Raw genomic sequence first — 288,358 nt, forward strand, 5'->3', positions numbered from 1 at the left:
CATATGTTTCATCCGATGCTAAATGGGCTAGAATCCTAAGAAATAAGTATCTGGCAAGCAACCAGAAGGAGGCAATATTCAGGGAAAAACACTTGCAGAAGGGTTCTAGAATATGGAATTTTATAAAAGATTGTCACCCCATCATAATAAATCATCTGACTTGGGACATCCACAATGGCAAATCGACATTGTTTTGGGAAGACTCCTGGGGGGACCAACCTCCAATAGATGGATACATCCAACATCAAGCATCAAATAAAGAACCTTTGGGGGAATTATGTAAAGGATTACATAATTCCTGAACCAAAATCGGTATTTGGTTGGAAATGGAAAAAACATGCGTCCATTTATGCCTGAAATCAAATTGCAACAATTGCAAAAAATACTTAATCACAGACTGTTTTCCTTTAGAAATGGGGATGATATTTTAGTATGGTCAAATTCCAAGGACGGGCAATATAACTGCAGAGATGGTCAGGAGCATATACAATAAGGCAAAAGTCAGCAAAGATCACATTCTAGGCAAACTCTGCTGGAATAAATTGTGTCTTCCAAAGGCAAGCTTCTTTGCTTGGGCGACAATTCAAAGAAAAGTACTTACTGCCAATCAATTCAGACGTAGGGGATATGAAGGACCATCAATTTGTATATTATGTAGAGAAGATGAGGAAACAAGTGACCATATTTTCATGACATGCAAATATACCCAGAAATACTGGTACTGGTTAATGGCACAACTAGGATGGTCGGGAGATATTAGCTCCTCCTTGATAGAATGGTGCTCATACTGACCAATTATCAAGAAGAACAGTCTATTTCAAAATTTATGGATCTGTAGCCCATCCATAGTAATATGGGAGATTTGGAAAGAAAGAAATAGGAGAATATTTCAAGAAAAGGAAACGCAAGTAGAAAAACTCATAATAAAGATAGAAGTGGCTATAACTAAAACCTCCAATAATAGGAATATGAACATTCCATTATACGGAAAGTCATTCACAGAATGGGACAAATTTATTAGAAAGCAATGGAGTGGAATAAAAATCCCTCCCTTTACTGGAAAAATGGGAACAAACAAAGAAGAGATAAGGAGAACATGCAAATGGCAACCTCAAAAGCTTGGATGGTTCAAATTAAATTTTGATGGAGAATCCAGAGGAAACCCTGGAATTGCAGGGGAAAGATGTATTATACATTCAGATAAGGGAAAGTGTATTGGATCTAAATCCATTCATTTAGGATAGACCACCAACAATACCGCTAAATTCCTAAGCCTCATAGAAGGACTAAATATGTGCAGAGAACTAAGGATACATAAATTAGAAATTGAAGGTGACTCAACAATAATAATTAATGCAATTAGGACTAAAGGAATTCCTAATTGGAAACTTAATGGTATTCTTGATAAAGCATTGGAATTACTCAATAATTTCACAGATTTCACTATCAACCACATATACAGAGAGGCAAACTTGGCAGCCGATGCTCTAGCCAATTTAGGGGCTGACGGGATAACTGAGACAAAGATTAATATTTCAGACTCTACTGATAAGGAGCAAATTGGATAAACAAATATTTGAAAATATATCTATACGTATATGGATAAGACATAGACATATATGCATATAGATATGTTTCCATATTTACTCGGACTCATTCAATCTATAGATATACAGCGATACCCACGGATACATATATAAATGCATATATATATGAATATATTTTTATATAAATTGGATAGGTAATAATATATATTTGCATATACACACATATATATACACAAATGTATAAATATATATACATATACTTATATATATATATATATATATACACACACACATATGTGCTTATGTATATCCAAATATATATGTATATATATATATACTTGGCAGATTTATATATATACATATATGTATATCTTGTCTATATATATATATATACATATACATATATATCTTACTTATATATATATATATATATATATATATATATATATATATATATATATATATATATATGGGTACACATATATTATTATATACTTGTATATACATATATATGCATTTATAGATATACAGTCTTTCACTCTTATAACCTAGCCCACTCTCTAGTAGAATTTATTACTTCTGAGTAATATAAAAGCATTGATCTTATTATTTACAATTTCCATGTTGTGAGAAGTCCAGACTGACCGAATGTAAGGAGATCACCACAGATGCTCACTAAGTGGCTCGATCCTTTATGCTGACTTAATAGCATAATTAGGAATAAAGATTATCCACTAGTTTTGTTAATTGCAAGATCTACGGAATGAACATTGGTATCCAAAATTTATTTATGATCATGGAAAGGATAGGAAAGATAAGACCTCCGAAGCATGTCGTCTCACATGAATCAATTACAGATATATTAAACATGATTTCAATTTACGGAACATCTGCTAGTCATTAAAGGATAATACAACATCAAGAGATTTTCAGATACGAATTAGATCTTCACAATTAACAAAAAGTTAAATTGGATGATCAATGATTAAATGGCATGAAATACATGTTGCCATTTCGAATAATGATTGTGACCTGATATTTAGCCTGGCTCGCATTTATATTAAAACACAGATCCCATATCTCTCAAACTTAAACTGGAGATAATGGATACAATTATCAGACTCAAGAGTGACAAGAGACAAATGGCCTTTTGCGGGGAAATTTCCAAAAAACGTCTAAATGAGATAATCTTATTCCCACATGAAGTTCTCATTTATGCAATGAAGAAGGTGCTAGGAAAGGATTTCCTTCAGAATGATGACAGAACCAGGGCAAACAACGATATTGCTGCAATGTTCCTCGCAGTAGCCATGCATTTCAACAACAACAGAGATAATATAAGGAATTTATGTAAAAATATCTTTATTCCATCCATCTTGGGGGAACTAGACAGGGTTCTCTTCAATATAGATGACAATCTCACAATCCCACGACCCAAACATTATGACATTCTCATAAGGAATACCAGACCACCACCTAGGTTCCCCATCTTAATTCTAGGGGAGGAAGACAACTTCGGACTTCGACAGGAAGAGATCAGGCGAAGCATAGATTTTCTATGCTGGTTAATGCATGTAAAGCCTCCAACAAAGGAGGATTGGTTTGAGGATTATTTGGCAGCAGAAAATATAACTGTATACGTGGAACCAATGGTGCTTGTTAATATGGGATAAGGTTGGATTTAGGCAAACACTATTTAATTTATCTGCAATACTGCTTAATATGTGAATAGATATGCAAATATAGTCCTAGAATCAGACGCTTATCTATATCTTCATATATATAGATATATACATATAGTAACATAAGAATGGTATATACATACTGCTTATGAGCTGTCCTAAATGACATGGTTAAAATGAGCAGGGGTACATACTAATGACATTTATAAAATCTGCTTACTTTCCTTCTTCGATCGGCTAACACATTTTTTGTTGAGATATCCATGGCTGTAATGGCCCTTGGAAACGGTAGTTTGAACATAAGGTTCAAGTTGAAGGCTAAGAATTCAAAAGCTTAGCCAGAAAAGGTAAATACAACATTCGTAGCATTGAGGCTTCATCTACCAGGTAAAATGGGACACTGCAAACATGGTAAGATTTTAAGTTGTTTTTTCTCCATCCTTATACTTGTTTTCTAAAGGCCCAGTCCGGAAGTGGCCATCAAGGGCTCTGGAATGTGAGGCATGGTTTGAACAGATAATTATTCATTTACCAGGTGTTGACTATGGTTTCCTTTGTCGGATGCCTTTTTAAACTTCCATTTATTTTAGCCTGGGTATTCTCTTATCTTGGTATAATCAGAATGATGGGATATCAAAATAAGAGATATACAAGGCTACAATAACTATTTGAAGAATGGATTAAGATTTTTACATTATGAAAATTGGCTTATGATGCTACTAATAATCTTCATGTGTGGTAGATGGTTAAAATGTCTTCTTGCAGAAACAAATCACACTCAAAGACCGGAAATAATCAGAAGATAACAATATCAGAATATTGATTATGGGATACTACGACTGTATTATCCATAGCAAGCTATTCTTCTACAACGAAGTCTGGGTATCTATGAATTCCACTAGGAATTTGAAATTGTATTATTCATATCACATATCAATGTAATACTGATCTTATAATAGATCTGGGCGAAACCAGAGGTTTTCTTTCCTCCATTCTTTCCTACCGGTGCCCACACTGAATGGAGGTGTAGCATTATTTTTTATCAATAATATTGGCCTCGGCCTTTCACTGAAAAAAAAAAAAAAAAAAAAAAAAATAAAAATATAATATCATAAAATAAATTAATAACTAAAAATTAAAATGAAAACTATAACATAAAAAAATTTAAGAGTTGTTTAAGAATTAAAAAATTAAATTAAATAACTTAAATTAAACAAAATAAAGTAACTTAAATTAAATTAAATAATTTAAACATAGTAACATTTAAGTTGATTAAAATTTAAGAATTGTATAAGAATCAAAAAATCAAATAAGATAAAACAAAAAACTAAAATGATGTGTGTAAACTTAAATTTTACTATATTTAAATTATTTAATTTAATTTATGTTACTTAATTTTAATTATTTAATTTAATTTATTAATCTAAGTGATGTGTGTAAAGAAACTTTAGTTTCTTTTTTTTCTAAAGAAAGAAGACTATTTAATTTAATTTCGTTTTAGTTATTTAATTTAATTTATTTAATTCAATTTAATTTAATTTTAATTTTAATTTTAATTAAATACAATAACTTAAATTAAATAAAGTAAAGTAACTAAAATTAAATAAAATAATTTAAACATAGTAAAATTTAAGTTGATTAAAATTTAAGAATTGTATAAGAATTAAAAAATCAAATGAAACAACTTAAATTAAAAAAGTTAAGCTAAATTACATAACTAAAGAAATATTAAATTAAATAGTTTTCTTTCTTTAGAAAAAACAAAAAGCTAAAGTTAAGTTTATTTGTATCACTTAAATTAATAAATAAAATAAAATAATTTAAACATAGTAAAATTTAAGCTTATTAAAATTTAAGAATTGTATAAGAATAAAAAAATTAAATAAGACAACTTAACTTAAATTAAATAATTTAAATTAAATTAAATACCTTGAATATGGACCCGTACATGGGATCTCCAGGGTTCATCCTCCGGGTAAGGTGGTCAGGAGAGGTGAAGAGGTGTGGGCTAGACCAGAGCAGGGATGGATTAAGATCAACTTTGATGGGGTGTCAAGAGGTAACTCGGGCATTTCAAGTGTTGGGTGTGTTACTCGTGATGATGAGGGGAAGATCCTTTTCAAAGGTGTGTAGAGGTTGCAAGATGGGACAAACAATGAGGCTGAGGCACATGCCGCTTTATTAGCAATGGAATTGGCCAATAACATGAATATCCTGAGAGTGCATCTTGAAGGGGACTCTCAAGTGGTGGTGGATGCAATTGTGAAAGGTGTATCTCCGAGTTGGCAGCTAAATAAATTTATATTAATTATTTGCTCAAAATTGAATGTTTTTTCAAGATTTTTCGTATTCCCCATATTAGGGGGGGGGGATATGGTGGCGGATGCTTTATCCAATGTGGCGTGTGAATTGGAGAGATGTGTGACGAGATGGTGGGGGGTGATGACGATATCTTCCAATGGAATTCTTAATTGGTCTGGAAGGGTTTCATACCTATTTGTTAATGAGAAGTGTATGATGTGGACAGCTAGTTCTCTTTCTGAGAGCATAGGCTGGCTCGTTTGAAGTTGGCAATTAATGTCGATAATTTTTGTAGTGGTGGCAGAGCCTGGGGGGAGTGAATTAATGGAGAGAGTGGGCAAGTGTGTGTTAGTCCTTGCGTATTCAAGAAGGAATTTGGTTTGTGAGCAGGGCTTTTCATCGGATGGTTTTGAGTTTGGCAACCTGGTTTTACTGATCACAATGGAGGCCAATTTTATATTGAAGACTTCCAAACTTCTCACTGCATTTTGGGGACCAGTCTCGTAGTGGAGGCTAAAGAACATGTTTCATTCTAAGGATCCATTTCTAATTAGGACTGTGTAGTTGGTTCTTGGTGAAGATTTGGGTGTAATTGGTCATCAATATTGGACGCACGTGGATTTATACTCCCTTATCATGGCGTGGGGACTTAAGGTAGATTCTTCCTGCGAGCAGGTCCGAAAGGTTATGAAGGCAATTATACCAGAGTAGTTTCTTGTAAATATGGAGTCACTTCTGGAGTGGGCCATTCTGGGCGAACGGTTTGATTTTTCTGAAAGGGTGTTGGAGGTCCATCAAGAATTAAGAGGCAGGTATATCCCCTTTCTCAAGCAATGAGAGGCGGTGAAGGCTAGATACAAAGAGGCGACGAGGAGAGGATGGGAGGCGTTGAAGATGTTTGCACAAATTATGGAGTTGGAGGAGGTAATTTGACAGGCTCGAGTGGAAGTAGGGGACGAGGAAGTGATATGCCGAAGGCTAAGGTCGAGGTCTAGATGCAAGAAGGCGTTGATGGCGGGTAGGAAACAAACCTTGGCAATCCTTCTGGGTAGTTGTGTGTGAATTGTTTATGTTGTTGGTCTCTATTTGGGAATTTATTCCCCTTTCTATGTTATTCAGACTATTTCAATTTTGTTTTTCATGCTCTATATCGATTTACTATATTTGCACGAAGCACTACTATAAACATTCTGGGTGGGTGGTTTTGTCTAGGCTGGGTGGTTTGGGTGGTTGGTGGTTGTTGGTGGTTTCATGACAGAGAACTGTTTCCTTTTTGAAGTTGTAAACTTCCTTTTCTTTTAATAAAATCCAATATTATCGATAAAAAAATACCTTAAATGGAACAAAATTAAATAGTTTTCTTTATCTTTCTTTAGAAAAATAAGAAACTAAAGTTAAGTTTCTCCATTTAATAATAAAACTAAAATCTAACTTTAAGATATATATATATATATATATATATCTTTTAAGAAATCCCCTCTTTTCAAAAGAAAAACACATTTTTTTCATAAAACAAAATGAATTTTGTTAAGTAAAAAAATTAATAATAAAATAGAAAAATGTATTTTATATTGAATGAACTAAAAAAATAAAGTTTGAATTTTATTTTATTGCATGAAATAAAAATTCAAGCAAATAAAGTAAAATTGAAAACTATAGTCTTACATTCAAAAATAGTAGCCCTACCTCTATAAAATGGAATTAAACTTCTTTTGACAACACAATGTACTTGTTACCAAATTTTGCTACACCTAAAATTGGTGGCTTGTTACATGCCTTATATATTACAGTTAAAAAATGTACACAATTTTTTTTATGTTTCTCCATCTTTACATCATGGTTTGAAAGTCAAAAGTTTGTTTCAAATATGCAAGGATTTTAATGTAATAACAACAAGATTGCATTGGTGACATGTGGAAAACATAATTTTTTTTTATTGCATTCATAAATAAACATGTATGCTATACAAAGTACTCATTTTCATATATGCAATTGTTTAAACCAAAAACAAGAAATATTCAAGTTTAAAGATTGCATAAAATACATCTTTATTTATGAAAGAAAACTGTTCACAAGATCCCACACACACCATGGGAATGGCTAAGAGAAGTACATCAACATAGAACTGTAAACATATAAGAAATAAGAGGGGTATGTGAAGAAGAAATAAGGAACCCATCATTGTTTGAAAAGGTTGACAAGTTCCTTTTGATAGTTGACCAGCATATCCTAGAATCCAAAGCCTCGTTGTCCGCTCCAGGGAATCACCTGAAAAGTGAGAGGAGAAAATATTTGTTAGAGCTCAGGGTTACTTGCCTCGCCCTAACATACATACTACTATTCCCCATATACTTACAATGCTACATCAGATTTAGAGTAAAGAGAAAGATCAATGCAGATAAAGTGCCATGAGAAAGAAGCAAGCACCATGTTTTATCTAACTTGTTTGTTTCATTTGCAGGAATAGGTTTTCATTTCATAAATATCAGGTATGTGGGTTAAAATGGTCTCCCACAAGGGTTGAGCTCAACATACCATTCATCACTCATGAGGTGACATTAATCATCTGCTAGACATGGGGTACAATCACGTCCACAGTCCCATATACTATCACTCAATGACAGTATAAACTGCCATTCAATGGTAGCATGCACAACAATGAAAATGGTTGTACTCAATGAGAAACAAGTGATTAAAGCCATCACATGAGTAATGGCGAGCATACAGAGCTTTGAGATACAAATCATAAATAGAGGGGATAAGAATATATTTCATGACAATAAACTTGAGACTATCCATATGAGGCATAGATGATAATATTTGAGCTACAGTAAAGAAGTGCTAGTAACATATTTGATCAAGAGGGATTGACTGTGTTAGACACAAGATTCAAGTATGACAGTCATCTAAAGGTAATAGACAATGAAAAGAGTAGCTAACAGTCATTCAGGACATCCATACGAAAGCATATATGATGCATGACATATATACTAAGTAAGGAATTCATTTCTTGTCCAAAATGCATGAGTTGTATTCACAATCATGTACCCTCAGATAGCAAAGAATAAATAGACCTCAATCATTAAAGACAGAGAACTATCCAGTCACAATCAAAGGATTTTTTTTTTTAAAAAAGTGACAATACCTGCATAGCCATATCAAAGAGACACAATTACTGTATATTGATAAGACAATAAAAGAAAAGCATGTTATTTCAGTTTTTAAGCTTATTTTCCAGAAACCTTATAACAGTTACATGTTCATCAATGACAATCATGAGCCATCAAATAGTGATGATAGCAGTTACATAGTGTTGGGACACAAAAGACCCTCATAGCACCCAAACCATAACAGTCTCACATCAGTCATATGAGTCTGAGCACAATATTGAAGGAGCAGTAAATAAAGTTACAACATTGGCAAAAATGACAGTTCATAATCACCATGCAACCACTATTATCACTATACAAATAATAGTCAGATATTGCAGTGCCTCACATTCTCCAAAAGACAGAACCAAAGAATAATCACAGTCACCATAACAACAATTGCTACAATCACAACTTTAATATCATAAAGCTCTATCAATGACAAATAGCAGCCCCACAAACACATTTTTGATAGTCCTCGGGGTATTTTGAGGGTACATTGATCAATCATCAAGAGACAATATATAGGTTCGTAGCAACAATTTGCAGAGCAAAGGGCAATATCCAAGGCAGTAAAGTTGAACAAAAGACAGTCATGTTTCTATCCATAAGAACTCCTACAGGATATCAAAGCTCCACAAGTTTATAAAAGATGACATCCATATAGCAACACTTAAGTGATAAAGGGAAATATGATCAGAGGTAATAATGAAGATAATTACAATCACAATGAGAATATTAGCTATTTTCACATAGATTGCAAAATATGAGATATTCACTGTCAAGTACAGTCTTAAAGCATTCAAATAGAAAAGTTGCAGTCATAAGAAAATAACAAAACAATATCACACTTGATCAAAGTATCCAAACAAAAATCACTGCACAATGATAGATAACATGCATGATCTCACAATGAATCAATATCACAATGAAAGACAACAGACCAATGCTTCATAGAGAAAATTATAATATAAAATTAGTCGTCGGGAATACAATAATCTCAGTTCATGAACAAGTTTTGACAGTGGTGCATACACAATTATTCATGATAATATTATACTATCAAATAACTGATTCAAGAATAGATTACAAAGCTTTAAAGTGCAAGGATAAGTGTGCAACCCCATCATAGAAAGATAAGGCAGTTTGTAATCAAGGAGTAGTGTTTCAAATATAATCACTTTGGCCCAATCAATGGTGAATTAAGAAATGAATAGAAGCCAAAAAGACAGTGCCTATGAATAGCTCAAGATCACTATTATAACTCACCATTTTCAGGCACATGCACATAGCAATAAGATCATCCATTTCAAAGAGACAATCACAACCTTACTAAAGCTTAGTCTTAGACCAAGAATTCAAAGTATATGTGATACAGATCACAATAAAGCCATTACTCAAGAAGAACAAAGAAAAGCTACAGACACTTCATGCAAGCAATAGTATGAACAATCCTTCATAAAGTAATCATACCTACATACAATGTAGATAATACCTTGATTTTGTGTCTCTACAACATATAACCGTAACAAGAATACAGTAACTGTATTTAACCCCTTTTAACAGTACCTCAAGCTCTTTAAGATACATAAATATTATGATCATACAGGAGTAAGATAGTCATTTTATGACAGTAGACAAAAGTCATTCTAAGAGCTTACATAAGAAATCATCAGTCATACACACTGAAGGCATGAGCATACAGTCAATTTGTACCAATTAATGGACTTCTACAAGCAAACACAATGTAATAAAGACAACATGCATGGGATTTTTAAGAGAAATATGAACAGTTGCAACAGTCCTCTCGTGCCTTCATAAGATTTTGCAACACTTAGAGAAATAGGTCAGTTCACTACTATACCATTATACCCTGCAGGAATATCCATTATTTAACAAGAGCAACATATGGAGACATACAGATCTGACTATGAGAATACATGACAAAGTATACACAAGCATCATACAATGATAGTCACAGAGAGATAGAGATACAATTATGATGCGTAAAGAACAGAGAAGAACCTTATCACGAGTTATCAATTAATGATAAGAGCCATACAATCATGAAAGAGTCATACAATCATGACCTTTTTGATGAATGATGACTGAGTAATAAGAAAGAAAATATGGTATTGATGAAGTTTCTTGAGGGCCAACTAAACATCATTAGCAGTAAATACTCAATCCAAGTTTCATAGTGATAGCAGAGCAAGTTTCAAAAAAGCATCATGAAAACATAGCATCAAACTCCAGAACGGCGAGCCGCTAAGATGGACTCAAAAAACCCATACACACTCAAAATCAAACAATGTGATTTTCAAAATCACATGTGTATTTAGGGTTTCATCTCAAACGCTAAATACACTTATGATTTTGAAAGAAGTAAATTTTTTATCAATGGAACAAAGGTTTTTCTTAAAAATATACAATCAGATTCATGATGCGTGCATCTGATACCCTATTTTAAGCAAAGATTAACGACAAAGATATGATATTAAAAATAAAAGCAAACAAAGAAAGACAAAAATAAACTGATAAAGGATTTCTCAATTCAAAACCCTCATGGTCGCCATGAAAGAAATAATAAACGACATGTTAAAGGTGAAATGAAAAGAAAGTTACATACCGTGCTCAAAGTTCATGCAAAATAACCTAGTTAACTCAGTGAAATCTCCAACTCCAACTCAAACCCTCAGCATGCAAGCAACCAGAAGTTCTCTTTGTAAAGGCTAAAAGATGAAAACTGCAAATGAAATGTTTTAGGGTTTTCAAAATCCTTTTACCTCAGCATGCCCTAATTCCACGAGGATTTTTATGGGCTTATTTTTTTTTTAGAGTTGCTTTTATTGTAATGGTGGTCGAGTTTAACTCCCACCAAGGACTTTATGTCCTAGTAGCATGCTAATTGTGGGGGGCTTAAAACCCTAGGCTTATTTAAAGTGCATAATGCTTTTATTTCTATTAATATATTTAATTATTAATAATGGTATAAAGGAAATATATATAAATAATACAAATACCATTATTAATAGATAAATATAATAATTAAATTATTAATTATTTCATTTATATAAATAGAAGTATTTACAAAAATAAAATAAAAGAATACTTGTATTTATTTAAATGAAATAATTAGTAAATGCACTTAGGAGTTATCAACAACTTGAGGATATTTTTAGCACCAGATATCATGCAAATTTTTGAAAAGAGAGTTTGCTTTTTTTTTTCAGTTCTATATTGGGCACAACAGGGCATGCAGTTTTTTTTTAGACAGGGAGTTTGTTTTTTTAGAGCTATTTTGGGTATTTGTGGTAGTTCTATTTTCAGCAAAGGGGGTCTTTTTCATGCAGTATCAGTGGGAGACCGATTTTTCAGCATTTAAGGCTATTTTTAGCAGAGTTTCACATGAGTTTTTAAGGCTATTTTGGGCAAATTCGCCCAAGGCTTTTTCTCATGCAGTTTTTTCATTTTAGGGTTTTTTGAAGGAGAGTTATCTATATATTCTTTTCTCCTCCTTTTTCCCCCTGGTTCTTTCTTTTTTGCATACACATTTTTGCAAAAAAGCATTGTATCTCAGCACTATAGTCTTTTAGTTTTATAGCAGGATTCCTTTGATATTACATAATTTCATGTGTTTGCCTTGGTAATTGTGCATGTTCACTTACATATTTGATAGAGATTTACTGTGTTTTTTTTATCTAGAAACTTTTGAATTTACGTCTCTTTTATGTGCATGTATCCTTGCTTTTCATATAACCATAGGTTTTAGATTGTGTAAAAGAGGTATTTGTCAATTCGATTGTGAAACTAGTTTTCCTCCCAAGTTTATGATTCCCTTAGCCTTCCTAGGAAATATTTATGTGGTTGAAGAGTAAAATTGTTTTGTATGGACAAAGTTTTTGTCATATTTTTGTGGGTTTTTAGGCTATTATCATTATCATTTCAGTGTATCACCTCCTAGTTTAGTTGCAATTTTTTGTTGTGTAGCTAGGTCAGATCCCTTCTAGGGCCGACCTAGTGCACAAAATGCCAAGTAGCCTGTCAGCCTTGGCATTTGGATATCTCATTTGTATGAGTCTAATTTGGGGTAGGCCTTGTTTGGGCGAACCACTTATGTGTAACTTGTGATTAAGTTAAATGTAACTTGCAACTAAGGGAGACTCATATGTAACTTGTAATATTTAGGCCTGACCCTATCCTTGGCGCCAAAAGTATATGGCCGACTTGAGGTCTATTAGGAGGTATTGATTCATATATATGCAAGGTCATGATTGTATCAATAGATATGAATTCAATAACATGAAAGATATGTAGTGTGCTCGAGGGTGACGATAAGAGCTTATCGTCTATGGTTGGGAAGGCAACAGATCTGATGTTTGCCTGTGGTTAACGAGCACTACCATAAAATCAGCACAATTTTCAACATTTTCAAATTATTTCTCACTTTTTTCCACATCAGTCATTTATTTTTAGGAGGGATTCAAGGGAAGCCGACCCATAACCCAGAGATTCACCTTCAACTTGAGCAACCCACATGCTCGAAGGTGTTTCCATGTTTCACGAGATTGTTTGGTTTCACACTTAGCATCACAGGTGCAATCCTTCATGACAATAGTATTAAGATTATAAGGACAACAATAGGAAGTTTTCTCCTTCAATTTTTAAGACTTCTTTCTAAGTGTTTTTGCTTTCCATTCCTATGTTAAATGGGGGGATTTTTCAAAAACTTCCATAGTGCAATCCAAAAGTGTAATATTATTATGTGTGTTTGACTCGGACAATAATTATGAAAATGAACAAAAACAATAAATAGTATCAAAAGTAACTTCTCTGCATTTCTATAAGAAAATTAACAATTCAAATCTGAATGAATTCCTTTGAACTATAGATTGAATTCTCAAATCAATTTACTATTTTAGTCATAGTTATTCAATGCGATGTATTACAGATGCTTGTATTTAATACTCTTTAAGTCATCAAGATATCATAAATCATTTCAATTAATTTGTTCAATTATTTCAAAGAAATAGGTAGTGCAATAAACTATGCGACTCTATTCCAGAAACCTACTATGGTACATACAAGCAACCTCCAGAAGTGTGCTCAAAGTAGTGGAAATTGTTTTACTTTTATAGTTTTAGGTTAGTGCCTTTGTAAGAAGTTTGAGTATTTCCTTTGAAATGTCAATGTTTGTGCAAACAAGCTTCTCTACACAAGAGAGCTTACTTTGCTTTTACCAATGTTAGTAGGCTATTGCGATTTTAATTGCATGGTTCTTTGTAAGAAACATTATTTTTCTTTGTAGATCAATCTATAGCCAAGAAAAAGGATCTAATTGGTACTAATTTATCATGGGTGAAGGCTCTATATGGAGAAGAAGCTTTACCCCAACTACATCCTTCACCATGACAGACTTAGCATGATTACTCCAAAAAATCAAGGCAAAGGCTTCGAACATCCCTTGTTACCAATAGTATTCTTCTAAGAAATAATTGTTCCTAGTTATTGATGTCAATCTGGAAGAGTAATGTCCTTAAATTCAAGGGCTTAATGATAGGGCTTGAATTTTTCAATTTTTGGGTATTAGACGTTCTCTAGGAACCATGAAGAAATCAATGGTGTGATTGGAAAGTAGAGTGATTGTATCAATATGTTCAAATAGTTTGTATGAGCTAAACGGATGTTTGAGAATACCCCATGGTATACAGAACAAGACTCTTCTAATCATGAAAAGATGGCAAGAAGGTCCATCACCTCTATAGAAATTTTATCCTTGGTATGTTTCATAAGTGATTAAAATTAATAATAGTTTTGAGAAAACAAATATTTTTTGAAAGATCAGAAATCTTGAAACTATTGAGTTCTAAGTATTGAAAATGAGCATACTATCAAAGCGAATCCCGTGGCCATTAATTAGAAAATAGAAACAGACAAGAATAATGATTGTATTTCACCACTTCATGCTTCTCACCCTCTAGCCTCTTTCCCCATTGATTTTTTTTTTTGCATGAGGATGTGTCTTATAACCATTATAATCTCACATTTATTTCAATGTGACATTAAAAACCTATGGTTTTGTTCTAAATAAAATTTATTTCATTATGTTCTTGAGAAAAGATATATAGTTCAATTACCATATCTTTTTTTTTTTAATGGTAAGATCTATCATTAAAGGCGATAGCACCCTTGTATTAATTTAAAAAGGATTACAAAAAGGCATCAAAGCCTGATAGCAAAACCACAAGCTACATTTCTACCCATCCAACCCCCTGTAAACATAATCTGAAAAGACAATTACTACCCATCCAACCCCACAGTCTACATTACTACCCATCCAACCCCTTGTATACATAATCTCGAAGCTTGAACCAATACACCAAACGACAGAGCTAGACACAATCCTGATACACATTAAGCACCGCCATTAAGGGTTTGCATGATGACCCCCGCAAACTCTCCAACATTAGTCACAATTTATGTTGCTCCAACCGAGAACCACCACAACTTTGAGTTTGTAACTCTGCGGAATGGAGCCATATCCCCGTTCATCACGACACACCTGAAGAATTCCCAAGCATTCTCTCTGAATGTTCTCATCATCTCCTTTAATTCTTCCTTCTCCAAATGCCTGCGTTCTACCCTGCTTCTCTTATTGTCATTGGAATCATCACTCCCTTCATTCTCACTCTCCTCCTCCTCCTCCTCAGTATCAGTGGGCAGGAATACATCCGACTGGAAGTATGTCTTTATGATACTAATCCGTTCATTCTCCGACAGACTTAAAATGGAGTTGGCGATGCAGTTCCCATTGACAAGCTTAACAAAGCTGCACAACAACTCCACGACTCTTTCCCTATACTCGATGATGTCCACTAGAGGCATAAGAACAACTTCATAGACATTGGAATCACACTAGTGGTGTTCAAAATTGAGTTTTATCCCTACTAGACCCTTAATCGTATCATAGGAATGCTCCTCCAAGATAAACAAGTTATTGAGTTGAGCATCAAGTGTTTCCTCACAATTCATACATCCAATGTTGCTGAAGTATGCCATAGGTGAAGACAGTATCAAACTCGCACACACCCAGAAGTTTTTGACCAACACTCAAATTTTTCAGACCATGAGGCCGAGCCTTGGAGAAAGCCAATTAATAGGCTTTGAGATATCTAGAAGATCCCATATGAATCACCACATGCCAAAATGAAAAAGATCACGCAGACTGCACAAATCTGTCCTGCTAGCACTTCTTGTTGATCACATGCAGCATAGGCCGTCGACACTGCAAGTTTGAGTAGCCAGTCTGCTATGATTGTGCGAGTTCTCTGCCACCTATCCTAAATTCACAGGCCTAGTAGCATGAGACATCATCCAACCCTATTACATTTCCTTTCCAATAAGTCTTTTCTGCTCAGTTCCGTAATCTCCATGCTTATTGATTTAGGATCCACTGACACCCCTGCCAAATCTGAATTGACACCAAGATTAGCAAAAAGATCTGCCAATCGATTACCTTCCCGATGGATGTGAGATATTTTGTATGGTTTGATTGCTTGAAGTAGAGTGTGTATGCGTAGAAGCCATTTAGCCAGTTTCCAATTTAGAAATCTAGAGTTAATCACACCATTTATAATTATCTGAGAATCACCCTCAATCTGCACATTAGATAAACCATTCTGTTTGCAAAGTAGCAGGCCAGCCTCAAGGGCTCTTAATTCTACTTCGTTATTTGTAGCACATCCAATATGTCCGTAGGTACCTAACAAAATACTCCCATCCTCATCCTGAATGACTGCACCATAACCGGCCTACCCAAGATTACCTCTGCAGGCACTATCAAAGTTATGTTTTACCCAGTTGCAATGAGACTTAGCCCACCTGACTTCTTTCCTGTTAATTTTCTTTTTGGGATAATGGAAGATAGCATTCTTGAAAGACCAATTCCTCTCCATTTCCAAGTCCCATTCATTGAATCTAAACTTTCTAACATTCCTTGACTTACCACATATAGCTTCTTCAATAGCTGCCTTCAGGTTAACAATGACTGCATCAATTGGTTTAGATGATTCTTTGAATATTCGTTTGTTTCTTTCTTTCCAAATAAGCCAAACAATCATTCGTTTCTTTCTTTCTTTCCAAATAAGCCAAACAATCATTGCAGGACCCACCAGCCACAATGCACCCCACTTAGTCTGGTTGAACATTACCCATGAGACAAGGAATTCTTTTAGAGATGCGTTCCTAACTGTGTACAGGTTCACCATACTTAGAAACCACTCCCAACACCTTTGAGCAAACATGCAGTTGAAAAGTAGATGGTCCACCGATTCTTCCCCAACGTTGCATAACACACACCAACTTGGTCCATGAATACCAATGGTCTTGAGTCTGTCGCCAGTGAGGATTCGTTCATTCAGGGCTATACATAAAAAAGCCCCTGCTTTAGGCAACACCCAGCTATTCCAACATAACTTGCTAGGCCAATTCAGATTGATAACTCTATGCCTCTGAACTTCATAGCCCAACTTAACACAAGAATAATGTTGTCCGCTATTTCCCTCCCAGGTGTAAATCCATTCTGATTTTCTGAGATGAGGTGAGGTAAAATATTCTTTATTCTGATGGCCATAGCATTCAATATAATTTTGTATATGGTATTGCATAACGATATGGGCCTGAAATTGTTCGTTGAGGTACAATCCTATTTTTTGGGAATTAAGGCAATGAGTGTGTTGTTCAATTCTTTTACAAACTTCCCTTTTTTCCCGAATTCTTCCATGACCAACCAGATGTCTTGTCCCAAAAAATCCCAACATCTCTAGTAAAATTCAGCAGTCATTCCATCCGGACCCGAGGCCTTATGTGGGTGCAGCTTGAACGTAGCTCTTTTAATTTCTTCCAAAGTATAAGGTTCACATAGCATTCAATTACCATATCTTGCCAGTATACAACAATTATTAATTCTCATTTAGTAATTACAAATAGGATCTTTTCAGGAGAAAGCTTCATCAATTTTTTTTTGGAATCACTAATGTTTTGGGTATTATTTCACAAAATGTCAATGTTCTAAAACCATTTCTATGCAGTTTTGTCCATAAGCATTTGTTTGTAGTTTTAATTTTAGACTCTACAAGCTTGAAGTCTTTCTTTGTTGTGTGAACCTACCCAACAAATTGGATGTGGTATATTAGCCAATTTCACAGCTTTATCATGCAGTTTTGTGGATTTTAGACTAGGGAATTGCCATTGATGTTCTAATGTTTTATCAATCGAATTGCATTCTTGTAGCTTTGTGTTAGTTATTCTTAAGCTTTCTATTAGTTATGAGCTTTTACACAATTATGATTAATGGTTAAGTTGGTTACACAAATATGGAATTGCATATTTAAAGAGTGTTAAGACCATTTGTCACTGCTTGTTGCTGAGGGCATATTAGGGTAAATTAGCTGCTACAGAATACAATAAAGAAGATTGATTGAGAATTTTGACCCATAATAACTCAAGTATACTGATTTCTAATTCATTTATATGAATATTACTTAGTTGTATAACTAATTTATGTGGTAGTATTATGCCCTTGAAGATTTGTTTTCAAGGGTTGCTATATTGCTTTAATCACATGAAGAATTGACAAATGAACATTGTATAAATGGAAAATAAATATATTCAACCACCACAAAACAGTGAGTAGGTTTACCCTTAACATACCCAATGGGGGTAAATGGGTTCGTGTCTTAATCCGCTATCAATAATAAATGCAAGGCTATAAGCTCACATGTAATGACATCCAACCATACAACAATAACCCTTGTTATATTTGTGGCACAAATTATAACTTTATAGTCAATAAGGACCATGTATGTAAAGTACTTAAGTACAAAGTAGAGCATGACATGTTTTACTCTGATGTTAGAGTTGATGAAAATGCTCTCAATGATCTATCAAGAAATTGTGATGAAAATATTTTCAACAAATTGAAGATTGTGTACATGGAATTTGATTCTAATGCAAATGAAATCATATTTGTAGTTCCAATGATGGAGACAGGTGAAGGTAATATAATTTATCTCACACAACATCAATGGCTTCAAAACCTCTGACTATTCGTAGAGAGATGGAATTGATCTATGCATGGGTTAATAATTATGATGCAAATCCAATAACATTGATTGATTGGTCAAGAATTGGTGCATCTCCTATCAATGAGTATGCCACGTCAAGATTACTTGATATGGCATTCCCAACATTATTTCCTGATGGATGATGTGACTAGTTATAACCTTGAATGAGGCGAGTGCATTTACATGAATTTGTGAAGCATCTATTGAGGTCTAAGGATCATCATTTTGGTCAACATCCAAGATTCATATATTTTATGATGAATATGATAACGAGACATCATGCACATAATTCATCTGTAGTATTTGTGAAAATATTTTTTCAAGACATGTCAATCACCATTAATGAGTTGCATTAGCATATGGAAAACATGCCACACTCTCATCTAGTTGATAGGCTAATGCGTTTTGGAAACAAACTCAGGGGTACAAGGTCATATTGGCTTCAATGTCATGCAAAATTGACAAACATGCTTCATCAAATCGGTTCTCCTACAATATTCTTTACATTGAGTGTTGCAGACATGCATTGGCCTGATTTGCTTGCATTAATGTCTGGAAAACCACCAAGTACTCCATGAGAAGTTCAAATTTGGTGAAGACAAAATGTTATAGACTATCCTCATATTGTGCACACAACATGCACTTAAGACATTCAATATTTAAAAAAGAAATTTAAAAAAAAGGAATGAATGTTAAAGATTACTGGACTAGATATGAATGACAACATAGGGGGTCACCACATCTGCATGGGTTCCTTTGGATGCATGGAGCACCAAATATGGACAACATTGATTTGTCAAATGAGGTACAAAATAAAAGTGTTGAGAGTTATTTTCATTCCATTTTTCACACATGGAATCCTATACAAGATCCACATCAGTTAATATGTAGGCATGTACATAAATATTTTCATATACATCTAATATATCACATAAACTACTTATACTTGATGATATGACTAATGCAATACCATTTGTATTTTCAATTGTAGGCATTCCAAAATTAGCATCAACATCCATGTTTAAAAAATACAACACTTGCAGAGATAGACATTGAGCATGACTATAAAGAGATACTAAGCTACGTAGAATGAAACACAATGTGTAGCGAGGATGCATGCCTAAGGAAAAAATGAGGAAGGATGGTTTGCAGGTAACTATTTAATTAGCTTAAAAAATCACATGTTTAAATATATAAAAAATAAGCCAATTAATGAAATATGCGAGTTCATAATCATTGTAGGTATAAAGCCCCTTGGTTGTCGAATCTAGAATGATCCAAATTATATGAAGACATAGAGATAGGAGACAAAAAAATTTGAACCAACAAGAAATAATGAAAGAGTGAATTCACATAATCGTCACATATTGCAATTATAGAGAGCAAATATAGATTGGAAACATGTTCTTTCCAAGCATGTTGAAATCAAATATATTACAAAGTATGTTGCAAAAGTAGAAACAAGCTTAGAAACATATACCCAAATGTTGATGCATCTTTCAAACATGGAAAACCCTAATGATTTAGTTTCACAAGCATATAGAAGGCTTCTAGCCAAGACAATCATAGAAAGAGACACTGGAGCTCAAAAAACATGTCATGTGTTGTTAAAACTTCCATTAGTAAAAAACAGTAGAAGATTTGTTAATCTAAATGTTTCACGTGAGGTGTTTAAACCTATAGCTATACATATTGAAGAGAACGATGAAGAACAAACAATATCTCTTATTGATGTATATAAAACAAGGTCTTCTTCTATGGAACATATCTCGTTTAACGATGCAACTAGATCATGGATTCCTAGACGAAAAAAGAGACAACAAATCAGAGATAAGGAAAAGTGCATCTATTGTTAGCTCGTTATCCTTAGGTTTATATTAATTCCTCCACATGACTCAGATAAATGAATTGACTTTTGTTTTTTACAGTTATTGTTTTACAAACCATTTCGTGACATGGAAAGAGATATTAGTCATGATCATGACTCCATAATAACAAAGTGGGAATCATTCAACTATAATGATTGGCACATGGAATGAACAATGGACAAAGAAAATGTTGAAAATACTAATGATTCTTAAATTGAAGATAATGAACCTATTCAAAGAAATACCATAGAGCATGAATGATAGATTTTATCTACGTTGCATCTAGGTTAAAATATACAAGTTTCTAAAATAGATATGTTGGGAAGAAGAGAAATTGATAGACATACATATTGGTCTCATGAATATCAAGGTGAAGAGTACTTAGCTCAAGCAATCAATTTCATAAATATTAGGAAATCTCATGGATGTCTCATACATGATGATATATTGCAACGCATTGACTACACAACCCTCAACAATAAACAAAGAAAGACAATCAACATAATTATGGCCCACAACCATAGAAATCAAAATGGAGAGCCATTATTCATGATAATATAGAGAATAGAAGGAACAAGAAAGTCGTATTTGATTGGTGCCATTAGTCAAGCCCTTGAAAATGAGGCAATGCTAGGTCATTTTCCCCTTCTATTACTTGCACCAACAAGAGTTGCAACATTCAATATAAGATTCTCTACAATTCATTGAAAATTGAGAATCCCAATACGAGACTTTTCTCGGCTAGAAGGAACAAGACCTATAAGTTTTCAAGAAGATATAACATATATCAAATACATTTTGATTGATGAAATGGGCTTCATTGGTCAAATCATGTTGGAAAACATAGATTCTTAGCTCCAACAAACATTCCCACAAAATGCACACATAAGATTTGCAAGTAGATCTTTCATTATGACTAATCAAGCAAACTATTTTATATTATATTTATTATAATTTGAATATCTATGATTTTTACAAAATTTTATTACATAACTTTAAATTAATTTTTGTTGGTCATGTTATAGGTATATCTATGATTTTGGTTGGAGATTTGGGCCACTTGATTGCAGTCAATGATAGAGCATCATATGACAACAATAGAGGGACAAAGAACTCAGTGTGACAAGAATTCAAAACTATGGTTACATTAGATAAAATATTCAGACAAGATGGAAAAAACAACCAACAACAAAGGTTTCATCAACTTTTGACAAATCTAAGAGATGCAAACCCACAAATTGCTGACTGTAGGTTACTTAAGACAAGAACCCCTATTAACATAGATTCTACAAGTAATGTTGAGTTTGACAATACTATCCATTTGTTCTCCACAAATAAAAATGCTCATAATCATAACAAAAAATGTTATATACATTGAAACATCCTATTGCAAATAGCCTTGCAACAAAAGTAGGAACTATACATCAAGCAAAAGATTTTTTAAATGATGAACTTGATCTAGAGATATTGATCAACAATAATTCAAGGGTGATGTTGACTTCAAATCTTTGGATACAAGAAAGACTTGTAAATGGAGCTCTAGGATATGTTTGAAAGATTATCTATAAACTAGGAAGTTCTCCACCTGAACCACCATCATATGTCATGGTTGAATTTGGCAATTATACATAAATACCATTTAAAGATCATCATCCAAATATAATTCCAATAACACCAATACAAAGGGACAAGACATTTCAGTTACCATTGAGACTGACATGGGCATTGATTATACAAAAATATCAAGAGTTGACTATATCAAAAGCCACAATTGATATAGGACCAACATAAAGAACATGGTTGACATTTGTGGCAGTGTCTTGAGTAAAATCTCTAGAAGGTTTCAGAATAATGCCAACATTCACATATGATCGTTACAAAAAAAATGATAATCGATAGACAACTTGCAAAGCAAAAGGCCGAAGAAAATAGATTAATTTTTTTAGAAGATAATTGATGTAATATATCTTTGTGTTGCTATTGTTTCACTGCTTATTATTATAAAAAAACAATTAAAATTTGGTTCCAATATCTTCTATTTTCCCTAATTTTTACTTTTCTTAATGACTTATATTGTGACAAATAATTTGATCAAAGTCACTTTTTTTTTTTTACTATTTATTCAAAATTATCCAAACAAAATGCAATTGAATACTATTTATAGTTTTATGTATCTATTTATTAATACATAATTCAAATTTTGTTTGAAAATCTTCTATTTTTTTGCAATGTCTAAATTGTTTAATACATATACATAACAAGTATAATATTATTTTTCTCCATAACACCTTATACTTTATCTATGCATGCTTCAAATTTTTTAAGTCATAATTACTTTAAAACTAAAAAAAGTTATATATTACTACAATTATCAAAATGTACAACCATTGTATTGTTCTCAAATTCTGATTCCTCTCTTATCCCTTATAAGAAATATAATAACTCTGTCTGCAATTAAAGAAATCAAAGAAAAAGAACCTCAGAGCAACATATGACAAGGTTTCAAGAACCTTCTACACTTTGAACTTCTCCAAAGTTCAGGCGGGTATACCTTCTGTGAATAATTTCACACTTTTAAAATAGATCCACAGTAAACCAGTCCAAAACCAGTGAATCTTATCACCTCAAACACAAACTGAAATAATGAAAGAAAGCTTATGCTCATGTTTAGTATTGATCTACAAGAAATGTAGCAAGAGAGATACAACTAATACCAGTGCCTAATCTAGGCCACAGAGTCATCTAAATTAAACAAGGATTTCACAATTAAACATCTCCATACATATAATCACTTCGGCTTCTATCAACCCCATACATGCCTGACATATATAAGAGTCTTTCCTTATTAGACTAGACAGTGTTAATCAGATTCAAAGTCTCCAACAAAATAACATACTGACAGAGATATTCCTCGCGTATTTAATTCCTTTCCTAAAGAAGAAAGCTAAGAAACATATCTATAAAGACTGCATTACAATCCATGTTTAGTTGAACAACCCTAGATTACCCAAATGAAACCAGTAAATATTTGAAAGCACACCAAAATACAACATAAATTGTAGGCTCGAAAGTTTATGGTCTATATATTGATATTCATTTTGAAAAAATCTTACAAAACTCAAAAAAATTTCTGTAAACTTAGACAAAACCCAGATAAATTTCTGTAGAGTTTCTTTACAAATTCTTGCGATCCCTCTTTTACTAGTCCTAGTATCCATTTATAATATTATGGATGCATACAAGCTTCGGACCTTCTCAAAAAGTTTGTTACAACAAACTTCTTGTTTGAACAAGAAGTAGCAAATCTTTTCCACTTTCTAACGGCCCCTTTCCCGCGGTTGTCATTCTGCGGCTTCTTCTTGAACCTCTGCATCCAACACAACATACTTTCTTGTCCACTCTTGGTACACGTCATCAGCAGGCCATGAGAAGTTAAAAACTTTCCCTTTTGTCTTGGCTAATCTCTTCCAAGAGTTCCTCATTTTATTGACCTCTGAATTTAGGAAACCATAGTGTGATTTAATTTTCTCTATCTCCTCAACCATTCTGACAAATAGGGAAGTATCATCTATATTAATGATTCCCTTTATCCTTAATGATAGGTTGGCTCCTAATTCATTAAGCCATATTTGTTTGTCCTTCAATTAAGTTGGACTGGCAAAACCCTCTGGGAATAATTCAAATACTTGCTCAGTGTGCTCTTTCTTATACAAGTTGATCTTCCTCTCTGCATTATCTACTCCTTCTGCTAACTTTGCTCAATCCTTTGTCATGTCACAAGTGGATTTGATAATGGGATCAACGCCTACATCATCATAAGATACACATATAAGTTCTAGGTCCTCCTCCCTAGGCTTCCACTTGTCCAAAATAAGCATTAAAACAACCTTATCTCCATTGAGCTCATTCCACATATCCAAAACTTTACTCATATTATTATACACCAATGATGATCCTATAGTGTCAACAAAACTCAAAATTGTGGCCCTCACTCTCTCTTCATATTTATTTGCAAATAGGGTTTGAGCTTGTTTTAGCTTCTCCAACTCCTGAGGAGTGATCTCAACTGACTGGGAACTAGAAGGTGCAGGAGAAGGTGGGAATTCAATGATAGGGCTAGTAGATGGAGGCTGTGTAGGAGAAGAAGCAATCATCAATGTTGAGGACTCACCTCGATGGTATTGACCTACCAATTGGCTTTTCAAATTAGCAATAATAGTGTCTCGGCTCATTACCTCTCCTTTGGCATCACTGTAAGCTTTTAAAACTGTCTCCAACTTAGCTTGGAGGTCTACCCTTTCCTTTGCTTCCTTTTCTGCCACTGCAACACTGAACTTTGCAGTTTCCAAGACTGTGCTAGCAGCCTTCACCACTCCAGTATTTTGCACTCTCTTCACTATCATACCTCCAAGGTAGCTTGAATCTGGGGTATCCTTTTTCTTTTTATTTTCATCTCTTTTCGGAGACCACATGACCAAAGCAACATTATCCTTGCTGAAGGTTACTCCTTCCATAGGCTTGGTTTCTTTCCTGACTGCCTCTAGAACCAAGGCATCTTCTATATCCCATTCAGGGAGGATGAGTACACCAGCCTTTGCTACCATCTCCCTTCCTTGCTCAAGAGTGATGGTCTTAAATTCAGTGACCATTTCTTGCTTTATTTCTTCCTCCACTACAACTGCATCCTTGTGGGGCTGCTCACTCTTCCTCTTCTCACATCTAGCATTAAACTTATCAATATTCTGCTTCCACACAAATTGCAAGAAAGCTCCTGAGGTAACAAAGTTGCTACCAGCTAAGAATTCATCACTGGCCTGTTTAATGGGAGGATCCAATTCATGGCCTTTGAACTCATTGGTGGTTATGTTCATCTCAGCATCTTCTCGCTCTTGAGGCATTCCATCCTCTATTTCATCATAGGTATAGGCTATCTCCCCAAGACTCCCTAACTGCAATAATTGCTCAGTTGCTGCCTGCTCATCTCCTATATGAATAGGGGATTGGGATGGGGAATACAAGGGCTCATTAGATTGCACTTCCTTTCCCACCCCTTGCTTCTTTGGGGATTCCTGAATGTCAATGACATCTTGTATTTTCTTCTTCCCTTTTGAAGTAGAAGGTTCCCTTGTTGTTGGCACCAACACACTGTACTTGGATTTTCTATGCAATACATAGTCACTAGGAGGGATTGCTTTAGCAGATGTAGACCTAGCTAGAACTAGTCTTGCCTTCTCAGAGTTGTTTTTAATCATTGCTTCCCTCTTCTCCTTCAATGTTTGCATTACATCTTCAAAGCAAAGAATTAGGAATTTTGCTTTTTCCTCAAAGGGATGAAAACTGGACAAAGGGTGATAGCTGGTGTCAAATTGGTACACAAAATCTAGAGCCTTCTTGTAGGCTACCCATTTTTCTTTCCTTAGCTCCTGCTCATCCAAATCAAACTCATTTCTGATGAGGTCTTCAGGGAATTGGAATTGGTGAGGTTTGCCTTTGCATACTTCCCTCTTCCTAAGCATATTGTTAAAGAAGTCTTCAGGGTTAGAAAACCTTGACACTGTAGTGGACAAATGGTATTGTTGAAACAATTCTTCAAAGCACTTCCATCCACCTTTAGTAATCACAAATTGATGTGCTATTGTTACTGTAGGGAAAATTGTCCCTTTTCCTCTGTTAGATAGCTCTGCCTCTTACACACTCCCAATCTGCCCGAGGACTTCTGCAATTCCTACTTTCAGTGGGACCTGATATGGCAACAAAAATGGAGTGCCTCTGAAACCATACACTCTGAAAACTGTGGAAACAGGGTGCAAGTACATGTCACCCCAATTGTGGACAATTTTGATTCCTTCAGCATACTCCTTGGCCTAAGAAACTCCAAAAGAGCTTTAGGGACCCTTGGATTCTCTGAGCATAAAAGAATTCTGATCTTGGATGCAAAGCACTTATCAAACTTTAGGTAGCTAGCATCTTCCCTGTCCCATGACAACACTGTGCTCCATAATTGAACTAGCGTTTTCTCCCCATCCTTTTCTTTCACCAGATCCATTTCATTGGCAAAGTAGTCACCACCCTTAAATAGAAACAGATGCATGAGAAGGGAATACCATCCAAAAGGCCTATCCACCTTACCATTCTTTATCCCTATCAAGCCTTCATGGATTGCATCAGTAATATAGGGGGCATAATCAAATGTAACTACCAAAGAAGGATTTAAAATTTGAGCTATCATTAACATGTAATGAGTTGGCATGTTCACTTCAGCATCCTCTCCAAAAATCTGGCAGAGTGACCAGTATTATCCTTTGGCTTTAAGAGTGAACAAATTTAAGGAGAAAGGTTCCATGGTATTAGGTCCTACAACAGTCAATCCACCTATTTTAACAAAGGAGGCCCATTTCTAAGATGATTCCTCTGTGCATTGTAGACCCGAGCCAATGATTTAAAATTAATGGGCTCCAAATAATTGGACACCTCATTGAGCCCAAATACATTTCTGAACTCATCATCATTTATTTCAATGAGGGTTTATCCATTTATATCCCTAACACTTTTGGTAACAGGGTCATAGTTGTGTGCAATCTGAGTTAGGAGATCCACATCCATGAACACTCCAGGGACCACCAATTTACCTACATCCAACTCCCAAATACTGTTCATTGGGGCCGAGGAGTGTCTCATACCAAATCCAACCTTGAATAAACCCAAACCAGACAACCCTATCTATGGGCCTCTTAGCCAATTACCCTTGTCATACAATCCTTCTCCTATTCTCAAGCGAGGAGCCTTAGGCACTAATTCTTTAACCTTAGCTGCTACGTTTGTGGACATAGACAACTGTTCCAGAAAATCATCACAAATTGCTCTCTCCTGGTAATTAACTTTCCCTGTGAAGTCCCTTCTGGGTTCCATCTCAATGATATACAAGTAATTCAATTACTAATCACAACAATTCTTTAACAGAACAAAACCACAATTCAATCAAACTTTCAAGTAACTGGTAAGCAAGATACAAGAAAACCTGTTCTCGGCCTGAAGAACTCTGCTCTGCACCAACGTTTTCGCAACAACTCTTCGAAATGATGCCTACATTCAATTGATGTGAGTGTATATACGACAATCGGGTTCTTAACTGCGACATTAACACCACATGCTTCGGCCATCACCTCAGAATTGAATTCACGAATGAATTCAAAAATTTTGCTCCAACGGATCACAAAATGTCTGTGTTTCTATCACTTTCTTGTTTCGCTATTTCACGAAGCCTAAAATCCGTGCTTCTTCATCAAGCGAAATCATGCCAACCGTTAGATCCAGCGAAACTTGCACGACTTTTACTTTATTGACTATTCTTCATTCGGTGATGGGCTTAGATCTCTTAAGCCATTTCGTGAAAGCTAAACATCATGCACATTCACCCAGCGAAACCGTGCAGGCCGTCAGATCAAAAGGAACTTGATCGGTCTTTATTCTATCCTGTCACTGGTGGTTAACCCCACTAACCACGCACCAAGCGCTTAAGGCTAGCGGTTTTCGTTGTTTCGCGAACAGTAATTACCTTGCATCTTTGGGCTGCGAAATAGCGCCCACCGTAGGATCCTCCTTGAGATACCCGCCTTTTAACAAACTTAACCGATAGAAGTGGGCCCTCTGACTCAGCACCATCCAACCTGGTAACCGACTGGCAAAGGAAACCAACGTGTCAATCTTTTATTCATCGAACAACTTCCACAGGATCCACTTCAGGTCCGCCACGTGTATCTGACAACTTGCCTCTTCGTCAGTGGTCTAATCCATCTATTCTGCCATGACACCGACCAAGTGGCTGCCATGTCACTTCGCTATTTCGTGAAGGTTAAATTTTGGTCACCTTAGGGTTGCAAAATGGCGCCGACCGTTCGATCAAAAGGAACTTGATCTATCTTTACTTTCAATCCTTACCACCTGATGGACCAATTTTCCCATTCACCATTTCGCGAAGCATAAAACCCGTGCATCTTTGGCTTGCAAAATAGCGCGAGCTGTCCGATCAAAAGGAACTTGATCGGTATTTACCGTAGTCTTTGCTGGATGCCGGAGCCAATTTCCTTTTCGCCATTTCGCGAAGGTTAAATCTCAATCACCTTTATCATGCGAAACCGCGTGGGTCGTTCGATCAAATAGAACTTGATCGGTCTTTATCTTTAGTGAAAACCTGGATGTCAGACCCACTTCCGCCTTTCGCCACTTCGCGAATGGTAACTCACGAGCATCTTAGGGCTGTGAAATCACGCGCGCCTTTAGATTAAAAAGAACCTGCTCACTGGTTAGGAGCCCGATTAAAAATTAAAACCTTAGGAAAGACTTAGAAAAATAATGTGCTGCTAGACCCACCTAGGAAGAAAATAAGAAAGGGGGGGACACTTCTCATAGCAAACAGACCCTTCTTTAAGTGAATAAATTAACACAGAATTAGAAAGAGAAGGTTTTTCTCAGACACTGGAGCGATTAAGACTTAAACCCTAAACCCTCTTTGGACCTAAAGCAATTAGAGGTAACAAGGCCATACCAGACTCAAAATTTTCATAGACTTAGCCAATTATGGGACAAGAATACCCATTTTTTAAACAGTGATAACACATTGATATATTGATTTTGTTATCTATGTTTTGCATTACATTCTACAATTTCTTTCAAATACTCTAAATGATCTATTCAATCATTTCACTTAAAACTCACTACTAATAAAATCTGTATTATTATTATTATTTTTTATTATTATGTATGAATATATATATTTTCATAATTTGATATCTCTCGAGGTATCTTACTTAGATTTTTTAAAATATAAGTATGCTAGTTGTATACCTTTCACCATAATAAAATCAAAAAATATTAAAATAAATAAAAACTACATGGATGTTGATTAGTTTAAAATACTTTATCAAGTCTTTTAATCAAACACCTATGCGTATAAAAAAGGAAAACATAAGATCTTGTTTAAAACTGAACTTTTTTGGAGTAGAAAACCCGTCTTCTCTGAGAGCTAATTTGAAGTTTGCAACACAAAATAAATAAAACAGAGAAAATGGAAGATACAGACGATGATGCCCGCTATCCGTCCGCAGTGCAATACCACCATTCTTCCTACAATACCACTAATAATCCCTTCCATCGACCTAAGCTCCCTCTCAGGATGCACCACGATACTGCTCCTGCTTTCACAGACGAGGAAGACGACGAAGAACAAGATGATAACGATTACGGGGAAGAAGGGGATGATGACGAATCGGAAAACGGCTTTCCCAAACCCCGGCAGCCCAAAGAATTCGACGGCAAAGCGGCTTTCGATAGGTTCGGTGTTCGAAACGTGTCACCAATTCTTTTTCCCAAGCCCGAATACCAGCCAAAGGGTTTCAGGGACGACTGGTCTGAAGCCGCTACCATTATACTGCTTGAAACGTGGGCAGAGAAATTTTCACAAATGGGTAAAACGAGCCTGAAATTGGAGCAGTGGGCTGAAATTTCACAGAGGGTTTCTGTTGGTTCAAAGACTCATAAGACAGATGTCCAGTGCAGAAACAGGTCAGGGCTATTTTCGTATGAGATTCATTTTCTCAATCAATTAATTTTCATGTGATTTCTCAAAATTAATATTTTCCTAGGTTACAAATTTGTATGGGTTACTGCTTGTGCATTAACTAGTGTTGTTAAGTAACTGGATCTTAGATGGTTTTAATGAAATAAAAGTTATAAAAGACGTTGGATTGGTAATCAGCTTTTTTAAACCATAATTGATTAAATTTCACATTCTTCCGAATTTAAATTTGCTTATTGACAATTTTGTTTTGGGGAATTTAAGTTTTCATTTGAAATGTACATAAAGTAATTAAATGCATTAGCAATCAATCCTCCAATTGTATATTTTTTATCTGGAAGGAATCGAAGGATTACTGTAGTTCTATACTTGTTGAAAATTCTCATTTCTTATTGGTATGATTATTTTTCCATGGAATAGGTTGGAGAGATTGAAGAAGAAGTATAAGAAGGAGAAGCAGAAGCAGAATGCTGCTGCTGCTTCTTCAGGGGTGTTTGTTAGCAAGTGGGCGTATTTCAGGCATATGGATTCCATTCTCAGTTCTTCTTCTTGGCAGGTGGGGCTACCGTGTGGAATTGATGCTGGAGAATTTGTGTTTTTGAATCCTAGGGTTTATTTAAATCAGACTACATTTGATGAGGTTAGGGATAGTCCCACTGAGGATGATGATGCCGAAGACGATGACAATGATTATGATGATGAAGAAGGCGATCGAAGGGTCAAGCGGCGTAAAGATGGTGATGACAGGGAGGATTCTTTTAGGGTTCTAGCAGACTCTATTAAGACTTTTGGAGAGATTTATGAGAGAATCGAAAATAATAAGAAGCAGCAGATGTTGGATTTGGAGAAAATGAGGATGGAGATTGATAGGGATCTTGAGATGCAGAAGAGTCAAATTTTGGAGGAGACTAAGGTGGCATTGGCAAAGATTCGGCAAGGGAATGATGATATTGATGCCTCTGTGACGAATATGAGCAGTTGAAGAATTTGTATGTAATTGAACTTGTTGCTTCTGTTTTCTTAATTTGTCTTGCCCACCAGTTTTAAGAGCCCTTTTTCCTTTTCACTATTGATACTGCATTTAACGCTAAATTGTGTAATCTTATATAATGGGCTGGAAATCTGTTTATAAAGATTTGTAAGCATTTATTTTTTTCCTGTGGTGGGTTTGCAGCCATTTTTTAAGAGTTTATGAAGTTTTGACACCAGAGCTTAGCATTCTGCATTTTTTCTCAAGTTTTCAATTATGTTTTTAGTAGTTTCTGAATTTTCTGATTTCACTCTCTTCAATTTTAGAACCGGTAGCTGTTTCAAATGTAGTATTCTGCAAATTTACATGTTTCACTTCTTTTGCTTCAAGAAATCTATGCTGGGCATTCCAATTTCTGAATCTAGCCATCCCCATTATCTGGACTTTTTGTTCTAAAGTTTCCAACAACCCACAACTTGTGGTGCAATATAATTCATAGTATTGAGAGTCTGCTCGGCCCAGTTTCAGCAGGCACATTTTAGACTGGGACTTGGACTCAACAAAAACTCTGCATGACTCATCATGACGGAGCATTGAAGCATATGCTCTCGTTTTGATTCATCTTTCCCCAAAAAATATTCTTTTGTGCTATCTGTAATGAATGATCTTTATGCCAAAAAAAAGAATTGGACCTTGGCCATGTTTAAACATTTTATTGCTAGCTCTCGCTCCATTTTTTCTCCTTGATAATTTATATTTTAATCTGTATGCAAACACTTCTCCCCTGTTATTTTATTGATCAAGCTCATCCATTGATGTTCAATTACTGTGAACGTATAACTATATCGTTTCTAAAAATATTGATCTTGCAGAGATGTGTATGTATGCATGAACAGATTGTGCTACAAAACATGAGATCCATATGAATCTAAGATTCTACACATTATCTTCTCTGTATTTTATTTGGATATATATATATTATATATATATATATAACCATAACCATACCAACCTAAAGCAGTTGATCAAGCTTGAAAGAGTTGGAGCTGTAGCAGATGCAATTGATATAAGTGAAGCAGCAAATCTGATGCTGGTGGCAGAACTCTTTTTTGTTAGTTGTTTGAGTTGACTTCAGCTTTTTCTCTTTTTTCATATGTATGTTTTCGCTTGAGCCATTTTATTGTTTATCTACAAAAACCTCAGCAAACAGATAATGCTGTTTAAAAGCTCAGGTAGACAACCTGAATAATGTAAAAAAAAACTGGATAATATATTAAATAGGTAAATATCTAGCACCAAACTTTAAAAAAAAATGTTTTATTATGCACAAAGAATACAGAGATGAGACTAAGCAAAAGAGCCAACAACCCAAAGTCTGAAGACATTTAGAACCGAGTGTGAAGCCCAAACAGACGAAGATCATCAGAAAAACTGTTAGTCTTGCAAATAAGGTTAAATAAGTCAGTTTGACGCTTGCTTTTAGTGCACAGATCCCACAAAACCATATGAGCAGCAGTAATGCCAAAATGGGAATTGATAGCAGAACTATGCCATTTCTGAGCCTTGTATGCCACAAAAACAATGAACAGAACAAAGACAACCCCATTAATCATCAGATCTACAGCAAATGTGAAGAAATCAGCCTATAAACAATGTCCAATGTTTGTCACCCTGTCAGCCTCTTTGTTCTGACTCATTTAGATATGCGGATATTCAACCCAAGAAAATTGATTAAGAAGGATTCGGATGCTTTTGACAATATAAGCAATGTTGATTGGTTTGTAATTAACCCTGGTCACTGCTTTGATAATAAGCTGGGAATCCATGAATACTCTTGAGGATTCAACACCTTCATCTTTGGCTAGAGAATGACCCAATTTCAAACCCTGGGTTTCAGCGCTATTGTTCAAAGTAAAGCCAAGACCAGCAGGATATCTTATGTGTGTTTTGTCGTTAAGCAGAAGGATTCCTCCTCCCCAAGCCAATCTTGGGCTCGCCTAAGATGCCACCATCAAAGAACAGAGTGAAACCAGGGTTTAAAGGAAGTGAAACACCTGTCTTAGGAAGTGACACTTCAGAATTTGTACTGCAATCTGATGGTTTTCATTCTCTCGATAATTAATATACATGCCTAAAGGGTTATCTCTCCAACGCTGCTGCTGAAAGACCATGTCCAGCCTAGGAAAGGAAATGGTTTTCTTGCAATATTCAATAGGATTTTCTTTCTTCTTTACCAACTCTACTTTATAATCTTGAATTTAGGAGATCCAAATTGATGGCAATTTGTTCAACAATTGGCGGGTTCTAACTAAACAGTCAGCTCCCCATAATTTGTTTTGGCAGCTAACTGATAATGTTGGGAATTTTAACCCCTATTATAGTTGACGGTAGATTGGGATTATGAAAAATTAAGATAATGTAGACAGATAATAGTCAATAGCACTTGCACAATCTATGTAACAATATGCACAAAAGTAAATAGAACAGTATGCATCCTCAAGATTCACACAAGACACAGATTTATGTGTGAATCCTTTGGGGAGAAGATCCACCACCAAAGGATGCTTACATTTATATTATTTCGAATTAAAACAGATTCAATACAACAAGGTCTATAGAACCTTTTGCAAGGCTTCAATCTTCTGTAATTGCTGTAATGTTTACATGTGAACAATTTACAATCAACAACTTGTACGACCAAGTGAGTAACCTTGGCACACTTGTACAAGAAAATATATATACATATTTATGGGAATATCAACTATCTAATTGTCCAACTTGTGGAATATCAAGCATCTTGCAACTATAATTTGACCACACATTACATCAACGTCTTGTATAAAACTTTAAGTGTGATGTCCCCTCATGAATAACCACTTTGTTAATTCCACTATAAATCAATAGTTGTTGGTTACCAACACTACTATTTCCTTGTTTGTGGTAGTTCACGCTAACATAATTTTTCATGCTCCAATAAACACTAATTATATGTCATTGTGCATTTTTCTACAAATGCATTGTAGTTGCTATAACAACACCAACACAATGAACCAACATGTATGATACAGTTTTCATATGCAAATCACTATGCCTACTACACTGCACATTGTAATTTCATTGCATATTGCCATAATCAAGTTTGTAGACAAACTCTTCCTACAAGTTCCAACATTCTCTCACTTGATATTTATCATAGGAGAGGGTGCAATATTCAACCCAAGAAATTAACCTCATGGTCAAGAGTCGTATAAGCCCACCTTATCTCTACACCACATAAACTTCATACTAATTATAGGTTTTGTTAAAGAATCTATGGTGTTTACTTATGTGTCAATTTTCTCCATCTAGAATTTCCTATTGTCAACCATTTCCCTACAAAATGATACTACATATCAATATGCTTGGTTCTAGAATGTTAAGCAAGATTCTTAGCTAGAAAAGCTGCACTTTATGTATCATATTTCATCATTGTTTGACTCTCAAACCCAATATAGCAACTTAACCTTTTCAACCTTTGACTTCCTTGCAAACATGTGCGACATCCATATGCTGCTTTAGTTGTTGATACAACAACCATTTGTTGTCTGTGCTAATCCAACTTATGGCTCCTCCAAACAAAATGAACACATATATGTTTGTAGACCTTTGGTTATTGAGATCTCCAACCTAATCCAAATTAACAAATCTTTATACACAACAAATCCTAGACACTCAACACTTGGCTTACATCATTAGTACAATCGCATGTCAAGCAATAACCTAGAGTGCCTTCGAAGTACCTAAACACCCTCTTCTCATTTGCCCAATGATCTGTTGGCATATGCACACTCCAATGAGACATTGTAGGTGATTGAAGGTTTTGTCATCGATGGCAACCTTACAATCCTATGACACCGGCAAGGCATTCCACCAGCACTAGCAAGATCAGATTCTACATCGGCACTCAGACCATCGGCACCGGCAGTGAAAGGAAGCATACCGGCACAGAAGCCGACAGGAATTTTGTTATTAATATATTTTGTTTATTATTGTAAAATCATTGTAAGCCGACTTGGCAAGTTGTAAAATGACTCTTATATAAGAGAGATCATTGTAGAACATTTTGAGAAGGATAGAGGAATGTAATTAGGCGAAATAAGCCAGACCTATTATGCGAATTATAGGTTAAGGGTTTATGTAAGAAGCAGAGCAGAAACCGGTACTGGATCTGGCATTATAGATGCTATTTTGAAGCAGTACAAGACACTAGATTTATATAATCCATTTTGTAAGTCAGTGAGACTTCCCATTTTGTATTTGAGCAGTGAGCTCTAGGCACTTGGCCTTCCTGCATGTGCAGGCCCCTCTTGTAGCAATAATATTCTCTTATTGGCCAGTAAGCGAATATTGTGGGTCACAAATCCCACCGAGGTTTTTCCCACACCGGGTTTCCTCGTTAAAATATTGTGTTATGGTGTGTTTTTCATGTGGTTACTTTTGTCTCTATTTATTGCATTACTTTCTGTTTACCAGTACACAATGTTAATATGCTCTACATGTTTTAAGTTCAGAAAATCTTACAACCGGTTAGATACTGATTCACCCCCCCCTCTCAGTATATGTGGGAATCCTAACATGATCTTTAATTGGTTTTGTCGTGAATTTACTTTGAACTCCCAGTCCTTGGGCTATGTCTAGTCTGGTGCAGACCATAGTATGCATGAAATTTCCTATCACACTTCCATGAGAACCCTTTTTCATGTCTCCAAATATTTCACAAATTTCCATCGTTCCATACTTAGCTTTGTGCCAACTAGTAGGGGTGAATTTATTGGTTTATTGTCTTGTATTCCAAACCTTCACAACATTGTCCCAAGATACTTCCTTTGGTTTAGCAGTAATTTCCTATTGGCTCCATCCTTGCATATTTTCGTACAGAGAATGTATATGATAGCTCCTAAATCTTTCATGTCAAACTTACTAAACAACTAAGATTTAAGTTCTTGAATTAATGTTCTATTGTCATCAATGGCAAGCATGTCATCAACATATAAAACAATAATTAGAATGTGACTATTTACCTATTTGTAATATAAAATGATCAAAATCACTTCTTCTAAACCCGATTTTAGCATGAGTGTTAAACTTATGGTTCCACATTCACGCAAATTGCCTTAACCCATACATAGATATATTAAGGTTATAAACTAGTTTCTCCTTACCTTTCACCTTGTACTCTTTGTTGGAATGTCATGTCCCCTCCTTGATCATTATATATAAAAAACCTGAATGAAATAATTATTATTAATATAATATTTATTAATGAAAAATTAATTAAAATTATTATATAATTATTTATTTATTAAATATTATTATTTAATTAATATTCATTATTAATAATATTATGAAAATATTCAAACAAGAATAAATCAATATTATTATAAAATTACAAATTGAAATAATAAATAAAGATGTGTTTGGTTAACTTCTGTTAACAACTATCAAGACAATAATCAAACATCAGTAATGTTAGACAAAACATACTGATATCGTTAGGTAAAGAAATAAACCAATATGAATGATGCGATATCTAATGTTTAATAAAGGAGATACAATTAGCGGCAGTCAGCATACAATGGAATGGTATAGATTAATTACCATTTGAAAAGAGATATATAATCCCAAAGGCTATGTCCCTTGTATGGGGAGGAAGATATAAAAAGATAGGACAAATCATCTAAGGAAACGGGATTAGGACGGGGAAGAGAGAATATTAAATATCCAACAGTTATCATTACAGATCATTATGATTGCTCTTATATATATCATTACAGATCAGATTATATCAAAACTGTTATTAAGTTACTTGCAGTGGAATGAATCAGATAATATATATAAAATCTATACACTAGACTGGAGTCTAATCTATAAGAAGATCATATGCAGCAACAATTCATAACATTGAGGCATATATATGTCAACTATACAAATTAGAGGAAGCTATCAAGATAAGCTCTATCTTCCAAACTAATCTTAGAATCTTAAGTTAAATATTATAATGAATAGTATTCAGTTTGGACAAAATTATATTTGTTAATATATTATAACTCTCGCTTTAAGATAGAATTGTTATCTCAAGACTTTTCTAGTAGTGACAAATCATTGGGAGTAGTTAGTGCACTAGCATTATTCCAATGGTGACAAATAGTTCACATGTGCTACCACAGTAGTGTCTCGGGTTTGCGTCTAACATAGTTGTTTGAAAGACTAAGCTTTAGGCCAAAGGCTTGAAGGTTGGGGGTTGCAAGGGGGTTAGTTGTAGTTCCCCTACCATGCTGAAGGCGTTCCTTCGGTGAAGCTGCAAATTTTTTTGGGACTTACCATTTTTAGCCATTTCTATTTGTTCCACTTGTAGTTGCACAAGTCATACTTTCTATTTTTGGAAAGTTGTCTTCAATTAGGATTCAACAACTCAAATGTCATATGCTATGCAAAGTCATGATTTCTGGACAATTTTCGAAGATTTTAGTAACTGTAAAAATTCCTGAGAAATATAATATGAAGGATCTTTGCATGTGGTTTTTTCCTTGTATAATTTTACCAAGTTTTCCCTTGCAATTTTGTGTTTTTATTGTTTATTGTTTTCTCTAAATAATTCTGCACTATAAATTTTCACAACACCCTTTAGGTTCTTATATGTAAATTTCGTCATCTAAGTCTCCACGCAAGAATGTTATCTAATATCCATTTGCTCAATTTCCAAATCAAAAGAAGTAGAAATAGACAAAAACATCCTCCTGAAATTCAACTTACCAATTGGGGAAAACATTTCATTGAAATCAATTAACTTAGCTTAGGAATATCTTTTTGCCACCAATACTACCTTGTATCGCTCAAGTGACTCGTTTGCTTTGAACTTCTTCTTAAACACTCATGTCTAGCTAATAAGTCTATTCTTAAGTAGATCAATCAACTTCCAATTCTGACATTGCTAAAATGTCACCGTGACCTCATTCATTGCATTCTTTGAAGACTTATTTTCTTTGGAAGTGATAGTCTTTTTGCGAAACTTGGTTTACTATCAAGACAAGAGAAAACAAAAAACAATAGACTATGCTTGTAAGGTGATCCTTACTACCTTGTAGACCTTCTCATAGTTATTAGTGAAGAACTCCCTACCACATCTACACCTTATTCTTCTTTAGAATTACCACTAGATGTGCTTGCCTCTTTTTCTCCCAATATGTCTTGTCCATTTTATTCTCTTTCATTCCCCTTTGTCTTTTCTTCACCAATAAAGACTCTAAGTTCCCTAAATGTAACATCTCTTGCATAGAGAACTTTGAATGTTTATAGATTCCAAAGCATGTAGCCCTTCACATTTTCACCATTACAGATAAAATACACATTTGGATCATGAATCCAAGTTAGACCACCTCTCTTGAGGCACTTGAACAAATGCCTCACAACCAAAGACCTACAAATGTGTCAATTGGTTTACTTCTAGCTCACATTTTGTATGGTGTTGTGTTTTGTAAGGAAAAAGTAGGAGACTCATTTTTAAATAGCATGTGGTTGCTATCCTACTTAGCTCAAAACTCTTGTCTTAGACTTGCACTACTCAACATGCTTTTGGTTTGATCCATCAAGGCTCTAATTAACTTTTTAGCCACTCCATTCTATTGCAGTGTGTATAGTGTAGTCCTTTGCTTTGCAACTCTAGCATGCTTACAAAATACATCAAACTCTAGAGAGAAAAAGTCATTGGCATTATTTGTCCTCAATACCTTGATCTTCTTATCAATTTTCTTCTCAACAAGAGCTTTAAACTTGCTAAACTTGAGAAACACCTTAAACTCCTAGGAAAATACACTTGAGAATACTAAGAATAATCATCAATAAATGACAAGTAGTATAGGGACATGCCAATGGATGAGATATATATAGGACCAAACACATTACTCTATATCACCTCCAAAATCTCATCCATTAGTGCTTTGTATAGGAGCAACCAAGATATAAATGAGTATATTGTTACAACGCTCATTATGCTATGCAAACCCCTATCCACAACCCCCCTCAAATGCAACTTAGGGAGAAATGAATACAATGATAATAGATCATGGCTATTAGGTCATATTAGATACCCATGTACAAATTTATCATAAATGGAAATAGAAGAAAGATTGTCCCAATTTGTGTCTTCAAAATCCGTAATGTGAGACTCTACAAACAAGGATGATATGTCTAGTATAAATGTGTTTAATATGATGGATTTGAAAAACTAACATCAATCTATGTCTGGACTATTATTTGTTGTAGGCGAAAAGGTAATTCTTCCCCTACTCCCTCAAACTCTTCTGAGTTGAGTTGTGGGTGATTCTTCCCACTCTTGAATTGGGATCCTAGCTTTTTGCTAGTGTATTTTTGATGGTTTGTGTAGTGTCATAAAATTGCGACCCCTGCAATTTTAACCACATTTGGGGTCCCCACCTTGGCGACAACATCTCCTTCCTTAACCGGGACCTATTTCTGCATTTCCAACCCTTCTCCCTTCCTCCTTCATGTCTTGTATTTGCTCTAGACCCTCTTTGGGCAACAAAATAAGGCAGGATAGTGGCGTGGCACCCCTATCCCCCTAGGACAGAGGTGTGGTGCCCCTGTCCCCACCTCCTAGGGTGGTCCTATGTGTGGGTTGCCCGATCTCTTATGCATTATTTGTCTTCGGGGTTTGCAATTCCTCTTTGTTGGCCTTCAGTGGTTGGAAATTAATCCTTGAGCCATGTGTAAAAGGGAATTCAATACCCTCATTCACGGAGGACGGATGGATAGTGCATAGATGAATAGAGAACATAAGGAGAAGATACAAGATTTCAAGGTCATCATCAAGCATTCAAGTCTTCTTCATTCATCCATTGGAGCAACATTACAACATTCGTTTGCAAGCATGTGTATGTGTTAGGTTTTTGTCATGTTACATGCCATTTCATACAACATTTGTGACTACATTCAAGAAGCAAAGCAATCATCATCAACAAGTTGCAGATCTACAAGGTATACATCTCCATTGTTTACATTCAAGCATTTGCAATTGCTTTCTTTCTAGGTTGATTCCTCAATCGGGGTTTGACTAAGGCAAACCCCTATCCACAACCCCCCTTTCTTCGCTTTTATGTGTGTAGGTTGCAAGTGCGCAGATATAATTGCAGGTTTGGGCTTCATTTGCAGAGACAGAAGAACCCTTTTCATTTCGTGGATTTTGTGACGGACCATGTACATTCCCGCCACGGTCTCGATGACTTTTCTCCAAATTTGCAAGGCAGATCCACGTCAATTTAATTAGCTCAGATCTAAAGTTACAACGCGATCTCGAACTGGTAGCACCTTATTTCACTCATTTCCTCTCTCTTTTCCATATAATCAACAAGTCAACTTTCTCATTTACAAAAGAGGGTAAATCTTTCAACCACTTGCAATCCACTCATAATTCACATCCTTGTTTCCCTCGGATTTGGATCTGGCGGATTCAACCCCTCTTTTGAATGTAAAGTTCCTCCCAAGTGAAAATCATCATAGTGGCTTCCTTTCTCTCTCCTAGGTGGGGAGTCACTACGATCCAATTTTCCACTTTACATTTTGGTGAACCTGACGTCTTACACATTAATTCTGATTTCTCATTATTAGATCTGATTAATTGCAATTTGAATTTCAAATTTTCAATTTCAAGTTTTGATCTATTTGCAAATTTTAGAGGTTAATTGCATAACAACCCTAATTTTTCATTTTGAGAAAATTAAGCTTGAGAGGTGTAAAGTTTGCATTGCTTGTTTCAGATCTGATTTCTATTTCAAAATTGCAATTCAAATCTATTTCTTTATTCTGAAAATTCAGTGGTTAAATCATAAAACCCTAATTTTTAAGATCTTTTCATTTTCGACCTTTGATTGCAATTTTGATCGATCTAGACATCTCCAAATCGACTTTTTTTTGGATTCTGCATTAAAATCATAATCTCTATCATCCCTGAAAATTTTGAAAAAAGTTGGTCAGATCGTGTGCGTTCCCGCCACAGTCCTCAACTTTTTTCCCGATTTTTTGGGAGACGAAATTGACTTTATTTTTCTACTAAGATCCAGAAAATCAACACACTTTATCAATTTTAACACTCTCTAAGGTCGAACACAAATTCAAAATTCATCAAATTTACATCTTAAAATAATTTTCATAAAAAGGTCCTACTTTTTAGATCTATTTTTCTAGCAAATTCAGATTTCACTTAAGAGACTTTTAATGGCAATTAATAAATTGGATTTATTTGCTCTTTCACATGTGATTACATTAAATTTTGCATACATTTATCATGTGTCGGATAAGAGTTTCTTTCATTTCTTGTTGCTTCTCTATCTTCATAGCACTTGGTCATATTGTGTTGTTGGGATTTCCAAATTATTAAATCTCAAAGATTTCATGTATCATTTATAATGCATTATGGTGATGATGTTAACAAAATGCATTTCCTATGTTAATCATCTTAAAGCTTTTGCAGATCCTAAACCTAGAGATCCTAACCCTTGTACCTCTCTTAGGGTATCTTGTGTGAAAGAAATGAGATCTAATGCTTTACCCAATGATCTTTCTACAAGAGAGCAAGCATTGAAAAGTAACGTGGACTCGTCTTCTTCTTCTACACATACCTTTGAGCAAGAGGGGAAATATGACAACATCAACATTCTTACATCTTTAGATCCTCCTTATTCTCCTAGGACCTATCTTCAACATCAAAGTCTATGTAGGGAGGATGATGTCATGCATTTTATTCATGACCTTTCTCCTCATGTAGAAATCACTAACAATGAGCTTTTGAATGATGAAGATATTCCTCCCCAATTTTCCAAAAAGGATAAGCTTGATAAAGGCAAAGAGATTCTCATTTCACATGATACTCCTCCATCTACAAATCCTTTTCTACCTCCTTACACATCAGATTTCAAAGAAATTCATGATCTTGTTCCTCCATCTAGTCAATTGCAACATTCTTATAGTCGTGGCTTTCATATAATCACAAAACAAGGTTTTAAAGGACAAGGAATTGGGAAATTTGAGCATGGAATTCATGTCCCTATAAACCCTCCTACACAAACTACTACAAGAGGCCTCAGAAGTGGTACCCCTCTTTCTATGGACGAATTCCTTAGACTTCAAAACTTTCAAGATTACCTTCAAAAACAACAAATCAAGAGAGCCCGCAAGAATGCTTCTTTTTCAAAGCGTCTTTTTTGTTCATTTCATCAAACCCATGACCATAATGCTGATGATTGCCTTGATTTTTTAAAATCTATTCAAGATGGCATAGATAGTGGCAAAATTAGAATTGTGGATAATGAAACTCCTTCTAACAAACCTTCTTCTTCATGGGAAGATGATATTTACCATCCTGACAAATTAGTTGCAAGAATCTATTGGACGTTGAAATATGACAAGAACATTTCCTTTCCTCCTCAAAATAAAAACAAAAATCTTAAGCAAGTGAAAGGTATTGAATATTGCATTTTTCATGATTTATATTCACATTCTATTGGAAAATGTTATGCATTTAAGAAATTTGTTCAACTACAATATGATCTTGCACACATTTGTCTCACAGAAGATCTAGCTATCTTTCTTGGTAAAAACATCGTGCCTTAGCACTTCTTTTCCCTTCATGTTGTTCTTCACCCTATGGCATAATTAGCCCATTTACTGGGGGCTCTTTATCATTAGTGGTGGTATTGTTTCACTTTAACATACCTTGGGGCAGCAACATGAAGTCTATTTCTCTTCTTCTTTTTATACGCTTATCTCTATCTTTGTGCATTATTCATTATTAGATCTCTTTTCTTGCATAGGGCTATTCCTATGTGAGCATATATTTTTTCTTTGCTTTCCCTCTTTACTTGGAGAGGGGCATCTTTAATGCGTACTACACTTAATCTCTTTCCTTCATTCTCTTGGAAATATTACCTCTTCTATGGTTTAGATTATTCGCAAGTATGATATGCCCCTTAGCAGGGAATGATCTCTTGAGAAGTATGTATCATTTCCTTGAGAGGATTTGTTCCAATAGGGTGACATATCACTTGAAACTAATCACCATCAGAAAATGTGTAATATTTCTCCTTATTCTCCTCACTTGGGGGGCAAGGATTTTCGCTCCTTTCCCTTTCTTTCTTTCTCATGTATCATTATTTCCTTTAGGGGCTACATTTTTCATATGTGATTATCATTTCTTACAATGGTAGGCTTTTATGACTAATACCCCTTGGCGAATGTATGATTCTTTTTTCTCTCTTCTTTTCAAAGATTCCACTTCTTGAGATGTGTATTTTACATTTACTAATGTCTTTTCTTGCATGTGTTCATGTAAGTTCATTGCACATTTGCTTATGTTTAATCTCTCTCTAGTAGATTGTGTAAGCTCTTCTTATTGTCCCTTATCTTGGGGGGCAATGATCCTTGTCCCTCTCTTTCTCTAGGGATCCACTTTTTCCTATTAAGTGGATGGTGTGAGTTTTATTACTTGATGTCATTCCTTGTGTAGAATTGTTGGTTATTGACTTAAGGATTCTCTCTTATACAAGAAGTGTTAATCCTTGACTACGACCTCTTTTACACTTGGTTATGTACATCTATGATAAATCCAACCATCCCTCTGGGGGCTAAACGTGAGTCATCCCTCATCAATATCCCTTTCACCTAGAAATAGGAGGAAGGATTGCATTCTTGTTCTAGAAGATGTTATATTTGTCTAAGACAACTCCTCTTGGGGGTAGATGTCTTTTTGAACAAAGATATCTTCTCCTCCAAGGCCTCCAAGGATCACCTTTACACTTATAACAAGATATCACTTTTCAACTATCTTATCCTTGCTTGAAGAGTATTCCCTCTCTTGCTTGGATTTATGACATTGTTGCATGACGGATATCTTCTTTGTGATGAAGGTAGGTATCCTTGTTCTACTTTCCTTAAGATATCAACATTAGTCTATTTTGACATCTTAAGGGAGGGGGCACCCACACTACTCCTTTGTACTATACTTCTCTCATGTATTGAGCAGTGCGACATTCTTGGAACCAAAGGGAAACCTCTTAGAGCAAGATGTCGTCACTTTTTGTACAATGGGTCATTCTCGGAACTAGAGCACGATCTCTTAGAGAGAGATGTCTTCACTTCTTCTTGTCTTGTACAGTGAGACATTCTTGGAACCAGGGGGAAACCTCTTAGAGCAAGATGTCATCACTTTTTCTCTTGTACAGTGAGTCATTCTTGGAACTAGAGCACGGTCTCTTAGAGCAAGATGATGCCACTTTTCTCTTATGCGGGGTGATTATTCTCAGAACCAGAGCATGGTCTCTTAGAATGAGATATCACACCTTTCTTGACACTGATAACTCAATGATGAACGAATAGTACCAAACCAGTACTGAGAGGGGGGGGTGAATCAGTACAGACAAAATACAGACCTAAACCAGTTCAGCAGCAATCACTCCAAATGACTAGCAAACAATGACACCAGTTTGAAACAGAGTGCAACCAGTAAAACTCAGAACAACTAAAACAATCATAAACCGGTTACTCACTGAGTTTTCCACTCAACTCAAAGCTACACTACCATTTCACCCTTATGCATGAATAGGTAATCTATCATCATATCTTCACAATAGCTAGTTCAACATGTTTTATTGACAGGCATAAAACATAGAACCATCATATGCTTAACAAGCAATAACAAAGCATCACAAGATAAAAGCATCGCATATGACACACATATTTTTCACGTGGAAACCCAACTGGGAAAAACCACGGTGGGGATGAATACCCACAAGCTTCTTGTTGAACTCTTTGGAAGTCCGCTTTGTTAGAAGCCTTGTCCGGTTAAAGACATTACAAAAGGTTCTGCTAGGAACCGACCTGTTAGAGATCGCCCGGTTAAGGGATGGCTACAATACCTGGTTAAGGGTTAAACCCTGTTAAGGGTACCTTGTTAGAGGATTTCAAGAACTCAATAGCTAAAGGATTTCCAGAGCTCTCTATCTTTCCAGATCTCAATAACTTTGAGTTACACTGTTAAGGGATTTACAGCAAGCCGATTAAGGCTACCCTGTTAGGGGATTTTCCAACTGTTGAGGTGGTTAGAGATCAACAGGTATTACAATGATCTGGTAACAACACTCAATGCCAATGCAGATCCGCTTAAGCTCCTCTTCACTTTCTGCACTTACACTCTGCAGGTATCACTTCTCTCCTCTGGTCTGGCAAAGGATCTCGTATCCCTTCTCTTGGATACTCACACACAGTTTTTGCCAACAACCACTGAAAGAATCACACCATCGACCTTATAGGACAACAGACAGGTCGGTAGCAAAAACCCTAAACCCTAGACCTGCTAGGTTAAGGAATTCAAACAGTTCAATCCTAATCGTTGATCATACTGTATTAAATGCAGTAGATCTTGAATAAATTTCAAGACATTCTCCATCGTTCATTATTCACCGATTTCATGGTGGCTGATAATCCATCACACGTTTTCACCGTTTACAAACTTCACACATTCTCGAGGTAGATAGGGATAGTCTTCTTCATGCAAGATCCTTCACGTGCACAAGGCTGACGTGGCAACATGATCTGTTCTTTGTTATACTGCTTACTCATTACACAAAGATCACCGGTTGAGCCATACAGGCTTGAAGCACTTCAACCGGAAACCCTGAAGTTGAGACTACCAACCGATAGTCATACAACGCTTCCATGCGCCGATTCCCATAACCATATGTCGGTTCACCTTGAACAAGCACACCGCTTCACTTTGGCACAAATGTCGGTTCACAGTGTTATACCAGTTCTCACATATGTCAGTTCATACCTCTTCAACATATTGACATCAATGACAACATACAATGTCATTATGTCCACATACCGGTTCACATAATGCCAACAATCTCCCCCTTTGGAATTGATGGCAATATACAAAGATATCTCTCCGCTTTACATCTCCACTTTACATCTTATCCCCCTTTGACAACAATGCCAAAGTGGAGGCACAAGCTTCTTGGTTCCATTATGCTACTCCCCCTGAGGAGTAGCATCATTCAACACATCAATCCTGAGGAAAGATTTGACTATGCAATACATGACTGATGTGGAGAATATACCTTTAGTTCACCTCTTGAAGGGGAAGTACCCCTAATTCACCTCTTAAGTGTGTAAATGTAGTTTTTGGAAGAGGCTTGGTGAATATGTCTGCTAACTGTTCCTTAGTGGACACATGCTCCAGTGCAATCTCTTTGTTCTGAACCTTTTCTCTTAAGAAATGATACTTAAGCTCAAAGTGCTTGGTTCTAGAATGTAAAACCGGATTCTTTGAAATATTGATAGCACTTGTGTTATCACAGAATATACTTACCGGTTCAGGTAAAGGGATTTTGGAGCCTTTCAGTACATGCTTCATCCAAATTGTCTGAGTGCAGTTCATGAAAGTTGCAACATACTCCGCTTCCATTGTAGACTGAGAGATGCAACTCTGCTTTTTACTCATCCATGAGACCAGTCTACCACCAAGGAAGAATGCACCACCGGTTGTGCTCTTCTGGTCATCTACATTACCAGCCCAATCAGCATCTGTGAACACTTTCAAGTTGAAGTCCTTGCTATATGGATACCACAATCCATAGTCAACAGTCCCCTTTAGATACCTAAGAATCTGCTTGACTGCAACCAAGTGGGATTCTCTTGGACTTTTCTGGAACCTTGCAGTAATGCCAACTGCATGTGCAATATCCAGTCTTCTATGTACTACATAATGCAACTTACCAATCATTGATCGGTATTCCTTCTCATCAACCAATGCAGAGTCATCCTCTTTGGATAGTTTACAACTAGTCACCATCGGTGTACCAACCGGTTTGCTATCTTCCATGCCAAAGGTCTTCAACACCTCTTTGACATATTTGGACTGAGTGATAAAGATTCCATCCTTCATCTGTTGAATCTGTAGTCCAATGAAGAACTTAATCTCCCCTATGAGTGACATCTCAAACTCTTCCTTCATCTCATCAGCAAACTCATGACTCATCTTGTCATCACCATCAAAGATAATGTCATCAACAAATACCTCACAGATCAGGATCTGATCTCCTTCAGACCTCAAGTAGATATTGCTATCTTCACTTGTTCTCTCAAATCCAATCTTCACAAGATGGGAATGTAGGCGCTCATACCATGCCCTAGGTGCTTTCTTTAGACCATATAAGGCTTTATGTAGCCTACATACCATGTCACTGTCTTCAGATAGGGCAAACCCATCTAGTTGCTCAATATACACCTCCTCTTCAAGTACACCATTTAGGAATGCAGATTTTACATCCATTTGATATACTTTGAAGCCTTTAAAAGCTGCATATGCAAGAAGCATACGAACTCCTTCCAATCTGGCTACAGGAGCAAATGTTTCTCCATAGTCTTCTCCTTCTTCTTGAGCATATCCTTTGCACACCAATCTAGCTTTATTCCTAATCATTGTGCCATCCTCATTCAGCTTGTTTCTGAACACCCATTTGTTGCCAATGACATTTTTATGCTCTGGTCTGGGTACCAAGGTCCATGTACCTTTTTTCTCTATCTGGTTAAGTTCCTCTTCCATTTCCTTGATCCAGTCTTCATCTTTATGAGCCTCTTTGAATGATTTAGGCTCAAATTCGGAGATCATACATGAGTTTTCTCTGATCTTTCTTCTTGTAAGGATTCCTGCATCCTTATCTCCTATGATCTGCTTAGGATCATGATTTAGCTTAACATACTGAGGAATGGTCTTGACTGGTTCTTCTTGCTTTTCCTCTTCATCCTCATCTTCATCAGTATCAGCATTCACCGGTTCAGGAACACAGTTACTAGTACTTGGTTGACTAACAACCGGTTCCCAGAAGGTTGCAACCGGTTCATTTACAGCTTGCTCACTACCACAGCTTGCTCACTGCCGGTTTCCTCAGTTTTCTCAGAGGATTCATCAACTCTTACATTGATACTTTCCATAATTCTCTAAGTCCTATTGTTGTAACACTTGAGAGCTTTACTCTTGGTAGAATATCCTAGGAATATTCCCTCATCGCATTTAGCTTTGAATTTGCCCTGATGTTCACTCCTCTTGATGTAACATTTGCTACCAAATACCCTAAAGTAGCTAACCACAGGTGTCTTACCAGTCCAATACTCATAAGGAGTTTTGTCCTTACCTTTCTTGATGAGTACCTGGTTCATTGTGTAGACTGCAGTGCTCACCGCTTCTCTCCAAAAGGTGTGAGCTACATTTCCTTGAATCAACATGGATCTAGCTGTTTCAACCACAGTCTGGTTATTCCTCTCTGCTAGGCCATTCTGCTATGGAGTCCAGGGGGCAGACAGTTGTCTCTTGATGCCAAATTCTTCACAATACTTGTTGAATTCACCAGAAGTGAATTCCCCTCGATCAGTTCTCAGACACTTGATCCTTTTACCGCTTTCCTTCTCCACTAATGCTCTGAAAGCTTTAAACTTTACAAAGGCTTCAGACTTGTCTTTCAAGAATGTGACCCACATCATTCTTGAACAGTCATCAGTGAGAATCATGAAGTACCTATCACCCTGCACACTCCTAGTTTTCATAGGACCACACAAATCAGTATGCACAAGATCAAGCAAGTTGTCAGCAGTGAAAGATTTACCTTTAAAGGTTGAGGAAGACATTTTCCCCAATTGACATTCTCTGCACAAGGTATTATCCTGTTTGCTTAGCATCGACAATCCTCTAACTGCCTTGATCTTGTTGGCCTTTACAATGTTATCAAAGTTTACATGGCAGAGTCTCGTATGCCATATCCAGCTATCATCAAATTTGGCCATAAGACATGTGCTTATATTTGCATTTAGCTGAAATAGATTACCTTTGGTCTGCATGTCGGTGGCCACCAATTCACCATCTTTTCCCTTGATTCTGCAAACTCCATTCTTGAATTCCAGAGTGAGGCCACTGTCATTCAGTTGGGCAACACTCAGAAGGTTGTGTCTGAGACCATCAACCCAGTACACATTGTCAGCACTACTATTTCCATTCAGAGAGATGGACCCTCTGCCTTTGACCATGAATGGTGCATCATTGTCAAAGCGAACCACACCACCATCATACTCCTCCAAGGATAAAAAATTGCTCCGGTCACCAGTCATATGGTGAGAACAGCCACTGTCAATGATCCACTCATTGGAATTATCAAACTAGGAGACAAGAGCCTTCTTGTTTGACACATCTTCTTTGACAGCAACAAACACACTATCTTCATTTTCTTCATCCTCTAATTCTTCATCTGTGACACCTTCATCAACTGCCACAAAACAGTTTCTCTGGTTTCCTCCTTTGAATTTCCTGAACCTTTCCGGTTTGTCCTTGATATCGCCATTAGGACAGTTTAGAGCAATATGTCCTATCCGATTACAAGAAAAGCATTTCAAAGGTAGCTTACCTTTGTATTTACCGGTTCCTTTAGGAAGCTTCCTGGTAAGTAGAGCTTCAAATTCCATCATAAACTCCTCAACATCCATTACTCTGCTTTGTCTTGGTTCACCACTAGTGCTTGCTTCTTTTCCTTTCCTAGATGGTACAACAGAAGCTCTGAAAGCTGATTCAGTCTTTTGAACACTACCATCAAAACTATTTAGCTCATAGGCTGTCAACTTTGCTATGATGGAGTCCAAGGATACCTTAGTCTTGTCTATTGATCTCAGCTCCTGAATAGCAGCAACCCGTATTGCATAGACTGACAATAGGGATCTCAGGACTTTGCTTACCATAGTGGAGTCTTCTATTTTACCACCTGCACTCTTAATTTCTCCAACAACTGTTTTGATTCTTATTCCATACTATTGAATGGTCTCACCTTCAACCATCCGCATATCTTCAAACTTCCCTCTTAGGATTTCTTCCTCAGCCTGTTTTACATGTTTATCACCACCATAGATATTTTCAAGAGCATCCCATACCTCTTTGGGATTTACCTTGTCCTGAACATCAATAAACTCAATGTCAGATAGACTACTAATGAGAGTTTCCATGACTTGCCCATTTTCTTGTATCTCTCTCTTTTGGTCATCGGTGAGAGTACCAATAGGGACAACATAGACGTTCTCAACATAACTCCAGTGTTGAGCACCCATGCTTTTGATGAATATCTTCACCCTATCTTACCATATACCAAAATTTTCCCTGTTAAACTTTGGACCTTCCCTCTTCATCCTTTGTCTGGGATCTTTACCTCAAGTGGTTACGCTTATAACATAGAGGACCTGGAGGATGCTCTGATACCAATTGATAACTCAATGATGAACGAATAGTACCAAACCGGTACTGAGAGGGGGGGGGGGGGGGTGAATCAGTACAGACAAAATACAGACCTAAACTGGTTCAGCAGCAATCACTCCAAATGAATGGAAAACAATGACACCGGTTTGAAACAGAGTGCAACCGGTAAAACTCAGAACAACTAAAACAATCATAAACCGGTTACTCACTGAGTTTTCCACTCAACTCAAAAATACACTACCATTTCACCCTTATGCATGAACAGGTAATCTATCATCATATCTTCACAATAGCTAGTTCAACATGTTTTATTGACAGGCATAAAACACAGAACCATCATATGCTTAACATGCAATAACAAAGCATCACAAGATAAAAGCATCACATATGACACACATATTTTTCACGTGGAAACCCAATTGGGAAAAACCACGGTGGGGATGAATACCCACAAGCTTCTTGTTGAACTCTTTGGAAGTTCGCTCTATTAGAAGCCTTGTCCGGTTAAAGACATTACAAAAGGTTCTACTATGAACCGATCCTGTTAGAGATCACCCGGTTAAGGGATGGCTACAATACCCAGTTAAGGGTTAAACCCTGTTAAGGGTACCTTGTTAGAGGATTTCAAGAACTCAATAGCTAAAGGATTTACAAAGCTCTCTAGCTTTCCAGATCTCAATAACTTTGAGTTACCCTGTTAAGGGATTTACAACAAGTCGTTTAAGGCTACCCTGTTAGGGGATTTTCCAACTGTTGAGGTGGTTAGAGATCAACAGGTATTACAATGATCTGGTAACAACACTCAATGCCAATGCAGATCCGCTTAAGCTCCTCTTCACCTTCTGCACTTACACTCTGCAGGTATCACTTCTCTCCTCTTGTCTGGCAAAGGATCTCGTATCCCTTCTCTTGGATACTCACACACAGCTTTTGCCAACAACCTCTGAAAGAATCACACCATCGACCTTATAGGACAACAGACAGGTTGGTAGCAAAAACCCTAAACCCTAGACCTGTTAGGTTAAGGAATTCAAACAGTTCAATCCTGATCATTGATCATACTGTATTAAATGCAGTAGATCTTGAATAAATCTCAAGACATTCTCCATCGTTCATTATCCACCGATTTCATGGCAGTTGATAATCCATCACGCGTTTTCACCGTTTACAAACTTCGCACATTCCTGAGGTAGATAGGGACAATCTTCTTCATGCAAGATCCTTCACGCGCACAAGGCTGACATGGCAACACGATCTGTTCTTTGTTATACTGCTTACTCATTACACAAAGATCACCGGTTGAGCCATACAGGCTTGAAGCACTTCAACCAGAAACCCTGAAGTTGAGACTACCAACCAGTAGTCATACAACGCTTTCATGTGTCGGTTCCCATAACCATATGCCGGTTCACCTTAAACAAGCACACCGCTTCACTTTGGCACAAATGTCGGTTCACAGTGTTATACCGGTTCTCACATATGCCAGTTCATACCTCTTCAACGTATTGACATCAATGACAACATACAATGTCATTATGTCCACATACCGGGTCACATAATGCCAACAGACACTTGTACTATACATTCTATACAGGTTGGAGTGTACTCGGGAATAGACTCCTATGAGGCGGTTCGAACCTCACTTGCACACATATGCATGAGGTTGAGTGGAACTAACAGAGTTCTCACTCTCTCTCTCTTTACATGGATCACCTAAGCAAACTCTAGGGGCGAGATTTTCCATGTCCTTATCTCCATGGATCACCTATTTTTAGGGGTAGGATGTCCATGGCTTCTTTCGTCTTCTCTTTTCTTCTCATGGATCACGAAAGTGTGTATTCATAGTTTTACTATTGATAGTTCATGGATGATGTAAGCTTTGCTCTTTTATGTGGTCGCTCGTGTTTAAATTAGCGATGTCTTATACTCCTTGTGGTTTTGCTCTGGATCTCTCATCTCCATCTCTCTCTTTTCTTCTACTTACCGGCAATAGAATAGTGGCATAAGCCATACTCCCGCTAAAGTGGGGGCTAAATGTAGTGTCATAAAATTGCTACCCCTGCAATTTTAACAATATTTGGGGTCCTAACCTTGGTGACAACATCTCCTTCCTTAACCGGTACCTATTTCTGCATTTCCAACCCTTCTCCCTTCCTCCTTCATGTCTTGTATTTTCTCTAGACCCTGTTCGCGCCCCAAAATAGGGTAGGACACTAGCGTGGTGCCCTTGTCCCCACTTCCTAGGGTGGTCCTATGTGTGGGTTGCCCAATCTCTTATGCATTATTTGTCTTCGGGGTTTGCAATTCCTCTTTGTCAACCTTCGGTGGTTGGAAATTAATCCTTGAGGCATGTATAAAAGAGAATTCAATACCCTCATTCACGGAGGACAGATGGATAGCGCATAGACAAATAGAGAGCATAAGGAGAAGATACATGATTTCAAGTCTTCTTCATTCATCCATTGGAGCAACATTACAACATTCATTTGCAAGCATGTGTATTTTTTAGGGTTTTGTCATGTTACATGCCATTTCATACAACATTTGTGATTACATTCAAGAAGCAAAGCAATCATCATCAACAAGTTGCAGATCTACAAGGTATACATCTCCATTGTTTACATTCAAGCATTTGCAATTGCTTTCTTTCTAGGTTGATTCCTCAACCGGTGTTTGACTAGGGGTTTAGCAAACCCCTATCCACAACCCCCCTTTCTTCTCTTTTTTGTGTGTAGGTTGCAGGTGCGCAGCTATAATTGCGGGTTTGGGCTTCATTTGCAGAGACGGAAGAACCCTTTTCGTTTCACGGATTTTGTGGTGAACCATGTACATTCTCGCCACAGTCCTGACGACTTTTCTCCAAATTTGCAGGGCAAATCCACGTCAGTTTAATTAGCTTAGATCCGAAGTTATAGAACGATCCCGAACTGGTAACACCTCATTTCACTCATTTCCTCTCTCTTTTCCACATAATCAACAAGTCAACTTTCTCATTTACAAAAGAGGGTAAATCATTCAACCACATGCAATCCACTCAGAATTCACATCCTTGTTTCCCTCAGATTTGGATCTAGCGGATTCAATCCCTCTTTTGAATGTAAAGTTCCTCCCAAGTGAAAATCATCCTAGTGACTTCCTTTCTCTCTCCTAGGTGGGGAGTCACTAGGATCCAATTTTCCACTTTACAGTTTGTTTGGCCTTTGTTTTGTTAATAGTGGTCTTCCCACCTACTATTAATGGCCTATTCGATATGAGTTTGTATAGGGTCATCACAACTATTTTGTTGCCTTTCTTTTATGTTTCCTACGGATTGTTTGTATATAAGGTCAACAACCTTGTTTTGTCGCTTTTAATATTAAAACATCAATATCTTGTTGTAACGATTGACAAGAAGTCACAAATGAATTAACATTGGATTAAGATGTAGCAATATATGATGATGAGGGAAATGGGATCTTAGTGCAAGTCATCAGATTGCATTTTTCATCCCTAAATGATCATGTTGTCTCACAAGATGTCTAAGTGAGACCATATAATGGTTTTGCATGTGTTGAATTCGGTAAAGAAATATTATTATCTTGGAACAATTATTTTGTCTCAACAATCTATTCTAGCGAAGATTCATATTCAACATGATTTATTTTTCCATAATAACAAAATTTTACCTTCAATGGTTTAGGAAGTTTAAATTGAACACTTAAATGGAATTTATAGAGAGTGAGAGACATGATTATCTCAACCAAGAAAGTGGAAATAAATGTTTAATCAGAAGATCACTACCCTTGATTCAAGTGATGAGCACCCCCTTAAGCAATTACAATGATAGGTACATTGTATTTAGAACATTTACAATCAGCACTAGATGGATTTGATATACAATGTTTACAAACTCTAAAAAATGAGGTATATGTTGAAAGTTCATTTATGAGATATTGTTAAGGAAAAATAACATCATTATGTATTGGTAAAAAATTAGGCAATTTTGAAAAATAGGACCCAAAAAGGAGTTTGTATATGCTTACATGACTCATTCGAAGTTCCAAAAATAGGAATTATACATGATGACCTCTGAGAATCTATCATTTGAGAGGAACCCATACACCAAATTTGTAAATTGATTACAACATAATGAAGAGCATGAAAAACTACCTCAAATGAAAAAAAGTTGCATGTAAAAATGTTTATGTATGGCCTAAAGTGAGGACTTTGAAGTTGGAGTGCCAAAATTAAAATGTTAATGGAGAGAGGGAGGGGAAAAAGAAAAAGGTCTTGCTAACATTAACACAAAACATGATCAAAATATTCTTTACAGTGAACAAAAATGCTAGCAATTGCATAAAATGTTATAGTAATTATTTAGCAAGAAATGTGGGAATTACAATGTGTCAAAGCTCTAGTAGTTGGCATTTGGCATACATAAAATCTTAGGATATAATCTTTTCTATGAGGGCACTATATATGCTAGTCGTCGTTAACATCAAATGTCAGAGGTGAGATGGTTGGAGTGTTACTGGTATTTATGGAAGTTGTTATTGCCAATGGTGGAGATGTTAGTGGCATTGAGTTCAAGGGGCGATAAAGGAGACATTGAGTTGTGGAGGAGGTTTTTATGTGAAGCCCAAAATTGTCTTTGAATTGCCAAATTTGAACCAAAATGTCTTTAAGAGGCCATTGTGGAGGTCATTGAGATGACCTCAATCTTCTACATTGTTTATAGAAAAATGGAGTCTTAACAACGAATCCCTCACAAGCCTTGGAAAAAACCAATGACTAAATTCACCTATCTTCAATAGTCAAAATGCCAAAACATAGTGTTGTTGGGATTTTGATGAAATAGCCAAAGAAATAGACTAATTAATTTTGTAAGATCAACTAAGCCAAGGGACCTCTTCCTAAAAAGAATTTCATTTTCTTTTGTATTTTTTTTGACAAGTATGGTTATGTATAGTATAGCATGATACATGCCCAAATAAATTTGGAGAATTTTCCTATGTCAAAATTTGACAAAACAAGAAATCTTAGCTAATTTGGGCCTTCTAGACAATAGTGATATTTGTTTGTCTTATGAGACACCTTTGATTGGACTATGTGTGGAAATCACCACAAACCGAGAAGGGACTTGCAGTTCATGGCTTTGGTATCATGTTGGAGCAGCCAAGATCTAAATGTGAAATCCAAGATAACTTATACAAATGAATATGTCCACAATAAGCCAAATAATTGTCATAAAATATGAATATAGAGTATGTATTGAGGCCCTCACAATAAAAGCAAGGAGGAGATGAAAAGATAGTTTAGGACTCTAACCACCTTGCATATGCATAGGACAAGTGTATTTGATGTGTCATGTGCACATGAGATAGGTAGCTTAAAAGACCAATACATGTGTTTCAACCTTTTGAAGTGAGACGAAAAAATAAAAAAGTCCCTACTTCCAGACTTAAGAAGTGTGAATAGGACTATCCTATATAGGCTAAAAAGCTAACTAAATTGATAATGTTACTATTTACACTAACACTTCAAGATTTGAATTGTACTCTACTACATTTTCTTGGCATACAACGTAATGTCCCAAACTAGAGATTACCTGAATTTTGTTCTAAATTAGTAATTCCACAATATAGTTTATTATTTTTTCAAAATATAAGAGTAACTTCATATAGTCATTAGATAAACTTAGGAATAGGAAAATAAATACATGGATTAATAGAAAATATATTACATAGAATGATAAACATGTCTTTCTACCCATAATCAATCATAGTTTAGTTTGGTAGAAAAGCCTCGTAAAGGTGCCTATAAACTGCTCAACCCAACTAAGCCCAAGAGCACACAATGTCCCATGATGACAACTCACGCCTGTGCCCACAAGAGGTGGGAACGTCCCACTATGACAAGTCCATCCCTAGGGGTGGCCTACTTAGCTTGGGAGAACTAGTAAAGTGCAATTCCCTAACTTACTTCCTCCATTCACTCCTTTGATTGATTACGAGATAAGACACACATAAATAATCTAAGAAAATACAATCAAAGTAAGTCATTCAATATATATATATATATTTATAATTGTTTTTATAAATAAATAAATATAATCATATTGATATTATTTCAAGTATATATGTATGTATATTAAGCGAATATAAATCTTGCTAACATCATTATTATATATGTCTATAGAATCCTTTTTCTGATTTGAGTATATATACATAAATAAATGAAATAAATTATATTACCAATTATTTATGTGTTTGTTAATTACCAATTATTTATGTGTTTGTTAATTACCAATTATTTAAGTTATTAATGCTTCATAGAACCATTAACTCTCTTCATATAATAATTTATATTGATAATACAAGAATATTAAATACTTTAAATATATAAGAAATTTATTATCCTTCCTATCATATTTATACATTAATATTCTTATCATATAATCTATAAATTTATTTATTGAAATGGTGATCAATCAGTAGTAAGTCATGATTCTTCCTTACCAATATAGTCTCAGTTTGACCAAACTGTTTTTCCCTTAACCATTTGATGCTTCTTTTGAGTGGTTGATATGTTGTATAAATATCCCTCCATTTTGATGGAAGATTATGTCGTTTCACATGGACACCATCCTTGCAAAAGTGGTGACTTTTGATAAATTGTCTTTTGTCTTTTAATTAATAATTGTTGCTATTATGTTTTATTGGTAACATTGAATGCTACTCCCTTCTTCTCACTGAATGTTTTCTTCTTGGTAACATTGAATGCTATTTCCTTCTTCTCATTGTGTTGCTCACTAAGTTTTGCAATCTCAAAGGCAAAGAGTGATCCATAGAGATGATCCAAGGTATATTTATCCAAATCATGACTTTCTTCTATGGAAAACTTCGTAGGCTTATAGCTTTTAGACAATGTTCTTATTACTTTTCCTACATCTTTTTCTTCCACTTTTCCACGAAATACCTCTAATTGCATTGACAACCTCATTCACTCGTTGCGTGTAACTTTCAATGTTCTCATTTTTAGACATCTTCGATGTCTGAAATCTGTGCTTTAGATTCTGCAATTTGGCTTGCTTGGTCTTCTCATCCATTGATCTTGAAAAACTCTATGTCACTCAAACTACTAACAAGTATATTGCTTGCCTTGGCATTATTTTCATTATTCCTGACTTCATCCGGAGTAGTATAATCAATCTTGATAATATCTCATATCCCAAGGAATCGAGAATTCAAATAATATTTCGTCCATGACTTCCAAGAAAATTAGTTTGTGTCATCAAACCTCGATGCCTTCAAATAGACTTCTTGTGCCATCCCAGGCCTTCCTCAAGTCTTTAAGCTTATCTCAGAGGAACATTGCTCTGATACCAATTGTTAAACACACCAGAAGACATAGAGGGGGGAGTGAATTGGTTTGGACCTTAAAACAACTTACTTTAATCCTTTAAACTTCAAACCACAATTAACATATCTCTAAAATTATGAAACACAAAAAGGCACAAAGCATGATACACATAAGAACACCAAATTTACATGGAAAATCCAAGAAGGAAAAAACCACAATGATAATCACACACAATATGAATAATTGATTACAATTTTTTAGGCTCAAGGCCAAGGAGCTCACTGCACTTGAATGGACTTGCAAAACTAAAGCACATAACCTTAGGGCAAGATACAAAAGACTTGTAATAATGAGGTACACAATATGAGGGAAAGATACAAAGAGTTGCACACATTGCCAAAGGACTCATTGTCTTACGACATGTATAGGAAATAATGAATTGTAACAAACAAGATCTTTTGATCATGAAATTTTCCTTGAACCACTGTATCAAATGAATAATATCATGGCAAACAACTTTGACTTAATTCATTGTCTCAACATACTATTGTGTTGAAGATATGATCATCAAAGCTCATCACAATTTGAACATCACACTTCTACTACTTGCATATCATTCAAATCCAATTTAGAACAATCCACACAATCTGCATTCCTCAACTCATACATTTGTACATCTATTTATGCAAGGTTATACATTGAAACCCTCAACTAGGTCAATCATAGACAAAATAAACATGGATTACAAAAGTTGGCCACCCAAACAAAGCTAAACAATGCGGTCCACTCTTGGAGATAAAGGGGACCCAAGCACATTGCAACACATCTATTTAAGTTGGTTCTAGTGAGCCACACACAAAAATACTTTCTCAAAAGACAACATCAATCATAACATGTTGAACAACAATGAAACACATTAACCAGTCAACCCAAAAAACATCACTGAATGCAAAATACTCAATGTGTATCTACACACGCCACTGTGAGACCCATATAAAAATTCTTAGTCAACCTCCAACCATATCAAGACCGAAACAACATGATTCAAATAGGATACGACACCTGAGTCAACCAGAGACCAACACAACTAATAACACTAAACATAGAACAACATACTTCACTTGTCGATCAAACCAGCACCAAAAAATGAACTATAACACTACACGAACCATATAAACATGTCCTGCAAGTTGCAACACATGAAGTACTATAGCAAAGCAATGCAGAAAATTCTCTAGACCAGTCCTGATAGACAACCTCATTGTCAACAAACTACCGCTATCAACTACATCATCTTATCAATTAAGAGCTTAAAAATATGATAGTGCAACATCCACAAAACATAGTCATATCTAGAACTGCATGTCGTGAATATAAAGAACTAGAGAAATGTGAAGTATTCTTCCAACAAGACATTTAAATATTGTTTCTTGCATATTGAAACTTCCACTACACTAGCCTTTTGCAAACATCTCATACTTACTCAACATTACCACCAAACAACATAGAAACATCTGAACACTCATTTCTAGACCATCTATAACATCCGCACAACTAAACAACAACAATGACAATACCAGTTAGCTTGGCATCAATGACAACACAACACAAGTTTCCAACAATTTTATCATTGTAAGTTAGCTCATTTTTTAATTTTACTTTAGTAAAATGCTCCTTTTGTTAGAATTATGAACAACTTGTGTAAGGTCATGGTGCACATATAGTGTTGTCTCATTTCAAATATATGTCCCTGGGTTAACAAGATTAAATGTAACCTATAACTCCATTAGAGGTTTCTCAACATAGGAATGTTTATCTCTGAGTTATAGAAGTTGTCTAGGTTATCCTGAATCATTAATGGATATAGGGAACTCTACAACCCCTACTATGAGCCTTCAAACGGTCTTATCCAAAAACCAAGACTTCAAGACAATGATGGTTTTTAATAGCTATCATACAATGGAGAAAAGAAATTGAATTCTTGGGAGAAGAAACAATAAAGAAAGCTATAAAGATTTATCATTCAATTATTGATCAATTGAACCTTCTGCAAATGATGTTATCCGAGAAAAATGACAATATAAGTATTGAGAAAAGTGTTGAGACATGGACCAGCTAGGACTCGAACCTAGGACCTTCCATACACTGCTGGAGTGCTCTACCACTGAGCTACTGGCCCCTCTTGGAGCAGTCCATCATCAGTCCGGGTGTGGCTTATTTCCAACACCAACACCCCCCCTTAAGCCACACCTCTCGTGTGCTTGGTGTAATGCCCCGCTAGGAACCCCAAAGGAATACCCACAAGGGTGAAACAATTTTTTTTTATAAAGTATAAACATATTAAGTGCATAAAACACAACATGCATGATAATAACACAAGTGGAAGACTTACACTAGGATTCCTTAAGGGTTACCAATGAAGAATAAAATCAGAAGTTAAATTCAACAATTAAGATAAATCCAATAATCCATCAAAACTCATACAACATATTAGGCCATATGCAATAATAGATTACACCATTGAAATATTGAAAGGATACAATATAATTTCTCTTGAATAAACATTTACACAATCATAAAGAAAGCTAATAAATAACATCCCAAACTTAGGATTGCATTGCTCTTCCAATACATGGCTCTCAATATACATATAAAGATACAACTTAACCAAATACAAGGTTACAAAAGTTCATTGATACAATTGACCACATAGGTCTCCAAATAACAATAATCTCCAAACATGAGATAAAGCATGAGCCACGAACCACAGGAACACCTGCGAAGCTAATCCTCGCATGAAGGTACAAACAAGAACATCCGATGGGAAGTGGCACTACCACCCGACCATATGATCACAAACTGGAAATCACCCCACCATGCTAGGAGATAGCAGAGGACCCTCAAGCAAGCAAAAGCATGACATGATCGACAGAACAATACGACTCCACAATATTCCAGGTGACTCAACATCACAAATACACAAGTGACTCGACATCACAAAACACAAATGACTCGACATCACAAAACACAAGTGAACCTAAAGAGAGAGTGTCATTGCATAGCTTATGATGGTTACCATGTTCAGCCTCCATAGGTCTCGGCCCCATCCTGGGTCTATCCTAGTAACCTTTTCCGAACCTCCAGCTCCAACTAACTCTCATACGGACCCTACCAGCCTTTCGTGAAGACAAGGTGGTCGGTTTGCCATTCTAGGACTTCTCACTACATTATGAGCCCTGTACAAGCACTCACCTATGTGCGAGGTACAATATCTTATTTAATGTTATGAACTACCCACCTAATCAATTAATTAGATTATCACTTATTAGCTGACTTTCGATGGGTTATCCTGCCAACCACTTTGGGCACGACCCCCACTTGAAATCCACTCTCTCAAAGGACACTAAGCAAACATGGTCACTCCACGAGGACCCTATGGCTAAGCAGACAGCCACAAAACCACTATCCAAAAACAAGTGGTCAAAACAAGGACATACTGACTCTTGGTTAACCATAAGGCAAAGACATTACATGGTTAAGACAACGAAGTCATCATATATCACTTGGTCAAGGGTACCAAATACGCCACCACAGGACGACTGAACCACAGACCGGAAGTAACTCAATTATAACTCTTTGCAAGGAAAGCTAATTTCACTAAGTCAGCACTCAGACAATCTTTGAGAAAATCAGCATCATAAGCACTTGCATCTTCATTGATTGAAAATTAAATAAAACACTCTTTTACGACATTCACATCTATTCAATTTCCAAATCAACATTCCATCAAGAATAAAATCCACATTAAATATTCAACCGAATAAAACATGAATTCCTAATAGGCATTTTAATCCATTTCCAAAATATATCCCAAATTTACCAATTTGAATTACTAATTCATGCCTTGATTTCCATAAATAAATTTATTAAACCACATAATAAAAATCACTTTGAAAATTACTATTTTTATTTAACATTAAAACCAACTTTAAAAATATTTCATTTTATACAAATTAAATTCACAACACATAAAAAGTTGTATCGCGAAGGGTACAAGGTCACACAGGGGCCAAGGCCTACCCGCGGTAGTGCTGCTGTTGTCCGGTAGTAGGCCTACTGTCCGGTAGCAAGCCTACCGACCGGTAGCAATCCTACCGACCAATAGTCCTACTATCGACCAGTAGCAGTCCTATCGACCGGTAGTGCTGCTACCGCATAGCAGTACTGCCGACAGGTAATGCTGCTACCGGGTAGCAGTACTGTTGATCAGTAGTACTGCTACCTGCGGGTAGCAAACACTACCAACCCGCATGGTGGGGCTAGCCCGCCACGGTGTACGGTAAGGTCAACTTAATAAAATAAATTCATACTTTCATAGCCTATAAAATCGATAAAGCATGAGCTCGATTCTTCCCCTATTCATTTCACAGGCACACACACACACAGTGCCAAATACCAGAATACAAAGGGATATTTACCAATAAGGTAAAAGGTGAAATAAAATCACACAAGAACCCAATAAATAATGATTTAGGAAACAATAGAAGGATTCAACAGGTAGGAGAAGGGTTAAGATAAATTTCCTTACTTCCATACACAAGAAGAATTCCTTGCATCTAGCAAAAGGCAATAACCAATTTTTGCCAACATACACCCCAAATCTTGGGCAATTAGATACTAGAAAGAACACAACAATCTAAATCTAATTCTTTCTATTCCCAATAGAAGAGGTAACTCAAGAAGTTGATTTTCAAGAACAAAAACATATAGCAAATAGAGAAATGAACCATTTATTTCCTATAAGCAAACATATGATATAAGTTTCACAAAATCAACAATAACAGGCACTCTTTCTTCCATTCCAATCATTCTACAAGAATCTACAAAGAGATTTGCATTTTTTCAACACACAAGAAGCAATTGAAATATTCAAATTTAAATTTCAAACAAGAAGAGATTATCCAACCTTGAAGCAAACTTAGCAAGCAAAATGATGGAAGAATCCCAGTCCTTGCAAACCAAATCAAATTCTAGCTCCTCTTTCAGAATGGTTTTCCAAATTTCTCTTTCAAATTTTCTGCCCTCCTCATTTCCGTGAATTCCCAGGAATATATGGGAAAATAATTCCAACGTAAACTTTCTAGGTTAAAAGTTTTCTCCACCAATCAGATTAAATTATTTTTAAAAAGTAAAAAAAATAATCAGATTACCTTTATCCAAAAACAATTATTTTCCAACAAATAAAATAGAAAAGTCAAATGGAAAGGTAAAAAGAAAAGCTTTTATTTATATTTTCTATTTTCCATATTACTTTCTTTCAACATAAGCATTTAACATTTAAATGACAAGGCAAATACTTATTTCCTTTTCACAATATAATGATACAACTATTCACAATGAAATAAGCCAATTTAACCATTTAATGCTAGCAACTCATTAGTTTAATTAAATCAATAATCTCAAGGGCATATTAATTAACTAATTACACCAACATAAAAATGGCATCATCTACTCAATTAAATAACCATTTAAATAAACTGAATCATGCACAACGAAGGATGATCAAATGACAACTCACAAAAGACCAAACCAAAGCACTATGACTCGCATACCGGCCATACGGGAAAGACAACTGACTAACAACACTCATATGAGTGTAACTGTGGGTCAAGTTAGGGTCCAACAACTATCTCCTCCACTCCCATCAGACATATAAGGCACGCTCAGACCTGTGAAGTCAGGTGGAGTCGATACCTTGTACCTACCCGGTACTAGTACATGCAAACCAAAGAATCCACACTTGCATATAGACAAATATATATATACAGACACGACACGCACACCGATGAAGGAGAATCGTGGCGTTCCCTGTCTCACCGGAGTGAGTGAAGGAAAATCATCCCCTCGCATCCCAATACACTTGCAAACACGAAACATATAAATAACACATCGCACATATAAGGTAAGAGTGTCAGTCCATGATAATGATCCATAAAATAACATTAATCATAAGCACTGAGATACTACATAAAATCATACACCACAAATCCAGATAAAGCATGAAATAACATCGCATAAAATCTGAATCAATATACAATAATGTTCCACTGAAGTCAATCAAAAATATACAAAAAGAGTCTGATCAAGGAGGGGTACTACACTTGGGGCTCTTAGCCTATACCTGGCTCTGATACCATGTTGAGACATGGACCAGCTAGGACTCGAACCTAGGACCTTCTATACGCTGCTCACATTGTTGGAGTGCTCTACCACTGAGCTACTTGCCCCTCTTGGAGCAGTCCATCGTCGGTCCAGGTGTGACTTATTTCCAACACCAACACCCCCCCTTAAGCCACACCTCTCGTGTGCTTGGGGCTCCTAGCCTAGACCTGGCTCTGATACCATGTTGAAATATGGACCAGCTAGGACTCGAACCTAGGACCTTCCATACGCTGTTGGAGTGCTCTACCATTGAGCTACTGGCCCCTCTTGGACCAGTCCATCGTCGGTCTGGGTGTGGATTATTTCCAACACCAACAAAAAGTATTTATGTGGGGGTATTACATTCCCATTTTTGACATAATAAAGGCCACCACTAAAGACCAACGGATTCACGTTGCGGTATTTTGAGACAAATAAGAGTGCCTAGAAAATGGTTGAAAGCCATTAAAATAATTATTTCTAATTTCAGAAAGTCAAAGGACGAAATACTATAAAATTATTTGTTTGCAATCATAGTTTTGTAGAGGATGGAGGATTTTGTAGTTCTTTCATGTTCATTTTGGGAAATAGATATCAAGATATGGGAAGTTGCACCTATTATTACAGAGTTCAAGGACAATTTGCATAAGCAATGTACTAAGGAAAGCATTTAACAAATGGTACTGACAAAGGAAGAGCTAATAAAAATTCAATCAAGACTCATTAAGCTTAAGGAAATGAAAAGAAAATTAGAAAGACTTGGACAGTCTCAAACCATCAAGGTCAAATATAAGACTCCAGACATGAAGGATTTGAATGCAGTTCTCAATGCCTTCAATAAGGTGTTTCTAGATGTAGTGACCAATTTGTGATTTCAATGTTGATGGTTTGATACAAGTTCAATAGTTTAATTAAGTTCAATAAAATTTTGGAAAGGATTTGAAAGTTTTGAAGAGTTTCAATGGTATCTCAAGCTAACTCACACACTTGTGAATGAAGCACAAGTTTGGGGTGAGTTCCAACGTGATTTCTTAGTCCTCACGCCTCCAAGTTTGGACTCAAGTTTTACATCAACCTTAAATGTTATTCCATGCAAATAAGATGATGTGGGGGGTAGATTAAACCTCATGAATTATGGTCAAAAGTTGCTTCATGAATTAGAGTCCCTAGACGCTATTTTGGGGCCACGTTTTTGCTTTTTTAGTTTATGAATAGAGTGCCCACCTCTTTCATGAGTTTGGATATAGTTTAGACTCAATTAGGTTGTAGATAGATAGAGTTTCATTTAATTTTGGATTTCCAAAGCACTCAACTATTTTTGCCAAAACCCTAGCCACGAGATTGGCAAAATGGGATGTAAAAACTATATAAGTGGGTTTGTTTTTAGAATTAAGGTTTGGAAAACTTTTGTGCTTTCATAAAATTAAGGTTTGGAAGACTTCTTTGCTTACATTATGAACAAATTTTATGCAAATTTTTGTGTATTTAATATCTATTGAAAACTTTTAATTTTTTAAATTCAATCAAAATCGATCATTTTGTTTGTGGCCTTTGAGTTGTTCAATTTTTAGGTAGTGATAGTTGTACATTTGCCTTACTCATTTTGGATAACTTTGTTAAATCTCAATTTTGTGTGCCTTTATATGGTTTCGTCTCACTTTAGTGTCTAGGTATGGCATTATGATTTGATGAAATCTAAACAATTTATGCAAATCTTGTTGTTCTTTTGTTGATTGCACCGATATGTGTGTGAATTGTGAGGATTTTGATTTATACATTATTTGTTTTATGAGATTTAATCTAATCTTTCAGTTTAGTAACATGAATGATTGGTTGTCATTGTCCAAGTAGTGTAGATTTTAATTCATCTCTTGTTACCCTCATCTATTTTGATCTTTATTTTGCAATCCATGTTAAATTACAATGTTAATTTAGGAAAGGTTTTCAGTCCAGATCGTTATTGAAAATGTTATATTATTGGAAATATATATCTTTATCTTGCAACTCATTATTTTTGGAGACTTGATACAATACTATCAGTTAAGCATATAGATAAACCAAGAAATACCCTTTGTACAAATAACCATCTACACACCTAAAACCTACCTTACAAGGAACCTTGGAGTGATCGTGTCACTTTTCAAGAGAGGAGATCTATCCCTAGACATCATGTCATTGGTTGTGCTAACACCATGGTCAACAGGACCAAGCTTGGACAACACATTAAGAATCAATTGTAAATCATCCTTAACAATATTGCATCATTTTAGTTGTGTTCTTAGTTGCTCAATCTTGGAGATATAGTCTTGGATGTGGTCAAAACCTTTTGCATCAAGATTCATCAAATCATTATTAGTATGATATCTCTTAATTTTATCATATTTACCATATAATTTTTCAAAATTCTCCCAATCTTCATTTGTTGTTTTGCATGATTCAATATGAAATTGTAAATCAAAAGAGACAAATGAACATATGCATCCAAGTGTTTTTCACAATTGATCTCTCACTTTGACAATTTATTTTGATCAGTAAGTTGAGAAATTGTTTCATTTAAATAGCCAAGATAACTCGTTCCCATGAAATTATTTCATACCAGTTTTCTCTATGAAGCATAATTATTTGGAGTTATGAATTCAATTTGAGATTTTCTCATTACATGAACACACAACAATAAAAAAAAGTAATCATTCACCACAATATTACCCCCCCCCCCCATTACTCAATTAAGAATCCTTAGCAATATATGATTTGGCACTTTATGCTTAGTCTAATTCGAAGTGTTACATGCAAAAAACTATAAACTAGACTTTATCTTAGTGCTAACAAATGCCAAATTTGGCCACAATATTTAAGTATACTTCTTACATAAAATGAGATCAATCTAATCATTCCACTACAAAGTACCAAAAAAAAACATGCACTTTCAAAAAGTGGCACTTAAAAATGTTGTTGTGGGAGCAAGAACAAAGCCTAAGAAGTTTCCAAAATGATAATGATTCAGCAACATCTATGAGAATATGCAATTTCTAGAAAAACTAGACACCAAATAAAAAAAATGATTAAACCATTATAAAGAGCATAAAATTTTACCCCCAAAAAAGAGGTTGGATGACAAAGTTTGATCATTTAAAGCTAGATTGAAAATTTAAAACTCCCAGTGGAGAGGGGTGTGGTTGGAGGGGTTCGCCTACTAATATCAAAACATGGTTTGATGATATCAGTAGATGGAATATTGATGTCAACTAGTGGTTTGTTGATACGTAACAAAGAGAAATCCTTATATAAATAAGGATGTGTATCCAATATCATGAATAAAAGTCACCACGTGTTATCAGAAGTGTTAGGCTTGATATAAATCATGAATTTCCTTGAGTAGACCTAAAAATAAATGTTTCTCTTTAATTTGAATATACTAATAATCATTCTTATTTCTTATTAAGCTAAGAAACTAATCAAACCATAATGACCTAGCAACTACAATAATGATGTGAATACTTGAATAAACCCTAGTAGTAGTTAGGATGGTTCTAAAAAATCTTCAGAGAATCCTATGGTGAAATTTGATCAAATTCTATCAATATTGAATTCTAAGATAGGTTGGGAGCCCTAGAGTATGAAGTAACAGGGGTAGGTGATCAAGAGAAAAAGAACTAAGCCAAGGAAATGGTGAAATAATTATTAAGACCATAGTGCATAGTGATTGAAGAGAAGCTAAGCAAGAAGAAATAAGAACGAACTTGACCAACAAGTTATCAAAAAGTATGAAAAAGATCCCCACCAAAATTTCATGGAACGATCATAGGATATGGAGTCAAATCATGGAACTATTTGAAGATTGAATTGGGATTTATCTCCCTAAGTCTTACTTGGGATTGATTTATAGTCATTTTAAAATAGATGTCACTACCCCAACTGTACTTTGATTACAAACTAATTGTTTTTTTTTAATCTACGTCATGGAGACATGTTACTAACAAAGTATCAAGAGAAGTACACCAAATTACTAAAGTATGTACCTCAATGTCAGAAAGATCAAATATTTTGAATAAGTAAATTCATTATGGATCCAAATTACTAAATTAGATGTTAGCTAGATGTGCATGCTCTGACCACCATGGATCAAGCATTTGAAAAGAAAAGAAAGTAGGAACAAAAGTTGGTCTATCTCAACATACTAAGATAAGAATAAGAAGTTTGGATGGACCAATTCATTGCCCTCCTTCAAAAAGAAGGATTGGAATCAAGACTCCAAACCAAAAATAAATGAAAAAATGTCTCCAAATAATCATAATGATCCTCAAGATGAAAAAAAAAGGAATAAGGAGTTAAAGAAAAGATAATTTCAAGGATGACTATCTTACAAACAAGAAAGGACCTCATGGGGGATGTTTCAATTGTGCAAAGGGATCATTATGTGAGTCAAGAAAAACAATGTTGAGAGCATTCTTTGTCTTACCAAAAAACAACATTTCAGCAAAGGATCCAAGTAGTTGTAGATAACTACTAAGCAAAATATCAAATTTCTCCTATTGATATCGTAGGTACGTTGTCTAGTATACCTATTTTAATTTTTAATACACATTGGTGAAATTGATAATTTTATATCACCTAGTTTATTAAATAAAATTCAGATGCGATTTGGTTTTATGGTTAAACCTACAAAGTTGAATATGCAAACCAATTAAGAGCACAAGTAGAGAAATGTATGTTCAAAGAGAAGTAAATTTTCCATATTTATCAATATAAGTTAATTTTAATATATATCATTTTGATTTCTATGAAGTCATTCAAGGAATTAATTGGTTGTGGAAACATAGAGCCAAAGTAGACTATTTTGACAAAACAATCAAGTGTTTAGATGATTTTGGGAATGCAACTTTGACTCTAGGGATTCAACATAGGGTAAAAGTACAAAGTTGTGTCACACTTTTATAAAGGAAATGGTCAATGTTGATTCAACCTTTTAAATTAAATCAATAGAAAGTGAAATATATGTATTGAATTTTGAAATGATGTAAACTAATTAAATTTATATTCTTTTGTTTATTTTATGTTTTTCATTTTAGCAAAAAAATAAAAAAATTATTTGAATGTAGTTTTTTATAAAGTAAACACTATAATTTATTTGTTGATAAAATGTTCAAATCGAAGTCACACAAGCTGCCACACTTTATTTAGTAAATTTTACCTTTTTTTCTTCAATTTATTTTTGTGTATATTGATAGCTTGAAACTTTAGTGTATGGATATATTTTTTACTATTTTTTATAAATATATGTTTTTCAATAAATTTAAAAAGTTGCTTGTGTTGAAATATAACTCTTTCCAATTCCTACCACCTTTTTTTTTAATTATTTATTTAAATTTAGAAAATAATTGTACCATCTTGACATAGATTTTTTTCTCTACTACATCAAATTTTTTTCAAAATTTTTGATTAAATTTTAGTATTTTTCCTTGATAATATAATCAACCTTATATTTTAGTGCTAATGACCTACTTTCAATAAAAATAAAATAAAAATATAAAAAACTAATTTAAATATTAAAAGATATATATTTTCAAAAAATCACTTATAGATCTATAAAAGAGTATTTTTTACATTTTAAAAAAATATTATTTATAAGAGTAGGAGTTGTTGAAACATCGAGTTTTTTTAATTTATTTTTTGGTAATTAGATCCAAAGTGGTATAAAATATGCATTTAGTAGATTCTTCCGATTGGAAAAGTTGTGGCCCATATATGACTTAGCTATAATGAATCTACATAGACCATATGTTTGACTAGAATTAATTTTTAGTTAGAATTACTTAAATTCACTTGTACTGACAAGTTGGCCTGAAATGTGACACATTTTTGTGCTTTTACCCCATAAAATTAAGATTTGGATTCAACATAATGTTAAGATTTGGTAGATCTTTGTTATACAACTAAAAAGAGCTTGAAGAAAAGGTTTTCAAATGCTTGCAGTAAAAATTAAAAATATAGAATTTCCTATTGAGTCAACTTATTTTGATAACCTGTACTTCTACAATTCTCACAAATTGTTTGAAGTTAGAAAGGAATCATTATGGAAAACCAAGGAACCATCTATTCAAGATTACCCATTCTTTTATGAGTTTTGAGATGTTTTTCCTGAAGAATTACTTAGGTTGCACCCCAAAGGAGACTTTGATTTTGTGATTGATATAATACCTGGCTCAAAACATGCGTCCAACGCGCCTTATCAAATGACTAAAAAAAAATTGATGGAGGTGAGAGCCCAATTGCAAGATCTTTTAACCAAAGGATTTATAAGACCCAATGTGTCACCATAGGAAGCACCAATGATTTTTGTCAAGAAGGATGACACATGGCATTTGTGCATAAATTATCATATACTTAAGAAAACAATGATAAAGAATATAAACCCCTTACCTTGCATTGATGATATTTATGATCAAATGTGTGGTGAACTATCTTTTCAAATATTGATCTCAGATCAAGGTACCATCAATTGAGTTTGAAGGATGAATGCATTCATTAAACAACCTTTAGAATAAGGTATGGGCATTGTGAATTCACAGGTCTACCTATGGATTGACCAATGCCCTTGCAACATTCATGAATCTAATGCAGTGTCTTTAAAAATTGTCTAGACAAATTTGTGTTAGTTTTCTTGGATGATATTTTTATATATTCCATGAATGAAAAAGAGGATAAGAAGAATTTAAGAATTTTTCTTACAATGACTAAGACAACATAATGCATATGGTAAACTATTGAAGTATATTTTATTTCAGAAAGAGTTGCAATATTTGGATTGCATTATTTTTGTAGAAGGAATTGTTGTAGATCCTTGAAATATTAAGGCTATCTTGGAATGAATTTCACGATGTGTAGCTTAATGGGTTTATTTGGGTACTACAAGAAGACTGTATTGAACTTTTTGAAAAAGATTGTCAGCCTTATCACCTATCCACAAAGGAAAATAAAATAGGTTGAATGATAATAAAAATGTGAAGAGGACTTTCATATCCTTAAGGAGAAATTAACTATTGTACTTTGCTTAGAGTAACAGACCTAGAAGGTCATTTTGTAGTTGTCACTGATGTCTTGGGAGAAGGTTTGGGTGGCATACTTATCAAGAAGGTCAGATAGTGGCATATGATTCCAAAAAGTTGCAACCTTATGAGAAAAACTATACTTTGCATGATTTAGAATTAGCAACAATTGTGCAATGTTCTCTAAGTGTGAATATATTACTTGTTAGGAAAGCAATTTACAATTAGATCAGATAATCAAGGTCTTATATAAATTTTCACCCAACCACATCTTAATGCTTGTCAAATATGATGGTCGAGTCTAATATCAGATTATGAATTTGAGATTAATTATATTAAAGGGGATAAAAACCAAGTGGCAGATCTGTTGTCACAGGAAGCACATTATTGCAATGGTTTCAATTCAATCTTATTTTTCAGAGCACATTATGAGAAAGTTAATGAAGGTTTGTCAAAAACCCTCAAGACACACCTGTGAAGGGTATCATTTTGAGTTGATATTTAATGGCAAAAAAAATGTACTATATAAAAATGATCTAGCAACCTTTGTGTTAAGAGCAACACAGTATGCTTCATATTCCATGTGGGTGTAATTAAGGTATTTTATCTTGGTTATTTATCACCTAGGACATAATTACACTTTACTGAAGCTTACTTAGGAAAATTGTGTAGGCGTAGTTGGAGCATTTCCACTTTAGGTGGACTTATCCTTTCCTAGGATGCATAGTTATTTATGTCGTGTGGTTGAGTTCTAACTAACTCCTACCTACTCTTGCATTTCATTGAGCCACATGTCACTATTGTGTGCTCTCATCTCCTTTTTCCTTGCCTATATAAGAAGGCTTATGTACATTGTTTATTCATCCAATTCATCTCATGAAATCCACCGTTGATTCTATTCTATTTGCATTATTGATAGGAATAAAGTATATTCTTGTCACATATTATTTATCTCTTATTCTTGCGCTTTCCATTGCCTCTAGATCTTGGGTGGCTACCTTCATAACCAATTCTTACATTCCAGTCACTTATGATTGATAAAATTATTGATAGATGTGAAACTACTTTATTTTTTGAAAGGAATGAAATATGGCGCAGAAAGGTTCACAGAAGGATGTCTAGAATGTCAACAAGTGAAGGTCGAACATCAACATCAAGGAAGACTATGATAACCCCATAAAATTCTTGAGTATAAATTATGGTAAGTGATTAAATGGATTTTGTGCAAGGCCTACCTATTTCAAAGAATAGGTATGATGCAATTCTAGTGGTTGTAAACAAACTTATTAAGGTGGCTCACTCTATAGCATGAAATCTTATAAATAGAGAACCTATAACAGCAAGAAAATTTGTGCCAAAAATCTTTAGCTAATCTTAGATAGAGATGTGTTGATGACTTTCAGGTTTTGGCAAACCTTGTTTTTGCATTAGGAACTTAGTTAAACATAAGTTTCTCTTATTATAAGGAGATATATGGTCAGACCAAAAGATTAAATCAAGTGTTAGAGGATTTTTTGAAGATGTACTACATGGACCATTAATATAAGTGGGAGTACCTACCACTAGTTGAGGTTTCTTATAATAACTTATATCATTTTTTAATTAAAATATCCCCTTTTAAAACATTGTATGGTACGAACTACCGAATACTTTTAAATTGGGATAAAATAAAAGATAGGATTGGCCTTGGGTTGTAAATACAATAAAAAATGGAAGACAAGATTAAGATAATTGAAAAGAGATTAGCACAAGAAACCAATGAGCAAAAATTCTATGTTCATGACAAGTGTACACCACAACTATTCTCAAAGGGAGACAAAGTACTTTAAAGAGTAAACCCCACAAGAGCTTGATAAAATTTTGTAAGTCTACTAAATTAGCACCAAGATATGTAGGTCCTTTTGAGGTTTTAGAAGTTATCAGCCAATTGCTTATAGAATAGCTCTACTACCAACTCTTGATCTTATATATAATGCCTTTCATGTGTATTATTTCAAAATTTATGATTTTTACTCTTTAACCATATTATTTATTGGAATGCTCTTCAAATTCAAGATCTAGGAGTGGTCAAAATTGAGCCTATTAGAGTACTTGAGATTCACAAACTCTACTTGTGCAACAGAGATATTACAAAGCAAGGTCCAATATGACCAATATTTTAAAAATATTGCCACCTAGGAGGACTATGAATAATTCTATCAAAAAAAATTGCGTTTCTTTAATTAAACATTTTCTTAAAAAAAAAATCTTCATTATTGTTTGTTAAAGTTGAAATAAACCATTGAGGACGATGATCTTTAATGGGGAGGAGATGTCACATCCCATTTTTTAGCCTTCCAAACTATGATATATTTTACTTTGCATTTTGATTATGGTATTAAAAACAAGAACAATTAGAATATTATGATGAATCAATTTTATATTAGTTTGACATTGTTTGAGATGATGTTCATATGAAATTGAACTATATTAAATGAGAGTGAATATGTTATAGTATCATATTTAGATTTACATGTATATATTAATGGACTTACTACCATGTTGCTTTGATGAGCTATATGTAAGAGAGAGTTTATGAGGGATAGCATCAAATTTGAAAGGAAACACCAAAGCCACCATTATTTTGAGAACACACACACTTAATTCAATTTGGTTAGAGTGGGAATGTATATATTTCATGGTATGATTGACTATAGTGTATCAATTGTTCTTTTTTGCATGCTTCCCAATCTTGAAATGTTATATTAATTAGTTGGAAAAAAATAATGTGAGAAAGGTAAGCATGTTAATGAAAAAAGTTATTCCACATAAAATATATTTGTTTAGTCATATATATTAATATAGAAATCTACATATATTCAATTTCAAATCTCTTTATGCATATATATTTCTATAGTTAAAATCGGTCAAGACCATCTAGTTTTTCTTTAAGATTTTTAAAGATTTCAATAAAATAAAAAAATAAGAATATATATATATATATATATATATATAGAGAGAGAGAGAGAGAGAGAGAGAGAGATGTTTATGTCGTATGCTAAAATTCATAATGTAATCAATCAGGAATAAAAGGGAAATCATGAATCCCTATCCTAATAGAATTTAAACAAAACTCAATGAAATAATGCAATCAAAGCAATGAGTATAAAATCTATCAATAAAAACTCCCTATCCCATGATTGCATATTGCTTCCATTGTTCTTCTCCTCTTTGTGGTATGATGGCTCTCAGATATCATGTTGGCAACTTGCAAATGACACAGATTTGAAGTTCGTGATTTATCGTGATTGTTGAAAATGGAGACTGAATGCTGAATTTATAGATTTTTGCAGAGGATTGAATGAAAGGTGGAATAGATTGATCAAGAGGTGGAACTCAGGTGAGCTCACATGCTAATTGATAGTTGAATTGCTGATTTGGAGGTGAAACTCAATAGATTGAATAGTTAATTGAGTTAACTGGTTGAGAAAAAAGTTGATTGAAAGATGAAAAAGAATGATTGAAGGATAATTAATTGATGACAAAGAAAGCTTTATTTAGAAAAAGATAACTAAAAGATAGAAAAAGAATGATTGGAGAGAGTTAAAGAAAAGATGTAATTAATCAATTAATTAAAATAATCAATTAAATATATGGAATAGTTAATTGATTGAATGTTTTTTGAATGCTTTTTGGAAAAAAGCAAAGTAGAAGATAGAAATAGAGATTGGAAAGATAATGATTTAATTAATTAATTGATTGAATTAATTAATTTAGCATGTGCTTGAACTTTGACTTTGATTTTCAATTTAATCTTTGCATGAGATTTAATTCAAATATTGAATTTATTTTAAATTCAATTTGATATTTGAATATATTTAGAACTTGACTTTGATTTTCAATTTGATTTTTGAAATCATGCACATGTATTAGAAATTAGAAAAATATGAATTTGAATTAAATGAAATTAGAGGAATAAGATTAATTAACTGAAATTAGAAGAATTAATTAGTTAATTAAATAATTTAAAGAAACTATTTAATTATGTAGAAATGGACTTTAATTAAATAATAAAGATTATTTGAATTGAAGAATTAAAATCAAAATTACTTAAATAAATAATATTTAATTAATATTTAGAAAAGGGTTAGTGATTAATTGAATAGAGATGGAAATTGAAAATAATTTTTTTTAAATAATAAAGATTATTTAAATTGAGGATTAATAATCACAATTAATCACAATTAATCAGAATTAATTAAATCATAAATATTTAATTAACATTAGAAAATGGTTAAAATGATTAAATGATGATATAATTAAAAATAGAAAATTAGTAAGATGATGAAGAAATGTGAAATTAGAAGAATAAGATTAACTAACTTAATTAAATAATTAAAGGATTATTTAACTAATTTAGATGAATAATTAGTACATGATTAATGAGACATTTTTTAGGTGTCTACAATTTATATATATGAACTAAAACTTACAAATTAAATGAGTATATTTATAGTTCAATTGACATAGAAGGTACATTAAATTTATGAGCCAGTCTTCAAACTTCTCATTCCATATATTCAAGAATAAGGAGGTGGAATATGTTAGAGCATTTTAAGTAGTTATGCCTTTTTGCCTAAGTTCACTTAATTGTGCTTCTAGTTTCTTTAGTTGTGCATCTAGTTTAGCTAGAACTGAGCTCATTTTAGCTCTTCATGCATTCAACTTAGTTCTCTTATTTTTAGCTTAAGGCATCTTTGTGCTTTCCTTATAAGCACCTCATTGTACAATTGTAATAAATTATGTATTCATGCTTTTGAGTATTATAGCATTCATTTGTGCAGCTCTCTTTTGTGGAAGGTGTTTTCGTTTGTTGTTTGATCTTGTAGGTGCATGTGTTGCAAAATTCAACATGGTATCAAAGCGTAGATTCAGCAAACCCCTGTTCAAGTCTTGATGGTTTCTTTTCTCAGAAGCATTGCAATCACCAGGTTTGCCTTCTTGTGTGGATCTAGAAGTGGGCAATTTTTTATCAAGTTTTAGATCAAAACAAGCATTAGAAATTTTTTGAAAATTTTCCATTTTCAGGAACTTTCTATTTTTGGAAACTTTTTGTTTTCAAAAAATTTCTATTTTCAAAAACTTTACATTTTCAAAAAGTTTCTATTTTCAAAAAGTTGTTATTTTTTTGCAAGTTTTTATTTTGGAAAGTTCCTATTTTTGGAAGGTTTCTATTTTTGAATTTTTTGAATTTTTGGTAAGTTTCTATTTTCGATAAGTTTCTAATTTTAGAAATTTTTTATTTTAAAAAAAAAATCATTTTTGAAGCCTTCTTCAAGCCCTTTTGACATACAGTTGGTATTTTGGCTATATCTTGGCAATACAATGTCCTTTTTTGCCTACCATATACAGTTGGAAAGTTGATTCAGAGGGTTGTCCAAATTTGTAAGTGGTTTGATCTAAGTTTGTTCCTGGTGACTATAGTAGGTCATTGAAGTCAACTCTCTTTTTTGCGCTTCTAGGACCATAACTTGTCAAATGGACTTTGTTTTTTGACTTTTACATATCGTTAGAAAGCTCTCAAAGTCCTCTATCTAGATATACTACTATTTTTTGCAGATTATGCTCCAAGTACATGTTGGCAATTGACACTCATCTGGCTTATAAGTGTTGTCATTGATGGCAACACACTTCATGGGAGATCCGGCAATCAAGATAACCGACATTCACTACACCGACATTCAAGGAACCAGCATTCAGGGAACTACAAAACTTGGAATTGGTATTCTAAGGCCGACATAGGAGATTGATCCGGCAAGCGTGGAAGCGGAAACAGTCATATTATTTTATCTTTATATTTTATTTGGGCTGACGTGTGTCTTATCTTTTATGATATGTTTGTAAGGCAACATAAGGCATTTGTGTTTATTCATATAAATAGGTATAAGTCAGACGGGATTAGGTCATTTTGTATGATGTGGATATATGAGAGATATAACAGATAAGTGATGTGAAAGGTTTTGTGATGTTATCTTGATCGATAGAATGCTAATGTAAAGATCTGCAATCGGTCTTGATCATTGGTCTAGAGGATTGGAAAGCGATCTAAGATACCAGTAAGGGAGGTTAACGTTTAACCGTACAAATAGTGCTTTAAACAGAACTCATCTAGCATAGCATATGCACATCTGAGTTCATTTTTTGTTTCTGATCCAGTATTTGGATCTGTAGTCAGTGAGACTCCTTTTGTGATGAGGAGTATGCTCTAGGCAGTGTGCCTTCCTGCATGTGCAAGCCCCTCTTGTAATATTTATTCATTTGGCCAATGGATAGATATTGTGGGTCACCAATCCCACCGTGGTTTTTCCTCCCTGAGGTTTTCCACGTATAAATATATGTGTTATGGTGTTGATTCATGTGGTTGCAATGATATTACTTGTTGTTACTTTATTTTATGCATACCAGTTAATAAGTGGATTTGTTAATAAGGTTAAAATGACTCTAAATGACAAAACACTAATTCACCCCCCCCCCCCCTCTCAGTGTTCTTGGATTCCAACAGTACATTTTATTCATATTTTTGTGTTTTCACTATCTAGTCAATAACTTGGATGTTTTTGCACTTGAGATGGATCTGTCTGTTGGAGGTTGCTCTACTTGATGTGGTTTACATATGTTGAGATTATTGGGGTCTGATATTTTCATTTGAGGAGGTGTCATGGTTTTTTCTGTTCACCCTTATGTTATCAACCTAGCAAAGGGCAATTATGAGTCTTGGTGACAAGGCATCTTAACACATCTTAGGTGGCTTGATTTTTTTCCCTATCTATATGGACTCATCCCTCAACAAAATTCAAAGAGGGGTCAATATTCTTGGAGGATCACTAATGACCATGTTGTATGAGTGATTTGTTCCAATATTGATCTTGACACTATGCTTTATTGGACATTAAATGTCCATGTGCACTTTGCACTCACCTTTGGGAGATCTATGGAGACCCTCATATCTCTCCATTTCTAAAGGATCTTGCAACAGATTGTGTCATTCCCCTTGCACATGTAGATTGTATACCCTACACTTATGGTAATTTTGAGATGCTTGAGTATATATCAAGTCTTTCATGTTCTAATGGATCCAATTCTTGTATCTCAGATGTCACTCCTCATATTGAGACGCCATATCAATCTTCATCATATTTTGTTGTTCCTAATCAGATTGGTATTAGCCCATGCATAGCCCTTACTGATTCAATTCAGCAGATTGATTATTCACTTCTAGGCATTGTAGACATTGGGAATATATTTAAGGATCTTCACTCCCTCTTTGATGAAAGTTTGATCATTCATGTCATCCCATCTTCAGTTACTTCAAAGGTTGTTCATTAGGTATCTTCACAATTGTTTGGATTTGCTTCAATTGATCTGGCACGTCATAATACAGAAATGTGGATAGTTAAGTGATCTTCCATGGCACACATATTGAGATTATTCCTTCCATCTCCTTTCATGAAGTTTCTTTAGCCTTGGCAAGTGGATTTGTTTCTTCCTAAGGGGAGACATGTGGTTTGTTTCTCTTGGATCATCTTTAGCATTCATCCTTGAGCCTTCATCTTTGGCATTGGAGCTTATCTCTTATGGGGAGGATACATCATCTCTTCTTTTCTCTCCTATGGAGAGAATCTTGATTGTACTTTTGTGACTGATTCAGTACTTGAGGGGACATCTTGAGTCCTCCATGCTTGTCACATGTACTTATTTTTTATGCATTGCATGTCTCACTTTTGGAGAGGGTTTTTTCCCACGTGGTTTTTCCAATTTCTATGCTTAGAGAGACATTTGTTTTGTACTTGGGTACCTAATCAAGCCTTTAGTTGTCAGGACCCATCTTGCATTCATACATTTAGAGATTTTTTACTTCACCCTAAGTTTCCCTTAAGGGGGGATATTAGAGCATTTTAACAACTAGTTCTTCTTGTTTGCATAAGTTCACTTAGTTGTGCTTCTAGTTTCTTTATTTGTGCATCTAGTTTAGCTAGAGTTGACCTTATTTTAGCTCCTCAATCATTCACCTTAGTTCTCCCATTTTTTACTTAAGCCATCTTTGTGTTTTCTTTATAAGCACCTCATTATACAATTGTAATTAATCCTGTAATCTTTTCTTTTGAGGAATATAGCATATTTTTCTTGCTATTCTCATTTGTGGAAGGTGTTCTAGTTTGTTGTTTGATCTTGTAGGCTTCTGTTGCAAAATTCAAGAGAATGAACATTAAAATTTTACTTTATGTGAAGTAAAAATGAGTCTTGACTACTCTTGAAGACAATGCAGAGAGTGGAGGCTTCTAGAAAACATGAAAAGAATATGGGAGAAAGAATAAGCATTATGATGGGTATTAAAGAGAAAAATAAAAAAAGGAAGAGATGAGAGGATAGAGCAAACAAAATTGGGAAAAATTTGGGTTTCCATTTGATCTTCTGCAGGTCACAACATGTAACTTTCCATTGTCTACAATAAATTATCATGGAAACATAGTTGGTGACATTTTGAATTTTCTAAGCATATGAATGAATTTGTTTTATTGATAAAGTTATATATCATTATTTTGAACAGAATTATTAGGTTTTATAGGTTTTACCCTCTCCTTAACAAAGATTATAGTCATTTTAATAGTTCATTGGATCAAATAGCCTTTAAGCCTCAATGTGGTTGATTGTATTATGATTAATTTCTTAAGTTGTAATAGCTTGTCTTTTATAGAAATTTGAAATATGAAGTTCATTGATAGCTTTTCAATCTTATCATTTTTAGTGTAATTTGTTTTTGCTAAATAGTCATTCAACTTGTTGCAAATAACTGAGGGATAAAGTAAAAAACACTACATTATGTTAATAGAAAATATTTGAGAGAATAATTCTTTTTAGGTCAATACTATCGCTTAGGTTTTGGCATGGTGAGGGCATTTTTAAGGACTTTGTGTTTTGTTTTTCGATTCTTTTGTCTTATCTCAGTAGAGACCATATTATATGTAATTTTTGTACAGTCTTTTAGCTTGTCTCAACAAAGACACCATTATATAGTTTGTTGTTAATCCTATTAGCTTAGTCACTTAATGATGGTATGTTGTGGTTTAGTTTATAGTCTTTAGGCCCTCTATTTTCTTTATGGATGTGCAATGAATATTATTAAGCCTTATTGCTTGGGCGATGGTACGATGATATGAATTCTACTAAACTTTATGTGTTCATGTTGAAAGGTATGTCAACAAACGTCTTAAAATTTTTATCTTGTTTAATATGGATGAAAACTTGACCATTTTATTGGTTCCATAAAAAAGTGAATATGGTCCCATAAAAAGATGAAGTTGTAATCTATATGTTATCTCTAAACATGATTTGACCTTGTGTCTATATAGAAAGATAAAATCATAAGTTTAGTTGATAAGTTTCAATTGGTATTGTGAGTCTCATGCCAGCCTTCTTTAATTATCTTTAGTTACAGATAAACAATTTGGTAGTCATATGAGTATATATGTCTATGGAATACACATACATATTATGTACACCTAAATATTTCCCTAGCCAATTTCATCACCTAGCCCAAATTGTCTGAGCATGCCACGTAGGACATATTCTTTTCACCTAATATCTTCCACAATTATATAACTTGTTATTTAATTCATCACGTTTTCCATCTCATAAATAAATAAATAACATTTCCACATGTTTTCCACATCATGCATGGCTCAAATAGTTAAATATTACTAGTATTTAATTATGCATGTATTCGCTCAACACATTCCAAAATTAAAGGGAACCTAGAAACACTTGTCTTTATGGTTCCACTATTCTCTCCACCAAACCCAAGAATATAGCCCCACTAGATGCATGTGTCCCTTATTTCCCCCATCCTATCAACCACTTATTTAATTTTTTAAATTCATCCAAGCCATCCACATTCCAATAACCTCCATCTAAACCCTTCATTCTCTCATAGATCCTAGTGAAATCCTCTCAACTATTCCTCATTGTTGATCTTACCATTAGATCTTTGGCCATCTATTCATCCTTCTAAAATTTAATAACTTTACGCACCCTAATTTATTTCAATCATAGTTAATACATTATCATTTGTGCTAAGTACATGTTGTTGTTTCTTGTAATTTTTGAGAAAAGGAGCATCCACATATCAATTGTCATTGGAGCAAATATTTTAGCAATGTAGGTTTTAGTAACATTTTAATTTGGTTTTATTTGCACTCTATTTCGAGTTGTATCTAGACATTTTGCTTTGGTTTGAATAAAAATTTTATACTCTAGAGAGAGAGAGAACACATCAAATGTAGACAAATGATATCGACATATGTTATTTTCATATGAAACTAGTTATCAATTATGATAGCAAGTTGTATATGTCGATTGATGTTTAATATTTTTGTATGATTGTGTACTTTTGTGTATTCAAGTATGAATGTGTATGCTCGAATTTGTGGTGATAAAAATACTAACATTGAGATCAAAAAGGCCAACATACTAATGAAACTTTTGAGTACAAAGATTAACTAATTTAAACTAGTTTTAAAAAGTTAACTTCCCAATATGTGTCTCATTGTTTTCTACCTCATAGGATCCCTAAAGCCAATGTTTTGCTCTCAGATCATTGAGAAAATGACTTAGGAATGAAAACTCCAAGAACGAGTGGCATTGTGATCTATGTGCATGAATGCAATCTAAGATCTATATGATATGTTCAAGCTATGATACTAAGCTATGATGAAGATAATGATATGATAAAGATATTAACAAACTATACCAACACGATATACGAACATGGATATACTATGGTATGAAACGCTTCTAAATGCTAAAATATTTGATATAATTAGACTATAATGTAGATGCATAAAACTTGGATGATGGATTATGAAGAAAGGGAGCTCTATTTATAGAGGAAATAGGGAAATGGATGATTAAGATTGAATAATCTTAACAAGGGCTAGGACTAAAAGTTACTCAATCCATGTTTACAATTTTCACCAATGAAAAGGTGACAACTGTCAACAAGAGGTGGCTTGAGATGAGATGTAAGAGGCATTAAATGCCTAAAAAGACATGAGGGTCACCCTAGGAGGATGTGGTTTAAATAAATATTAAATATTTATTTAACTAGATGGTCAGATTTATACGTCTACATTTTGCCCCTCATTCAAGTGACGTGTTTGCACATGTTGATTCAAATAAAATCGCTTGATATGTTGTAAAAAATTTATCAATATGGTGTCGCATGTCAAAATGTTTGATATGATGCCCCAACTGCGCATTTGATGAATGATATTGATGATGCCCCCTTGGGAGATGAATCAAGGGTGTGTTCGATTTTTTACCTTTTGATTTTTTGTTTTGATATGATAATGTTGAGGATGTTTGAATTTTGGATATGCACAATTTGATTCATCTCCCGAAAAATGATGTTGATAAGGTTAATAAATGAAAAAGTGGAAAAATATATGCCCCACTTATTAATACTCTCTATTACCCTCTTAAAAAGGTAAAAAGTGAAAAAGAAAATTCATTTTACACTTGTCTTCTTGTGATTTGTGCATTTGGAGCTTTGACGACGATTCTGATGAGATGAAAAAAGAATTTGAGATGTCACTTATAGGGGAGATTAAGTTCTTCATTGGACTACAGATTCAACAAATGAAAGATGGAATCTTTATCAATCAGTCCAAATATGTCAAAGAGGTGTTGAAGACCTTTTGCATGGAGGACAGCAAACTGGTTGGTACACCAATGGTGACCGGTTGTAAATTGTCAAAAGAGGATGACTCAGGGTTGGTAAATGAGAAGGAATATCGATCAATGATTGGTAAATTGCACTATGTAGTACATAGTAGACCAGACATTGCACATGCAGTGGGTATTATTGCACGGTTCCAGAAAAGCCCAAGAGAATCCCACTTGGTAGCAGTCAAGCGGATTTTGAGATATCTGAAGGGAACTGTTGACTATGGATTATGGTATCCATACAGTAATGATTTCAACCTGAAAGTGTTTACAGATGCTGACTAGGCTGGTAATGTGGACGATCGGAAGAGAACAATCGGTGGTGCATTCTTTCTTGGTGGTAGACTGGTCTCATGGATGAGTAAGAAGCAGAGTTATATCTCTCAGTCTGCAGCAGAAGCGGAGTATGTTGTAGCATTTATGAACTGCACCCAGACAATCTAGATGAAGCATGTATTAAATGGCTTCAAAGTTCCTGTATCTGAACCGGTAAGTATATTTTGTGACAACACAAGTACGATTAACATCTCCAAGAATCCGGTTTTACATTCTAGAACCAAGCACTTTGAGCTTAAGTATCATTTCTTATGGGAAAAGGTTCAGAACAAAGAAGTTGTACGGGAACATGTTTCCAGTAAGGAGCAGTTAGCAGATATATTCACCAAGCCTCTACCGAAGGCTACCTTTATCTATTTGAGAGGTGAATTAGGGGTGTTTCCCCTTCAAGAGGTGAACTAAAGGTGTGTGCTCCACATCAGTCAAGACTTACATTGATATACCTTTTACAGGATTGGTGTGATGAAGGATGCTACTCCTCGAGGGGAGCAACATAGTAGAACATAAATGTATATGCCTCCACTTTGGCATTGTTGTCAAAGCGGGAGAAGATGTGAAGCGGAGAAGATATCTGCAGTATTGGGGGAGAAGATGTGAAGCGGAGAGATATCTTTGTATATTGTCATCAATGCCAAAGGGGGAGATTGTTGGCATATGTGCAGAGTATGATGACATGATGATATTGTATGTTGTCATTGACATCAATATGATGAAGAGTGAACCGGTATATTGAACTAAGCAACTTGCCAAAGAACCAGTATGATGTTGTGAACCGGTATATGTGAAAAAGTGAAGCGGTATGTCTGTCCAAGTGAACCAGTATGTTGGAATGTGAACCAGTATATGGAATGTTTTGTATCAAGGTTTCATATGGTATGACTACTGGTTGGTAGTCTTAGCTTCAAGGTTTCCAGTTGAAGTATTCCAAGCCCGTGTGATTCAATCGATGACATCGTGTGATAAATTAGCATTGTAATGAAGAACATATTGAGTTGCCATGTCAGCCTTGTGCAGTGTAGGATCTTGCATGAAGGAGATTGATCCTATCTACCTCAGGAATGTGTGAAGTCTCTGTAAATGGTGGAGAACGTGTGATGGGTTATCTATTGGCATTTGGCATTATAACAGACAATGGGAGATTGTTGGCATTTCAATAAGGATATTGAGAAGGTTGTTGATGATTATGGATATAACTGATTAAGGATGTTTACTGTCTTGATATTATTATTTTGTCATTGATGTCAAGAAATTGATTTTCTAATTCAGTATGATGTTGCCATATCTTGAGAAGTATGATTTGAAGAGTATAAAGATGTCGGTAAAAGACACAGGAAGAATATGATGAATAAAGGGGATGAATAAGGTATTCAATGGGCAACTATTACCGAGTTAGACAATGATGAGATCATGATGTTTAGATTGTTTTAACATCATACATATGTTGTAAATTGTAAAGTTAATACTATACTATGTTACCGAGCAAAGAACCTAGTCGGTAAACCCTAAGGAACCTAGTCGGTAAACCCTAAGGTTATCGCTATCGGTTAATGAAGGCAAAATGTCTATCGAGTGAAGTTTAGTATTTATCGAGTTGTTACCGAGTTGTAACCGAGCTGTAACAGAATACATTAAATGGTTACATGTGTTATTTAATGAAGGAAGCTGATGAGTTGGAACTGATTAAATGATTGGTATGTCGTGCATGAAGTTTGTTAATGAATCTATGGCAAAGGAAAATCGGCATGAAGATCTACAGCTCAGATTGAACCGCAATACCCTAGCACAAGTTCCAAGAAATGTATGCAAGTTCCAAGGCAGGGTAAAGCATTTTAAGATCGAAGGATACATTGAACCTGGTCAAAGTTTGAAGATCTGATGGCTATGATTGATCATGGGAAATGTGATCAAGGAGATTAAGTGGTTGGCAAATTGTTTATAAATAGGGAACTATTGATAAACAATGTATGGGGGCAAATGTATGCACAGGGATGCTACATAGTGATTACCGAGCACAGAAGCTTGAAGACCTGTTTGAATAACAGAGTATAGAAGCCTAGCAGATGGACAAGATTAGTTCTATGTCTAGATTGTATTGAGCAAATAAGAATCTGCTTTAGCATTTTAGATGTGAAGTTGCAGATAGATTTTTATTACTGTTATTTTGTGAAAGTGACAGAAAATCTCTTAACCTAATGGACTTAACAGTCTTATTTGTAAAACCCTCTAGCAAGGTGACATTCTGATTGAGTGTTTGAAATCCTTTAACAAGGTCACTTCTAACAAGGTGAAGATCCTAACAGATCTGAGGGAAATCCCTTAACCGGGTCACATCTAGCAATGTGTTTGTAATCTTTAACAGGATTTGCTTTTAACCGAGCATACTCTAGAAGAGTATATTTCTTAGTGGGTCCGAAATCCCACAGTGGTTTTTCCCTATTTGGGTTTCCACGTTAAATCTGGTGTTATGAGGTTTATGATGTTTATATGCTTTTGAGTTTGCATGTTTAGCAGTTTTGGTTATATTACTGAAGTATATGTTACCGAGGTTGAATCTGATGTTTTTATGGAAGATTAAGTTTGTATGATTCACCCCCCCTCTCATCTTGTTGGCTATTGGATTTGTACTTACATTAAGTATCAGAACTATCATTATCAGCCTCCAAGAAGCGGTGAAGAATGAACATTGGAGAACGTCTTGAGATCTATTCAAGACTGTTGTAATCAATGCAATATGTTCAATGGTTAGGATTGAACCGACTGAATTGCTTAACCTAAATGTTTAGGGTTTAGGGTTTATGCTACCGACCGATCTGTTTCCTATAAGGTCGATGTTGATTTTCATGTTGAGGTTGTTGGGAAATGTTGTGTGTGTACCTAAGTGTAGAGATACGTGATTCTTGTCAAACCAGATAAGAGAATAGATACTTGCAGAGTGTGATTGTAGAAGGAAAGAATTGAAGGGGATCTGCATTGGCATTGAGTGTTGTTACCATATCACTATAATACCCGTTGATCTCTAACCACTTCAACAGTTGGAAAATCCCTTGACAGGATAGCTTTAACCAGCTTGTTGTAAATCCTTTAATAGGGTGACTCAAAATCATTGAGCTCTTAAAATCCTCTAACAAGGTAACCTTTAACAAGGTTTAACCCTTAACCGGGTATTTAGCCATCCCTTAACCAGGTGATCCCTAGTAGGATTGGTTCCTAACAGAACCTATTGTAACAGTCTTTAACCGGACCGGGCTCCTAACAGAGCGGACCTCAAAAGGGTTCAAAGAACAACTTGTGGGTATTCATCCCCACCGTGGTTTTTCCCAATTGGGTTTCCACATGAAAAATATGTGTGTCATGTGTGATGTCTTTTTCATGTGATGCTTTGTTATTTTCTATCTATTGGTAAATCATGTTGAACTAGCAGGTTATTATATTTCTAATTGTAGAGTACTAGTGTATGCGTATGGGTGAAGTGGAAATAAGATGTTAGATTGTGTGGAAAGCTAAGTGTTACCGGTTTATGTCCTTCACCGTCTCACTATGTTTAACCAGTAGTAATCTGGTTTAGACCAGTGTTAGTGATTGCCAGTCAAGTGCACTATTTGCAGTCAAACCGGTTCAGGAAAAGTGATTTTTGTCTGTACTAATTCACCCCCCCCTCTTAGTACCGGTTTGGTACTAACTGTTCATCATTTATTCATCACTTCAGAATCTATTTCGCTCAAAACCTGATCATCCTCACTAGAATCATTGATATTTTGTGATCTAAGTTCAACTGATCTAGCCCCTCAACCTTGTCCATCATAGGGTATGGGTGTATATGTGTGGATCATATCTACCTCAATATCTTTAGTGACATCAGAGCAAGTATCCCATTCATATTCATTTGAGTCTGTCTCAAAATCACTTTCTAAAGCTACACCACTGTATCTGACAAGAATATTGTATGGTGAGAAGAGTTTGTTGATAATTGATATAAGTTTTGTTGCTTGTTTTGATTCAAGTTTTGTGCTTGCTTGTACTCTTTGGATTTGTTCATAAACTGACTCCTCTCTTTGAATGGCAAGCTCTTCTTGTTTTTGTTCATATTTGTCTTCTCTTTGCTCTCTAAATGTTCCATTTGTTACTGATTTTGTACTGGCTCGATTAGGTTTTGTTATTGCTTGCACGTGATGTATCTATTTATAGGAAACCTCTTCTCTTTGAATAGCGATTTCCTCTTGTTGTTTCTCATATTCTTCATCTTTTTGTTCTTTGTTTGTCTTTTCAATTGCTTGATGTATCACTTCTTGTCATGATTCATCTTTATGTGTTACATTTCTTCTCCCTCGGGGGTTTTGATGAGGATCTTGTTTTTGTGCAGGTTGAATATGTTGGTCATACCCAAGTCCAGATTTATCCTTAGCAAGTTGTGAATGAGGTTGAATTGGTTATGTGATGCCTTCTTGACGCTTTCCAGTAGGATCCTTTCCTTGGTATCCCATTTGTTGGTGTAAATAATTATTCATCATGGATATTATTACACTTTACTTAAGTTTATTTAAGTAAATGCATTTAATAGTAGTTTGGGTATGGGACACTTGGGTGATTGTGCCACATTTGGATAGTGTGTGTAGGATAATTTACACCTTTTATGGTGTTGATCTTATCTTGTTGTTACATTCCACCTCATGTGGAATATTATATTATTTTTCCTACCTACCCAAACCTATTTCATACCTACCCTTGTTTATTATTGAGCCACATGTCATGTTTGTGTGCTCACATATCCATAAGCCTTGCCTATATAAGCAGGCTCATCTACATTGTTTGTATGGGTTGAACAACAATTGATGATCCAGTTGATCAGTATTTTCATCTTGATAGAATACAGTTTATTCCTATCATCTATTTTATTCTCTCTTATTTGTGCTTTCCATTGCCTCTTGATCTTGGCAAAATCTCACATAGTATCAGAGCCATTAGAGTGTCATTGGTTTGCCAATTGAGAGAAATTTGATGAAATTTGGGGTTTCGCATTTTGTAGCTTTCTATTGCAGGTTTTTATTGGAGCTTGTTGGGTCAAATATGAGGTCACTATTGGATTGAGGAGGTCCAACAAAGTCATTTTTTCCTTTTGTTTCATCCAAATCGGACTTCGGAGGCCAAATCTAGAAGCATTTGAAGTTTGAAGTTGCGGCAAAAATTTTCCAGAAATTGTAATTTTGCAGACAATTTTCAAATAGTGATATCTCACTCATCCAGACTCCTTTTTTCGAGAAATTTTTTTTGTTTTGGGATATAATTTTGTGATCTATACAATGGTGTAAGATTTTTCTACTTTTCGAATACAGTTTTTTCGGAAATCGTGAAATCCCGATTTTGACAACTTTCTAGGCTTCATTCAGGCTCATATGGACTCCTTTTCAGGTATCATTTTTTTTAAAGTGCATAATTTTTTGTCTACTTTTATAATCTGCCATTTTTTTGTAGTGATTTTGAGTGGATGTTGTACTTTCAGTATTTGGTCTTTTTTTGGCCTATTTGGTACTTGTATTTTCCTTGGATCTCAGTTGAGATCACTAGTTGTATTTGTTGAAGTCTCTTATATATCATTTTGAGAAGCTGTAAATTGAAATCAGAAGTCCACTTTGCCTTGTTTTGCAAGTGGCCCATTGTATACGCACTAAGTATAAAGTGTCAAATCACAATTTTTTTTTTGGGGGGGGGGTTCTTGATTGAGTATTTTGGGGGGGTGTCTTGTGTGATTGTGCCTCTCTATATCTTGTGTTTTTTCATTTTGGTGCTATGGGTTCTCCTAAATTTCCACTTTTAACTCCTCATAATTATGCATCATGGAAGATTAAGGCATGGAGTAAACTAATGGAAAAAGGACTCATTCATTATGTAAATGAAACTATTATAGCACCACCTTATCCTAAGGTTGATCCTAATGCTCAACTTGAATGGCTCACTAAGAATGCTATGGCAATTGGAAATCTTAGAAAGTATGTATCAGATGACCCTCATTTTTCACATTGATAAGTGTACAACAATTAAAGAGGCTTGGGATATTTTTAAGAAATTGTATGGTCAAGTTGATGAGATTAAGGGCTACAAGCTTGATAGTGAACTCACAACTTTGGATCCCAAGGATTTTAATACAATCCAAGATTATGTCACAAAAGAAAATGAGCTAAGAGAAACACTAAAGGATTGTGGAATTAATAAAAAGGATGCTCAATTGGTTTATAACTTGTTGGACAATCTTCCTTCTGAGTATCCAGCCTTTGTATCTAGCTTTCACACCCATAGGTTAGCTCAAAGTTCCTCATACACTTCTCCCTCATTTGATTCATTCACGGAGATGTTGATACTTGAGCAATCTAAGTTGACCAAGATGGGGATTCTCAAATCTTCAAAGTCACAAGCTTTGGTAGCTAGCAAAGGGAATCAAAGTAATCAAGGAAAAGGCAAGAATCAAAAGCAACCTAAGTCAAAACTACAACAAGATGGAGCACAATATTCCTCTCCACAACAAGGTGATTCACCATTCTCACCTAAGAGGAAATCATATAAGGACAATATTTTTGTGGATATTGCAAGAAGTCGGGACATGATGAACATCATTGTTATAAGAAGGATATTGATGAGTTGAAGAATCTTCTTGAGAAGAACAAAATCAACCTACCTTCTAGAATGTCTACATCAGCTTCTTCTTCTAAGGATAAAGGAAAGGATCACTCTTTTGGGACAGATAAAGGAAAGGGACAAGCTCTTTGTGCTACTACAAGTCATGATTCAGTGAGATGGCTTCTAGATTCAGGGGCATCTCATCATATGGCATCTTCACAATCTATGTTTTCTACATTTGAGCCTTGCCACATGCCGCAGATTTTGATGGGAAATCATACATACATGGATGTGATTGGGAAAGGATCTATTGTCATTGGGGATAACTCCTTCAATGATGTGCTGTTTGTACCCCACTTGACAAACAATCTTCTTTCCATCTATCAAATCACACATGGGGCAACTAGGAAAACTGTGGAGTTCACACCTGATTTCGTTATCATTAGAGACTTTGAGAGTGGATTTATCATTGCGACTGGGGTGATTGATCATGCATCTCGGTTGTACTCTTTTTCACATTTTGGTCCTATTGATGAGGTTGATTCTTCCTATGTTGATGACTTAGATTTTGAGGAGAACATTGGGCACTTGAACTTGGAGATTCTCACATGTGACCCCGTTCTTGAACCTTGCATTTCATCTCCTTCTCTTGATATCACACCACCTATTGCACCTAATGATGCAGCTAGTGAGACAGTTTTGCCTTTTTGTGATTCAGTGCAGTACGATATTTCATGTCTTCCAGCTTCAGTTGATTGGGATGACTACTTGACAGACATTGTAGGTTTGTTTATGGAGTCCTACATTACAGATTTGGGAGACATCATTGATGACATTCATCTTCTCTTTAATGAAGATGATCCTTCTTCGATTGTTGTGAGGGATCACTATGACCCTCTTGTGCATTCTCTACATGATCAATCTTTAGAGGTTGACATGATTGTGGATACTTTTGTCCAGCAATTGGAGGAGGTCTCTTTATCTTTTGAGGAGACATGTGAGTCTTTGGATATTGTTCTACATTTTTCTCCACTAGATCTTGGAGTGCCTTTTTCAGCAGTGTGGTGCACTTTACCACTTTTGGAGGGGGTAACTTTCAGCATCGACATGGGGACACTTGAGCAGTTTTCAGAGATTTCATTCATCAAGAGTATTTTTCCTACATCTTCCCTTCATGGTTGGGGAGACTTCATGGATACACCTTTGGTTTGGTTTCTTCCTAAGGGGAGGAACGTGATTTGACGTTTGTGGAGCAGTTTCTTCATTCATCATCGAGCTTCTATCATTGGTGCAGATTCCACATTGAGGGGGGGCTTCTCAGTCTCTCTTCTTCTTCTCTCATATGGGGGGGACTTTTTCCTCATATGGGGTTTTGTCCTTCACATACTTCTATGAGAGTTCTTTGTATCTAGTTTTCATCTCTCTTTTGGGGGAGGGTTTTTTCCCATTGGGTTTTTCTCTCTTTCCCCTCTTTGTGAGAGATTTCATTGCATTGGTTTGCATGCATTTGCATTTGTACATGGGTACCTAACATGGCCTAGTAGTCAGGACCCATCTTGCATTGCTTAGTTGCATTGTAGACTTTAGTGCATTCCCCTAAGTTGCACTTAAGGGGGGTGTTGGTGTAAATAATTATTCATCATGGATATTATTATACTTAAGTTTACTTAAGTACATGCATTTAATAGTAGTTTGGGTATGAGACACTTGGGTGTTTGTGCCACATTTGGATAGTGTGTGTAGGATAATTTCCACCTTTTATGGTGTTGATCTTATCTTCTTGTTACATTCCACCTCATGTGGAATATTATATTATTTCTCCTACCTACCCACACCTATTTCCTACCTACCCTTGTTTCTTATTGAGCCACATGTCATGTTTGTGTACTCACATATCCATAAGTCTTGCCTATATAAGCAGGCTCGTCTACATTGTTTGTATGGGCAATCATTGAACAACAATTGATGATCCAGTTGATTAGTATTTTCATCTTGATAGAATACAGTTTATTCCTATCATCTATTTTGTTCTCTCTTATTTGTGTTTTCCATTGCCTCTTGATCTTGGCAAAATCTCACACCATCCGTTGCATGATTCTAAATCCATTGCCATACCCTTCTGTGGGATTAGTGATGTTAACGGTTGTTGCTTTGGTTTATTCTTCATCTTTGTATAACCAATTCAAAACATCTTTGTTTTCCTATTTCATCTGCTAGTGTTCCTTCTTGATGGAACATACCATCAAACTTTTTAATAGGTTGCAACGATTGTTGTCTCGAAGTTGATGGTTTTCCATGAGACCTTGGTAAAATTGGCAACTTTGATAGACATAGGGATTCAAAAGAGTATTCTCTCATGCCTTTATCTTTCAACTTCATACTTTTCTCAAAATATATGGATAGAGTTTTGAGTTGATCCTTATTGTTTGATGATGTGGAAGCGAGAGCTTCCCTATTATGGGGTACAAGAACATTTTGAACTTCTTTGAGATTATTGCAATATTGGAAAGGATTAGTGTTTGTTGTTATGGAGATTTCTCGTCCATCATATGGGAATTTCAAGCACTGATGATATGTGGATGGCACCGCCTACATTTCATGGATCCAAGGTCGACCCAAAAGTATATTATAAGACAAGTCTATGTCCAAGACTTGACATAAAGTATCTCTTTGAACTGGCCCTACTTGAATGGGTAATACCACAAGCCCTTTTGATGATCTTTCCTCATCATCATATGCCTTGATTGTTATCTTTTTCTTAGAATCAATGGTTGTTTCTGAGAAAACCAATGCATGGATAAGTTTTAGAGTGCAAATATTTAGACCGGCTCCTCCATCTATTAGCATTATTTTCACTCGATGTTTATAGACTAGGACTTCGATATTGAGTGGAGGACTCTGCGGATGATTTAGAGAGACAGCATCATGCTCTGAAAATGATAGATTGTGAAGCACAGTTAAATGTCCCACCATGGCTTGGAATCAGTCAATATCTAGGTTATTTGGAACTGTAATGTCCACAAGAGCCTTTTCCTGAGTATCCTTGTGTGCGGGTGAGATCTTGAGAAGCTCTAATATGGATGTGAGCTGGTGTCTTCATCAATTGGTCTACCAAGTTGTATTGAGTGTTTGGAGATTTTGTCGTTTTGGAGGCACTCCCTTTTAAGACATATCTAGATTGGGCCCATGTAGTCACATTGATCGGGGCATGTTCTTGTTTGTTTTTTATCATAATGACGTTAATCCGATTGTCAGATGTTGATATGTGATTGATAACATTGTTGTATACATGATTGATATGGGATCCTTTGTTGTTCGTGGATGATGATGTGCCTTTGTCATAATTTGGAAGTGGATTCTTAAAGGCTTCATGATCATCATTGGTCTTATGACCGTCTACCGTTATCTATCAAATCTTGAACCAAGTTCTTCAACCTTAGGCAATCATTTGTGTCATGCCCTTTGTTTCTATGATAGTCACGGTAGTGAGTGTCATTCCACCATGATGGTTTGAATTGAGGCTCAAAATCCCTTGTGTTTGGAAATGTAATGAGTTTATATGCCAACGGTTCTCGAAATGTTGATTCCAAGGTTTGTCCTAAGGATGTGAACTTTCGTCGATATGGTGTTGGTTTCGAGTTAGCGTTATTTCCCAGATTGTTGTTCCATTGGTTGATGTTTCCTTGATTGTTTGTACTGGGATTGTTGGTTCTTTGATTGGTATTCCCTTGAGTGTTGGTTATTTGATTGATATTGCTTTGAATGTTGATTGGTCGAGTAACATCGGATAAGTTTAACATAGGTTGTTTTGGTTTAACATTGTCTACTACACCATTAATAACATTCTTATTCCTTGTCCAGAATTTAGATTTATCAGAGTTGTTATAGTAATTGTTGTTGTAAGTGTTATTTGATGAGCTAGCACCTTCTTTAGAGAACTTCAAAGTTCCTTTCTTGATTGAGGCTTCTTCTATCTGGATATCGTTTTCAATCAACTTTTTGAAACTAGGTAAATATTGTAGTTTCAGTTGATAGCTCATCTTGTCATTAAGATTGTCTATGAAGATTTTCATTTTCTCTTTTTCAAGTATGGTTCGGGGATATCTAGATATCAATATTCTCCATCTTTGCAAAAACACCATGAATGTTTCATTGTTCTTTTGTTTCGTGTTGCAAAGATCAAGCATGGTAATTTCATGTTGAATGTTCTAGGAATATTGGGAAACAAATTTGTTTACCAACTACTCAAATGATCTTATGGAAGGTGTGACTTTTGAAAGTCATTCCATTGTTTGTCCTCCTAGGCTTCTTGGAAATAGCCTCATCATGTAAGTGTCATTATGGGTGAACTCCAAGCTCATCGTACAAAATTCCCTTACTACAAGGATCATTTTTACCATTGTATTTGTCATACTTTGGTATTTTAGAGTTAGGTGGGAATGGTGCCATGTTCAAACCTCGATCAAAAGGATAAGGACAAATATCCTCTAAGGAATATCACGTGGTAGTTCCTTGTTGCATTTCTTCCATTTGTTGTTGAAGTGCTTGTAGTTGTTGTGTGAGTGTAGTGAGGGGATTATTTCCAACATTGGTATCTTGATGGTTGGTGTCACCTTGATTATTAGTGTCATCTAGGTCATTGGAATCAGTATGATCATGTGTATTGGAACTATGCGTTCTTGATTTTGCCCTTTTGAGGTTTTGAGTTTGTTTTGGTTGTTCTATATCAAAATCCTAAGGGATTTTGATACCTTTGCTATATAACAGGAGTAAGTATTTCTGTTTATCAATTTCAATGAGTTTTTTAAGAAGTTTGTGTAAGCCAGGATCTTGTTGTGCCTCCTCAATAACTTCATTTGTTATTTCTTCCTCGTCTAGATTCATGTAGTTTTTCCAAGTGTTAACTTCTCGAGGTCCCCTGCTCGATTCCGGTTCTTCTTCCCACTCAACATTTTTACGTGATCGTGTAGAAATTGGCATGGCTTGATTTGACTTAATATGTGATTGGATTCTTAGGTAAGTAAGCCAAATTGATCCTTCCACTAAAGTTGATATCATGTGATAGTGTTGACCTTTGCATGAAAGCACGTTCTTTCAAGTATTCTTTGTCAAAATCAATATGTTTACCGTGGAGATAATCGCAGAAACGATGTAAAAATGTCCTATGTTTTAGAAGGAGTTTGCAGTTGATATAAAGGAACTTGTTTCTCTTCAAGACCTTCTTTTGACTAGGTTGTCTCCTTTTCAAACCTGTTTTTAGACAAGGATGCTTCTTCTTGATGTGGTGAAGAATGTTCGTGCGAGTGATCAAAGTTTCAGTTGTGAGATTGATTGGATGAATACTTTGTTTTGATATCTAAGTCCACTCAGTCGAATAGGGGGTTCGATATGCCTCTATTGATATGACCAAGTACGTCAAATGATATGATAAAAGCTTCTCGATATTGGAAACTAAACAGATTTGACTAACTTAGAAAGTTGACTTGGTATTTTGATGTTTGATATGGGTTGATTTGAAATTTGTGATCACTAATTGATACTATGTTGATAAAATTTCCTCTATCTGCGTTGGATTTGACAAAAGACCCAAAAGGGTATCTAAAACTGGTGGTGAAATTTTCAAAAAGTTGATAACCTGCTCTTCGTTTTTGGACAATTTTATATATGCGCTACAACAGACTGTTTATGCACTAAAGTATGACTCCAATGCGCTAGAAAGTTGTTTAGATGCACTATGCTTCCTTTGGTATGCGTTATCTCGTGTTTGTCTCAGTGCAAAAGTTTGTTCTTGCAATGCGCTAATCTGGTCTTCTTAAGGGCTAATGTGTGGTTAAGATGCGCTAATAGGTGGTTAAGATGCGTTGCAATGATGTTTAAATGCGCTATTTTGGACTCCTAATGCACTAAGTTGTCTTGGTTTTCTCAGTTTGATGATTTTGTAAAAAATTTGAAATGGTTTTGGTGTTTTTGATGGATGATCCTCTAAAAGATGATTTGAAAACACAATAGATAGAAGCAAAAACAGTTTGTCTATGCTAGACAGATAGTGTATGTTCAATAGGATCTTTTCAAATCCTTGTTTGTTTTCACAAGTTTGCACAAGAAATACACATCGGATAGACCTCTCTATTCTCAAGGGTCATTTAAAATATCAATAGCCCACACTTGATACTATGTTAGCTCAAACAACCCTGTCACCCCCTAGAGGGCGCTCGTTTTTTGCTATTGTCCGGAAATTAACTCAAAGAGGATTGCTCCTCAATTGAATCGTTATCCTAGGAGATATATGGTGAGTGTCTTGGGAGCTGATTATTCCCCACCCTTGCACTATGATATTAGAAATGTTTGGTAAAACTGACATGGTGAGGCTTCTAGTTCTAAAGTTCGTAATCATGTTTTCATTCGGTCTTCAGTGATAAACTCCCTCGGGAGGCTTCCCAACCTTTAGAACAAAGGCTTTATGTATCTTAAAGATACTGGGGGGAGGCTAATCCCTAAGCAAAACCATTGGAGGGGATTTTCATCAGCTTCCATATTTGATTATAGTGGGTTGGAATACTTGGCTAAAAGTCGTTCCCCTCTCACCGACCTTATGGGCTTCTCGGGAGGGGAGGCCTGCTAAAGGATTTATCTTAATGCTAAATTGAAAGAAATCTTGAAAATGGTGTGTTTGGATTTTTTATCACCCAATTAAGGGGAGAGCGTATACCTAACACCTTCGAAACACAGAATACACACTTTCTTTTTATCCAATATCGCAATTGTTTTCTAAAAGATACCTTGGAGATGTTGCTCCAAAAGATATGTGGTTCTTTTTAACCCAAGATAGCAATGTTTGAAAGATAGGAAAACGAACTTTTAAAAGTAAATCCTTATCAACAAAAATGAATCGCCAAATTGAACAACAACGATCTCAAATTGAAAGCTTTGAAATGGTAAAGTGAAGGTTCTTTTTAAGCTTTCCAAAATAAAAGTGAGGTTCATTTTAAGGAGCACCAAAGGAAAGTGATGTTCAATTTTAACCCTTTGTGAAAATTGGAAAGTTTGTTTTGTTCTTTTTAGAGCCCAAAGGAGTGTGATTCCTAACTTGCATAAAAGAAAGATTCGAGTTGTTGTTCCTTTTATCCATGCAAGAAAGAAAGATGAGTCTTGTTTTAAGCACCAAAAGAAAACATGAAGTTTATTTTAAGCACCAAATGAAAAAATGAGATTCATTTTAAGCTTTTTGCAATAAAAAGAAACGTGAATTATTTTTACTAACTTGAAAAGAAAGCAAAGAAAACTACACTAACTCCTTCTATTCCTGCACAAAATTGTTGAACCTGCACATAGTTAGTTAGCGAAAATCAAATTTTGATGATGGGCTTCACAAGCCTAAATTTTGACTCTGTTACAAAAATTTTGCTCTTTGTCTGTCTATGTGTTATACATGCGCTAGAGAATGGTGCCAAAGTGCTAAAAGATAGAGCAGATGCGCTACTTTGAAGCCTTAATGCGCTAAACTGGTATTCCTACGCGCTAAAATATCAGAGAGAATTGAGAGCTAATGTGAGGTGCCTATGCGCTAAAATATGCCTTCTACGCGCTAAACAGTGAGTTAAATGCGCTAAAGTAAGTTGTGGATGCACTATAGAAACTTGCAGAAGCGCTATTATGATGTTTTGATGTGATCTTTGTGTTCAACCTGCAAGAAAAATGATATTAGATTTGGGGACGCGCCCCACGGTGGGCGCCAAAAATATGTGCTCGGATTTGTGGTGATCAAAATACTAATATTGAGATCAAAAAGGCCAACATACTAATAAAACTTTTAAGTACAAAGATTAACTAACTTAAACTAGTTTAAACAAGTTAACTTCCCAAGATGTGTCTCATTGTTCTCTATCTCATAGGATCCCTAAAGCCAATGTTTTGCTCTCAGATCATTGAGCAAATGACTTAGGAATGACAACTCCAATAACGAATGATATTGTGATCTATATGCATGAATGCAATCTAAGATCTATATGATATGTTCAAGCTATGATACTAAGCTATGATGAAGATAATGATATGATAAAGATATTAGGAAACTATACCAACATGATATACTAACATGGATATACTATGATATGAAATGCTTCTAAATGTTAAAATGTTATTCTAACAAAGAGAGGCTAAAATGCTTGATATAGTTAGACTATAATGTAGATGCATAAAACTTGGATGATGGATTATGAAGAAAGGGAGCTCTATTTATAGAGGAAATAGAGAAATTGGTGGTTAAGATTGAATAATCTTAACAAGGACTAGGATTAAAAGTTACTCAATCCATGTTTACAATTTTCACCAATAAAATGGTGACAATTGTCAACAAGAGGTGGCTTGAGAGGAGATGTAAGAGGCATTAAATGCCTAAGAAGACATGAGGGTCACCCTAGGAGGATGTGATTTAAATAAATATTTTATTTAACTAGATGGTCAGATTTATACATCTACGAAATGATAGCAAAACCTGGAGAAAAAAAAAGGCTGAGAACATGGAAAAAAATAACTTCATCTAAACTTTGCGATATCAAGACAATTGTGATAAGGAAAATGTGTTGAATTATTTATGCATGTTTTAAGATTGTGAAACAAAATTGTTGATAACCAGTGTGAGAAAGAAGTGTAAACATACAAACACGTAATTTGATATGTGAATATATTATTATTAAATCTTTGACCAATGTAATGCAAAACCACCGCTTGCATTGTCAATTCATAGTGTAAAAAATTAGAATCAATCAAAGATGTCACACTTCACTAAAAAATTTATAGAGTTGTATGACAAATTATTTGTATGTAATACACCACACTACTTCTCAGATGACATAGCGATCTTGTAATAGAAGGTATGTGGAAGACTGATGGTCTGTGGTTGGAGGTAAAGCACTCAAGTGATGCTCTAACTCTTGAAATTGAGATGTTGAAGACTTGGTTAATCAAAAACAAAACTATTGATTTTATTTGACATTATACTATTATTGATACAATGTACTTCATGTCAATGATATGACATTGTTTGTAATATGTCATTGAAATATGAATTTGGAAAGTTACATATATATTAAATGATATATATGACGATCTTTATTGAAAAAGTGTTTATTTCACTTACTATTCATTAGTTGTTTATTAAGGCAAAAAACAAGTTTTGAAGGGACCTGAAACCCTTTACACAAGAAGATAAGTTTTGACTTAACAAGACATTAAGCCCAAACCGATCACTATAACAAAACAGCCCCATAGAAGACAAATACAATGTAACACCCCAAAAGTAAAGATTGTTCAATGGATTTTTTTAATATGATATGTGGATTAATATAAAAAATAAAATAAAATCTTCTATCATTACAAGCATGGCAAAAAATTAAAAACACAACAAAGTTTTTCATAGATTCTTAGCAAAAGATCGAAGATAAAAGAAGAAATGGATATCACAATCGGTATAAATTGGCTAATCATGCATTCGATGCTAGGAATATATTTTCACCAAGTACTGCAACACAATATAAACATTCGTACGCACCTAAAGACACAAACAACCCTTCCTACAGGCCACAAAGAAAAATGTTGCAAACCTTATAATACCCATAGCACAATGCACAATTATCTTTCCCTCCCTTGGAGATGCTCTTGTTGCTCTCTTCTCCACAAAATGTCTTTTTACAAGCTTCAGTTGATTGCCTATAATCTTCTTCCATCAATAAAGCTAATAAGCTAATATTCATATTATTTCTTATGATTGTCTTCTCTTTGTCCCAAAATTATCTCGAGGCACGAGCAGCAACTTCTCATACATTTTCACATTCTACACTTAACTCATAATTGAAAAACATATAGCTTCTGAAAATCAGATCAATAGTAGGCATAAAGCTTCAAGTTGCAAGGAAGTGAGCTACCAAACAAATGAACAGCCAAGCAGCAAGGGTTTTACTTAATCTTCTCTCATTTTATTGTCAAAATACCAAGCAGATAGATGCACAAGCTCGTGGTCAACCTACACTTGCATTTTGTTGTTCAGATTTGACATTCTAATGCAACATGGAATTTGACAACCATGGGCAAGTTCGTGGGTCATATTTCATATTATAAGAATGCTTGTATTTATAGCAAAGCAAATTTCATTAACTCGAGATTCCACAACCTCCTAAAATGGCTATCGGTGCAAACTACTTCGATAGATGATAAAATTTACATGATAGTAAATTCCCCAAAAGAGAAAATGCTAGTTCAATCTGTAAAAGTTAAGACTAATATTGTTTGGAACATTTGTTTCAAAAAATATTCTAACATGATACTTGGTCATATCATAAATGTAGTATGTCATGAACCCGATTTCTAAGGCCTAGCTAGCCTTCTTTGCGGTGCTTCTTAGCACCCGTAATCTTTTTGGTTTTTTGGGGATATTTAATTAAATCTCTTAGTCGACTATTCTTAAGTTTATTTGTCTTTTTTGTATTTTTGTTTCACCGACCTAAGGTCGACTCCTTAACATGGCACACTTGTTCTATTTAAGATGAATGAATGAATGATTTTACTGAATCACAGCCCTAAATCATCTGCATATTTCTTTCCATGTTTGATCTCCTACTATGTATCTTGACTAGAAAGCTGGCGGTCTGATTGATCTTGTCCTTGTCAAATAAACGATACATTTTGTCGGCCTTCAAGATGATCTCATACTGAGCACGAATATCATCATATGTTGTGCACTCAATGAGAAAGTGTCATTCTGTCTCAATTGCACCTCTCTTGCAAAACAAACAAGTTCTCTCTTCCATACCTCTTTGGGCCTTTTCCACCTACCTGTTTCACACCTAAGATGATGTGAACCAGTCCTCAATTGTGCCACTAACATCCTTGCCTTCACTTTAATAACTGCCCCTAAATATGATTTCTCTCAATGATCCCAAGTTGGGTTTAAACTCTTTGATGTAATATACCTTTTTACATCCAATGCAGTTTGAAACTTTTCTACGACAAACTTCTTTATTTCTTCGTCGGTATTAGGACATTCGTGTAGCTTGATGTTCCACTTGTTCAACCACTTCTTGTTTTGCTTCATCCAAGTTTTCTTCCTATGATTAAGACCCTCTTCCATCGCAATCTTGGGGCACTGTTGGTTATCCATGTTTTCAACCTTCTTTAGATAGCTTATTAACTGGGTTATTGTTGATACCTCCAACGGAAAAGTACCTGCTTCCGCTAAAAGGATTTCATATGATACTGATGTTTTAACTTTGAGAGTGTTTGTGATTAAATGTTTTTGAATTCTTTCTATCTCCATCACAGTTTGACATGCTACCTCCCCAAACTTCGCAACCATAGAGAACAACCGATGTGACTAGCAAACCAAAAAGAGTTTTCTTGGTTTTCCAGTCCCATAGTTCAACTTTTCTACACCTATTTTGGAGTAGATATGATGCTTTCCAACCCCCCTGAATCCTCTTTGCTCTACAAGTTTCCCAACTAAGCTTATAGTGGAAGCCAATCCTAAGATATTTGTATTATGTCACAATATCCAATGGGTTGCCTTCAAAAAGGAAAGTAAATTTTTTTTTTCCTCTTTAAAGAGAAAATCATGATCTCGGTAATGTTCACCTACATCCTCACAAAAGTACTCTAGAGCCCTTAAGTGATCTCTTAAACCATAAACTATTTGATAAGATCATCGGCGTATAAAAGTAATTTCACCACATAGCCTGCAAGTTGAACCCCTTCACCATCCAATTTGTTTAACCATGTTTCTAATTTATCAATTTATAGACCAAACAAAGTGGGGGATAGAGGGCATCCCTGCTTAACGCCAATGTCACTACCAAAACAGTCGGAATTTCCTTCACTAGTTCTGATTTTAGCTCCAACTCTCTCATATAGTCTATGCACTATCGCTCTATACATGTTAGGGATACCCAATTCTTCCATTATGTTCCATAACTTGTCTTTAGGCATCGTGTCAAAGGCTTTCTTAAAGTCCACAAAAGATAGAAAAGATTGGTTATTAGCTGTCCTTGCATTGAAGTCGCCTATTAGCATTATTTCTCCTAAGGTGCTGAATATGGAGATATCTTTTTTTTTAAACGCATACAGATCTTCATTGTCTAAATTGCATCTCTTGTAGAACTTGTAGTTTTTAGGAGCGAAGTAACAAGCAGCCTTAGCACACAAATGCTAATTGGGACGAAATCCCCAAGAAGCTGAGGCAAGGTAAGGACGCAACCCCTTTTCCCTGGATACCATTCTTCAAGCAAACAACTCTTTCTGTCTATAAGCGTGAATTGTCTTCTTCTGCAAAAGGGTTCTAAGTCAAGGGAAGCACAAACAGCAGAAGGAACGATCTGGAAACTCCTAGCGCCTTGCATCAAACTTCCACCTTCACCTTTGTCTTCGACAGGGCTTAGGCCGTAAAAGTGAATAGGCACATACAATTCACCAGGGGAGTTAAGCAGTTGACTGGCAGCTGCATATAGTTGGATCATCGCTGTGAATCTCAGACAGAGCTTGTGCCTTCCAATGCAAGGCATATCATCTCTCCATCTTTAGGATCCAAATCTGAGATAAGCATCATTTGTAGGTGATTCAAGTCTGGCAATAGACTGTTCATGAACAGACGATTTATGACAATTTACTTTTGTAAGCAGATTGGGTGATGTTCTGAAAAGGCAATTCACTGTGTTAGGAATTGCTATTAGTTATGAGCAAATCTGTTATTTTCTGGAAGTTCTCTGTAATTGGATGCTTAGAATGTTATGACAGTTTTTATTTTTGCCAGAATGTTATCATAAGTCTCTTTTTTATCGCAATTTCTTTTATTTGAGAAGCGGGTATCTTACATAGTATGACAAACAAGAAGGCAAACCTTACTACTGTAGAAAAAAAATGCTTCGCAAGGCTAGAGTAAAATATAGTTTGGGCTATGGAACTTCATTGAAAGCATAAACAGAAGTCTAGGCCATATACCAAGATACATTGGCATCTCAAGTATCATGAGAAGTAACAAAAGCAAGAGAAGTTACAAGGAAAATAACAAATATGGATGGTCTCAGAAGTTTGAATGGGACTTGGAGCTGCTCTTCCCCAAGCAAGGTGATATATGCATCACATAAAGACAATGAAGTCATATCAGAAATTTCATCATCATATTTATTTTATCATTTTCAACTATATTAAAATTTGTTCATGTGCATGTACCAAAAACTAGATCTGACAATTGACATGATTGTTTTACAATGGTTTTCTCATATAGCACCATCAAATATTGTCACAGTACATACATAACTGGGAAAATATATCTGACAATAATCATATTTTCCCATTGTGCCAAATGCACTAATAAAAGTTTCTAATTGCTTTGACGCGCACCCATGGTACATTTCACCCAAACTTCAGACTGAAGTTGTGGGATGATTCTTAGAACACCTTTGTGTCCCCGCTGCATTAATAGGACATCACAGTTCTCTCAAATTTTGGACTGCACACATGCAAAATGTTGTCTGTCAAAAGCTGACAGTCAACTCATTGAAGTTAACAAACAAGGAATAAATTCTTGAAGTTAAAAAAGTTCATGATGCACCACAATATTTTCACAAAACCCTCCTTTCGAAATTAATCTCCGGGAATTCAATTTTGTGCCTCTGTACTTCTAGAGCCAAGAACCCCAAAACATAAGGAAAGAGAAACTTTGCTTGATAAGAGCAACTGGTTTAAACTGATCCGAAGAGTCAAAACTTGATCCAAAAGCATAGCTTATATCAAAAAAATCTCCATAAGAGGAAACTGCACCTGACAAAATCTTACAACCACTCAAGCAGCAGGATGTATTCTTACGGTTTAGCACTTTGCTGTGAGAAATTCTGAAGTTCATGCCACACACACAGCAAATTATCATATGCATCCTCAGCAGTAAAGTCCAAGTTGTTGTGGAGAGATTTATCATCTGGAGTTGCTAACACAGTCCTCAACCACTGCTCATGTAAAGTTGAAAACTCTGCCCTTTGCTCACTTGAATCAAAACTGCTTGAAAGCCAGGATTTCATGACTTGACTAGCATCGAATGCCGCTTTGACCAGAGATCTTGGCATTCCAGCAAGTAAGGCTACTTGCAGGCCATAGCTTTCTGGGGATGCACCAGACCTTAGCTTATACAAAAAGACAAGGTGCCTCTCGGTGTCAAAGAAATCCAAATTAAGACTGTTGTCAGTTGTGATTGCTTTCTCAGACTGCGAATTCGACACCCCTGTGTAATCAACACATGTGGATTTTGCCTCAAATGAACATGACATGTGCATTAGACGAACACAAGGGTGAGAAGCAAACTCCTTAGTTAGAGGATGATAATGTGTGGCGAAGAGCAACCTACAATCTTTTGTTTCAACCAGATGTCGAAAAACCTGCAATTCAAGAAAAATCAATATAACCTTAACAAACTTGATCTGATGTAGACACATGAAAATGACTGGGAAAAACCTGTTAACGTCTAGGCTGTCATCAAACAGGGTAGCAAAACTAGAGCCTTTGTACTCAGCTAGACAAAGTCATACAAACAGTCTTAAGGCAACTTGACTTACTGCATATGCAATCGCATATCCATCAAATGTAGATGTTCCTCGACCAAGTTCATCTAGCACTACAAGAGAGTATGGTGTTGCGTATCGCAATACTGATGCTGCCTCCATGCATTCAACTAGAAATGTGCCTGCAAGAAAACATAAATCATTGCATCCCTTCCTTATTTCTTTATGAATATTTATGCTCTACAGTTGATATACAATGATTCTAGATAAACCAAATCAATCTCAAATATATATTTGTATTAATAGGACTTCAGAATACTTATCAATCACAAAACAGATAGATATACTTACTTTCTCCTGACATTATGCGGTCACTTGCACCCAGCCGTGTAAAAATAACATCTGCTGGTGACAGGATACATGATTCACATGGTACATAGCAACCGAGCTGGACATCAAATTGCAAAGCATGAATGAGAAACACCTTGGTAGCAAATAAGAAGATTATTGTGCCCTAATTTTCTACCTTAACTTTACCTGAGCCATTATCACTGCCAGACAGGTAGCACGCAAGAGTGTTGATTTACCCCCCATATTTGGTCCCGTTAGAAGCATCGCACGGGGACAACCATATGCTCTCTCATTCCCAAGTTCTATATCATTGGGAACTGGCTGACTTCCCTGCCCTCCCATACCATAAGGATGCCATAACCCTTTCATGCTGAGAATAGAAACTTTTTTTCCACCATCTAAAATACTATCATTTTCCTGGACAGAAACAAGAACGGGTCTGCATGTAGTTCCATTTGATGAGTTTGCTGATCTAGCAAAGGCTACCAGCACATCAATACAGCTTGTGGCATCAACAATTCGTGACCAATGTGCTATCTCTTGAGTGAACAAGTTTTCAATTGAATTCAAACTTTCAACCCCATCCTCACCGAGATCCTTATCCTGGCAAAGACAGACTACATTAATAGCTATAAACCTTGTACACTAATGTTGAACAATAAAAAGACATGAAGTCACATTGCCAATAAAGCAAGAAGTAAGAAGTTAAGAAACCATAATTAATAAAAAAGACATGAAGTCACAGTCCCAATTAAACAACCAGTAAGAACCTCTCATTCAACGATTTAACTTGTCCTCACTGAGATCCTTGTCCTGAGAAATACTGACATATTTATTTTTAATTTGGTATGAATGTATCTGTTACATCCCATTTGTGCCCTAGTTGTTTTTTATGCTACATTACGCCATGTTGTTTGTGCCCTAGTTGTTTTATGCGATATTTACACGATGTTAATCATGCCCTAGGTGTTTCATGTTATAATTGAATGATGTTATTTATGCTCAGTATGATGAAATGATGACTTATAACTGTTAAATTGATGTTTTGATATTTAACATGATGAAATTTAAGATGTTTTACTTTTGTTGATAATAATTTTGAAATGTCAAAGTTATGACAAGATTTCAGGCTAATTGTTTGAACTGGTCAAGTGTGTGCCTGTAATGTCCCCACTTTGAAATAAAATTTAATAATAAATGATAATAATAAAATTAAAATATAAAATAATATAATTAAATATGATTAATTAAAAATTAATTAAGTTAATGAAAAGTCAGAAGACATGAAAAGAAAAGTTGTGACTCCCTCAGCAATGAGATAGAAAAGGGAGAAGAGAATCTCATTTGAGGGGGAATAATTTGGGAAACAAAAGTGCAGATATGGTTTAAATAAGAAGTGCAGAGCTGATTGTGAAAGGTTGTGTCCCTTTCAAAGGACAGAAATAATAAAGAGTCGCTCTTTTAAAGGGTGCTAAGGGTGAAGGGTGTGTCTCTTGCCAAAGGGCATACATGATGAAGAGGTGTGACTCTCCCTCACATTGGAGGATATAGAGTGGAGAAGTTTTCATTTGAGAAGTGGGGATCCATGGAATAGAAAAAATATATGAAGCATTAGAAGCAGATTTAGAAGCAGACCTAAGTCAGAATTATAAGAAAATCTGGAAGAATGATATGAACATTTATCAAAGAGATCAGAACACAAATACAAATCTGCGAATAATGATAAAGAAGGCATTGAAGGAAAAGAAGAGGAAATATTAAATCAATAACCAGAGAATCAGACTAAATCTGTCCAAATTAGCACAATTGACTGAAAATAGACAACCTGCAATAATCCTACAAGTATATTGGGCAAAATTTAGTGTCCTCCCAAAAGGGGACATTACAAATGGTATCAGAGCATGTTCCTGTCAACCTAGGAAGGGCCCTAGTTAATGCAATTGAGTCAGCGAGCCGTAAGAGTGTTAGAAAGAGAGAAAAAGAAAACCTCTTTAGCCATGGAACAAGAATTTAGAAACTTTATGGAAAAAACTGCCCAAGCACTCCAAAACATCACATCAACTATAAATGATCTCAAATCAAATCACGAAAATAGAAGGGACAGGTCACCAAGCCCATCAAAAGGAAATGACAAAGCTACCCAAGAATCTACTGATAGAACCAATATGCACTCTTTTTTGATTGGAGAAGAAACCCCTGAAGATGATGGAGGAACTCATATCCCTAGGTTAAGGGAGCTTGTCGTAGAATATGCAAGATTGGATCCTAAAATCAGGAGGAGCATTCCCTTTTCTGAATATTGTAGAGCAGATTCTAGTAGAGGTCATAAAAAGAGGAAAGCCCAACCTAACCGTGAGATACAAAGCAAAGTAGGAAAGCTAACCATTCCCAACTTTGATGGAACCGGGAAAGTTACAACCCGGTCATGGCTTCAAAAATTGGAGACCTACCTTTCTCTTTGCCCTATGAAGGAGAAGGATGCCATAACATTTGCTATATTACACTTGGAGAGTACAGCCCATGAATGGCGGCATAATGGTCTCATCACACAAGACCACAAAAATATCAAAACATATGACACTTTTAAAGAGAGGCTCATTGAAAGGTTTGACCACACTCATCCCCAAAAGCACTTCAAAGATCTTATGAGGATTAGACAAAAAGGGACCATTGAGGAGTACATTTCAGAATTCCAAAGGCTAGTTGTTATGGTCCCCGGAATGTCCGAGGACAGACTTATCTACCTATTCATAGAAGGATTGAATGATGCAACCCAAGGGCTAGTAAGCGCCTTTGAACCTCCTACTCTCCAAAAGGCAATTCTTAAGGCTACAAGATTCGACTCCGCCCAAAAAAGTCACCACAAGAGAGCACCACCAAAAGATAGTCATTTTGAAGAAGATGAACGCAAGAAACCATATCTTTCTTACAATGACCGGGAGGAATTGAAGAAAAAGGGCCTTTGCTTTGATTGCAAAGAGAAGTGGAAAGAAGGTCACACCTGCAGCCGAGATCCAAGGAAGGACAATATAAGGAGAAAATGTTATGTATGCCATGAACAATGGAATACCGAGCATCAATGCCAAGCCAGGGATGAATTAAAGAAGAAGAGTCTATGTTTCAAATGCAAAGAATCATGGAACCATAACCATCAATGCAAAAGAGGACACATACATATGATAGAAGAAGACAGTGATGGAGAAACATCCAACAAGAAAACAAGGCATTCTTAGTGAGTGTCAGGGGCACTCTTAGTGAGTGCTAGGAACATTCTCAACGAAAGTTTGGGGCACTCTTAGCAAGTGCCAGGAGCATTGTTAGTGAGTGCTAAGGACATTATTAGTGAATGAGGGGATACTCTTAGTGAGTGTCAAGAACCTAACATTATATGTTTCCATGTGTATACTCTGTGTTTGCATACGTTTGCTTCGCGTTTTATGTGTATTCTCTGTGTCTGTTTCATATTTGATGTATTTTCAGCATGTTTGCTCCATGTGTATTTCCAAAGCCATTTCATATTAAGAATCATTTTGAACACTCCATGATCATTGCTTGAGGACAAGCAATCTTGAGTGGGGGAGACTGCAATGTCCCCACTTTGAAATAAAATTTAATAATAAATGATAATAATAAAATTAAAATATTTAAAATTAAATTAAAATATAAAATAATATAATTAAATATGATTAATTAAAAATTAATTAAGTTAATGAAAAGTCAAAAGACATGAAAGGAAAAATTGTGACTTCCTCAACAATGAGATATAAAAGGGAGAAGAGAACCTCATTTGAGAGGGGGAATAATTTGGGAAACAAAAGTGCAGATATGGTTTAAATAAGAAGTGCAGAACTGATTGTGAAAGGTTGTGTCCCTTTCAAAGGACAGAAATAATAAAGAGTCGCACTCTTTTAAAGGGTGCTAAGGGTGAAGGGTGTGTCTCTTGCCAAAGGGCATACATGATGAAGAGGTGTGACTCTCCCTCACATTGGAGGATATAAAGTGGAGAAGTTTTCATTTGAGAAGTGGGGATCCATGGAATAGAAAAAATATATGAAGCATTAGAAGCAGATTTAGAAGCAGACCTAAGTCAAAATTATAAGAAAATCTGGAAGAATGATATGAACATTTATCAAAGAGATCAGAACACAAATACAAATCTGCGAATAATGATAAAGAAGGCATTGAAGGAAAAGAAGAGGAAATATTAAATCAATAACCAGAGAATCAGACTAAATCTGTCCCAATTAGCACAATAGACTGAAAATAGACAACCTGCAATAATCCTACAAGTATATTGGACAAAATTTAGTGTCCTCCCAAAAGGGGACATTACAAGGAGTTTGTCGTCCTCCGAGAAGGGAGGGGAAGTATTATCAGGTTGGAAGGTAATGAAAGAGAACTCATGCCATCTAGAAACCCTAACCGTAAGTTGAGTTGGGTCGTCTCATGTTGACCATGTCTTTCATTAACATGTCGTGTCAAGTAACCCTAATTTGGTCTTAATAGGAGTTTAGGGTTTCACGACTCTAGTCATAGATTGGTATTCCAAGTTATTTTATTATTATTTTAATTATGGAATTTAATCATTTTAATATATATCCATATTATATACGTATACTCTCATATATAAGTACGTATATGTATGTATCCAGGACATTACTAAATACATACATGTAAGTGCTTGTATAGAGAAATACACATATAATATATATGTATAAAAATATAAATATTAATTCACACCTTTTATTGTATTATATTGGTATTAAAAAAATTTATCAATCCTTTGATATGGTCTTTTATAAAATTCATTAATGGGTGCAAGTCCAATGTAATTTTCAAACACCGAATATATGTACTTTATATATATGAATAAAAGCTTCCTTTGAAAGCTTATCTTATTTAATTTATTAAAACCTTATAGTGAAGGCAACGACATAGTCATATGTTTTCTCATCGTTGGCATTGCTAAGTCGAAAGGTTTGTATGGGAACCTCCGTAGTGGCAAATTGGAATTGCATTCAAATTAATGCTAAATCAAACCGAAATGTATTGAAACTGATTCTTCTAGAAGAATAAAAGCAAAAAGGCTTTTGGCGTGACCATTTTTTATCTTTCCCGTGAAGAAAAAGGCATCGAATTGGCGTGGGGAGGTGTTGATGTGTTTTTTATGCACATAACAATACAGAATAAATTACCAAAGTAATTTACCCTCTCTTGAACAAAATCACCTCAGATGCTAAGAATAGATCAACTAAAATGATTCCAAGGTTTCTACATGTCAGGTCTTGACGAGTGGGTAAGTTCAGTGGTTGATGTGAATTGTTGTGTTTCACTTGGGGACTTACGCAAATGTTTGGATTATCATGAATGATGCGGAATAGGTGTGCTGACAACTTAAGATTTATCAATAAGGCTCTGGATTTGCTTCTTACTAAAAAAAGGGGAAAAAGAACAGGGTTCAGGAAATCTATTCTAAAACTAAGAATGTAGGAAATGATGAATGGATTTAATGGAATCAAACCAGACAAGGTCTCACAATCAGGGATTGACACAAACTTAGTGCAATCATCTAAGGTATACTTAAAGATTTTCAGACTATCACCATCAAACGAAGACACCATCCAAGTTGATGCTTGTCAACGGACGCGTAATAGTTGAAGTTATGCTTACTTAAATTCCAATTGACCACACAAAGCGCACTTACCAGCAGAAAGAGGCTAGTGGTATGGATTAAGGATTCCACACAAATGAATTCAACAAATCTTTCACTCAATCTAACATACATGAAAATAAAATTCTAATCTAACTTGGAGGAATTGAGAACCATGAATGCAAATACAACATTTGAAGAGCAAAATCACCAACAATTGAACAATGATTAGGATTCAAATAGCTATAGCATATACCAACAATTCTACAAAAACTCTCCCTTACAAATGAGAGATAAAGGGGCATATATAGAGTCTCTTACAAAATGGATGGCCCGGATTGATCTAAGATTAACGACCGAGATCATGCCAACAAAACCCTAGAATTGCCCTAATTAGGGTTACATCAAAAATGGCGCCACCAACATATGGCCCAATGAAAAGATACCTAGTCATCATATAGGGAATCTTCTAAAAGATTCCTTCTTGCATCTCTCTCTCTCCTAGCATACTCCAAGAATCTAGACAATACTGAATCCAATTCCTCCATGGAAATGCTAGGCAAGGTATCCTGCTATAAATCAATCACGTCCAATGAATCCGAGCAAGCATTCAAAGTGTTATCCCATTTTGGCATAAGCTTCTGCGAATTATGAACATGAATCAACAAAGAGACCAAGTCATCTATCTGACTCTTCGGCAAAGAGTCCAACCGGCAAAAATACATAAATTTCATCTTGTCTCTTAATTCGGCTAAGTGTAAACCACTAGCATCACTAACATCAATACCCAATAATTCCTCAATTGAGGCAAGGATCTTCATCTGAATGTCCTGAATTAATCCTTTCATCTCCATACAACTCGATTGGGCGTTCTCATAATCTGATTTCTTCAAAGCTAATGCACAATACCAGCCATGGAAATCATATATGTCTCCACTATGCACAATGTTCTCGCTGACCAAGGTGGAATTGGGAACCTTCTTCAATGCCAGGAGGCGTGGAATAGTCTTGTCCTGAATAGGCCGGAATTCTTCCCAAACTCCCTCCAAATACTGGATTCTGAATACAAGTGATGTTGTCTTATCATATGCTTGAACAAACTGAGTAAGGAAATCATCTGTCTGTTTTCTTGTACTTTCAATCCACTTTTCCACCTCCAAGTGTGTACCTCTCGCTACCTCGCAATGTGAATGTATTCCATGGTCAACTGCAATATGGGACATAAGGGTGGGATCTCCACGCCTTGTCCCTGCAATATACTCTCTGAGTCTAATATTTTCTTCTCTATACCTTTCATTCTCCGCAATCGCTCCATCTAACCTTGCATTGATTGCTTGGAGGTTGTCACCAATCTCCTGGAATTCCTGCCGTGCGGATGGACGACCAAGGGCGACTGAAGTGATCTGGAAATCCATAGGAATAGCATTGTCCACTATCACGCCTGCAATAGGAACAACAATCTGTGCAATCCACATTCCTGTCTCATCTCTAGCTATGTGCGACAAAATCTCCGCTCTCTTGGGCTCCTTCTTAGCACTCCTAGCTAGGTAGTCATCAATATCATCAATAGGCTATACCTCTATCATTTGTTTACTTTTCGCCATGCTTCTACTCAGCCATTCAAGTATAGCGGCCATTTCCATACCATCATCAAGACATACTTCTTGATCAAGTCCTTTCAATGCCAAGATAACTTCATCATTATCATCAAGATTATTCCTAGTCCAATCATATACATCATTTCCCAAACTAACTTCCAAAAGGGCAGTAGGGGATCTCGGCTGGTCATCATTCTCATCAGGAGGTGCAAATGTTGCTATGGCATGAAATTCCCGAGTATTCTCTGGTAGTATCACTGTATTGGAACACTTGTTGAGTCTCCTTATTTTGTTTTGTTACTTCAATCACTTCGATTGATGAGACACTAGGAGGGGGTGAAGGAAGGATAAGTGGAGGAATGATAGTCTTTTGTTTCTTCTTCACATCCTCAATCTTCTTCCCTCTGGCCTTGACTTCTCCTGGCGTGTTATTCCTTCTCTTGGGAGCTTGACTCTCCTCGTCTGCATGAATCCTGACATCACTGACAGTCCTCTGATCATCCTCGGAAGTAGACTCTTCCGGCTTCATCCTTTCATAAGTGAAGGGGACACCCATGTCCGCTAACTTATTCATCTGCATATCTACCCATAGGCAAGAGAAATTCAAAACCTCTCATCAATACATTCAGGTCAGTCTCTTCTGACTCTAACCAATTAGGCAATAGGATTGCCTTCTGCATTTCATTCTCATACTGTGGATGTGTATGATCTCTATCATCTAATACCTGATCAGGAATGAGGAAAAGTCCACACTTCCTCATGAAATCCACTAACATTCTGGACCACATTCTTCTCTTCACTGCTTGTTCGTCCATCAGGTTAGCCCAATAATCTTCTATGTCAATCTTATGAGTGAACTTCTCTCCGCTGATCCTTCCGACCTTCTTGTCTGGATCAAATCTTTCTCTTTTCTTATATGTTGCGAATCTGTAGAATGCAATCTCCTCACCTACAGTGTTGGCGGCTATGGCGGATTGGCAAACCTTTGACGTCTTCCCAACTGAAATAGGGAATATCATGCCTGTCCTGTGCTTCTCTCTCTGGATAACATCGAACTCTAGAAGCTATCTCACCACTTCCAATAATATCATTCTATCGGTTGGATACCTAGGAAGTCTGTAGGGTTCGGATTGAAACCCATGAATCCTTAGGTACGTGAAAGTGGGGAACTGTATATACCACGATCCATATTTCTCTATTAATTCTATTGCCTCCTTGGACAATCTTCTGTGGATTCCACCCTGCAGAATCTGCGTGATGTACATAGTGAATACATCATTCACTCTCTTGTAGTCTTCAATTTTGTGCATACTCAGCTGGGGGTAACATTCATAACTCTTGAATTGTCCTTGCCCATTCCCGACTTCACCTTTGCATATTAATCCTCTGTATGAAACAAATCATGCAAGCAGGTATACCAGGTAAGAAGTCATAGCGAATGACTTGGACCGCTCTACATTCCTCAGCTGGAAATCCAGATTGTCACTTATAATCTTGGACCAATTCACTAGTGTTCCTCTAAGACAATCCTGGATGAGGTAGAACATCCATCCATGAATTATTGCATCCTGCGGCATTCCCATCACTCTATTAAGTAGGAATATCAAATCACTATATTCCTCCTTAAAATCTATGCACATAAGTGTCTTGGGAGCTTTGGAATGATGAGACCTAGGCTCAATCATCCACTCTTTGTTAATTAAACTCTTGCATACACCCATCTTCTTCGTGTATTTGTCTGCATAATCTTCCTTGGTCACATCCTTCATGTCTGCTCCGAGTGGAATTTCGAGTACCTCAGCAATGGCATCCTCGGCAAGGTAGGCGATGACTACGCCCTTAGGACTCTTGATCATTCTCGTGAGCAGATCGTAACATCGTGCACACTCCAGGATCAACTCACTGCATTGTATGGATTGTGGAAACCCAGCGGCATGGAAAATGCCACTCTTCATAATATTCGCATATGCTGGAGAAGGAACCTGATCTCTGACTCCAAACATCTGACGCTGCATTTGGTCGAAGTCCAGGAAATGCATGTTTGTATCCGCGATCTCTTTCCATCTGGATGAAATCTTAAACTCTAGATAAAATCCAGTCTCCAGCGTCTTTAGCAGTTCTTTCCTTTCCTTGTATCCTGACTTTGACATCGCACCTGTAAGAAGCTCAAAGTTAGACTTAGGAAAATATTCGTAATAAAATTCCTGACTTTCTATAGATTTAGCTAATTTAGAGCATGGAGTCAGGAAAATAATCCATACACTTGGTAAATTTTAGCAATTACGTTCAAAGTGTGACAACACTAAGGCATGGAAACCTTCCATAAAATTCATTTTTACCTACTCATGCTTAGAAAATATGCAAGCAAAGAATGCAAAGGAGTATACCGGATTGATGATGACTAAGGAAAAGTGTGAAAAGTTGTGTTTTCACACAATGAAAGTCTGAAGACACCTTCCGCAGTCAACAATGGAGGTCAAAAATCCTAAAGACAACCTGAAAAATCAAACTTTTAAAATAGGTTGTAATCTTCGAAATGTGCATAAAATCAATAAAAATCAGTTTTATTGATGAAAACAATCATTTTCTAGATTTTTCTGGAATGTAAGTATGGCTAGTAAAATTTAGTTTTCTGAGGACAAGTCTGAAAATCGAATACTTCAGACTTACCAACACTTTGCAAAGTGGTTTAAATCCCTGAAAAATGATGAAAAATTGCTAAGGAAACAGCCCCAAGCAAATTCGCCAAAATTGGTTAGGTGGCTGGAAATGAAAATTTCTGAGGACAACCGCCTAACAATGGAGTTTCAGACCTGCAACAGCGATAAAATGGTCTAAAAAGTGCACAGAAAACTCCATAAAACACCTCTGAATGCTAAATGTTTAAGTTGGAATTGACTGGGCAATAAAAACTTAAGTCTGAAAATTAATGGCAGCCATTAATGGAGGTCAAAATCTGAAACAAACCTCAGATCTGAAGCGAATCAACAGGCTGGAAGTGATGGCAACCACCAAACATGCATGAAAATCATCAAAATATGGCACCAAAACACCTCCCAAGCAAAATCGAAATTTTCCCAAGTCTAGTGCCACAATGGAAATCTAAAAATTGATGCCAATGGTAGCTCTGATCTGCAGCAATGAAGGATGGCAGCAATCTGGAAAAAATCGCCCAAGCTGGGGTTGGATACCCCAAACACAAAAATTTGCCTTAGCAAAAAATCGAAATTTTCATAATTCTGAAAAATGTTGTTAATGGCAGCAATGAAGGTCTGAACAGCAAGCAAAAATGGTGGAAGAAAAAAATCATCCAAGTCTCCAATCATGAAATTGCCAACTTTCACCAAAAAATACTAAATTTGGAAAAAATCGCCAAACTTAGCAAAATCGAAAATCTGAAACTGGTCTTTAATGGCAGCCAAGAGGAATAGATCAGCAAGCTGAAAAAAATGGAGGAAAATAAATCCTCAATCCCACACTTCACAAAAACGCCTTGCTAAAAAATTCGCCCAACTTGGAGAAAAATCGCTTTTATGGAGACACCTGGCAGAAATAATAATAAAATAATGCTGAAATTCCTCTCATATACTTGTTTTCATCCTTCACTTTCACCACACAAGCAATGTGGGATAAAACACTTGTATAAATACTTGCTTGGTGAAACCCTAACTTGCTTCTAGAAGGTTCAAACATTTAATAATTATTGCAAGTTATTTAATTTTGCTTTTAAATTTTAAATAATCATTAATAATTATTTAAAAGCAATCAAAATGAGGCTTATTTATTAAAATATTACAATTTAAATCCAATATAAAGCCTCTAGGGGAAAATCGCTATCAATTGGGATTGAAAAATCACTTAAGTGTCAAAATTTGCCCCATAGGGGAAATTCGACCCATGCTTGGGCAAAAATCCATGCTCAATTTCATCAAAATGCACATAAAAACCCTCCCAGGGGAAAATCGATGTGAGTTTGGACAAAAATCCAGACAAAAATGCACTCATTTGCAAAAATCACCCCCCAGGGGAAATTCGATGTGTGTCTGGACAAAAATCCACACTCAAAACTCACTTAACTTGGAAAAATACCTCCCTAGTGGAAATTCGACCTTAGTCTGGATGAAAATCCGAACTCAAAACTCTTCACAAATGCTCTCAGGGGAAATTCGATCCCTGTCTGGATAAAAATCCGGACAAAAATCCTCACAAAAATGCTCAGAGGAAATTCGACCTCAATCTGGACAAAAATCCAGACAAAAATCCTCACTTAGTCGTCACAAAAATCCTAGTGGAAAATCAACCCAGGCATGGAATTATCCTTACATTCCAGTCTACACTTCCAGTCCGCACTCCTGGTGGAAAATCGATGGCAGTCTGGATAAATCCTGACACTTAGCCAAATTTTAGCACTTCCAAGGGAAATTCGATGGCAGTATGGATAAACAGTGGGGGAAATTAGTGGCCAGTATGGATTCCAGGGGAAACCCATGTGTATTATGGATTTTGAGTGGGGAATGGGTTGGGTGGTCTGGAATGTGAGGGGAAAACACCTCTAGCATGGATTTTGACCCTTTAACCCTTGGAATATGAATTTCCCTTAGGATTTTATCATTTTAACCACTCAAAATCACTCAGCGACTTTAAATTTAACTGGACTTAGACTAATTTTCCAAAAAAAAATGAGCGAAATGCTACGAATGGAATAAAGTGCGAAACCAACTTAAATATTACCTTAGGAGCAAGAAAACAACTCCAAAAGGTCTGTGAATACCTTGGCACTTTAAAATCACTTGATGCGCGTGTTTAAAAACACGTTAACACTCAAAAAGTTCTACACTTAGCAAAACTTAGGATCATTAAAATATCAACTTTTCGCAACTTGATCCTATAACTTCAAAAACCCTAGATGGCACTAGGCATGATCAAAACTCCGAGTCTCGGGCACGGGAAACGCAAAATTGCCCACTAAACAGCCAAAACCCTAACCTAACAACGCAGAAAGCTGGCAAAGAGGGGGTCCTCGTTAGCAATGGGGCGATGTGTGAAAAGGTCACAACAGGAGGGAAAAATGAAATTCACGTGAAGGCCAAAGGAATTAGGGCAAATGGAGAAACCATTCTTATCATGGGGTTTATAGCATTATTGAGAGAGCGATACACACTTTTTTTACTTGGAGTTTGGTTTTTACAAAAAGATAGGAGCTCTACTTAATATCGCATTTTTTCCTTCCAGCATAGCGATAACAATTCTGGACAATAGTACTCCTCGTGGAAGCTTAGAGGGTTCACGAAGCTGAAGAGTTGTGCAGAGAAGCCACATCCAATCGCCTCTTTCTTATTATCCAGGCCATGCTTTTTGTATAACCTAGTATAGCTTTGTGCATACTTTCTTTCTTTCTTTCTGAGTCTGAACTAAGGAATATGCAATATGGTTGGAAAATCATTCTATTTTTGGAAATGGGAAAAATATAATTGCATAGAAAACTATACAGCACAGTTGTGGGTATAATCTTATTGTGAGTAGGGAAATATAAGAATACCAAGAAATATTCAATATTGTTGTGAATGAAAGATTTGTGAATTTATGAAATGCTTGATATAATCAGCATAGCCTTGCTTTTTCAAACTGAGTATTGACTGCAATAAACCCTTGTAATCTTTGGGAAGTTCATATTATAAGTGTATTCAAGAAAAATTTGGACAGATTGTCAAGACTGCAAATATAGTGCAGCCGTAGTGAATATACTGAAAGAAGAGTTGGGAAATTTTATGCTCAAAAGACTCGAGAATTTGAGTCACTGGAAAGAACCTTAGGGCTTAATTTAATCAAGTAATTATGAATGGGAAAATTATGCTACAGCATGGTTAAACTACAATTTATGCATATATTTATATACAAATATAGCCAGAAAATTATGGTGAGCATAACTGGTAAAGGATATGCAAAACAATACCACTCAGAATTGAGGGTATGCATACCAGAAAAACTTGTATTATGAAAAATTTATCTTCTTATTTAATCTGTTTCAGAATTAACCAAAACAGAGAAATACTACAGCTGTGAGGCTAATTGTATAAACCAGAGTTCCGTGACTCGTGGCGAGTCACGCGAGTCGGCGGGCTGGGTGACCCCTGTCGAGTCACGGTGACCCTGACCCTAGCTCGAACGGGTCAGAGGGCATGACTCGCCTAACTCGCCGAGTCAACGAGTCACTCCCTGACTCGCCGAGTCCAAGGGTCGTGACCCGGCCGGTGTCACTTTAAAAAGTGCAGTCAAAAAAACAAAAAAAACATAACATTTTTCAATGATTTTTTTTGCCATTTCCCTTTCTTATAACCCTAAAAGGGATTGGCATTCACTTTTATGAGTGGAAGAGAGGAAAAAAGAAAGGAAGAGAGAAAAATAGGAAGCCATAGTTTTGCAACCAGCTAAGAGGAAGAGGTGAAAAGCTTGCACAAATCACATTGGGGCAGCACTACAGTTGCATTGAGAGCATCAAGGAGTCCATAGAAGCTCATTTCAAACACTTCTCAACAAATTTGAAAGAGGTAAGTGTTAATTTTTATTGATTATGTTAAGTTTTTTTTCTATATTTATGGATTTTTCGTTTTTTTGTTATTTTTTTTTTAAAGTTCAACTTTCCAAATCTATATTGCATACTTCAATCACAATGAGATAAATAGAACAATAGCATAGTGTTGTGCGTTGCACACGCTCCCTGTCGCCGACAGGGTCCCCCCCTTCCTTTTTTGAGCCTTTCCGCCTCCGCCCTGTCGAGTTTCGCGCAGAGCCTCTCGCGTCTTTTCAAGCGAGCTCGCGTTCAATCCTTGAGACAGCGTTGTTAGCAAAAGAAGCCAGTGATTCCATTAGGTCAGTCGAGCCCTCGGGCACGAATTCCAAGAGATTGTTCAAACTTGTGAAATTGCTTTGAATAGGCGTAAGTTGATAGAGGTTGGCGAAGCCCGCCAAGCAAAGGACAGCGTGTCTGAAGGTCGCATGAGGACCCAAAGTTGCCATTTTTTGCGTAAGAGCAAGGAGATAGATTGCATGAGGTTTTGTTTTTACAAAGTTTACAAGATTTGAATGAATGACGACTTTCACCAACTGGAAGAGAAAGAGGAGTGAATTTTTCTGCAAAGTTCAAAGGTTGGCAAACTCGCCCTAGTGCTAAACTCGCACTTTTGCGTTAGATTTTCAAAATTTGCAAAAGTTGCCAAAATCGTCCGGGGGGCCGAATTTCGAACTCTGGGGCTAAAATTTCGAAAAGGTTAAAAAGTTGCCAAAATCGCCCAGGGGGCCGAATTTCGGACCCTAGGGCTAAACTTTCGAAAAAGTTAAAAGGTTTGCAAAATCGCCCAGAGGGCCGAATTTTGGACCCTGGTGCTAAAATTTCAAAAGTATAAAATCGCCAAAATGCCCAGGAAGGGCGAATTTCAGACTTTCAAATTTCGGACTTTCAGGCCAAAAGGTCCGAAATTCATTAAAGTTAACAAAACTGACAAAAGGTCCGAAAAGTGCCTTAAGTTAACAAAAACCTCAAAAGGTCCGAAAATGCTTTAAGTTGGCGAAAACTCTAAAAAGTCCTAAAAAGGTAAAACGCCAAAATTCTCCAAGGTGAAACAAAGTCTAAGTTTTAAAGGGCCTCCATATCCCCAAAGTCACGAGCTAGAGGAAAGACGCGAAGAAGACGCAAGGGTGAATTTTGGCGAGATCGCCAAATGGTCCAAAATTCGCCATCAATATCAAAATCGCAACGCAGAGGGTGCAATAGGCGATAAAACGCAAAGTTCGCAATTTAGGAGATGGAGGTGTGTAGTTTAAAGTCTACAGAAAACCCCATAGCGCCGAAGTTCGCGATCTGGGGGATGAAGCTGCGTGGAATTTGAAGTTCCCTCATTTCGCCGAAGTTAGGGTAAAACCGTGTGAGAAAGGGATCGCGTAAGGGTTTAACAGGTGGAGCCAATTTCGCGCAATTCGCATCCAAGGTAAAACGCTGACATAAACCCTTCTAAGCATCCAAGTTCAAATTTCTATTTCGCCCAAGGTAAAAATCGCTTAGTCTAAAATTACGAATTCTTTTCCAATCGTAGCCGCGCAAATTTGAATTAAAAAGTTAACCGTTGGAATTCAAAATTGCAGGCCCTCCCATTTAAAATTTGCAGAACTATCCATCTGTTCTTGCGTGGCAAATCGGGCAATCGTCCGCTGTCCATTTTCACCAGGTGAGTACGCTTTGTCCCTCTTGATCGTCTGAAATATGTGCAAATTGAATAGATGTGTGTGCGAAATCTGATTAAAATGCTTAAATTTTCAAAATTCGCATCTTTCTTTTTCCGCTTGTAAGGCGTCATGCAAAGCAGTTGAAACCAGAACTTACTCCTAAGAATCAGCTAGGAAATGCATTTTCAAACTTAGGAAAATTTCTCAACTTTGTCCATTTTAAAAATTAATCCCGAAAATGCTTAAATAGAAATTCGCGATCAATAGCTTCATAAATACTTTGGTTTAAATCAATCAAGCTTTTAGTTAGCAATATCGCACTGTTTCCAATTCAATTTTTGAATTAGTCCTTGAAAGCTGGCATATTCTCTATCTAACCACCTTACTTCTTTTATACTGCCTCGTAATCCACGTCTGGCTGTGCAGGATAAATGCCTAAATCGGCGGTGGAATCATCAAAGACGCCTGCTACAGCCGAGACATCGTGAGCATCCAAATCAGATATCCCACGCAAAGTTGAAAGGATGAAATATCAATATCAAAGAGGGGGATTGAGGGAGTCAAAAGTTCAGAGTGTCTGGGACAATGTCGGTGATACCGACCTTGGTCATATTGATATCCAAGATTTCAGGAATCGGGTCTTCTCCCCTAACGCATATGGCAAGCCCAGACAGATGGTGGAAAGTGGCATCGCCCAAGCGGTGGGATTTCCTCCAGCAATGCAAAACTATGAGCTAGTGGTAGAAGCTGCCCGATATTACCAGCCAGGTTCTAGATTGGTGCTCCTCGAGAATATGACCCTTGCCAACTTCACTCCTGAGGCCATTGGTGACGCATTTGACATTCCCTTTCCAAACAACCCTATAGCAACAACTATGGACGAAGCATAGGGGGTGTATGATATGAATCCCGCCAAGTGCAGAACACTAATGAATGAAGAGTGGTACAAAGAGAGAAGACTTCCAAGCATCAGAATTGGGAAAAAGACCCCTCGAAGTGACTTTCACAACCAGCATGGGGACATGGTCATGCTGCTCAACAAGATTATGGGACTTCCCCAATCCAACTACTTTGAAGAGTGGATGTTTTACCTCACAAAGCAGGTCTTCGCTAGGAAATCCAAGTTTGACTGGGCCCAGATCATAAGCGACAACATCCACACTCAGCTGATAGAACTTGAAACAAAGAAATACTTCACTATGACCACCTATCCGGTCTACATGTTCGCCAAGAATCAGCCACTACTAGGTTTAATAATGAAAGGTCAGATTGGGAATGGGCCTGGTCAGGTAAAAGTGTATGATTGCTACCCACAGCTGCATTATCAAGATATAGCTCAAAGAGAAAAGAACAGCCCGACATATGCGGTTGGTCAATATGAGCGCGTCAACGACGCCTTCACAATGCGCTTAGTCAGGCTCATGCAGGGAGGATTGCATATAAGGCTCTCAGAGCAAGCTATTGTTCTGGTACAGAGATACGGAGCCTGGTTCATCCAGTTCCCAAGGTTCTCCTACATCCGAATAGCTGGCTTTGATGGTGCCCCCCTCCGACTTCCATGGTACCCAACCGACAAGATAGTTCTTATGGAGGTCGCAAGGTAGTCGCATCCGGCAGACAGCTTACTCAAAGACAAGAAGCTAGTTGGATTTGCATTCCCCATGATTTTGGGCAATCAAGACATCCATCTAAAAAGCCCATCCCAAGCAGAGGAATCCTTCGCAGAACTAGCCTCATATGGCCTGCAAGAGCATTTTCCAAGGAAATGCTTTGATCACGATAATCTGGCAAAGAGAGCCTATGGCGGGCGGTACAAAGCAAAGGAATCAGTTGAAGATTATTGGAAGAACTGCGCTAATGACTATGAGGTCCGGAGACGTGAATATTCGAGGCTAAGTGTGCAGCAGATGAGATTCTATGAATATCGTCGGGTCCCAAATCAGCTCACAGATTCAGGGAATTGTCTGCAAGTCCGAGAATTTGAGGCGGTAAGGCATCTTTTGACGAGCGTTGATTGGTCACAGGACCCGATTACTGATTTTGAGGCAGTCATGGCAGCCCCAGCAGGATATACAAACCAATGGTTGCATCAGTAGATTGAGCGACTAATTCATGAAGGAGTCCAATTCACCTACCACCTAATGGATAGCCTCGATTTTCAGTCTTCCGAAGATGAGGGAACTTCCAGTGCACCCAGAGAAGAAATTGAGAAACCTGAGAAGAGGAAGAAGGCTAAGGCTTGCAGAGGAACTCGAACATCTAAGAGAACAAGAAGGGAAAAGATTCCCATTAGGAGACCAAAGGTCACTTCATCGTCAAAGGACCCGAGTATGTCCGACGATGTAGTAGAATTGGATTATATACCTGCTCCTCCTTCCCAGAGTGACATCGATGCATTTGGAGTTGATGATCCTCCCGCACCCAACATGCTAGATGTCGAGCTAAGAGCTATTGAATCAGTCGAGCCAGGTAACCAAATTGAGGAAGGAGAAATTCTATCCATTCAGGGGATTGAAGTGCACAAACCTACCCAACAAAGCCGCCATGAATTGCTGCTCCATAATACTACCAAAGATGACTCTATCGTTGAAGGAAAGCAAAAAACAGAGGAGACCCGCGAGCTCGAAAGGACCGAAGAGCAACCATCACGCGAAGGCATTAGACAATTGTTCAGCGAAGTGGGAGAAAATTCAGCTGCAAGCATAGAACTTGACACCTCCTCCACCCCTCTGGTAACAGAACAACTGCAAATTTGTGGTGAGACGACTGAAAACATCAAAGAACAGAGTGAAAATTTAACCATAGCATCAGCCCAGACTGTACCTCAGGAATGGTTAATTGCCAGAGCCCAGCGCAAGGCCGCCACCAAACCACCTATTGATTTGGTGGACATCTTCTCACACATGGACCAAGCTAAAGCTAAGGGGAAGAAAAAGCCCAAGGCATATTCTAGAATGACTAAAGATGATCAAAGGAACCGCACTCTTCACATTGCCACCCCGCCTATAGACAAGCCAACAGATCAGATTACACTAGCGGATTATAGCATCATGACTGTCCCCACCGGACGAGCCACTAAGGAACAGGAAAAGGAGGAATTCAAGGATTCAGTGCAAAACATACTCAGGCAACTTGAAGAAATAACAGCTGAGAAAGATATGTATCAAGCTCGTGCTGAGCAGGCCGAAGGATACATTGATCAACTCCTAAGACCATTACACAATGCTTCTGAATCCCATATTCCCCCGACAGCATTAGCACAGAGAACCACTACAGAATTTGAAGGAGTGCAAGACACTGCAAGGGCCGTCAAGGAATGGATACAAGGCATCAAAAGAAGGGGAGAACAAATCCTTGAGGAAGTAAAAGAGACGGCCCACCATCGAAAGACCACTCTGGTCAAGCTATTAGAGGTAAAGAGGGAATCCCTCAGAATGCATGAGGTGGCTGCCACTACTCTTCCCCTCATGCGAGCTCTCTTCTGGACCCATGCATAGATTCCTACATTACCCACCATCCTAGATCCTTATAACACTAGCACTCTTAAGGAATGGTACTGGACTATCACCATGAAGAATGATACAAGAAAAATCATTGATAAAGAACACGATGCATGCGAGACAATTCTAAACACCATGCAAGAACTCGGCAAAATGATCCTCCAATCAATGGTCTTGGGATGGCAAAATGCCTTGTCCGATGAAGTAATACAGCCAGACTGGGAGGAAAGACTAGGGACGGATAGGATCACCTATTCCGTTAACGACCTAAGTTTTGCTGGTCAATTCCAGTCAGACATGTTGTGCTTCGAGCATAATCGTTCCAGTTGGAAGGATGGTTTGAAGCACGTGGACCAGTACCTCGAAGGCATGCAATATAAAATTCGTCATCCTCCTATGCCTCCATTCAGTCTGCTATTTCAATTATGCATCAGGTTCGAGGAATATGTTCATGAGGAACGTACAGCAGGTCGTGATATTTGGTAGGAATATTTGCATAGTGAAGATGAGTTCTTGGAAAAGGAATCTACAAATGGAAAAGAGAAAGTGCTTTCTTAAAAGTGCTTTTTATTCCTTTTAAATTTTGAAAAGTGTACTTTTTGGCCAAAGGGTCATATTTGACTAAATGTAAAACTTTGTGTGCACTTTTTGGATTATTTTTGGATAAGTTTTAATTATCCTTTTTGGGTAGTTATTACTCCCTTTGGGGTGGTTGTTGATATTTGCCTCCCATTTATGGTTATGGGCAACCATGTTTTATGAATGAATCGGGGCCTCTTGTTTAGATTAAATCCTGACCATTCATCCATTTTGAAGCCTATAAAAGGGACTGGTTTTCCCTCTTTTTTGTAAGAAGCTCTTGGATTGTTGCAGAAGCTCTGGCGAAATTTACAGGATTTAATGCAAAGTTAAGACTGTTTCAAGTTTCCTTGTGAGTGCATGGTCTCCTCCTTCATTAATTTAGAATTTTCCAGTCATGCTTCTTTCCTTTATATAACATTTTTAAGTAAACATCTGATAGAATCCTCGCTGTTCATACCATTGAATGGCTAATTGTCTTTCCTTCTGCATGGTTAATCTGAACCTTTCACATGCTTAGTTCGGTTGTTGAATGCTCACTGAATGAATGTCAAAATTCTGATGTTGTATTTGACAGCATGAAAATCCAATTTTCCTTTGAAGATCGCACTAGATTGATACAAGTATTGTGCTTAAATGGCTGGTAATGCTTAATTTAGTTATTTGGAGGTGTCCGTCTATTTACTAAATCTGCTATCTTAGTTAAAATTTATACTTTTTGTAGCTCTCTCTCCCTATACCTCCTTTTTCCACTTTTTTATCAAAAGAATCTGTAGTCCTATTGAAAACAGTATCAACCCAACTTAAACCATTTGATAAGTAAGACCATTAAAGTTTCGGGGAACTCATCTAGCAATTACCTATCCTACCGTAAGTCCCCGTTGTGTTTCCAGCAAAGACACATCAAACCATTGAGCAATCCTGCAGTCAAGACCTAACAAACGAAACCTTGAGGTTGTCCCCTTTGATCAAACGAAGAAAATAGCAATAGGGATTTCCTTATCTCAAGAGAGGATAGGATACTCAGCAAGTTTATTCTATCCTGCATTGGCCGTATGAAGTTTGCAGCAATGCGATTTCAGACACGTCAACACATAGCAAACCCTAGATTTTCTTTTTGAAAAAATTGTATACATGTATTTACAATTTTTTCTAAAAAAAATCTAGGGTTTGCTGATTTTTCTCAATTCTTAATTTCTTTCTTTGAAATTTGAAAATTTTCAAGAAAAAACACAATGCACAAATTAGTCTTTGCTGATTTTTTTTAATTAGTTTAAATTTAAAACTTTGTAAAACACAATGCTTAAATGGTGATTTGTAAAATTGTCTTATTGCAGTAGCCCTCATGTTTTGAAAACAATTTTTTTTCCTAATGGCTCATCCTAATCCTTCACAACCTAAGCCTAGGAAACATGGTCAAAAAGATGAGGCATGGAAATACACTGAATAATTCCCTGGTAGACAAAGAAATCAAACCAAGTGTATTTTTTGTAAGGAAATTAACCATGGGGGGATAAATAGATTGAAATATCATATTGCTGGCATATGTGGTTATGATACTGAGCCTTGTACCAAGGCACCTCTCGAAGCAGTCCGTTTTTGTTACTTCCAATTAGAAAATTTTGAAATACATAAGCAAACAAAAAAAAGACAAGAGAGGAGTTATGTCATATTGGTTCCCCTCCACCCACATCTGCATCCGCATCCACAACTACATCCATAGGTTGTGTTGGAGAGGGTTCTTCTATGCCTCCCTTTCGTCCTAGTGCTTTTGCTAGTGCTAGTAGTACTTCTATTTCTGCTCCTACTAGTCACACTTTTGGTCCTAGAGTGCGAAAAATCCAAGATAGACAATTTTTTTGTACCACGCACTACTCCTGGTGCACAGCGCTCACTTGAGAGCATGTCTTGGAACAAGGAGGTCCATGATGCAGGAAGAAAAGCAATTTGCAAGTTTTGGTACTTCTGCAACATTCCATTTATTGCAGCCAAGTACTTTTTTATTTGATTGTTTTAAATTAAAATTTAAAATTTTATGGTTTGAAGTTGAAAATTGAAATCGAAATTGAACTTTTCTTATTTAATCTATTTCAATTTGTGACAGGTCTCCTTATTGGCAAGGCATGATTGATGCAGTAACCATTTGTTTGGTGGGATTTAAAGCCCCTAGTGATACAGAGTTGAGTGGCCCTCTCTTGTTGGAAATGGTGGAAGATATGAAAGTTGACCTAGAGGAGCACCGTCAATCTTGGAGCCACAAGGGTTGCACCATCATGACATATGGTTGGAATGATAGGAGGAATAGAACACTCCTAAATTTTCTTGTTTCCAACGGAGGTGATTGATCATTTTACTTCTCTAAATGCATTGTGATTGAAATTGAATAATTTACATTCTAATTTATTGATAATTAATTTGTTTTATTTTTAGGATCCACCATGTTTTTGAAGTCCATTGATGCTTCCTCACATGTCAAAAATGCGGCATACTTATGTGAGGCTATTGAGGAAGTTATACATGAGGTGGGAGAAAAAAATGTGGTGCAAGTGGTGACGGATAATGCAGCAAGTTATGTTGTTGCAGGTAATCTTTAAAAGTTTTCTTTTAAGTTTTAACTTTTAACTTTTAAACTTTTAAGTTCTTAACTTTTAAATATTAATGGTAAAATTTATTGATACTTATCATATCTAATTCTTTAACTAATTTAAAATTGTTGCAGGAAAACTTTTGATGGAGAGGCACCCAAAAATCTTTTGGTCTCCGTGTGTGGCCCATTGCCTTGACCTCATGCTAGAGGATATAGGTAAGCTTGGATGGGTGAAAGAATGCGTTGAAAGGGCCAAGAATATATGCATATTTATTTACAATCATGCATTGGTCCTTAGCATTGTGAGGCAATACACGGGGGAAAGGGAGTTGGCTCATCCTAGTATAACAAGATTTGCCTCGAATTTCCTCACATTGAAATCCTTGATAAAATCAAAGCTATCTTTGAGGCACATGTTTGTTGGTGAGGAGTGGACTTCCTCATCCTATGCTATGACCACTACAAGGATGGATGTAGCAGATTGCATTTTTGATGAGCCAGGTTTTTGGACCCCTTGTGCAGAGATCATGCAGGTAATTTTATAAATTTATATGCATATTTTTGTTTTGTTTGCATTGTGCAACTTTGCAATTTTCCTTATTTTCATGCACACTTGTGACAACTATTTTTGTTTAACATTATTTGCAGGTCACTGAGCCCCTAGTAGTTCTCCTACAAGTTGTTGATGGGGAGAAGCCCGCTATGGGCTACACATATGAGGGCATGGATGGGGCCAAGGAGGCCATTAGATCTATATATGCTGGAGTTGAGGATAAGTATAGGCCCATTTGGGACATAATTGATAGAAGATGGCATAACCAACTTCATAGGCCCATCCATGCAGCAGCTTATTACCTCAATCCATCATTTCGTTTCCGTGCTGATTTCAAAGCGGATGAGGAGGTTCTTAGCAAGCTATATTCAGTTGTACAACGGATGGGCACTGATACCACAGCTACACTGCTCGAGATGGATGCATTTAATAATGCAGTAGGGGCGATCTTTGCCAGCCAATTGTGCAAAGAGGGTCGGACAAAATTGCAGCCAAGTAGAAAATTCTAAAGTTTATGACTTATGCGTTTTAATTTTTTATTTTATAATCTACCTTTAAAGTTGGAAATGAGACTAATGTTTTTTTCTTTTCCTTATCTCAGATAGATGGTGGCAAATGTTTGGGCCTTCAACCCCAAACCTTCAAAAAATTGTCATCCGCATATTGAGCCAGCCATGCAGCGCTTCTGGATGTGAGCGCAACTGGAGCATGTTCGAGCACATCCACTCGAAGAGGCGAAATAGATTGTCTGTGGAGAGGTTGAATGATCTAGTCTTTGTTCATTACAACCTCCGTCTCAGGACCAGACAGATTTTGGATGCTAACTCCTCTCCGATCACTCTAGAGGAAGTTGACCCCGAGTCCGATTGGCTCACTCAGTCCACCGATCCAGTCTTCACTGATGAGGACCTTGAGTGGGTTGACCAAGCAGACAAAGAGGTTGAGGCTGTGGCTATGGCAGAGGAGGAGGATAGAGCACGATCAGGTACAGCACCTATGGCTACTCAGACTGGCACATCACAGGCAGAGACTATGGCTACTTAGTCATCCAGGACCTACCTTAGACGCCTTTCTAGGAGGCAAATAGACGAGCCTAAGCCTGAGCCTGAGCCATAGACTTGTTTTTGTTTACACTTTACAGTTACATATATGTTTGGGAACATTTGAAGTCATGGATTTTATATACATTGGACAACATTTATAACTCTATATATCTATCTTTTCTAATTCCTTCAGCTACAATTTACATTTCTACGCATGTGATGGATGTATGTTTATGTATGTGATCAAATTAGCTTCTATTTGATGATGTTATAGTGTCTTTAAGCTTAATTCAATAATGGGTGTATGAAACAAGTTTTAAATCGTTAAAAATCTCTAAATTTCAAGGGTTTTCTTATTTTGCCGAGTCATTGCCGTTTCCGAGCCGAGTCACAAGCCGAGTCAGCCTTGTCAAGTTAGAGCCAAGTCCAAGTCTGGGAACTTTGGTATAAACTGAGAATAACTGCTTGCTGCATGAGGTTGAAACTAAACCTTAGCTTGGGAAAGATAAACGGGCAAGGGCAGAACAGCAGCACTCAATAATGCAGATAGCTTATCAATTATTAATAAAAAGTAACTCAGATAATGAAGTGACAGAAGAGTCATGTTATGCATGAGATACATCTTAAAACCTAAGGTATACATGAGAACTGGCAACTCTCTAGCATGTCTTATCTTTCGCAACTAAGGTGTTGACTTAAATTCAACTCTTGATAAACCATAGCTTGCTGAGCTTTGAATAGCTAAAAAGGTTATTTACCGTAATTACCAGCTAAGCATGAGATTTTACACAACAGAACTAGCTTAACATGTATCCACCCTGTTGGTTGGGGTTCATTCGAATTACTGATAGTAACCTGGGAAATATTTGATTGAAATATGTAAATAAATGACGTTTGTGGAATTTGATTGAAATATGTAAGTCAAATCCACAAAAGGGGCAGGAGAGAGACATACCACTGGTAACATCTCTAAAATTCATCTGCTGTTAGATGATTGTTGAAACTTCATCAGTTATGAAGCTCACCGAGCCAGAGTTAACTAGTAAACAACCCTCACTTATGGATGATGCTTAATCAATCCTTAGTATGAAGGGTTAGATAGAAATAAGGGAAGTTGGTGGTGTTCCTTAAAATACAAATGATTAATATTAAGCTTTCTAGAATGGAATAGTGATAGCTCTAATTCATAATTCATGCTGAATATAGAAATTTGGTATAAGCATGAGGGTTAGATACCATGTTGCCTACCTTACCTTTTTCACGCTAAGGTAACATTTCTCAAACTTAGACCATGAAATAGTGAATCCAGAGGGGAACAAGAATACTTTAAAATCTAAGTTACCGGGTTCGCCCCTGGGACGCCCTGGTACGGGTCCGGGTTCGACCGGGTCCGTGGTACGGGTCCGGTTCGACCTGTGTTCGACCAGGGTTCGAAAAACCCAGGGTGGGTTCGACCCGGGTCGAACCCAGTCGAACCCGGGGTCGAACCCAGGCGAACCCAGGCGGACCCAGGCGAACCCCGGCGGCTGGGCGGCCCATAAAGCTAAAAAACAAACCAAATTTTAATTTTTTTTCAGTTCCGCCTTTTAAAAAGTGAAAATCATAACCTAAAAAACACTTCTAAAACACTTTATTGACACATTTCACCTCATTTGTGTTGCAAACAAATTTTTTATGAGAGCAGGTTGAAGAAAGTTTGAAGAAAATTTGGCTTCCAAGATCAAAGAGGAGGAGTTGAAGACTGATTTTAGAAGCTTCAACAAGTGTTGCAGCATCATTTCCATACATTTTCAAGCTTCCATTGGCTGCAAGAGGTAGGTTTTTAAACATTTTTTTCCAACTTTTTTTGTTTCACAAATTTTCAAACATGAAACTTGAATTTTTTTTCATTATTTAGTTTTTGTTTTTGAATATGTTTATTTTATTTCTTGCCATAGGAACTAGAATGGCATCTACATCTTCCTCCATTGGCAATGAACAAATAATTGCAAAACAAAGAAATGATCCAAATTCTCCCTTATGGAAATATGTGGACATTATAAAACAACTTCCGGGAGGTGGGGGATTCCGTTGGAAATGCCATGGATGTGATATTGAACGTAATAGTTCATATTATTGGGTGGTAGGCCATTTGTGTGGAATAAAAGGAAGAGGCATCAAAAAATGCCCTGGAAAAAATGGTAAACCTATACCAGATGAGATAGTGATGAAATATATTAGGGAGCATGAGGCGGCAGAAGAGAGGGAGGCCTGTAGATTGAACCAAACCGCATCAAAGAAAACAAGGGGAATGCAAAGCCCTTTTAATCCCAGTATTGTAGTAGAAGACCACCCCTTCTTTGCCACAAATGAACCTCAAAGTGAACCACCCTTGACACGTAAAAGAACAAAGGGGCCTTTAGAAACCGCATTCCAAAATGAGAGTAGAGACAATGCTGATCAAGATATAGTAAGGTGCATTTATGCAAATGGGTTGTCATTCAATGTTGTTCGCTCCCCATATTGGAAGCAAATGATAAAAAGTGTTAATGAGACACCAAGAGGGTATAAGGGCCCCAGTTATGAGAAGGTACGTGGAACATTATTGGAGAAAGAGGTGAAGAGGGTTGAAGATGCATTGAAACCCATAAGGGATTCATGGGTTGAGACAAGTGTAACAATTGTTTCAGATGGGTGGAAAGATGCTAAAAACCGTCCCTTGATCAATGTCATAGCGGTGTCCCCTAAAGGGGCAATGTTTTTGAGAGCTGTGGATTGTGAGGGCCAAATAAAAGATGGCCAATTTATTGCAGAAATTCTCATCTCTGCCATTGAGTCTGTGGGACCTCGCAATGTTGTCCAAGTCATAACGGACAATGCAAAAAATTGTAGAGCTGCTGGTTTGTTGGTTGAGCAACGCTATGATCACATCTTTTGGACACCTTGTGCGGTACATTCACTCAATCTTATGCTACAAAGGATTGGGCAAAAAATAAAATGGATCAAAGATGTGTATGCAGAGGCTGAGGACATCCAGATGTTCATCACAAACCACCACATGTCTCAAGGGATTTTTAGAACCTATTCAAATTTGGAGCTATTGAAGGTAAGTGAAATAGTAATTTAATTTTACATTTTCTGATTTTTTTGAATTTTCAATGTTAATAATATCATTGTGTAAGCTATATTGTGTATTCTTCTTTAAAGTTTGGTTTTATTTTTTAATCATTTGGCATTAATTTGTGTTATAGGTTGTTGAGACCCGTTTTGCATCAAACACAATCGTCTTAAGACGACTTGTGAAAGTTAGAGTGGCACTATGCAATATGGTGATCAGCACCAATTCGACTGTATGGAAGCAAAGTAGCACTGAGAGGGCAGAAAAAATTAGGGGTAGAATATTGAATGAGAAATGGTGGGATCTTGTTACATATCTCCTAAGTATCACTGAGCCCATCATGAGCATGATTCGCTATACAGACATGGATAGGCCTTGCATAGGTGAGATTTATGATGGCATTGATTCAATGCTTGAAAAAATAAAGGTCACTATAAATGAAAAAGAGAATGATCCTCAGGAGAAATTCTTCAAAGAACTGGAAGTAATTATTGTAGAGAGGTGGAATAAGATGACCACTCCTTTGCACCTTCTTGCCTATGCCTTGACACCTAAGTACTATAGCAATCAGTTTCTTGATAAACCAGGAAGGATTCCACCATGGAGAGATCTAGAAGTATCTGATGGGTATAAGGCAGCATTTCTTAGACTATATCCCGATGATGATTTGCGAGATGTTGTTACAAATGAGTTCATAGAATTCGCAAATGGGAATGGTCTAAGTGTTGATGCACTTCGTCATAGATCCAAGAAAGATGCTCATAGCTGGTGGTACTTCCATGGCACATGCTTCCAACACCTACAACCCCTCGCTATAAAAGTTTTATCACAAGTAAGTTTAATTAATTAAAATTTTAAATTTACAAGTTTTAGTTTATTTATAGTTTACTTTGTCTTCATAGGTTGCTAGTAATTTTATTTTTATTAATGTATAACTTTAATTGTTTACTTTGTCTTCATAGGTTGCTAGTTCATCTGCTTCAGAAAGAAATTGGAGCACATACTCTTTCATCCACTCAGTAAAGCGCAATAGGCTGCTATCAAAAAGAGCGGAGAATTTAGTATATGTGCATTCCAACCTACGTCTTCTTTCACACAAACAACATGACTACACACAAGGGGAAACAAAGATGTGGGATATAGAGCCAGAGCATACTGATTTGGATGCTCCTGCTTCTCAGCTTCTTGCATTGACACTTGATGACTCGGAAATTGAGCCAACTTATAGTGCAAGTGCAAGTGGCATTGGCTCATGTAATGTCAATGTCAATGAGGAGGAGGAGGAGGCGGAGGAGGATGAAGAATTAGATGATCCATTTGATGATTAAACTTTAAGTTTATATTGTTGAAAGTTGAAACAATGATACTTGAATATTTTGTCATTTTGATATTAAACTTGATGTATATGATGCTATTATCAATTACGGTATGATCATGATGCTATGATTACAAGTTTATGTTTGTTTTGTTGTTCATATGATGCTATGTGACATGCATATTTTAATTCATGCTTATAGGCTTCACAAATATCAAAATATATATATATATAAAAAAAATTTACATGTTTTTGTACTAACGAACCCAAACGAACCCAAACCCCTTTTCAAAATTTTGCCGTACCGGCGTACCGGGTTCTTCGAACCCGAACCGGAACCCGAACCCGAACCCGAACCGGCAACTTAGTTTAAAATCAATAAGACTGAATCTTAATTTTGAATAAGCTATGATACTCAATGGAGAAATAATGTTCAAACTCAAAGTATATACTTTGTGATTGAAATCCAAGTAAGTCACAAGCAGACATCCGCTAATTAAGCTCTTAGGAAAGAACTGATATCTAAAAGTTCAAGTTGCAGCCATGAAGGGTTAAAACCATATGCAACTCAATGGCAAATATAGCTAATAAAGGCCAAGTATGGACTACTTTTCATGAGTAAACAGTATTGGGACTGTATGAAATGTGAACTATTCAATTGCTGTAATTAAAGACTAGTAAATTTGTACAGAACATTGGTTATCAAAAGAGGGCGGTGAATTCCGCATGTCCAGTAAGCACGGATTCATTCTTGTACTCGTGAGGGAGCAGATTGCTTGCTCAAGGGCACAAGTATGTATTCTACATTTTAATTAATCTAGGGTTTTGACAAAAGATAGGTTACACCATAAGAGTATAAGTCACCTCAAGTTTGTTGACCAATATGTGAAACTTGGATCTAAACATTATGTCAGCCAATGAGCCTCATAGAGTCAGTATGCAATAGCATAGAGACAGACATGAGGACTTGAATACCTTCAAGAATTTGATCCAACCCAGTAGGGTGATGAACGATGACTTCATTAATTAACGAGATTACAAATACATTTAAACCTTCAGCCAAGGTGATGTTACTTCGGTAAGCATCAACCAATGTGTTAATCCAGATACACAACCCGGTTAGAGGTCATACTAGTTAGGATTATCCTATAGTATATGACCGACTAGGGAGCTGTGTAGGATTATACGCCAGTCTCAGATGGCATGAGTTGAACTTTTCGTTACCTCCCTACGAAAGGTCGGGCCAATCGGATATGGTACGAGGGACTAGTAAGTCCGCAGCCTCCTCAGTGGTTTATTAGTTAAGTTATGAAAGATCAAAATTTGGCATCTAGAATATGTATCTTCTAAACCTCTCTATTCTTTTAATTTAAAATGTTTAAGTTTTCATTTGTATCTACTATTTTTGCTCGTAGCATAGATCTCTGTTCAATTCAAGATTTCAGATTTAAGTTCAAGTTTCCTTTCAGATAATTAATGTTAAAAAAAACTGCAAGTGTTTCCTTTCTTTTAGCCTCAAGTTGAAAAGCTGTAATTAATTTGCATAGGTTATTGCTTGCTACAGTATCAGATCCTTACTTCATTCACACCCAACAGAATTAACTGAGAAGCAACTAGGAAGTACCTTATGCTTCTTGGTAACAATGGCCCAAAACCATCACACACAAATGAAATCAATAAATAGAGTATTTGCATCATCTTGGAATTAAGAATTGAAGATCGGATATTCACACATGCAATATAAAACTGTCAGATAGCAACAGCATTTTCAATGTGCAATACAATCAGGAAAAGGACAAGTTGAAGATCCTTCATAAGCTAGATATGTAAGCCGGTGAATGCAATGGTGAGACAAAGCCATGAAATAAAGAGGACAGATATTTGTCTCTGCCTACAACCTTAAGCAGCCATAATTAACATCTCCAGTCAAGTATAAACCATTTGCACTGAGAAAACAAATTACACGTGGAAAAAAATAGAGTTGGTTTTCAGGGTACAACGCCACAACCATCTTAACTGACCTGCTTTGGAAATTTCACATCAAAAGGCAGTTTCTCTTCTATTATCAATTCAATCTGATCAAGTATTTGGTTAAGCTGAATTGTATTTCTCATGGTTGATGTTTCCCAAAGCAAATGTGTCTTTGGAGGTCCATCCTGATCTCCAATGTGAAGGACCTTTAGCAAGTCCATTCCATCTCGCAGTCCCTTGACAGCAGCGGCAAGTGTCTTAACCTTCGCATAGAATACAATACTACAATTACTATAAAAATGACAAACGTTTAGAGAATCAAGGTAATAAATTGCCATTAACTTCAAGTACAAAACTAAAACAAGCTCTACAAACAATAAAGCTATTGTATTGTCATAGCAATGGAAGTTAAATAGTAATCAATGGGACAAAATCAAATTCTAGCAACAAAGAAAGAGGAATACCAGACACAAAGCCAGAATTGGATGAATCTTTATAATTGTGAGCATTATGGTTAATAGCAGCAGAAAAATTCACATCATAACGATCAAGTGTTGAAAATAAGCCAAATCAGAATTGACATCATTACATTCAGTCGGGAAATTTATAAGGTATTCTGGGTATGGGGGATGTTAATCAACGGCTGATGTATCTACGATTCTACATATCAACCAGCCTTCCTTGAAAGAGTACAATAGAATAAAACGGGATGATTTTGCATGTGTAGAAAACATGTCTCCCACCAGAAACACCAAAGCAAGGGACGCTCAGCATAAAATTGCAGTCAGCAAATAATTGAAATTTTGAATTGAAAATAGTAGAAAACAACTACTCTAGTGAATAGCGGTATGCCCTCTGTGCTGTGTTGAAGGGTATACACAGTGAATGAAACATCTAGCTCATATGTTTATACTTTTTTAAAACATATAATCAGCAAATAAGGACATATTAGTTACTCAATATGTCTGTTGTTGTCAAAAATAATTGATCCATACTACAATGCATAAATGTCAATAAAGAGCAACCAAAAACTCACATAAACATACATACTCTTTGTTTAATTTTTTTTGGCCCAACCAAGGGCCCCAGGCCAGCAGATAATGTGCCTGCTGATCCCCTAATACGGGCAACAAGTCGTTCAAGATCTGGTAATTTTCGTAACCTTTCTGAAATACAAACCGCAATTTCTGGCCGACTAATGAGCTCCTCCACAGCATCAAGCCTATAATTAATATCTTGAACATTTCTCAAAGGATGGCAAATCCAACGTCTCAGAAGACGTTTCCCAAAAGAAGTAGTACAATGATCAAGATACTTGAAAAGTGTCCCTGCAAAATAATGATTAGCTACTAGAATTCTCACATCTACAAATCTAGAGTACTCTTTAAACAGAAAGCTCATCAATGCTTGTTTACAAAGATTTGGAAAATAAACTAGTAAGCATGCCATGATATTTGCATAAAATCTTAATAAAACAAGGGTAAGTGCTGAGATAAAGTGCCATGCCCATTGTGATAGTGAATTAACCTTCATCACTTCCATTTGCATTATTATTGAAAATCTCAAGGTTCGAAAGAGTTTGACCATCAAGCCGAAGTGAGCCCTTATAGACTTGATAAGGACAAACAGCCCCATTACAAAGTAGATCGTCATCCAGCTAGTATTCATAAAGAAAACACACAACAGCATGTCATTGCTCAAATACAACAAGATTGCAACTATGCATGTAAAGGTATATTAGCAAATTAGTCACCTTCATCCTATGCAAATGTATAACCAATCCTCCAAGGGCACTTGAGACAAGATTTTCATGGGTTGTGCTTTCTATTGCAGCATACCATGATGTAGTACCAGATCCTTTCAAATATCCCTTTGACTGGATCAACTTGAACACTGCAGAAGAATCCGTGAAATCCAAGCCTGGTTGAAGAGCAGTCAACTCCAAAGCCACAGATCCTGTCAGCCTTACAAAAATAAGTATGCTATTTTTTAGTTATGTATCCTGCTTACACATGCTATGCAATGTGCATTTTACCAATATTTATTTACTTTACCTGTTCTTGTTCCAGAGTTATACCTAACAGGGATACTATCAAGGAAACAATCAAATATCCTATTCACATTTGATACAGTATATGAATGTCTAAACTTAAATTTTGATGTCATGTACAGCTAAACTTGTAGAAATTTGAATATATATACATATAGCACTGTCATCCTCAAAATGTCATCAAACATAGGTTTGATGCACTCTTAGGATTAATGGAGGTATGGTGGAAACTTGCAGAATTGACCAATGACAGAAGAGAAGCAGGATTGAACTGTTCATATATTTACATTCTTTTTGTTTTGGTTGATTTTAACTTGTACACACAATTTTCTTATTAAAAGAACATCAAATGGAAGAAGAAAAAATTATTTTGGAAGGGATGATTTTATCCCTAATATTTTTTCAACAAAATTAAATACAATTAAGAGAAATCATACCAAGTCGTTAATAACTTAATTGTGATTGATGCTGGAGTTCACTCTAGGCCAACATAGACTAGAACTGAAGTTTTAAAAGATGGCATAGATAAAGATGTTATATCATTCCTTAATTTCTAATATCTTACAAATATGTAATTCTATGATTTCTCAAGTTGAAAAAGGGGAAGCATAGCAATGATCCAAAAAGTTAAAAATACTAACCACCAACCATGATTGCATTGCAAAAATAATAGAAAATTAGACTCATTTTTTAATGGAAGAGCTTGACAAGTTTGATTGATTGCAGTCCCCATTCGACCATCTTTGCACAAAGTTATAAATCAGTATAATATAATTTTTTAAGCCAAATTTGAAAAACATGAAGAATTTCCTATAACTAAGCGGTATTGATCTGTAAGCTTGCATCAATTACTCTCAAAGAGTTCTCCAGTTATATATTGCAAACAGTTGACAACTAAAATTAACCCCCATTTTTATGCAATTAAGTGTTGTAGTCCTTAGAAACATGCGGACAGTTCTAAAACAAGTATTTAAACACCATAACAAAACTATGTTACTGAATTGGCCTAAAATATGGTTGTTTCCAAGTGCAAGTCCTACCAGAAATTGAGTACATAGTGGAATCGATTGTGGATTGGCACAAGGTTCAATTTGGAGCAGTTGAATTTGCCCTGAAATGCTGCAGCTCAAACCTAGGTGATTATGAGCTTGATGTGGCAAATCTAGAACAAATCCAAAATGATTACAATATTCAAAATGCTTTTTTTTTCTTCAACAAGGAAACCTTAAACAACTATCGCAGCAACACTAAACCCTACACTTGCAAATTTTCAAAGGTGTATTTCGTGTGCATTTTGTTTGTATGTGGTGTTAGAAGTATGGTTGTTGCACCAAAAAATCGACCTGTTAATGTCCGATACAACCACTAAAATTATAGAATCCATAGGAGGTGGTTAAGCCATGTCACAAACCCGAGCGCTGCGTTGCGCTGCACAAGGAGACCAAGGACGCACACCTTGCAACAATGCCCCCCCAACGCAAGCAAGGGGGTTTGAACCTGTGACCCAAGCTCTAATACCACTTGTTAGAAATATGGTTGCTGTTGCACCAAAAGATAACTTTTTAATGCCCGATAAAACCACTAGACTTATAGAATCCACAAGAGGTCGTTAAGCCATGTCACAAACCCGAGCACTGCGCTGCACAGCACAAGGAGACCAAGGGCGCAAACCTTGCAACAAGCGGGTGGAAAGGAAATGTATCGATCATAAGCATTTGAGCAAGGTCATTTTGGTGTTGAAAACTTCACAAGATCTCACACCATTTGCATTTTTATTCTCTATTGGGACTTGTCAGTCATGAGGGCACACAAGAGTTTGAGCAAGAAATCCAAGTATCATTGTGAATATAATTGCAATGAAAAGGGAAAAGAGAAAATCATTTTATAACATATATGACGATTGGCATCCATACAGTTTTCCTTTACTAGGTTTTCTCTAAGAAAAACAACTTTATATATCGGTATATACTATGGACATTATTATAATACATATATATATAAATATATATATATAGATTATAATATTACGTATAGATATTGTTCTAAATACATTAGTATATTACATTTAACAAATATTTATAATAATTTTGTTTAGCGTATACAATTTTGAACTTAATTATATTTTGAATATATATATGTATATATGTGTGTGTACTGTGTATTTTAATTTTATGTATAGATATTAAACATTCTAAACACATTAGTATATGATAATTCAAATTTTCTAATATATTATACTTATTATATTTTTAGACTATAATATATATGTGATATTTATATATTTTTGTACAAACGTACCCAACCCCCAACAAAAATTTGCTGTATTAGCATATAGAAACACATATCCATCCTCATTCTTGATTTTGATTCAATAACTTGGTTTCAAAACAAATGAAAACATGAAAATGGAGCAGCACACACTAAACAATTACTAAATGGATGAATTTGATCTAAAGAAACCCTAGAAGGGAGAAAACTCCAATTTGATGAGGAAAATCACCTCCAACTCCATTACAAATAGTCAAGTACAATCAATGAAGATGAATATAGTTCAAACATCACCTTTATAACTCCTCAACAAGTTACATGAGGCAAAAAAATCCATCCACACATTGTTTTATTATGTACCCTACTCTAACAATGGCTTAGAAAGCATATATCTTCTAGCAATGAAGGTAAACAAAAATGTCAACCTGAATTAAGCCCTAAAACATGCTTAAGTAGATGCTCCTCTATTCCACCAAACTAGAAGCATGAATTCCAGAGTTTGGAAGTGATAACAAACAATCAAAACCTTCCAAATTCCATGTCAAACATACACAAAATGAGTTACCCACTTGCTAATGAGTTTGCCAAGGTGGATGCCACGTTTGCTGCATGTGGAAGCAGCAAACTCACCAAAAGTAGCAAAAATCATCATTTTTCATAACTACAAGCAAGTCCATCTTCTTCCTCTAGATGCTTTGGATCACCCTAAGTCTTTAACAACCCCACATACATCTCTTCAACATGCCAAATCAACAAAAACCAATTCTCCCACATGAAAGAACACCTTGATTAAACTTCATGGACTGAAATGGAGAAAAAGCAGCCTCTCAAAATTGCAAACAAGACCCAATTTTTGGATCAATCCTTTCCAATCAAGAGCCTTTTTGTCCCCAAAATCTCAAGGAATCATAACATGTAGAAGTTTCTTTTCAACATCATCCTTAGAGTACCACTTTATCTTGGTTGGGAGTTGCCCCTTCAACCCAACCAACTATTAGAGCCACCAATGGACTAAAGCCTTCAAGATCACCTACAAAACCAAAAGATGTCTTCCACAAGAGAGCATCGAGAGTAAAACAATGCTTGATTATGGGCACAATGGATTAGATTTATTTTGGACTTACAATGTACATATAATGCCTTGCTTATATAGGCAAGGTTGAGAGATAGAATTAGACAAGATTTGGACCTCTCAAGTGTCTTCATCCTATGACATGAAACAACTAACATAAAAAATATTAAATGACCTCGGACACAAGTAAATGACAAAAGATAAGATAAGATCTAGTGCCAACTAAGACTTCTAGAGAGATTCCTAGGACCTAAGTAAACCTAACGTGTGAATGGGACCTACTAAGTGAACTAGTTAGGTAAAATACCTTATTTGCAACAACACCCCCCCTTGAGTGAAACTTAGGGAGTTAAAAAAATGTAAATGATGCATGGATGAGGATAATGGTGATTATGAGTCCCAACTATTAGGCCATGTTAGGTACCCATTTACAAATGCAATCTCTCAAAAACAAACAAACAAAAAAACCCAATGGGACAAAACTCCTCCAACAAAAAGAAAATTTGCAAACAAACTTAAACAAGTGATGGATGAGGAACTCAAGAGCCCCCAAAGATGAGATCCATCACAAGTATACAATTAATTGTGCCTCCACGGGAAGGAAAAAAGGAGACCATGTAGCTGCCCCACAATGTGTAATCTCCTACAGAAACGATGAATACTTGAAAACAAAGCATGATCCAATGCCTACAAACAACATTTCCCCCTTTGGGAAGAAGATAGACAGAGTACAAATGCAGAAATATTTCACATTTCAGATAAGAATTTGTAGGAATAATGATCCAAATTTATGATGATTGTGTCTCTGAAATTTTCTCATAGGTTGCCATGTACTTGGTAGATGATGATGCCACAATCAAATTAGGTACATGCCCAAATAAAGATGAAGGTGAAAAACCGGGATCAAGAGCTAATTGATGTTGAATAATATCCAAAGACAAAGATAATGTTACAATAGCTATGATGGAGTTGTCATCAAAGAGGAGATAACCCCTCAAATGTGTCCTCCAAATCTAAAGTGTGAAACTCCACGAAGAAATCTCAAATACTTGTCAAGTAATCATCCGACAAAGACGCACTGAAAGACTTTGATTTACTCACTACAAATAATCGCTAGAAACTCTTGATGAAGCATCTCTAAACTCAGATGTAGTAGCAAAAGATATTTGACAATTCCAATTGGAAAAGTGGGAGCTGCAAGAGAGGTCTCTTAATTATCATATTCAAGCTCCTCTAATGTATCATCATCAAAGGGTAAATTATCAACATCATCAAGTGGAATGAGGCAATCTAATGCAAGATCATCTAGGAATGGAGGATTATTTGGATCTCCATAGATCTCCCAAATCTTGGTCTAAACTATGCATGGACAATTGGTTCCTGAGATATGATAGTAGGCCTCCCAAAAGATGCTTGTACCAATCAATTCTATGACATGATCATTTTTATTACTACGAACTGATTTCTTCCATTTTGTCTCTAGCTCAAAGACGAGTCCACAAAGATGAGGCAAAAGATTCAACCACCTTTAATGCGTCAAGTTGCCTTTTTGCCAATACTCATAATTGTCCTTAGAACGATTATAGAAGAATAAGTTGCATAACCCATGATTATAACAATGATACACTCCTCAAATGATAAAATCTAAGATTGATACATAATGTGGCTGAAATGAAGGTATTTGATCAAAACAACACCTTCCAAAGTGCCAAGATGTCCAAATAATTCTCCATAATGCAAATTTGGCAAAAATTAAATAGGATGTACCTAGGACTGAATCTAGAAAAAGAACATGGATGGCTTGATAGAGTTCCTAAATACCTTTCAAACGCCACAAGAATCGCAAAAATCAGAGATGTAGCCTAAATGTTGTGAGCTCGAGAGCAAAAAACTAAGATCTAACTTCAATTAGCAATAACTTTACTGAAAACAAGATCTAGTAATAAAACCTACACCATTGGAAAGTACACGAAACCATATTTCAAACAATATCTTATTTGCAAAAATTCGACTTCCAGATCATAAGTTATGATCTTTTTTTAAAACACTGAATTTAGCCTATAGTGACGAACCTCTTAGCAAAAAAAATTCACCAAAAATTAAATTTGTCCAAAATGGACATGTTTTATATGAAAATAGAGGTTCATGGGCCTTTTGAATGTAATTGAAGCATCCATTTGGGCTGAAAGTGCTCCAATAAAAAGTTGTTCACCAGATGTGAACTTCAAACTTAGCATGCAGTGGCCAAATTGAGTGAAACAAAAGCCCAATCTAACTTTCTTGAACACTCTAAACTCAATAGTGAACTTAGATATGCACCAACATGCTCCAAAATGAACTTGCAATATAAAGCCACAAAAAATGATTCCCCGAGATATTCAATGGTGAGGTCCAATTTGCACCAAAGTGCATCTAACAAAAGCCCACACCTAATTATCTCTCGAAAATGAGAAGGGGTTTGCAGATCAGAATATTAAAATAATGTTAATTTTAGTATTAATGCTCAATAGTGTATATTCTATTTTAGTTAGATCGTCTTCGATCTCCTCAGCAGTTTCTTATTAGAAGGCAGTCAACGCTTTAATGGCCACAATTACAACATCTGGAAACAGCGTATGTTGACCATTTTTGAATATAGGCGTCTTGACCAGCTTGTTTTGGGAAAAGAGCTCAGTCCTGGTACACCTGGTGCAGATCAAGATAAGTTTGATGAATGCAATCGGGAGGCAGTTATGCTTCTCAAACTCTCAGTGACTGATGATCAGTTACCGCAGATTCCTTCCGGCAAGACAGCTTCTGACATCTAGAAGCATCTGAAGGAATTGCATGAGACATCCAACAAGAGCCGAGCATTCTTTCTAAAGAATCAGCTGTTCTCCATTATGATGGACGAACGTATGTCCTTACAAGAACACCTCACGAGGATTAAGGACATTCGAGATCAGCTCGAAGCTATTGGTTAGACTATGGAGGAAGAAGACATGGTAGTAATCACTCTGAAAAGTCTTCCGAAATCGTATGAACACTTCATTGAGACCCTCAATATTACTTCCACTAATGTTGATCTAAAGTTTTCAGAATTGTGCACCAAACTTCTACAGCAGGATCGCTGGAAACAACAGTTTGGTAGTGGTACTACATCAGCCTCCTCGGAAAATGCCTTTACAGCTCAATCCTTTCACAAGGATAAAGGCAAATTTCAGTCCTCTCAGTCTTCTCAACAGAAAGGCTCTTCTCAGACACAGGATGGAGCTAAGAAGAAGAATGTGCAATGCAATTACTGTCACAAGTACGGCCATATGAAGAAAGATTGCCATCAGAGGCTCGCTTCTGAACAAAAGAAGCAGGGAGGGTCACACCAGAAGGCGCATGTTGTTGAACATTCCGAGCAGAAGGAGTCTGCCTTTTATGCCTTTATGGCTAAGAGGTCTTCAGATCATGCCAGGTCTTTTGCTTGGTACATCGACTCTGGTGCATCACGTCACTTTTCTCATCGGCGTGACTGGTTTACAGACTTCTCACCTTTCAGTGATTCCGTTGTATTTGGCGAAGGTGAGGAGTATACAGTTGTTGGCCGAGGCACTGTTCAGATACAGTCTCGTGGCAGGACTCTCCTTTTTCTGAATGTGTACTATGTTCCTGGAATGGAACTTAATCTGCTCTCTGTCAGCCAGATTATGAGGAATTCTCCTCAGCTAGATGTGGTGTTCAGTGCTCACAAGTGTTCCATCATTGATCGGGAGACTCGTCTTACTGTTGCTGTTGGTCTAGAGGATCATGGCCTATATAGGCTTCTTGACACTGGTGATTCTCCTGAAGTGGCTCTGGCAGCTCGTGTTTCTCCTCTCAGCACTTTGTGGCATCAGAGATATGGACATCTCAACATTCAGTATCTCTCTCAGCTATCTCGGGAGGGACTTGTTTCAGGTGATATACAGACTTAGCATCTTGGAGTATGTGGCGCCTGTCAAGCTGGCAAACAGCATCGGACTTCATTCACACATGGAAAGTCTTGGCGCGCATCTAAGGTACTTCAATTACTTCATGCTGATATTTGTGGTCCTATGAATACATCTTCTGTTACTGGTTGCAAATACTTTTTGCTTATTGTAGATGATTTTAGTAGAAAGATGTGGGTGTACTTTCTTAAACATAAATCAGATGTATTTCGTATCTTTCAGAAGTTTAAGTCCTTTGTTGAAAAAGAATCTGGACATAGTATCATTACTCTTAGGACAAATAACGGGGGGGAATTTTGTTCTGCTGCATTCTCCAACTTCTGTGATACCCATGGCATCAAACGCCAATTGACTACACCCTACACTCCTCAGCAAAACAGTGTTGTCGAGCGTCGCAATCGTACGGTTGTTGAGATGGCTCGCTCTATGTTACAACACAGGAGTGTTCTGAATAAGTATTGGGCTGAAGCAGTGTTTACTGCTGTCTACCTTCTTAACCGTTCCCCTACTCAGGCTGTTAAGGGGAAGACTCCAGAAGAGGTTTGGTCTGGTCGGAAGCCTAAGATTAACCACCTGAAGGTTTTTGGCTCTGTTGCCTATGTTTGGATTCCAGATGCTAAGCGCTCCAAGTTGGATTCCAAAAGTCAAAAACTCATGATGACAGGATACAGTGATCACCATAAGGCCTACAGACTGATAGATATAGACACTGAACGTCTTATCTTCAGTCGTGATGTTGTATTTGATGAAGAGAGAGGATTCTTTCAGTCCCCTTCTTCTGAGCAGAGTTCTGAGGATCAGCCTCACAGTGTTCTTATTCCATTAGGTTCGCCTGATGGGAGGGATGATGCAAAATCTATTTTCGATGATGCACTACCTGAGTTTCCTCCGGAGAACAATCCTCCTCCTGCTCTTGATCCTGAGCCTCTTCCAGCTCCTCCAGATGTTCGCACTTCTACTCTCCGGCCTAAATGGTGGGCCAAGACCATTGGTGATCTCAGGGATACTAAGCTCATTGAGGGTAGAACCTCCCGTAATAAGAGCAAACAGCAGCATACAGTCAATTTTGCTCTCATGGCTAACATACACAGTGTTTTTGAGCCTCAGACATACTCAGAGGCTAAAGGTATACCTGAGTGGGAACAGGCTATGGAAGCTGAGTTTCAGAGTCTTTAGAAGAATCACACTTGGGCCCTTTCTGATCTTCCTTCAGGGAAGAAGCCCATTAGCTGCAAATGGGTGTACAAAGTAAAAGACAAAGCTGATGGAACCCTGGACAAGTATAAGGCTCGTCTTGTTGCTCGTGGGTTCTCACAGAAAGAAGGCATTGACTACGAGGAGACTTTTGCTCCTACAGCCAAAATGAGTACCATACGACTTGTTCTTGCCTTGGCAGCCCAGTTCAGTTGGAAAGTCCATCAGATGGACGTCAAGAGTGCTTTTTTGAATGGTGACTTACAGGAAGAAGTCTACATGACGCAACCCCCAGGATTCAAGGTTGTTGGTCAAGAACAGAAGGTCTGTAGACTAGTCAAAGCACTCTATGGTCTGAAACAAGCTCCTCGGGCTTGGTACATGAAAATTGATAAGTACCTGACAGATCATAATTTTCAGCGAAGTCCATCTGATGCAAACTTGTATATCAAGCATTCTAGTAATGATATTCTGTTTGTGGTTGTCTATGTGGATGACTTAATCATTACTGGCAGTTCAGCACATTTGATCACTGGGATCAAACAAGATTTGTGCCGCACCTTTGATATGACAGATTTGGGACTTCTACATTACTGCTTAGGAGTTGAAGTCTGGCAGACTGAGAACAGTATCTTTCTCTCTCAGTCCAAGTATGCCAGAAGTCTTGTGGACAGGTTTAGAATGCAGGATTGCAAACCTGCCTCTACTCCTATGGAACCCGAGCTCAAACTTTCAACTCAGTCATCTTCACCAGTTGTGGATGAATCTCTGTTCAGGCAACTAGTGGGCAGCCTCATCTATCTTACTGCCACTAGACCTGACATCAGTTTTGCAGTGAGCTACATTTCACGCTTCATGACAGCTCCCAAGGCTGATCATTGGATAGCAACGAAGCGTGTGCTGCGTTATGTGAGTGGCACTCCTGATTATGGACTTCTGTACACTCGGAGTTCTAATCCTATACTCAGTGGTTACACAGATTCTGACTGGGCAGGTTCGGTTGATGACCGTAAGTCTACAGCAGGGTATGTGTTTAGTTTGGGATTTGGTGCTGTCACATGGACTAGTAAGAAGCAGCAAGCAGTGGCTCTCTCCTCGACAGAAGCAGAGTATCGGGGAGCAGTTAAGGCATCTTGTGAGGCGGTTTGGCTTCGACGAATGCTTGCGGATATGCATGTCTCCCAGGCAGGTCCTACTCCCTTGTTCTGTGATAATCAGGGAGTGCTCAAACTCGCCAAGAATCCAGTCTTCCATGAAAGAACCAAGCATGTGGAAACTCATTGTCACTATATTCGATAGATGGTTGAAGACGAATCCATTCAGTTGCTATATGTTCCTACCTCGGAGCAGCCAGCAGACATCTTCACCAAGCCCCTTGGTCCTGATAAATTTGTAAAATTCAGGGGGTCTATAGGTGTAGTTAATAGATTGAGCATTAAGGGAGGGTAATAGAATATTAAAATAACGTTAATTTTAGTATTAATGCTCAATAGTGTATATTCTATTTTAGTTAGATCGTCTTCGATCTTCTCAGCAGTTTCTTATTAGAAACTTGTTATTCTTGTAAATATCCTTGTATTATTTATGAGCGTCTTGCTCATTCTGTTAATCAATCAATTCTTTGAAATCCATTGTGTGTCTCGCATTGTTTTAAAGACTTCGCGATCACCTACAAAACCAAAAGATACCTTCCACAAGAAAGCAACAAGAGCAAAACAATACTTGATTATGGGCACAATGGATTAGATTGATTTCAGACTTACAATGTGCATATGATGCCTTGCTTATATTGGCAAGGTTGAGAAAATTGGATTAGACAAGATTTGGACAAGTGTCTTAATCCCATGACATGAAAACACTAACATAAAAAATATTAAATGACCTAAGACACGAGAAGCAAATGACAAAAGATAAGATCTAATGTCAACTAAGACTTCTAAAAAGATTCCTAGGACCTAAGTAAACTTAATATGTGAATAGGACCTACTAGGTGAACTAGTTAGGTAAAATACCTTATTCACACTAACACCAACCATGTTTCTTGTAACCCAATATGTGTTTTCCTTTCCTTCCTCTATAACATTACATCCCACCCAAACTCTTCCAACAAACCTAGACTAAGATCATCCATGAATGACAAAACCAAATACAGCAAACCAAGCTGGAAGAAATTTTTGCCAGCTTGTTCTAAAATTGAAAAAAGGTCATGCCTCAAGGATTTCATCTTTCTTGTTGCTCCCTCATCACACACCTTGAACTTGTGCTCAATGCTATGTTTAGAATGCCATCTTTATACTTCTCTTGGTTGTCCCCAAGTTTCCTACGCAATAGAGTTGTAATTGTCTAACATACACAATGAATTTCTTTGCCCTTTTCATATGGCTGACCTGCAAGTACATCAAGCAAGCTAGACGATATAAAGTTGTAATGCCTTTATCCAATGAGGGATACAAAGTCTAAAGTTTTATTAACCAAAGGAGAACATTGATTAAGGACCATTCTATGATACCTTAACGAAGGTAAAAATAAGGACTATAGCTCTCAATTCTACATATAAGCTAGCCCCTATGCATGTAAACAAGCAAGTTAAATTACAAAATATCCAATTGAACATACGTTAGTTATCCATAAAGAAACCAATACCTTTCTTGTGTTATTTTCATAAGAGGCCCTACAACTTTACAAGGCATTTTAATGCCTTCCAATTGATAAATCGATCAAAACTAACACTCAAATCAGCAAATGTGACCAAGAAGATCAATAAGATCATCAAAAGTAAACAGTGTTCAAGGAGACATTCAAAAGACGCAAAATTTGCACATTAAAACATTACTTTAAGATTACAATGTGGTATTGAACCCTTTGCGAGAAAACCTATAAAATTACAATGCAAAAAATGCTCTAACCCAATTCCTAGAAGGAAGCCCTCATTTTCAATAACCATGCTATTTTGTTTCAACTACTGTAATCGTTTTGCCCACCTATCCTTCTTGATTGAAAACATGCATAGATATGTTTTTCAACATCATCAAGAAAACTTAGGGGAAGAACTAAGAGTCATCTGCGATTACACAAATTGCTTGTCTACTTCCATCATCTCCACATAACCATACATTTGAAACCATGCCTTTGTACACCAATCATGTCTCCAAGGGGTTCACAAGTACTAAGAGGCATTTCAAAATATTCCATTATCTACAAAGATACACTTTAAGACCCTTAATGGCATCATGGATCATGCAAGGAGGTAGAGATGATTTATTATTCAAACAGCAAAATTTGGAGACTTCGACTAGCAAAGGGGGAAGAAGGTTAAAAATTCCCAAAATGATAATGCCAAGATGAGAAAGTCTAAAATCTTGAAATGGTAGGGACAAGGGGGATCCGAGGAAAGGCATGGCAAAATGTCAAGCTAGGAATCTGAAATCCCAAAATGGTAGGGAAAGATGGGGTATCCAAGGAAAGGGATGTCAAGATAAGAAAGTCTAAAATCCCCAAATGGTAGGGAAAAGCATGCCAAGATAGCGGGATGGGAAAAACTGAAATCCCAAAATGGTATAGAAGAAGGGGGGTTGAAGGAAAGGCATGCCAAAATGTTGGGATGAGAAAATCCGAAATCCCAAAATGTATGGAAGAAGGGGGGGTTGGAGGAAAGGCATGCCAAAATGTTGGGATGAGAAAATCTGAAATCCCAAAGTTATAGAGAAAATGTGGGGTTTGGAGGAAAGCATGTCAAGATGCTAAGATTTGAAAGTAAAAAATCCCAAAATTGAAAGAAATGGGGAAAAGGGGGTTTCAAAGGAAAGGAATGTTAAGGGTAACTCTAAAAACCTAAAATTCCACCCAATCCTTGGAAATTGAACTCAAAACCTTTGTGGCTAAAATTTTTAAATTTAGACTTATGACAAAACAATGAAAGCAAAGCACAAAAAGACCAAGAATACCCATCAAAGAATTTTCTAATTGATTGTCCTAATGGGAAACTAAGAGTTTAACATCAAAAAACCCAAAACAACCTAGAAAGATCCAAGAAAATCCAAAAAGATAAAAAGATTTAAAATATTAATGTTGGGGTCAAGACTCAACTAGGTCCAACACAAAAAAGTAAAAACAATAAAGGCAAAGCATAAAAATACCAAGGATGACCATTTCAGAATTCTTTGATCATCTATCAATAATGGGCAAAAGAAGCATTTAACATCAAAAAACTCAAAAAAGTCCAAAACGATAAAAAAATTCAAATTGTTTTAAGGTTTAGTATGGGGTCAAGGGTCACCAAGGTCTAGTAGGAAATTTAAGGCAACAAAGCTGACAAGACAAAAAAATATACTACTAGGGCATGTGCCAACATTATGTGTTAAGGTTTTGTAAAGTCTATGTGATGATGTGTTATCAATGTTATCATATAAATATTTGAAATTTACTTAAATTTTAAAAAATTTCTTGCGTTTTAAATAGTCACCACCGAAAAAATAGCCTCTTAAAAACCCTACACTGAAAATGCATCTCCCTATTCCTTGTCATCCCTGGCCCAAAAAATTGAGGAAGTGCAGCTATATATATTCATAATTTGCAAAGACACAAAATAGAAATATGTAAATATTTTTAATTTGTAAAATACATAACATATTTAATAAAAATGTATAAAAATATTCCTAATTTGGAACAAACAAAAAAATTAAAATACTTATAATTCATTTGCTTCATATTATATATATTATATACTTTGTGTTGTCTGTGGGTTTACACTATATAAGATAAAGTACAAAATATGTTATAATAATATATTTTGAATATTTTATATATATATATTATATTAATATTTATTATTTTTCATTTTTACATGAATAAATAAATAATTAATATATATATAAATAAAAATAATATTTTATATATAAATAACATAAAATTATATTAAGGTTGACCTCACAATGCAACGGTAGTTGCAAGGGCAGTTTTGATACTACCTCCCAAGATCGAATCCCTCTCGAAATGCTTGCAGAGTAAATATTGAGGATAGAAGAGAGAGGATGGAGGTGGAGGACAAATAGCAAATGGAGACAATTGGGTGTTTGCAAGAGATGGGAGTGTGTGTTGTTGTCAGGAGACAGAGGAAGGAGGTTGAAGGCCAGATGGTGAGGGCAGCACAGAGATGCCACGCAAGTAGATACAAGGGCTTGGTGGAAGGACAAGTGATGTGGACGAAGGGTAGCGAAAGACGTTGGAAGAGTCTATGAAGTGCCCAAATGGCAATAATGGTGGAGAGACAGGTTGGAAGAGATGATCAAAGAGTATGAGGAGGATAAAGCTAACAAGAGGAAGAGATGAATGAAGAGATCAAGGAGGAGAGTAGGAGAGAAGGAAGAGGCGAACAGTGAGGAGAACGAGGAGAGGAACAGAAAAAGAGGAGAAAAAGGAGAGGTGGGAGGTCGGAGGAGAACAAAGGAGAGGAGGAGGAAGATCGAAGAACGAGGAGTAGTGTTGATGTGTATTTATGCACCAAGCTAAAATACTAAGTATTCTATCCTCTCTAAAACAAAATCCTCCCAAGTGCTAAACCGCGTGATCAAATGGGATGACTCAATGTGTACGATGTGATATTGTTGGAATCACAAGGGGACTCACGTTGATACTTGAATGTTTGAATGTTGCTAAAATGTAGGAATTTTCTTGACTAAAAAAAAGATAAAAGAGAGGGGGTTTAGAAAGTCAAATCTAATCCTAGCATGTAAGAGACTATGAACAACTTAGTGAAATTCAACTAGACTTTGCTTTGCCACAACTCCACAAAGTTCAGTGCATTCTTCTAAGGAGAGCAAAATGATTTTCAAATTACTACCAACGACATAGAGACCATCAATGCAAATGCATATCAATGAGTGAGTAGCAATCGAAGTTAAGCTCATGAAGAGAGTTCAGTTGACCACACAAGATACTTCACAAACAGCGAAATACTAATAGTATGAACATAGGAATTTCACCTTTAATCATCCATAATAGCTTCCATCCATCTAACCAACATAAAAATAAATGAGAAGTAGAGACCAAGCAAAATGTTGAATCAACACATCAACACATGAAGTTCACCATATCTTCAATGAAATTAACATGTTTTTTGCAGCAAAGTCTTGGCAACAATCTCTTTTTCTCCTACTCTACTCTAGCTGCTATCTAACTATTGACTATTCACTACTATTGAACTATTAACCTTTACAAATGAGAAAATTGAGCCTTATATAGATAGTTTTTTACAATGAGTGGCTCAAATTGATTCACAATCAATGGCTGCGATTACAAGATGAAAACCCTAATTAGGGTTTCTTACACCCACTAAATAGCATTTAATGCTCGACCAATGATAAAATTACAATAGATAGGACACATGTACTTCCTTGAACGCTTGACCAATAGATGATGAGGGTAGGTACATCGAACTTTGTGCCCACATGTGGTAGTTATCCACCTCATTAGATGAGTCAGGTGCATTGAATCTAGATGCCTTGAATTGGAATGATGTGTGAAAGTGAGTTAGTGATGACTAGGTGCCACCTTAGCCACTTGATCCTTGTAACTCATCACAAGGAAGAAAGATTAAGGTGTATCTCTTGATACTCAACATTTTCAAGTGCCTAATGTGATGATGACTTTGCTCAAGTCAACCCTTTAACCTTGATCAACTCTTCTAGAATTATCTCCTACCTTGATCGCATTTGCATCCACTTCTTGTATGGAAATTCCTTCGTCTTGGATATGTTTCACCCCCCAACCTTGGAATCCTTTGTCCTAACTGTCCTTGACCTTCTATATGGTGAAGTCTCTTGTGACATCTTCATATTGCATATACCTTCCTAGCTTGAAGTGGAATGTTAGAACAATAAGGTGCATGTGCTGACTCTTTTGATGTTTTTGGATTTTCATCTTTTATAACATGACTCGGATATCAATCTTGCACTGGAGAGATTGAAGTCCCTCGTCTTTGTTGTAGTCTTGAAAGGTCTTTCACCCATTGGAATCCATGAGAAGTGTCTCCTCTTCATGCACCTTTGAGGTATCCTCTATCATGTAGTTGAGTTCTTCCATGTCTCAAACATTCTTGTTGTTGTTGTTGTAATGTTGGAGTTGTTAAGTTTTTCATCTTGATCCCTTCCTTGAATCTCATCCCTTTAAGCCTTCCTTTCCTCACCTGAAAGACCAAGAGATATGTCATTAAACACCTAGATTTAAATGAAAATGAGATTAGTACCTAACAAATCAGGTTCTTGAAAATCCTTCCTCTCCGAGATAACATTAAAAAAAAATCATAAAATGTAAGTCTGAAGATGCTCTTTGATATATTATCCTGAAATCTAAGTTTTGCTGGAAATTTACTTTTAATCAGATCTGATTTTTTTTTTAATTTGGGTCTGATTTTGATGCTCACTTCAAGTCTGTATGCTAACATGCAGATCAGGTCTGATTTCCACTTGCATAGCCATAGATTAAAGGGGTCACTAACACTATCCATAAGGTGGGCAGGCTTTTGACCCTCCACTGGAAGTCCTTAATGAAGTTCATGGATTACACTTCCAACTGGAAGTGATCATGGATTTTAGGTAGCACTGGAAATGCTTGCATAAGGAGGTCGTGATTTTTGGGTAGCACTAGCACTGATCTTCAAGAAGTTTGGGCTTTTCATCATCAATTGGAAATGACAACAAGCAAGGAGGTCGGGGTTTTCAAGTGCCACTTGCATTAGCTAATGGGAGGTCGGCCTTTTGAGGTCCACCTAGAAGTGACTAGAAGCTGATCGGAGTTTTTAACCCCTACTGGAAGTGCTGACAAGTAGGTTGAAGATTTTGTCATGAAGTAGTAGTCACCTTCAAGAAGGGTCGTGGATTTAGACCTCAAATGAAAGTGCTTATGAAGTTCGTAGATTTCAAGGGTGAGTGGAAGTGGTCAGGCTTTTAAGGAGGCATAGGAAGTGACCCTCAAATGAGGTCAGTCTTTTAGACAAGCAGTGATAGTGCCTAGGCCATGGTTTTAGCCCTCAAGTGGAAGTAACAACTTTCAACCTTTGTCATTTGTATCCTTTGATCATCAACCTTGACCATTCATTCGATCAACCCTTAAAATTGTTCTCTCTTTACCTCAGATTGGACCTTTTAAGTCTAACTAGAAGTGCACTGGCCTAGTCGAGGTTTTGAACACCACTAACAGTGGCTCTAAAATGTCAACTTTACTTGCTCAATTAGCTTGTTTAAAGCATCTCCACTCATTGCTAGAAGATTTCACCAATCTCAATCATCATTATCTCTTAAAATTTAAGTATAAAGACTTTCTCACCTTGATCGGACTTATGATGGGTCACAGGAAACGCATGTGAGCTGGTCGGACTTTTGACCATCAACTAGAAGTGCTTGTAGAGGTTGGTCGGAGATTTTGAGGGTCACTAACAGTAGTGATGAGGCAAGGCGAGGATTTAGGGTGTCACTGACAGTGACCTCACTTGTTCAATTTTATTGATAGTGGCACTTCATCAATTCTAAGTGTCCTTCATCATCAACAAAACCTCAGCATGGTTGCCTATGCCCTAATTCCCCTCTTCTCAAGTATTCCAATCTCTTTGACAGCTCTCCATACTTAGACTCAATATCCCATCTCTGATTTTGAAGGCACATGATAATGACGATCAAATGAAATGATCACCACAAATCGTTCATTTCCTAAGCCTTGAGAGCTAACTAACTTAATTCCACTTAAAGAGAGAGGCATGACTTGATCACTTCCTCGCAACCTGAGGCATCGCACCTCCTACAAGTAAAAGGTTAATAGCCAAAGACACCACTAGATGACTAAGCAAAGACAACTAACCTAAAAGGCGGAAAAAGTGGGGGTCCCCATTTGCAATGAGACGATGTGTGAAAACGTCACAAGTAGGAGGGAGGCCAGAGGAAAAACGAGAGACTGGAGAAAAATGAGTACGAGGAGAGGAGGGACGTCAGAGAGGAGAAGGAGAAGAACGAGGAGAGGAGAGGATGCTAGTTAGGTAGGTGTTAATGCCTCGACCTAATCTTAGGGATGGGGTCCTGTTGTGACCTTTTTCACACATTGCCCCATTGAGAATGGGGACCCTCCCTTTTTCCTGCTTTCTAGGGTTTTTGTTAGAGCCTTGCAACCTTCTGGCATCAGTATTGCCAAGATTGTTAGTTTTGAATGGCCTGAGTTTTGAACATTATGTGTCATTGTGTGGAAGCCATTGGTTAGAATAGAGTCTAGAAGATCGCAATTGATTTGAGCTAATTTGGACAACTTTCTATTTTTGGAAAGTTTTGCTTTTTCCTATTTTTTAGGAAGTTTCGTTTTTGGCATTTTGAGCATGATCCTCGAAATGGCTATTTTTAGAAAGTTTTTCCTATTTTTTTAGGGAACCTTACTTTTTCTATTTCGGAAAGTAGATATAGGGTTTGCACTGGTCGCACTGAAATACACTGAAATGATCGATAAATTCCTCCTCAAATCCAAGTTTTGACCCAAAAAGCTAATTTCCTAAATTTTAGGAATCCCGAGGAATTCAGTGAATGATTGAGGCATGGTTTTCAAATTTCAAGGCGATCCGGTAAAAATTGCACAAGCTATGAAATTTCAAGTTGATCATGTGGTTCCTGAAATTCAAGAAGTCCACCCTTGTCCTGGTTCCTGAAGTTGGCAAAGTCCGCCATGAGTAGGTGCACAATCTTCACAAAGTCCGCCATGAGATTTGGTGCAGTCCGTCCACTATGCATTGAGTGGTGCATGAAAAGAACAAAGTCCACCCTCATGGAAGGGAAGCATGGTCATGACCTTCTCAAATTCTGCCCTAGGAATGGTTGCAAAGTTAACATGATGGTACACAAACTCATGGAAGTCCGCCGAAGGTGATAAGTAATGGTGCATGGATCAAGCAAAGTCCGCTCAAGAGGATATCATTTGGTGCCTAAGTATCTCAAACTCTGCCCAAGAAGTGAGGGAAATAACAAGGTTGAAAGGTTCTCAAGTCTCCTCAAGTCCGCCCTTCTTCAAATCAAGGTGCATGACATCAAGAAAGTTCGCCTAACCTGCAGGTCTATGGTGCCTAACTTCAGCAAAGTCCGCCCTTCCCCTACAAGCTGAAGTACAACAAGTTGATAAGGTCTTCCTGAAACATGAAGAACGCTGCACAACTCAAGTGAAGTCCGCCCTACATCACTGGCAAGTGAAAACAAAGCCAGTGAAATCTGCCTTGAAGTATGAAAAAAGAGAAAGAGTTTAAAGGAGGTGGTAATAAGGAGTGCACAACTTTAATGAAGTCCGCCCTACATTGGAAAATTTGATCAATAAGGAAAGAGATTCTTCCAAGCCCGCCCTCATTGCTTGATAAGATAGAAACACTTCAAGTAAACACCGCCTAGCAAACAAGCAATGTGGCATGAAGCTAATGAAGTCTGCTCTCCATGGTTCCTAAGGTTCACCAAATCCACCTTGACTTGGTCTCAACCTTGATGAAGTCCACCCCATGTGATAAGAGCATCAAACTCAAGAAAGTCCACCTAAAGCAATGGAGAAGGTGCATTAAGTTAAGGAAGTCCGCCCAAGGGATATTATGAAGTGGCATGTGAAAGGTTCCTAAATATAACCAAGTCCGCCTAGCAAACAAGCAATGTGGTGCAAGGAAATGATAAAGTCCGCCCTGGCTGATGATGAAGTTTTGAGGTCAAATCTGTACAAGGGAAAGAAAATAATGAACTCAGCAGTTAGAAGGGAAGGCTTTCCTTCAACTCTGCCCTTGGCTAAGAATAAAATCTGCTAACTCCAATTTGATTTGAGGAAAAGAATTCTCCAAGTCCACCCTGCCTTGGAAAATGTGACCAGCATGTTAGGAAAAACTTTTGTGAGCTTCGCCTAGATGAGGAATGTTTTTCCTAAAGTCTGCTTCAATTGAGGAACACTTTTGTCAAAGTCCGATCTTGGGAGGAAATGAAAAGCGTGACGTCCGCCTTGGAAGGTGCACAAGCTCCATGAAGTCCACCCTCCTTGGTTCTGAATCTGTCAAAGTCCGCCTTAGGGTGTGAAGTAATAGCAAGAATGGTGCACAAATCTAACCAAGTCCACCCTTATATGGAAAAGATTGACAAAATCCACCTTGCTGTCAACAAAATCTGCTAGAGGAAAGAAGAAAGTTTTTAGAAAGTTTTGAATTTGGAAGGAGAAAGAAAGATAGAGTTCAATTCATGAACTCAAACTGAAAGTAGAAACTTTCTCAAGGAACTAAACTCAGACTTGATTCAAAATCAGAACTTTCCCATGTGAGTGAGTTCAACTGAAAATGAAATTAGAAACCTTCTTAAGAGACTAAACTCAACAAAGAAACAAGACATGTCCAAGTTCGATGAATGAAGAGTGAATTAGAAACAAATTTTGAAGATCCTTTGTGTTTCTAATTATGAAATTTGAACTTCATACAAATGCCTTTCACTCTCTCATTTCATCATATGATGTTTGAATTTCAAGAACAAGTTTAGAGGCATTTTGAGAGAAGTTTTGTGCAGGTTGAGAGTATTTTGAAGAATTTTCCACAGATTGAAGTAATTTTGAAGGAAATTTTAAGTTTAAGTCTGAGATCTCCAACATTTTTCACAAGTTCACACGCAGATTGAAGGAGATTCTTGACTGTTTTGAAGAGCAAATCCATATATTTCCTGAAATTTTGAAGGTGACAGGGGTATTCAAGGCAGATTGGTTAAGTTTTTCAATCTAATTTTCAAATTTTGATGAAGTTTTCATGGAAAATGGAGGTGGTTTTCACAACTTAGTTTATTTTCAGACATTTCCCTATATCTAAATCTGATTTCAACATTCATTTCACAGATTTTGGGGACTAGACAAATTTTACTCCTGAACCTTCAAATCGGATTGAGTTTTCAAGGGTTTCTAAAATTTCTTAGTGTTTGCAGCTTGTTAAAGACTAAAAGTGTTGGGAAATTGGAGTAAAAGGGACCAAAATCAGAGCACTCTGCCATCAAACCTTCAAAATTTACACACAAAGATAGAACTTTAACTTAATTTTCTTTTGGTTTTGCAAGTTTTGGATGATGGCTGAGGCGGGATCATCACAAAAAACACAAGTGGAGTTTTGAGCCAAATTCAGAATTGACGACAAGTCTACACACAATGTTCGTCCAAGCATAGAGATGGCCAAAATTTGGCTAAGTATGAGAAATACTTCACAAAGGAATTCTTCTCCAAATTCAAGGCATCAAGAAAGAAAATTTCTCAGACTTGGTGAAAATATAGAAAAGAATTTCAAACTTCTTGGGGAATTTCATCTACAATCCTAGACCTATGGAAGCAATCAGGACAACTTCTTGAAGGATTTCATCTCCTGAAAGATTAAAGACAAGCTCCCAATCAGAATTAGATGGTAACAAGAAGAAACAAATTTCCACACTTACACAATTTCTTAGCACAAATTGGAGAATTCAAGAGGATATCCAACGCGCTGAGGTGGCATCTCGTCATGCAACAACCTTCTATTTTTATTGTTGGTTCATATTTAGCAAGAAGGACAAGTGTCCCCAAATGTAATATTCTCATTGGTTGAAGAGTAGTTAGTTGTAACAAACCCTAATTAGGTTTTTGATCTTTCAATCCGGGCCCTTGATCATTGTTCGATCTCGGCCATTCAAAAATTTCTTAACTACTATATAAGGTTGCCTCCTCTCATTTGGAGAGTGTGGTGAGGTTTTTGAAATATTGTTGCATGAAGGTGTTGTGACGTATTCACACGTCGCCCCATTGCAAATGGGGACCCCTACTTTTTTTGCTTTCTGGGGTTTGCTTTCTAGGTGTTTAGGGTTTGTCTGTTAGCCTTTGCATTTTGAGTGTCGCCAGGGGATCAATAGGATGGTAGGCTTTGCTTGAGCTAGGGTGAGTCCACAGGGCCCCAGAATTAGGGTTTCTTTGAGAGTCTTCCTTAGGGCCTGGTTTTGCTCTTGTTGCTAATTGTGTCTTGCTTTGTGAGTGGGTATCATTCTTGAAGGTCCGAGCTAGGTCAAGTTGGTGAGTGATGAAGTCTGGAATGTCATCTTGATCTTCAAATGCCCTGAAATTTGGCTAAGTCTGGAATGTCCTGATCCTGAAATTTGGCTAAGTCTGGAATGTCCTGATCCTAAAATTTGACTAAGTCTGGAAAACTGAAGAATCCTCCAAAAACTAGATTTTGCAATATAACTCATGGAGGTCTGAAACCACTCTCAAACATCTTGAAAGTATATATGGAATATAACTTAAAGTATAAGAAAGAAGAAAGTTTTCTTATACTTAAATGTTATATTCCATAAAATGATCCTGACAGTGACGAAGAGTCCAAAATGTCAAATTTCGCTCCTGACCCTTCCAAAGGGTCCAAAGCGAAATTCTCCATAAGACATTCTACTTTGACCAAAACCTAGAACTAACGCATTCCCAGGCTTGAATGAAGGCAAAAGCACTTGTTTGAATGAAGAAATGCAAAAAAATGAAGTCAGGATCATGGCCTAAGGTGAATTTCGCTCCTGACCCTTCCAAAGGGTCCAAAGCGAAATTCTTATTTCCAATATTTTTCTCCTTAGCTTGACCAAGTTTGTAGACTTTTGAGGCATAATTGAGAAGGTTTGATGCAACTTTGCCTTGGAGAGGAGATTTTAGACCTTGGGATGATGGATTCTAGCCTAGGAGAGGAATTTCGCTCCTGACCCTTCCAAAGGGTCCAGAGCGAAAATCCTTATAACTCTCATTTTCCTTCCTTGTTTTGGATGGGCACTGGTTTATTAGGCTTTGTGTGTGAATCTTGATGTGTTCTTGCCTTGAGAAGTGTTTTGAAAAGTGAGGATCTTGTCCAAAAATAGGAATTTCGCTCCTGACCCTTCCAAAGGGTCCAGAGCGAAATTCTTCATAAGCCTCATTTGCTCCCTTGTCTTGGATACCAACCTTGTTCCATGGGCGAATTTGGGAAGGAAATAACATGTCTCTGCCTTTTGAGGTGATGGAACGTAGAAATATGAAGGATTTTGGCCAAGATTAGGAATTTCGCTCCTGACCCTTCCAAAGGGTCCAGAGCGAAATTCACTATAATCCTCATTTGCTACCTTGAATGGGCTTAAAACCTGGTTCCTCAAGTGGAAAACAATCTAAATTTGCCTCCAGGAGAAGATTGAAGTTTGAAAAATGAGCAATTAAAGCCTAAATCAAGATTTTCGCTCCTGACCCTTCCAAAGGGTCCAGAGCGAAAATCAACCTAAGACTCATTTCTGGCCTTATTTGACCAAATTTTGATTTGCAAGGCATTTTGAAGGGAAGAGTAGACATGTTTGGACGTTGGAAATGTTTGAAAGCTTTGAAAAAATGAAGGATTCTAGCCAAGAATCCTCCATTTAGGAAGGGTGAAAATGAAGGATTTTAGCCAGGAAAGGAAATTTCGCTCCTGACCCTTCCAAAGGGTCCAGAGCGAAATTCCTTATAAGCCTACTTTTTAACCTTTCTTGGACATGAAACCTTGTTCCTAGGGCAATGAAGGATGAGATTCTACCTTGCAAAGAAGTTTCAAGTTGAAAGAATGATGATTTTGGGTCAAGAATGAGATTTTCGCTCATGACCCTTCCAAAGGGTCCAGAGCGAAAATCCTAAAATCTACTTATTCCTTTCAAATTTATGCTAAGCTATGCCTAGACCAAGGTAAAAGATGCCCTTGAGATTGCCTTTGAGCTGATGTTTGTCTCCAAAAGTGATGATTCTAGGCTAGAGGAGGAAAATCGCTCCTGACCCTTCCAAAGGGTCCAAGGCGAAAATCCTAAAAAACTCCTATTTTGCTTTACAAAATCAAATCAAACTTGGATTGGGTGAAAGAAGAGAACTATTTCCTAGCCTTGTGAGGTGGATTGAAGTTGGAATGATGAAAAATGAGCTACAAACAAAGAAATTCGCTCCTGACCCTTCCAAAGGGTCCAGAGCAAAAATCCTCCTAGACCTCATTTCCTTCCCTATTTGACCAAATTTTGATGTCCAAAGCATGTTGAAAGGGGAAATGGACATGATCTTGCCTTTGAGAGTGTTTGGAAGTTGTGAAAATGAAGGATTTTAGCCAGGAAAGGAAATTTCGCTCCTGACCCTTCCAAAGGGTCCAGAGCGAAATTCCTTATAAGCCTACTTTTTAACCTTTCTTGGACATGAAACCTTGTTCCTAGGGCAATGAAGGATGAGATTCTACCTTGCAAAGAAGTTTCAAGTTGAAAGAATGATGATTTTGGGTCAAGAATGAGATTTTCGCTACTGACCCTTCCAAAGGGGCCAGAGCGAATTTTCTCAAAACCTCTCTTTGCTATCAATTTTTTGCTAGATCAAGTGTGGGCTAAGGTAAATTCAAGGAGAAGTTGCCCCTGAGAGTGACTTTAAGTTGCTAGAAACCATGAAAGATGAAGGAATTGAGCCTAGAAGTGATTTTCGCTCCTAACCCTTCCAAAGGGTCCAGAGCGAAAATCCTTAAAACCATCTTTTTTCCAAAGTTTGAGCAAAGCCAAGCTTGGACAAGGGTGTGAGAGGGCATTTGGATTGCCTTAGAGTGGATTTTGGTTGCCAAGAATGCAAATTTTGAAGCCTAATGAAAATTTCGCCCCTGACCCTTCCAAAGGGTCCAGAGCGAAATTTCTAAGATTCCCCTTTTTCTTTGCAAATCAAGACAAGATTTTGGTTTTTATACCCTGGAGAGGAGTGAGACAAGATGTTCTATGCCTTGGAGGAGATTTGAAGTTGAAAGGATGGCAAAATAGCCCTAAAACAAGATTTTCGCTCATGACCCTTCCAAAGGGTCCAGAGCGAAAATCCTAAAATCTACTTATTCCTTTCAAATTTATGCTAAGCTATGCCTAGACCAAGGTAAAAGATGCCCTTGAGATTGCCTTTGAGCTGATGTTTGTCTCCAAAAGTGATGATTCTAGGCTAGAGGAGGAAAATCGCTCCTGACCCTTCCAAAGGGTCCAAGGCGAAAATCCTAAAAAACTCCTATTTTGCTTTACAAAATCAAATCAAACTTGGATTGGGTGAAAGAAGAGAACTATTTCCTAGCCTTGTGAGGTGGATTGAAGTTGGAATGATGAAAAATGAGCTACAAACAAAGAAATTCGCTCCTGACCCTTCCAAAGGGTCCAGAGCAAAAAACACTAAAACCATCCTTTTCTCCAAATTTTGTGCTAAGTCAGGCCTGGACTAGGGTGAGAAAAGCTATTTGGAATGCCTTGGAAAACTGTTTGACCTTCAAAAATGTGAATTTTGAGCTAAAGTTGGAATTTCGCTCCTGACCCTTCCAAAGGGTCCAAGGCGAAATTCTTATAGGGTCTGATCCTGGAGAAAATCTTGGGCAAGTTTCATGTTGATATCTTTTCGTTGATGATTTAAGTTGAAAATGCTATGTTGAAATGAATTTATCATGTGTCCTTAATCATCTTTTTGTTTGTCTTGCATTTAAAAGGCGACCTTCTCCAGTCCGGCATCAACAAGGACGACCTTCTCCAGCCCAGCATCATCAAGGACGGCCTTCTCCAGCCCAGCATCATCAAGGACGACCTCTTCCAGTCTAGCGTTTGAAGGAAAGGTACACCATCCATCCTGCACATCAAAGACAAACAAGGTTAAAGCAAGGGTCCATTGAAGAAGCCAATAGTTTCAGAGGAGTTAATTAAAGTTAGCTTCTAAACATCACCAAATTAAACATCAACCAAGTGTCGGACAAGGTGGCATCCCAGTCATCACTCCTCCAATCGGGTTGGTCCACCTCAGTGTGTCCAGATTCAATGTACCTGACTCATGGGAGATGGCACAAACTTCAATGTACCTGACTCATGGGAGATGGCACAAACTTCAATGTACCTGACTCATGGGAGATGGCACAAACTTCGATGTACCTACCCCGGTTCTCCATTGGTCGAATATTACAGAGAAGACATGTGTCCAAATATTGCAATTATTTCATTGGCCAGAATTGAGTTTGTTGTAACAAACCCTAATTAGGGTTTCATTGTAAAATCTTGGCCATTGATCTCAAATTGATCTAAGCCATTGAATTGTATTGTGGGCACTACATAAGCCTTGGCTCCTCATTTGTAAAGGCTAATAGTTAGTCAGGAGTTAGAAGGTGAATAGTTAGAAATAGTGAATAAGTCAGTTAATAGTATAGCAATTAGAGTAGAATAGAAAGAGAAGGCAAAGATTGTTGCCAAGATGTTGTTGTAAAAGGCTTGTAAAACTTCATTGAAGAAATGGTGAAATCTATGGGTCGATTCAACAATTTGCATGGTCTCTATACTTCTCAGATTTGATTTCATGTTATTAGATGAGTGGAAGAAATGTGTTTGATTGATGGTGAAATTTGTATATCCATACTACTAGCAGTTTGTTGATTGCAGACTTGCCTTGTGTAGTCAACTGGAATCATTCGGCTTAAGCTTAACTTCAATTGTCGCTTCTTCACTGATATGCATCAGCCTGATGGTGTCTATGCCTGTAGTGATGATCTGAACATCATAAAGCTTTCCTCCGAAGATCGCACTAACCTTGTGGAGATGGTCCTGGGATGTCAAAACAAGACTTAGTTAGAATTTCATCAAAGATCAATCATTGCTCCTACATTCTTAGTGTCGGAATTAGATCCTTCCCTCGCCCTCATCCTTTTTTCCTTTTTTTCAAAAAATCTAGGCTAGTGAAATCCTGTGTTCCAGCAATATTCAAAGCAAATCAAACGTTTAGTCATCAAGTGTAAGTCCCCTTGTGATTCTAGCAAAATCACATCATACCACAAAGAGCTTATCCACGAGTAGAGAACCTACATACAAGAACCTTGGAGTTGCCTTGACTGATCCTTCAGCGAGATCTTCAGCATTTGGGAAACTTCGCTCAAGAGAGGATAAGGTACCTTTAGGTATTTTATTCTGTGTTCACATGTGCATGAAAACACATCAACAGAAGGTCATTTTTCAGATAATATATTACATGTGTGCTTTCTCTTAAGGCTTTGTAATCCCTATTGTTTGAGTGATTAAGCAAGGTTTTCAATTTCTTCCACCAAATAGTTTAGAATTTATTTTATGCTGTTAGATGAATGAAAGATCTGATAAGTATTGGTTTATGGTATATCTCCGCTCATACTTTTGGTGAATGGATGATTTTCATTCACTATGCAAAGTTAGTCTGAGCTTTCCTTTGTGCATGTTTAACTTCCAAATCATAAGCACGTCCTTTGAAGATTGCACCCACTTTGTGTAGTTGTCGTGAATGAAGCAAAGCAAAGTGTGGTTTATTGAGGTCATCAAACCAATACCATCTCTTGAATTCTTAGGAATAGATCCAAGCATAAGTCCCTCTGTGTATTACCAGCAAATCACAATGCCTATTGAGCTTATCCACACATCAAGACCTGACTAAAGAAATCTTGGAATCTCCATATGATCTTTTAGCAATCTTAGCATACGCGGTGATTTTTCAAGAGAGGATAAATTATCTTTGGGTACTTTATTCTGATGTTTGGTAGATGATAAAACAAACACCAACAAGTCCCCCATTGTGGCCCCACTGGTTCAAAGCTCCAATCAAAAGCAATCACTGATCAAAAAAATATAAAATTATTTTAAAAATGTATAAAAATACAAATGCAAGACATCACTTCAATGCATTACATGATTAATAATAATATTAACAATATAGAAAAATACAAATGCAAGACATCATTTCAATGCATTATATCTAATAATAATATCAATAAATATATGGTTTTTATTGATAATATATATACATTTACATAGCAAATTAATTAATTAAAAAGTTATATAATAAACTGAAGGTCTCAAAAGTGCAAGGAGTATATAAATTGATTAATTTATCTAAAACCAATTGCATTGCTCCTCAACTTCTTGTTTCTAAATATTTGTTGAAGGTGAAAAGAGCCAAATGGTCTTGCAATGTTATGCACAACCCTAACCTTTTCTCCATTGGATTGTTTTGTTAAGCTCTAGATCTATATCATCAACCAATGAGAAGGATTTGAAGATAACAGGTAGAGTGAACTTGTCGGAATTGTGATCCAACAATCCAAAGACGTGGTCATCATTAGAACTAGTAATGGCATTGCTCAACATGTTGACTACAATTTTAATACTGCCCTCCAATGTTGGGCGTTGACTTAATGTTGTCATGTTGAGCAAAACATAGTGTCAAGGCCACATGAACAACATTGTCTTTGTTGCCATCAATGGAAATGTTTTTTGGCCTTTGTTGGGGTTTGAAAACATACAAACCCTATGCATATCCAATTACAAACCAGGCTCAAATCAAGTACAAACCTTATAACTAGTGAACCCAATAACATAGTTGAGCATCATCATGAACCACATTTGCACACTTTAGTATAGTTACACATAAAATTCTATAACCCATATCTGAAGTACACTCGAGATCCTTCAATATATGTGTAGTAGCAACACTCCTGTTCTCCTTTTTTTTTAATGGATATAACCAAGTGCAACTTCCAACAACCATCTTCAATATGACCCTCCTTGTCACTATGCTTGCAAAATTGCTTTTCCCTACCATTAATTGTATTATCCCCTTTTCAAAATAGGATTTAATAATAAACAATAAAAATAAAATTATAAATATAAAGAATAAAATTAAAATAATTTAAGTATAGTTAAGACTAATGAATGGTCAAAAGGCATGAAATGAAAAGTTGCGACTCCCTCACACATAAGATATAAAAGGGAGAAGATAACTTTATTTGAAAGGAGGAGTAATTTGGAAATCAGAAGTGCAGATCAGATTGTGAAAGGTCAAGTCTTTTTCAAAGGGCAGAAATAATGAAGAGTTGCACTCTTTCAAAGGGTGCTAATGGGGAAAGGGTGTCCCTTGCCAAAGGGCATACATGAGGAAGAGGTGTGACCTCTCTCTCACATTGAGAGATATAAAGGAAAGGAATCAAAAGCCTCCAATGATATTACCATCAATCAGATCAGATCAGATCAGAACTGTTAATAAGTTACAGGCAGTACCATCCTTGTTCTTGGTGCTATGCATGGGGATGTGCTTAATATATGAAGCTTGATAGCGTTCTTATGCAGAATTTTATGGTAATATATATGACTGCAATATGTATGACAGTCATACTTAATTATATATATGTTCATAGTACAATGAGATATCAATATATTCACAGTCTAAGTATTTAATTGATTCTAATTCGTTTTCCCATAAGGAGAGGCATGGTGTTGTTAGGGAGAGGCAGAGTAAATCCATCCCAAATCGGGCAAGCCCCAAGGGTGAATGGACTGATGATCCTCAAATCTGGGCTGCATTATCTGCATTATGAGCCCGAAGGGTGAATGGACTGATGTTCCTGAAATCTGGGCTGCATTATGGGGGTGGTGTCATCATGACCTAGACAAGTAAATCCCCATCAAGGGTTGAGAATTAGAAGGGATTAAGATTAGAGCTTGAATAAGGACAATATCAGTTGTACTATGAGCAACCATAGTTATTTAATATGTATGTAGCATAATAAGTAGTAATGGATGTTGCTCTTTAGGAATTGGCAGCCTCTCGATAGGGGGCATTACATTAATAATGCCCTTCACAATGGTGTTAGCAAATTTAATGCCCTTAAACTTGTTTTTATCTTTGTTTGAATCATTTTGTTGTTGTTCTTCCTTCTTCCTATACGTATCCTTGAATGAAGTAAACTTACTATTATCCACTTTCAAATAATGGACCTACACACTAGCCTCATCAAGGTTTTGAGATATCGTTGTTAAAATAGCTTTAGTCCAAATAAGCCTCCAATATATTTCACAAGCACATCTCAATTCATAATATCCCTGCCAAGCTAGACCACCTTCTTATGGAATTTACTCATGTAGCTTGAGACACTTCGCTCTTATTGTTGATGTAAAAGTGTCATTGGATTACCCTATTCTCTTCATGGCATATTGGATAGAAATGTTTCTTCTATTACTCTCTGAAATCTTCCCATTTCAATATTGGAGGGGCATTCCTCATTTGCAAGTAAGTTGCATATACTTCAGACCACATTAATGCATGTTCAGATAGCTTTAAACAAACAAAAGAAATCTATTGTGGGAAATTTAGATTGTGCAAACTAATATAGATCTCCATTTGGTAGACCAATAATCCAATCTCTTTGCATTAACTTCCTCATTGAAAGGCTGAATCACTTAAATTGCTTCACTTTTGAATGCAAGATTGCTGCAATTGTTTACGATATAATCATGTTCACGAGACTCGTGTTCAAATGTAGTCTCAGCTGCCCTTCTTTTGCCTTAAGGATATCTTGAATGCCCAATTTTTGAGTTATGTCCTTTAGTACATTCCTAAACAAATCCACCTTTCCCATATGACAAGAAATCATAGCTACATCTAGCCCTAAAATTTGCAATCTTTTGTAATGTCATGTTGATGTGTGTTTTATGCACATAACATTTCAGAATAAAATTCCAAAGGTAATCTACCCTCTCTTGAACAAAATCACCTCAGATGCTAAGAATGAGATCAACTAAAATGATTCCAAGGATTCTACATGTCAGGTCTCGACGAGTGGGTAACTCAATGCTTGATGTGAATTGTTGTGTTCACTTGGGGACTTACGCAAATGCTTGGATTATTTTCTTCAATTATGAAGATGCGGAATAGGTGTACTGACAACTTAAGATTTATCAATATGGCTCTGGATTTACTTCTAACTAAAAATGGGCAAAAGGAATAGGGTTTAGGAAATCTATTCTAAGCCTAGGAATGTAGGAAATGATTGTTGGTATTTTGGTATGTTTGTCATTGATGTCAACACCTACTATCACTTATCAACTCTGGCACTTTGAAGAATTGGCAATGTTCACCGGCAAGCAAGTGACTTATGCACGGTCATCGGTATCTGGTACACCGCCAGGATATAATGTTCACCGGCTCCTGGAATGGCATGGAAAACACCTGGTTATATCGAAGACATCGTTTGGACACTTTGTCTTGGAGATTTGTTCAATGGCCTATTCGTATTTGCATATTTGTTGTTACCGGCAAATGCGTCCAGATCAGCACTGCACGCTATGGATATGTTTTATTAATGTTGTAATTGCATTGAGCCGACATGTTGAATCGGTTATAGCATCGAACATTGTTTTATTTGTAAAATGATTTTATTGTAATATCCTTTAGAGCCAACCTACTAAAATTGGTCTTAGGTTATGACATAAATGTAAGATCTAATGTGGAATACGAAAAGGAATTGTGTGAAGGTATATGCGAAAATAAGCAGAGCTATACACGCAGATATCATTTGAAGGTTGAAGGAGGGTTTTGTGAAGACAATCAGAACTACACCGGTACTAAATCCAGCATAGTAAGATGTTATTTTGAGGAGTACATCCTTATTGTATTTAACCATCCAATTGTAGTCAGTGTGACTCCCATTTGTGTTTGAGCAGTGAGCTCTAGGCGCTTGGCCTTTTTGCATGTGCAAACCCCATTTGTATACACATACCATCTGCAGTAGTATCATCTGATGTGGGTAAGGTTTCCCACCGTGGTTTTTCCCCTTACAGGGTTTCCACGTACAAATATTGGTGTTATTTGTTGTGGATGTTATTATCTTTCTATTTCATGCATTAATCTTTACCGGTACTGTAATTAACTGATAAAACTGTCTACCGGCATACAAGTCTGGTTTACCGGTATTAAGCATTAAAGTTGGTTAAGTTGTTTTGGTTTGAATTTATTTTGACAACTGATTCACCCCCCCCCCTCTCAATTGTCCCCGGGACCTAACAATGATGGACAGGTCTAGTGGAATCAAACCAGGCAAGGTCTCACAAACAGGTATTGACACAAGCTTAGTGCAATCGTTTAAGGTATACTTAAAGATTTTCAAACTATCACCATCAAACGTTGACACCATCCAAGTTGATGCTTGTCAAGGGACGAGTAAATAGTTGAAGTTAAACTTACACAAATTTCCAATTGACCACACAAGGCGCACTTACCAACGGCAAGAGGCTAGTGGTATGGATTAAGGATTCCACACAAAATATATTCAATAAATCTTTCACTCAATCTAACATACATGAAAATTAAATTCTAATCTAACTTTCTAATCTAACTTGGAGGAATTGAGAACCATGAATGCAAATACAACACTTGAAGAGCAAAATCACCAACAATTGAACAATGATTATGATTCAAATAGCTGCAGCATATACCAACAATTCTACAAAAACTCTCTCTTACAAATGAGAGACAAGGAGGTATATAGAGAGTCTCTTACAAAATGGATGGCCAAGATTGATCCAAGATCAACGACCAAGATCATGCCAACAAAACCCTAGAATTGCCCTAATTAGGGTTTACATCAAAAATGGAGCCACCAACATATGGCCCAATGAAAAGATACCTAATCATCAAATAGCGAATCTTCTAGAAGATTCCTCCTTGCATCTCTCTCTCTCCTAGCATACATGCTCAGCTAGGGGTAGCATTCATGACTCCTGAATTGTCCTTGCCCATTCCCGACTTCACATTTGCATATCAATCCTCTGTATGAAATGAACTGTGCAAGCAGGTATCTGTTGACGTGTATTTTATACACAATCATACACAGAATAAAATACCAATAGGCATCTTATCCTCTCTTGAGAAAATAGTCTATAACTGCTGAAGATCTGCAAAAAGGATCAGTTAGGTAGACTCCAAGGTTCTTTTAGTAGGGTCTCTACGTGTGGACAAGCTTTTTTAGTGGTATGATGTGATTTGCTGTTTCCTCCAAGGGGTCTTACGCATTCTAAAGCTCGAAGATTTTACTAAACTAAAAGGAACTTTCAAAAAATAGCAAAAAGATAGGGTTTAAAGAGGTCTAATCTAGCCTAACCCTATGAATGACTTAGTATGGACGAGATTTGGCAAGACTCAACCAACTTCAATTTTGCCATAAGATAACAACTCAATTGAAATTAGTGCGATCTTCTAAGGTAATATAATGGTATTCAATGCATCAAAGATCAAGGACACTACTACGAAGGTACATATCCAAGACACAATGATAATTGAAGATTAAGGACTCAAAGTGTTCTCCAGTTGACCACACAAGGCGTTCCTACAATCAGCAAGAAGCTAGTGGTTTGGATTACGAATCCTACCAAATATCAAATCTCACACTTAGTCTTTCAAATTAACAAACTACTTCGATTGAGCACGATTCAAGTGTATCAAACAACCATGAAGATAACTCAAGAAATTTGCAACAAAACACCATAACTTCAATATTTTATTGATTTCCAAGTCATCATGTACAACAATTGCTTGAATTTCTCTCTTCAAGACTCAATCTTGCTACAAAATAAAATTGCTTCTAACTCTAATCTCTCTTACATCAACTATTGACTATTATCTGACTATTACTCTATTATCTATTTTTCATTGAAATGAAAAATGGGGGTATAAATAGCATCCCCAGTTACAATGAAAGGTCCAGATTGAAAGTAAATCAACGGACAAGATCATGACACCTAAACCCTAATTAGGGTTTGTTACAAATGACCTCCTTTTTACTGAACAATATTAAATACATAGCCAAATATTAAATTCGGCACAAAAACCTAGGAGGTATCAACCAATGAGAAATAAGATGTCATGTCATCTGTAACAACCTTTCATCTAGAATCTTATTCCCTTTCCAATTCTCTTTCTTAGCATATGCAATGAATTTTGTCACGATTCCTTCGATTTCTGTGATTGGAATCTCGGGAAGATTCTTGATACTCTCTTCTAAGTGGATGACCTGATCGAATGCATCTAGAAGAGCTGCGTCCCAAGTAGGTTCAAGTTCCTTCGTTCTATCAATCAGGAGCATGGTGGCATACATCTGATCATACTGTTCATCTGTAACATCTGCGTCCTTGCGAAAGATGATCTTGATTCTATCCTCAAATTCTTGCATATCCACATCTGTCTCGACCTCGATCCTTCTGCAGAGAATGGTACGAAGTACCTCAAATACTCTGTCCTGGATCGGATTGATCACCTCCTCAACTTGACCACATCTAACACTGATGTCCTCGAAGAGAACACTCTTTGTATGGAGTAAGGTTGACCACTGAAATAAACTGTGAGAATCACCTTCCAAGATCCTCTCCTGCGCTAAAATTCTTCTGGATGTATGTCTTATTACTTTCAAGACAGGGATGATAACGTCCTTGGTATGGGCAAATGCAGCTACTGTTACCATCAATCTGTGGATTATCTCAAGAACTTGGATAGCCTGATGAATAATCTTCGTCATCCTTGTAACAAACTCTATGGCCACTGCATGAGATCTATCCATCCAACTACATGTACGCTGGACCAGGTTCCTGAATCTTTCTGCTTCATTGATCGATTGAAGGGGCAATGCCTGCACTGGTGATCTAACTGGATCCTGACGTCCCAAAGGTTCATTGATGTGACTGAAATATGTCCTCCATGCACTGACCTCTCTCTCAAGCTTTCTATTCTTTTCCACTTCTTCTCTAAGCTTGTCCTTCAATGCCTCAAATGTGTCGGTAGCATCATCCATTGTCTGCTCTGCTGTGGATGGTCCTAATTCAATAGTCTGTATATCATAATCCTCTGCTAGGATCTCACCCTCATATTTGTCTGCTGCCGGTGTAGCTATCTGCAGTTTTCTGGATCCAGTCTCATCTCGAATCATCTTGGACATCTTTGTAGCCTTCTTCTTCTCTGTTATCACATGTGAACGTCCAACAAGGCTCTCTAAATCAATTGCACTGTCCTCGTCCTCTACTACGATCACCTTGGTTAATCTTTCCTTCAACCAATCTGGAATATTCGATCTTGTCTCTTGAACTTGAATTCCTTTATGTACTATTTCTTCTTCTCTGGGAGGAGATGTCATTTCATTATCTTCATCTAAATCATAGTCTTGGAGAGATCCATCTGATGAAACATGTTGTGCCTGTCCTTCCTCCTGCCTGTCATTCTGTACCATTCTCCTTTGTGTTAGCACTTCAAATTATATTCATTTGGTAAAGCATCTTCCTTTGGACCTCTTCAAATCATCAAGTCGTCGAAATTTGACAAGGACAAGGCAAAATTTGGTTTGTAGCTCCGGTCCTTCACTGAGGGACAGGAGCGATTTTGCTCCTACAGGCCAAAATAACATGATTTTTCACATTTTAACACTTCACAAGGCAAAAACAAATCATTTCCAATGCCCAGGATCAAAAATCAAAAAAGTCAGAATTTAGTCAAAATATTCAATCGGACAAAAATTCACACTTCACTCTCAACACTTAGACAAATTTAAGCTCTGCATCAACATTCCAATTGAACATTAGACCATTCTGGCGAATTCATTGCATTCAAAATTTGCATCCTAGAAAAGGAAGCTCAAAAGCTCTCAAAAAACGACTGGATTTTGGCCTGAAAAGACAAAAATAAAAACCCTAAGGCTTGACCCTAAATCCAGACAACTAATTGACTGACAAAATCCTAAAAACGAAAGCGAAAACGAACGAAAAACAAGCAAAAGAGAGGGGGTCCCCATTTGCGATGGGGCGATGTGTGAAATGGTCACAACAGTATCCCAGGTATGAAGTCATGGCAAATGACTTGGACCGCCCTACATTCCTCAACAGGAAATCTAGATTGTCACTTATAATCTTGGACCAATTCACCAATGTCCCTCTACGACAATCCTGGATGAAATAGAACATCCATCCATCGAATATTGCACCCTGCGGCATTCCCATCACTCTGTTGAGTAAGAATATCAAGTCGCTATACTCCTCCTTGAAGTCTACGCACATGAGTGTCTTGGGAGCCTTGGAATGATTAGACCTAAGCTCTATCATCCACTCTTTATTTATCATATTCTTGCATGCACCCATCTTCTTCGTGCATCTATCTGTATATTCATCCTTGATCGCATCCTTCATGTTTTTTCCACGTGGAATCCTGAACACCTCAGCAATAACATCCTCAGCAAGGTAGGCAATAACAATGCCCTTAGGAGTTTTGATCATTCGCATGAGAGGATCATAACACCGTGCACACTCCAGAATGAGCTCAGTGCACTGTGTGGACTATGGAAATCCAGCGACATGAAAAATACCACTCTTCATAATGTTCGCATAGGCTGGGGAAGGAACCTGATTTCCGACTCCGAACATCTGTTGTCGCATCTGGTTCAGGTCTAGGAAAGGCATGTTCGTATCAGTGATCTCCTTCCATCTGGGCAAAATCTTGAGCTCTGGATAAAATCCAATCTCCAACATATTCTGTAGTTCTTTCCTTTCCTTAAATCCGGACTTTGACAGCGCACTTGTACGAAGCTTCAAGTTAGACTTAGGAAAATAAATAATGTTCTTGATAAAATTCTTGACTTTCTAGAGATTTTAGCTAATTAGAGCATAAAGTCATGAGAATAATCCACACTCTTGGTAGATTTTGACAATTAGATTCAAAATGTGACAACGTTAGGGCGTGGAAACCCTCTATGAAATTCATTAATACCTCCTTATACTTAGAAATTGTGCAAACTAAAGTGCAAAGGAGTATACCGGATCAATGATGACTAAGGAAAAGCGTGAAAGGTTGTGTTGTCACACAACGTATATCTGAGGACACCTTTCGCAGTCAATAATGGAGGTCTAAATCTGAAGACAACCTGCAACTAATAAATTAACTTCAAGCAACATGTTGCATTCCTTCAAAAATATGCACAAACTCGATAAAAATCAGTCTTGACGAGGAAAATAATTAATTTTGGAAACATAGTTATGGCTGGTAAAAGATAAATTTCTGAAGACAAACAGCCATTAACACAGTTGCAGACCTTGAGACAGCCCTCTAGTGGTCTGAAAATGATCCCAAAATGCCTCCAAATACTCTCCAAATGTAAATCGCTAAAGTCACAGCTGGCTGGGCAAAAATGTTAAGTCTGAAAATTGAGTGTGCAGCCAACAATGGAGGTCTAAATCTGACGCAAACTCAGATCTGAAGCAAATGACAGCAAAGGGAGGCAAAGGTGGCATCAAACATGCATGGAATTCACCAAAGTAAGCTCCCAGCACGTGCAAAATAAAAATCAAACATTCCCAACTATGGCGCCATTTTAAAATTCTGAAAATGTCTTCAATGTAGCTCGGATCTGCAACAATGGAGGTCTGGAACAGCACGCAGCAATGGAGAATAAAATCGCCAAAGCTCTCAAACACTAAAAATCGCCATCTTCTACCAAAAATCGCCAAACTTGGAAAAATCGAAAAAATCTGAAAATGGTCTTCAATGGCAGCAAGGGAATGGATAGCCAAGCTGGAAAAAATGGAAGAGAAAAGAATTTTCAACCCAACACTTCAATTCAGCACTTTGCCAAAATTCGCCAATAAGAGAGAAAAATTGCCTTTCATGGAGACACCTAGCAGATTTAATAATAAAATATTGATATAGACTCCTCTCTTATACTTGCTTTTGCCTCACAATTTCACCACACAAGCAATGTGGGATAAAACATTTGCTTATATACTTGTTTGGTAAAACTAACTTGCTTCTAGAAGGTTAAAAATATTAAATGCTTATTGCAAGTTATTTAATTTTTGCTTTTAAAATTTTAAATAATCATTATCATCATTTAAAAACAATTAAAATGGGGCTCACTTATTAAATATTTAAATTTTAAAACGTCAAAATAATCCCCACAAGAGAAAATCGACCTTAGCTTGGATAAAAATCCATGCAAAATTTCATCAAAATGCATACAAAACAGGTCAGGGGAAAATCGATGGGGGTATGAATAAGGAATCTGTTAGGTTCTGGAGACAACAGAGAGGGGGGGGTGGATCAGTTGTCAAAATAATTTCAAAACAAAACAACTTAACCAACTTACTGCTTAATACCGGTGAACCAATCTTTTATACCGGTGAACAGTTTTATCAGATAATTGCAATACCGGTAAAGATTAATGCATGAAACAAAAGGACAAAGTCATCCACAACACATAACACCAATATTTGTACGTGGAAACCCTGTAAGGGGAAAAACCGCGGTGGGAAACCTTACCCACAATCAGATGATACTACTGCAGATGGTAAGTGTATATAAATGGGGTCTGCACATGCAGAAAGGCCAAGCGCCTAGAGCTCACTGCTCAAACACAAAATAGGAGTCACACTGACTACAATTGGATGGTTAAATCCAATAAGGATGTACTGCTCAAAATAGCATCTTCATATGCTGGATTCAGTACCGGTGTAGTTCCGATATGCTTTCACAAAAACCTTGCTTCACCTTCAAATGATGTCTGCGTGTATAGCTTTGCTTAATCTCACATATACCTTCACACAATCCTTCTTCGTATTTTCACCACTGATCTTACAAATAAGATCTTACATTTATATCATAACCTAGGACCAATTTTAGTAGGTCGGCTCTACAAGATATTGCAATAAAATCAATTTACAAATAAAATAATGTCCGATGCAATAACCGATTCAACATGTCGGCTTAATGCATTTACAACAAGATAAACTGGACCTATTTGCCGATAACAGCAAATATGCAATTACGAATATACCAATAAACAAATCTCCAAGACAAGGTGTCCACACGATGTCTTTGACATAACCAAATGTTTTCCATGCCCTTCCAAGTGTTGGTGATCATTATATCCTACCGGTGTACCAGATACCGGTGACTATGCATAAGTCATTTGCTTGCCGATGAATGTTGTTGATTCTCCAAAGTGCTAGAGTTGATAAGGTTTAGTAGGTGTTGACATCAATAACAAAACCATACCAAAATACCAACAGAATCCACGCTCCAAATTCACTTCATTTGCGAAAAAATACTCCCTGGTGGAATTTCGACCTCAGTCTGAATGAAAATCCGGACTCAAAACTCATTAAAATGCTCTCAGTGGAAAATCGACTTGGGTATGGACTGAGAGTCTGCACAAATATCCACACTAACTTGTCACAAAACAACCTGGTGGAAAATCGACCCAGGCATAGAATCATCCTTAACTTCATCCGCACTATAGTCCGCACTCCAGTCCGCACTCCTAATGGAAAATCGATGGCAGTCTGGAAAAATCCTGACACTTAGCCAAATTTTAGCTCTTCCAGGGGAAAAACAACCCAGGCATGGATAAACAATGGTGGAAAATCATAGCCAGTATGGATTTCAAGGGAAACCCATGTGTAGTGTGGATTTTGAGTGGGGGAAAAGGGTGGGTAGTCTGGAATATGAGGGGAAAAGCACCTCTAGCATGGAATTTGACCTTTTAACCCTTGGAATATGGATTTCACTTAGGAATTTGACATTTTAACCACTCAAAATCACTTAGAAACTTCAAAATTAGACTGGACTTAGGCAAATTTTCCAAAAAATTGAGCGAAACACTAGGAAAGTATCGGAATAAAGTGTGAAATCAACTTAAATAATACTTTAGGAGCGAGAAAACAACTCCAAAAGGTTTGGGAATACCTGGGCACTTTAAAATCATCAATGCACGTGTTTAAAAACACGTTAATGCTCAAAAAGGTTAACACTTAGACAAAAATTAGGATCATTAAAATTCCAACGTTAGCAACTTGATCCTAACACTTCAAAAAAGTCTAAACGGCACTATGCATGATCAAAACTCCGAGACTCGAGCACGGGAAACGCAAAATTGCCCACTAAGCAGCCAAAACCCTAACCTAACAACACAGAAAGCAAGAAAAGAGGGGGTCCCCGTTAGCAATGGGGCAATGTGTGAAAAGGTCACAACATGTCCCTTTCTAATGAGATTTAATAATAAATTAAAATATTAAAAAATAAATAAATATAATTATTTTTATAACCTTATTAGTAATAAAATAGAATTAATAAATATACTCAAATGAAAGATTGGTATTAATTGGTGCAAGATGAATATTGATTGGTGCATAATTTCCTTGAGTTGCCAGCTGTACACTTTCATAAGGAAACCCTCATACTAAAGGAGACAATTTCTGACGTACGAAGCTGTCTTGTCTGACTTTATTATATCTTACTAGGCCTAGCTACCGTATATTCTCTCAAAAGAAAATATATTATTACAAACCTTATTTGGATTGCAGCCCCTTAAAAGAATATCGCAAGCAATTCTGATAAGGAGATCCTCTGGAATAATTTGAGGCATAGGCAATTTTCATTACATTCTGGGAAAGACAGGATAATATGGGCGGGTAGCTCGTCTGGCATTTACAAAGCCAAAGAAGGATACTCACTTTTAAAACTCAGTCGAGCTGCAACCTATCCTAATATACCGATTAGCCTATGCTGGAATAACATTGGTCTTCCTAAAGCTGGTATCTTCTCATGGGCAGCTTTCCAAAAAAGAATTCTTACCTCAGACTGGTTCTCAAAATTAGGTTTCCTGGGTCCTTCGAGATGTCCTCTCTACGAATCTGAGGAAGAAAATGCGGATCACCTGCTTCTCAATTGCAGTTTCAGTCAGAGATGTTGGGATTGGCTCTGCTCAAGCCTTGGATGGCTGACGCCGAGACCTAGGGACATTTCAGAATGGCTGCTTAGTTGGCAACCTCCTCACACAAAGGATATATACCACTCAGTGTGGTTAATTTCCCCGGCAATCCTCATTTGGGAAATATGGAAGGAGAGAAACAGGCGGATCTTCAAAGAATCAAAATTGAGGGTAGAATCCCTTCTAAATAAGATCGAAGCAACAATTGTGGAAAAAATCAATAATAAACTTAGATATACACAGGAAAAGTCCATTAGCTTATCCAGATGGGATGAGGTCCTTCGATCTAAATGGTTGGGTCTGATAATTCCCCCGTTTATTGGGAAAGGTGGGAAACAGGCTGAGATGGATAGGAAGCTAACAAAATGGGCACCTCCCAGAAAGGGCTAGGCTAAGCTTCACTTTGATGGCGCGTCCCGTGGGAACCCGGGTGTAGCAGGCATTGGGTGTGCTATCCATCAAGACAACGGTGATCTTATAGCTAGCATAAATAAGCCCATAGGTGTGGCTTCCAATAACATGGCTGAGTTTTTAGCATTGCGGGAGGGTCTGATTATAGCTAAATCACTCAAGATTAAATATCTGGAAATTGAAGGTGATTCGTCATTAACTATAAATGCAGTCAGAACTAGGGAAGTTACTAACTGGAGATTGAAATCGGAATTAAAAAGTATTCTGGATCTGATCAAATATTTTGAGGAAACTTCGGTTAAGCATATCTATCGGGAAGGTAACTCTCTAGCTGACAAGTTAGCTAATCTAGGGGCAGATGGTAACTCGTCAGTCTTTAGGAAGGATACTCCCTGGGATTAATACTTTGGCGCTGACCATGTCAACATCTCACTTCACTCCTCTCCAAGTCCTCTCCTTGGCCCTCTTGTATATATCCTAGGAAATGCGGTCAGGGTATCCTTATTACAGCATATTTGTAGTCTAAGCTTCAGACAAATATTTATTGGTATATATACAGATATATATATATATGATCACATATATATATATGTATATATTTGTAGACTCATATTAATACAAATATATACATATATATATATCCATATATATAGATACATGTATATATATACAATCATATTGATAAACATATATATACATACTCATATATATACATATATATGTGTATGTGTGTGGGTGTAAATAGATACTCATTCACTTACACTCTCACATATATACATATATATAAATTCAGATATTATATATATATGAGTTTGTGTATACATGTACAAAAACTAACTCATATAAGCTAGTATCATTCTCTCCTCACCTGAAAAGGGGTATTTCGGGAGTATTGCAAGGTGTTTGGTTGTTATCGGTTATTCTTGTTCTGGCACATGCTGGTCTCCCCTCCAATGCATGTTAACTGTGTTTAGAACGCCCTGGGCAGCGTGGGTATTGTCTGCTTTGGCAGATTTGATGACTTTTATGACAATTATTGAGTCTGCCGTGCCAGGTGTATTCAAGCTATGGATTTCTAGATCTTTATTGTCTGACATTCTTGATTCTTTGCACCGGCTGATAGTCCTGTGTTATATCGGGGACAGTTAGAACTGGTTGCTGTTGCATGTATAATGGTAAAGCAGTGGTATGGGACTTTTCTTGGTTTTAGTTATCAGTGATGTTGCATATATTTGAATATATATACAATCTAACAAATATATATATATATATATATATATATATATATATATATATATATATATATATATGTGTGTGTATGTGGGTGGGTGTAAATAGATATTCATACTATTACACACACACAAATATACATATATATATATACAGATATTATATATATATATGAGTTTGTGTATATATGCTCAAAAACTAACTCAGCGATATCCTTATTCAAACCTTCACATATGCACGCATCATCCTCTCCTCTCCTGTCCCTGTTTGTGGGTAAAGGGGTGTTTCAGGAGTATTGAAAGGAGTTTGGTTGGTGCCGGTTATTCATGTTTTGGCACATGCAGGTTTACACTCCACTGCAGGGTATCTGTGTTTAGTATGCTCTGGGCAGCTCGGGTGTAGTCTTCAATTTGGTAGATATGATATCTTCTTATGACAATTGGTGTCTGCCAGGCTATGTGTATTCATGCTAAGGATTCTGGCTTTGTTTTTTGATATTATTGATTCATTGCTTCGGTTGTGATTGATATTTGCCCTGTTTTTTATTTTGGGGACAGATTGCACTAGCTCTTGGTGCAGTTTTAGTGGTATAAGCTGTGGTATTGGACTTTTCTATATCGGGTGGGGTTCACTCAGGTCTTTACTATCTTCTGCGAATTAATGGAATGGTTTTCTTTTATTGGTTTTGTGAAGGGCAGTTGTGATCAGCCCAGTCTCAATCATTGTTTCAGATCTGTAGTAGGTCCTATTGCCTCTGTACAGATCCTTTGTTATTTTGGTTGTTTTACTCCTATATCCAGACATATTTTTCACTGTGAACTTTTGTTTAGAATCATGATCCTGGCAGACTCCATGATAATCTCGCATATTGACATTTATATGTGCATACATAGGCATATGAATTTATTTTTGCTATGGAGTATCAGATGTATGCTGTGTTAAAAGTGATTAAGAAATGGACCCTTTCCATTAGTGTAGGCAGAATTGTAGCCTGGATAATCTCTTAAATTGAACCCTAAAAGGTGAAAATGGTTTCAAGCTAAGGGTTATCCAGGCTACAATCCTCTTACATAAAATAGAAAAGATGATATTATTCATTGAAGGATTTTTTCATATTATCATGTTTACTATGCTACTAATAGTTTGGCAAAGTATGTTGCAATAAGGTTTTTGCAGATGCGGGATTCAGGTCCTAAAGTTAAAGCTCGGAGTATTAGTGGTTTCTCCTTTTTTGTGAAGACGGGTACATCCAGAGAGTGGTGCGAGATTTTATGCACAAAAAGAAACTTAAAATGTCTTATTAAGACAGTCATCTCCCTCAGATGAGGAATTGTAAAAAATTTTCAGTTGTTCTGATATCTGATCCCTTAAGGGATCTGGGCTAGACCGGAGGTTTTCTTAGCTCCATTCTTTCCTACCGGTGCCCACACTGAATGGAGTTGTAAAAAATTTCACAAAAGAAATAAAATGCGGCTTCGGCCTTTTATTGATCAAAAAAAAAAAACATAAAGGTGCCAAAATAATAAAGGCATTTAAAATTAATTTAAATTAATTTAAATTAAATAATTAACAGCAATTAGTAAAGAAAAGATGTAACTCTTGCAAAGGGCAGAAATGTTGAAGGGGTGTGTCTCCTTCAAGAATAAAGATATAAAAGGGAAATGGAACTAAATTATAAGAGGCATCCATGGGATATCTACCCAACTAAGAGCAGAGTAAGATCAGAAAATAAATTAAGAAATCTGAGTTTATATTCAGGAAAGATGTCCACAATGGATCGGCCAATGAAAAGAAGAAACATTTTGCAGAATTAAGGGAGATCTAAGGCAGACCTAGAAGAGAATAAGGGGTCAGATCAGAAATTCAAATGCAATCTGCATAAACCGAATAAGAGCTGACTTGGCATTAAGCTGATTAATGATGCATTGCTGTTTATGACCATCCCTGCTCATTACTGATTACTGAAATGCTACAGTTGGTTTATTCTGAGTGTTCCCAGCCATGATAGAGAGAGAAGGAATTGCAAGTAGAGGAAAACAATGTTGGGGTCACCCTCCAGGTATGCCACCTCATGGTATATTTGGGAGTCCCATGAGGCCAATGGGGTACAAGGGTCTGCCTTTGGGCTTCGAGAGGTTGAGCTTTCAGGGCACCCTATTGCAAACACCTCCATACTCTCTATCATAGTCCATGAATGCATTAGGAATGCTCAATCAGAAGTGGCAACATTGAGGAAAACGGTGATAGGATACCTCACTACGCATCCCACCTCATATGGATGGCACGGGCCACATGAGGCCAAGGGGGATAAGGTCCGCCCTTGTGCCTAGGGTAGAGGGTCTCTAGGGCACCCCACTTGGCCATCCTAACTTAGCTTCCCTATGATTTGAAACTTCTCAAAATATTCGAGCAATCTTGTGACTAGATCTCTACATTAATGTTTATACTTTACTTTCTGATTAAGGAAATATGGTTATGAAATGATCCCTAACTTGTTGCAAGGTCTCAACTGGAGTAAAAGGTACCTGTAAACCCTGCCTTGTTTCAATTAAGAATTGTGATCTAGGGCAGAATTTGGGCATTTACTATTTGGGTATAATTTGGGGACATTACATCTGTCCTCTATCTCATCCATGTCCCTTTCACCATCATGTGCCATTCTTCTTGAGCTTGATTCCGACTTCATGTACCAATTTTGAGCTCAAAATCTCTTGAACCATTGCTACCACTAGACAGTGTAGTGAGTGTAACACTAAAAACCCACCAAAAGTGTGGTTAAAACCAGCCTACAAGTGGTTCACTTTCAATCTTGCTCTAATACCAATTTGAGTCACAAACCACCTCTAATAATCTCAAACAGTTTGCCAATTATAAATTCCAAATATTTGACAACTCAAAAAAACTCCATTTATATGTAGTTAAATTTTACAATCCTTAGGAACATTGAGCATCCTAAAACAAGCATTTAATCAACATAAGAAGACAAAGGAAAGCATGAAAATAGAGCAACATAGTCTAGATTCTAGACAATGACCAAATGCAAAAATTTGATCTGAACAAATCCTAGAAGGGGATAGTACAACTCCTCAACAAGCTACATGAAGCAAAAATATCCATCTACACACTACTTTGCTCCATACCCTACTACTAGAAAGACTTAGAATGCATATATCCACTACCAATGCAAGTAATCAAGAGCGTCATCCTCAATGAAGGCTTGAAAACATGCTTAAGTAGATGCTCAAACATCCCACCAAGCTGGAAGCACAAATTACAAAGTTTGGAAATGTAAACAAACGACCAGAACCTTTCAAATTTCATGCCAAACATGCACAAAATGAGTTTGCCAATTCTCAAACAGTAGTTTGACCTTTGCTAATGAGTTTTTGGGGCTAATCACACATGTTTGTCGCCTATGGAAGTGACAAACTCATTAAAAGTGAGCAAAAAACATCAGTTTTTGGAGCTACACACAAGCTTATCTTCTTCCCCAAGATGCTCTAGATCACCATAAGTCTTCAGCAATCCTACATATGTGTCCTCAACATGCCAAATTGATGAAAACTAACTCTCCCACATGAAAGAACAACTTGATTGAACTCTTTTGACTGAAATGAAGAAAAACAGCCTCTTACTCATAAATGACAACCAGTTTACAGATCAAATCTGCCCAATATATTTTATCATTTTCCTAGATGATGAGGTTCTTGAGAAAAACCAAAGCCAATAGCTTATGAGCAATTTAACAATCATGCAAGCAAATGACAAAATACAACATCTATTTAAACATAGAAAAGTTCTACTATAACATTTCTTATCAATGCTATATGATGCAATCAATAGAGCAAGCAATACAAAACTAAAATTAAATGTCAAATAGTTTGTGATCAATCAATTAGTTACTTCTCTAAGAATAAAATGAATAACTATTTATTTTGAAACAGATGTTGATCAACAATTCAATTGGCTGTAATCAATCAATTAGCTACTTCTCCAAGAACGGAAGGTATAACTGTTTATTTTGAAACAGATGCTGATTGACCAATTCAAGACTTTTGGAGACACAACTCTAGAGAAATTTGCTTCAACTACAAGAAAGTGTTCTACCAAGTCAACACTCCTGCATTAACAAATGGCAGCAGCCATATCTGTGTGTGTAACAAAGAATTCAAATGCCAAGATAGTCTTCAAATGGCAACAACCATAAATGTGGACAACAAAGAATAGAGAAGCCAATATAGTCATTAGCTAGAATAGACAGACAAAAAAAGAAAAAATCATATAAACAGTACTTCTAACCATTGTAGACTAAGATATTAGCTACAATCCTCATAGCCTAAGATATTTGTCCAACCAAATTCTGCATGGACACCCCAAAACATTGGTTCATAAGATATGGATAACTAGACACAAATTTAGATTAATCAAAAGCCCTCTAAAAGCCAAAAATTAGTGCTACAAATTTTCATTTCCCTCATTAATTTATCATCACGCTAGTTTTTCATCACCTGTAACATTTTTTAGAAGATCTTATTCATCATATTAATACTTCTTTTTTGTCTTTTGAATTGCATGAAGATTTGATAATACTTTGGCAAATGAAGTCATCTTTACTACATCACAAAGGAAAATGGTAAATTTACAACATTACAATTATCCACAAATTAGGCAAATACATTACTCTTTAGAATACCTAAACTTGTGTACTTTTTTAGTGCCTTTTGAGTCTCTTTGGAGAGTCCTGCAACAAGCATTAAAGAATTCCTTCAAATGATTTGTGCCAATAATTTTAAAATTAACTAGCATGCCATACTCTGTTTTGGAAACAAACAAGCAACCAAAGATAAAGAAATAAGTGTACCTCCAATCTCATATAGTAGCTCCCGAGGAGATACCTAGATTAAAAACAACAATTCAATATTTCAAGCTCAACAATATGCCTATTAAAAAGTAAATGTATAGTGAATAATTTACTGCAAAAAATGATCAAGCAAGAAAGCAAAGAAGAATTATAATACCCACTTGCATAAGCAAAGCTCCTAAAGCAGAACGAGACGAATCATCAGACATTGAACCAACAAAGAATTGACAAGCTGCAGCATCAACAAAGGCAAAACCAAATGCCACTGAACAATCATTTGCCCTATCAAACGTTTCCTGGATGTATGACCACAAAAACAATAGTAAAAAGTTAAAAGATGCAAAACTATTCCTTTCCAAGAAGGATTAATAATTTTAGCATATATTTAACTTGGAAACCTTGAATTATATATAATTACAAACAATTCAAGCCAATGTGTTTTAAAACGATTATAAAAATTTCAATGTAATTGCCTAAGGTCTAAAAGGACAAGTCTAGAGGAAACCTAAGAATGTTTGGGACAAACTTGTTTTACCAAAGATATCACAATTTATTGATGCAATCACGAAACGAGGGTCCAAAGGAAGGATTGACCAACTGTGCAACCAAGAGTTAACATGGTAAAATTATCATAGAACAAAAAAGGAACTTCTCATTGATTCAATATAACATAATGATTGAACATGCCCATTCACATGGTACAAGAAAATTACTAATTGGCTCACAAGTTGCCATAGGCTTATTACAAGCTTACATGCAAAATGTGAAACTCAAATTTAAAACTCAAACATCAAGCTCCAACTAGTTGACTAACTTTCTAACCGACTAGGAACTAAGAACTAAAACTCTTCTAACTACTTTTCCATGAACGCAAGAGGTGTTTACCATTGAAACGAACCTCGAACTTGATGTGGACTCGGCAATGGTGACTCAACTAGAGGCTCAACAAAAAAACTCGACGCAGACATGACAAAGACTCGACAAGTGAAAAACACCAGAAATTTAGAGATTTTTAAGGATTTAAAACTTGTTTCATACACCCTTTACTAAATAAACCTTAAAGATACAATAACATCATCAAGTTGAATCTACTTTGATCACATACACAAGTATACATTGATCACATAAGTATAAATGCAAATTATAGTTGAAGGAAATAGCATACTTAGATAAATAAATATTGTCAAATGTATACAATACTCATTGAATATGAAATCCATGACATCAAATGTTCCAAACAAATATTAAAACAATAACTAGAAGTCTATGGATCAAAGGAGTTTGCATCCCTCCTATGAAGGCATCTAAGGTAAGTCCCACTAACTAGTAAGTGTTTGGGAGTGGAGGCACTAATGGGTTTGAGGGGTAGTAATGATAAGCTGCACAAGGTGTTAGATGTGAAAAAAACCCAACAATAGAAGCTTCCCTGCAGGCCGAAAGTGGGGGTTTGGAGGCTATACACCCTGAAAAAAAAAATTTAGAGAAAAATGTCAAGAAATGTCTATTTTTGTCATTTTTTGAGATTTAAAAAAAAAAAATGAGTCCAGTCAAGTCCGAGCATCAAGACTCACCTAGTCTGGGCGAAGTCCGCAAATCCCAAGACTCACCAAAACATGCCCAAGATTCAGACTAGCCTGAGTTCAAGCCCCTAGGACTCACCCAAGGTCACCCAGCTCGAGACTCGCCGAGTCCTAGCAAGTTTTGGCGAGTCACAAAACTCTAGTGTTTACATATCAGCTCCAAGCTTTAAGAACGATTCATGTCGGCCACAAGGTGACTCAAAACTCAATGTTCTCTTAAATGTGTAGGTAGGCCTAAATCCAACAGTGAAGCTCTAAGAGTTAATGAAATTCATTGTGGTTTCATTTGAACGTTACCCTAGTCCCATACTACTTTGTACTATGTTAAAATAGATGTCGCAACGTTCAAAAAGGTTTTGCAAATGCTTGACGAACTTTGTGTTGACTACTCTGCACCGCAATCTTTTGGTGATAGTAACATTTTGAAAACCGATCTAAAGCCGCTAAAATTTGGATATGTTGTAAATGAGACATTATGAAACTTTGATTATCTATCACAAGCCAAATTGAGGTTATGTTGTGAAATACGATAGGGTTCACTAGGATGCCCCTACATCAAATACCTAAGGTTATTTGAAAAGTGAGTCCCACAATTTGATGATTTTGAAGAAAATCCAAGCTCTTCCACCTCCTCTAGTGAAATCCATGATGATCATCCATTGGTCTTCCTTTCCACTTAACTAGGTATTCCACAGACAATCTATTACTAGTGTTGCGCCCAATTTTGCTATCCAATATTTGTTCTATTTGTTCTTGTGGTTGCTGCAGTAATTGTTCCTTGAAAGAAACTTTTGTGTTGTCATCACTTGATTGTCCTTCATGATACTAATTAAGATTTGCGATGTTGAATATAGGTGATATACCTATTGCTTCCGATAACTCAACCTTGTAGGCCTTCCCTAAATCAATTTTTCTAAGAATCTTACATAGACCAAACTTCCTCATCTTTATCTTATTTTATGTGGCTAGTAGAAAACTTTATTTTCTAAGATACACCATGACTTCACCCTCAACTACAAATTCTTTGTGTCTCCTCTTTTCATTTGCTTGACTCTTTATTTGTTGTTCATTGTCTCCTAGTGTTCCCCAACCTGATTGTGCATTGTTTTCATGTTCATGCAAATTCCTTTGCTTCACCACTCCTTTTTTCTTCTTTGATGATGTCTGACTTCGCTACTCCTCTAGGATGCAACCCAATTACTATCTCGAATTATGTCTTCCATGTACTTCTATTCATTGAGTTGTTCTAGGCGAACTGTACTTGCGGTCGAATTAAACCCCAATTTCCTATCTTATCTCTTACTAAAAATCTCAACAAGTTGCCCAAACTCCTATTTACTAACTCTACTTGTCCTTCAATCTATAGATGAAATGTTGAACTGTATTTGAGGTCTATCATCTTCTTCCATAATGTCCTCCGCAAATATCTTGTGAACTTGGTGTCTCTATTTGAAATAATGCTTCACAATGATCCATGCAATCTCAAAATCTCCCTAAAAAATAGTAGACAACATGCACAACATCAAGTGTTCTCTTACAAGGAATGAAATGCACAATTTTACAAAATCGATCAACTACAACAAATATGGAGTCATGTCCTCTTTGTCTTTGGAAATACCAATATGAAATCCATGCTTCTATCTTCTCAAGATCTCTCAGGTACTATCAAAGGCTAATATAATCTTGTGTTCTAAGTACTCCCTTTTGCCAAGTACTTGGCAAATTTTGCACTCTTGAACAAATTTTGTACGTCCTTGTATATTTGACACCAGAAGTAATGCTAACTTAACAAGGACATTATCTTTGTGGATGCCAAAGTTCCTACTAATTCACCATGTTTCTCCTTAATTGAATTCATCGGCATTGAACTCCTAGGAATGCATAGTTGGTTTTCCTTAAATAATATATCATCTTGGATGAAATAATCTAGCCACTTACTTTTATCTCTCAACACTAGTTGTCTACTTGCTTTCCAAGCTTACACAAAATTTAGATCAGCCTCATACAAGTGTTTCAACTCTTCAAATCCCATTATTTTATCTTCATCTTTATCAACAAGTTTCTTCTTCTACTCAATGTGTCTACTACCTGGTTTGATATTCTACCTCATGTGTCTTTGATTCAATTTTACTTGACTATTCAAGTATTGTAGGGCTTGAAGCTCAATATATAGCACAAAATCCTTCACCAATAAATAATGCCTCCACTTCTTCAAGGCTTGAATTATGGCATAGAGCTCCTGATCATTGATTGTGTAACTCTTTCTTGCATAATTAGACTTCTCACTAAAATATGCTATTGCCCTCCCCTCTTGACTCGACACTACTCCTATTGCACTCCATTAGCATCACAATCAACCTGAAATACCTAATCAAAATTAGGCAAGGCCAACAATTCAAAACTCTTAATGTCCACTTGATTTCCTTTTGATCTCCCCCCATTGTTTTGTCATTGGTGAGTAGATAGCATTGAAACTCCTAATGAACTTCCTATAGAAACTTGCCAATACATGAAAAGATCTCACCTCTGGGTGTATCTTCAATCCTTTACAAAAAGGACAAACCTCAAATAGACTAATTTTGTCTTCATGAAACTACACTTCTTGATGTTTATCAGCAACTTCTCTTCTCTAAACTTTTGAAATACTTGATTGATGTGCCACAAATATTCATCTTTTTTCTACTAAAAATCAAGATGGCATCCAAGTAAACAATAACAAACTTACCCAAGAATTCTTTCACTACCTTGTTCATCAACCACATGAATGTCCTTGGTGTGTTTATCGATCCAAAAGGCATGACTAACCACTCATCCAACATTTCATTTTTTCTTGAATGCAATCATCCATTCATCTCCCTCTCTGATTCTAGTCTAATGATATCCACTCTTCAAGTCAATCTTTGTGAAGTACTTCACACCACTAAAAAAATCCAAGTCATCCATTCTTGGCAATGGGAATTTATAATAATCTTATTGATGGCTCTTGAATCTATGCACATCCTCCATTCTCTATGTTTCTCTATTGTTAGCATTGTTGGTACCACACATGCGCTTGAAATTTCCCAAGTCAATCCTTTCCTCTACAACTACCGCACTTGTTTGTTTAGCTCTACATTCTATGCAGGCGTCATCCTATGTGTCTCTTTGTTTGGAAAATTGGCTCCAAGTGTTGGATACATATGATGATTGATGTTCCTAACTGGTGGTAATCCTTCTAGTAAATTCTCTGATATGTTATATTTGCACTCTATTTAGATACTTCCTTCAACAACAATTCCTCTTCACTTGCAATTACTTCCTACACTTCGATTTTCAGACTTTCTTGGAATCGATGCAAAACACATGTTCCCATGTCTCAATCCACCCAAAAACAAACTTCCATCCACCAAACAGATTCTAGCATTACCACACACTTCACAACTATGTTCCTCCAAAGGTATCAAGATATAATTCTTCCCATTCAAGGTTACATTGTAGGTATTCTCTCCTCCATTATGAATCACCTTCCTATCATATTGCCATGACCTTCCCAACAACATATAACATGCATCCATTGACATAATATCACACAATACCTCATCATTATATTATCCTATATGAAATTTCACCATACATTGTTTACTTACCAATATCTTATGATTATCTTGAATCCATGTAATCCTATATGGTTTTAGATATTTTATTCTCCTCAAATTCAACTTCCTTACTGTTATGACGTTTTCACACATTGCCCCATTGCAAATGGGGACCCCCACTTTTTACTTTGGCTTAGGTGTTTAGTGAGATCGTCTTAGCTTGGTAAGTTTAGTAGTTGTTAGCCCTTGCTTATGAGAACTGAATATGTCTTGTCAAGTCAGGATTGAGGTTGTGTTGCCAACCTTGCTAAGGTGGTTAGTGTTGCTTAGGGTTTGAAATAGCAATGGCATGAGTTAGGATTTTGAGATGAAAAAATAGGCTAAGGCATGAATTTGCTAAAATTGATCTTGATGAATATTTGCTTAGCAATTTCAAGTTTGTACAAATGAGAGATTTGAAATCCCGATTTGATTGAGGTACGAATGAAACATGGAACGAATCCATGTCCAAACGAAGGTGAAAAATCCTCCCTTCAAGTTGGAGATTTCACAAAATGGAAGTGGTACGAAAAAAATGAGGTACGAATTCAGTCCAAATGAAGGATAAATTTCCACCCTTGAAGTTGGAGATTCACAAATTGGAAGTGGTACGAACGAAATGACATACGAATTTAGTCCAAATGAAGGTAAAAATTTCACCCCTCCAAGTTGAGATTTCACAAAATGGAAATGGTGCGAATGAAACGTGGAATCAATTTAGTCCAAATGAAGGATTAAATACCGCCTTTCAAGATTTAAAGTTTTGGACTTGGAAGTAGTACAAATGAAACATGAGATGAATTTGGTGCAAATGAATGTCAAAATGCCGCCTTGCTCAAGTTTGAAATTAATGGAGAAAAGCTTTCAAGTCCAAACAAAAGACATTTTGATCAAGTCCAAACAAAAGGCGATTTGATCAAGTCCAAAAGAAAAGCTTTCAAGTCTACGTTTTAATCAAGTAAAACAAAAGCCACTCCAATTGTCAAGTCCAAATGAAGTCTTAAAAGCCGAAAACATTGTGCAATGAAAAGACAATCAACAAGAAGTCGGCCTACAAAGGTGGGCACTCGGCAAGGTATAAATCAAAACGTTTTATGTAAGATGCAAAATCAGCCTAATGAAAAGTTTAAATGAAAGGTGGCGACTTTTATCCTTTAACACCTATAAAGGATGACATTTGCAATCCAATTTACCACACATCCAAACATCAATCAAGCAAAATTCAATCTGCAAGTCCAAAACATCAGCGATTTTACCTTTAGCACATTCAAGGCGATAATTTTGAAGGACGATTTTCATCTTCAGGCCAATGATTGGACAAAAGAGATCAGCAATTTGGACAAAGAATTTTGATCATTTCATTGATCAAAATATACTTTTGAGAGAGGCGATTTGCATTATAAAAGATCCTAAGTCCAATCTAGAAAATTTTCAGTCCAAATTGAAGGCAAAATTGACAAAATTTAGTGAAATTCTATGCATCATCAGACCTATAGCAAGCATAAAATCAGAAGAGGGAGGTAAATGAAATTAGTATGTATTTTATGTATTTGACACCCCTTTTTGTTTGCTTTGCAGGTGACTAAGGAAGAAATCAAGGACAAGTCTGATGGTAGAAGGATCAAAATAATGCTTGAAAAATGGAATTCAACATCAATATCAAGTTCGAGTCATGCAAAGCAGAGATCAAAGTCAAGAGCAAGAAGGGGAAAGCTTATTTGATGAAGAAATGTTTTACAATCTTGAATTCCCAAAGTCAGTACATTGAGGTGTATCAAGAATCTTCATAACCCCAACCAGGTGTACCATTCATCAAGTAGATCATGAATAAGAGAAGATTAATCATCATCATCACATTGAGCAAACTAAATAATGTTGAGTATCAAGAGATATTGCTCAACATTCCTTCATGATGATCTATCAAGTCTACAAGCAAGTTGAGATGGCATCCTACTCATCATTCAACCAATCAGAAGAATTCCACGTCAACATGTCCAAATACAAATACAAGGCACCAGACTCGTCATATGGAGGCACAAACTTTGAGCTACCTACCCTCATTTTCTATTGGTTAACATTCAATATTGAACCTAAATGTGATTTTCTCATTGGTCAGAGGAGTTTGTTGTAACAAACACTAATTAGGGTTTTCATCTTGTAATCTCGGCCATTGATTGTGAATCAATCTGAGCCATTCATTGTAAAGAGCTATCTATGTAAGGCTCAGTTTTCTCATTTGTGAAGGGGGGATAATAGAGGTTAATAATAAAAAGATAATAAGAGTAGATGAATAGATAGATTAGAAGTTAGAAGCTAGATCAGAATAGAATAGGAGAAGAAGAAATTGTTGCTAAGACTTGTAAATGGAGATACTCTTTTCATCGAAGTTATGGTGAAATGTGTCATTTCCACAAGTCGCATGATTTCTATTTCTCAATTGCTTTCATGTTGATTAGATGAATGAAAGGAATTGTGAAAGATTAATGGTGAAATTCATATATCCATACCACTAGCAATTTGTTGATTGTAAGTTTGCCTTGTGTGGTCAACTGGAATTCTTAATGAGTTTAACTTCAATTGCTATTCACACTTTGATATGCATTGCCTTGATGGTGTCTTTGTTGTTGATAGTGATTAGAACATCATGTGCCTACCTTAGGAGATCGCACTAGCCTTATGGAGTTGTTCGTTGATGGCGAAGCAGAGCTTAGTTGGATTTCACCTAATCATTCATTGTCGACTTCTTAAACCCTACCTCCTTTGCCATTTTATTTTCCAAGCAAGTAGTTAGAATCTAAGTTGCAACAACATCCAAACGTTCAACGTTCAACATTCAAGATTACCAACAACCACATCAACCAATTGAGCTTATCCACAAGTCGTCGCCCGACAATAGAAACCTTGGAATCTTCCAATTGATCACATAGTTTAGCATTTGGGAAGATTTGGATCAAGAGGGGATAAGATACTTTTGGTATTTTATCCAGTGTTTGATTGTGCCTAAAAAACACATCAACACTTACCATCTCTTCAGAAACCAAATTGTTAGTACTACCACTATCAATGATAACTTTACAACACTTACCCCCTGATTTGCTTATCGTTCTAAACAACTTTGCACCAACTCCCTAGTTGTCTCACTTTGCAACAATACTCTTCTCATGACCAACGATTCATTCTTCTCAAGTTTCCCTATAGATCCTGACAATCCAACAAGTTTTTCCTCTACATATGCTACCCTTGCACCATCCTCTCCTCTTTTGCTAGCACTCCCTTTGGTGACATCCAAATGGTTGATGTCCTCCTCCACATTTGTAGCAAGTTCCTCTTAATGGCTTCTTATCAAATCCTCTTTTCACTCCTTTGGTAACCATTGTTGTGGTAGGAATTGTTGCTTCCTTTGTTATTGTGGTAACAATTTCTACCCTCCCTCTTGGAAGCTATCACTTCTCCCTTCGCTATAGTATGGGCTCCCATTCTTATTATGCTTCAGATATGGTCTCCTTTCATTGCATTGTGGTCTTCTCTGAAATTTATCTCCTCTACTCTTCTGAATTTCTCAAATCACTTGTTCAGCTTTTCCTTAGCTTTTAGTGCAAATTGGTATGCCTCTTCCATGGTTATCATCATTACCAAACTCAAATCTTCTTGAATGTTTGTTTTGAGGCCATTTATGTACCACACCACTTTCTCCTTGCTAGCTTCACCATGTCCAATTTTGATGACCATGGAACTCATCAATGTACTCCTTCACTATCTCCTCCCTTTGCCTTAGGTTTTGCAATCTTTTCATCATTTCCAATTCATAATCGGCAGGTATGATTTGGTTCTTCAATTTTGTCATTTTGTGATTCTTTCTTTTCCTCTCCTATTCAAATCTAACTAAACCTCCTTCTACCAAATAGTAGCATTTCCTTTCAACTTAGTTTTAGCAAATTTGAACCTTTCCGTATCTTCAATTTTCTCATACTCAAAGTATTCTTCCATATCATTCATCTAATCAATCAATTCATCAAGTTCCAATTACTAGCATAATTAGAAATCTCAATTCTAAGTCTCTTACCAATTCCGGAAATGTCTTTCAACATCTTTATCTGATTTTACTCTTCCTCTTCTAGGATTTCTTCATTTGGATCTTGAGCTCCTAATTCTTCATCATTGCTCAAATCCTCAAGTCTAGGGTTTAGAACTCTTTTCCTATCTTGTTCTATAGCATCCAATTGGATCTTGAAGCCCTCATCATGTGCAAAATTTCTTCCATCCTTCCAACAACAATGGCCATACAGAGCATTCTTCTCAGTGACATCTTTCCTCAGATCTGGTGCAACTATCTTGAGTCAACGATCTAGCCACAAGGTTGGAACTGCCTCACAATGCACACTCTATTAATAAAAACTTGCAAGCTACCTCAAGTCAGCAATATGTTCACCTTGGGATCTTCCAAAATTCCTTTACTCCCAAAGGATTTGAAAACTAGCTTTGATACCACTTGATGCAGTCTAGAAGAAGGATTGTGCAGTCTAGAAGAAGGATTGTCCAATCATACAACCAATATCGTCTTACAAAACAAGAACTTTTCATCGATTCAATATAATAGAATGATTACAACATGCCCATTGGCCTACTACAAGCAAATTATTGATTGGCTCACAGGTCACCATAGGCTTATTACAAGCACATGCAAATTGTGAAACTCAAAATTCAAACTCCAACTAGCCGACTAACTCTCTAACTGACTAGGAACTAAGAACTAAGAACCAAAACTCTTCTAAATGGTTTTCCATGGATGCAAGATGTGTTTATATATCAGCTCCAAGCTTTAGGAATGATCCACATCGACTACAAAATGTCCCAAAACTCGATGTTCTATGAAAAGTGTAGGCTGGCCCAAAACCAATGGTGAAGCTCCAAGAGTTAATGTAATTCATTGCAGTTCCATTTGTAAGTTACCCCGATCCCATGCTGCCTTGTAATATGCTGAAATTGATGTCTCAAGGTTTAGAAAGGTTCCACAAACTTTGCCTAATGAACTTTGTGTTGACTGCTTTGCACTGCAATCTTCTAGTGATTTTAACTTTTTTGTAAACTGATCCAAAGCCACTGAAATCTGGATCTGTTGTGAACGATACATTATGGAATTCTAGTTCTCTGTCGTGAGCCAAATTGAGGTTATACAGTGAAACATGGTAAGGTTCATGGGGATGCTCTTGCATCATTTATCCTAACAAAAAAGACGCCAAATCTACCATTCATTGTTAGACTTTGATGTGACTATGACAAAGAATGTGTATGCCCCATGTTTCTACCAAATTTTGTAGTCTTATTGCAAAACATGGCATGCATAGCATCATCAAGTTTGTCCATGCTCTTCCTAAAAATTTTCCTATACTTTACATGGACAACATTTGTATTGATTCATCATTAAACAATTATGACTACCATAACAACAAAAGCCTCTTGTCATTATGTTGTCATATTTTTACATGGTAAATTTAATTTCACCTTTGATATTCAATCTGCCAGTTCCCAACTTTTATTAATAAATTTGACATTTTAAAAAACCCTAAAATGAACATTAGTGAATCAGCAAATTTGTAAAAAGCAACATCAAAGAAATGTCATTGTGTCCCCAACACTTCAATTTTTCATGATTCCCTTGTTTAAAAAATATTAAGAACTAAAGGCACAAATATTATGAACCCACCTAGTCTAAAATACATGGAATGTACAAACCACAAAGTCTCCAAAGAATCATCCTGGCTATTTCTCAATGTTCCATTAACTATTCCAAGCAGGTTTAGGTTGCTTCCAAGAGCTGCAAGAGTTATCCAAATGATTCTTGAACCCTACAAGATATAATATCCATCTTTGTAGCTCCTCATAAATCCAATTTTTAAATAATGTAAAGCAATGTCAACAATGGAATAGATGAAAACAGACATTTCAAGTTCATATCTTTGTAAATTATGGTGGCTAAAAACCAATGTTCCACGGAAACGCATTTCCCCCCTTTTGACCCGCATTTCCGAGACGGGGATGTTTCCGGGACAAGGAAATGGTGACGTGGTGTCTCTAGTCACCGCCATCGGTGCTCCGTCGGAGACGAGGAAACATCTCTGCATCTCCAAGGATTCTTGGAACGTCTCCAAGTCTCCTTGGGAGACGTCAAGACGTCTTCAAGAATCCTTGGGAGATGCCCAAACGTTTCTCAAGGGGCAGGGAGACGTCCAGAAGTCTCTCGTCGCCCAGCCGTAAAAAGCAATAATTTTTTTAATTTTAAAAAAAATGATTTTGCGGGGTAACCCTAATTTGACATGGGCGCCACCCCTTCCCCTAATACAACACAACCACCAAATTTGATGATTTCATTCACATTTATAAGTCTGATTTTTTTTTCCAGCAAGCTGACGAGGAGAAAAAACTTGGTGAATCTGATTGAAGGAGTGAAAAGAGTGCAAGCCTGAGAGGAGTGAGAAGGAGCAAGAAGAAGAGAAGGAAGAGGATTCTACAACATTTTTCAAGAGATTTTTCAAGCACAAGGTAGGATTTTTATTGTTTTTTGTTTGTTTTATTTTCTAATTTTCAATTCTTAATTTCTTTGTTTGTTTAAACTTGTTTTGTTTTTTTATTCATTACATCAGATTTGATGTTGAATCTTGACGGCAAAATGATGAATGAATGAATCATTTATCATTTTACCCTCAAGATTTAACATCAAATTTTAAATAATAATAAATATAAATTATAAATTATAAATTTTGTAACTTGTTTTCAAAATTGAAATTTCAAACTTGTATTTCAATTTGTTAAACTAGGCTGAATTTATTTTTGTTTTTGTTTTGTGAAATGCAATGTCACTATCACAATGAGCTCCAATGACATGAGTAAGGATGAGATGGAAATCCATTCTCAGAGTGAAAATGATTCAAATTTTGAACCTGAGGCTAAGGGGGGTGACCATGGGGCGAGTGCAGCAGCTAGTACAGGTTGCCCTTCAGAGTTGTTGGCACAGCATGCTAGGGGTGCTTATGATCCTAAATCTCCTCTAAGACGGTTTGCTTCAAGAGTACAAGGCATATCAGGTACAGGTGGGGGAACAAGGAAGCAACAGTGCAACATTTGTGGGGTTGCATAGTTTGGTAGCATCACTAGAGTGAATGCACACTTCTTTTTTTGGAAAGGAAAACGTGTGGACCATTGTAAGTTTTTGGTAGAACCTAAAAATATAGAGCACAAAATTGAGATGAACAAGCTTTGGGGCATTCCAGATGATAAAGAAGTTTCAGTCCCTACTACTTTGCCTACTAGGGCAGCCCTTCAAGAGCCAGCAAGTGCAGCATACTTCTCCTCATACATCGCAGACGAGAGGAATGATGTCTAGACCTTCACCCACTTCCACTTCTAGTGCCATGCCCCATGCCCCAATCACGAGAGGTTAAGGGGACAGGGAAACGCAAGATGCAGAGTAACCCCATAGCTGATTTGTTTAATGTGCAGCTGAAGGATGAAATGGATGAGTCCATTGGCAGGTTCTTCTTTGCCAATGGCATCCCATTTCATGTCGCATGATCTCCTTATTATAGGGAGATGATGTCTATGGTAGCGAAAGGAGGACCATCATATGCGCCACTAGGTGAGAGGAAATTGAGGACCACTATCTTGTATAAGAGCTATTCCAAGATCAATATTTTGATGGAGAAGATGAAGGCATGTTGGGTGGCATCTTGGGTGCAGCATAGTTATGGATGGGTGGACGGACATTAGTCATCGTCCACTCATCAACATCATGGTCACATGTGCAAAGGGCCCATACTTAGAGCAGTTAATTGTATAGGGCATTGCAAAGATGTTGATTTTCAGTTTTAGTAGGGCATTGCAAAGATGCTGATTTTCAGTTTCAGGTCCTCAGAGAGGCTATTGAGGAGGTTGGGCCACAAAATGTGGTCCAAGTAGTGACAAATGCAGCCCATGTGTGTAGAGCAGCAAGGAAACTCATTAAGGCAGCCTACAAACATATTTGGTGGACCCCATGTTGTGTGTATGCCATGAACAATGCACTCAACGACATGGGAAAGATTGACTGGATTAGAGGAACGGTCAGCGATGAGAGAGATGTGTAGATGTTTATCTGCAACCACCACACTTCACATGCACTCTTCAGAACCTTCGCAAAGGAGTTCTTGAAACTACTTGAGACCAAATATGCATCCTATTTCATTCTCTTGGAGAGAATGATTGAGTATCAAGAGGCATTGCAACTCATGGTTATGACTACATAGTGGAATAGGTGAGTCGAGGCCAAGTCAAAGAAAGGGAGAAGGGTGAAGGAGATAGTGAAGAGTGATGTGATTTGGACTGATGAGAAATACATTGTCTCCATCATTTCTCCAATATTCCAGGTCATCAGATATGGGGATGGGGATGCACTTAACCTTGGAGAGGTGTATGAGTGCATCGACTCTCTGCTTGACCATATGAGGGTTGTTGTGTGAGTGAAGGACCCCATTCTAGCATTCTACAATGAGCACACCCGGCCAATCATTCAACACAGATGGGACAAGCTGAACACTCATTTGCATATGGCTGCCTATGCCTTGAACCCTAAGTGGTACAAGGCTAGACCAGGTGGAGTGACACCGATTTCGGATGATGAGGTGAAGGCGAGGTTCTTTAGGTACATAGAGAAGATGTATAATTCTAGAGATGTTGGCATGATTCACACTGAGTGGGGAAATTTTGCCACTCTTAGAGGCTATTCAAATGCGGCAAAGATGGATATAGAAACTATGGCACAAGAGGACCCACTTTTGTGGTGAGATTGTCATGGCCCGAAATCTTTGACCACCACTCTAGTTATCCGTATGCTATCCCAGGTTTCCAATTCTTCAGCTGCTGAGAGGAACTAGTCTACATATAGCTTCATCCACTCTCTTAAGAGAAACAGACTTACCTCTAAGAGAGCTGGAAAGCTTGTGGTTGTACATAGTGCTTTGCGTCTCATGGCCTACAAGACACTTGTGTACAAGGAGTCCAGCGGCACGATGGGATGTAGAGCCAAAGGAGCCATCACAAATTGATGAGGATGATCCTACCACTTCAGATGCAAGGTTGGTTGGTGTGAGCTTGAGGGATATTGACCATGGGGAGTCCAGCAATTCCAGTGATGAGTTTGCACTTGCAAATGATTAGAGGCCTCCCTTCACTACATTTTGAGTTTTGACATTTTGGCATTTTGTCTTTTGTAATGCTATTGTATTTGCTACCCATTGTAATGATGTATCATGTAATCATCTTTATACTTTATAGACTTTGTGATATTTCATATCAAATATTCATATTTTCAATATAATAGAAATCTCCAATTTGACAATTTCATTTGTCAAATTTAATTTAGCAATTAGCATTCAAGAAATCTTCGTATTTAGATTTAGTATTTCAAATTTTGCTATTTAGTATCTTAGCATTTTACTAATTTCCTATAGTTTCATTTGAAATGTAATTCTTATACTGTTATACATCTTTTCACAACTAGTTTTTAAAGTACTATAAGTATATGTATAACTATATCACCACCACCACCACCACCACCCCCTCTCCCCGCCACCGTCCCCAAACTTAGGCCCTTTGTCCCCCCGTCCCCGAAACCCGTCCCTGCGTGCCCCCACCTCCCCATCCCCAATGGTCGTGGAACACTGCTAAAAACTATCTTATATTTAACATTTTGTGAAAATGGTGTAGATTAATGCTTATTAAAAAGTGTATCGGTCGAAGTTGGAACACAATTAATTTGAAGAGTTGAATATGAAAAAAAATACCAATTATTATTTTCATGCAAAGATACAAGACACGGAAAACATGATATATTTGAGTAATATAGAAGTACATCAAGATCAAACAGTAGAGAAGCGTCTTGTAATACAAGGCTGAAACCAAATTATATAATATTGCTAGCTTAAGTAAAGCTAAGTTACCTCTTTCAAGGCAAGGAGATGAACTGCTTCAGCCTTTAAATTTTCATGTATTGCTGTTGACGGTGTTGAAATATGAACCAGCTCTCGCTGGACTGTCTGCAATATTACTTAAGGATAAATTAGGTAACTTGAAAATAGAAAAAATGTTACAGAATCATTTAAGTGGCTGGTAGCAAAATATCTAGATTTGTGAAGGTTTCCCAGCAAAATGATAAGCCTTTCTTATTATATTATAAAAGAGCATAACTTTAATCTATGAGATTATTTATCTTAACACCTTAGAAAGCACAACCTTAATATTCTCCTCAGGACAGACAAGCACCACATTTCAGATTGTGCATGCTAGAGCAATAGTATTTAGTAACAATATGGCCTAGCTTCTCTCTGTTCAAATATAGGAAATAATATCGACTGTAAAACTAGATTAAAATTTAAATTCATTCCAATGCAGAGCTATGAATCCTACTTACAGCTGTGGAACCCCTCTTTGCCTTTGCCTGCTCTGTAGTTTCAAGTTGTTCCATCCTCCCAACCTTGTACCTGAAAGATACTCACATTAATATCAATAACCTCCAAAATATCAAATCAAGAGGAGTGCATAATTGAAGATTTGCACAAGAAGAGAATACTGCACCCCCGTTCAAGCAACTTCAGAATAGCCTCTTCAATTCCACTTTCGGGGACACCAACCTGGACAGTTATATACTTACAGTTACAAACCATTGAAGCATCATCTACAGAAAACAAATTGACCACATCAAAAATGATTTACCAGAAAACCATTCTAAATTTTGTTGAAGTGAAACTCTAGCATAGAACTAACAGCAACAAAGTAGAAATTTAAAATGATACCATTGGAAAAGCAAACGCTATTAGTGTTAGAATTAACATTGTATTGACTATTGAGCTGTGAAATAAGTTTAATCAGAACACTGTTTCAATATCATTAATGTGCAACAAAATAATCACAACCAAACTTTGATGTTCTGGTTAGCTGAAGTACAGCATGCAACTTTTCAATCTTTATGATTCCTGGATGAATATGCAACCCCAATCTGATATCTCAAGGGCAGACTTTTGAGAGGAAAAAGGCAATTCATGTATGCTATATTTATTAGTTTGCAGTATTGAATAGAGAAAAATGTTAGAGATTAGCAGAGAATTGAAACTTACATAATGGAATTACAGAAGACTAATAATTTTACATAAGGTATGCACGTAGCCAGGCAACTACTTGGCTTACAGGAAATTTCTCCATATTCAAAAAAGTTGGCAATTACAGTGAATAGATAAATAACTTGAAATTTTTAGCTTATGATGGTAACGCTGTAATTAATTATCTACAAGACTACTTGGCACGTATAAAGTGACTAAGAACTGCACAATAGACTATTGCATATGAAAAAAGCAAGGCAACAATAATTCAAAAATCAAACTTAAACAATTTTTCAGCTGATAGTACCAAGGTTTATGCAGGTTCTTCCTTTGAAAAGAACGCAAGGCCTGAGAATAAAGAATTTTCTGCAAAAAAGGCAATGAATTTCATCCAGTTAATAGAGCTGGAGATTATTAGTTTAAAGGAGATAAATGGGGTTTATATTTCTGGATTCCTGCATTTAACAATGAACATAAGTCTGTCAATAAACGGAGCTCTGATAATAAAAGTACAGGAGAAAAGATTAAAATAAAGCATGAATAGAAGGAAAGTTATTCAAATTTTCAAGTAAGAGAAATGAAGGTAAAGATAAAAAAGAAGAGAAGAGAAAGGGAAGAGTAAATTCAGCGAGACCGATCAATCTGCTGCTGCAATGGAAAGGAATCGTCTACCTTAGATAGTCAGGAACTTGGGAGAATCCACAATCCAAAGCAGTCATATCAGAGAAGCTAATTGATAAAATCAGATTCACAAATTAATCAAATCAGAGACCCAAACTGATCAAATCGGAATCCCAAAGCATCACTAGGCTCAATGTCATTGTTTGAGTGGGGATGAGAATTGACAAAAAAGCTGAAGTTACTGAATCAGACTGAGCAACAGGTTACGTGAGTACAATATGCAAGTACAACAACAAAAATTGGGGGCGGCTGGGTACATTTTGGGTACATCAAAAAACATATACAAATCATATATGTACATTAATGGGAGATGATTACATCCAGAGGAGAAGACAAGCTAAATGGCAGGTTCCTCCCCTTAGGTGGATCTAACTGAATTTTAATGGTGCCTCTAAGGGTAATCCTAGGAAGTCTGGAGCTGGATGCATCGTTGGGGATAGGTATGGATCTTTGGTTTATGCAGCTTCAAGGAGACTCAAAATGAGAACTAGCAATGAGGCTGAATTGCAGGCCCTCATTCTTGGATTACAAATGTGGAGAAATCATGGCTTAACGAAAGTTGAGATAGAAGGTGACTCATCAATCATTGTTAATGCTATTAGAACTAAAATGTCCCATTGCTGGAAGATTAGCAACCATCATCGAAGGCCCTTCTGTTGTTGAATTCTTTGGACGCATACACAATAAATCATGTGTATCGTGCGACTAATGTGGAGGCAGATTTGCTTGCCAACCTTATTATTAGCTAGGAGGTTATTGCTGACATGGTGATTGATACATGGCCTCCCTTGAAAACACTTCTCAATAGTTCCATGATAAAAGTGATCATTAATTAGCATTTTGGTGTGAAATGATTTCAGAGCAAATGGGAATTGCTTTCGACTCACTTGGCTTCTGTTATCCCTCACATCTCAACCATGCCAAGTCAAGATCATGGGTTACAAAGAACTCTTGCAAAGTCAATGTAACGATGGCTCATTCAAGCCAGTTCAATTTTATGTAGTGTGCTATTCTTTTGGTGGCATCTGGAATGCAGCCATGGCACTCCAGTTCAGCTTGTGGGTGGTCATGGGCAAATTTCTTTTCTAGGAAGGATCTTGGAGCTGCGACTAAAGAAGTGTTTCTAAAACCTGTAGCTGCCTGTTACTTTTAGTGGATGAATGGATTTTGGGTGATGAACTTATTGTGGCAAAGCATAGATACAAGATCAACAAGGATATTTCATCCATATCCGTGACTGTTTTGTTGGATCTTGGTGATGTTGTAAAGTGTGCAAGCAAAGATGCAACATCCTATACACACTGTGAATGTGTTATGAAGCATATCAGAGCTGTTGCAGTATGAGTTTGAGAGGTCTGCATATCGGTTTATTTTACTAATTTTATATCTTCTTTGTAATTGAGGTTGGGGCCTCATGATCTGAGTTGGTGATCAGTTTTTTATTAGGGGATTGGTATCTCCTGTAGGTTAGTGCCTGTGACTCATATTGGAGTCTGGTGTCCTCTTTGGGTTGAAATTCCTGTGGGTCGGTGCCTACAAAATAGCTGTAAAACAATATTCTTTTGTGAGGCTGGATTTGGGTAGTAGATCATATTCTCACTGTGGATTTCTCCTTCTAGGTTTCCACATAAATCTGGTATTCTCTTGTGTTGATGTGCAGATGTGTTCATCTCTTGCATAGTTTCTCTTGATGTTATTATTGATGTGGTAATGTTATTAATGCTGCACTAGTTTTGAAGTTAATTTTGGTATAAAATAATTCAAGCCCCCTCTCAATATATCTGTGTGCATAACACTAGGGCTACCTTTCCTAGAAGATATATAGTGAGTGTTGAATGGTGACTCCATTATGCGGTGCAATCCTTTCATTTGCACCAACTTGCTGCAGAATGAGGCTTGGTGGCTAGGGGTTCAAACTTCCTGAAATAAGCAATGGGGATGTGGCAATGAAAGGAATTTCTTGGCTAAATATCCTGATTTCAAACACTTGCTGTCTGCTTTGGTTTTGTGTAAGCTAGTCTACCTATTTAATTTGTCTTAGCATTAAGTTTCTATGCCAATAGCATTAATAGATATCGGCAGTTCCTTTACCGAGATTTTGGCCCTTTTTCCCTGGCTATTATGGCTAGATTAATGAGGCCAAATTATGTAGGACTTTATCATATTTTTGGTTTGATATTTGGAAGCGACCCAAATGGTCACAATTTATATATTTACAATCTAAATACAAAAGTTAAGCTCAAAATAATGCATATGCTAAACAAAACTACCATAAATATTTAATATTTAAAAATTTTGAAATATAATATACTAATGTATTTAAAATATTTAATATTTATACATAAAATTAAAATTTTATAATATAGACAAACTATATATGTTATAGTAATGTCTATAAAAGTATAGAAACTTGTTCCCTTTAGAGCAAAGACAGTAAAGGAAAGCTGTACGGATGCCAATCATGATATATGTTATAAAGTGGTTTTTTCCCTTTTTCATTGCAATTATATTCATATCAATACTCATTTTTCCCACTCAAACTCTCATGTGCCCTCATGAGTAATAACTCCCAATAGGGAATAAAATATGCAAATTGTGTGAGATCCCATGAAATTTTCAACCCCAAACCCACCCTCAAATGTTTGCAACAGATATAAGGCCTTTCCACCCACATACAAACAAAATACTCACAGACGTACGCCCTTAAAAAATTGTGGGTTAGAGTTTCGCATTGTCCAATAGCCGTTTAGGGTTTCCTGTTCAAGACTTTAAAAAATGGGTTGAAACCATAGTTGAAAAACTCGGACTCGCCACAAACTCGGCAAACCAAAAATTTGGACTCGGACTCGGACTCGTGAAAAACTCGGCAAGGACTCGGCAAAAAAAAAAACCATAGTTTTACAAAGAAACATAAAGAAATTAATGCATTTAGAGAACATAAGAGCCATAATTGAAACATTACACGTCACATACTCATAATTTCAAACTTTCAACTCTAAAATGTATAATACCAAGATTTCTTCAATGCTAATTATGCTTTTATATGGAGCCTAATCAGACTCAGAGGTTAAATTTTCCCTACTTCCACTTGCGCAATTTCCCCCTATATTTTTCGATGGGGGTTTGGGGGCAGCGCCCTCAAGTTGGGGTCAAGGGGCATCGCCGAAGGATCCTGAAATTTGACTAAGTCTGGGAAATTGAAGAATCCTCCAAAAACTAGATTTTGCATTATAACTCATGGAGGTCCGAAACCACTCTCAAACATCCTGACAGTATATATGGAATATAACTTAAAGTTAAATGTTATATTCCATACATGAATCCTGACGGAGAGACCAAATTTTTTCACATGTTAAACTCAATTTTAAAGCTTGCATGGCTTTTTTTCTGGGTCGCGCGAGTCCATGCAAAAGACTCGCGCGAGTCCTTCATATGGACTCGCCAGGACTCGCCTCGCGAGTCCTTGGCGAGTCGACTCGTGGCTCCCATGGACTCGCGAGTCCGTGGCGAGTCCACGAGTTTTAAAACTATGGTTGAAACCTTCATTGGCTATTGTACTCATTTTGGATTCATTCTAGATTTACCACATCAACCTCAAAATCACCCAAGTTCAAGCTGCAGCATTTCCAGGTGAATCCAACTACTCAAAGTCAAACCTTGTGCAAACCACAGTGAATTCCACTCTATACAGTATACCCGGTTCCGGAAAGAATTGCACCTAGAAAAGGCCAATTTTCAAGCCATTTCAGCAACATAGCAAGAAAGAGGTAAGAAATATGATTGGTAAGGTGGAAGAAATTTTCACAAGCTCAACATACACAAGGCCCTAGGACAAAACACAAACTATTGCAGTTTGAAATGCTAAAGAAGTTCTTGAAACCGTATCAGGATCACTTTGTTTGTTGTATTATGTTTTCAAGGATTTGAGAGATTCTTAAGTAGCAGGTTATTCCACTAAATGTTAGTCGCATCTAAACATACTGGATGACCTCCTTTATTTGACCCTGTTGTAGGTCCAATTGAGATTTTCCCACTCTCACCATTTGAATAATAGTAATAATTTTCAGAAAAAGTGTAGCTTCAAATAGACAAATAATCATTTGCTCCAGCGACAAAGAGAATTGCACAGGATAGCTCCTGCTGGAAAATGCTTGCTGCTGCCTCTCTCGCTTCATAAATCCCTTCCATTTTTAGACATTCAGCAGTCCCAGTCAGATAGTCTATTTTATTTAGTATGTTATTATGTTTCAGTTTGAGGTGAACAAGATTTTCAGGAACAGAATATACACAATTGTTGCTAATCTGACTCTATATTTTGAATTGCATTGAGACTTGGACTCGGTAAAAACTAGGGAAGCTAATTTTTGACTTGGACTGGGCAAAAAAAAGGAGCCAAAAAGCAGCAAAACTGGGCAATTACAAATATACATATAGATTAAAATTTTTCAAGGTTTTTTTAAACTGTATGAGTTTCTTTTCTTTTCTTTCCACGCTCAGCAGACTCTGACAGCCAGGACACACAAACTACTGAAACTCATGAGTCTTGGCTGTCAGACTCTGCTGAGTCTGAGTCAAGGCTACAGACTCGCCAAATCTGACTTGGACTTGGTTCTGCAAGTCCTCATTGAGACTTGCAAGTCTCAGTGTTGCAAGTCCTCATCAGGACTTGATGAATCTCAACAACTGATATTTTGTCAAAGTTCACAGCATGATTCAATAAATGTATTTGGTTATGAATGTATGGCATTTAAAAACTAAAATTTGCTCTATTCAATGGGTATTTTGGTCTTTTGCGATAAAATTGAAGGGTCATAAAAGTACCAAAAAAAATTGTTTCTATCCAAATTGCAAATTGCACTTTTGCTTCTCAGCTAGAATGGGATAAGGGGCCTCAGATAGGTACCCCCCTTTAAATTATCAAAACATATATACAGCAGAGAAATCGCTTCTGTAGAATAAATTATTGTGTTAACAATTGTTGTCATAGATTGATCTCCTATCCCAAAAAGAAATAAATACTAATGAGCTACAATAAAATGTCAACTTGACAGCTTAAAAAACAGTCCACAAGTTTTTTCGTTTAAGTTTATAATTGTTAATTCTGCAGTATTACCTGTCTACACTTGCCAACACCACTAATAATCATTTTCCAATCAAACTCCTTCTGGCCAATCTCAGCATCCACCTCATAGAGCTCATAAAACTTGCCCTGTAGAAGCATGCATTAAGATAATAAGCAAGAACAATTAGCACATTTAAACGATCACCTGCTAATTATTAGATACAAGGGTCAATGGATACTCATCATACCAGTTGATTATTTGTAATCTATTAACCATGAAAATAAAAGCATCAAATTACTTCTGTGATCTGAAGCATTAATAACAGATTTCAATAAATTAAACTATATGTTTGTCTTGAACTTTCAAATATTTATCACAAACGATTCAAAATTTCTTTTACCTTCAACATTATATATTTCATTTGATATCAATTTAAATTTTATATCACTTTGGCTGGAAGTCTATTATGGGTTATCTCCAAAAAATATATTTTTTATTTAGAGCAAGCAATGTATCATGTGAGATAAAATATACAGAAACCTACCAAAGTTATTAATATAGATATCAAACTAAAACCACAAAAAGAACATCATCCATAATATACTTGAGTTTGCATGTGGCAATATGAAAAGAGATCCAAAACATATAGAAAATTAAGCTTATCACAACCAATATGCAATAGTAATGCCTAATATCATAATTTCTTATCCAATTAACATATCAGAGAGAAATGGTGAAGCAAAGGTCTCAAAAAAAAAAAAAAGTATGGATTCAATTTTGTTACTAAAATCAACAAACAACACTTCTGTTAAAAGATATGACAGAATTTCTGCAATCTAACAAGTTCAGTAGGCATCCTGACAAACCCACAACTTACCACTTTAAAAAATAGTATAGTATCCATGTACTGGCATTTTGTTGTCCAGTACTGTTTTTGAGATGCTGACATTTTGTCTAAAACATCTTTGGGAATATGCAGAGTTCTTTTATCATACAAAGGATCACTTGGCCTCCTTAGTTTGGCATCCCTTATGACCGAAGGATCAAGAAATTCAAATTTTGACTTTGATTTTTCCCAGGCTCCTCCATGCTCCAGCCCATCCTCCCCTAATACTTCGATTAGTTTTCTTCTTTTGTTAGGATCTGAGGCAGGTAAAAGCTCCTGACACCTGGTAACTTCCGAATTGTCTTCAAGAATTCTTTTATTTCTGGGTACAAAAGGTTGCACAGCAGGTGTGTCTGGCCAATCAAAATCTGCTGCTACATCATTTTGCACAGCCAATAACCGATCTTCAAATGTTTTCTCATAAGCATATAGTTCACGCTTCCTGCAGAAGAAGCAAACAAGATCAGATGTATCCATGAAAAACTAGTTTAGAGGAATCAATATGACAAAGTAAATGAGTCCCCTGGAGCTTGCAGACAATAACAGTTTTCCAAGGGCAATGACTTCTGTTTAATATGTGCCAAGAATTCGTCACAAGTAAAACTTCGATATCTCTCATAACCTATGTTAAAGCATTTCAAGAAGCATTCTATGAACCTACAATCAATTTGCATATTATTTTTAGTAAAACCAACTTATTATTTTTATTGCTTTGTGTAGAAGCATGTAACTAATTAAAAATATGTCACTTGTATTTATAGAAGAGCTCATTTGATCTGCTACCTGTCTCCCCTTGCTAAGAGAAATGCAGGCTATGCTGCCTGTCTTCCCTTCCTTAGAGAAATAGATTATGGTCTTCAGTGCCCATAATTTTCTAAGAAAAAGTAATGCAATATCAGATTCAAACATTCTATCAAAAAAGGCTAACCATTTACTGCATATTCAAAACATTATTAGCAGATAGTTTATTTTGTACATAAACGATTTATGCTAATCATGCAGTGTCCCAATCCCGGCAAGGAAGTAATTGGTGAGACTTCTTCCTATGATAAAACTTTTATTAAATTTATCTATAAAGACAAATCTGTAATCTGACATGTACATTTCATATAAAGACCAAAACGGTAGGTGTAGCTTGCACAGAACCATAAATCAAGGTAAATCACATCCTACATCGTAGGTGGGAGAAACCATGACTTGTTGATAGTACTGATACAACAGAATTAACATATAATTGAACTGACACCAAATTCTCAAAATAAGCACATCACTCGGGCTCAAAAAACAAAAGAAAAATAGCACCCCATGTCAAATCCATATTAAGATGGATTGGCACTAGTTTTGTTTCATTTAGTTCTAAAAGGGAACATGGTCTGCCACGGTGACGCCTTCAACAGAAACAAACCAATTTATGAAATCTATCCCTAAATTTCTGATGTACTAAATCTAGTTTGTGAATCTGGGCAGTGGAGACCTTAAAACATCACCCTTTGTGAAACCCTTCATAGTCCCCACAGGTGGATGTACACGATTAAAAAAAGTAATTTTGTCCGCCAGTTTAAAGTATCCCTCATTCTGCTTTAAATAATGAACTTCCTCCTAATTAATAGGCTTAAATAATGCCACTCTTCTTCAAAAGAGGCCCGATAAATCACAAAATTGTGAATCAAATGACTACCACCGCCCAAAACTTGTCGCTCAATTGATCAAAAATTTATCTTTTAGAACGTAAATTAATGGCATTCCCAAGGAGAGAAAGTGAGAACGGCTAACTATGAAATTCATCTTTAGCCTAGTCACTTGTTTATGCACATATACAGTCGGTTCTAAAGTTAAATGACGAACATAATTTAAATAGCACTCGACTTACTGGTAAATAGCTTCGTCAAATGTATCAACAATATTAAATATCAATAGCTCTGACAGATTGAAAAGTGAACTCCCTAAAAATTAGCATTTAACATTTTTCCCTTTACCATTAAACATTGATCCTTTCCCACCGATCGAACACTCCACGTTCTGATAACACTAAAATTTGCCCGAGAATCCTACAAATTTGAAAAATAGCATACCTTTGCACGCCGGAACATTTATCACTGTCGAATTCAATTACTCCTTTGTTCGGAGGAGTTTTAAACGGGGTTTTCTGCAAGGCATGAAGAGGGGAATCTTCATTTTCTGCAACAAGAGACCGTTCTCTATTCCCTAACGGCGTTTTGATCGCCTGAGCTTCCGGTAAATCGGACGGTAACCCTTCCACACTAGAAGACGGAGCCCCCGGGAGGGAAAACTTGTGCTGAAGTTGAGAAAATTGAATTGGTTTTTCTTGGCGACGCTCCAACATTTCCAAGTAGGAAAGTTGTTTAAAATTCGCATTGGGGTTTTGCTTGGGTTTAGGGGGTTTTTCAGCGGACTTTGAAAAGAAAGAACTGATCGAACTTTGGCCTTTCATTTTTGGGGCTGTGAACAGTTCCTTCTGGGACAGATTTAAGTTGGTTCAGATAGAAATGGTAGAGTGATTTACCACTCGGAAGGGAGTAAATTTCAGACCAGAATTTTGGGCGGGAAGCGTTAAATAGTTGTACCCTGACCTCAGGTCGAGAAGGAAAAGGACCGTTAAATACTCTACAAATAACTAAGGAGACGGACTTCAGTGTTATGCCCCATAAAAAGGATTTTTTTTTCAATCTGTAATTTATATTTATAATTGTAATAACACAATTTGTCTGCCAATTTTTTTTTGGTTCGAGTTGACAAGTTTAAGGTTGAATGAATGACTAAAATTTCATGGTTCAAATTGAGAAGTTTAAGGTTGAATGAATGACCAAATTTTCATGGTTCCAGTTGAGAAGTTTAAGGTTGAATGAATGAAAGAAAGATTTTTAATAAATGAAGTTAAAGTAATTTTAATGATGAAGTTTGCAGCTTTGTCTTGTCTCCTCAAACAAGATGCTTAAATTATCAATTTTCAAGGTGTCTTCATAGCTGATAAAAATGTTGTTATATGTTAAGTACTCCATAAACAAGTGTCATTTTATGATATGGCTATTAGGTTTCAATTGTGTAGTTTTTTTAGTCAAACTCAATTATTAGTGTTTGAAGTCTCATTTTGTCTCCACCACTCCCTTGTTGCAATTTCAACATATTCTTTTTCCCCACTCCTCTTTGGGTATCAACTATATGTCAGCTTCACCCATAAGATTATGAGAAATTGGTCCTTAGTTAGGCTATCAATATTTTTGCTTCCATCTAATATCCGCTCCTATGTATAACTTTTCCCCATAATACCACATGTGATTAAATTCTTTGATATTATAAGGTTTTTTTTTCCACCCTATTTGTTTGGTCTGTGGTGTTTATGATATTTTCTCTGACATAATTTGGGTTTCCTCATTGGTATTTGGGCATTCATGCATATTAACACCCCACTTCTTCATCCATTTGTCATTTTATTTCATCCATGTGTTTTTTCTTCTACTTAGCTCTTCCTCCTTAATTAGTTAAAGCCAACAATGGTCCTCGGTACTTTGAATCTTCTTTAGCTAACTTAGCGACAAACCATGAAGAAAGAAGGATCGAAAATAAACTTTAAATCTAGAAAGAAAGCATGCCATGCCATCGTGAAAAAACTGGTTTTAGGAAGGAGGCTATGAAAAAATAAGTAAAATCCACATGACTCACAAACATTCCAAATGATGGCAAGATCACCTGTGCCAAGGTACAATCATTCCCCTTACCAAGATAGGTCACTTGAGCAAACCTATAGCTTAACATGGGTCACCTAGATGATCTTGTTGGCATTATACACTCAAATGAGAATAGTTGATGTTGTCATTGATGGCAACCAACTGGTAACATGGTTCACAGGTTACACCGGCAATAAACATCATCTACCGGCGCCAGCAGGCACAACAAGATTATTCTCACTGGCATCCAATCTACACCGACAGAAGATCTTACCAGCACTCTGAGCTGACATGGAAATTATATTGTTTTGTATTGCAATATTATTGTATAGCCAACATGATGTATTGCAGAGACTCATATATGTATGAGATCTTATAGGTCATTTTGTAAGTGTGAAAAAAAGTATATATGGTATGTAAGTGAAGAAAGGATATGTAATTAGGTAATGAATATGAGAGCGAATATCTGTATATGCATTTTGAAGTAATAATTTTATGAGCGAATAAGAGCAGAGCAGAGCGAAGAAAGGTTTATGGCAAAGGTATTTGCTAGAGCTTAAACCAGTACTGAATCCAGCATTGCAGATGCTATTTTGAGCAGTACATTATCATTAGATTTAATCATCCAATTTTGTAGTCAGTGTGACTCCTTTTTGTGATTGAGCAGTGAGCTTTAGGTTGTTGGACTTCCTGCATGTGCAGGCCCCTATTGTATAAGTAATATTTATTCATATTGGCCAGTGAGTAAATATTGTGGGTCACAAATTCCACCGAGGTTTTTCCCCTACCGGGTTTCCTCGCCAAAAAAATCTGTGTTATGGTGTGCATTGATGGTTATACTGTTATTTATCTTTATTATTTTATTACTTGTTTACCAGTACATTAATTTGAGTTGTAAAGTTGCAAACAAGTTTAAATCTTTAGTATACCGGTTAGACACTGATTCACCCCCCCCGCCCCCCCCCCCCCCTCAGTGTCTTTGGAACTATTCAAGTATCTAACAGATTTTTGTTAGGAAGCTAAGGTAGCAAAACAACTCCCTACACTTCCATTAATTGTACAAAATTTAACATAAATATCATGCATACCACAATATGTTAATTTACATAGGGGAAACCCTTTTGAGAGAAAAACCCCACTCCATAAACCACCCAATATATTGTTTTGAAATCAATAACATTACAATATACTTGCAAATAGTTGAGGTGCAAGCAGCTTTGTGGGGAGTAAGGATGGCACAACGTCTATCAATTTCATGTTTACATTTGGAGGGGGATTCTCAAATAATTGTTAACGCCATTATCAAAGGTAAGGTGGCATCATGGAAAATTAATAAATTTATTCAATTAATAAAGAAGGAATTAGAAATATTTAATTCATTTAAAATCTCTCATGTATTGAGAGAAGGCAATGAGGTGGTCGATGTACTTTCCAAAATGGACACATCATTGCATGAAGTGGGCAGAGATGGTGTGTGGGAGGACTACCAAAGAGTTGAGTTGACCAAGGGGTGACTCGTACGCCGCCATACGTGCAATCTTTAATGATTATTTATTGTGGAATAAATAGGGCCTGTGAGGTGGTGTTTTTTAAAGGCAAGGGTGGGCGGCCATTTTTTTGTATTATCCAAGTGTTGGTGTGTCAAGAAAGCTTGTGATATTGTGATAGGAGGGTGTTTGGGAGTGCCACGGTTGGGTAGTATGGAAGTGAACTTGTCGCTTCACTCTATCAAACAACAACTTGCCATTTTTGGCAAGATCTTAGAGAAACGACTTAGGGGGGTATTTAAGTTTGATGATCCCACCTTCTTGTAGATTATGGAGTTGTTGCTTGGCGAGGAATACATGTAATCCGAGTTTCATTATAGAATGAATGCTGACATCATTTTCATGCCTGTGGCATGGGGGTTGGTTTTTGGGTCGAGGGAGGGGGTGGTTTGGGTGGCAAAAGCGTGTGTTTTGGATCACTCCTTGTGTGGGATGACATCCATCATGGTACGGTGGGTGGTGGGTAAGGGAATGTGGTTACAATTCAGTGAAGGCATTGTGTGGGATGGTGCGAAGGTAGAATTATGTCCCTTCATTCTTTGGAATGATGGTGCAGATCATGAGGCTCGGAGGAAGGAAGTGCATGTGGGGTGGGAGGCTCTAAAGGACTATGTATGTGAGAAAGAAGTGGAGCTACAACTGGTGAGGGAGGCCAAAAAGAATGGTGCAGAGCAAAAGACGAACTTTGCTCTTGAAGACTATTGAGTCGATGGCCTATTCAAGAAGAAGAAGAAATTACAATTTGTTTAGTTTACTTTTTGTAATTAGGTAGTAGTTGGGTTTATTTTTTGAATTTGCTACATCGAAGCTTGTAATGGTGGTAACAAACCACAATTTGGAGATGGCAAGGTTTTGTTTTGTGGGTAGGTAGCCTTAAAATTTGATGATAGTTGAATTAGTGGTCTGGCAGATGGGGGTTTGGGTGTTTAGCAATTTAGTGGTTTTCTTCATTCACTTAGATTGGTATAGGGGTTAATCCCTGGTTTTGATATTATATTATGTATGTTTTTCTATTTTAAATTAATAATACAAACTCAAAAATTATCGATAAAAAAAAATATATAGTTGCAAATAAAGCTTATCGTATGAGTATCACCAAATAGTGATTGAAGCTAACTCAATAACTATAAGCTTACACACAATGTCCATCTCATGTACCTAATATATAAATATAAAATACATAAAATTGTTAAAGGGTATTACAAAACCATAAGTTGAAACCACCCAAAAAGTGTCGCCTAACTTATCTCCAATCCAAGATTCCCTGTGATGTTTCAAAACCAATCCATGCTCAAATATAAATTTACTATAAATCGTAACCTTAGGTAATTTCAAGGTTGAGATACCATTTTCCTAACAACCTTAAGGTCTCTCGAACACCCATATAGCTAAGGTTGGCGAGAGGAGTTTTGGATTAAAAATGGGGTTGGCAAGCTAAGAAGAGGAAAAATAAGGGTGGGAAACACTTGATGAAGGTATTAAAACATTGGGAATGATTCCACGAAGATAGAATATATGGTGAGGAGAAATAATCACATGGGTTATAAGCTAGAATGCCAAATCATCATCAAAATTGTATGCTAACCCATATAATTTTGGGTGTTCACATATTGGCCTCTTAAGTATGGAAGAATGTATAGAAGATGGGTTTTACTATCAAAATCGGTGCACTTACCTATATTACTTGTCTGTTTTTGTTGTCCCACATTTGGATTTGCAATTGAAATTATTAATCATAAGTAATATAATTAAGAAATAAATAATGAAAAGATAATTAGTGCAATGTCCCTCGTAGACTTGCATTTTGATTTATGCATCGATAGACTTATTTAGACATTTTGTTGATGTTTTGATGATTACGTATGACTTTACTTCTATCTCAAATGATGTTGATGATGCTAGATACTTTATATGCACATGTGTTATTTGATGACCTATGTGGATGATTGATACATCTTAGACTATATTGATGATGAATCTACATTTGATTATTTATATGTGCTCATTATTCATGGTGGATCATATTGCTTATCTGATTTTGAGATATTTTGATTACACTAACCCTACTCTATGATTATTATAACTAAGTTGATGCTTCAATTATTGCGAGTCTTCTAGTGTCTTCATTATTAGAGACGATGTCATACCACTCATTGTGAGCACAATATGACGTTGTGATTCTCTATCACTTGCTCGATAATTTATGATGTATATGTGTTGTATGTATTGTGTATTGCATTTAGTGGTGGATGTAAGTTTGTAGGTACCAAACATCAACTCCACATAGTCTCATAGGTCTGAGTGTGTCTTTATCCCAATGGAAAGTTGTTGGAGATGGCGTGTGTTTCCCTCTTACACCATAGGCTTAAGTTGTTCACCTTGTCGGTTTTGTGTTGTGGCGCAAGTCGGTGGTTAGAGTTTTGTGTCGTTGTTCGACCCCATGTCAGGTTGCCTTGAGGTGATTGTATGTGATTAACATTTAATTAGCATTCGATTAATATAGCATTAATATTATAGTTTGATTATTTATTTATTATTTGGATGGTTATTTAAATTTTTTATTTTTATTTTTATCGGTAAAATATATATTTTTATTTAATTGAGAAATAAGCATTACAACTTTGGAAAGATAACGAACTATCCAAAAGCTCCCAAAATAAAACATCCATGACACTGCCATCACCACCCTCCCAAAAAACTGGATTTCAAAACGTAACCAACACCCACACATCCACCCCCCATACTTAAAAGTACGAAAAAACTTATTACATCTTGTCTGACAAAAAATAGGCATTTCAACTTAAAGTTTAAAGTTCAACTATAAAATTAACTAAAAAGGGAGAGCAAAGAAAAATGACACATATGGGTACTGTGCCTGTAATAACCTATTCATGATTCCTCCTTCACGCCTCTTGTAGCCGAGGCACTCAATTCACCAGCCACCCAATTACGACGAGAGCCTCCTCTTCCGGCATGTTGTCGCCCCCTTCTTCCTTCTGCCTCCTTACTCTCTACACCTCGTCGGCTCGGAGAAACTGCCCCACCATTCCGTCCACCTTCTGCATCATCTCCCGCCTGTTTAGCTAGTTCTGCGGATAGTCTCCTTGTAATCTGCCTCCTAGGGCTCATGTTCTCCACTGCTCTCCCACCACCCTCATGCCTGATCACATCTTTTATGTCCATAATCTAGACGAAGATTAAAAGCCCTTCCCAGCCTCTCCTTGTGTCATCCTTGAAGCGCAATTTGACTTCCTCACGCTGTCGAAGAAACTGAATGCGCGAGTGATGTGCCCTCATCTCCTTGTTTTCCTCTGGGATGCCTTCTACAAGGTTAAATCCCCATCCCGACACCGCCCACTCCAGTAGGGATTCCAAATTTAACAGATAATCCCCTAGAATTAGTCTTTGCAAAACTTTTCACACCTCTTCAACCGTGTGTCCCAGCTCTAGACCCCAAGCCATGAGCAGCGAGTAGATGTTTGCTTTGCATTTGTAATGGTGGTCGATGACAGCCACCTCTTCTCCTAAAACCAGTTGAACTACTTTTAAAAGCAGCGGATATTTAACAAGAAACATTTTCTCAAGTTTCTTTGGCGGAACAAGACCATGAAATGCTGACATCAATTTGGAAGATTCCAAGGTGAAATTAGCTTCCATTTATGAGCTTTCTGAAAAAATTGCAGAGATTTCTGATAAAACCAGATTTGAAACTGGTTTCACCAACTTGCCAGGTCTATTCATTATCAGTGCAGGCATTACGAAAATGGCATTTAATGCATGGCTCTCCACCATCACCACCAATTCAGAGCATGTAGCAATAACTTCTCATTAACTCACACTTGCACAGGAAAAAAACCAACTTCTGACAAGGGATTTGAATTTAATGTCATACCAACTTGGCATTGCGTCTTAACTCTATTTAATGGTTTCATTTTTGTCATTACGCCACCTCACCTCTCCTGGCTCGAGGCCATATGCTTCATTTCACAGCTCATCTGCAAGAATGTTTCCCTCTCTTTTCACGTGTGAGATGCAACAATTATTGAACATTTTTAGTTTTTCACTTATTATATTTACATATTTGTTTAATTTCCAACACGAAGTATGTCCTTTAACCAAAGCTTGGACAACAATTTGGGAATCACCCTCTAAATGTAATTTTGACACCTTCAGATCGAATGCTAAATCAACTGCAAGTAGAGCCGCCTAAACTTCTGCCTCATTATTAGTGACATCTTAAAGTCTTCTAGACCCCTTGCACAAGACCTTTTCTTCATCATCACAAGCCATACATCCCGCTCTTGAGATCCTTGGATTGCCTTTTGATGCCCCATCAAAATTAATTTTCACCCACCCCTTCTCTGGTTTTGACCATTTAACCATCTCTCTATCCAGCCGGTCACTAGCAGGATTAACCCTGGGGAACCCACGAACGGGTTAATATTTATTTTTATTGGCTTGGTTAATGACTAATCGAGCTTGATTTATTTAATTAATGGATTTATTGTTGCTGAATTTTTATTATTTATTTGATTTTATTTAATTACTGTGGAGTTTATTTATATAGTTTTATTTGATTTACTATTTATCCCTTGGATATTATATTTATTACCTTTCCTATTATCATATCAGGTTTGATTTATTATTAATTTACTAGTGTTTACAATATTATTGTTATATTGACCTTGTTATTACATGGTTATGGGATATATTATATAATCTACCTACCCTTTTACACTATTGGTTGAGTTAGGGGAGGTAAGTAGTACTATTAAATATTACTTGTCTCGATATTGTGCATGGTAGGTATATTATATAGTTTTATGGAATATTTTGACTGGTTGATGATTTTTTATGGTTTTGAATTAATTGTCTATTTATTGAGCTTTCTAGGAATGTTGTCAGGTCACCATACAGGAGTATTTTGATGGAATTTGGAGATTTGATTATGTTGAAGCTTGGATTGTTAAAGATTTGTTGATTGAATCTAAAGATTGCGTGTTTGGATTTGCAGGATTTTGTTTGCTCTTCCTCAAGTTAATTTCTTGCCTTGGTTGCGATTTCCAGGTTGGTTGCTCATTTCCTTGTTCAACATTTTGATTGAAAAGTTTTGTCTACTCCGCAACTGTTGAAAGATTGCTTTGGAAATATTTTAGTGTTTTGAGACTTCTATTATAGTATAGGAAATGATAAATACATATGTGCATAGTTGTGTGCTATATTGTCTCAGATTGAGCAAGGGAGAGTTGTCAGGAATGTCATTTTTGTATTTGTTGTGTATGGTTGTTTTGCATTCCTTCTGATTTGTGGACTTGTTGAGTACTTGATTAGTCATTGTGTGGTAAATGAAACCTTTCCCTCTGTTATTATAATCCTTGGTGTTATCTGATAAGTCTTGTGCAATTCTAAGTGAGTTTGTGATCATTTTTGTGTATGAGGTGTAGGGAATTGATGCCAAAATTCCCTATGTCTGGTTTTATTTCCTTGTTTCTATGTTTCATGGCTCTTATTTTTCCTCCATACCTTCTGGGAGTGTCTTATGTTCATCTTGAGAGCCTATGTACAAGATTGTGTAGTTTTGTCACTTTATTCTTTCGTTTTATGTCATTTTTGCTTTCTAAACCCAAAATGCTAAAATATGGCACTAATGAACTAAAATATGTCATGGATGCACTATAGGATGACCTCTATGTGTTAAACTATCCCCCAGTTGCCCCAGTCTGGGTTTTTGATGCGCTATTCTGCCCTAAGTTGCCAGTTTTGATAGTTCTATCCATTTTGGTCACTTTTCGGGTTTCCATGTGTCTTCCAAAGGCTCTGTGTGATTGTTTTGGATTCTCAGAGAGGTCATTTGATGTTGTATTTCTCCTTTCATGGTTTATTTGTGCTTTGGTAAGATGGTTAGTGCCTTACCATTGAGGGTTTTGCTTATATGTGGATAAGCTCCAATAAGAGGAAGAATGCCTTGCTAATGAGGAATGGATATGAGAGCTCCAGTGGGGTGATTATGCCTCACTGTTGAGGATTGGAATTGTTTTTGAATTATATATTTTCTTTGTTTCATTGTTATATTTATTTGGTGGAGGCTCTTGCTTTGCATATGGACATACAATTCATTTTGTGTTTCAGTTTGTATAAGTGATGTTGTGTCTGTATTTATGTTCTTGGAGAGCCTTCCAGATGTTGATGTGATGTTATTTTGGTTATTTTTACACCCTAAGGTATTAGTCCATGAATAGGGGGAGTGGACTCTTGCATGTGTGGACCGAGGTCGTGAGAAATAGATCATTATGATCTAGACCAGCCAAGGAACAACATATAGAGTTTTCCTATGTAATTGCAAGTGATAACCTTAATAATTGATTAGTGGGTTTGGGTAATTAGGAATTCACTTAACCAAGACAATGAAATTGGTTTATGTTTCCCCACCTCATATCCCTTGAGTGGAGACTTGGGATGAGCTTGGGAAGACCATGGAGATGGTAAGCCAAACTCCCTTGATTGCTCATAGGTTGAGATGGGTCCACGTGTCTATTAGGGGAAAGGGTGGAGATCTTGATGTTATATTTGTTTCCCTTATTTGTGAGGATATCATGTGATGATACTCTTCCCTAAATGTTTCCATTATCCTTTTGCCTTGATTGTTGATTATGCCTATGTGAGTTTATTGATTTGTGATTAGTCTTGTGATGTGTGTTTTGATTCATTGTTCTTGGCTGTTATCTTGTGGATGTCATGCTGAGTCCCTTGGTTGTTAAGTGTCATCCTAGGTCTTTAGTGTGAGTTGGAACCCCATGTCATCTCATAGCACGGGGGGTGGTTCCTATTTGGTTCCACAAGATTGGGTGGTTTGATGCCTTCTTCCATTGGGATGTTCTTCGTTGGATGGTAGCGTGCGTGGATCTAAATTCTATGATTCTTCATTATGCAGATAGTTGTGCAGTTGATTTCTATGTATTCAAGATAGAATTTGTATGATGATGATATTGTAAATAAAAAGGAGACTATGTACTTGTATCATGTAACCTTAAGTAATAGGACACGATGATGTGGAGACTATGATCTTGTAATGAATAAGATGATGTATTCATTGTATGATTCATGTTGTAAGAATGTTCATTATGTTAAGATTGAGATCTTATGTTGGACTAGATAATTCAATGATTGGATTATGTGCATTCTCATTATATCAAATGGTTCTTGAATTGGTCTAGTAGCATGAGATCCTAATTGGAAACAAGATTAGTATTTGTTGTTATAATCTTGCATATATTTGTGGATAGTAACTTGATGAAATGTGTAATGGTTGTTCTTAAGGAAATACTCTAGTTCCATTTGTAGCTCCATATATTAGATGAATAATGGAAAGATATGGGAATTAGGAATATTTGGATTTGGTGTTTTAAAATGAACTATATAAAATAAATGGTAATTTGTGATTCCACATTAAGAAAGTTAGTAATTAATTGGGTAGGAATGTAATTGTTGTAATAGATGTTAATAGTTTACGATAAGTTAGATGGAATACCCTAGGGGAAAGAATGAATGGATATATGTATGTTTTGAGATGAAAATGATTATGATGTTATTTTCGCTTGCGATATATGTGGCTATGATTATGGGTATGTTTAAGTTGTTTATGCAATCATGATATGTTATGATTCATACACATGAGTAAAGGTAGATTTATATGATGCATTGGTAGATGTTTTTTTTAAAAATTATCTATATTTGTTAGTTAGTTTATTTATTTTCTCTAGGGTATTTTGGTGGGCATTACAATTAGAGAACTTACCATTATTGGTGAGAATGAGTGTAGATAAATGGTCCGAGCTTAAGTTGCTTGAATATTATTTTGATATCCCAATGCAAAGGATACAAAGAGTATCAAAGCTTATGCAATGATTTATAGAAGGTTGCAGTAGGAAAAATATGTAAAATTAACAAAATATATCTATTAACATACACAAGTTGCATGACAACACAGTACATATAAGCCAATCCAACTTGTGTCATATTATTCTCATTATGTATAATTATGTTACATTAGATACCCATCCATTCATTCTCATCACATTGTCCACATGCACATAACTGCATCTCTTTCTATGTCTTGCACAAATACTATATAAATAATGTACATCTTTGTATCTTTATAACTCTCTATCTTCATCTATTTCTTTATATGTATATTACATCTTTTGAGCCTATAATTATACCTGAGTATAAGTATCTCAAGGAGTGAATCTCTTGTATATCGCATTCCATGGATGTGTTGACCTATTGCAAAGTCGACTTTTTCTTGCCAACATCATCCCTCTTTGAAACAATGTCTTGTCCTCTTGATGTCCTAGCTTTGTCCTACAAAATGTTACAAAGTTATATATCACAAAAGTTAGGGAGTAACTACTTTTCAAGGAAAAGTTTACTTGTAATTATCCCAGTGTACGATTTCTTGTTGTAGCGACATTATCTTTCCATTAATGTTGAGTGAGGTTTGCTCTTCGTCTTCCAAAGCATCTGGTATTTGAATTGTCATTATCACCTTAATGGCTCCTTTTAGTAGGATTGTGATAGGTTCAAGCTAAAGATTGACTATTTCTCGATGTCATTTGATTTTTTCTCTTACGCCTTCCCTTTAATCTTGTAATTTTTGGTAGTGGTTATGGAATTTCAATATATTCTTTGGCTAGCATCTTGGTATTTTTTATGCATCACAATCAATTTCTTGTTGTTTATTTGGTTCTTGATATTTTCTAATTTTATTTTTAGACCATTTGTTATTGTTGTGAATCCTAGACAAAATTGATATAACATGTTTATATTTGTTTGGGTGGCCTACATATTCTTTACTTCAACCCCTGATTTTGTGTGCAATGGCACATCGTTCTTTGTCTTTAATACGATCCTTTATTTTTTATCAACTTATACTAAACTAGCTTCTCTTGATTTTTCATTTATTATAATTTTTTATTCAGGATCGCTTTAATTACTACCCTTGGGGAGCTAAGGTATCTTTGGTAATTTACAATGAGGTTTCCTATAGTTTTCTCAAGACATTATTGACACTTTCCACTTGTTTTAGCTATCCTTCACTTTGTAGTTCTCTATAGTGTATCCCCAAATTAAATCTTTTGTAGTGGGGATATTTGTGATAGTTTTTTTATTGGAATCATAGAGTTGGAGGAGATGGTATAAGATGCAAATTTTTTTTGCATTATTTTTTCTATTTCTTGCATTATATCCCATGATAGAGATGAAACAATATCCAATGGATGTTGTTTTGGTGGTTGAGACTCTTGTTATACTAGCTCATATGTGTCCTTGTTGTATTTTTTCTTCCCATGCCATCATTCTTTATGTTATAACACTTTTTCCTTATCTTCTTGCATTAATGTGGTTTGGGCTTTTTTACTAGCCTCTTCTATTTCTTTTTCATCTTTTCTATCTATTCACGTGCTCAAAGATAAGAATATATTTATGATATGTTTTTAAATTGTTTATATTGGTTATTGAATTATTTTTTCTCTATTACTTAGTGATAAGTTAACTTCAAATTCTTCTAAGACATCTCTTTGTGTTTCTTCCTCCATCTTAACTAATTCATCCCTTTTTTTATTATTGATTTTAAGATCCTTATGGAAATCCCTCTATTGTTTTTTTCCAATGTGTGAGGAGTTTCAAAATTAAATTATATCACTACTTTCTCAATCCATCACACTAGTTTCTATGTGGACATGCACAAAAATATGGGATACCAAAAAGTATCCACTACCACTTTTTAGCCTATCCAGGAAGTAACATGAGCATATCATAACACATTTGCATTATGGCTTGCTAGTATTGATCCTAGGCCGATCACTACCAAGGTACAATACACTCATGTTACATCTATTAAAAAAAAATCTAAAAAGCTTAAGTTCATTTTAACTTATCCTCTTATCTCTACAATTGGAAAACACAAGCAAGAAATAACACATACATATTTTAGACTTCTTAATGCCACCATAAAAATTCCACCACAATGTTTGTGAGGTTGAGGAGGTGATTTTTTTTCATTTTTAATGTAAAATTTGAATAGAGTGGCAATTTAGGAATTATTTTGATTCATTATTTTTCTTTTAAAAAAATTCAAAATCCTTCATGATTTGATGAAAACCATAGTTCGCCAATTTAATAAAAACGTTAGTGAAGAATATAGATGACCAAACCATTAGCAAAACCATTCATCAGTTCCTCTATATCTTCCTCAAATGTAAGAAAACCTAATAGGTCGAATAAAAAACAATAAAAGGGAACTCCAACCAATGATCAATATGTTGAGAAACCCAAGTAGAACTAGTTCTCATGATATGACTTTCATCACCTCATTAGAATCTATCATCTTTCAAATAAATTTCACGAGTGACCTGTAGCGTCCTAAATTGTACTCCCTTATATTTTTTCCCTCCTTTGGGCCCTCACGTCGACATTCGTGTCCTGAGGCCTGATCGAAGCCCCGATTCTACTCACACCATGCAATTAACTCATTTTTTCTAGCATACACGCTTTCTTACCCCATTTCCAGCACACGCGTGCGCGCGCGCGTGGGTGTGTGTGTGTGTGTGTGTGTGTGTGTGTGTGTGTGTGTGTGTGTGTGTGTGTGTGTGTGTGTGTGTGTGTGTGTGTGTGTGTGTGTGTGTGTGTGTGTGTGTGTGTGTGTGTGTGTGTGTGTGCCACACACACACACACATATACATATACATATACACTATATATGTGTAGACACCTAAAAATGTCTCAGTAATCGCACACTAATTATTCGTCCTAATTAATTAAGTAATTCTTTAATTATTTAATTAAGCTAATTATTCTTCTGAACTAACTCAATCATAACCTTCAACATCACTAATCATTCAATTTATATCCTTTAATTAATTAATCATTTAACCCTCTTTCAAATATTAATTAAATGTTATTTATTTAATTAATTATGATTTATTCCAATTAATTAAATAATTTTTATTATTTAATTAATCTTATTTCCAATGATTAAATAATTTTATTTAAATTATTTAATTAATTAATTTAATTCCTCCAACTCCCCCCAAATTCGAATTTCACTTAATTTCATCTTATTCTAATTTCTCAAATTTGAATTTCACCAAATCTGAATTTCAATAAATTTCAGTTAATCTCATGTGTATTTCAACATTCAAAAATCCAAATTCAAATTCAAATCAAAATGAAAATGAATTTCAATTCAATCTCCTACAACAAATGTTGAAAATAAGGACTGATTCATCAAATCAGTTAACTCAGCTAACTCTCCAATCTCCCCTTTTCACTCCAAATCACCTTTTTTGACTAATTCATCAAATCGATCATCTCTTCAATCAATCTAGTCAACTGGCTAATCTATTCAGTTCACTATCCAATCAATCTAGTTGACTGCTCAATCTATTTAGTTAACAAGTCAATCAATCTTAGTTAACAAGTCAATCAATCTTAGTTAACAAATCAATCAACTATGTTCACTTATCAATCTAAATTAGATGTCTCCCAATCAGGACTTGAGTTCAAATTCTCACCCCATCTCTCTTGGAAATCTATATAATCAATTTCTCAAATCAAGCTAGATCACACTCTTCAAAACAATTGTCTGCTTTATGTAGGAATTTCAGTGCAACACCTGAGAGCCACCTTCATACATAATTCGGAGAAGAATAATGGAAGCACAAATGTGGAATAAGGAGTTTTAATCAACATATATCTTCCATTTCTTTCATTTATTCTATTGTCTTGTGTTTGATTTTAGCTAGATTAGTTAAGGATATATGATTTTCCTTATTTCTTAGTTAGCTTAATTTTATGATTTCAAGCATGAAAACAATGGTGAACCTGTTGTGAATCTACAACTACTGATTTGTCTTTTCTGATTTTTGTGATTTGTAGAGCCATACAAAACAGAAAAAATTGAATGCGCACTTGCTTTCACAAAAATTTGCAATTGCACATATTAGTGCGCAATTGATAGTATTTTGATTCACATTTGCTATTATATCAATTCACAATTGCTTTAGCTAATACACAATTGCATAGTTAACCCAAAATTTCAATTTTTATTATCATTTTTGCTTTAATTATATTTGCGAGATTAACCCATCAAACTTTTTAAATTCTGGAAAATTTGATTTTTTGTGCATGAAATATCTCTAACTCCATGGCAAGAAGGGTAATTTTCAAAATTTCAGGAGCTAGGAAGAGAAGAGAGCATAGAAGACAATAGATAACTTATCAATGCCTTTTGAAACCCGAAAGGAGACTTCGAGAACTAGAAGAAGAAACCATAGCCCAATGCCACAAAACTATACACCAATTCCTCGCCAAGTTTGACTTCCATGACGACATTGAAGTAATGACCCACGTCATTTGGAGTGATTTTCTTGCAAATTGACTTCTATCTTCTGTATTTTTCATTCTATCATTAACCAGTCCACATTTGCTCAGACTTTTGTTCGCACTTGTGCTGACAGAAATTCGCACTTGTTGTGACAGAAATTTGCAATTGTTGATAGATTAGTTCACAATTGCCCTTAAATCAGTTCACAATTGTTCAAGTGTTTGATTTGCAATTGTCGGGCATTTATAGTGCATGAATGTTTTGGATTTTTCCGATTATCTGTCATTAATGTGTTCTCCATCTACAAACAGAGAAGTCAAAACTGTAACCGAAAGCAAAGATTAGGCTGGAGAGCCCACAATGTGCTAACAATTATCATGGTTTCTTGCAAGGATAATTGGACTTACTTTAGCTAAATCTTTCTTTTGGTGCTCTTAAAAAGAACAACACAAATTTCACTATTGTTATGTTAGTTAAAATGAACACCATGTCTTTTTGGAGCAACATCTCCAAGTAGCGTAGATAATTTTGTGATGAAGGCTTAAAAAGAACTTTTCTTTATGTGTTTACAAGGTGATAGGCATATGCTCTCCCCTTAACTGGGTGACCAAAAAGCTAGACCCACCTTTTTCATGCTTTCTGTCAATTCTGCATTAGGATAAAACCTTTAGAAGGCCTGCCTCTCGAGTAGCTCATAAGGCCAAGTGGGAGGGAATGACCTAAGTGGAAACAGCTAAAGCCAAGTAATCTGAGCCACTATAAAATAAATGTGTTTGTAATGAAAATTGTAAGCAATAGGTGATGCATGTTGTCATAACGATGTTATTCCTCCCTTAGTGCCTATATGGTACAAGAAAATCTGTAGAGCATAACCTCTTCAAACTGGGAGACATCCTTAACGAAGTGTAACACATTGTTGATTATGACCACCCGAACAGAAGCTTGATTAAATACCTTAGGATCTAGAGGCCAAACCGAGTCAGTAACCAGACACTTGTAATATCATAGTGTAAGGGTGGGGAAGAATCTGCCCCCAAGACGCTCATCGTATATCTCACAGGATAACGAGCCAATTGAGGAGCAATGCTTTTTGGCTTAATTTTTAGACAAAGGCAAAAAAAACACACGCACCTTAGGGTGTGACAGAGTATCAATATGTGGACTGTGGTAATATTCGTGACCTTTTAACCTTAGGAGAGTCTGCCTGATGTGCTATCGAATGACCAAAATTTTATCGAAAATAAAATGAGGTTTTGAAAAAGATCTCAACATCCACAAGGGTTTGAAAAAATCCTTTAAACAAAACTCTCTTTATGTCAGATTGGCTTTATTGCTTTGTTGTTGTGTCTTTGCTACATGATCAAACAAAAACAAAGTGGAATATCAACCAAGTTTTGTCAAAAACATCAACAAGAATCTCAAAGCTCAAAGAAAACTTCAAGTATCAACATCAACATCAAGATCAAAATCAAACATTGCCACTTTAAGAGAAATGGAGAAAACATCTTACATGTTGTGATCTTAGGTCCAAACCTATCAAGCAAACATCATGGAATGGCATTATGCATTTCTTAGGGAAGGTGAAGAATTCATCCCTTCCATTCCTATTCCACCATCATCCATATAGATTTTAGCTCATCAAATTAGGACTTTGCAGCAACAAATGAGAGGCATCACTAGTCCTAACAACCATAGGGATTGGTTAGAAAAAATGATGAGGGAAGTGATAACCATGAGGGAATCATTATCAGGCCAACCTTCCTTATCTTGTGAGACCATTCAAATATGTCAACCTTCCTTATCTTGTGAGATTGATCCTACTTTAGCTCAACCAACATTAGAGTCATGTCAACCTTCTTTTTCTTTCAACCCAACATATCAGTCATACCAATAACATCAAACCAACATTCAAACCTCTTTCAACCAAAATCAAATCCCATTCAACCAAAGTCCAAATCAACCATATCTATCCACCATTTCATCATCTCCTGAAGTCACACAAGAGAAGTCCACACCATCTCTATCCAATAACACAATCTCCCAAGGGCTATCCATCGTACAAATCCAATCTAATCCAAGTTATGATTCAGAGAGTCTCATTCAAAATCTTTTCTCATTAGGCCAAAGTGATGAAACCTTCCAAAACTCTTCCATGCATATCCAAACTCCTTCCCCATGTCAATAGGATAATCTAAAATCAGAGGAAATCAGTCATGAAATAAATAAAGATCAAGAACAAACCCTTTCATCCTACACAATTTTTGATCAAGATCCCACCTATCAAGAATCTTATGATGTGTAAAGCGGAAAAATCGAACCCTAGTTGTTCTCCCCTCCCCAACTCCAAGGAGAGAGAAGGGAGGTCACTAGGGTTGATGGTTTTCACTTAGGAGAGACTTTACATTCAAAAGAGGGGTTGAAACCCACAAGATCCAATCCCACACAATGCAGGATTGGATTCTAAATGAGTTTCAAGGGTTAAGACATCAAGGATACCCTCTTTTGTAAAGAATATAGATAGAATGATTGAACTAGGAATGCATGTAAAGTAAGAAAGATTCGCTTGTAAATAGAGATAGGGATACGAGATGAAGCTGCGGACCTGGAATTAGCAGTAAAATGTCGAGACGGTGCTGTTCTGCAAGTTTGAGCAAAAGTTGACGGGATGATGGTGCCCGACGTGCACACAGTCCTCCGAAAAATCCGCGAAACGAAGGGGGACCTGTTCGTCTCTGCACAAGGATTCCAGATCTTCAATTACAGTCGCGTACCTGCAACCTACACACAGAAAAGAGAGGACGATTGGGGGGTTAGGGATTAGGGGTTTGCCTTTAGGTCAAACCCTGGTTTTGGAATTAACCAAGAAATGAGAATGCTGTAAATGTAAATGTTTGTAATGTAAACAAGTACTGATACCTTGTTGTAAGAATGTTTGTATTCTTACATGCGAAGGTGTAATGTATGTTGTATGTTGTATGTTGTATGTTGTATGTTGTATGTGATCTCCTCTTCAATGGTTGAATCCTTGTCTTGAATGCAACACCTAGCCTTGAATGGAGACTTAGAATGCTCAATTGCTTGAAGGAATGCTTGAATGTTTGAATATCGCTTCCGCGTCTTGCTCTTGCTTATTTCCTTCCCTCTTTTCTAGGAGAGGAAAAGTAGTTTATATACTTGTCAATTAGGGTTGAGAGACTGATTTTCCCGACCTTAGGCTGACCAGGAAACATTATTTCCCAAATTGCAAACTTAAAGACCCGATGCCCAAAAGAGACCGGGCCCAAAATAGGGCCAGGGACCAGGGTGCTGGGCGCCATGGTCCCACCTCCCGGGACAGCAGGGTGCAAGGAGGGATCATGCCAAGGTGCAGAAAAATGCAGTTTTTGGTGTTGTAAATAGGTTTCGGGGTCTCCATTCAGGTTCAACGTTGCGCCGCCATCGTGAAGACCCAAATGCAGTTGAAATTGCAAGTGTTGCAATTTTAGGACGCTACATTTAGCCCCCACTTTAGCGGGAGTATAAGCGTACGCTCATACTTCTGGTAAAGTACAAGGAAACAACATTGAAAAACTTTCACCACATCAAGGAGGCAAGATACACCAAGCCCCCAGTGGACTAAGGATCTTACGAATTCGATTGACAAAGTAAAAGGGAAGATCACGAGGGAGAACCATGACAATCAGTAGTAAGGTTCCCTCACTATGAGTCGTGCAAGAAAGATATCAAAAATTTTCAAGGCAAAGTTAAATTTGTCAAGAAATTTTCAAGTATCTTGAAAAGATATGAACGGGATGTATGCCCCCCTACGTTAAAGCGATCTCACACGCCTCACCGGGGGTGATTGCTTTAAGGCAGTGATACATATAAGAAATGAGAAAGGAGCACGTTATCACAAGGATTTAGCCCCCAAGTGTGAGATAAGCCCAAGGATAATAGACACAAAACACAAAGCACAAGGTGACTTCGCTTTCCTCGGGGTCAGTATGCTGTATGATAATTCATGTATATCATATGTATGTATGCATAATTGTTCTTCATTCCCCAATCAAGGAAGGTCACCTAGAAGAAGGGAACACATGTGTCTTTTGAGTCAACATGAGAGAGACCAAAAGAGATCTCAATGCTTTGCATCGTCCTCAAGTAGACAAAACTAAGGACAACAAATAGAAGAATGAGAATAACACGTAGAAGAGGTAACAAAAGAGATCAAGAGAGGAGGAGAGAGTCTGCTATGCTAATGAAACTAGTCTAGCACGTCATCTACCCCCCGATCTTGCTGATCAATATTTCGGGAAGGTAGGAAACATGCTAGAGGAGGAACATCCAACACAGCAGATGGAGCTATCACAAGATCCAAACAAGGGCTATGTTCATGTTCCGAGCCATGTTGTTCTTTTCTAGGAGCTAGGATAAGTGCTTTAGAAAATTCGTTAGATAAATGGTTATCAACATCAACATATTCATATTCACTATCAGAATGAACAGGAGTAACATTTTCATCATGAATAACATTTTCATCTATATCATCATCAAGATTTATAAAAATAGGATCTTTAACTCGCACAAGATCAAGACCATCATGCATCTTATGTTTAGGAGATTTCGGCTCAATCTTCGGCTGAGGAGAAAATGGAATAATACTGGCTGAAGGTGTTTTTGGGGATTGCAAAGTTTGAGAAGCAGCTGCCTGAGCTCTAAGACGACGCTTTCGTCAACGTTCACGTGCAAAACGATTTCGTCTAGTCTTAGTAGGAAGTTGAGAAGATTGAGGAGGAGGAATGTTCTCATCCTTTTCACTTGGGTGTTTAGGTTGTGGTCTCTTAGGTTGAATAATAGGAGAAGAGGAAGGTCTCTTCTCTCCATAAGAGGAAGGAGGAGGAACTGCTCCATATAAGGGAGGAATATTTGGTTTAGGAAGGAGAGCAAGCCCATCATGACGAGGAGGTATAGGTCTACTTTTAGGAAGTTTATTAGTCATAGGCATAGTCACATTCATAGGGATGGGTTGGGAATCTTCTTGAGGAAAGACATTAGTTTTATCTTTCAAAGGAAGAACTTCCTTCTCAAGAATGATAGGAATATCAAGTTTGGGTGTTCTAGGTTCACTTAGAGATAGGATCATATCTTTTTTCCACCTTTGATAAGATTTGAGAAGAGGATCACTTCGCGGAGGAAGAGATTGGAATTGTTTAGGCCAAAAGTAATCAATAGGAACGCTAGAAGTTCTTTCAGCTGGTTTAAAGAGGCTATGATTGATAGTAACAACTTCACCATTATGTGGAAATTTCAAACACTTGTGAATAGGAGAAGCAATAGCTTTCATGGAAGATAGCCAAGGATAGCCTAGCTTCACACGAAATTGTTCGGATGATGGAATAATAGTAAAGCTCATATCAAGGGATTTGTTATGGACCTCAATAGGTAATGTAATAGAACCAATTGCAGGAGAAGAAAATGCATCAAATAATTTCACAACCACATTTGTTTCATCATAGGTCACTTGATTCAATTGCAAAGTAAAAAGAAATTCTTCAGTAATGATATTAACCATACAAGAAGGATCAATAAGCACTCCACGGCAAGGTGTATTCTTGACTTTTGCAACTATATATAAAGGACCATTAGGTGCCCTGATAGTTTTACTGGAATCAAAGGTGATGGAAGGTTCTTTAGGGATTTTCTGCTGCTCTACAAAGTTAATCACATTCGGAGTCATAGACACAAGATCATCAGGTGAGACAGAGGAATCATTAGTATCAATCGCATTAGAGGTATGAGAAGGCAATGGATCAGTAAAAATCTTAAGATTTTGGTTAGGAGGAGCTACAGATGTGTTGCCTTTATCATTCACACCAGAACAAAGATAGTACTATTATCAATCAAATCTTGAATTTTACCCTTTAAAGCAAAACATTTTTCAGTATCATGCCCAGGATGATGATGAAATTGACAAAAAGATTTGTTATCAAAATAGGGTGAGTTAATCTTTGCAGGATCTATTTGCCTTATAGGAGGAAGAGTAAGCACATTTTGTTCCAATAACTTATTCATAATACTATGCAATGATTCATTCAAAGGAGTAAACTTTCTTTCTTTCTTGAAAAACTTAGAAATAGGAGGCACACCTGATGCTGCATTCACATTGTTGTTGATGATGTTTTCATTGAATTTAATGGACTCTCTGTTCGGTTTAAACTTCCCAAATGGTTGTTGACTACTATCACCCTTATCACTCGGAGCCATAGGATTTGCTTGTTCCATTTGACTCACAGTCAGTTGATAATTATGAAGAGTTGTGCACAACTGTTGGAAAGAAGTAAACTCAGAAAACAGAAGTTTTTCTCTAATATCTTTTTGTAAATTAGAAATAAAGATTCTTTGAATATCATTGTCAGGTACTGGAAAAGAAATTTGAGCATACAAATGCTTATATCTACCAATGAAATCAGTCACTTTTTCTTTAACACCTTGTTTACAATGCATTAAATCAATCAAAGTAACTTCAGGACTTATATTGTTTTGAAATTGTTGAATAAAAGCATTTGCAAGTTGTTCGAAAGAAGTAATAGAATAGGAAGGCAACGAGCAATACCATTGTAGGGCTTTATCTCTTAATGTTCTAGTAAATAGTTTTGCAAGCAACCTTTGGTCATAACCAAAATCAGTACATATTGTTTGAAAGGTCTTAACATGTGTTAGAGGGTCACCCTTACCATTATAAAGCTCCAAATGCGGAATTTCAACATGTTTAGGGGGAATAGCTCAAACAATGTCAAGAGAAAGTGGGCTCACGACATCAAATGTGGGCACACTAAACTTAGATTGATTCATAGAGGCAATTTGTTGTTGTAAAGAAGAGACAGTTTGTGTAAGATTGTTAATGGTTGCTTCAGTCAAAGAGTTCATATTAGACGTGTTAGATTGTGATGGAGGTATTATGTTATTGAAAGAAGGTATTGATTGAGAGTAAGGTGGTGGGACACTATGATAGTTAGTCATAGGAGATGATTGGAAAGAAGGAACACTACAAGGAGGAATGGAAGGGTTAAATGAATTGCCCCCTTGCGTCATGTTTATTTGTGGAGATGAAATAGGAACACTCATTGAAGGAATGAATGAGGAAGTCAGATTGAATGAAGGAAGAGGGTTGATTGAAGAAGAAGGATTGCCCCCATGACTGGTGATCATAGGTGGAATGTCTTGTATTGAAGTAGTCATTATGTTTGATGTAAAAGTAGGTATACTAGCAATAGGAGTTGTCAAAGGAATAGAATGATTGTCTTGAGTAGGAGGTTGTGTATAACCTAAAGTTTCAGCACAACTCTTCATAGGCATCACATTCGAATCCACAATGTGTACAATACCACGCAAAATATCAATTCCATTCTTATCACTTTGAACCATATGTTTTAGACCCTCAATTAATGAAAGAGCTTCGCTATCGGGGTATTCTTGAGACATCCATTGTCGAAAATCATCAAATTGGTTATCCAATTTTGAAAGTTGTTCTACAGAAACCTCATGGAGAGCTTCTTCATCATTAAGAGGATTAGAGGAATTACCCATGTCCTCGTTAAATAGGCCATTCAAATTAGGTTCCATCTCCTCAGTAATTAAACCTTGGAAAGACTTAATTCTAAGGCTTCGTCTAACGGGAATAGTGTAAGTAGGGCTTATTGTTGTAAAACTCATGCACTAAAGAGAGAGAGAAGATTTTGAATTTTAGAGGTAGCAAATTTCAATAAAATCAGCCAATCTCCTAGATTTAAGCTGTTAAATACAATCAGGACAATCTCCCGAAATTTCGGAAAAAATGTCCGGGACCGTGGCGAACGGAGTGCACACGGTCCTCGCAACTTTTTTCGAAATTTTCAGGGATGAAAGTTATGATGATTTTAAAGCTAATCTGAAAAAATTGAGTGATTTTACGATCTGTAGATAGGCCAAATTAAAGTTGCAATCTCAAAATTGAACCCTACCAAGATTGTTGAAAAATGTAAAATTTGAATTTTGAAAAAGAGAGGGAAACTGAAATTTTGAATTTTATGATTTTAGAGGGATTGCTGAAAGCAATGCAAGTTTTGAAATTTTAAGAATTGACTCAATTTTACGCAAAATTCAATTTTGAAAATGAAAATCAAGGTTGTTGCAATTAAACACTTAATTTCAAAAGTCACAAACTGCAAAAATTTGAATAAAGCACTGAAATTTCGAATGAATGCCAACACACTTTTCAGATTTAGGATTGTAAGAAACACAATTTTGATATGAATTTCAATTTCAATGATTTTTGAATGATTAGAAGCCTCAATCCAAGCAATCGCTAGACCAACTTTGACTTTAATTTTGAAAGTGTTAAAATTGATAAAATCAGCCAAAATTCTGGATTTTAGCAGAAAAATACAGTAAGATCTAGCTCCCGAAATTTCAGAAAAAATGTCGGGGACGATGGCGCTCGGGGTGCACACGGTCCTCGCAACTTTTTTCCAAATTTTCAGGGATGAGAGATATTGTGATTTTATTGCGGAATCCAAAGTTACAGCCGATTTGGAAGTGTTTTGATTAGTGAAATTATCAGTCAAAGGTTGAATCAAGAAGGTCTTAAAAATTAGGGTTTTGACATTTAACCACTTAATTTTCAGAATTAAAGCACAAATATGAATTGACAATTTGCAATAGAAGGGTAGATCTAAAACAAGCATTAACAATTAAACATTTCACAAGCTCAATTAATAAAAAGAAAATTTTAGGGTTTTTATGCAATCAACCTCTAAAATTTGCAAAAGATCAAATATGGAAATGTAATTAAGGAAATAAAATTTTCAGATCTAACCATGAATAATCAGAATGAGGATGTTCACGTCGGGCTCACCAAAATGTAAAGCGGAAAAATCGAACCCTAGTTGTTCTCCCCTCCCCAACTCCAAGGAGAGAGAAGGGAGGTCACTAGGGTTGATGGTTTTCACTTAAGAGAGACTTTACATTCAAAAGAGGGGTTGAAACCCACAAGATCCAATCCCACACAATGCAGGATTGGATTCTAAATGAGTTTCAAGGGTTAAGACATCAAGGATACCCTCTTTTGTAAAGAATATAGATAGAATGATTGAACTAGGAATGCATGTAAAGTAAGAAAGATTCGCTTGTAAATAGAGATAGGGATACGGGATGAAGCTGTGGACCTGGAATTAGCAGTAAAATGTCGAGACGGTGTTGTTCTGCAAGTTTGAGCGAAAGTTGACGGGATGATGGCGCCCGACGTGCACACGGTCCTCCGAAAAATCCGCGAAACGAAGGGGGACCTGTTCGTCTCTGCACAAGGATTCCAGATCTTCAATTACAGTCGTGTACCTGCAACCTACACACAGAAAAGAGAGGACGATTGGGGGGTTAGGGATTAGGGGTTTGCCTTTAGGTCAAACCCTGGTTTTGGAATTAACCAAGAAATGAGAATGTTGTAAATGTAAATGTTTGTAATGTAAACAAGTACTGATACCTTGTTGTAAGAATGTTTGTATTCTTACATGCGAAGGTTTAATGTATGTTGTATGTGATCTCCTCTTCAATGGTTGAATCCTTGTCTTGAATGCAACACCTAGCCTTGAATGGAGACTTAGAATGCTCAATTGCTTGAAGGAATGCTTGAATGTTTGAATATCGCTTCCGCGTCTTGCTCTTGCTTATTTCCTTCCCTCTTTTCTAGGAGAGGAAAAGTAGTTTATATACTTGTGAATTAGGGTTGAGAGACTGATTTTCTCGACCTTAGGCCGACCAGGAAACATTATTTCCCGAATTGCAAACTTAAAGACCCGATGCCCAAAAGAGACCGGGCCCAAAATAGGGCCAGGGACCAGGGCGCTGGGCGCCATGGTCCCACCTCCCGGGATAGCAGGGTGCAAGGAGGGATCATGCCAAGGTGCAGAAAAATGCAGTTTTTGGTGTTGTAAACAGGTTTCGGGGTCTCCATTCAGGTTCAACGTTGCGCCGCCATCGTGAAGACCCAAATGCAGTCAAAATTGCAAGTGTCACAATTTTAGGACGCTACATGATGATCCCCTCGTTCTTTTTTATTCCACTCATAATGATATCCTTTTATCTTGAGAGAAAAGTGTCCTTTCAAGTCCCATCCAACATCCACCTCATGAGCAAGATTAGGACATCCTTTCCATCCTTCCTAATAATCCCTTTCCAAGTCAAGATCAAAGTATCCCTTCACCCTCATGTCCTAAACAAGGTCCTATTATTTCTCTAGATCATGATCAAGATCCCTCCATCCCTTCATCTCCATGTCATAATACTCCACGTTCCTCACAATATTCCCTCTCAAATGAACTTACCATTTCTCCTAGTGATCCCAATCCCTCTACACAAGTTGTTCATGAACCCCTTATCAATGAAATCACCAATCCATACCATATTGCAGATAACAATTTATCAATGATTATATGTGCATCATTTTTACATGCCAATATAGTGACAAAAAGAAGCATAACACTGGTTAATGAGATCAACACCTGGCTAGCTTCATCATCCTCTTCAAGTGCATCAATATAAATAGGCATAACACCTGCTCATGTCACAACTTCAGAACTAGAATCTATTTGCCTCATATACTTGCACTTGAAAGACTGGGGGCAAGAAGATCTATCACTGCCGGATTGGTTTGAAAATAATGAGGCCATAGTAGAAACTATACATGAAATACACCCAGCTGAATATCCTATTGAAAAATCAAGGTTTATCCAACTCTTCAAACACATACCAATGAACTTTCTACACAAACTTCATACCAAGTCAATAACAACATCCACCTTAATAGACATTACATCTAAGGTGGTGCAGAGCACCTTCTACTTCACCTCTATTTCAAGCAAGGTTCATAGACATGGTGGTGTCTACATGTTCATCTATGATGTAATAATGGGTTGGATCAATGATCACCCTTGATGTAATAGAGTGCTTATTTGTATGGTCAATAATCTCTTAGGTGAGCATATAAACCTAGAGGTCTATTAGACCATGAAGGCTTGGAATTTGGAATTTTACTGCTGGTGTGTCTAAGATGTTGTCTTAGGTTTTTGGAGTCTAATAATGACCTTGGATGTGTTTCCATAAGGTCTAAGTGCTTAAACACCAATGTTGTTCCAAGTTGCTAAAATATTGCAACTTTGTTGTCAAGCAACTTTTCAAAGTTGTCGGTAGGATGCCAACTACTTCTCCAACATTCATAACTATTCAAAAGTTGTTTATGGATGTTGGGAAATGCTTATATATTCTTGGACAATCGTGGGGAAGGTTGGTCAGAAGTTTTTGTAAAGTTTGGTGGAGAAAGTGAATAGAACAAGTCTGATTTTGCCATAACAGTGATTTTTTTTCGTATTGTCCGTACAGGGTGTGAGATCTACTAATGAAATTTTGATTTGATTGGAAAGTTCCCTTAATCACCTTTCTAGTTCACTTGGTCTGACCTCTTGAAGTGACGTTTGGGGGAATTTATAAGCGATTTACCCTCTACAGGTCTGAAACCCTCCATTTTCAAGGGTTACAATGGAAATGGGGCCCTAACTTGCAATATACCCATTGGAATCCAATGGCCATTAGTAGAATGCAATTTAGTGGCATGTATTTTGAGATTCCAAAGGGGCGAGGTCAGAGGAGTTGGTTTGGTAATTTTACCCCCAAGCCCTAGTCTAAACTGTTTGAGGGTTTAGATTAGAATAGAACGAGATTCATTGAGAACACAACGATTAGTGATGAGATGATGAGTTATATTTATGGATTTGGAACATTTGGACATAGAAGAAACCTTTTGAAGAGTTGGAACCTTCCTGTGACCCCATTCTCATATACCTCCTTTATAAAACAAACCTAACTTGACCAATTAGGCCTGTGACCCAAGTAGGCGTTGAAGAGTGCAGGAATAGGGTGGAAGTCTAATCCTTTGGAATCTGTTAGTAGTCCCAAAAGGGTATCTAGAACCTAAATTTGTTTGGGGTGTTGTTTGGCATAATTTGGAGAAGAATCCAAAAAACCAGTAAAATAGGGCTACTAGCCAGTAGGCTTGTTTAAGCCTCAATGACCAATACTTAACTTGTACTCCAAAGTATTGGTGGGAGGTCTTAGTAAGACTTAGTGGTGCAAGGCACCTATCACTCACTCCATAAAATTTTGGTTTCTTCTAAGTTTTTGTGTTGTCTTTCATGATGTAATAATGGACCAACCATTTGGGACTCAGTAGAGCCATGGTTGAGTTGTCCAAGCTTTTGGTTGTGTCATTTGCGTTTAGGATGCTATCAACCTAGGAAGTTGTAATGCTAATGTTGATGACAAGAGTAGTACTCTAAATTAGAGTCATCATGTAATAGGGGTCTATTGTATTGTTTTTAGGTCTTCTAGGATGTTTGAGGGCCTTTGGGAGTCTTGTAATACACTGGAATGCAAAGTTGCATCCTAAGTGTCAAAAAATGTAAAAGTTGTTGAGAAACATTTTGTAAAAGTTGCATTTTTTGGATGTCGGCATTGAAAAGTTGGTTCAACCAACTGAATCATGAGTATATAACCCAAAAACAACTTCATTGTATGGGTTGGAGGAATTGGAATGCAAAAAGCAAGTTTTTGAGTTGTAAAGAAATATTGTCTTTTCACCGTTTTGATAGTTTTTGTTTGTTTTTGTTGCATTGTACAGCCCAGTATAGCCTTGACAGAGGAAATTATTTGTAGATGATGAAATTTTATTGAATCTACTTTCCAATAAGGTAGATTGGCAAGTCTGATTGTGTCTGGTTGCAGAGATATCATCCATTCTCTGTGACTAGGTGTAAAACCCTTGCAAAGTAGGGTTTAAGAGGAAAATGGCTCTAACCTAAGCATCCATTAATGGAACCTATTGAAATCAAGTGGAATTATAGGTTAGGGTTTGTACATAAGTTTAGAGTAGGTTTTGTTTTTTTGCAGGCCTTTGTGGTGATTGTGCAATGAAGCCCTAGGCTCATAACTTGGAGTTGGTGAGTTAGGACAGCAAAAGATGTGCAAATTTTGAGCACACGTGGATTGGTAGAAGAGAATTTGGCCAATGGTTGGAAATCCCCATGATTTCCATTGAATAATCCATGATTATTTTTGGCAGATGTTTTGACAGGTGAACCTTTTCAAGAACAAGTTTGTGAGTCACCCGGTAGGCCTAGAACCCTTAAAAATAGGGCAGTATTGGAAACCCCATGTGTACGGATAAACCACATGCAATTTTCCAATATTGTTTGTAACTCTCAAAAGGGTACTCGAATATGCAATTTATTTGTGGTCTTGTATGGGAATTTTCAAGCTAAGCCCTAAAACCACCATAGGAGGGCTAATTGTATTAGGCCTATTTGGAACCAGTAGAGCCAAAGCGAGGTTGGAAAAGCTTGGTGATGGGATTAAAGATTCTCAAGCCGCTAAAAGACTTCAAAGATATTATGTAAATGCATTTGAACCGATTGAATGAGTTGGTGTATTGTGATCCTTGTAGAAGTTGTTGGAGCCTTAGGAGTGGTGCGTAGGGATTAAGGTGACAATCTCAATAGGAAGAGTTGATTGAGTGAGATCAGTGGCTACGCCTTGGTGGTCTAGACAACAAAAACCCCAACCAAGTACCATTAGATGGGCTTGCGAAGTTATAGGGTTGAGTAAGACAAGAAACCAAGAAGGTGAATATGATTAGCTCCAAGACTCTCTACATCAGAGTGGTATCAGAGCCACCCTTTGAAAGATTTGGTGTATGTCAGACTATGAATAATAAGAAGCAAGTTCAATTCCTCCACAGGCAATGACTCCAGAAGCCATCTGACAGATGGTGGCAAAGATGTTAGAAGGATTGAAGGATCAGGAAGGAAGTAAAGGAACCAGAGATGCTAAGAAGGAGAAGGGGAAGGTTAAGACAGAATGGGGAGATGAGACAGATGAAGAAGTGGAAGATGGGGAGGAACAAGCAGCAGTAGAAATGCCTCAAGACCAAAAGCTATTCTTGGATGCAGTCAAATCCATCTCCAAGGATAATTTGGATGGATTACCCACCTATGGAGGGAATCTCAATGGAGAAGAGTTGCTAGATTGGATAGAGGCCCTAAATAATCATTTTGATTATAAGGAGGTGGCAAAGGAGAAAAGAATAAATGTGGCCAAATCAAGATTGAGGGGATCAACCCTATTTTGGTGGAACATGATGCAAGAAGAAAAGGTACAAGTAGGTAAGAAGAGGATAACTTCATGGGAGCGTATGAAGATAAGGCTTAAGGCTCAATTCCTACCAAGGGATTATGAAGTTCAAATCCACAAGAGACTACAAAATTTGAAACAGAGGGAACTAGATGTCAATGCATACACTAAGGAATTCCACAAACTTAGTTTGAGGGCTAAGAAGCAAGAGAATGAAGTGGAGAAACTGGCAAGATACATGAATGGACTTATGCAAAACATACAAGAGGAAATAAGTATCCTCACACCAGACACTGTTCATAAGTGTTTTCAGTTGGCATTAAGGGCAGAGGAAAAGATCAAGAGGAGAAGTGAGCAAAATCAGAAACATAGAGGTGGTAAGAATTTTAGAGGTAGAGGAACCTTTGGTAGAGGGCAGAGTGCTCCAAGAAATGAAGAGCAACAAAATAAAGAAGGAAGTGGGGACTCACAAAGAGGAACATTTAGAGGATCCTTTAGAGGAAGGAGCAATTTTAGGGGCATGTTTGGAAACTTGGGAAGAGGAAATACAGTCTTCACTGGTAGGTGTTATCACTGTAATCAAGTTGGACATACCATGAGTAGGTGCACGGGAAAAGCCTCAAGTTCAACAAGCTCATACATGGGTGAAAGAAGGACTCAGTTGGTGCAAGAGGAGGATACTCAGAGTGTGACTTCTCCAATCAACAAGGTAGGGCCAGTGACAGATGGAGAAAATCTGATGATGAGAAGAACAATGCTCAAGATGCCCCAAGCTCAAGAGCCACCACAGAGGAAAGGTTTATTTAGGACCACTTGTAAGTCACATGGGAAAATTTGTAAGGTGATTGTGGATTTAGGTTCCACTGAGAACATTGTCTCAGTTGAAATGGTGGATAAACTCAAACTGAAAAGATTGCCTCACCTCACTCCTTATAAGGTAGCATGGCTCAACCGGAGTCAACATGTCTTAGTTGATGAACAAGCATGGGTGGACTTTGAAATTGGTGAGTACAAGGACAAATTACTAAGTGACATATTACCTATGGATGCTTGTCATCTGCTTTTGGGTCGTCCATGGCAATATAATGTGAAAGCCTGACATGATGGAGCAAGGAATAGTTACCTCTGATGAATACTAAGAGGGGGGGTGGATTAGTATGCCAAAAATCTCTGCACTTAAACACTTTGCAAGACTAATAGTAAACCGGTAAAACAGTTTAGCAGACAAACTGGTTAACACACATGCAAACCAAATAGCTAATAATGCATTCACCCACAGAAGAAAAAACACCATAACACAAGAAATTTTGATGTGGAAACCCAAACGGGAAAAACCGCGGTGAGATGAAACTCACAAGTAACTATCTGCAGAATAGGAACCAGACCGGTTAAGGTCTTACAATGTTCTTTAACAGAACAGATCCTGTTAGGAATCTCAATCTCTGTTAGGAGATAAGTCCAATTAAAGACTACCTTGCTAGAGGATTTTAGATCCATAGATGTGAACCACCTTGTTAGAGGATTTACAAACGGCTTTTGGGCCTACCCGGTTAAGGGCTACAGACTTGTCAAAGATGTGAGTAATCAACAAGTGTTTGATCTAGCCAGTAGCACAAACTGCTTGGTTAGATCCTTGATAGCTCGTTTCTAATGCACTCCAGCATTACTTCAGTCTTCTACACATTCATATTCTCTCCAACACCTCAACACCTTAAACCCTAGCAACAACATAAACTTTTTGCTACAACCACATCAACAACCTAAAACCCTAGACACGATGTCCTTTTAAAGGAATCTGATTTCATGTCTGTCCAATAGGATTACATAACAATTTCCTAGGTTCAATGAACCTGGACATACTTGGTACCACGACACAAAAAGCACCGTTAAAGTGTCGACACCGTCAAACAATCGGTGGATGGTAACTCATCACAAAATGCCAGTTGGTAACTCGTCACAGAGTATTATCGGTTCATATAAAATGCCGGTTGTTGGTTTGACAAAAATGAAGACTGGTAAAAATGTGTTACGTTAGCTTTAATCCCTCGTACCGCTTGGGGTCAACATGTCGCTTCAGACCGGGAAACACATTTTACAAAACACTAATAGTCTAAAGACTATAATACAACATACCGGTTGGAACAAATACCGGTTGTGCTCTAACTCATACATATAAAGGAGATCTCAATGCAAGTGTGTGTCCATCAATGACAATCACAACATAAACATAAAAAATGCCAACAATCTCCCCCTTTGGCATTGATGGCAACACTTAGGAAAATAAAATTTTGACATCTAAGTGTTTTACAACAAAGTCATGCAATTAGCAAAATTTCTCCCCCTAAGCATATACACTATCCCTTTAACAATACAATGTATAACACTTTTGCATATAGAGCATAAACATTGAGATATTCAGAGCATATATCAAAATTTTGATTACCAGATACTTCTCCCAAATAGAATTCTTCTCCCCCTTTGCCAACAATGACAAAGTACAGCTGAACAACCCTGTTTTCATTTGATATTAAAATAATTAAAGTTTATGACAATATGGAATAATACTTGTCAAAAACAGATTTAAAGTCCTGCAAGAATTGTTTCATCAACAAAGACCAGAACTCAAGTAGGGAGGTGGCTACTTCTTTTTTTGTCTGCATCTGGGAGACCTGTTCTTCTATGGCATCAATTGTGCTCATCTCCTGTGTAGCTGTTAAGGCATCCAAGTTCAAATAGCACTTCTGAAGAATTTGCAATCATGGGAGTAGAACCAGTTGTAGCTCCTGCAAATCTTTAGACCAGGTGCTGATCTCTTGCTCTATTTTTGTTGACTGGATGTGAAACTAGTGAATGGTTTGCCCATAACTTGTAAAGGAATCATAAGGGGGCTTGAATGTGCTCATGTAGGACTGCAAGTTTGTTTGAAGCTTTTGCTTCTGCGCTAGCACATCATCATAGAACAAATGGGGTTGGCAGATCTTGCTGAGTAGCAGATTCCCCTCATCTAGAGCATCCCTTATATCCTTTTGTTATTTCTTTAGTTTAGACCAGAGCTCATTCAACTTCTTCACCATAGCTATATTAAGAGATTTTTGATGCTCCTTCTTGACATTTGCCTCTGCTGCCTCTTCTAGGCTCTGCACCTAATCATCCACTACTGTGCATAGGAGCTTAAGTTTGGCTAGTGATGAATCGATGTTGGGAAGATTTGTATCGGGTATCAAACCAGTAAGAGTGTCCACAATCGCTTGAATTACATCCTGCTCCTGCTTCCTTCAAATAATTTAAGGTGCTCTTGAGCAACCTTGATGCTCTGCATTAGCTCCGTTTCACTTGCAGACTGGAGATCGATAGGACTGGTGAGATCAGCTAGTTTGGCTTGACTCCCAGTTGCCTTCGAAGTCTCCATCTGGGTGCTCTTGTCTGCTTTTCCTGCCTTATCCTCTTCCACTTTCTTCTTCTCCACTTCTCTCCTCTTCTCTGCTTCCTTATCCTCCTCTATTTTTTTTCTTCTCTGCTTCTTTCCTTTTCTCCTCTTCTTTGTCCTCTTCTTCCTTCTTTCTTTTCTTTGCTTCTCTCCTCTTCTCTTCTTTTTCTTCCTCTTCCTTCTTCTTCTTCTCTGATTCCTTCCTCTTCTCCTCTTCTTTGTCTTCCTCTTCTTTCTTTTTCTTTTCATCTTCTTGCTTCTTTTTCTTCTTCTCTTCTTCATCCTTTTTCTTCTTTTCTTTTTCATCCTTTTTCTTCTTTTCTTCTTCTTCCTTTTTCCTCTGCTCAGCCTATTCATTTGCCGCTTCCTGTTTGTCCTTGGCTTGCTTATCAACCCATTCAGCCTATTGCCCTTGTCCTGTTGCCTCAGATGGTGTTTCCTGAGTAACATCTTCTAGGTCTAGGGCATCGACATCAATAGTGTTGACCGGTTCATCAATCGGGTTTCCTTCATCATCAAATGCTTCATCCGGTTTTGTTATAAGCAGTTCTTTCTCAGGTTGCCGGTTGGCTTCAGCCACTCGATGCATCTTCAGAGCTTGTAGAGCACGAGTGTGTGTATCCTTGAGCACTTCCTTACTCTTCCCTTTCAGTAACACGAGTCTTCTTCTTCTCATGAAGAAAAGACCTTTGTATTTATTCGTGACATCGAATAGTTCCGAATTTGATACATTAGGAAAATGCTCAGCAAAAACTTTTTCTCTCATTTCCTGTTCCTGCTCTATGGCAATGCGCCATTTATTGTCTAAGGACTTATACAAAGAATCTGGTGTTTCAAATCTAATTTCTGAAGGTGACCGATCATTAACACATAAATACTAAATTATTTCCTTTTCAACCGCTTCCTTTTCATCATCATTAAAGTCATCAAAATATTCAATTAAATCATGTAGCAATTTTCTCCCAATGTTCTTTATTGTTTTTTGACAATGTGTCAAAGGTTTATAGGAGGAGATATCAATATTTACCGGTGCAGATGATGTCGGTTCATTCTTTGTCTTCTTTCTTGTCTGCCTTGCCTTCTTGGGCTGCTCCTCAAACACAGTTTCCTCTGAGTCCGATGAATTGCATTTTGTCTTCCTTTTTTCTCTCGAAGACTTTAGCTGATGTTGCTTCCGGTTTCTTCTTGGCTGGTGACCACTTGGTCACTTTTGGAGTTGCAGTAGACCGGTGCAGATGCTGCAGGCACTGCCTTTGCCTTCTTCACTACAGGTTCTTTTCCTTTCTTTGCAGAGGGTTCCTCGACCGGTGTAACCCTTTCTAGATAGGTTCTGGTCCTCTTTGCCTTAGGATCAAGAGGTGAGGCAATAAGGTAGAGGCATACCCTTCCAACATATCGTACATCACCTCATAGCCCATTGGCTCCACTTCTTCCTGTCTAGGCTCAACAACCTCCATTATGCATTTATCCACTTGGATGGTGAAATAGATATCGTCTTCATATTTCTTGATGATGTCACCTGATATCCTCATTCTTTGGCTTATTTTCTGTCTGAACTCATCAAAATACTTGTTCAGAACATCAGGGTAACCGGTTCTAATTGCTTGAATGCTTTCCTTGATTTGCTTGGTCACCGGTTGGTCAGCAGACCATTGGACATCTCCTACTCCTGGAAAGTAGCCTCGAAAATAGAAAAACAACCCAACCAGTAGTTGTCCAAACTTGAACCTTTGTGCATTATCCTGTTTGATCAACTTCAAATTCAACAGGAGTTGTCTTTGCATACCGGTGCACAGGTCAAATGATGCATCCTCCTTTATCATCCGGTAAGCGGCATTTATCGCTGCAGCAGATACAGAGTTAATTCTGCTGGCAGAGAATGTCCGGTAGCCTATCACCATGTAGGCATACTTAACCAGATCATCCTTGATAGAATTGACTGTCATGCCTCGTGAGTCGCTCACTGAACCGGTGAGCTTGGACATTTCAGTTTTGCTTACCGTCCTTAGGGCTGACACTTCCCCTGTGTTGTAGAATTCGGTGACTGCATGAATTGCTTGCGGTGTGATATCATGTGTTCTCTCCAGGTACATCTTGTCACCATGGACTCTGCTCAGAATGATCCTTATATGATCCTCTGTGAAATCCTCTAGGAAGTAAACAGCATTGTGGAGCTTCTTCTTCTCCAAAATATTATACTCCAGTTTGATCTTTTTATCCTTTCCACAAAATAAACCTAACTGGGAGTGGCTAGAGACCCTAGGTCTTCAATCTTGCAGTCTATGTAGTTAGAAATTCCCTCTTCTACTATCACACCAGCCAAAACTTGTGATAGGGCATTATACTTAGACTTTTGTTGAATAAAACTTGCAGACTCGATAGATGCACTAGAACTGGTATGAGATGCGGAAGCCATGATAGAAATTTTAAGAACTCGACAGATACCTTTTGAAACACGTGAATTTAGGGCTTGTAGATTCTCCTTCACTTCACACTCCGTCAGTTGCTGAATCACTGCTTTGTGTTCTCCACTTGACCGTTTGTAGCTTGGATTTGAATCTTCTTCGCGGTTTCTCAATTTCTCAAAATCTCAGCTCAAATCGCCTTTTCGTCACTCTGCTCTTTGAAAAACTTATCTTCTCTCGAAAACTGATAGTGAGAAATGATTTGAAAAATGCTTTTAAACATATTCCTCACCTACCGTCATTAATGCTCCTCCATTAGGGCGTAAACCCTAATTTGCTTTTTACCATTTTCGATCTTTTGCCAAATGACAGGTATCACATACCGGTTAAGGTCTTTTACCGGTGTAAATCGGGGGTTCGAAACACTTCGCCATTTGCTCCCCCTAAGCTTTTCTGAAGCTTAGTTTGTCGGTTCCGTGATTTCCACACTAGGTGCAGAAACCGGTTCCTCTTGTAACACCGCTGGTTTCTTCTTCCAGGTTTTGTTCATATCCACTTGAACAGTGTCAACATCAATGTTTCCTTCCAGAGTGACCAGTATATCATCAAATATGTTCTTTCTTGATCTATAGAATCTGGCAATGTGACCCCGTTTGTTGCAGTGATAGCAGACCAATCCAGGTGCTCTCCAAGGTCCATTGTTCATGTTTCCATTCTTCCTTCTGCATGTTGCGACAGTATGACCACGACCATGATAGACCATACAATTTTCTCTCCATCCGGTTGCCGCTTGATAGCCACCGCTTCTTTGCTGATGATTGAAAGCATTAAACCGGTTGTGATTCCGATTCACAAAAGGTTCAGGACTAGCTCCTTGGGTCCTTTGAGGATATCTATCAATGTTGTTCATAACTGACCTGCATTCAGATGCTCTATGCCCATACTTGTTGCATGCATAACAATTACCATTGAATCTATAGGATCTAGGCTTATCATTTAGGAAATAAGGAAAATTGTTGGAAGCCTTACTCCTACACACATTTGCAGTATGTCCTTTAAGATAGTTGAAGAAAACAGGTTTAAACTTTTGCTTACCTTTATCCTTTGATGCCGGTTGTTTCTTTGATGTTCCAGCATTTGTACCAGAGGTCTCACCTTCCTCATGACCGAAATAACCAAGTCCATTGGTATTCTTGACCGGTTTGGCAGATTCAAGCTTTTTCTCTAGCTTGACAGTACTCTTGTTGAACTTAGCGAGTATTTCCTTTGACTCAGAGAGTTCTTTGGAAATAGTAGCATTTGTTTCCAATAGGTTTTCATTCTCAGAGATGGCAATGTTTAATTCTCCTTGCATGTCTTCCTTTTCCACTTTGCTTGCATGGAGTTGAGTAGTTAGGGCACTGATCTCTTGTTTTGGTTTGGAGATCTCATTGTCTCTTTCTTTTCCTAGATCTTTAGCTTTCCTCCAGTTCTCAAGCTCTTGACACATCCGGATAGTCAGTCCTTCCAACTCCTTTCTCAGGTTGGAGTTTGATTCATTTAACTTATTTACTTTTGCAATTAGGGCTTCCATGTCTGCTTCATCTGAAGAACTATTTTCAGATAGCTCCATCATCTTTTCAGCATGTTCTCTCCTTTTTGCTTGAGATGCCTTGTATTTGACCATAAGATCATCATAGGCTTGCTTAGATTGAGTGAGCCGATGTGTAAATTCCCTTATAGAGTATTCCCCCATATCTCTTTCCAAGTGGTTAAACTTATAGAAAGGCAGGCTCTGATACCAACTGATGAATACTAAGAGGGGGGGGTGAATTAGTATGCCAAAAATCTCTGCACTTAAACACTTTGCAAGACTAATAGTAAACTAGTAAAACATTTTAGTAGACAAACCAGTTAACACACATGCAAACCAAATAGATAATAATGCATTCACCCATAGAAGCAAAAACACCATAACACAAGAGATTTTGACGTGGAAACCCAAATGGGAAAAACCACGGTGAGATGGAACTCACAAGTAACTATCTGCAGAATAGGAACTAGACCGGTTAAGGTCTTACAATGTTCTTTACCATAACAGATCCTATTAGGAATCTCAATCTCTGTTAGGAGATAAGTCCGATTAAAGACTACCTTGCTAGAGGATTTTAGATCCACAGATGTGAACCACCTTGTTAGAGGATTTACAAAAGGCTTTTGGGCCTACTCGGTTAAGGGCTACAGACTTGTCAAAGATGTGAGTAATCAACAAGTGTTTGATCTAGCTAGTAGCACAGACAGCTCGGTTAGATCCTTGATAGCTCGTTTCTAATGCACTCCAGCATTACTTCAGTCTTCTACACATTCATATTCTCTCCAACACCTCAACCACCTTAAACCCTAGCAACAACATAAACTTTTTGCTACAACCACATCAACAACCTAAAACCCTAGACATGATGTCCTTTTAAAGGAATCTGATTTCATGTCGATCCAATAGGATTACATAACAATTTCCTAGGTTCAATGAACCTGGACATACTTGGTACCATGACACAAAAAGAACCGTTAAAGTGTCGGCACCATCAAACAATAGGTGGATGGTAACTCATCACAAAATGTTGGTTGGTAACTCATCACAGAGTATTACCGGTTCATATAAAATGTCGGTTGCCGGTTTGACAAAAATGAAGACTGGTAAAAATGTGTTATGCCACTTTAATCCCTCGTACCGCTTGGGGTCAACATGCCGCTTCAGATCGGGAAACACATTCTGCAAAACACTAATAGTCTAAAGACTATAATACAACATACTGGTTGGAACAAATACCGATTGTGGTCTAACTCATACATATAAAGGAGATCTCAATGCAAGTGTGTGTCCATCAATGACAATCACAACATAAACATAAAAAATGCCAACAACCTCATCACCAAGAATGGGAAGAAGTACCAAATAGATCTATTACCTGATCCAAAGGAGGAAAAATGAGTAGGATCAAGTGTGATGCTGATGAGAGGTAAAGAGTTTCTTAAGGTGTTAAAGCAAGAAGGTCATGAGGGCCATGTTATAGTTTTAAAGCCTAAAGACGAAGCTAAGGCAGATGCAATGAGTGAAGTGCCTCAAGAAGTGCAAGGGCTACTAAAGCAATATGCAGAAGTTATAGGAGATGATATGCCTAATTCTTTGCCTCCAATGAGAGATGTAAATCATCAAATAGACTTGATACTAGGGGAAAATTTGCCTAACAAAGCTGCTTATAAAATGGCACCTAGTCAAAATGAAGAGATTGCCAAACAATTGCAAAAACTCTTAGACAAAGGGTTTATCAAAAAGAGTTTGAGTCCATGTGTTGTTCCTACCGTACTAGTTCCAAAAAAAGGAGGAAAATGGAGGATGTGCACTGACTCGAGAGCAATCAATAAGATTACTATAAGATACTGGTTTCTCATGCCAAGGATTGAGGACCTATTGGACAATCTAGGAGGTGCAAACTACTTCACAAAGGTGGACTTGAAATCTGATTATCATCAGATAAGAATTAGACCTGGTGATGAATAGAAGACAATATTTAGAACCAATGCATGCCTATATGAGTGGTTGGTGATGCCTTTTAGTCTCACCAATGCACCTAGTACCTTCCAAAGGCTCATGCATGAAGTCTTAGTTGAGTTTATTGGAAAATTTATTATAGTATATCTTGATGACATTTTGATCTTCACCAGGTCCAAGGAGGAACACCTTAAGCATGTGGAGATGGTCTTGAAGAAATCGAAGGAGGCTCAACTCAACATCAACCTTGAAAAATGTGAGTTTTTGAAAAGAGAGTTAGTTTACCTTGGTTTTGTTATTTCACAAGGTTGTTTAAAGGTGGATCCAAGTAAAGTAGAAGCAATACTTAAATGGCCTATACCTAGGGGCATAATTGATGTTAGAAGTTTTCATGGAATGACATCTTTTTATAGGAAGTTTGTGAGAAACTTTAGCCATGTTTGTGCTTCTATACTCAACACCATTAAAGGAGGGATTAAATGTCACTTTAAGTGGATAGAGGAAGCCAATAAGGGGTTTGAAATGTTGAAAGATAAGATGGCAGAGCTGCCAACCCTTAGATTGCCTGATTTTAGTCAATTGTTTACATTAGAATGTGATGCTAGCCAAAGGGCAATAGGGGCAGTTTTAAGCCAAGAAGGTCATCCTATAGCCTTCTTCTCAGAGAAGTTAAATGAAGCTAAGAAAAGATACTCCACATATGACTTGGAGTTGTATGCCATTGTACAAGCATTGAAGAAGTGGCACCATTACTTTCTGCCCAAAGAGTTTATAGTTTTCACTGACAACCATGCCCTTAGTTTCCTCAATGGGCAAGAGAAGTTGAACCGGAGACACCTAAAGTGGGTTGAATACCTACAATCCTATACCTTCACTATTAAGCACAAAAATGGGCACAGAAAACAAGGTAGCTGATGCGTTAAGTAGGAGAGTCATGACTATGTAGGAGATACAATTGCAAAGTGTGGGATTGAATGAGTTAAAAGACCTCTACAAGGATGATAAAGATTTTGCAGAGATATATACTATTTGTTCCGATTTTTCTAACACCTCACATGTCTCTTATTCAAAATATATGATACAAGAGAGTTTGTTGTTCAAAGGACATCTTCTTTGTATACCCCAATGTTCTATGAGACAAAACATTATCCAAGAAAAGCATCAAGGAGGTCTAGGAGGTCATTTTCACATAGATAAGACTTTGGAGCAGGTTAGTAGATTTTACTATTGGCCCAAGTTGCAATCAGAAGTGAGAAGGTTTGTAGAGCAATGTACAATCTGCCAAAGAGCAAAAGGATCATCAAGTAAAGTAGGTCTATACCAACCCTTGGTCATACCTCAGAGACCTTGGGAATGTTTGAGCATGTATTTTGTGTTAGGCTTACCAAGAACTCCAAGGGGATTTGACAATGTGTATGTAGTGGTTGATAGGTTTTGTAAAATGGCACATTTTATACCTTGCAAGAGCACCAATGATGCCACCTATATAGCAGGACTCTTCTTCAAAGACATAGTAAGAATTCATGGTCTTCCAATCAACATTGTTAGTGATAGAGATGTGAAGTTCCTAAGCCACTTTTGGAGGACACTTTGGAGGAAGTTAGGCACAAGATTATCTTTTTCATCAGCTTACCATCCTCACTCAGATGGTCAAATAGAGGTAGTCAACAAATCTTTGGGTAATCTACTAAGGTGCCTTACCAAACAACATGGACAAACTTGGGATTTGGTACTCGGCCAGGTAGAATATGCATACAATGACTCAGTTAGCCGAAGCACAGGTACAAGTCTCTTTGAGATAGTTTATGGATTTCATCCTAGGGGCATACTAGAGATCAAAGATCTCATTTATATGGCACCTAAGAGTGCACAAGGGGAGAATTTTGCAGATGGTATCAAAGAAGTGCATGATAAGGTAAGGCAGACCTTACAACAAAAGTTCGAGTAGTATAAGGTGAATGCTGATAAAACAAGAAGGAATGTGCAATTTAAAGTTGGAGACTTAGTACTAGCATACATAAGGAAGGAGAGACTTCGAAAAGGGCAGCCTACCAAGCTATTGATGAAGAAGATTGGACCTCTCAAGGTAGTGCACAAATATGGACAAAATGCATATGAAGTTGAACTCCCTCCCACCTTGGGTATTTATCCTATCTTTAATGTGTGTGATCTCTATCCATAAAAGGGAGAATCACAAACACATCAGTTGGACATTTCATCATAGGCTGATGAATATTGGGTGAGAGATTTGCCACCAAGCCAACTGGTCAAGTTGGAGAGTATCTTGGACACCAAGGTGATAAAGAAGACAAGGAAAGGAGTTTACAAGGACTATCTTGTAAAGTGGGAAGGGTTACCTAAATTAGATTCTATGTGGATGTCAAAAGTAGATATAATTCATCATGGTGTGGAAATTGCAGACCTCTTAACTCAAGGGACTTGAGTTCTTTGTCCCAGGGGAGTATGGTGCAGGGCACCTATCATTCACTCCATGCAATTTTGGTTTCTTCTAAGTTTTTGTGTTGTATTTAATGATGTAATAATGGACCAACCATTTGGGACTCAGTAGAGCCATGGTTGAGTTGTCCAAGCTTTTGGTTGTGTAATTTGTGTTCAGGATGCTATCAACCTAGGAAGTTGTAATGCTAATGTTGATCACAGGAGTAGTACTCTAAATCAAATTCGTCATGTAATAGGGGTCTATTGTATTTTTTTTAGGTCTTATAGGATGTTTGAGGGCCTTTGGAAGTCTTGTAATACACTGGAATGCAAAGTTGCATCCTAGGTGTCAAAAAATGTAAAAGTTGCTGAGTAACATTTTGCAAAAGTTGCTGAGCAACATTTTGCAAAAGTTGCATTTTTGGATGTTGGCGTTGAAAAGTTGGTTCAACCAACTGAATCATGAGCATATAAGCCAAAAAAAACTTTATTGTATGGGTTGGAGGAATTGGAATGCAAAAAGCAAGTTTTTGAGTTGTAAAAAAACCTTGTCCTTTCACCGTTTTGATAGTTTTTGTTTGTTTTTGTTGCATTGTACGGCCCGGTATGGCCTTGACAGGGGAAATTACTTGTAGATGATGAAATTTTATTGAATCTACTTTCCAATAAGGTAGATTGGCAAGTCTGATTGTGTCTGGTTGCAAAGATATCATCCATTCTCTGTGACTAGGTGTAAAACCCTTGCAAAGTAGGGTTTAAGAGGAAAATGGCTCTAACCTGAGCATCCATTGATGACGCCTGTTGAAATAAAGTGGAATGCATGTTAGGGTCTGCACATAAGTTTAGAGTAGGTTTTGTTATTTTTCAAGCCTTCGTGGTGATTGTGCAATTAAGCCCTAGGCTCACAACTTGGAGTTGGTGAGTTAGGATAGCAGAAGATGTGCAAATTCTGAGCACATGTGGATTGGTAGAAGAGAATTTGGCCCATTGTTGGAAATCCCTATGAGTTCCCTTGAAGAATCCATGATTAGTTTTGACAGATGTTTTGACTGGTGAACCTTTTCAAGAACAAGCTTGTGAGTCACACGGTAGGCCTAAGACCCTTAAAAATAGGGCAGTATTGGAAACCCCATGTGTATGGATAATGCAAATGCAAATTTACAATAATATTTGTAACTCTAAAAAGGGTACTCGAATCTGAAATTTATTTGTGGCCTTTTGTGGTAAATTTTCAAATTAAGCCCTAAAAACCACTATAGGAGGGCTAATTGTATTAGGCCTATTTGGAACCAGTAGAACCAAAGTGAGGTTGGAAAAGCTTGGTGATGGGATTAAAGGTGCTCAAACCCCTAAAAGACTTCAAAGACACTATGTAAATGCATTTTGAACCCATTGAATGAGTTAGTGTATTGTGATCCTTGCAGAAGTTGTTGGAGCCTTAGGAGTGGTGTGTAGGGATTGAGGTGGCAATCTCAATAGGAAGAGTTGATCGAGTGAGATCAGTGGCTATACCATGGAGGAAAGCCAAAGTGGATCTGACCTTGGTGGTCTAGACAACAAAAACCCCAACCAAGTACCATTGGATGGGCTTGAGGAGTTAGAGGGTTGAGTAAGACAAGAAACCAAGAAGGTGAATATGATTAGCTCCAAGACTCTCTGCATGACTTAGGAAGGGTGTGGAAGTGTTGCACCATCCCTTGTTAGAGGTAAGAGTCCAATTGCACATTTGGAGTGTGGTTGAGGCCTTGAGAGAGGCCCAAGGGATAGAAAGGCCAAGGAGTGTGTGGGGGTTTGTCACCTTACTGTTGTCAACCTTTGCATCATAAGGTATGGGTTCATTTAAATTTTCAGTACTGCATTTGTATATTTCTTTATTGTTGCATCACATATCCCCATTTCAGAGTGCATCATAGTTTCTTGCATATCACCATTGCATAACATATAGTTGCATATCATTACTGCTTTTTCATATAGTTGCATCAATAAAATTGGCGATTATCTGAGTCATTTACATGTCTGCACGGAAAGGAGCGAAGGTTGTCTCATTTCCTAGATATTGGTACATGAAGTTTTTAGGAGCTCTTCGGTCATTCATCTTCAATGTCATCTTATGACTGAGATTTATCCATGGTTGGGTAGAAGTTTCACTATTGATCCTTGTTACCCAAAATATATAAATTACTATATCTCACACATTAATAAATAGCTCCAAGTCATTACAGATACCTAGTTGGTCACGTGGCTAGTGAAAAATCCAAAATTTTATTTTAGCGCCACTGTAATCGTCACACCCAAGTAGGTTTCATTACTTACAAGTCAAGGCAAGAAAATAAAAGAAAAAGTTGCTATGCCAAAAATCCATATCAAAATATCAAGGCAAAAAAGAGCAAAGATATATAACTGAAATATCATGCATAGAAGTGCAATAAAAGCTTGACTATGGGAACATGCGAGTAACTCTATCAGGGGTGTGGACACTTGCTGGAAATGGAGAAATATTTGAGAGATTACAGTGTATAAGCTCATTAGGGCTATAAACGTCTAATTGGCATCGAGGTCTATCTAGGTTTTTTTTGAAGTCATAATAACTCACGTAGCTAGTCACATAGGATTCCAAGGGTCTCTAATGGTTATAAGAGTCAGAATAAATTCAAGTGCACACACATGGGCAAAATAAGATCAAAGTTTCAAGAATTGTTGGAGAAGTTTTCCATGTCTCCATTCATAAATCTTGGTTACATAGTGTGTTAGGTTGGATGGTCTAAGGTTTTCTAAGAACAGATTGAACTCCTATCTCTGAAACATTTTGCACCTTTAATCCAATTAGTGCATTTCAAAATGAAAGAAACACACAATCATCCTTGTTCAAATAAGAATTGCATCTTCATCATGCATTTTGCATTAGCATAACTCATATCAAAAATTTATGTCTCCATATGCATACCTAGATCACCATGTCATAATAGGTTTGCATACTAGGGACACAACAGAAAAAATACTAAAAATAAGATAAAGTCTTGAGAAAACCCTAAAAATCATAAAAAGTTGAAAATAAATCCTAAAAATTAGATAAAGTTCTGAAAAAAACCTAAAAATCGTAAAAAGTCCTGAAAAAATACTAAAAATCAAATAAAGTCTTGAAAAAATATAAAAAATCATAAAAAGTCTTGAAAAAATCCTTAAAAATTAGATAAAGTCCTGAAAAAATCCTAAAAAACCAGATAAAGTCCTAGAAAAATCATTAAAATCATAAAAAAGATCCAAAAACATCATTAAACATCAAAAAACATCAAAATCCAAAAACATTAGAAAACATCAAAATCCAAAAACATTAGAAAACATCAAAATCCAAAAACATCATAAAGCAATAAAAAATCCAAAAAATAAATAAAAAATCATCAAATCACAATTCACAATAAATTATCCTTTCCAAATGATATGCATTTCAACATACACAAAACACAAAACAAATCAAAACATTGTGCTTAATAAATCATGCATCAACGGACAAACTACCAAGCTAGTCTACAACCTATTGATTAATGCCTATCAGTTGTCAATATCCTTATCAAATAATGTGCCTTTACGGATACATCATTCCTAAAATAGGCACCTATCAGATATCATGTCCTAACATATACATCTTTCATACAATGGGCATTGATGGGGAGGTATACCCAAAGAGAGTCAATCCTTGTAAAAGGCAGCCAATGGGCTCCCTTCATTGTTCATCTAGTCCACTAGTCAATCTAGACATCTCAACTCTCTAGGAGTGCTCCCAATCAAGATGTGCTCACTGGTTGCTCAGGCATGGTTGGGATTCACAAGGGTAAATCCAACCTCACACTCTCAAACTCCTAACAAATGCTTGCAGAGGTTGTAGTAGGTGTTTATGATGTTTTCCCCGGGTAATCAACTGGTTTTGAGTATGGGTTCGATTCATTTCCCCATCGCTCCTTCCTTTCCCTATTTTCTAGGCCTAGTATCCCTAGAGCCCCAATTAGCCCTACCTAACCGGTTTTTGTGGATTTGCTCACAATTTCCCCAAAGACCCACACAAACTCTTTGATGATCGGGATACCCTTTTGGGAGTACTTTCCAATTTATGACATGAGAAATCTCAGTATGATCATACATGTACGAAACCCAAGAAATGCTTGTTTTAGGTTTGTTTTGGTCTTTTTCTAAGGGTTTGGTGTCTTCCCTGATCTGCCACACCTCCAAACTCACACATATGCTCTGCCACACCCCACTTGCTCATGCCAAAGCTCACCTAGGAAATGATGCTCATTGGCCTTTCAATGACTAAGTTCACCCAGGCAATGATTCTCATTGGCCTTTCAATGAGCTCCAAAGGAAAATAAAGAATATGTACACTGTACAAAGGTTCTATGGCTCGAGTCCCAAGGGTTATTGAGAAGAACTCAAAGGACTTCAAGCTAGAACCATGTTTGGGCCTCTCAAACCCCTACTCAGGCCGAGAGCTTACAAAATTAACAACTCAATTCAAACCTGTACAAAAACTAATCAAAATGCTTCCTGAGCACTACAAGAACATGTACAAAACAATAAGCAAAGAACAACAATGCAATCAATCCATTAAGTACGGACTGTTGCTCTAATTCTTTGAAAAACACAAGGTAAAACTAAAAAATGGACTCCAATTTTTATTCCAATCTACTCCAGGTGTTCAACAACCTCATTACATTCATTCTCAGGGCATTTATATGCCATTTTTGGCCTAACTAACTCTCCATGGGTTTCCTAACCAACCCTTTTTCTAAAAATTACAAAACGTTGCTCAATGTTGCAAAAAGTTGTCAAGCAACTTTGACAACTTTTGCCAAAAAGTGCATTTTTGCCTTACATGCTTTGTTTTCTCCTCCAAACCATCTAGAATGACTAAAAACCATTACATTAACATGTCCCAATGCCAAACAAGGCTATTCAAGGTATTTTACATAAAAATGTAAGATTATGCCATTTTAGGCTTACAAGGGCTTACAAGCCAAAATTGAGCAAATGCATTGTCCTAAGGACATTGAACCTACCAAAACATTTTAAAAACATACGAGGACCTAAGAGAAGACTCTTATTCACCATATCAAACCAAACTATGAACAAACACACCAAAATGAAGAAGTTGTACTCAAAACTAGGTGCTCCTGCACCAGGCATCCTATCAAACAATCATCCTAGCAACACTTATCCTTGGCAAGAAGATCAATATGGTTGTTGGCTTGTATGGTCAATTTTGTCTTATCTTCCATTGATTCATATTTTATCGATTTATGTTAGATCATGTTACCATGCTACTCAAGGATGTCCACAAGTGACTAGAGGAGCCATGATGGGCATGATCTTTTTTTTTTATTTGTTTGTTGTTTGTGGTGTGAATTAATGAAGTTCTAGGGCAATAGTTCCAGTAGGTTTCTGTGATTGGTATGTTCATCAAATGACAAGTATCCTATGCAAAAATTGAAGGCAGGGATATCTTTTCTTGTGACTACCACACATACCTCGACCCCTGGCGCTACAACCAGAATGGAGGGTTCACTCCTTGTTTGCTACGTGTTTGTTTCGTGCAATGAGATATGTTTACATCTTGGTTCCTTATACCATGGTGTACACAACTTCATTATTACATAACAAGGCTGAGTGATGAAAATGTGTTGCACTATGAATAAAGGCACAAAATTTCGTATATCATCATCATTCATATCATTTCAATTTCTACTCACATCTTTCTAATTCTATCTGAAATTGTTTCCTCACATTAGGTATTCTATTCATTAAACAATTCTATTCCCTAACATTCTTCACTTCTTACTAATCATTCTCCACTTTCATCCATCACATTTCATCTTTCATCCAATTTTCATCATATTTAATCATTTGTCGTATATAGGATGTGTCCTTCCTGAAACCAGATGTGATCATCTATCTTTGTCTTATATAGGATGTATCTGATGGTATGATAAAAGAATAAGTATTCGGTAGATTTTACTAAGAGGGGGGGGGGGTGAATCAGTAAATAGAAAAAACTGATAGAAACTTTCCCAATCTCAATTTCAATCACACAAAGTAAACTTATCAATGAAATACCACTGTCATGATAAAACCTCATAAGATAAACCGGTTTAAAATTACAACCAGTTAACATTAAACAACATCAAACTTATAAACATCCAAATTCTTTATCACATGTCAACAAAATTCATTTCTCAATGCTTCTGGTTATCATGACTTATCATAATAGTTAAGTAATTAATCAAATCAACTATAAGATCATAACCACAAAAAAATTCACCACATGACACAAATATTTTTGACGTGGAAACCCAATTGGGAAAAACCACGATGAGATGAGACTCACAAGATAACTATCTGAACTCTTATGAAGTTCACCCTGTTAGGAGCCAAGCCTATTAAAGCTTTACAAAAGTCCTGTTAAGAACCACCTGGTTAAGGGATTGACTACAAATGTCTTGTTAGAAGCAATACCCTGTTAGGAGTAACCTCGGTAGAGGATTTGAAAATCCAATCTAATGGATCACCTTGTTAGAGGATTTGAAAAGTAACCAAGCTTGTAAGAGCTTACCTGGTTAGGGGATTTAGAATATGCTGTAATTGCTAGAAAATAACAGGGGTTTGCTTGATCTGTCTGAATAGCACTACACTTGCTTGATCAGATCCTTTTTAAGCTCTTATCTGCCTTTACTCAAACTACAAACACATCATCCAATTCGGCAACCACACACTCAACTGATCTCTACCAACACCTTAAACAAAACAACTTCATTGACCTTATAAGAAAATCAATTAGGTTGGCAACATAAGTCAAAATATCATAGAGATTACAAACAAGTCGGTTCAAGTATGATCATTGGATTACATAGCAATCTCTGCACATTAATCAAGAAGGCCTTGACCACTCTTTGATCACCTCTTCAATCTGTGTAACTCATCACGCGCTTTGCATTAGATGCAATACACTTTGCTCATTCCCTATACAAAAAGGTTACAACAACGCGCCAAAAACATTTTGAAATTGTGTTCATATAATGACCATACGTGTCACCATCATTACCGCTCATCGTTAGATCATAAACCAACATAACCAATTCAACAACCTTAATCAGTTAGGGTTTAACAAAAACAAAAGGTAGGGTTTACCAGTTACATCAAATAGATAGGGTTTAACCTTTTACCGGTTCAACTCACAAACTTACATACCGGTTTACAATTTTCTTCATTAAGCTCATCCTACCAGTTACAAGACAATATCAACAATATCAACAATAACATCAATATCATTATCGGTTAATTGACATCAATGACAACATAGCATATCATTAATGCAATCTTCATGCAAATGCCAACAATCTCCCCCTTTGGCATTGATGGCAATACAAAAATCAACACCATTGATTGCTGCTGTGATTGTGAATAGGAATCCTGTTTACATTACCAAGTATTCACCATGCTCTCCATGTCTTCAACTTGTCACTGGTTCTCTTCATCATAATCACATAATTCTTCTCCCCCTTTGACAACAATGCCAAATTGAAAGTAAAACATGTAATGTCAAATTTCATTGCACAACAACAACAATATGCAACTTGATGCTCCCCCTGTAGAATAACTTCTACTACTACACCAATCCTTTTGAAGAATTTTGCAAGTGGTTCAAGGACTGATGCAATCAACATCATGCTCAACTAACCTCATGAAGGGGTACAACCCCTAGTTTACTTCTAAGATACTCAAATGTAGTCTTAGGTAGAGTTTTAGTAAAAATATCTGCAAGCTGCTCCTTGGTAGAAACATGCTCTAAGATAACATCTTTGCTCTGCACTTTTTCCCTCAAGAAATGATACTTCAATTCAATATGTTTGGTTTGTGCTTGAAAAATAGGATTCTTGGAAATATTTATGGCACTTGTATTATCACATAAAATCTTAATAGGTTCTAAAATCTTCATCTTAAAACATTCCAAACTGTGCCTCATCCAAATAGCCTGTGTGCAATTTATATAAGCTGCAACATATTCAGCTTTAGCAGTAGATTGTGAAGTACAACTTTGCTTCTTACTACTCCATGAAACAAGTCCTCCTCCAAGAAAGAATGCTCCACTAGTTGTGCTTTTCCGGTCATCAACATTTACTACCCAATCTACATCTGTGTACACCTTCAAATCAAATTTTCCTCCATATGGATACCATAATCCATAGTCAACAATACCTTTTAGGTATCTAAAAATCCTCTTGGTTGCTATCATATGTGTTTCCTTAGGATTCTTCTAGAATCTGGCAACTATGCCAACCGCATGAGCTATATCCGGTCTGTTGTGAACAACATAGTGCAATTTGACAATCATTGACCTATATTCCTTCTCATCAACAAACTTAGATTCATCTTCCTTCGACAACTTACAACCTGTAACCATTGGTGTCCCAACTGGTTTACAGTCACTCATGCCAAATATCTTCAAGACCTCTTTCACATACTTAGACTGTGTAATGAAAATACCATTCTTCATTTCTTGTATCTGCAAGCCTATGAATTTTTTTATTTTCCCTAATAAAGACATTTCAAACTCATTTTTCATTTCATCTACAAAACTATTGCTCATGACATCATTACCTCCAAATATGATATCATCAACAAATACTTCACTGACCAATATTTCATCTTCTTCAGATTTGAGATATATGTTACTGTCATCATTGGTTCTCAGAAAGCTTATCTTCATTAGATGTGTATGAAGCCTTTCATACCATGCTCTAGGTGCCTGCTTTAATCCATATAAAGCCTTATGCAATCTGCATACCATGTCTTTCTCATCAATCAAAGCATAACCATCTGGCTGCTCAATGTATACTTCTTCTTCCAGTATCCCATTCAAAAATGCAGACATAACATCCATCTGGTATACCTTGAATTTATTATGGGCTGCAAATGCAAGTAAAGTTCTGACACCTCCTAGTCTTGCTACTTGTAGAAAGGTTTCACCATATTCTTCTCCTTCTCGTGCATAACCTTTGCAAACCAACCTAGCCTTTTTGCGAACTACAACACCATCATCATTCAACTTATTTTTGAAAACCCATTTAGTGCCTATTACATTTTTATTTACTGGTCGGGGTAGTAGGGTCCAAGTGTTGTTCTTCTCAATTTCATCCAATTCCTCTTCCATAGCTTTAACCCTATGATCATCACCAAATGCTTCCTTAGCAGTTCTTGGTTCAATGGTAGAGATCATGCAAGAGTTTTCTCTTATTATTCTTCTAGTTAGTACTCTAGCATCCTTATCCCCAATAATTTGTTTAGGATTGTGATTTAGTCTCACATATCTTGGAATAACATGATCATTATCTTCAGGTTTAGCTTCAACATTATCATCCTCTTCTGAATTTATCTATTTTGGTTGAACAAGTGCATCAGAATTTGTTTTGCCGGTTTCAGATTTCATAGTTTCTGGTTCCAAAACAAAATGCAAGGATCTTCATCCTTCTTCTCCAAAATGGTTTCCTTTGAGACTTCAGGATATTCATCCACTCGAACATCAACACTCTCAATAATTCTCTGTGTCCGGTTGTTAAAACACTTGTAGGCCTTACTCTTGGTGGAATACCCAAGAAACATACCTTCATCAATCTTAGCCTCAAATTTTCTAATATAATCACCTCTCTTAATAAAACATTTGCCTCCAAATATCTTAAAATAACTAACATCAGGTGATCTTCCATACTAGTATTCATAAGGAGTCTTGTCCTTACCTCTTTTTACCAAAGCTTGGTTTATGGTGTAGACAATTGTGCTGACAAATTCTCTCCAAAAGGTTTTCGCTACACCTCCTTGTATCAACATTGTCCTAACAACTTCAACAACTGATCAATTGTTCCTCTCTATGATACCATTCTGTTGTGGTGTCCTCGGTGCAGAAAGTTGTCGTTTGATACCGTTTTCTTCACAATACCTAGTGAACTCCTTAGAAGTAAATTCATTGCCTTGGTCTAGCCTCAAACATTTTATCTTCTTACCGCTCTCCTTCTTAGCTAAGGCCCTGAATGCCTTGAACTTACCAAAAGCTTCAGTCTTATCCTTCAAGAATGTGACCCACATCATCCTTGAACAATCATCAGTGAGGATCATGAAATATCTATCACCTTGAATGCTTTTTATTCTTATACATATGCATGTGTATGCATATGTGTGTATGTATATATGTATATATATATGCATACATATATATGTAGATATGTATATATGTATATATCTACATACCTGCATATATATGTATATATATATACACATATATACATACATACATATATATATATGTGTGTGTGTGTGTGTGTGTGTATATATATGTATATATATGTATGTATGTGTGTATGTATATATATACATATGTATATATGTATATATATATTGGTGCAGGAGCACATAGGTCCTAATTTCCTTGTTTTTGCAAATTTTGGCTTGTACTGACCTTAGCCAAGTTAGTGGTGAATAAGGACTCCACGAGGGTCCAAGAGTGAGTATTTTGGCAATGTGGGTCTAGGTGGAGTTCATTTTATCTAGGTTTGCATTTTTGTGTAGTTAGTGTGTTTTGAGTAGTTTTGACCTTTTTGGTTGGTCAAAAGTGTCAAAAATTGACAAAAGCCTTAGAGGGAGTTAAGTAAGCCTTAGCCATGTTTAAGATGTCATATGAGATGACTGGGTATAAGTCTCTTAGGTTGGAGAGATCAAAAGTGTCAAAAACACAAATATGCAAAAAGTTGTCATGACAACTTTTGTCCTGAAGTTGGTTAGTGGTGGATTTAGGGATTGCTCAATGCCATGGAAGAATTCCACACATGGAAAAACCATATAAACCTCCTCCTACATGTTTTTCAAGGTTGGTGTACTTGGATTTTGAAAGCAATAATCGAAATACAAGATTTTGGACTGCGCTTTTACATTGTTTTTGTCAATTTTGCATTCTTGAGAAAGTTTAATGGATTGAATCCGTGAATCCATTGATGGATTGAGATTGAATAGTGTGTTTTAGAGTAGGATTTTCATTTTCAAGCATTTTAATTAGCTTTTATTATTGTTGAAGTGATTTGATTCACAAATAGCCAATTTTGGCTTGTAAATAGTCTTTTCTTTGTAAATATGGTTGCCCTATGAATCCCACACATGCTGCCATCACGCCTAGTTGGGATATGGTTGGCAACCTTCTGTATAGTGTAAATATGCAGGTTCAAGTGTTGGATGAGTGTTTGGTCATGATTGGCACCTCTTCCTAGGCGAGTCCAGGAGCAACCCGGTTAGAGAAGAAGAGGTGAAGAAGTGTTGAATAATGCAGAGGTGAAAGAAGAAGCACCATTTCTGAATTTGGAGGAGTTCATGGAGTTGGGACAAACTTGTATCAACAAGGAGGAGCCTTGAAGAGTCCATCTCGTAGTAAAACCCCAAATTGCCTACTCACTGCCAGTTTAAGCCCTTGAAAACCCTACAAACCCTCAATTTGGGGTTCATACCCTGTACGGTCAAACCAAAGCCTAAAACCACAAAAATCTATTAGGCATGGGTATATCATTGAAGGAAAGCAAAACTTGTTTGGGGGTTCTTTGAGTCATTTTCCTCCAAGCCCTAGAAAACCGGTCTAGGAGGCCTAATTAGGCCTAGTTCCTTGTAGCCCTTTTCCGGGCAAGATTGTGAAACCGGTAGGAAATATGAAGATTGAAAACCACCAAAGAACTCCTTATGCATCAAAAACATGTTGAAAGACCCTAATACACCTCTGCAACATCTCATGTTAATTGGGGGTCAATATGACAAGTTGAGGCTAAGAGGCTAAAATCGAGCACTAGAGAAGCATAGTGAATTGATAGGGTTCCTAACCAAAACACCTAAAGAAAACACCCTAGAAGGGACAAGAACCGAGCCCTAGAAGAGAGTGAGAGGGACTTGGAGGCCTAGAGAGAAACTAGGTTTTGGTGAGTTGGTGGAATTGAGCAACATCAACTAAGGAAGTGGTGAGCAGGCTGGGTCAACCCCATCAAATTGGTATCAGAGCCTACAAGATTTGGGCTAGTAAGGTTGATGTCCTTGTTTTTAGGAGAGTCAATTGGAAACAACATGGTGACCAATGCTGAATTGGAAAAGAAAGTGGAAGATCAGGGGAGGGGAATAGGCTCCTGAAGGAAAAGTTGGAAAGATTGGAGAGCAAGCTTGGTGATATTGAGACCAAGGCAGAGAAAGTGTATGTAAAGGTGGAAGGAGTAGAAGGAAAGGGTAAAGAAGTGGTAGAGGTAGACAAGATACCTAAACCTGATCCTATCTTAGAGAAATAACCTTTCTTAAGGGCATTGAAGGCCTTGAGTGGCAAGTCACTGGAAGGATTGCCATTGTTCACTGGCAAGATGGAGGCAGAAGTGATCCTAGAATGGATAGAAGGTATGGAGAATCACTTTGAGTGTGAATGCATAACTGAATCCCATAGAGTTAGAGTAGCCAAGTCTAGGATGAGAGGCCCTGCACTCACATGGTGGCACTTTGTGCAAGATGAGAGGAAGAAAATGATAGTTCTGATACTTAATATAAGTACAGATCCAATAGCCAACAAGATGAGAGGGGGGGGGGGGGTGAATCATACAAACTTAATCATCCATAAAAATATCAGATTCAACCTCGGTAACATATATTTCAGTAATAAAACCAAAATTGTTAAACATGCAAACTCAAAAGCATATAAACATCATAAACCTCATAACACCGGATTTAACGTGGAAACCCAAATAGGGAAAAACCACTGTGGGATTTCAGACCCACTAAGAAATATACTCTTCTAGAGTATGCTCGGTTAAAAGCAAATCCTGTTAAAGATTACAAACACATTGCTACATGTGATCCGGTTAAGGGATTTCCCTCAGATCTATTAGAACCTTCACCTTGTTAGAAGTGACCTTGTTAAAGGATTTCAAACACTCAATCAGAATGTCACCTTGCTAGAGGGTTTTACAAATAAGACTGTTAAGTCCACTCGGTTAAGAGATTTTCTGTCACTTTCACAAAATAACAATAATAAAATCTATCTGCAACTTCACATCTAAAATGCTAAAGCAGATTCCTATTTGTTCAATACAATCTAGACATAGAACTAATCTTGTCTATCTGCTGGGCTTCTATACTCTGTTATTCAAACAGGTCTTCAAGCTTTTGTGCTCGGTAATCACTATGTAGCATCCTTGTGCATACACTTGCCCGCATACATTGTTTATCAACAGTTTCCTATTTATAAACAATTATGTAACCACTTAATCTCCTTGATCACAATTCCCATGATCAATCATAGCCATCAAATCTTCGATCTTGTCCAGGTTCAATGCATCTTTCAATCTAAAAATGTTTTACCCCACCTTGGAACTTGCATACATTTCTTGGAACTTGTGCTCGAGTATTGCGGTTCAATCTGAGCTGTAGATCTTCATGCCAACTTTCCATTGCCTTAGATTCATTAACAAACTTCATCCAAGGCTCACCAATCATTTAATTAGTTCCAGCTCATCAGCTTCCTTCATTAAATAATGCATGTAAACATTTAATGCATTCTGTTATAGCTCAGTTACAACATGGTGAATACTAAACTTCACTTGGTAGACATTCCACCTTCACTAACTGATAGCGATAACCTTAGGGTTTACCGACTAGGTTCTTTGCTTGATAACATAGTATAGTATTAACCTTTACATTTTACAACATATGTATGATGTTAAAACAATCTAAAACATCATGATCTCATCATTGTCTGACTCGGTACTAGTTGCCCATTGAATAACTTATTCATCCCCTTATTCATCATATTCTTTCCTGTGTCTTTTACCGACATCTTTATACTCTTCAAATCATATTTCTCAAGATATGGCAACATCATACTGAATTAGAAAATCAATTTCTTGACATCAATGAAAAAATAATAATATCAAGACAGTAAACATCCTTAATCAGTTATATCCATAATCATCAACAACCTTCTCAATATCCTTATTAAAATGCCAAAAATCTTTCATTGTCTGTTATAATGCAATATTGCCAACAATCTCCCCCTTTGGCATTGATGGCAAAACCAATTGATTTGACCTTAAAAGATTCAGATTGTTGTGATTCTGAAATGCTGAAATGCTCTCCCCCATACATTAAACTTCTCCTATTTCCTTCAGTTTTCTTTCCAATCTATAGTCTTCTCATTAGTCTTCTCCCCCTTTGACAACAATGCCAAAAAGTAAAGAACTAAAACATAATTACTTTCTGTATGAAGTGAATTCCTACTGTTTGTGTATCAATTCAGTCTCGGTCAGAGCATTTTGTCTTCAATTCTTGTTCCCTGTATCATTTCCTGTTATAATTCCTGTACACCTTTAGAAAACATCCTAAAGTGTATAAATCAGCATCAACTCCCAAAAGATATTCGATAGAGTCATCGGATTGATTCTTTCACCGAACTCGGTCAATGAGTAGAAGATAGGGGTAGGACCCCTAACTTACTTCTGAGATATTCAAAAGTGTCCCTTGGTAGTGGTTTGGTGAAGATATCTACTATTTGTTCCTTTGTGCTAACATACTCCAACACCACTTTCTTCTCTTGAGCTTCTTCTCTAAGATAATGATATTTGATAGATATGTGCTTTGTCTTAGAGTGCATAACATGATTCTTTGAAATATTAATTGCACTAGTATTGTCACAGAATATAGTTATTGGCTCGATAACTTTCTCATTTATACCTTCCAACAGTTGTTTGATCTATGCAATGTTGGTACAATTCAATGCTACAATAACGTATTCAGCTTTTGCTGTTGACTGTGAAACACATCCTTGTTTCTTGCTAAGCCAACTCACTAGTCTTTCTCCTAAAAAGAAAGCTCCTACACTTGTGCTTTTTCTGTCTTCAATGTTGCCTGCCCAATCAGCATCAGTATAAACTTTTAAATCAAAATCATTGCCTTTCTGATATACTAAGCAATAATCCTCAGTGCCTTTCAAGTATCTAAAGATTCTTTTGATTGCTGTCATGTGTGTTTCCTTAGGATCTGCAGAGAATCTTGCAACTATACCTACTACATGTGCTATATCCGGTCTACTGTGAACAACATATTGTAGCTTTCCAATCATGGATCGGTAAAGTGTCTCATCAACAGATGCAGATTCATCATTCTTTGACAATTTACAGTTGGTAGTCATAGGAGTACTTACTGGTTTTGAATCCTCCATTCCAAATTTCTTCAAGATTTCCTTTATGTACTTGGATTGAGTAATGAAAATCTCATTTTTCATTTGCAGTATCTGTAAACCTATAAAATACTTTATCTCACCGATTAATGACATCTCAAATTCTTTGCTCATTTCATTTCAAAAGTTCTTGCATAAAGAGTCATTTCCACAAAATATAATATCATCAACAAATATGGCTGAGATCAGTATTCCATTATCATCATTCTTCATATACATATTGTTGTTCTCACTTGTCCTTATAAAACCAATCTTAATCAAATAAGAGTGAAATCTTTCATACCATTCTCTAGGTGCTTGTTTCAAACCATATAAAGCTTTGTTCAATTTACATATCTGATCTTTATAATTGTCTTCAACAAATCGTTCAGGTTGTTCAATAAAAACTTCTTCTTCTAATATTCCATTCAGAAATGTAGATTTGACATCCATTTGATATACCTTGAAATTTTTGAAAGCAACATAGGCCAACAATGTTCTCACTCCTTCAAGTCTAGCAACAGGTGCAAAAGTTTCACCATAATCAATTCCTTCTTCTTGAGCATAACCTTTGCAAACTAGTCTTGCTTTGTTTCGAATGACCTCTCCTTTTTCATTTAGCTTGTTTATGAAAATCCACTTTGTACCGATTACATTTTTGTCCTTTGGTCTTGGGATTAGTGTCCATGTCTCATTCTTCTTGATTTGATCAATCTCTTCTGTCATAGCATTTATCCAATCTTCACTGTTAAATGCCTCTTTCACTATTCTCGGTTCAAATTCAGATATCAAACATGTGTTCTATCTCAGTTTGTTCCTTGTCATCATTGGATCATCCTTATCTCCTATAATCTGACTTGGTGCATGATGTCTTCTGACATACTTGGCTAATACAAGCTCGGTAGGCTCTGTATGATCTTCTTCATCACTCGGTAACTAGATATTCTCTTCATTTTCTTCAACAGTCTTCTCGGTAAGACTTCTCGGTTGAACATAGACAAATTTATCATTGTCTTCTGGTTCCTTGGAATTTCCTTCATCATTTCTTTCTGCAAATTCATTAATTTTCACATGTGCACTTTCTACTATTTTGTTAGATGATTTGATCAGACATTTAAATGCTTTGCTTCTAGAAGAATAACCTAGAAATGTTCCTTCTTCACTTTTCTGATCAAACTTGCCATTTCTATCATCTTTATGAACATAGCATCTACTTCCAAAGATTTTAAAATAACTAACATTAGGTTTCTTATCATACCATATTTCATATGGTGTCTTCAAAGTACCTTTCTTCAATTGAACTTGGTTCAAGGTGTAAACAACAGTGCTTATTGCTTCTCTCCAAAATGTTTGTGGCACCTTCTTTTCAATCATCAGTGTTCTAGCACAATCCACAATAGATTTGTTTCTTCTCTCAGCTATTCCATTCTGCTGTGGAGTTCTTGGTGTAGAGACTTATCTTTTAATACCATGATCATTGCAAAATAAGTTGAACTCATCAGATGTGAACTCTCCTCCTCTATCTGATCCAAGACATTTCAGTTGTCTTCCTGTTTCATTTTCAACTCTTGCCTTGTACCATTTAAACATTTGAAAAGCTTCTGATTTTTCTTTTACAAACATTACTGACACCATCCTTGAATAGTCATCCACAAATAATATGAAATATTTATCACCATAATAACTTTGAACTTTCATAGGACCACAAAGATCAGTGTGCACTAGATCTAAAATTCCCTTAGAAGTGTAAGACTTACTTGTAAAGCTTGATCTTGTCATCTTACCCATATGGCATCCTCAACACATAGCATTCTCAGGTTTTTCAAGACTCGGTAGACCTCTTACTCGGTGCTTCTTACTTATTTTGATCAGATTATCAAAATTTACATGACAAAACCTTTTATGCCATAACTAGGTATCATCTAACTTTGCATGCAAACACTTATTCCGTGTTGACTCAAGGTGAAATGTGTTACCTTTTGTTTGTGTCTCGGTAGCAGCTAACTTTCCATTCTTGTCATGAACTTTGACAATTCCTTTCTGAAATTCTATTCGGTAACCTGTGTTATTTAGTTGTGCTACACTCAACAAATTGTATTTCAAACCTTCAACCCAATAAACATCATTGCATCTTGCATTGTCAAGAAGTGTTATAGATCCTTTACCTTTCATCGGACATGATGCATCATTACCAAATCTGACATAGCCTCCATCATAATCTTCTAATATAACAAACTTGTGTTTATCTCCTGTCATATGATGTGAGCATCCACTATCTATAATCCAAGAATCATTAGTGTTTATGTGAGATATTAGGGCCTTTTCTTCATACCTTTCTTCATCTGATCCATCTTTGATAGCCACATAAACTACTTCCTCTGTATCAGTATCATCTAATTTATCATCATTGGATTCCTCATCAGCTATTAGGCATGTCTTTTTATCTCTTCTTCTGAAGTCTCAGTGTCCTCTGTAATGATTATCTTTCTGTCTGTCATCTTGATAATCTCTTCTTTCAATAGAATCTTTGTCAGGACAGTTAGAAGCCGTATGTCCTATCTTATCACAATTGAAACATTTCAAAGGTAGTTTTCCTTTATACTTACCTTTGCCTCTCGGTAACCTTTTGGCTAATAGTGCTTCAAACTCTTCTTGCTTTCTGATTTCCTCATACAGTTTGTGTACTGCCTCCATGTTCTTATGAAATCTTTCACTTGCTCCACTGTGATCTCCTTCAGAGTACTTATACTTTCTTTCATTGTAATCATTAGATTCGTCAAGATGAAAAGAACTAAATGCAGATTCAACTTTATTTATCGGAGATCCACTGTTATCAAAGTTACTTAATTCAAATGCATGTAGCTTACCAATAGTAGCATCTAAAGAAACTGGCATATTAGGTACAGAACTCAGTTCATTGATTGCAGAGACTCGGATTGCATAAGCCGGTAGAAGGGTTCTTAACAACTTACTTGTTATATCCTTTTCTTCAATAGTTCCACTTGCTCCTTTGATTTGATTGACGATCTCCTTTAGTCTTGTACTGTACTGAGTTATGTTCTCACCTTCATTCATCCTCATAGATTCAAGTTGTCCTCTTAGACTATCTACTTTTGCTCTTTGAACATGTTCATCTCCTCCATATACTGATATGAGCTTATCCCACATAGCCTTTGCATCATTGCAACCTTCTAGATCATTAAACTCTGAATCGGTCAATGCAGATGTTATTTCAATCATTGCTTGAATATGTTCTTGCTTTGCCTTTATCTCTTCCATAGTCAATGGATAGGTGCTCAGTGTAACAAAATCATTCTCCAGATAGTATACAACATATTCTCCAACTCCTGATAGATGTAGCTTCATCCTTTTCTACCATGTAGAGAAACTTGACTTGTTCAGCTTTGGTGCATCCCTCTTATACATCTTTGGATCTTTAACTCAAGTGCCTTTAAACTTTCCTTCCAGAGTCCAAAGCTCTGATACCAATTGATAGTTCTGATACTTAATATAAGTACAGATCCAATAGCCAACAAGATGAGAGGGGGGGGGGTGAATCATACAAACTTAATCATCCATAAAAATATCAGATTCAACCTCGGTAACATATATTTCAGTAATAAAACCAAAACTGTTAAACATGCAAAATCAAAAGCATATAAACATCATAAACCTCATAACACTAGATTTAACATGGAAACCCAAATAGGGAAAAAGCACTGTGGGATTTCAGACCCACTAAGAAATATACTCTTCTAGAGTATGCTCGGTTAAAAGAAAATCCTGTTAAAGATTACAAACACATTGCTAGATGTGACCCGGTTAAGGGATTTCCCTCAGATCTGTTAGGATCTTCACCTTGTTAGAAGTGACCTTGTTAAAGGATTCAAACACTCAATCAGAATGTCACCTTGCTAGAGGGTTTTACAAATAAGGCTGTTAAGTCCACTCGGTTAAGAGATTTTCTATCACTTTCACAAAATAACAGTAATAAAATCTATCTGCAACTTCACATCTAAAATTATAAAGCAGATTCCTATTTGTTCAATACAATCTAGACATAGAACTAATCTTGTCTATCTGCTGGGCTTCTATACTCTGTTATTCAAATAGGTCTTCAAGCTTTTGTGCTTGGTAATCACTATGTAGCATCCATGTGCATACACTTGCCTGCATACATTGTTTATCAACAATTTCCTATTTATAAACAATTAGGTAACCACTTAATCTCCTTGATCACATTTCCCATGATCAATCATAGCCATAAGATCTTTGATCTTGTCCAAGTTCAATGCATCTTTCGATCTGAAAATGTTTTACCCCACCTTGGAACTTGTGCTCGAGTATTGCGGTTCAATCTGAGCTATAGATCTTCGTGTCGACTTTCCATTGCCTTAGATTCATTAACAAACTTCATCCATGGCTTACCAATCATTTAATCAGTTCCAGCTCATCAACTTCCTTCATTAAATAATGCATGTAAACATTTAATGCATTTTGTTATAGCTCGGTTACAACTTGGTGAATACTAAACTTCACTTGGTAGACATTCCGCCTTCATTAACCGATAGCGATAACCTTAGGGTTTACCGACTAGGTTCCTTAGGGTTTACTGACTAGGTTCTTTTCTTGATAACATAATATAGTATTAACCTTTACATTTTACAACATATGTATGATGTTAAAACAATCTAAAACATCATGATCTCATCATTGTCTGACTCGGTACTAGTTGCCCATTGAATACCTTATTCATCCCCTTATTCATCATATTCTTTCCTGTGTCTTTTACCGACATCTTTATACTCTTCAAATCATATTTCTCAAGATATGGCAACATCATACTGAATTAGAAAATCAGTTTCTTGACATCAATGACAAAATAATAATATCAAGACAGTAAACATCCTTAATCAGTTATATCCATAATCATCAACAACCTTCTCAATATCCTTATTAAAATGCCAACAATCTTTCATTGCCTGTTATAATGCAATATTGCCAACAGAAAATGGGCAAAGCACCCATCTCTTCTTGGAAAGGGATGTTAGTTAAAATCAAAGAAGTCTATCTCCCTGATGACTATGAAGTGCAAATTTATAGGAAGAGGCAAAACTTGAGGTAGAAGGATCTTGATGTCAGTAGCTACATCGAAGAGTTTCACACACTTAGCCTTAGATCTCATGTGGTAGAAGAGGAGAATCTCAAGGTTGCTAGGTACCTAAATGGCCTACAGTGGAACATCCAAGAAGAAATCAGTTTGATGAGCCCAAAAACAGTTCACCAAACTTTTCAACTTGCTCTTAAGGTGGAGGAAAAACTGAAAAGAAGACATGACTCAACAACAATAGGGACAAAGGCAAAGGAAAAGATAATAGAGGCCATAGAGGAGGTTTTGGTGGAAGAAGTTATGAACAAAGAACACAAGGAGAGTCTAAACTCATTGAACAACAAGATAGTGGCAGCAGTAGAGGAGGATTCAATAGAGGAAGGACTAGTAACCAAGGTAGAGGTTCCTCATACTTTGCAACTATGAAATGTTATCATTGTAACCAACTTGGTCATCCAACACATAGGTGTCCAAAGAAGGGATTGTCATCACATGATGGTGAAAGAAGAGTGAGCTACCTCCAAGAAGAGTCTTCAAGTAGCAAGACTTCAGAAGTTGCCTTAGAGTCAGAAGTAGGTGACAACTTGATGATAAGGAGAACTTTGATCAAAGAACCAGTCAGAGAAGAGCCTAGCCAAAGAAGGTCCTTGTTTAGGATCAAGTGCAAGATTTTGGATAAAGTGTGCAAAGTAATTATTGATTCAGGGTCTACAGATAACATTGTGTCAGAAGAGGCAGTGAGCAAGCTCATATTGCAAAGGATTCCTCACAACAATCATTATAGAGTCACTTGGTTGAACAAAGGACAACATGTTCTTGTTAATGAACAAGCATGGGTGGATTTCACCATTGGAAGGTATAAGGACAAGGTGTTATGTGATTTCCTACACATGGATGCATGACATCTTCTCTTAGGAAGACCATGGCAATTTGATAGACAAGCTATCCATGAAGGAGCCAAGAATGCATATTCATTCAAGAAGGATGGAGTCACTTTCAAGATTCAGTCTATCCTTGAGGAAGGTGAAAAAAAGGCAGCAGGTCCTAATGTTCTTTTGGTGAGTGAAAAGTAGTTCTTGAAGACACTTGAGGAAGGTGAAGGCATAGGGTTTGCACTTGTGGTGAAGCCCAAAGAAGAAGACAAGAAAGAACAAAAAGATTTTCCCATAGAGGTGCAAGAATTGTTGAAGAAATTCAAAGGTATAGTAAGTGAAGGACAGCCATCCACCTTACCTCCTAAAAGAACCATAAGCCATCAAATAGATTTCATTCTCGGAGCAGCTTTGCCTAATAAAGCAGCCTATAAAATGACTCAATAGAATGTTGAAATTGCTAAGCAAATCCAATAGCTCCTAGACCAAGGCCTAATTAGGAAGAGTATTAGCCCTTGTGTTGTCCCTACTGTGTTGGCACCAAAAAATGGTGGTACTTGGAGGTTGTGTACTGATTCTAGAGCCATAAATAGGATCACCATCAAATATAGGTTCCCTATTCCTATAATAGAAGACCTAATGGATTGTTTAGGGGAAGCCAAGTAATTTACCAAGATTGACCTTAAGAGTGGGTATCATCAAATAAGAATCAAGGAGGGTGATGAATGGAAAACTGCATTTAAGACAACTGAAGGTCTTTATGAGTGGCTTGTAATGCCATTTGGCTTATCCAATGCTCCAAGAACCTTCATGAGACTCATGGATGAGGTGATGAAGGACTTCATAGGTAAATTTTTGGTAGTATGTCTTGATGATTTTCTCATTTTTAGTAAGGATAGAGCAGCACATATGAGTCATTTGCAAGATGTATTACAAAGATTATATGATGAAAAGCTAACCATGAATTTGGAGAAATGTGAGTTTGTTAAGTAGGAATTGGTTTACCTTGGGTTTGTGTTATCTCAAGGAAACCTCAAAATGGACCCAAGAAAAGTTGAAGCCATTGTAAATTGGCCCACTCCTAGATCAACAATAGAGGTGAGAAGCTTCCATGGATTAGCCCAGTAATATAGGAAGTTTATTAGGCAGTTCAGTGCAATATGTGCCCCAATGCTAGAAACCATTAAAGGTGGTATGAAGGTCAAGTTTTAGTGGAATGAAGCAGCAAACAAAGGTTTTAAAACCTCGAAGGAGAAAATTGATACCCAACCGGTACTAGTATTGCCTAGTTTTGAGAAACTATTTATTGTAGAGTGTGATGCCAACAATGTTGCAGTAGGTGCTATCTTAAGTCAAGAGGGAAGATCAATAGTCTTCCATAGTGAGAAGCTAAGTGACAAGCATTGAGAAAATAGAGACACTATCTCCTACCTACAGAATTTGTGGTGTACACAGATAACCAGGCATTGAGTTTTCTAAATTCTTAAGACAAACTCAGTCACAAACACATGAAATGGGTGGAGTATATGCAAGCCTATACTTTCACCATTAAGCACAAGAAAGGGTAGCAAAACTGGGTGGCTGATGCACTAAGTAGGAGACTCTTGATAGTCCAAGAAATTCAGTTGAGAAGCATAGGTGTGGACAGTTTTAAGGATTTGTATGCAGAGGATGAAGACTTCTCAAGTGCCTACCAAGTATGCAAGGAGTATCAAAATCATTTCCATAGTGAATACTCAGATTTCACTTTGCAAAATGGGCTATTGTTCAAAGGCGGACAACTTTGTGTGCCTAGAGGCTCAATGAGGGAAAATCTAATACAAGAGAAACACAATGGCAGCCTTAGTGGTCATTTTGGAGTCAATAAGACTCAATAATTGGTTTAGAGATTCTATTACTGGCCAAGGATGAATCAAGATGTGAAGAGGTATGTGGAGACTTGCATAGTTTGTCAAAAAGCTAAGGGTACTTCAACAAATGTCGGTTTGTATCAACCTCTTCCCATTCCAAGTAGACCTTGGGAATGCATTAGCATGGATTTTGTGGTAGGTTTTCCAAAGACTAAGCAAGGATATGACAGTATTTATGTCATTGTGGACAGATTTAGCAAAATGGCTCACTTTGTGCCTTGTAAGACCACTCATGATGCATGCCACATAGCTCAGTTGTTCTTTAAGGAAATAGTAAGGATACATGGTTTACCATTGAGTATAGTTTCAGATAGGGACTCCAAATTTATGAGTCATTTTTGGCAAACACTATGGCAAAAGCTTGGCATGAACCTCTCTTTTGGATCAGCCTACCATCCTCAAATAGATGGGTAGATCGAGGTGGTAAATAGAAGTTTAGGAAACTTATTGAGGTGCCTCACCAAGGAGTATGGGTAGACATGGGATCAAGTACTTGCTCAATCTGAATATGCATACAATGACACCATAAATAGGACTACTAATAAGAGCCCTTTTGAAGTAGTCTATGGTGTGCACCCAAGAGGCATTTTTGATTTGAGAGGTTTAGGAAATGCAACAATTAGGAGGGGATATGCAGAGGACTTTGCTGAGTCCATGAAGGAGGTCCATGAATTAGTTAGGCAAGCTTTGAAGGAGAACACAAGCAAAATCAAACAGAAAGTTGATGAAAAAAGGAGAAATCTACAATTTTAAGTGGGGGATCTTGTTATGGTGCACTTGAACAAAGAAAGGCTACAACAAGGTTTACCAAACAAGTTTCAGATGAGGAGGATAGGTCCATGTGCCATTTTAGCTAAGTATGGTGAAAATGCATACAAGGTGGATCTTCCTAATGACATAGGCTTGTCACTGATTTTTAATATAGCAAACTTGGTAGCATACAGGGGACCAGTCCAAGGTGTGGAATTCATTCCTATAGAGGTTTCAGATGATATAAATAACCTTTAGTTACCGGCCAAGCCTAATCCGAAGGCCGAGAAGGTGTTAAGTTCAAGAATTACTAAGAAGACTAGGCATCAAGCCTATTGGGAACACCTCACTAAGTTTCAGGGAATGGATGAAGCTGAGGCTACATGGGTGATGGAGTCAAAGTTCTAGAAGCTTGGCATTGATCCAACACTGATTCCTCAAGACGTGACATGATCTCTATTTGTTAGGGAGGATGGTGCAGGAGCACCTAGGTCCTAATTTCCTTATTTTTGCAAATTTTGGCTTGTACTGACGTTAGCCCAGTCAGTGGTGAATAAGGAATCCAGGAGGGTCTAGGAGTGAGTATTTTGGCAATGTGGGTCTAGGTGGAGTTCATTTTATCTAGGTTTGCATTTTTGTGTAGTTAGTGTGTTTTGAGTAGTTTTGACCTTTTTGGTTGGTCAAAAGTGTCAAAAATTGACAAAAGCCTTAGAGGGAGTTAAGTAAGCCTTAGCCATGTTTAAGATGTCATATGAGATGACTGGGTATAGGTCTCTTAGGTTGGAGAGATCAAAAGTGTCAAAAACACAAAGTTGCAAAAAGTTGTCATGACAACTTTTGTCCTGAAGTTGGTTAGCGGTGGATTTAGGGACTGCTCAACACCATAGAAGGATTCCACACATGGAAAAATTATATAAACCTCCTTCTACATGTTTTTCAAGGTTGGTGTACTTGGATTTTGAAAGCAATAATCGAAATACAAGATTTTGGACTGCACTTTTACATTGTTTTTGTCAATTTTGCATTCTTGAGAAAGTTTAATGGATTGAATCCGTGAATCCATTGATGGATTGAGATTGAATAGTGTGTTGTAGAGTAGGATTTTCATTTTCAAGCATTTTAATTAGATTTTATTACTGTTGAAGTGATTTAATTCACAAATAGCTAGTTTTGGCTTGTAAATAGTCTTTTCTTTGTAAATATGGTTACCCCATGAATCCCACACGTGTTGCCATCACGACTAGTTGGGGTATGGTTGGAAACCTTCTGTATAGTGTAAATATGCAGGGTCAAGTGTTGGATAAGTGTTTGGTCATGACTGGCACCTCTTCCTAGGCGAGTCCAGGAGCAACCCGGTTAGAGAAGAAGAGGTGAAGAAGTGTTGAATAATGCAGAGGTGAAAGAAGAAGCATCATTTCTAAATTTGGAGGACTTCATGGAGTTGGGACAGACTTTTATCAACAAGGAGGATCCTTGAAGAGTCCATCTCATAGTAAAACCTCAAATTGCCTACTCACTGCTAGTTTAAGCCCTTGAAAACCCTACAAACCCTCAATTTGGGGTTCATACCCTATACGGTCATACTAGAGCCTAAAACCACAAAAATATATTAGGAATGGGTATATCATTGAAGGAAAGCAAAACTTGTTTGGGGTTTCTTTGAGTCGTTTTCCTCCAAGTCCTAGAAAACCGGTCTAGGAGGCCTAATTAGGCCTAATTCCTTGTAGCCCTTTTCCGGGCAAGATTGTGAAACCGGTAGGAAATTTGAAGATTGCAAACTACAAAATGACTCCTTATGCATCAAAAACATGTTGAAAGACACTAATACACCTCTGCAACATCTCATGTTAATTAGGGGTCAATATGACAAGTTGAGGCTAAGAGGCTAAAATTAAGCACTAGAGAAGCACAATGAATTGATAGGGTTCCTAACCAAAACTCCTGAAGCAAACACCCTAGAAGGGACAAGAACCAAGCCCTAGAAGAAAGTGAGAGGGACTTGGAGGCCTAGAGAGCAACTAGGTTTTGGTGAGTTGGTGGAATTGAGCAACATCAACTAAGAAAGTAGTGAGTAGGTTGGGTCAACCCCATCATATATACATATACATATATACATATATATACATAGATATACATACATATAGATATATACATATATATATATATATATATATATATGTATATATATATATATGTATATATATATATATATGTATATATATATATGTATATATATATATATATGTATATATATATGTATATATATATGTATATATATATATGTATATGTATATATATATGTATATATATATGTATATATATATATATGTATACATACACACACACACACACACACACACACACACACACACACACACACACACACACACACACACACACACACACACACACACACACACACACACACACACACACATATACATTTTGTAGACACCTAAAAATGTCTCATTAATTGCACACTAATTATTCATACTAATTAATTATTTAATTAAGCTAATTATTCTTCTAAACTAACTCAATCATCACATTCAACAATTCTAATTATCGAATTTCTATTCCTTAATTTATTTATCAATTAACCCTATCTCAAATATTAATTAAATATTATTTATTTAATTGATTACGATTATTCTCCTTAATTAAATAATCTTTATTATTTAATTAATTCTATTTCTAATGATTACACAATTTCATTTAAATTATTTAATTAATTAACTTATTCCTCCATTTCCCCAAATGTTAATTTTAAGTAATTACATATAATTTCATTTTTTCCAAATTCACAAATCCCCAATTGTGGATTTCAAATAATTTCAATTAATTTCATTTCTCCAAATTAACATTTCACCAAATCTGAATTTCAATAAATTTCAAGTTAATTTAATGTGCATTTTAGCATTCAAAAATCAAAATTCAAATTCAAATGAATTTCAATTCAATTTCCTACAGCACATGTTGAAAATCAAGACTGGTTGATCAAATTAGTTAACTTAGTTAACTCTTCAATCTCCCCTTTTCACTCCAAATCACCTTTTATGACTAATTCAACAAATCAATCTAGTCTTCTCCTCAATCAATCTAGTCAACTGGCTAATCTATTCAGTCATCTATCCAATCTATTTAGTTAACAAGTCAATCAATCTTAGTTAACAAATCAATCAACTATGTTCACTGATCAATCTAAATCATTTGTCTCTCAATCAGGACTTGAGTTCAAATTCTCATCCCATCTCTCTTGGAAATATATATAAACCACATCAATTTCTCAAATCAATCTAGATCACACTCTTGAAAATAATTGCCATCTTGTGCAGGAAATCCTAGTGCAATGAGAGCCATGCCATTGTTTTCATGCTTGAAATCATAAAATTAAGCTAATTAGGAAATAAGGACGATCACAGATCCTTAACTAATCTAGCTAAAATAAAACACAAGGCAATAGAATAAATGAAAGAAATGAAAAAAATATGTTGATTAAAACTCCCTATTCCACATTTGTACTTCCATTGTTCTTCTCTGAATTGTGTATGAAGGTGGCTCTCAGGTGTTGCACTGAAATTCCTACATAAAGTAGACAATTGTTTTGAAGAGTGTGTGTGAGATTTTGCCAAGATCAAGAGGTAATGGAAAGCACAAATAAGAGAGATCAAAATAGATGATAGAAATAAACTGTATTCTATCAAGATAAAAATACTAATCAACTGGATCATCAATCGATGTTGTTACATACAATAAATATGAGCCTGCTAATATAGGCAAGGCTATATGGATATGTGAGCACACAAACATGACATGTGGCTCAATAAGAAACAAGGGTAGGTAGGAAATAGGTGTGGGTAGGTAGGAGAAACAATATAATAGTCCACATGAGGTGGATCACCCACTGAATGTGGAGTGTAACAACAAGATCAACACCATAAAAGGTGGAAATTCTCCTACACACACTATCCCAATGTGCACAAACACCCAAGTGTCTCATACCCAAACTACTATGTAATGCATTTCCTAAGTAAACTTAAGTAAGGTGTAATAATATCCAAGATGAATAATTATTTACACCAACAGTGTGATCTAGCTTGATTTGAGATATTGATGTGGTTTATATAGATTTCCAGAAGAGATGGGGTGAGAATTGGAATGCAAGTCCTGATTGGGAGATAACTGATTTAGATTGATCAGTGAACAAAGTTGATTGATTTGTTAACTAAGATTGATTGACTTGTTAACTAAATAGATTGAGTAGTCAACTAGATTGTTTGGATAGTGAGTTGAATAGATTAGCCAGTTGACTAGATTGATTGAAGAAATGACTGATTTGATGAATTAGTCAGAAAAGGTGATTTGGAGTGAAAAGGGGAGATTGGAGAGTTAACTAAGTTAGTTGATTAGTTAACTGATTTGATGAATCAGTCCTGATTTTCAACATGTGTTGTAGGAGATTGAATTGAAATTCATTTTCATTTTGATTTGAATTTGGATTTGGATTTTCAAGTGCTGAAATGCACATGAGATTAACTGAAAATTGTTGAAATTCAGATTTGGTGAAATTAGAATTAGATGAAATTAAGCAAAATTCAAATTTGGGGGGAATTGGAGGAATTTAATTAATTAATTAATTAATTAATTTAAATGAAATTATTTAATCATTGAAAATAGAATTAATTAAATAATAAAAATTATTTAATTAATTGGAATAAATTACAATTAATTAATTAAATAATATTTAATTAATATTTGAAAGAGGGTTAAATGATTAATTAATTAAAGGATAGAAATTTAATGATCAGTAATGCTGAAGGTGATGATTGAGTTAGTTCAGAAGAATAATCAGCTTAATTAAATAATTCAAGAATTACCTAATTAATTAGGACGAATAATTAGTGTGTGATTAATGAGACATTTTTAGGTGTCTACATTTACCTCTCTTTGAGACAATGTCGGAATGATGTTTCAAAGAAAATGAAAAAAAATGATGCCCTAGCATGTCCTGGTGACGTTAGGGTATAATGCCCCCTTGAGAGATTATTTGTGCATTGAAGGTATGAATGATCTCTCGAAAGAAGAAGAATGTTATGAGAGATGGAAGAATGGTTAGTTGATGACATGAATGAGTTTGATTGGATAGAAGAAATGGTTAGAATGATTTGTAGAATGATTGATTGATTGGATTGATAAGATTGATTATATTGATTTGATTGATATGATTGATTTGATAAAGATAAAGTCTCGTTTCAGGATGGACACATCCTGTATAAGACAAATATGATCAACACGTCTAGTTTCATGAAGGATATTGTTGGCATTTACATGAAGATTGCATTAATGATATGCTATGTTGTCATTGATGTCAATTAACCGGTAATGATATTGATGTTATTGCTAATATTATTGATATTGTCTTGTAACTGGTAGGATGAGCTTAATGAAGAAAATTGTAAACTGGTATGTAAGTTTGTGAGTTGAACTGGTAATGGATAAAAGGTTAAACCCTATCTATTTGATGTAATTGGTAAACCCTACCCGTTGTTTTTGTTAAACCCTAACCGATTAAGGTTGTTGAATTGGTTATGTTGGTTTATGATTTGACGATGAGCGGTAATGATGGTGACATGTATGGTCATTGTATGAAGACACTTTCAAAATGTTTTTGGCGCGTTGTTGTAACCTTTTTGTCTAGGGAATGAGAAAAGTGTATTGCATCTATTGCAAAGTGTGTGATGAGTTACAGAGATTGAAGAGGTGATCAAAGAGTGGTCAAGGCTTTCTTGATTAATGTGTAGAGATTGCTATGTAATCCAACGGTCATACTTAAATCAACTTGTTTGTAATCTCTATGAGATTTTGACTTATGTTACTGACCTAATTGATTTTCTTATAAGGTCGATGAAGTTGTTTTGTTTAAGGTATTGGCAGAGATCAGTTGAGTGTGTGGTTGTCAAACCGGATGATGTGTCTGCAGTTTGAGTAAAGCCAGATAGGAGCTTAAAAAGGATCTAATCAAGCAAGTGCAGTGATATTCAGACAGATAAAGCAAACCCTTGTTGTTTTCTAACAATTATAGCAGAACTGAAATCCCCTAACCGGGTAAGCTCTAACAAGCTTGGTTACTTTTCAAATCCTCTAACAAGGTGATCCATTAGATTGGATTTTTAAATCCTCTATCGAGGTTACTCCTAACAGGGTATTGCTTCTAACAAGGCATTTTTAGTCAATCACTTAACCATGTGGTTCTTAACAACACTTTTGTAAAGCTTTAATAGGCTTGGCTCCTAACAGGGTGAACTTCATAAGAGTTCAGATAGTTATCTTGTGAATCTCATCTCACCATGGTTTTTCCCATTTGGGTTTCCACGCCAAAAATATTTGTGTCATGTGGTGAATGTTTTTGTGGTTATGATCTTATAGTTGATTTGATCAACTACTTAACTATTCTGATAAGTCATGATAACTGGAAGCATTGAGAAATGAAGTCTATTGACATATGATAAAGCATTTGGATGTTTATAAGTTTGATGTTGTTTACTGTTAACTTAATGTAACAGTCGACCAATTTATCTTATGAGTTTTTATCATGACAGTGGTATTTCATTGATAAGTTTACTTTGTGTGATTGAAATTGAGTTTGGGAAAGTTTGTATCAATTTTTCTATTTACTGATTCACCCCCCCTCTCAGTAATCTATCGAATACTTATTCTTTCATCATACCATAAATTGGTATAAGAGCATCTCAGGTCCTCTAAGATCTAAGCCTAACATCTTGAGGTAAAGATCTTGCAGATCATGATGAAGAAGGAAGGTCTGAAGTTTAACAAAGAGAACTATAGGATATGGAGCGACAAAATGAAAATTTACATCAAGAGTCTGGGAAGTCATTATTGGGAACATGTCAATACTAAATATGTTGCACCCACTGGGATTTTACTGATGATCAAAAGAAAGAACAATAAGAAAATCATCAAGCATTAGAGGCCATTATCAGTTCCCTGTCTAATGTTGAATATGTAGAAGTTCATGGTCTAGAGACTGAACATGAGGTATGGCAAAAACTTAAAGAGATTTATAGTGGCGATGAACATGTTAAGATTGATAAAGAGGAGAGTCTAAGAGGAAAGTTTGATGACATGCAGATGGCCGAAGGTGAGAATATCCAACAGTATGATCAAAGGATAAAAGAGATAGTCGATGAAATTAAGAGTGTAGGAGGGAAAGTGGAAGATGTCACAGTGATCAGTAAGGTACTAAGAACCCTGCTACTAGTCTACGCTATCCAAGTTGTAGCTATTCAAGAGTTGAAGTCCATAGACAGAACTAAGGTAACTCTTGACTCCATCATTGGCAAACTTACTGCTTTTGAATTAAATGGATATGATGGTAGTGTACAGGAGAGTGAAAATAAATGGAAGAAATTTATATACATACATACATACATACATATATACATACTTATATACATATATGTGTGTGTGTACATATATATATATATATATATATATATGTATTTACACACACACACATACATACATATATATGTGTGTGTGTGTACACATATATATGTATTTACACATACGCACACATATACTTATATATATAGTATGTATATATATACATGTATGTATATGTATATGTATACATATGTGTATGTATGTATCTATATATATATAAGAGAGTGAACGTAAATGGAAGAAAAATGAAAACCACAAAAGAAAAGAAAAAGCCTAACTACAAAGAAGACCACCCAATCAAGAGCAAAGAAAAAAGGGCAAAAAAGGAAAAAAACTAATAAAATATATAATTTATATTAATTGAATATATATGTATACGCGAGACAAGAAAAATAGGGTTAAAATTCTATTCTATAATATAGGAAATAAAACTAAAGAATATATATATATATATATATATATATATATATATATATATATATATATATATATATATATATTCTTTAATGAAAACAAAAAGAATAATATATAAATTATAAATAAATATAATTTATATTAGTTTTTTCCTGTTGTGCCCTTCTTTCTTTGCTCTCCATTAGGTGGTCTTCTTTGTAGTTTGACTTTTTCTTTTCTTTTGTGGTTTTCATTTTTCTTCCTTTTTTGTTTACTCTCTTATCCTTGGTCCTCATGCCAACCCCTCCTTTCCTTCTCTCCATACTCTCTCCCCTCTTTATATTGTCTCCCCTAGTTTGCAACCAACTATCTTTCATCTCCTTGAATTCTCATTCATCTTGAAAATGGATCACGTAGTGTGATCCAAAATGTTGATGATTAATAATCTTGCACACAATAAAATCTAGAAACTATTTATTTCATTGTCATGGGTTGTGAAAATCTAATAGAATTGATATTCTTCCATTTTATACCAAGGCCAAAGTTCATCCTTTTTCCTAATAGGCATTCTATTTCCTTGATCTTAATGATATTGTCACCTTCTAATCTACTACTATCCACAATATGCTCACTAAAACTCCCTTTTATGGTTTCAGATTCTTCCATATCGGACTCAACAATGTAGCCTTATCTCTTGATCCAATACAAATCTCAGTTTCATCATGAAATGTAGTATGAGAAATTATTGACTTTTCTAGATTTTGTTCCTCTTTATTCTTATTCCACACCTTCTTATTCTTTTGATTAGCAAAGGTGTTTTCCCTTTTATCTGATTTAGTATTCTTCACAAAATTACTTCTACAATATGTTGCAACATGTCCAAAATTATTGCACTTGTAACACATGATGTTGAAATCAACTAGAGGAATAAATGCATTTAAGCTCACAAAATTATTTTCTAATATAGGAAATCTTCTACAATCCACTCTCTTATGCCCATAATGATTACAATTAAAACAATAACTAGAAAAATAATAATTGAAGCTAGTATTATATGCTTGCCTTTTTAGATTTTGTCTTCCACGCCTCCTCTTCATTCTCGAAACATGGATAAAACCTTCATCTTCTTCCTTGCTATGCTCAGTCACCTTGGAATGGTCCAATTATAAACTTCTAGAACTATGCTCATCCAAATCTTTTGTACTTTTCTTCATGAACTCCTTAATAACCTTACCGATTCATTTTTCTTTAAATCTAATACTGGTCTTAATATGCGGTGCCCTCTAACTGTATATAATCTCATCTAATATCTCAGGTACTCTTTTCAAACTTTACATTTTTTATCAATTGGCTATTTGCTTTGTCAAAATATTTCCTCAATGATACCACTTTTGCTTTAAGCTTTTTGCAATCCTTGTCTCTTGTCCTTAATTTGTCACTCAAGATATCATGCAACCTTCTTCCATCTTTTGTCTTCACTTCTAGATCTATAATCATCTTTTCTAACTTCTTAATAATTTATAACAATTCATCCTTAGCTTTGATGTCCTTTATAATTCTCTTCTTAAGATTCTTGTTCACTTTGTGAGCATAATGAATTTCTTCAAAATCTATTTTTGCATCTTCTTTTTCATTTCCAAAAAATATGTTGCCATCTAGAGTTCCAATGCCATGAATAGAACCTTTTTATTTCTAGAGTTATGCTACTCATACTCATCAGATAAGGAGACTTCCTCCTTAGCATGCAAAGCATTCTTCTTCTTGATGCTGGTTTTTAGTTTGCACTTTGAAGAAATGTCTCCAATATTACCACAATTGAGACATCTAAAGTGCAATTTTCCTTTATACTTGCTGAAACTTCTTCTTAGTCTTTTCAGAAAGTTTGCCTCTTCTAAATCAAAATCTTCACTATAATATAAATCCTTATTCTCCACTAATGCCTTGAAAGTTGCCTCCTAGATTAAGAATTTGTCATTCACAATTCTCATCTCATATGTAGTTAATGTCCCATGTAACTCATTCATAGCTAGAATAGTTAGATTTTTGGCTTCTTCTATTTCAAAAAAAATTGAATCAAACAAGGGGGAAGAGACCTAAATACCTTTTTAATAATCACTAATTCTTTCACTTCTTTACTGAGACCTTTGATGGTATTGATAGCTTCATCAACTTGGAGTAGGTGTCTAGCGACATCTTCTTCCTCCTTCATGTAAAAAATTTCAAAAAATTCTTGATAGGTATGAAGTTTTGCCTCCTTGAATTTATCATCACCTTCATGGATATTGTATAGCTTGTCCCAAACTTCCTTTGTAGTCCTACAATGCATTATCTCCACAAACTCAGAATTAGCTAGACCACATAAAATAAAATTTCTTACCTTTGCATTAGCTTCACATGCTCTCTTCCTGGCTTTATCTCTTGCAAGAATTTTTAAAATCTCATAGCCATCCATAACAGATTGTCAAAAATCAAACCTTGACACCATCAAATAGGCTTCCATTCCTACTCTTCAAAAAACATGATTGGATTTGTAGACACTAAAAAATGGTCAACACCCATGTCTCCGATTTTTCAACATATCATGCGCATAGTGCCTCTTGAGTTTAATTAATTAATTAAACCCCCTTTTACAAACCATTCTTCTAAGTCCTAAATAAATAAATTTAATAATTTATTTATTTGTCTCCTTTGTCCATTAATTAAATAAATTCATTTTATTTAATTAACTAATTCATAAATATGAGCAATAAATTAATAAATCATTTTTATTAATTTATCATATTTATCTTCCTCCAAAATAAAGATAATTAATAAATTTTATTTATTAATTATCTATATTTATCCTCTCATATGAGGATATTTCCTCTTTCTTATTTTTTTTTAACTATTCCATTTTATCCTCTTATGTGGAGATATTTAATAATTTTTAATTATTAAATCTTCTCATAAAATCTTCCTAATTTTTGAATTTGGAAATTAATATTTGTTCTTGGTTTTCAAAAATCAATCTTTTTGGCAATATCTCATTAATCTTAATTTTAAATTCCAAAATGAGGTATGCATCTTCAAAAATTTGCTTTTTTTCATAAGAGGATATTTTATTTATAATTCTTCTATTTATCTTTTCCAATGAAGATATTTAATAATTTTTAATTATTAAAATCTTCACGATATTTTCAACTTACTAATTTGGTATTTATGAGAAGATAATTAAAGATTTTATTATTTATTCTCATAATATCTTCCCCTTTTCTTTCTTCTATCTTCATCCTTCCCTGAATGACAACTCTTTTGTGCACTCAATCAAGTCCGTCCATCTAACCAAAAACCTTTTAAATCTTAGCCATCCAATCAATTCCAATTTTTCTATAAATTGAGCTCTCATTGCTCATTTTCAACAGCCACGCTTCGAGTATCCTTATGCTGCAATTTTCATCTTGTCATCTTGCTTGCTTTTGTTTGCATTTGCTTTGCAGGCGAGATCCACAAAAATCCCATTTGAAGGAGAAATAATAACAATGGAGGTTAATGAAGGCAACACATTGCAATGGTTTGCATTTTTGTTTTAGTGTTTTGCTTTCATTCTTGAATGTATTAGGATTCAATTTCATAAGCTTATTAGGTTTTGTGGTTGCCTAATTGTGTGCTTTGATGCCTTTTTTGAATTTCCTAGTTACATTTTCTGGTGAACCCGACGTGAAGCACATCTAATTTAATATTTTTTGTGAGATTTTTGATCAGATACAGGTTCCAGAAGACCAAATTTCTTGGTTTCTATGCTCGTCACTATTTCTGTGCAGGTTTTAAAAGAGCTAATGTGCTTGTTGCAGGGTTTAATCGATCGAAGACTTAAAATTGAACAAACAAATTTCACTTAGTTCCTAATTAGGATTGGATTAGTATTACCTTTTTTTCTATAAATCACACTTAGTTCCTAATTAGGATTGGATTAATCTTTCAATCTCATGTAGCAACTCTCACTTAGTTCCTAATTAGGATTGGATTAATCTTTCCTTTCTACTACAAATTGCACCTAGTTCCTAATTAGGCTTGGATTAATCTTTGATTTCATGTTACAAAACGCACATAGTCTAATTAGGCGATTAATTTATAAAGTAACTTTTTGATTTGCATGTAGCTTTTTTCATTGCATGTTGCTTTTCTTCGCTTGCATTTTGTTTGTACGTAGCTTTTTTCATTGCATGTCGCTTTTCTTTGCTTGCATGTTATTTTTTATTTTTTATTTGCATGTAGCTTTTTTCATTGCATGTCACTTTTTTAGTTGCATGTTTCTTTTTTCATATTACTTTTTAGTTGCATGTTGATTTTTGCTTTTTGCTTTTAGTTGCATGTCACTTTTTTACCTATTGCTTTTTTAGTTGCATGCTTCTTTTTTTGCTTTTTGCTTGCATGTTGCTTTTTAGTTGCATGTTGCTTTTTGCCTGTTGCTTTTTTTAGTTTGCATGTTTCTATTTTTCTTTTTGATTGCATGTTGCACTTTTTGCATATTGCTTTTTATACTCAACTTAGAGGTTTTGTGTATTATTGATTATTTGTGCAACACCTTGGCATTTGTTGGGAGAAGACCAAACATAAACTACTAATGCAATCTAATGCAGGATGCCTGTCAAAGATCAATATTTGAAACAAATTGTTTGTGTTTTTAGTAGTTAGAAAATATTTGAATTTGGGCATTAAAATGAACATTTATCTTTTGTGTTTTCTTTGCTTGGGCACACTTGTGTGTGTGAGCGGTCCCACAATTTTGACACACACTTTCCTCTCCCCTTTTTTTGGGTGTACGAGTAAAGTGTCAAAACAACGCTCAATTTTTTTATTTTATTAGGTAGAGGGCCTGTCCCCTTGAGAGCCCATAAGATCAGTGAGGGGAGAACAACCCATAGCGATAATGAGCTAAGGCCAAGTCACCTCTCAGCGGCTATATAAAGTATGTGGGATGAAAGTCTTCACGATGAGTGCTAATTGCCTAACTGCGCCGACCTCCCCAGTACTTGTGTTCTATAGGAAGGAGGCCTCCCAAGGGAGAGAGCGTACATGCTCGAAAGAGAGTCCCGAACTAAAAATCCATTGTTGTAGATTGCCAAAAATATTATATTTGTTGACTCAGGTATTGTGATACGTGCATGCAGAAGATACCTCTCATGTGCCCTTCAATTAGAGATAGTAAATTTCTTGGGAAGTGATGACCTAAGGAATTTGAAGCTTGGTATTCCCGAAGAAGTGAGTGTTGTGGAGGGGAGCCAGTGCTACCAAGCTTCTAACTATCTGGTTGAATGTGGTATTCTGGGCTAGGGGATTCAAAAAATATCATCCTTTCAACCTTAGGATTATGATTGAATGTTTTTATATCATGCAAAGTCAAACGAACATTTTGTCTTTTGTTCTTGCTAAAAGTGGATCATAAACAAAGGACATAATCAATGTCACAAAAATTGGCAAACAAATCAAATTTCCAAAAGAAGTCATAATCAACTTTGGTTATCAAAAGGAAACAAGTGTCCAAACAAAACTCAAACAAAATCAAACTTGGTCTTAAACATTTCAAAGTATCCATCCAACACTTGAAAAGATTTCATGTCAAAACATTGTAAATCCTTGTTCTATAATTCATGTCACTTAGGATGAGGTTTTGCATAGTCCAAACTTAGGTCTTAGGACATTCAAATTGCCTTCATAATAGTCCTTTTGAATTATCATAATTTCCTTTGCATCTAGGTTTTAAAATCATTTTCTTAGGTCTTGGTCTTTGATTTCCATTGCATTATCATTATCATAACAAAATTAGGTCTTATCTTAGGTTACATTTTGCATATTTCAAGTCATTGGTCCTCACATGTCCTTATTATTGAATTGTCATAAACTCTAGTCTTGTCTTGGCTTGATTTTGTCATATCATATCCTTAGGTTTTGTCATTATCATTTATTTCTTGCATTTAGTCTCAGAATTGGTTTTCCCAAACTTGAAAAATCAAAACTTTAGATCATACCCTAAGTTGTCGTAAGGGAATCTTGACCTTGTCCAATATTTGTCCTTTTATCATCAACATCAATTTGTCAAACCAAGCTTAGTATCCAAGCGTATAGGTGAGACGTTGTCTTTTGTCTTATCATCATTTTTGTCCTTTGTCCTTTTAAGGTCTAGACTTCGTTTCAATTTCAAAAGGTTGGGTCTTTAGGTCCGCATTCTAAAAGTTTGTCTAAATCTTGAAAAAAAACAAAAAAAACATAGATTGCATTCTTGTCCTAGATTGCATGATCATATTTTAAGATTGCATTTAGTTGCACACCATTCTTACTTCAGAAATTCAAAAAAGACAAAAAAAAACATAAGTTGCATTGTCAATCATTTATGTTGCATTTGCAATTTCTTTAGTTGCATATCGTTATCATCCTTAAAATAAAAAATCCCAAAAATATTGCATTGCATAGTGACATGCCTATTGAAACAAGGTTCCAAGTTCCTATGACTCAACAAAGTTTGAAATATCAATGAATGATTGGACCGATGAATAACACAATGCAATAAATTTTTAATCCAAGGCAATT

The 288,358-nt window shown here is 36.4% G+C and overlaps 2 protein-coding genes across 2 annotated transcripts; one reads left to right on the forward strand and one right to left on the reverse strand.

The window, feature by feature from the left end:
* The first annotated feature begins 29,628 nt into the window (after window positions 1-29,628).
* On the forward strand, window positions 29,629-31,403 carry LOC131036834 (trihelix transcription factor ENAP1). Its single transcript, XM_057968826.2, has 2 exons — window positions 29,629-30,232; window positions 30,666-31,403. The coding sequence occupies exons 1-2, from the start codon at window positions 29,736-29,738 to the stop codon at window positions 31,225-31,227; spliced, it is 1,059 nt and encodes a 352-aa protein (XP_057824809.1). The 5' UTR covers window positions 29,629-29,735; the 3' UTR covers window positions 31,228-31,403.
* A 71,588-nt stretch (window positions 31,404-102,991) lies between these two features.
* LOC131036830 (DNA mismatch repair protein MSH7) lies at window positions 102,992-209,050 on the reverse strand. Its single transcript, XM_057968823.2, has 17 exons — window positions 208,492-209,050; window positions 206,411-206,861; window positions 205,584-205,679; window positions 199,269-199,324; window positions 199,105-199,174; window positions 198,635-198,730; window positions 183,631-183,765; window positions 183,470-183,503; window positions 183,302-183,349; window positions 136,602-136,804; window positions 136,376-136,505; window positions 135,899-136,176; window positions 134,899-135,111; window positions 104,922-105,338; window positions 104,736-104,832; window positions 104,439-104,566; window positions 102,992-104,261 (listed from the first exon to the last, which is right to left on the reverse strand). The coding sequence occupies exons 1-17, from the start codon at window positions 208,869-208,871 to the stop codon at window positions 103,695-103,697; spliced, it is 3,399 nt and encodes a 1,132-aa protein (XP_057824806.2). The 5' UTR covers window positions 208,872-209,050; the 3' UTR covers window positions 102,992-103,694.
* Between the last annotated feature and the right edge of the window lie 79,308 nt (window positions 209,051-288,358).

Source organism: Cryptomeria japonica, chromosome 3 (assembly GCF_030272615.1).
Source record: "Cryptomeria japonica chromosome 3, Sugi_1.0, whole genome shotgun sequence".
Classification (NCBI taxonomy): Eukaryota; Viridiplantae; Streptophyta; class Pinopsida; order Cupressales; family Cupressaceae; genus Cryptomeria; species Cryptomeria japonica.

Excerpts from the sequence above, each read along its gene's own strand:
- LOC131036830 (XM_057968823.2), bottom strand. The coding sequence starts at position 208,871 with ATGAAAGGCCAAAGTTCGATCAGTTCTTTCTTTTCAAAGTCCGCTGAA. Across the intron at positions 205,680-206,410 it reads CTATACTATTTTTTAAAGTG|GGCAAGTTTTATGAGCTCTA; the intron begins GTAAGTTGTGGG and ends ATGCTTCTACAG. Across the intron at positions 136,506-136,601 it reads TACATTTGCATAGGATGAAG|CTGGATGACGATCTACTTTG; the intron begins GTGACTAATTTG and ends TATGAATACTAG.
- LOC131036834 (XM_057968826.2), top strand. The coding sequence starts at position 29,736 with ATGGAAGATACAGACGATGATGCCCGCTATCCGTCCGCAGTGCAATAC. Across the intron at positions 30,233-30,665 it reads GATGTCCAGTGCAGAAACAG|GTTGGAGAGATTGAAGAAGA; the intron begins GTCAGGGCTATT and ends TCCATGGAATAG.